This window comes from Dysidea avara, chromosome 4, assembly GCF_963678975.1.
Source record: "Dysidea avara chromosome 4, odDysAvar1.4, whole genome shotgun sequence".
In the NCBI taxonomy this organism is placed as follows: Eukaryota; Metazoa; Porifera; class Demospongiae; order Dictyoceratida; family Dysideidae; genus Dysidea; species Dysidea avara.
Genome location: NC_089275.1, coordinates 44,621,759 through 44,852,247, shown reverse-complemented (window position 1 = coordinate 44,852,247; position 230,489 = coordinate 44,621,759). Strand labels below are relative to the sequence as shown.

Sequence of the window (230,489 nt, the reverse complement as noted above, 5' to 3'; positions counted from 1 at the left end):
ACACAAGCTATGAAGAACCATGAACTGGCACATCAATCAAGGTATAGTTTGTTCCCTGTATATCTTTGTGTAGACAAAAAGAAGGCCAATTTCAAAAAATAAACGATGATAGTAAATTTTATTTCTACCACATTGAAAATAAACGCCCGCAGCTCACATACCATACGTATGACATAACAAAGATTTTCATGAACAGGGGAATCTGGTGGTATATACGTTTTATTAATTTGAACTTTGTTTCAGCACATACCAAAGCAATTGAAATGTGCATAAAATTTTCATGCAGCATGTGTATTATTACCCAGTTTATTTCAGTACATTGTTGTAGCAAAACATAATTGTGCAATAATGGTCAGTTTTTGCTTAGCAGGTCACATATGTATTTTATCACCCTACAGAGCATTTCCTGCACTGGTTACTCCCTTTATGAGTATACCTTCAAAAAAAGATGAAAATGTACTCGGGTGTATCCATTCACCATTCACTGTACTGTGCTTTACTGGACTCAAACTTTATTATTTTCTTGTCTTTTGTAGCTAGACTTAACCATAGAAGTATTTTAGAAATTACACCATTCACCACAAGACATAAAACTTGCACACAAGACATATAAAGCTTGCACATTGTTCACAAAAAACTACACTACAGCTGTAAAACTTGCAGTGTAGTTCGTTATCAAATATAATTTTCCTACCACTTGCAATGATACAAGCACTATGCACTGTTAGCACTGCTGAATGCATCTGTCAGTCTTCTCTAGCCTTTTTTTTGTAAAATAGCACAAGTTGACATAAAATTCTGTCAGTTTTAAACCTACAATAATATTATATTGAAATAATGTAACATTGCCTAACCTTTTAGCAGACTATATATTCACCAGTTCCTGGTTTATAATGCTTGTACATAGCGAAGAGTGTACAGTGTTCAGTTAGCCAGAGAAACACTTCCCAATGCACACATTATCTAACAGGCAGGTAAGGCTGCATTTTTAGTGTACACATTTTTAAGAAGAATTCAACCTATTGTTTATGAACTTATCATTCCATTAAATAGACTATGTGCACCTAAGGCGTGGCACTTTACTACATCATTAAAATAGTGCATCCACCATTTTTGAGGGTATATGCTCCGTGCTAGGATTTTTTATTTGTATTAAAAAACAGAGACTATAGTTCTGTTAAAAAGTGGTTTCTAGGTAAAAGTGCATATCCATGACCCATGAAAATTATAAGCAATATTGTAAGTTATAGAACTTTGCGTGGGCAAGATCAAAGGAAAAAGTGTACTTTAAATTTCATAAAGTACACTCTCAGTCCGCTAACAATGCTTCATCGACCACAAGAGTGCTTTATTGCACCGCAAAGAGCACTCTTTGCGGTGCAGTAATGCACTCTTTGTGGGCATTAAAGCACAATTGCCCACATTCTCTAGTGCAGGCTAATAGCCTGCGGTGCTCACAACAGTATGACCAAGCCGGTGAAGGCTGATAGCCTTGCCGCGCTGAGTGATCAATCACCCCAGCCAATACGAATTCTACCACTGGATTGCTTTTATAGACATACCTAAATGCTTTGATGATGGGTGGGAGAAGGTAGCATTGCTGTTATGTTTGTTAATGTAAACGGACAAAGTCCTGGAGATATCACGGAAACATTTCACCATGTGACTCACAATAGAATCGATTGTGGGTTGCGAGAACTATGGTGAAATACGCGTGAGTTACTTTGTTAAAGTAGTTGTGTGCTGTTCAGGCTGCTAATAATTCATGCAACGCGTGTTAATTACGAGTCTTAGTGTATGGTGAAGCTACATGACTAGAAAGTTCCATAAATCATTTAAAGCATAGCCTTGCTCATGCTATATGAAAAATAAAGTACTCGGCCACACGCCTCGTCCTTTATTTTTCATATAGCACTCGTGGCTATGCTTTAACATATACATAAAGATAAAAATTTCCAGTTTTACAGTAGTAACATGGTAGACACTTCTGCCACTTCAAGATGGAAGGGTATATCAATTTAATGCTAGAAATGTAGGCCTGTGATGACTCTTTTAAATGTAGCAAAATTAACACAGAACAGTTCAGTCAACTGTACAAAGACATTGACCCACATACACACAACCACATCAAGCCAGCAGTTACCTGTCACATCACACAAAAAAGATGGCTTACAAAGCCAAGCTTAAGGACGATGGTGAAAATCCCAGACATACAGTACGTTGCAAAAAAAAAACATTTTGTAATTGTAATTACGGTGTAATTACTAAGTAATTACGCATGTTTGTACCGCAATTACATTTTAACCATAATTATGCAAAAAGTGGTTTTGCACCAGCCATAATTACATGCAATCTATTCATAGTTACCAATAGAGCATAATTCATAATTACGCTTTTGTAATTACACTACTACTGCATAATTACAATTACAAAACGTAAACTGTTTTTGCAGCCTACTGTAGTTGTTGTACAGACAGAGAAAACAAAAAAGTAATTAATAGGCTTTGGATATGGTCTATCTGCATGGTGACCTGTGCATTAGTCAAGTTTCAGAGCTAGTGCAGCTAATAACCCATGCACAGAGGCTGTACCTGTTCTCACAGACAAAGGCATACATATTGTATAATGGGTTGTTTTCAAAGCAGCAGAGGAGGCAAAAATCTGAATTTCAAGGTTTTAAAGTATACTTCAAAGTCCGGTGGATTTCTATTAAGCAGAAATAGCTATGTATCACAAATTAAGAAACGTACGCATGCATATTAAGGAGCCATAGACCAGGATTATGATATTCAATGATAAACTGAATAGAGTCTACAATATGTTGTACAACATGTGTTAAAACTTGCAAAAAAATCTATTGGACAAGGCTTTTAGTAACAGTGGAGATTGTATAATGTTGTGTGTTCAATTAGAAGTCCAGAGATTATATCTCTCAATATCTGGATCAATAGCTACGTATGTAGTTCCAGTGAGATGATTGTGCCAGTGGATTATATCACAGTGAAAAACATACGTAGCTTAATGTATGAAATGGTTTAGATAAAATAATGCAAAATGTCATAAGACACCCTATTACTGCTGTAACTACGTATACAGCTCGTCAGCGTAGATGCATGTAGCTACAGGCAAATTGCAATATTGCATACACGCATTTTTATTATTTCACACATGTGGATTATGTAGTACGCGTGTGTCATGCTTAGTACTGCACATTGTTGCATCACATGTGTGTGTGAAGTTATATATTATTGTTGTGTACGAAATTACCATTAAGTTAATGCCAAACAATAATCCGTCTTCATTTTACAAAAGACTACTGCCTTCCTTATAACACAAAGTTATATGTTCCTCCATACTTGAAAATTAATTCAATCCTCGAAAAGTTAAACCATTGGCCAAAAAATTAATTGATTTGACTGAACTAAGCAAAATAGGTTTTTATAAACCACATTGCAACAAATAACTGTACAGTAATTAGATGATAATTAACATACCAACATTATCTTCAGTATTATTATCATCAACACAGTGGAAAGTTGAATTAGCTGTTTTGTCTATACCACAATCATCAGTACAGCTACCACCATCAATGTAGTTACAACACTGACTAGCCATTGGTCCATAACATTGTTGAGTCCAGTACATGAACTGTGACAACCTGTTGAAACATGAGTATGGTATTAGTACGTAACAGTATAAATGTCTCCATCAAATGCCCCTTAGAAATGTAATTGATGTACGGTATTGGAATGGCAGATTCTTATGCTCCTTGTGCTCCTTGTGCTGGAGGTTGACATAACTACATGTACAAGCTTAGGCATAAAACAGCTTCCCAACAACAAATTTCCTCACAAACACATTGCAAGTCAACAATCTAGAGAGGTACAGTGAGCAACTGTGAAGATTTTAATGTTGTTTCAATCTTTATTTTTTCATTAAAAGTGTTTGAATCAATCAAAATTCAATTACTGTATTCATTTATGTTCCATGCAGGTTGTAATCGTGTTATATGTTGCCAGAGGACCAGAACATAGCGAGGAATATGTGACCGGATCTGCAAAAACAGGACATAATTGCATTTTATTCAAATTCCTGTATATTAAATATTTATAATCTACTTAGCCAAGTATACCCACCGGCAAAGTTTCAGCTTCATATGCTAATAACTTTAGGAGTTACAGCCCTACAAAGTAGCAAAAACCAAAAATCGATTTGTAAAGCAAGTATAGGGAAAATAAATTACAGGCGCTTACAAAAACGGTTATAACTTACCGACGGATTGAGGTACGGAGCTATGCATGCACGTATGTATGTATGTATGTATGTATGTATGTATGTATGTATGTATGTATGTATGTATGTATGTATGTATGTATGTATATGTGTGTATGTATGTATGTGTGTGTGTGTGTATGTATGTATGTTACGTACGTACGTACGTATGTATGTATGTATGTATGTATGTATGTATGTATGTATGTATGTATGTATGTATGTATGTATGTATGTATGTATGTATGTATGTTACGTACGTATGTATGTTACGTATGTATGTATGTACATACACATACATACATGCATCCATGCATGCATGCACGTATGTACATACATACATACATGCATGCATGCATGCATGCATGCATGCATGTATGTATGTATGTATGTATGTATGTATGTATGTATATGTGTGTATGTATGTATGTGTGTGTGTATGTGTGTGTATGTATGTTACGTACGTACGTATGTATGTATGTATGTATGTATGTATGTATGTATGTATGTATGTGTGTGTGTATGTGTGTGTATGTATGTTACGTACGTACGTATGTATGTATGTATGTATGTATGTATGTATGTATGTATGTATGTATGTATGTATGTATGTATGTATGTATGTATGTATGTATGTATGTATGTATGTATGTATGTATGTATGTATGTATGCATGCATGGATGCATGTATGTGTATGTATGTATGTATGTATGTATGTATGTATATGTGTGTATGTATGTATGTGTGTGTGTATGTGTGTGTATGTATGTTACGTACGTACGTATGTATGTATGTATGTATGTATGTATGTATGTATGTATGTATGTATGTATGTATGTATGTATGTATGTATGTATGTATGTATGTATGTATGTATGTATGTATGTATGTATGTATGTATGTATGTATGTACTGTATGCATGCATGCACGTATGTATGTATGTATGTATGTATATGTGTGTATGTATGTGTGTGTGTATGTGTGTGTATGTATGTTACGTATGTACGTATGTATGTATGTATGTATGTATGTATGTATGTATGTATGTATGTATGTATGTATGTATGTATGTATGTATGTACTGTATGCATGCATGCACGTATGTATGTATGTATGTATATGTGTGTATGTATGTGTGTGTGTATGTATGTTACGTACGTACGTATGTATGTATGTATGTATGTATGTATGTATGTATGTATGTATGTATGTATGTATGTATGTATGTATGTATGTATGTATGTATGTATGTATGTATGTATGTATGTATGCATATATGTGTGTCAGTGTGAGTTGATGAATGTTTTTGTATGACATATAATATTAGTGGTACATTTACTGGACGGCATGTATGTGCCTTCAGAGCATAGTAATTAATTCATGTAGTATAATAAGTCAATCTATTACTCACCAAAGTCTGCAGTTGTGGAAACATGTGCTGTGAAGTGAACCTTGCGACTTGATGATATTCGATTCCATTCTGCAAGTATTGCATCAAAGGGATTTCTAATAATATAAATGATATTATGTGGATACAACCAATGTGGTGCACCATTTATAGCATGTATCTTCACAGCAATGACATTATCAGTATCAATTCCTTCTCCAATCATACCACCTGAAATGATATAGCTTTCATCACAATCCTTGTAGGTACCAGTGTAAATTCCAGTAGTGGTCTCTATTAGTTGTCGCACCCATGAGTTGCCTGATCCAGGAAAGCTGAGTAATGCAACAGTATTGCCAGTCTTCTGAAAATTCATACTCTTACATTTCTGAAAGTGTTTAGGCATAACCACGTTTCCTTCATTAGTTACATTCACTGGTCTTCTTCCTAATTCTCGACCCGTACACTGTAAAAACTGATCATTGAAAGTTGAGGAAAAGTTCGGTACTCCAAAAGTAGTAACAATGCTATCTTTTTGAGAATCAGAAAATTTAGGTAAGACGTTCCTGCTAAATTCTTTCTGTACAACAGTAGGAGAAATGTTCCTGCCATATTGTAACATGCTGCCTCTCTTTAAAAATTCAGTAAGTGCAGATTTTGACTCTGATTCATTGAGACTTGGTTTACTGGTACTGACGGGTTTCATTTTCACATCACTCTTGGCAGGTGATGATACAGGTGCGGGTATGATATTCTTTGTCATGCCACTCGCGGGTGTAATATCAGATTCGAGTAGCCCTATGGTTCTCTTTGTCATGTCACTATTGGGAACTAATCTCAATGAATCAATTTCAACACTGGAAGTATCGCCAGATAGACAGAGCAATACGTATACACAGACGGATGAAGCACACAACGCTGTACAATACACCACTGAATATGAGCGACAAGTCTTAGTACATCCAACTAACCACATTCCGCTGCCGTTTCAGTATTAGCAAACTAGCAATAGAGTATAGAATTTAGTTTCAGTAGCTAGTACTATAGTAGCTAGCTATTATAGCTACACCTCTCTAATAATCAGCGAACTACGTTATAGGAGGTACACACTATCTAAAATCGACGCAGATATTGTTGACGAGATGTCGCGGCGCAGAATTCCATTGAAATTCTAGTAGCGGATTCCAAGATTCCTTCAGCTATTGGAGATTCCTAGGTCCCTGCACACATGTTCAGAAATTTGGTGAATGCTCTTAAGAAAAATCTTATGGATAGCTATGCTTACGGAATCCTTACGAACACATAGTCTTACTTGGTCACGCATACCGCCCAATGGCGATACTGCCATACAGCGCTTATAGATTAGAGATTATAAGTGTCCCGAAAAAGTTTCTTCTAACAGAGACTTATCTTTGGAGACTAGTGACCCGCTTCAAGGTGAATCTCTAACTAGAGAGAAACTGCGAGGAAAACAGAACGCGAAAGATCGATATACTCTAATAGAGCAGTCACGATAGCAACATGTAATGATAGCGCACATGACATGGATTGTCAAAAGTTTGGCAAATGGTGGAAGAGACACGCGTTTATTGTGGGTGGAAGAGCTGGCATCAGAAAGCAAACAATGGCGTTAGGCTTGCGCCAACTATGCCGGCATAATAGGCTGACAAAAACATCAAGCACAATGCCAGCATAATAGAGTGATTTTCAAGATTTAAAATTAAATGCGCAATGCGCGCCAAAAATGTGAGCACACTACACTTTGTTTGATACTGCATTTCATATCAAGAAATTGTGCGATGCTACTATTTTTATTGTTTCTTGGTTGATTATTCACTCTTCGCGGAAATAAGATTGATATACTCTAATAGAGCAGTCACTTACTCTAATACAGCAGTCAGGAAAGGCTGACATACTCTAATAAAACAGCCAACTCTAGAACATATTCTTGGTTCTGAAAGCATAATGTGAGCATAATAGGCTGAGTTTTTTAGCACTGCTAAAAAGCATAATAGGCTATTTTCAAAGCATAATTGGCTCAAGCCTACGTAAATTACGTTTTTAGTCATCATAGTCGGCGGTAATGGGGGACAGCGGCTAAGGAACTTACGTCCCTCGGTCTGCTGAGGCAAGCCCCCCTCGGAATGATATCTCGCCGAAATTATCCTTTTTGGAGTGGGACTGAAAATCGCGAAAATCAGTATACTCTAATAGAACCAGAGCAGTCAAAGCGTTTAAGAAGGCTGTTGCTATTGTTCCGGCAGTCACGTGAATAAAAATAAAACTTTAAAAAATTATTTATTTTTATCTTTCACAAAAGACATAATAATTTTTAGTTCCATCTGGTAGGATAGGTAAAGAATTTGTACTGGAGCTTGCTAGGCTATATCAAGCCTATGCCGATAACACAACTCTTTACTCTATTGCTCTCACAGCCTGTTTTATTTATCAGGTGCTACTTCTTCAAAAACCTCATGCCAAGAGTAAAACCAAAGATCATACCACATGTTTGGAACGTCGTCTTGCTTTGTGGCATGCTGGTGATTTTTCAGCCCTAATCAAGGAAGGAAAATGTATTCAGGATCATCTTCAATCTGCTATTCACAAGACTGGTCACAGTAATGTGGCTCGTGATTTTGATCGTCTAATGTCAATGGGCAAGATTTCTACTGCAGTTAAACTCCTTTCTGCAGATGCTAGAGGTGGTGTCTTGTCATTGGACTCTCAGATACCATGTGGTTTGGATGAAGCTGGTTGTCCTTTAACTCAGTCAGTGAAGGACATCCTTATTGACAAGCATCCCCCTGCAAGAATGGCAGTTCCCGAATCCCTTTTATCCTCTGATAATGCTAATGCACCATCCTATGATCCTATTTTATTTGACCGTTTAACTGGAGATCTAATTAAATTGGGAGCTTTTCATACCCAAGGTGCTGCTGGTCCATCAGGTGTGGATGCATACTCCTGGCGTAGGCTGTGCTCATCCTTTGGACGTGCTTCAGTAAGCTTATGTAACTCTCTAGCTGCTGTGGCACGACGTTTGTGTACACAGGAGGTTGATCCCAAAGAACTTATGGCTTTTGTTGCCTGTCGGCTTATTCCACTCGACAAGAAACCAGGAGTACGACCAATTGGGATTGGTGATGTTTCAAGGAGAATTATTGCTAAAGCTATTCTCTATGTTATTCGTACTGACATTCAGTTGGCTGCCAGTGCATTACAGACTTGTGCTGGCCATGATGCAGGGGCAGAAGCTGCCATCCATGCCATGAGAGAAATATTTGCACATGAGAATACTGATGCTGTTTTACTGGTTGATGCCAGTAATGCCTTCAACCAGGTTAATCGCCAAAGTGCTCTGCATAACATTTCAATTCTGTGTCCATCTTTAGCAACTATTCTTAAGAACACCTATGGGGTGCCTATTAGACTATTCATTACTGGAGAGGGAGAGATAGCTTCGACAGAACGTACAACTCAAGGTGATCCTCTTGCTATGGCCATGTATGCTCTGGCCGTTACCCCCTTAATACGTTCTCTTCGTCAGTCTCAGCCGGATGTATCACAGGTGTGGTATGCTGATGATGCCACTGCGGGAGGACAACTTGCTTCTTTATTGCATTGGTGGAAACATCTTTTGGCTTATGGCCCTATGTATGGCTACTTTCCAAATGCTGCTAAAACATACCTCATAGTGAAGCCAGATCAACTCAATTTTGCTCAAACACTGTTTAATGGCACTAATATACAGATTTCTTGCGGGGGGCAACATCACTTGGGTGCATGCTGCTATTGGAACTAGATCATTTACAGAAAGCTATGTCTCTAACAAAGTAAAAATGTGGTCTGAGGAGATTTTATCTTTATCAAACATTGCTGAAACTCATCCTCATAGTGCGTACAGTGCCTTTACCCACAGTATCAAGCATCGCTGGAATTATGTAATGTGTACCATCGAATCAGTGGGTGCATTCTTTCAACCACTTGAAGAAGTTATTCACCAACACTTTCTTCCTGCTTTAACAGGTCGAATTCCCAGTTCTGAGGTGGAGAGGGAACTACTTTCACTCCCTTGTCGCTTTGGTGGACTGAACATTACCAACCCCACCTGCTGTAGTGATTCCCAGTTTTCATCATCTAGGCTGCTGAGTGCTAGTTTAGTTGCTATGATACAACAGCAAACTGAGAACTTTCATATCCCTTGCCTTCAACAGGCTCGCTCTACCATCCGTCAGTCCAGACAACAAATAATGACTTCTAGCTTAGCCAATATCAAGTCTCGTGTAGATCCTCCACTTCAATGAACCATTGAATTAATCAGTGTTAAATGCTCTTCACTTTGGTTAACTGCTCTTCCACTTCAAGAGCAGAGGTTTCATTTGAACAAACAAGAATTTAGAGATGCACTGTGTCTGAGGTATGGCTGGCAACTAGCAAATATTCCAAGTCACTGTGTTTGTGGAACTTCATTTAGTGTTGATCATGCCATGATTTGTCGACATGGTGGCTTGACTTTCATCCGCCATAATGAACTTCGAGACTTAACAGCAGAATGGTTACAAGAAGTGTGTCATGATGTTACTTTTGAACCTCCATTACTGCCACTTAATGGGGAACTAATTACACCATCTTCAGCTAACTGCAGTAATACCGCAAGAGCTGACATCCATGCAAGGGGCTTCTGGGGCAGACGACAAGGTGCATTGTTTGACGTCAGGGTTTTCCATCCCAACGCACCAAGTTATCGTCAGACCCGGGTTGCTTCCCTTTTTCGTCGACATGAGCTCGAGAAGAAGCGAGAATATGGGGATCGTATACGCAGTGTTGACTGTGAATCTTTCACCCCGCTAGTTTTTTCAACTTTTGGTGGTTTGGGCAAGGAGGCTACTATTTTCTACAACCGTTTGGCAGATCTTTTATCACAGAAGCACAATACGTCTTACAACCTGACACTCTCCTGGATGCGCTGTACTTTATCATTTTCCCTATTACGTTCCGCTGTACTGGCCATTCGTGGGAGCAGAAAGCTGCAGTCAACCGAGCTCCCCGCCGTCTCCACTGAGCTGCGCTTAGTGGAGAGCCGTATTCTTACTGATTAGAACAATTGTTTTTATGTGTTGTTTCATTTGAACAAACAAGAATTTAGAGATGCACTGTGTCTGAGCCGGGTATGGCTGGCAACTAGCAAATATTCCAAGTCACTGTGTTTGTATGTAGATTACTATAATTTTGTTTTGTATTTGTGTCGAACTATGTGTGTATGTATGTTCTGTATGGGGGACCACCTAGCCTTTCGTGTTACCCTCCTTCGGAGAAATTGATAATAATAATAATCCGGACCCCTTTTTTCCCGTAGGATTGTGGTCCGCTCTTCGGTGGTCTGGCTATGTGAGTTTGTGTGGCAATGTTGTTTTGCTGTTACGATCTAATTTAACTGTTGTACACATCCTGTGAGTCTATAGTCTCGAGTGGCTAGACTGCTTTTTCGTTTTAAGTAAACTTTGGGTACCTCAAGGCTAGGATACACCTCATGTCTATCAAAGACCACCAAAGATGAATAAAACGTTTACAGCTTCTACCCTAGGTATCAATTCCATTGCTTATGATCTACGTAGTAAGTGTAAACCTGAATAACGTACAGTTATGGTTTGCAAAGGACATTCGCTTGTCTGGTGGCACCGATTCCTTCACTAAATACTACATGACTAAGCTAACAGCCCACAAATGACATTTACACTGTAGTCTATTTTCACGACAGGCCAGTTTGTAGTGGATGGCTAGTCTAGGGGGTCGAGATTCCAGTGGGCGGTGGTGTTTGCGGAGTACATTCATGCTGTGCTTCGTGATACTCGTGCTTAGCACGTCACTGTGTTTCTACTACTATAACCAGCTGCAGGGTGTCAAGGGAACTGAACTCCCGCACATCAAATCAATATTGAGCTATGTTATTCAAATGAATTCTACTCATGTTAATAGTAAACTCTTGGAACGTGTTAATGTCGAGTGGGACAGGAACATTTACTTTTCTGTTAAAACAAGGTGGGGACTATTCTACGGAACGGAACGGAACGGAACGGAACGGAATGATGGACTAAACTACGGAACGGAACGCTTTCTCAAATTGAAGCTTGCAACTTACCATTGCTGAAACTGCCCTTACGAGTTATCAGTAGCACCTCCAGTGGGTGATTAAACATAAGAAAAAAGAATTAAAGGATCGATTGTGGGTTCTTGTTGGTTGTCATTAGTAACGAAGTATTAATTGTGGGATGAGCTGTATCAGTGATGTTCATCCTTGGTTCATCTACGGATATACCAAGAAGGGCACTTTATGTGAGCTGGTTTGCTCATTTTGACTTTAGAAAACAGTCTGGGCCGGCTTTTCAAGTCATATGTCAGTGTACAAATAAAGCAAGCAGGAAGACACTGGTAACAGGAAAGAGCCAGCTGAATTAAAACTTGAAGAATTTTGTGCAGTGTGAGAGGAGCAAATATTTTGGCAGATCGCAAAGGGGCTATATTCTGTGAACATCACTGAATTGTATGCATGGAGTTATTAACAGCTGGTGCAGTGGACTAATGCTGTATTCAATAGTGAACTGATTTTTTCTGTTGCACAAATTCAAAGATGTGTCTGACTGCTAGCCTTGAATCAGGCCAAATGCCAAAACTCCAAGATCAACCAAATCTCAATTATAAGCCTAGCTATGCATGTGAAACCATGCCCATAGCCACCAGGCAAATGTGATTTGGACCAAGATGTGTGTGTAATTTCAATGTATCTAGTCAGACCGGAAATGGAACACTCACATTAATTACATACCACCTAAGAATCCTAGGATTTCTTAAGTGTAACATTTCACATGCTTCACTTCAAACAAAACAGGTTAAATTTGTTCATCTATTTTCAAGTGATTCCCAGTCCAGCTGCATGGTCCATGAAATTACAGTGGGATCTTACAGTGTGGGCTGCTCTGTGTTGGATCTACTCTAGAGTTGAGATTTCAAGGTAGACTGCCAATGTATCGACACTGTTGTAGCATATTTAAGTGGAGGACAAATGAATACAGTAATGCTAGATTATTTAAGTATACAAATTTTTCATAATGAAATTGATATCCCATTTTTTTGATTTGTACCTCCACTTTGCAACATATTCAAGAACAAGAAGTTACCACCCTTTTAATCTCCAACCGCTGTCATTAAATAACCAAGATCTCACTAGTCCTTGTTTTTTTCCATCAACAATTTTGCTTTGGAACAATAATGATCTAAAGGCTCTAATTCATATTTAGTATTTAAATCTGTAATTCACCTTGATGTGGTTTTACTAATTTTATTCTTCATTTCCTTTGAAGTTGTACAGTATAGGTAAACAAAGATAAAGTTTCTCTCCCATCTTATTCTAGGACTGAGAAAAATTTAATTATTTGTATACAGGCTCAAAATTGAGAAAATATAAAGCAAGTGAATTAATATTATACAGTCAGTTTGCTTTTTGTGAATCAGAGACCTTACAATTACTTTAATTATGATGCAATGTAATTATGATGTAATTTTGGACTATAAAAACAGACCTTTTGATTGTAATTGTGCTGCTGTGAATTAAGATTGTTCTCTGCCTATGTGTGTTAAAAACTGCGCTTTAGAGACTATCCTACCAGGGGAACCTTTTACATTTTGGATATTTAATGTCTCCAACTGTAACAAAAATTCAATGAATCCATGCATACATCTCATCGCTGGTTGTCTGAACATTCTGCAAGTGATACCTCACTCAATCAACCATATATTCTGTTTATTAGACTGAATAAAGTCATGATCACCTAGACTTTTCCTGTCACCAGTAACTTTCTAGTTAATTTCTCTGTGGATATTACGCTCTGAAACTGAAGAAATTGAGTGGCCTTCTAAACTATTTATCTTGTCAAGATCACCAGAAGCAACTGACATCCAATCAGCTACTGTATTATAGTAACAAAACTTGCCTTGGTCATGCAATAAATGAATTGAAGAGACCTGCTTGATATATCAGGTAATAGAACAATGCACTGCATGAAACAGCTATTAATATTTTATTATTATCCTATTCCATTTCCTGGAAGTTCCACTGATGAATGCAACTTCAGCAATGATAGCGGCTAGACAAGCTGTAAGTTTTGATTCAGAAAGCATTCCACTCTGTAAAATAGACCCCATCCTGGATTCAACTCACTTCAGGCTAAGATATCTGACATTATGTAGTCCACTATTCTGTTAATGAATCATTGATGTTCACATAATATAGCCTCCTTGAGGTATCTGAATGTTTGCTCTTCGCACACTGCACAAAATTCCTTTATTATTATTATTATTTGTTAATTGGTACAAGGAAGACAAAGTCTTATAAAAACCAATCTCAATACATCTAAATAAAATCAAACCGGCGGTCATATAAAAATACATCTACTTTAGTCTTAAAGATCAGTACATTAGGTGCAGATACAATTTCGTGGGGTAAGGTGTTCCAATCATTGACGATTCTCTGTGAAAGACTATGACCTCTAATAGCAGTGTTGAAGCGATTTTTGTAAAGTTTGAGTCCATTTGATCGGGTGGGGTTGGTATTAACAGTAAAAAAATAGTCTTTGTCCACAGATACTAAATTGTTCAGGATTTTGTAAGTCATAATCAGATCCATTCTGGTTCGACGGTAAAGTAAGCTGGGTAGATTAAGTTCTTGGAGTCTTTCAGAGTATGTCAAATTATAGAAGGAGGGTATAAGTTTTGTGGCTCTTCTTTGAACTGCTTCTAATTTACGAATGTTTTTCATAAGATGAGGGTTCCAGACAGTTGATGCATAGTCCACAATTGGGCGAACAAGAGTAACGTATAATAATCTTATTGTGTTGGCATCCCTGGAGGCAAAGGTACGTTTAATAATTCCCAATACCCTGTTAGCTTTCATTACAATTTGATTAACATGAGATGTAAACTTCAAATCTTTATCAAATACTACACCCAGATCTTTTTCCTCCACAACCATGGAGATCATAATTATTTGCTTCATTTTCGGATGAGAAATAATACTCTGTGTTTGATGAATGTCCAATTGTGCTGTAGTGACATTTAGGAAGGTTAAGGAAGGATAGCCATGTGTCACACCATTGCAAAGTGGCATCAATGTCTTCTTGCAGAATGGAGGAATCTTCAGATTAGCAGATGGGGCGATAAAGTTTTGTGTCGTCAGCAAAGATACCCAAATAGCTCTGTATACAGTCAGGTAGGTCGTTGACATATATAATAAATAAGATGGGACCGAGCACACTACCCTGCGGGACACCACTAGTGACAGTAGACCACTCAGAGAGTGCTCCACGAACAACCACTCGTTGCTTCCTGTTTGATAAAAAAGCTTTAATCCAATGAAGTATCGAGCCATTAACACCATATGCTTCTAACTTAGTCAGCAAACGTCTTTGGGGAACCTTACCAAAAGCTTTTTGGAAATCTAGGTACACAACATCAACACTAGTTCCATCATTGATACACCTAGTCCAGTGTTCCATAACAGTCAATAGCTGCGTCTCACAAGATCTCCTGCTACAAAACCCATGTTGCTCATTGCAAAAAAAAGTCATTTGCTTGGAAGTAAGACATTATCCTATTTTTAATAATTGACTCAAGCATTCTGCAAAATATTGAAGTAAGGCTGATTGGGCGATAATTGCTAGGAAGATTTGTATCACCTTTCTTATGAATGGCAGTGACTGTTGCTAGTTTCCAGCATGAAGGCTGGAAACTAGCAACAGTCACTGCCATTCATAAGAAAGGTGATTAGATTCTGTTTAGCTTGACAGAGTTGATTCAGCTTGTCACCATACTTGTTTCTTTTGTAGTGTAACTACATACTGCCGGATTTATGCCTATTAGAAAGGCTGAGCCCCAGATTGTACATTCTAAAGTCGAAGTAAGCAAAAACAACTCTCATAGCTATTAGCAAAAACAAGTCATGCATGAATTAAGTTCCCTACTTGATACATCCGAAGATAAACAGCAAGAACCCACAATCGATCTTTATCTTTCTTGGGGTACGGTTGTTTAGCAGCTGGAAGTGCCACCGATAACTTGTACAGCAATGGTAAGCTGCAAGCTTCAATTTGAGAAAGCATTCCGTTCCGTAGTTTAGTCCATCATTCCGTTCCGTTCCGTTCCGTTCCGTAGAATAGACCCCACCTTAAAACAACTTCTAAATATTTCAAAGACAGGTTATCTGTTTTAATAACAACCTGGTTTCAAGTCATAAACAAAAATATGGTGAGTAAAAAAAAGAATAAATAAATAATTATACAACCAAGTACTAAGAATAATACGAAACGCGGTTAAAATTACGTCATAAATAAATAAATAATAATTAATGAGAAAACTACGAGGCCTAGAGACATAAACTAACCGGGGATCGATTCGCCTGTGAACGAAGGCGCAAACGTATAATCGTTGCGCCCGTTCGTGCTGATGACTTGACCATACGTGTAATTCTATATAACGCCCAGTACCACACCCTTACTTAATTACAGATTGCGCGACGGAGAGGATTAGGGAATGTCCGTGAAGTGACTTCAGGAGAGCGAGAGGCCACTTTACAAAAAAAGATTACAAGTAAGTTTTCATGTTTGTAACGTCTCAAGTCTCCATGCCAGCTGCCAGTCACATAAAATATTTAATTAATTAACTATACAAGAAAACATTAAAACACATGCCACACTCTTTACAATACAGTTACATATAAAATACAATAAACAATCTTGTCTTGTGCAGCTGACATGGCGAACTTCCTTTGCGTTTGTGTCAGGCAATTCAATACATGCTCAATCTTTTGTGCCTTCACCTGGCTTAGCTACTAGGTTCTGGCTGGCTTGGCTGTCTTCCTTTATCTGGTTCATCTGACTTGCAGACTCCTGCAGTATTGTGTAACTATCTCCTGCAAGTTGTGTATACATAATTATAGTGTGTCACCCATCACTGTGCCATTGCTACACCACTGATTAACCTTATTTAGCTCTAGTTGATGTTGATACTTTACTGTATATTGGCTAATAATTTTTATCTGTTGATGTTGCCTATAATGTATTGCTGCATACAATACTGCAATAATGCATAGTTCTCTCCTGTACGTTTTGTATACATAATTACATATACTGTGTACACATCACTGTGCCATTACCACACCAATGATGTACTGGCACTTAGCTACTGGTGGCCTTTAGTTACGATGCCACTATTGTGTTGTATCTGTCACTACTGTGACATATTGAGTTGATTTGGGGATCGTGCCTTCACCACCTAATAGCCTCACTAGGGGGCTGTCACGTTGGTGTATGTACTTGGTTGTATGTGACGCGGTCCTAGATAAATAATAATATTAATAATAAAGTATTTAGATAGTTAATCATAACTAGCTACTTTTACAGCACCAGATTTATTTATATATTTCAAGTTATTTAGCTATCTAATTTGTCAAAATGATAGGGTGGCACCAAAAGGCACAGATGCAAGATTACAGAATTAAATAGCTATGTACAAAAATAGTGTGGTGGTGTTGAGGGTCAGATGGTAGCATATTCACAAAGAAAAAAAAATTAATTGGCTGTTGTGAAAAACCCTGAGTATATGCCACAATAGAAAAATCACCTTTTCACCTCGTATAGGCTATAGTCTGTTTTCTGATATCACAACAGATCACCCCATCAGTTTGAATGCTCTATCTATCACAACAGATCACCCCATCAGTTTGAATGCTCTATCTATCACAACAGATCACCCCATCAGTTTGAATGCTCTATCTATCACAACAGATCACCCCATCAGTTTGAATGCTCTATCTATCACAACAGATCACCCCATCAGTTTGAATGCTCTATCTATCACAACAGATCACCCCATCAGTTTGAATGCTCTATCTATCACAACAGATCACCCCATCAGTTTGAATGCTCTATCTACACCCTAGGTATTCAAGTTTTAGTTTGTTTTATAATTATGTGTAAATTGCATTGTATCTATTGTTGTTTGCATTTTCATTTTCTGAGCATGAATGGGACATAGAAAACCAAGGGTATAGTTTATTACAATGGATTACTTTCTGGAATAATTATAGCATAGCAGACCAGTTATTATTGACCAAGTTACCCTGAAATGCAACTCGATGCAGACTAACTTAATATTATTATTATTTATCATTATTGCCATCAATTAGTGCTATGCAGTCTAGTGGGCAGAGGGAAAATCCCCACAGAGTATTCATGATTACTCCCCTAGGCTATTATCACCTAGCAACCTATTATTAGTACAACCATGCAAATAGTAATACAGCAGCCTTTAGGATTCATCACCTACACCAAACTTCATAATGGTTATAAGCCACATAATTCATTTAGGCTGTCTGAACAATGGAGGTGCCCAGATAATAGAGGTTGCTGGAAAATAGAGGTCTGGATAAGAGAGTAGCTACTGTACTACTGTATTTAAACAACTACGGCCAAGCTGTAAAGATGTCTACAGCCCTATAAGAAGGCAGGGTGAAAAAGTTGTGAAATTGAAGATGGCAGTCAAGAAATGGCTACAATGATGTTACTGCAATGATGTTTAATGATGATAGAGTGATTGTCAAAAATAATTGGCATTAAGATCATTGCAGATATTTCTTGGCTGTCACCTTCATTTCACCACTTTTAAACTTGCTTTTCAGTTTTGAGAGCTGCACACTTTAACACTGTGATTTTTTTTGTTTAGATATCACTTCTGTTTGCTATTGTAAAGCCCCAAGGCTGGTTGGCCGCGGGGCGTGCACCTGGTTACTGTAATTGTTTTGGTTTTGTGTGTCTGTGTCCTTCTACCCATGCATGTGAATAAAAGTTTTGCATTAAAAGTAGCCTGCAGCTATCTGAGAAGTGAAGGCTGTACAGTGCCTTATTAACCTTCTACGTAGGTAAGCGTTTGCTGTCAAATGGCCAACTATTTGTGACAAGTTGAATACTTTATGAATGCCTTTCATAATGGACGATATAAATGTAAAACTTCTTTTTGTGACAGTTCAAGGTGTCGATTTGCGATAATGTAATACAGCTGTGTTGATTAGCTAGCTATCACACTAATTGCCTGTATTTTCTGTAGCTAATTGCAGACACTTCCACTGTATAACAGGTGGAATATAGCTGAAAATGAAGCGCTATGGCCATTTGTGTCTGGATCTCCAAAAAGGGGTCTTATAACCTTTTCCCAAACTTTCAAGTACTAATCACAACTCCTCTTGTGTTTAACCAAATGCCTTAAAATTATTACACTTACAATAGTGGTAGGCTAGGAGAATACTGTGATGGTATTGTGAAGCTGGTTTCTGGTCTACATATTGTCATGAAAAAATGCAACTGAAGCCTCCATGCTCTCTAATATATGGTACTGCTTAAAAGTATTATTGCTGTTCAGGTGATGATGCCCCTTGTTAAAGTACCATCCCCACCAGCTTGTAAAATTCTTTAATTTTTCCTTATATACTTGGATATGATACATTCTTGACTGTTACATTTCAACTTACAGTTGTTAGTGAAAAATCTGCTGTTGGGACTGCAATGGCTGAAGTAATGAAAGAAACAGGTAAATATTGAGACACGATTCTATTACGTATAATACCATGTAGTGCATATAGCTGTCTACATGACAAAGCTTATTGTTTGCAAGTAGATGGGTATATAAGCTACATTAAAAATGGATCCCATGCAGTATATAATATTACATAGCAAGTATTGTGTACAAGTAACTTTATAGTTACAGTGAAACCTCATTAATAGGGCCACCTTTTGGACCCAGGCCCTGTTAGTGCAGTGGTCTTATTAGTGAAAACCTCATTAATCCGGTCATAAACAAAGTGGCCTTATTATCAAGGTTTTCAACAAATCAACACCTGGCTATAGTTGCTGTAACAGCTATATACATATACTACAGGTTTCATCATAATGCATGCACAGAAAGAATTATTCGTTACTTGAAGCATAAAGCTTTTGGCAGGTACTCAGGAGCAACAACTTTTGCAGTGATACATTGACTGTCTGTTCAGCTGGCCTCTCTATTAAAGGAATGTTGTGTTGGTTTTACCTGCATTATGTGGCCACTGGCCTTATTAATATGAGCATAGATTATTGATAATCTATAATATGAGGTGGCCCTATTAATAAAAATTGAATAGTATGGAAGACACATCTGGACATTCTGGGCCTGGCTACTATAACAAAGTGGCCTTGTTAATGAAGTGGCCACTAAGTGAGGTTTCACTGTATCACTATAATATTATTGTGGTCAATGACTATGCATTCACCCAGCTATAGTTGGTTTAAGTATAGTACCAATTTTATGCTATAATTGCACATTACACAGTAAAAACAAACTAGTGAACGTCACTACTAAATGTAGTGAACGTCACTACTAATGTCTGCCACAATACTCACTATTTTTGTGTAGTGACGTTCACTACTAATTTTGTAGTGAACGTCACTACATTGACCACCAAGTAGTGACGTTCACTACAAAAAGTAGTGAACGTCACTACTTAAAAGTAGTGAACGTCACTACTAAAAGTAGTGAGTATTGTGGCAGAGCAATTCACTACTAAATTTTTACAGTGTATAAGCTGCAAGTATATTATGAAATTCTATATATTTCTCATTGTTTTTATCCCAGTATATAGCACTGAATTTTGAATTAGAAATCATCACTTGCATGTTCTAAGCTTATGGAGTTCATACAAAATAGTGTAGGACACCAATAATTCATCAAAATGGTGTGTTCATTTCATCTCATTTATGTCATCTATACTAACCACCTACAGAAGAGCTCATGCATGAAGCTGTATTCAGTAATTTAATTTATGGAATCATAATAATTTACTAGATTTGACAACCACTTTATGTTTGTAACTCTGCCTGTTAATGTATATGTAAATAAAGCTATAGTAGGCATTGATATCTGCACTGTAATGGAATAAAAGAAGTGAATAAACAGGGCAAAGCACAAAAACTTGTCCATGCTCTTACATTGCTTTGTCTAATATAATACTACTCAATAACTGAATGCATCATGTTTGTCGTCTTGTGAATTGCTTTATAATAATTTCATTCCCTAAAATTAAATTGCACAAGTGTATGGTGTAATGGGAAAAGGGGGTGTTTTCAAAAATAAAGATTATTTCAACAAAATAATTATGGATTTTTCATGAAAGTCCTCAGGGGTGCATGTGGGCTGAGGCACCCCCTCCAAACTTTTTTTTATGTGCTATAGGTAGTAGCTACATGCAACACAGGTGCAGTTGCATGTAAAGCATACATGGGCAATGAAAAGATGGAAAGAGCAAGAAGAGAAGAGCTAATCTCTTCTAGGAATCAATAAGAGGTATCAAAGGGGTAAAAACTGCTAATAAAAGCTGCTAAACAATAAAAGCTGCTAAACATCGAAGAACAATCAACTACTCTAATAGAACATCCATCATCCAAATTCTTTAAGCCTTCTCCTAGACTCCTTGAACTTCAGCTTTGAGCTCAAACCATACTGTGCAACATTTATGCTGTGCCCTTACATAAAACCTAGTTTAATATCATTGCTAAACAATGATTTCACTTAACTCACTATGCTTATAGATTCAGTAAATATTATTATTGTCAAATCTGATCTCAGAAAGTAATCATGCAAAATTTTCCTGTGAGGGCATGCCCCAAGACCCCCTAGATAAAGCATGCTCCTCATGCTGAGTGTGCTTCTCACACTGCACTACTAACCAGTTGCCAGCCCCTTCAGCATCCCCCTTAAGAAATCCTCCACTTCCTGTATACTCGTATCTCTTTGAAATAACTCTTTGAGTACACAAGTGGATATTGACCAACACTATGCATTAGTAAAAGTTGCCGGTTCATGGCAAACACCATGAGATAAATCTTGCATTACTATGTGTACCTAAACATTGTGACTGAAAGTCATTCGTGTGTGCATCAAGAGACGTACGGGTAACTAAAGCATAACGAAATGATGTTTTTAAAAATGTGTGGACATCAGAAGTTTTCTAACATCATATTATGTCATAAAGGACATTTCTTGTGTATTACTTCTATTATGCAGGTTTAATGTTAGCATTAACAAATTGTGATAAGCACCATACACAGTAAGTCATGTTGTATTTATACAGTAACTATCGATGTAAGTATCTACTTGGTATTCAGAATGGGTCTCTGTTGTAAAACTGGAGCGGAATTTGGTGCTTATTACAAAACTTTAGAGAAGTACAAGAGTGAAATGAAAAGGTAAGAGTATAGCCTGTGTTTCTACTCTTGTCACTGTGTCTCTGCTCTCTCTTTAGTTTTCAATGTTTCTGTCACTTTGATGATGACATGTATGTCAATGTACCAGAATTGAGTAATCTCTTGCAACAATATGATCCAGGGAAACCATATTATATTGGATCATCAGACGATCCTAAATATATTGTGAGTACATTATTGTGTGTCTGTAGTTAGGTACCTGCAGAAAATGCCAGAATGGGAGTAAATAGCAGTAAATGGAATAATGAAGTGATTAATTAAAATCTAATCCAAAACAGCCAAGCTGTAAAAAAAGGGTGCGGCCCTCAGAAAGGCTATGGTGAAAAAAGATGTGAAATCCAAGGTGGCGGCCAAGAAATGGCTGTGATGGTAGGTTAATGGTAAAAATTTTAATAATGACAATTCAGGTAAATTTTGTGAAGCGGCACAAAAATTCACCTGAATTGTCGTTATTAAAATTTTTACCATTAACCTACCATCACAGCCATTTCTTGGCCGCCACCTTGGATTTCACATCTTTTTTCACCATAGCCTTTCTGAGGGCCGCACACTTTTTTTACAGCTCGGCTGTTTTGGATTAGATTTCATTTCTTTTTGTATTTGTATACCCCAAAGCCGGCCTATGGCCAGCTTTGGGACTTTTTTAACCTATGTTTTTTTTCTTTACTACAGGAAGAAGAAAAGATGAAGTAGATGTACTTTAAATATTTTATCAGTAAATGTACAAATTATATATATAATACATATGGGACCGGATTTGCGAAAAGGGGCCTTCCACACACATCCAATTTGCCAACTTTGACAATTGATAACTTCAGATTGGAAAGAGCTATTGCCTTGAAATTTGGGCAGTGGTGATTTCTTTGCAGCTGAACTCTCCACATGATGATTTCTTTGTAGCTGAACTCTCTACAAGGTAATTTCTTCTAGCTGATCTCTCTACAGGGAGATTTGTTTGTAGCTGAACTATCTACAAGGTAACTTCTTCTAGCTGATCTCTCTACAGAGTGATTTGTTCGTAGCTGAATTCTGTACAGGTGATTTGTTTGCAGCTGAGCTCTTTACAAAATGGTTTCTTTGTAGCTGATCTCTCTACAAAGTAACTTCTTCTAACTGATCTTTCTACAGGGTGGTTTGTAGCTGAACTATCTACAATGTAATTTCTTCTAGCTGATCTCTCTACAGGGTGATTTGTTTGTAGCTGAATTCTGTACAGGTGATTTGTTTGCAGCTGAGCTCTTTACAGAATGGTTTCTTTGTAGCTGAACTCTCTACAAAGTAACTTCTTCTTTCTACAGGGTGATTTGTTTGTAGCTGAACTATCTACAAGGTAATTTTTTTCTAGCTGATCTCTCTACAGGGTGATTTGTTTGTAGCTGAATTCTGTACAGGTGATTTGTTTGCAGCTGAGCTCTTTACAGAATGGTTTCTTTGTAGCTGAACTCTCTAAAAGGTAACTTCTTCTAACTGATCTTTCTACAGGGCAATTTGTTTGTGGCAGAATTTTATACAGGGTGATTTCTTTGCAGCTGAACTCTCTACATGGTGGTTTCTTTGTAGCTGAACTCTCTACAAAGTAATTTCTTCTAGCTGATCTCTCTACAGGGTGATTTGTTTGTAGCTGAATTCTGTACAGGTGATTTGTTTGCAGCTGAGCTCTTTACAGAATAGTTTCTTTGTAGCTGAACTCTCTACAAGGTAACTTTTCTAGGGTGATTTGTTTGTAGCTTCACTCTCTACAAGGTAACTTCTTCTAGCTGATCTCTCTACAGGGAGATTTGTTTGTAGCTGAACTCTCTACAGGTGATTTGTTTGAAGCTGAACTTTCTAAATGATGGTTTCTTTGTAGCTGAACTCTCTACAAGTTAACTTCTTCTAGCTGATCTCTCTACAGGGTGATTTGTTTGCAGCTGAGCTCTTTACAGAATGGTTTCTTTGTAACTGAACTTTCTACAAGGTGACTTCTTCTAGCTGATTTTTCAATAGGGTGATTTGTTTGTAGCTTCACTCTCTACAAGGTAATTTCTTCTAGCTGATCTCTCTACAGGGTGATTTGTTTGTAGCTGAATTCTGTACAGGTGATTTGTTTGCAGCTGAGCTCTTTACAGAATGGTTTCTTTGTAGCTGAACTCTCTAAAAGGTAACTTCTTCTAACTGATCTTTCTACAGGGCAATTTGTTTGTGGCAGAATTTTATACAGGGTGATTTCTTTGCAGCTGAACTCTCTACATGGTGGTTTCTTTGTAGCTGAACTCTCTACAAGGTAACTTCTTCTAGCTGATCTCTCTACAGCGTGATTTGTTTGTAGCTGAACGATCTACAAGGTAACTTCTTCTAGCTGATCTCTCTACAGGGTGGTTTTTTTGTAGCTGAACTCTCTAAAAGGTAACTTCATCTAAGTGATCTTTCTACAGGGCAATTTGTTTGTGGCTGTATTTTCTACAGGGTGATTTCTTTGCAGCTGAACTCTCTACATGGTGGTTTCTTTGTAGCTGCACTCTCTACAAAGTAATTTCTTCTAGCTGATCTCTCTACAGGGTGATTTGTTTGTAGCTGAATTCTGTACAGGTGATTTGTTTGCAGCTGAGCTCTTTACAGAATGGTTTCTTTGTAGCTGAACTCTCTAAAAGGTAACTTCTTCTAACTGATCTTTCTACAGGGCAATTTGTTCGTGGCAGAATTTTATACAGGGTGATTTCTTTGCAGCTGAACTCTCTACATGGTGGTTTCTTTGTAGCTGAACTCTCTACAAGGTAACTTCTTCTAGCTGATCTCTCTACAGGGTGATTTGTTTGTAGCTGAACTCTCTACAAGTTAACTTCTTCTAGCTGATCTCTCTACATGGTGATTTGTTTGTAGCTGAATTCTATATAGGTGATTTGTTTGCAGCTGAGCGCTCTTTAAATAATGGTTTCTTTGTAGCTGAACTCTCTCAAGGTAACTACTTCTAGCTGATGTCTTTACAGGGTCACTAGTTTGTAGCTGAATTCTCTACATGGTGGTTTCTTTGTAACTGAACTCTCTACAAGGTAACTTTTTCTAGCTCATCTTTCTACAGGGTGATTTATTTGTAGCTGAATTCTTTACAGGTGATTTGTTTGCAGCTGAGCCCTTTAAAGAATGGTTTCTTTGTAGCTGAACTATCTACAAAGTAACTTCTTCTAGCTGATGTCTCTACAAGGTCACTAGTTTGTAGCTGAGCTCTCTACATGGTGGTTTTTTTTGTAACTGAACTCTCTACAAGGTGACCTCTTCTAGCTGATCTTTCTACAGGGTGATTTGTTTGAAGCTGAACTCTCTACAAGGTAACTTCTTCTAGCTGATCTCTCTACAGGGAGATTTGTTTGTAGCTGAACTCTCTACATGATGGTTTCTTTGTAGCTGAACTATCAACAAGGTAACTTCTTCTATATAGCTGATCTCTCTACAGGGTGATTTGTTTGTAGCTGAATTCTGTACAGGTGATTTGTTTGCAGCTGAGCTCTCTACAGAATGGTTTCTATGTAGCTGAACTCTTTACAAGGTAACTTCTTCTAGCTGATGTCTCTACAGGGTCACTAGTTTGTAAATGAATTCTCTACATGGTGGTTTCTTTGTAACTGAACTCTCTACGAGGTAACTTCTTCTAGCTGATCTTTCTATAGGGTGACTTGTTTGTAAACGAATTCTCTACATGGTGGTTTCTTTGTAGCTGAACTCTCTACATTGTGGTTTCTTTGTAGCTGAACTCTACAAGGTGATTTCTTCTAGCTGAATTATCTCTTTCTATAGTTGCATGAATTCCCTACAAGGTAACTTCTTCTAGCTGATCTCTCTACAGGGTGAATTGTTTGTGGTTGATCTCTCTACAGGGTGACTTGTTTGTAGCTGATCTCTATACAGGTTACTTGTTTCTAGCTGATCTCTTGAATTCTCTTCGGGTGACTGCTCTATTAGGATGACTGCTCTATTAGGATGACTGCTCTATTAGAGTATCTCGATCTCGCACTTGCTACACTAAGTTGGATTTCGTGTTATAACTCCGTGGTTTTAAGTCTGATTCTTCTACACCATTGAAGAGCCTTTCTAAGATGATAACTCCATCTGTACAGCGATTTTCAAAGCATTACCCCAAGCGGTTTACCTGGTAGGCGTGGCGAGCAGTCGTTTTTTATTAGCTAATCTCGATTGCGTAATTGTTACACACTGTTGGTTTTTTCGTTGTATCTTCCTGGTTTTTAGCTCGATTTCTTTCAAACCACAAAAGGTTTGAGGTTCAATAGTTAACCTATTCTAGGGTCCGCAACGTGAAAAATGAAGCTGCAAGAAACAAATCCCCGACTATCGTAGTATGTTACCCTTAGTGCCCCATCACTAATACCACCCTTGGTTTGGAACTGAGTTCCCTTGTTGGAGAGACACGCGGATTTTAATATCTCACATGATTGATCTTTATTTCGTGCGCTCCAAAGAAGACGTCCAGAGCTCCCAGATTCTGAGTGTGATATCAAGTGTTGTTGGCCTACCAAACCATGCATAGAAGTGAGTAAAACTTTGCCTGTGTTTTCCACGGAGGCTAAATTTCTGCGGATGGGTCGAGACAATTTTTCGTTCGACGTGCTCTACCAACCAAGAGAAGAGAAGCCAATCCTATCACATAAGATGGTAATGAAGTTGGATGTATAAGCATTCTACACACCAAGTTTGAAAGAGCTGCGACCTTTGTAACCATCTGGCTGGCAGAGATGAAATTTTCAGTGCAATGATTTTCAATGATTTTGGTGGGTTGCCTTCTTCCTACTGTTACAAACTGTCTTCCATAGGAGCTTTAAATCAGGGGAAAATCCAGAAGAACGTCTGAGGTTTCTAAGAAGTGGTCAAATCCTTGACTTTTGAAATTAAAAGGTCATTGGAAGCTACTACTCTAATAGAACATTCAGTATTCTATTAGAACAACCATGTAGTTACTACATTTACCATCTGCTTTAGGTTGTGTCAATTGAAGATTGGACATTTAAATCTTGATATTTTAACCTTGTGGTGATGCAAGCAATGCAGTGTCCAGGATGCTGGAGAGTCTAATAGTATTTGAAATCCATTCATTTGTTATGAAGTAATCATTTTACATCAGCTGGAGCACTTTATTGCAGGACCAGCTCATTAACCTCACATTTTACATACCTGGTTTTCTATACGAAAATTAACAACAATAATAATGAATCTTGTGCAACTGCCTAAACTAATAACAACTCAGTAATGCAGGTATAGCCATAATACTCTAATGCCGCTGTGTATATGGCCTATGAGTTTGTGAAATTATTGATTCGTGAAATTATTGATTCGTGACTAAGGTAGAGGTAAAGCTCCACAGTTTTATCTGTCAATGTGTTCTATTAGAGTAGTTTATTACTTTATAGGTATGGTAGACCAATAGATTACACATGTTTTTGCAGTGACCTTTTATCATGTTTTGCACAGGTAGTGAAAATAGGGCAGGGAACCACAGGCCATGGTCCCCCAGTTTTGGTGGTCAATTCTTGCAGCAAAAGATCAACATGCTCTTAATCATTCTAATAGAGCAATCACAAACTGTTAGTAGCTGCTTAATTTTTAAAATGACACCCAAAGTACTGTCTCAGAGCCCTGGGGCATGCATCCAGATGGAATCTGCATCTGTATGGGCTAATTAAAGAACTTTTTGCATTCAATTGCAAGTAGGCTTGAGTCAAATATGCTTAAAATTTTGCCCAAAATGCTTTCAGAAATTTCCCTAAATTTTCACCTATTATGCTCATCAGATGTTCCCATTATGCTTGCATTATGCTCTTAGGTTAGCAACAATTCTGACAATTATCTTTGAACATTTTAATCAGTGAATGCTCTATTAGAGTATTTAACTAAAAGTAACTGTTCTATTAGAGAGTATCAATCTACAATGCATTTGAGTGCTCAGCTTGCAGCATCCATGTACTGACTACTCTATTGGAGAGTATCAATCTATTTTCATGGAATTAAGCTCCATAGCTTGAAATTTTCACCTAATATGCTAGCATTGTGCTGGCATAGTACTCCAGCCTATTATGCTTTTTATTATGCTAGCATATTTGGCACAGGCCTAATTGCAAGTACTTTGTAAGGAGATGTGCATAGTTGAATAGTTCCTTGAACACATTAGTGAATTTTATTGTCCAAAGAATACATTTATCCTGTTGCATTGATTTCTGCTTGTCACAGGCCCACATGTATTGGACTGCTCTGTGTAACAACACCCGTTCAAAATAACAAACTTATCTTGAAAATACTCATCAATCTGCAATGTTATCTGCTTTATAAAGCCAAATTTCTGTTCATCTAGATCTATTAATTTTGCATCTCTGCCTATGCATTGTTTCCCTTACCATATCAATGATTGGTCGTTCCATTGATTGTTGAGTGCAGTTGTATGAAGCTGTCATCGAAGTTAATAAATGCATGGCTAGAGCAGACTAAAACGTAGCATTACAAATCATTTGGGGTATCAATTCAGCCAACTAGTTTGTAAAGAAATAATTGGCTATAAGCTTGTGCAATATTTTGAGTATTGATGGATGAGAAACTGATGATTGAGTTTATGTGACCTTATTTAAGCATATGGTCATGCACATGTATGATTTGGTTACTGTAAACTACATGTGTGTGTATATAATGTAATAGACTAATCACACAATTGTTCTTGAAGTGACCTACAACATCCGGGTAGGTTAATGTACAAGTATGTGGTACACCTCACTATATAGCTTAATAGGATGTGGGAAATGTATGCAGGAGCTGGAATAAGAAATGAAAGACCTGGCAGTTTGTCTACTTATTGAGCACAATGCAACTAGTGAATGTAGATAATTATTATAGAGTTAATTATGAAGGAGTCATTGCAGTGATAAACGTGCTTACTTATGCTCATAATTATAAATTTAGCATGTGCTTATTGTGCTACACTTGAAAGTTGTTAACACAACTTTATGGTAAAACAGTCTATTCCTCAGGGGCAGCAGAGAAGGGGGCTGCAACCCCTGTGAAAAAATTATGGGGGCTTAGCCCCCTGTAGCTGTGATGGAGAGCCCAGCTAAATAACATCAATAATTTAGATACTATAATAGAGCAGTCAAGATTGAAGTATATACTCTAATAGAGCAGTCACAGTATTCTTAGAGGAGCAGTGTAGCAAGCTACGTATATGTATGTAGTTATAAATAAGGAGATATAGTCTAGTTGGTGGAGGGCAACTATTGTCAGCAGGTAGTGACCTTTTTTGGTATTCAACTTACAGCTAGACCATGGCATCATCAATCTAGACCGGTACCCCAGCCCCTCCCCTCCCCTTAAATAATGTCTGCCCTTGCTATTCCTGTATTAAAATCATACTGCCAATCATTCCATGAACTATCATTAGATTGACAGCTATCATGGATGATTCAGCTTTGGTGACTGCTTTCCAAAGTAATGTGAGTGAGATGATGAGTGTGCAACCTAGAACACAGGGAAGTGCAACACTGTTGATCCTAGCATGAGATCAACTACATGGCAGGGGACTGGGATTCCATCCTAGAACACTTTTGTGCTTTAACACCTTGATTGAGAGTGTTAATGACAAAATGGAAATTGTTTTAAAGTATATACCACATTGTTTCAAATGAAACTATAACTAGATGCACTCCTACAATTATAGCGTTTGGATAAAAATGTAACTACACATGTCAACAATTAGTGAAAACTAGCAGCGATTCTATCATCATGTACATTGCAGGATGTCTGGGATGCCATCCCTGGAGGACTACTTTACTTGTACATAAAACACCCAACCACACTGCATGAGGATGTCAAAGTGCACAATATGCACCTCAAACATTGCAAATTATACATAATTATGTTCTTCAGTATGATTTAAACTATAGCCTTTTCCCTAAACATTGAAGAAGTTGCTAGCTAGCTAGGTTATGCAGGATTATTGACATACCGATACACAAGGTTTTTGATCTGTATCTATATTCTATACAATAATATTATAATGACTGTGCAACTTTTATTAACTAAACAACTTGTCTACAGCTGTTCAATTGACACAACCAATAGTAGATGGCAAATGTAGTGACTATACATGGTTGTTCTAATAGAGTGAATGTTTTATTAGAGTAGTAGCTTGCAATGGCCTTTTAACTTTACAAGTCAAGGATTTGACCACTTCTTAGAAGCCTCAGATGTTCTTCTGGATCTTCCCCTGATTTAAAGGTCCTAGGAAGACAGTTTGTAACAGTAGGAAGGAGGCAACCCACCAAAATCATTGAAAATCATTGCACTGAAAATTTCGTCTCTGCCAGCCAGATGGTTACAAAGGTCGCAGCTCTTTCAAACTTGGTGTGTAAAATACTTATATATCCAACTTCATTACCATCTTATGTGATAGGATTGGCTTCTCTTCTCTTGGCTGGTAGAGCACGTCGAACGAAAATTGTCTCGACCCATCCGCAGAAAGTCAGCCTCCGTGGAAAACACAGGCCAAGTTTTACTCACTCCTATGCATGGTTTGGTAGGCCAACAACACTTGATATCACACTCAGAATCTGGGAGCTCTGGACGTCTTCTTTGGAGCGCACGAAATAAAGATCAATCACGTGAGATATTAAAATCCGCGTGTCTCTCCAACAAGGGAACTCAGTTCCAAACCAAGGGTGGTATTAGTGATGGGGCACTAAGGGTAACATACTACGATAGTCGGGGATTTGTTTCTTGCTACTTCATTTTTCACGTTGCGGACTCTACCTATTCACCCACCGATTTTCAGCTTCTTCCCATACGCGGTTTACCCTGTAGGCGTGACAACATATTGGTGTTATTTTTCGTGAATAATCGCTCATAACTCTTTGCCTGTTTATCATATTCCAGCCAAAGTTGGTACCGAGATGCGCCTTTATATCCCCCTTCTGTGTGCCAAATTTCAAGGCAATCGGATATGGCGTGCGAGTTTTATAGCAGTTTCTGTAAGTGTGCGACAAGAAAAAGAAAAATAAGAAGAAAAAAAAACGAAGAAACTGAGCCAATTTTTGAAGTCGCATATCTCGGGAACGCGCGAAGCGATTTCGCTCAAATTTGGAATGTGGAGTGCTGCAGTTGGGGGCATGTCCACAGCAAAAATCGTCTTGTTTCATCAAGGAAGCACAGAGCTACGGAGGTGCGAAAATTGCGTTTTCTTTCTTCCTGTCAATATACTCACGGGTGTTACGCGCCGGCTTCTTGGGCCGCACGACACACTACCGTGTGTCTTGATTCATACATTTTACTTATATAAAAGTCTTTTGGAGAGCACTGATACTCTAATAAAGCATTCACTACCCTAATTAAGTTTATAGTCGCTCAAATGTACTGTAAGTAAGGTGAATTCTCTACTAGAGTATCTTAATATTTGCACTCAATAACAATTGCATCTACAACAGCAGAAGTAAACATGTAATTAGCTGTATCATAGCAGGAAACTTTAGGGAATAATTTCAGGTGCATGAAGAAAAATAAGACTTGCTAAAAAGAACAAGGAGACTTAAAAGCATATTCTGTGGGTCCCTATCTGTAGTATCGGCCTACCATACAGTGTACATGTACTTCTGTGCAGGGCCGCCCAGAGAAATTAAGGGGCCCAGGGTAAAGAGTTAAAGTGGGGCCCTTCACCCAAGTTGTAAGGTGAAGACCAAAACAAACAAAAAAAAAGGTCATAACCTGCTGGCAATGACAATAATTACCCAGTACCAACCACATCTCCTTATCTATAAGCTTGCTACACTGCTCCTCTGAAGAATACTGTGACTGCTCTATTAGAGTATTTAGATCTGACTGCTCTATTAGAGTATATCGATCTTTTAAACAGGTATTCAGGGGGCCCTTCATGGGGCCTCCTGGGGCCCCTTTCAGGCTGGGGCCCGGGGCAAAATGCCCCAGTTGCCCTCCCCTGTGGGCGGCCCTGCTTTTGTGTTTCATAAATTTGTTAGCATACTGTCACAAGTGCTGCAATTAAAAAACTGCAAGAAGCAAACATTGTAAGTGAATATATATTGTTTATGGCTGCTGCGTGACTTCCTCTTCTGTCTACAGCCTCTATTGAATAAGAATTATCAGCTTTGTTCTGGTGCAGCTTACTGCATTAGTCACCCACTAATGATGGAGTTGAAACAGTTTTTCAAGTATGTGTGTTCTCACATTGTACATACATATTATGTACCACTTAGCGTAGGCATTCAAAAAAGCACTGCTTGGAGTATAACTTGCATATTGGCAAGGCAGTATCTACATAGGAAGGTGGTTTGCTCATAGCTTTGATGTCCATTCAGCTCAAAGATACGAAACATTATATTCAACAGCACAAAGCTTTATATTGTGGGTACACCTCAGGCATAAAATACTAGGTATTGACAACCAGCTACTATGCAATAAATCAGCATTCTTGGAATTTGAAAACAAATTGGACAGACAGGTCAGACTATGAGTTATTCAAGAGACATAATGCAATATTAGTAGCTATCAAGATAATGTGCCAAAATATTATGAAGGTATCGCCCATCGCTAGTCTCAGTAGCTGACACATTGATGTCAGTGGTGGGTAGAAATATGAATCCACACATCGTATAAATGATTATTTTAGTAATCATCCATCATACATAGAATACAGTTCATGAATAATCAACTACTCAAAACTTAGCAACTACATGCACTGAGCTGGCTAAACATCTAAAATTAACTCCCACAATGTTTTTTTTGTACAAGATGTTGCATCATACTTACCAAGATAACAGCATATATAACACATTGTGCTTATTACAGTGTATCTTGGTATCATTTTTGCACATTGATATCAGTAAAAAGAATTGAATTTCTTGATAGTATTGAAATATTTCCCACTCCTAATTGAGACCACAGAGTAACAGAATGAAGAGTGCTACGTTGGTAACTTATAGTCTTAAGTACTTTTCTTAATGTATATGGTACAAAATGGTAAAATTGAAAACTCGCTCCCACAATTGTAAGTTTACTAACATGGTACTGTATGTTGAACCATAATGACATAAATAATGTTCTGAGAGCAATTAGTCCACATCAATCATTAGATACTAGTATCTCTTTGGAGTGGGTATTCAAAGGTGCATACCGCTCAAGGTTTAACTAATATATCTCCCAAGCAATATTTTTGATACCCAACCACTGCAAAGATATGGTATATGCTTTGATCTGATAGGACTATAAGTTACTAACCTACTATAGTACTACACTATCGTACTACAGTACTACACTATCATACTACTAGTTTTAACCCTCAGTATTGCTCAAACTACTCAAGGCTGGTTTTAGCAGATGTCTTTTCTAGGTGGTGTGGAGAGCTTGAATGCATTGTGAAGGGCCTAGCTTGGCAAGAATCAGTAGTTTACTGGTGGATGGCCTGATAATGTTGCATAGCCAGACATTTTTCAGCTGATTTTGCTACATATCAGCCACTAAGAAGGCAGCACAGCCCTGTAATTTTGTGTCTGGACTTCAATTGTGGTCTGCCTCCGCCACCCCCATCCTCCTCCCCTTTGTAAGCACTCATGATACTACTTCGATTGTTCAACTGCTCAGATTTTCTTTCTTATTTGGCAGGAAACTCTACAAGCAACTACAAAGTACTTGAAGTAGTCTGAAAGGTAAAAGATGGATACATCTCTTGTGTAAATTTCACATGTGTGCTCGCTATCCTTGGCAAGTTATGCTGACTTGAATTCTTTAAGCTGTTTATCTCAGAACTTCTAATGTGCAATTTGGATCGCTTTTCCAAATCCAGTCACATATGTAAAGATCGCTGTGACTCAACGTCAGTATTTTACTTACTGTAATACAGTAAGTTACTTTCTGTCCCAAAAGTGAAGGAAGTAGCTGAATAGTACAAAAACTTTAAAAAGCTCAATCCCATAATTGTAAGTTTATTAACACTTTGTGTTGAAACATATATATGTAACAATGTTTATGTCACTCTGCCTTTGCTATTAAAACCACAACACAATCGATCATCGGATAATAGCATATAAAGCAAGCAGTATGTCAGTTCTTTCACCTAATAGGTGAGCATGCTCCGAGGGATATACCACAACTGCTCAGGATTTGCTGATATGTACACATCATATACATCACCAAATTCCTTACACCTGTGATACATTTAACTATTACATATTGCACAGTTACAGTAGGTGTGTGCACGTATATCATATCAACTCATTCCTGGCAATCATCAGGCTTCTTTGATGTCCTTTGCTATCTCTCTCTTTACTCTACACACTCTAACTATCTTATTACAGTGGAACCTCAGTTATCTGAACCCTTTGGGACCAGGGATGGTCCATAAGTCTGAAAAGTTTATATCTCTGAAACTGTGTATAAATAACCTTAAAAGAGCATTTTAAAATATTATCAACTACCCTAATAGAACAGTCACTACTCTAATAGAGCAGTCATTTCCATAGTTCGGTTAATTGAGAATCCGGATAACTGAGGTTCCACTGTATTATGGTTGCAATTCCCAAGATCAATTGTAAAAAAGATTTTGGCAGTACTGTAACAGTATACAGTGGAAGTTCTTTGAAAATTAGACAATTAGTTAGTAGGTTAATAAGTTTCCTATACTGCTTAATACTGGACACTTGCTTGATGCTTAACTATTGTGTGTTTAATAGATTCTGAGCCATTAATGGTGAAAGTGTATTCATACATGCCTATCATTTATTTATTGATATAATTATTCATGGGAGTACTGAGATGCATTATAATCTGTGCTATTAGCTCAGAGGTCTGCAAAGAGCATATAGTTGGGGGATGCCATTACAGTACATTATGTGAATAGCCACGATAATTTACATGCAATATTAGAAAACGTGCTAAAGTATTGGTTGCAATCTCAAGGCACATGGATGTATGAATTATTTTAACACGCCCTCAGTAATGGTTGGTAAAGACTGAAGTAACAGTGAAGGATGGATGATTGCTAACTTTGTAAACGAAAGCTATATTTTATATGTGAGTGCTGTAAGTAAAGCCACCAAGAAGTTTCAGGTCAAATGCATGATTCACCCTATGAGCCAGATTTAGCCACAAGACTAGTTACACAGGATATAAGGTACTTAACCATATGTGACCAAAACCGTTCCAAATCACACATCAGGCAAAACCAAACTAACACCACCAGTGGATAGCTACACTATTGTACTACTAGTTTTGACTCTCAGTACTACTCAAACTACTTGAGGCTGGTTTTAACAGGCATCTTTTCTGGGTGGTGTGGAGAGCTTGAATGGCAGTTTCAGGCCTTGTGAAGGACCTGGCTTGGCAAGCACTGGTGGATAGCCTGATATACAAGGCCGGAGGAGACGGTCCGGTTGGTCAGGCCTGAGCCGGACCAATAATCTGGAGTTGAACCAACTAGCTGACCAACTCGAACTACATTACTCTCATGCAATCTTTGGACGATCACATCTACATGTAGCTACGTACATTTTACAGGTGCTATTGAAAATGCATGATACGAGTAGTTACCTAGTTTCTCAGCCTAACTAAAGCACAGAACTACACGTATAGTACCTCCAAATACCTTACAGTACAGCATAGCATTCGTATCGTTTTGTACAGAAATGATTGTGGGTTCTACGTACAGTATCACGTGTGCTGACAGTTGGCATTTATCACGTGTAAGGCAGGTGCCTTCTTTGATTCTAAACCAGTACACTTATATCACAATTCAATCTTCATAAAATATTCATCAGCATTCCTTGGCTTGTCTCTCTTGGCTTCTTTTACTGGGCGAAGGGCTGGCAGTGACAAAAAACTCATTCCGCGGCAAGAAGCTGTACACCCATACATTACATGGTGGCCATCTGGATGAGATGTTGAATAGAAATCACTCCTCTTCAACTACCCACTCGTCCTGTCGAGATACCGAGCAAACTCTCAGTCTCACCCACATCGCGCCATTTTCGAATACTGATTGGTCTCGTGACTGTCCACCAGTATATTTACGTGATGATCCGTTCACTTCATACAAACCAGTATAGTAGTATACTGTATTTTTGTAGCTGTGTAGCTTTTTATTGTAGCTGTGTGAATTCACTGTATAGTAATTATATCCTAGCTAAGGCCCCTATTTGGTGATTACTAGTTTCTCATCCACCGCCCGCATCCATTTTAGGCTACCGCATGGTAAGCCATTATTTACTCTGTGCATGCCATGCTCAGAAGAACATGTGATACCAAACCGTCACTCAGTGTATGTTGTTTCCTTGGCAAATTACTGCAGTGGATTCTATTTTCGACTGTTTTTCTAGCTGCTATAGCTTGATATAGCACGATTGCAACTAAAAACCAATGTTAATTTGTGGGAGGAAAGAAGACAAGGTCTGTACATCAGTGTATTAATATTATAATGGCCTAATGGTAATGCCCTCCTGCCCGCATCATAATAATTAGAAAGACTGGATGAGAAACTAATAATCACCAAATAGGGGCCTAAAGGGGGCCATGCTACATGGGTTCCCTGTGAAATTTTGGGGGAAAGCTGCAAGTTGCTAGCTAGCTTTACTTTAAAATTTAGCATCAATTTTAAATTTTAAGGCATTTTCAAGCCTTTAAATTGCAAAAATTCTGCAGCTCCTGGGGGGGTTGCACCCCTAGACCCCCCTTGAACTTCTAATTGATAGTTATAACTAAATGGACCTATACAGCAAGTTTCATGCTGTGTCCCCTGTATGTCAGGTCTACAATTATACATAGTATAGAAAGTCTGAAGAACAACAGATAGGCTTGAGCATATTTATATAGCTAGCTAGCAGTGAAATATCACTAAAATTGCATATCTGAGTGTCTAATTTTCAAAAATTTCCTGTGGGGGCATGCCCTCAGACCCCCCTAGAATGCTCGTGCTTCGCACTTCGCAGATGCAACAGCTCCTCTCTCATTGGCATGTATATAGTAGCAATTTCAACATTATAGTCAATGGCCTGACCAACTCAATTTTCCCTCCTCCGGCCCTGCACTCAGATTACTTACCTCATCCACGGCTGTTTCTACTGTAGGCTCGGAAAAAGCGACTGGTTTTCTTACAATTATACTAGCCATGGCAACTATGTGTCCTCACGTGACTAAATAATCGCGCTCGTTAAATCACTGCACGTGAATAACACATAGCGATTGGACAAATCCGATTTTGAGCATATGTCATATTGTGCTTAAAGGCGTGGAGTATATTAGAAAACAAGGTGGAGTATATGAGATTTATTACCCACCCAAAACAGCCTAAATAGAGTCTAACTGCAAAATATACAAAACTTACGTCCCTCAAAATTTTTATTTGTGTTCAGTAGATTGTTTGGAAATCATTACATAAGGACAATATTCTGGCAGCACTGGAATCTCAATCCAACCACATTTGTATACTGTAAAACCTGCTAATGTATTATTGTGTGTAGCCGCACATTCTCAGCATAGCTGTTAATGTGTTCATGTGCGTGTATCAGTTTGAGTGTAATGTACATGTGTGGCTATGACATGTGTGCACAATGTTCCTTACAGGTGCATGTGTGTGCATGTGTGTGTCCTGTGTGAGTGCTTGCGTGCATGCGTGTGTGTGCAGTGTGTGTGTGTGTGTGTGTGTGTGTGTGTGTGTGTGTGTGTGTGTGTGTGTGTGTGTGTGTGTGTGTGTGTGCATGTGTGTGTGTGTGTGTGTGTGTGTGTGTGTGTGTGTGTGTGTGTTGGTGTGTGTGTGTGTGTGCAGTGTGTGTGTGTGTGTGTGTGTGTGTGTGTGTGTGTGTTGGTGTGTGTGTATGCGTGCGCGCATGCGCGCGTGTGTGTGTGTGTGTGTGTGTGTGTGTGTGTGTGTGTGTGTGTGTGTGTGTGTGTGTGTGTGTGTGTGTGTGTACCTTTTTGCTCACTAATAGGATGGGTTGAGCAATACCATTGCAGATGTGCCTAATATAAAACATTTTATATGTTTTGGCTCAATTTCAGTGGTATTGCTCAAACCACACAATGTACTATATCTCTGGCAGAAAATGGATAACACAACCATTGAAGTTTGTGACCCATTGACCCAGCAGAACTTTTGTACATGTACCAAACCTCCCTTTTACTGTATGTTCACCTTCCACTATATATTATCACCATAATTATGATGTAATCTCATCTGCGAAAGGCGTCTTATAGCCTTTCCAAATTTCCAAGTTTGACGTGTTGTAATTCATCATGTGTTTAACCTATTGTCTTAAAATTACATCCAGAAATATAGCTATGTTAGGAGTGTAAAGTAACCAAATTTCAGGCTGGTACCATTTTCACAAGGCATGTTATGGATTGCCAAGTACAATACGAAAGGCTATAAACCCCTTTTCACAGATCCGGTCACATTAGCCTTTATTGAGCACAACATTCCTTAGTGTGCAACATTCCTTGGTATGCTAACACACTGTTTACTAGATCTAATGTAAACTATACTGTATTGTATAGTACTACAGTTAACACAATAGCATTGTATCTAGAATGACTAGATGAAGAGGGTGGCACACATTATAATTAGAGTGCTGTGTCTATCTAATGAAAATCCGATTGAATAGTTGTCTACGATATTGATAATAATGCTGCGGAATTTAACCTGCATGTATTCTGTGACATGTAATAGCACCTATTTTATGGATTTCGTAACATTGTCAATATAACATTACATGGATAGTGAATGCTATTATATTTAATTTAATGTAGAGTGACAGATGTGTACAAAATTAGTGATTAAAAGATTACATCATGCTGTGCATTCATAAGGATTTGCATGGTTTTGTGGTTGAAAAGTTAGCTGACTGAGTTTCCACATTTGGAAATTGTTTGTGGTATGAAGCATGCTAACTGTTCAGAGTTTCCACATTTGGAAACTGCTAATATATGAGTCAGGGCTGTAGCCAGACTTTTATCTGCCTGGGTAGGTTCTTTTAGAAGAAAAGTGGACCTTTTTGAGGCCCTTTTTATATATATGGATTACATTATGGTGTGCAAAACTAGGGGTCTGTAGGCATGCCCCCCCCCCCAGGAAATATTTTGTAAATAGACACTAAAAGGTTAAATTTAGTTGCATTTCAGTCAATAAAAATAACAATTTTTAGGTAAGATCAAGACCAGCTATTTGGATGATATCTGGGAAATATCTCTACTGCTACTGTAATTATACCATCTGTGTCTATAATATATTGGAATGTCACAGTGAATGAGAATGGGAAAGATTGAGCGCTCTGTTGGATCGTGCATTGAAGCATGGATGCTATTTATGGGCTCTGCATGGAGGGGCTTCCCACCAAAATTTCTATATTATGAAAGTCCTAGTTTAGACAACAAATATGGTTTTGTAAATAAATTAAGTAGTTACATACAGATTTTAAAAGAAAATGTAATTGTGACTGTTCTATTAGAGTGATTGTTTTATTAGAGTGATTGTTCTATTAGGGTGGTTGACTGCTCTATTAGAGTATCTCGATCTTGCATTGAATGAGCCAGCTACTCGGAGCACTTATTTAGCTTCTTGTTAGTGGTATTTATTAAACTGGAGCTAATGGACTTTTGCTACTGAAAATTTGGACTTGTATACTAAAATTGTTGACCTTTTTACTAAAATTGTGGACCTTTTTACTGAAATTGTGGACCTGTTTCCCAGGAGAGCGGTTCTTCCGAACCCCCCCGGCTACGGGCCTGTGGGTTGGTGAGCTTTAATGTTATTTGTGGTTGTGTACACAGAATTTGCAACTTAGAACACTCGGGGTTCCTCAATCTTTGTAAACTGCATTTGTACAGATGAAGTGCACAAAGTAAAAACTTTTGGAAACTACCACTCTTCTTGCTGTGTAATAGGCTGGATTTCTATGCCAGCAACTTATAATTATGTCCATGCATGTCTAGACTACATGTTGCGGGGATCAAGTTACCACTGGGACTGGGATTTTTTCAGCATTGTTCACATTTCAGCTAAATGTTTCTGACTCCCCGGCTATATCCACAGGCTCATTCTCACAGGTCCCTAATGGGATAGCATTCACAGAATAGAATGAAAATAGATCGATACTCCCTAGTACAGCAATCAGTCTAACATCTCCTTGTTCTCTAATAGAACAGTCACTGTGTAGTGAAATACTCTAGCAGAGCATTTTTTTGTTGAAATATTCTGCTAACCAAGGAGCATAATGCAAGCATAATGGGAATGCTACAGAGTATAATAGGAAAAATTTGAGCATATTTAACTCAGGCCTACATGCTACTGAAACACCATAAAATAGCTAGCTATTCACAAACTTTGTAAAAAGCTAATCAAGTTAAACTATAGCTAGCTATTGTTTGCTTAATTAATTAACACTACATGCCCTAAAGTATCGAGTAGAGTTGCACCACTATATTTTAATAATAAGCAAAGAAAGAAGCCTGGTCAAATTTCCAATGACTGAAGAGGTTTTAACAGTGAAAATTTTATCCTTGAAAATTTTAGACCTCCACACATTACATATAGGATTGTTTGCATACCCACCAAAAAATTTTAATCACTCAACCTCGAAATTATTTCCCCTAAGGTTATACAGTAGGTGTTTGAAAGGGGTTTAGTTTTCTTGTACAACAGATTGAGATACTCTAATAGAGTATAACTGCTCCAAAAGATATCACATGCTTGGTGAGTTCCTCCTTGCAGCAGTAGCTACACAATGAAAATAGTTTTTAAAATCTGATCTTTGGGCAGTAGCTCCCAAAAATGGATGTCTTTTGTTGTTTAGCTGGCGAGGATATCTGTGAAAAGAAATTAGCAAGTGAGAACCCAACCTCCCACCTAAAATCTGTGGTACTGTTTATTAATGTCATTAACAGTACCCAGAACAGCTAATGTTACATATAATGTGGAAATTCTTACAATAGCTATACATTGTTTTGTTGCTGTTTTGGCAGATCATACCAGATCAAATGGCATACAGCTGTCAGCACCATCCAACAAATGTTATCCAACCTGAATTGGTCCATGTTAACCAGATGTAGAAATGAGCAGAGGGCTACAATGTTATTTAAGATCATAACCCACCAGATTGATATAAATGCTGACAATCTCCTTAATCCTAACCCTGACATCTACCACACCAGAGGCCACAGTAGAATATTTATGTTACCAATGACATGGATAAATTCTTACAAATACTCCTTTTTTTCCATCCACTATTAAAATTTGGAATTCGTTACCTCAACATATGATAGACTTAACAGAGATCGAACAAATCAAGCACATGCACAGCCTAGCTGGTCTAGAGACTGTTTGATTAAGCATGCATGATTGTAATTGTACTATTGTTTTGTTGTTTTTCTTTTGTGCACTACACTCTTTTTGAGATCTGCACAATATAACAAATAATAATAATTATAACATTTTCTGCCTGTGCTGTTACACTTCAAGTGAAATGTTACAAGTACTATTATTGAATAAATAAAGTGATCATTGACCGTAATAAGGAAAATCAGTCTTAATGTTACATTTAAACAACTCAAATATTTATGATCAAAATGGGGCATTCCAAACAGGCAGCTTTAGAACAAATTCTGTGATATTGTTTTACAGATGCACAAGTGCTTTAATGGTGACACGTATAGATTTTTATGTATTCATATCACATTAGGACTAATTTTTTCACATTTAATAGGTGAGTAAGATAGAGAAGATTCTGTGACTTGGAGTGGCAAATCAATATTTCATGAACATGATTCTAGCAATCAGAACCAAGGGTTTTATTTGTCTATCACTATGTGTAGTGTGTAGGTACGTATGTTATAGTATTAATGTGTTGTGCATATTACACATTTGCTTCATTGAATCACAAATGTGAGCTATCATCTACTACTTGCCATATATGTGATGACTTTACATACCTGCTACATAGATTGACAGAGAACAGTGTTTACCTGTGTACAGTGGTATAGGGAGAGTGAAAAGGTCTCTATATAGGACTAACTTCAAATCAATAACAGCTATCAGTAGTCCTAGCTGGTTCAAACCTTTAATACTGTACCTTATAGGCTTATACTGATGCAAACGAAACATGTATTGTGCTGTACTGTTATGGTTACTGATGATGAAAGATTGCATTTTCCAGTAAACAATGTAAATACTGTGTGACTAGAAGGAGCTACTTGCAGTGGTGAATTCTTATAGCAATTCAGAAAATACGTGATTCAGCACAATGTTTATGATCTGCAATACTATAGTCCCATGCATGGAAATGTGGATGGCTTGGGCTAGCAGTAGCAATTAAGGATCATTGTGATACATGTAATATGCATAATGTATATTTGTAAAGGACCATCAACACCTATATGAAACAGTAACTGTGAAACAGAGAACTGTACATGTACTGCATGGAAAATTCTAACAACATTACCAATGATGAATCATATCCCTTCATCAACTAGGGAAAGTACATGTGACATAATTATGATGTTCTAAAACTTTTCAACCTCATGTTTGGCTAAATCAACATATTGCACTGTCAGTAAAAGAAATGGCACAACACAAATGAAAGAAATGGTGCGTCACATAAGAAAATCATCTGTAATTTTCACATTATATGCCTCCAACATTCGAAGTGAACAGATGGGTTGTGGCTAACTTCACATAAATGTTGTGTAGGGTTGTGTAACAGCAGACACAACATAGTTGAACACTATGCACATATACAAAATGGCTAATTGCCTATTGGTACGTTAGTTAGAATAGAGGCACATTTTGTCAAAGAATTATAGCCCATACATCTGATGTTATTCTTTTATTTGATGCAGTGTTATAGAAGGTCACTAATGATGAATCATATTGCAAAAAACTTCTCAAACACGTGTGAGGAATACTCAGGAACTTGACAAGCTAGTAGGGATCGTAAACAAGTGCTAAACATATGGCATATCATCACCTGAATTGCAAATTTAATCTCTGCTTTAGCCACACTGATTTGTTGTTGCTGTAGTATGTACAAGTTAAGCTGGATCCTGAAAAACAGCTAAAAATTAAAAGTGGATTTATTTTATTATTTTTATTTATTAATTATTATTATTATTGTTTTTCAGTACACACAAAAAAGATACTGAAAGCCACTGACAAGTGCTGCCAGTGACTCTACTACAATTAATTACAGTAAATAATTACTTATAACAATACTGCATATATTAGTGATGGTGACGCTGTTGAACAGTGGCAGCAGGGACAGAGGTAATGGAAGGTATAAATGTTTGTATCATTGAATTGCCGCATGAAATGATCCCACATGTAGTTGTACAGTTTGTGTTTAATAATGTTTGTGGACAGAGATAGGTCTATTTTTGGTAACGAGTTCCAGAGACGTGGTAAACGATAAAAGTAAAAGTTCTAAGCATGCAGTGTTAATGCTTTACAGCACAAGTGCTGAAGGTCTGTAGGACACCTGGTCCTACAGCCTGCTCAAAGACTTTAGCTACTTAAGGTGTGTTTGATTTTTCTCAAGAGAGTTAACATTTCAACCAACCAGATGATTAATGGTGACAGCAAAGGTGTCAACAACAGACACATACAGTATAGTTTGGCTCCAATGCAAGTTCGTGAAAAGGCTGTAATAGATACTGCAGTTTTATGGCTTCCTCCGTGGAAATGTATGGTGAAAAGTTTGATTGGCCATAAATATTATGTCAGATATTTGAATGAAAAGATTTTGAAAAAATATTTTAGTGGGTCAAGCAGTACTAAAAATAAGCCAATTTTCAATATCGCGTGTTGTTGCATTCATAAGTTATTAAATGTTTTTGAGGACCCAGCTCAATGTGTACATACTATAAGCAGAGATTAAATTTGTACTTCGGGCAATGATCTTCTTGTTCGTGCACTTTTTATTGTATGATCCCCACTAGCACATATGTGACCGGATTTGCGAAAAGGTACCTTTTTCACACACAAAATTTGACCCATTTTATGAATTTTGAAGCTTCATAACTTTTCGATCATTTCATATAATTGTTTGAAATTTTCCATGAGTGTAGCTACAGTATCTAGCTGCATTTTGAAACTAAGAGCAAGTTAATCAGTGTAAGGAGTCAAATGTTACACCATTTTGTTTGTTGGTATGTAAAATGTGTGGAAAAGTACCTTTTCGCAAATCCGGTCACATATGTTGTGTTAGTCTGTAGATTGGGTATCAACAATGTTGCAACTTCATCAAGCTAAGTAACACATACTCCATCCCACTGAAATCATACATGTAAATGGAAGTTAATTTCATGTGCAATTATTGAAGTGACACATTATACACTAAATAAAAACTATCAGCACAACAAAAAGTTTTAACATACACAACTTAAGTGTTTACCTAAGCATCTTAAAATGCTTCATCAATTAATTTATTTGAAGAACTCACCATGAATATTATTATCACTGATTGCTCCACCAGTATCCTATGCAGAGAGTCTGGCATTATGTACATGTTAGGCAAGAGGAAATTCTCTTCAATCAGTGAAGAGACTTAAGGGTCACCTGCAGTCAAGTAACAGTTTTACTGCCTTTTGAAAAGCCTTGGTTGATACAATTTTGCCTGGAATGAACATGGGTTATGTGGGGGAAATATTGTATATGTAGTTATATTTTATATCAACAATACTGAACATTGGTATTATACTGTACACTTCACTTGAACACTATCATCATATTGCCTTGTGCAGTGGTTGTACTGCTTTTGGGATGCTTGCATGCGCGCATGGATTTGACCTCAGCTATCATATATGTGTGGTTGATTAGCTTTTAAAAATTGTTCTCACCTTAAGTTCAATTTCAAACCACTATTTATATAGCAATACAATAATTTTATAATTTTTATTTTTACTTTTTTTTATTTTTCCCACTACATTGTAGCAGGCAGTTAACTCTGTAGCAATACAACTTTTTGGTATCAGATATATACCTATATATCCATATTAGCTAGGTTTTGTATAGCTGTGCAGCTACATACGTGTGTCTGTATCCTGTCAACATTCCAAATACTGCTTATTGCAAGTTGTTTCCTTTGCAAAAATGGTATAGTTTCCTGCCATATCTCTTATGAATTTGTATCATTGACAAATGAAACTATTTTGAACTTATTTATCAGTTGTACAAAAAGTTAGCTAATAATTGTAGTGTATAGATGCAGTATAAAATAAATTACTTATGACACCATGATACAGTTGGGTAGAGTAAACAATGATAGGCTAAAAACCTGTAAAAGTACAACAATATGGTTAGTACATGACATAATATAAAAGATACCTTGTTGGGTCTTCTGACAATGACATATGTATTGATTTAGCATATGATTCTAGCTGCTTTTTAGTACAGTTTGGAGCTACACAGACCTATAAACATAACTCGTATGTAACTATGTTTTTGTAGCACAACTTAGCTTACAAATTTTGAAATTTCTTTAGCAGTTTTATTCTCAAGATGTAAAGTTTGCTGAGTCTTGATACTGGTAGTAAGATTGCGATGGTGTCCTAGTAAACTGACTATTACAATAATAATACAATTAATATGCATCTACTCAGTTGGGACATTACCTATAGCCTGTCCAACTGTAAAGTCATCCACTGTTTCGAGTATTGTACACATTCTAGTGAATGCTTTTGGTCCACTATATACGTATATATAAAAGAGGTAATGCTAATAGCAATGTTTTTATTCAATATGCCGGACTTGTACCATTATCACACTTCACTTCAAAGAGAAGAGAAGGTATATATATGTCTTATAGTAGTACTATCAGTGCTGAGGAATGTATTAATGAGAAAGGGAGGTAAAAATAGTGTATCATATGTAACACTATGCATGAGCAGATCAAAGGAATTTTTGGGTATGCATATCTGATATTACCCTGTGGTCAGGGCATTTATCTGTATAATACCCTGTGGTTAGGGCATTATTTTATAATACCCTCTAGCTCACAAGGTAGCGGTACTGCCCGGTTTGTTTTATGAAGACTCAGACTGAAATTGATTATGGGAATATATTAATGCTCACGTGACTATTATCACAAGTTGGTGTTTGATCACAAGTTGGTGTTTGACCACAAAAAGTACTCAGATGGAGGCATTTCAGCATCCTTGCCATTCTACAAGCTGGGAAACATTACTTGAAGGTGAGAACTAGTCTTCTTGCACATACACAAGTGTTTTGTCACGTTTTGAATACGGACCATAGCCACATTACAGATAACACGATTTAACCATGCTACAACGAAGCTTACCACTTTAACATGTTGTAATTAATTTTCAAACAACTTGATAGCATTAAAGCACTTGTAAATTCCCCGTGATTCGCAAAAACTCAACTTTTCCGTGATATCTTTAGGACTCATCCATTCGTTATAACAAAAGTAGCTGCAACATAACATTACCTATTGCCTAGCCACAATCGAATTTTTCAGGCATGTATATAAAATAAATCCAGTGGATTCACTAGTATTGGCATGGGTGGTTAATCACCTGGCAGGCTATTAGCCTGCAATAGAAGTGTTACATAATACTGAGTTGTAACACAGGCACTTGTGATCTGCTTGATATGCCCACCCGAAGCACGAGGGCTGTACTCATGCCCATGTTACAGCTATAAATATATCCTTCCTAGGAGAGAGCATATTTCTTATATACCACCTCCATTTCTGCTAAAAAAAATTCCTCAGATTGTTTAGTTACATCTTCACTGCAGCTATAATATAGTGACATTTTACAGGATCAATTGTTGGTTTTAGTTTTGCAAATAATGTAGAGTTAAGCCAGAGTTAAACTGTGTACTTGAAAGTGAAGGTAGTTTGTTGTTTTATTAATGAGGAAGGTCACAGGTTAGTTTATATTGATTAGTTTTGATTGATACTAGACACCTGTTGTAATGTCACATACTGTAGCATGGATGAACTACTGTAAGCCATTAGCATTGTAAACGTATTAACAACTTTATGGCTAGTAAAGTAAGCTCTTTGGTACACTTCAAAAATTGTTATGAGCTCACATTTGTCCTTAATTGCACAAGCACAATCAAAGCTTTCTGCATGCTTATGTCGATACACTTGCATTCAGCCTTGTCATTATTCTTAGGTTAACAAAATATACCCTGCTTACAGTTTTCCACACTTGCAGGTGAATCACCCACAAGTGGAACATATAATTATTAGTTGCAACATGGGTACTTGTGATTTGCCTCATGTATACAAACTTCCCCATGGGCTTGTGACCCTCGTGCTTGTGCATATATATCAGGCTAATCATTTGTGCCCACGTTACAACTATTACATAATAATAATATTGTGACAGTCCGAGCAAAAATTTACACAAACATGCTTTTCTAATAAAAATGCATTGGAAAATGATGGGTGAAATTTCTTGAAAATTGCACAAATTTCTATCACATGAAGAAAAGTTCAAATTATAAATCTATAAACCACCTTGTTTGCCTGTTCATCAAGAGTTCAAATATCTGCGTCTCATTCCTGTAGCCTAAAGAGCATGTAAGGTACTATTGTCTGTTTATCTATGTACAATGCTGTAGGTACAAATGATGTTGTTATCATTTTCTTCATTTAAAACACCTTCGAGTGCACGAGCGATTACAGGACTAAAACTATAACTTGGTGGATTTCATGGGGAATACTTTTGAGCCATGTCCCAACTATGCAGACTATAGTACGTTCACGTTGAGCTGAATCCTCAAAAACATTTAATAACTCATGGATGCAATTACACATGATCTTGAAATTTGGCTCATTTGTAGTACTGCTTGATCCGCTAAAAATATTTCGAAATCTTTTTGTTCAAATGTTTGACATAATATTTACGGCCAATCAAAATTTTCACAGTACATTTCCTATGGGGAAACCATATAAGTGCAGTGTCCATTACAGCCCTTTCCCGAACTTGTGATGGAGCCAAACCGTACATGTCTGTTATTGACACCTTTGCTGTTACCAATAATCATCTTGTTGGCTGAAATGTTAACTCTGTTGAGAAAAAATCCACTTTTAATTTTTAGCTGTTTTTCAGGATTCAGCTCAACGTGAACATACTATAATGCAAAATAATATTATGTCAATAGCAAACTGCTATTGCTATCTGAAAATATGGCATCAAATAAATTATGAGTTTATTAACTTTTAGTATAGTCACTGTAAATCAATTTCTTGCTCATCCTAGTAGTACATAGTAGTCTAGCTAGCACTTCAAATCTCCTCACCCCAAACTGGCTAAAAGTTTGGCAACCCATTCCTTACACATGCTAGATAGTACTAAGGCAACAAAAATGGAAATCACATGAGCTATGTGGGGTATTGTTAATACAGTCGCAAATACTTTGTGAGAACACACATACTTGAAAAACTGTTTCAACTCCATCATTAGTGGATGACTAATGCAGTAAGCTGCACCAGAACAAAGCTGATAATTCTTATTCAATAGAGGCTGTACACAGAAAACAAAGTCACGTAGCAGCCATAAACAATATTATATTCACTTACAATGTTTGCTTCTTTCAGTTTTTTAATTGCAGCACTCGTGACAGTATGCTAACAAATAAAATACTCATATACACTGCATGGTGAGCCGATAGACAGACAATGTACTCACAATATACTTTAAATCATCTGTTGATCCAATATAATACGGTTTCCCTGGATCATATTGTTGCAGGAGATTACTCAATTCTGGTACATTGACGTACATGTCATCATCAAAGTGACAGTACCATTGAAAACTAAAGAGTATGCAAGGAATCAGTACAAATGACATGTAGAAAGATACTGTAGCATATGTATGTAACCCAGTTTGACAAAACCAGTCTTATACCCTTTCCAAATCAATTGCTTGTAAACAAGGCAGCGCCTTTAAACATTTTAGAAGTTTTTCCAATAGCGGTAAAGTTTCAAGTAGGCATGAGAATTTATAAGTTATCAAACTTGGATATCTTGAAAGACTATAAGACTGGTTTGTCAGACTGTGTCACGTAATTTTTACCTTTTCATTTCACTCTTGTACTTCTCTAAAGTTTTGTAATATGCACCAAATTCCGCTCCAGTTTTACAACAGAGACCCATTCTGTACCAAGTGAGACATGATACATTGACAGTTAGGAAGAAACATGACTTACTTTGTGTGGCCCTTATCACAATCTGTTAATTTTAAATTTAATCCTGCATAATTATAACAGAATCATGCATATGTGACTGTCTCTGGGAAAAACCAGTCTTATTGCATAATCGAGAAATGCTAGTTTTAAATATTTTATGTGTTGTGGCTTGATAATGGATAAAGCTACGTGTACCAAATTTTAATGAGTTTTACACCAATAATATTACTTACCTTCAATAGCATCACCATAAATGTAGTTCAACAGCGAAGTTTCCCACATTTTAGATAGCTATTGTTAACTCATGGTCGACTTTATCAGGTTAGGAGTGTTAGACAAGGGGTGGAAAAGAATTAAAGAAGAATACATAGGGATGAATTATGCCAAATTATGGGCCGTTCAGGTATCATCAAAACTTGCAACAATGAAAGGAAATTTGCAGCATGGGTCTTTAATCAACACCATGCACAGAGCTCTACAGCCACACACAGTCATACTCGGGTAGCCCAGAGTTCCTTTTAAGGCCCCAGATAACTCATATGGCTAACACTGATCTTGGGAAAAACAGCCAGCAAAAGCAGACCATTCAAGCCTGGCTGATTTTGACAGTGAAATTTGATACAGTATTCATACAGCTTTGCATTCATCAAACCTGCTGTTGAGGGCAATAAGACCAGTTTGTACATGATGTGCAAGAAATGTTCTCTATCAAACAGTACAGTCGTACTGTTTAAGTAAGGATCCCCTGAAAGTGATGTGCGACACCCAAAATTCTGCCTTTAAAAATCATCCTAGAGACATCTTATACCACGAAGATCACCTTTACGGAATAATATTAATCCATCTAACATGAAATACAGCATTAAAAACAAGAAAACATTTACTGGTGACCGGATATAGATTTTTAAAAAGTCTCCAAAACTTGAAATTTTGTCTCACTACCTCACTGACCATAGTTGCAAGCCTAGAGCCCAAACGAAGCAGCGCACGGTCGCCATTTTACGCCACAAAAACAAACTCACCGGTGGGATGTGCCTTTTGGGGTTCAGACAAGTGTACACCCTGTGCGCCTTGTCTTTCCTTTTACCTTCAATCAGGTGGTTGTCTTCTTCTTCAAGCATTGAAACCATACCAAGGCATTAATTCTCCATATCAACACTTCTCTGAAGACTCCACAAAATTATTTCAGAAAGCGCTTATGCTGCTGAGAGAGCAGGGCACTTATAATTTCAAGTGTTGCACGTGAAACATTAAGGCTGCTGAGTTATCACTTCGAGTTTTGCCATTGCCTGGACTGCAATCAATGAAGAGATTTGTTATATTACGTAATAGATGGCTGATACTCGACGGCTTGTTCCTCCTGAACACACTGACTCAGTCACTCAGTGCCGGACGGCAAGATCAGCGAGTGATTGGATGGTACTTGAGTGGAAATTGTATTACTTCATCCTGTTCGTCAAGACCAAGCTCCCTACAACTAAAAGGGCCTGTTCGACAACTTCCGGCCCGGGTGTATAGAACACAGACCATCGTACTGAGACAGGTCATAGATCTGAGCGGCGCCACTGCTAATATGAAGTAAACTATGCACGTTACTGCAGGCCTATGTACTTCCAATTTTGGCACAGTACGTACTTTAATAAGCTGTACAGGAACTTAATAGCTATAGTATGTTCACGTTGAGCTGAATCCTGAAAAACGGCTAAAAATTAAAAGTGGATTTTTTCTCAACAGAGTTAACATTTCAGCCAACAAGATGATTATTGGTAACAGCAAAGGTGTCAACAACAGACACGTACGGTTTGGCTCCATTACAAGTTCGGGAAAGGGCTGTATTGGACACTGTACTTATATGGCTTCCCCATAGGAAATGTATTGTGAAAAGTTTGATTGACTGTAAATATTATGTCTAACATTTGAACAACAAGATTTTGAAATATTTTTAGCGGGTCAAACAGTGCTACAAATGAGCCAAATTTCAAGATCGTGTGTAATTGCATCCATGAGTTATTAAATGTTTTTGAGGGTTCAGCTCAACGTGAACATACTATAGTTCACAAGTTACACTGTAACTAGCTGTGCTAGGTACAACAAAAAGCTAAACAAAATAGTATTTATAATAGGGATCTATGCAAGGCATCAGTCAGTCAGTCAGTTACTCAGTCAGTCACTAGAAAATTCTGTTAAACACTTTTAAAAAAATTCCATAGCAACTTGTTGAAAGAGTTTCGGGTCAATCTGAAAGCTTGTTTGGACTTAGTTTTACCTAACCAATAGTTTTACCTAACCGATACTGTTTCATCGTTGTCAGGGGAAATTAAGGCTGTCTTTAGGTGATGTTATTTCATGGGCCATGCCTACTCCTTTGTGGTCCCTACTATACAGTACTACCATACTGTATGATTTGTATTTATATAGTGTACTTAAAAATGCTGTAAACATCATGTGCATAGTGCATACATTTAGGATACACATGACAGAGGGTGTTCAGTGCACATGCAGCAAATAAAACAGCTCAACAGTCAACATATGTACCTGCTTCTTTCATTACATCAGCCATTGCAGTCCCAACATCAGATTTTTCACTAACAACTGTAAGCTGAAATGCAACAGTCAAGAATACTTCATATGCATGTAGTGACATCACAAATGTGGCATTTACTTGAAATACAGGTGGCACTTAGGCCAGGCAAACTCGATTAATCGTTTCTCATCCCCGCCTGCATCCCTTTTTACCCCACCACCTCTAATATCATTGTTGCTGTTATCAAGCATATGCACACTTATTTTGATGCTAAGAATGCTGGCTATCATTTTACAACTCAGCAAATGTAACTTGCACCTCGGAGACAGTGGTAAAACATAAGTAAGTAAGTACTAGTTCTTAAAAGGTTTTTCTTTAATAATGGATAATGAAAAATGACCTCCGGCCCAAATGGAAATCCAAATTGTTGTGGATGAGAAACAAGTTTGCCTGGCCTAATATTTGAAATGTGTGAGTAAAGCTTCAATGCCAGAATGGAAAAATATCATGTTTTCTTTGAGCTTTGTTCAGTCTTCCAGACCTGGTACAGGAACATTGACTATAAGCATGAGGTAACAATGTGGTAAGGAGCATATCCAACTGCTATATAACTCTGTTGTAGTTTCATTTGACCACACATTAGCTGATTCATTTCACCAGAAAGGCTTTTGAGTTTTACAGAAACCTTCCAAAATTTGTTGACTTCCTACCTACTAAAACCATTTAATGAGATTAATTTCAAAGTAGCCTACTGACTTACAGGTACAAGCAGTTGGACACTCTCATACCTCATTGTTTTTAACTCTTGCTATAAGATGAATTGGTAATGGCATACTGTTTTCTGATATTGGAATAAAACATTTCATGTGATATGATATATGGCATTCTCTTCTCCATGGTCAGTGTTTCAAAAAAACATATGTAGCACTCTCGTGTTTCTAGTACCTATCCTCCATTGATATACAGTAATCTGTACAGCCAAGTGCAAACAATGGTTGTTCAGGTGAGTGTTATCAAATCACAGCAGTATCCAGCCAGTTTGTCTCAAACTTCATTGCCATGGTTGCTCAAGAATGGCACTAGGCTATAGCTTATTGTGCTTTCACTGATAGTAAATGGACTTACTTTTCGTGAACTCTACCTGACATTTCTGACTTTCTTCAACCCCTTGAGTTATCCATCATTAAAGAATTTATTCCTACTGTTACTGGCAAAAGTGTCAGTGACTTAGAAAGAGATCTGCTTGACCTTTCAGCACGTATGGGTGGGCTTGGGTTGTGTAATCATTCTTGCCAATGTTAATTTTGAATTTGACTTCCCTTCAGGTTACCTCAGCCTCAGTCCAGGAGATCATTGAACAGCAGACTCATTTCAGGGTTGGTTCCTGATTAGTTTTCAAATCAGTTCTCCACAAACGTCTCTGTAGCTATGACATGCATGGTCTGTCACCTGATCTGTAAAAACATCTCAGCTATGTCACAACATAAAGTTAATAGTAAAAAGAGATTCACGATTGTTATGTCACCACGGTGAATCCTTGTCATGGATTTGCTTGTCTTAATTGGTTATGGGTTCAGCAGTTGACAGAATCAGCCTCGGTTCACAAATACATACAATTCTTCAATCATTGTGGACTTATATAATTAGTTGATGCTGATAAGCTTCGCATATCTTGTTGTGATTTTTAGTATTAGCAGTGTTGTGCCATGAACTTTTTTTCCTTTTTTAAAAAATATAAATATAACAAGTAAAAAAACAAAAACAAGAAACAACAATTCAAAGTACACGTGATGGAAGCACTTGACCCCCTGATATTGCAAGGTCAAGTGCTCCGATAGTCACTGGGCTGCCACAATGAGACTTGACTCCACGCAAGCAGGTTACAGCTGGTCTCAGTAAAGAAAAACTGGTGGAGCATTTAATCCAGGACACTACATTACTATAACTCTGGTCTCTCTTAGCAGCAAGCAGAGATGCCAACCTCTTGTAAGCAGTAGTGGCCGCATCTCCCATTCCTCCAAAAGTAGAGAATACCAATGGGGTGAAAGAGGCCATTTCATACACGCTGTTTATACTTATGCTGTTTGTCGCACTCAAACCTTTTATACAGAGAAGAAACTGCAGTGTTACGATAACTAGGAACAGTGGGGTTAAAAATTCTTACATGGTTTCTCCAAATCCTTGCACACTGACATCCACACCTTTGTGGAGTGCAAATCCATGTTCTTCAATGGGAAGCACTGACAGCCAAGAAGAGGCACCTTTCTCACTAGACAAAGAAACAATGCGATGTAAATCAGCTGGCAAAAGGGGAGTAAGTTCTGATTGCTTAGAAACCAGCCACTGACATCTTAAAGGCATAACATTAGCCTTAGTTTGATGCTGGGCACTAACCATTGTTACAGAATATGGACGAGTGTTTGGTTTAAGATGTATACTCTTTTGGCTCAACTGGTAGCACACCACCATTCTAAGCGTCGTACAAAGATATCCTATGGCTTCTAGATCTGAAACTATTTTGAAATCAACTTATATGGATGATAGCATGGACTCAGTTCATAATGATAGTCAAGGAATTCAGCTTCATCCACAATTGTCTAAATGATGGGAGGAAGCTGGATGCACACTCATAAATCACCAAAGTATTAATAATTTTGTGGCTGCAGAGAAATAGCTCAAGAAACTTACCAATCAGATAGTAAAAGATCCTAAGTTTTTTTCAACAATGACCAAACAGGAAGATAAAAATGAATGAGCTTTACTTCCACTACTTTTGAGACAATATTAAAGTAGTGAAAAAATAGTAGCTATTATATATGAGAAATTCAGATGTTACTGATGAAGAATTGATGACAGCACCTTTAGTCAAACCAAGGCCTTTAACCTACCAGTCTGCTAATCCACAAGATGATATCTCTGTTACACCTAAACATCTGCTTTATGGACAAACAGGATGTTTGCTCATGAAGAAACAACAAGAGGCTTACCATCCATTCAAACAATGGCAAAGATCTAGAGTTCAGGAGTTCAAGAATCTGCACCTTCAGCCTTAAGCCGCTCAATTGACATTGCCCGTGAGTCTGGTGCCTCCACTTGGTTGTCTGCTTTACCTCTGAGAGATCCATCAATTTCATCTACATAAAGGTGATTTTCGTGATTCCCTCTGCTTGTGATATGGCTGGATGCCAGCTCTACTACCAGCTTCCTCTGTGTGTGGTGTCTCCTTTACTGTTGAGCGTGCCTTAAGTTGTCCTCAGGGAGGATTCTTATTTGTCTGTTATAATGAAATCCATGATTCTATTGCTCATTTGCTGAAGGGGATTTGTCATAATGTTTGTGTTGAGCTGGGCCTTCAGCCTTTGACTAGTGAGAACCTTTCTTATCGTAGTGCTGTTGTAGATGATGGTGCTCGCTTGGATATTGCTGCTCGTGGTTTTTGGGGTATTTCACACCAGCGTGCCTACTTTGATGTACGTGTATTCAATCCCTATGCCCCATCTTATCAATCAGTACCAGTGTCGACTTGTTATCGCCGTAATGAACAACAGAAGAGAAGGGCTTATGACCAGCGGGTGCGTGATGTGGAGATGGGATGTTTCTCGCCACTTGTCTTTTCAGCTGCTGGTGGTTGTGGACCAATTGCTGATGTTGTCCTTAAGAGGTTGGCTTCTTGCATTGCCACCCACCAGGGAAAGCCCTACAGTCACACACTTTGCTGGCTTTGATGCCATATTGGTTTTTCTTTGATGCGCTCAGCTGTTTTGTGTTTGCGTGGTTGCCGCTCTTCACCTGGACATCTCACCGACCCCTCGATGATTGACCTGGCTGTGCACAAAGGGCATCTCCAGCCTTAGTTGGACATTAATATAGCATTTTTTTTTGTTGTTGTTTGTTTGTGATATTGATCATAAAAAGTTTTTTTTTGTAAAAAAAAGAGTTCAGGAGTTTACCAGACATTTTGGGAGACACTGCATGGCTTGTTACAGCGTTGAAACCGGGTCACTACTGCTGACCCGGATGACCCACTGATCCGGATAGCAATCCGGGTCAGACCTGGATTAAATAAAGCCGAGGCGTGCGATAAGAGCTATGTTTCGGCATAGATTATATATTCCTTACGGTTTCGGTTAGTCTCGAGCGAACGAGACTACGTTTTGACATAGATAATATAGTAAAGGGATTCCAACGGTGACGTCACTGCGGACAATCCTCGTTAAGGGTAGGGACTTTCGAGTGGCGATATCTCACTAACTCTACTTTGTTTCTTCTTGAATTTACCTTGACACTTTCCTATTCACTATTAGATTAAGTGAGTGTTATCAAATCACGGCGGTTTGCAGCCAGTTTGTCTCGGAACTTTTTCGCTTTGGTTGCTCAGATGTGGCACCGATAGTTTTTGTGGCGCTATTACTAAGAATTGTGACAAGGTACAGAAATTTTTAAGCATCAACTAAGTCCCCAATGACTGAAGATTTGTATAAAAGTTATATTTTGTGAGGCGAGGCTAATTCTGAGCCCGTAACCTTGTATAACCAAGACCCATGAAACCCGTAACGAGGATTGTCCGTACATAAAAATCCTACAGAAATGACGTCACTGTTGCGAATCCCTTTACTATATTATCTATGGTTTTGAGCGTTCGATTCGTGCTGAGTAAACGAGTACCCTGGAGTAGTTATGTGATAACCAAGCCAATAAGTTTATAATTTAAAATCAGCCAGTGGGTTTGGTTCCACATAGCTACTTGAGTTTACAGACAGCAATTGGGTGTGGCTTCGTACATACTTAGTATTGCAATTTCCTGATATATTAAAATGGGTGTGGCTCACAAAAGCTGCAAGACTAGACCTAGACTATCTACAACTCATACAATAATCGATTAGTGGGCGTGGCCCCACGTAAGCTTGCAGACAGCAACGGACACAGTTTCGTGCTACAGACTGCACTTACTAATAAATGGGCGTGGCTGATCGTATGTTTGTAACGCGATAAGTGGGCGTGGCTCACGAAAGAGCTACGCGACTAGCGTTTATAGGTTCCACGTCGTCAAACGATCAATTTCGTTTCTCACGTGATCCTTTGTAAACCGGGTCGGACCCGGAGAAAATGTGACCCGGTTGACCCGACCCGGTTTCAACGCTGGCTTGTTACAAGAATGGATACCAAGTCTGAGTCAAAGAAATGGCTTGAAGTAAGGCGAACAATTTGAAGATTGATGTTGTTTAAGCGTTGATGTCTGAGGCCACTCCAAATAAATTCTCTGTTTCCCGTCCTGGACTCAGGCATATTTGCATGCGGGCGGGCGGTCCATTTCCATTATTTGATTATAAGATTGGCTAGCTTTTCAAGCCATTATTTGCCTGGCACAGCCAATAAGGCTGCATAAAAGCATGTTCCTTCCTTTGTAAGTTGCAAAAATAACTCAAACGTGAAGTTTGTGCTTACTTGATAGCACTGCTGACACATGAGCTGACACTGTTTCAAGGTAGCTTTTACTGAGCCTATCAGTATGCAAGAATAACCGGAAAATAATGGAAGAATACGGAATAATGGAATATGTAGAGCTGGCAGTAACCAGATGCGGGCGGTGGACGGGAAACAGAGAATTTATTTGGAGTGGCCGGACAGTCCAAGGGATCATTGGCCTTTGACAAGAATTCTTGAAGTAAGATGGAAATGTTTGCTCACCCAGAATTCATTCAAGTTTCTTCGATAAGAGTTATAGACTAATAGTTATATATGTCCTTTGGAACTAGAACCATATTAGCAGGTTAACAGTCGGCAAGAATGACCTGGAAGAGTCCTTATATGGTTTAATGTAAATAGACTGAATTGTTACTTAAATTTACTGCTGAAGCATCATTTTTTTGCTGCAGTTGTTGTTTGAATTGTTGCATGCTGTATGTTTTTTGTTGCTGCTACTCATATAGTTGTATAATTGTATATAGTCAAGGGCTCAGCATTGCGTTTTCAGTGCTCCAATCCGCTTAATGATAACATGTCAATAATGCCACTCAGCACAAGGTAAACTGTACAAAAAGTTAAGAAGGCAGTGGTGCTAGCTATTTAATGGAATCTTACACAAGGTTGTATGAAACTTTATGGATCTTAGAAATTGTAGCTAAATAAGAAAGCAGCCTATATGAGATTGTAAGATAAATATAGACCCCTGCTATAAATAAATTAAGCAAAAACCAAAGGACTGCCATTTTTGCTATGTTCATTCCTACTGTGTTATAGCGATTCCAGGAGAATTTCAAAATTAATGGAAATAATTTTTATTTAGCATAGCCTTGTGTAGCACTCCCTGAGGATCTCATAAACACTTAGTTTTTAAAAATCCATTATAGGATGGTGGAGTTATAAACAATTTTGTCCTTTAAAATAGGCAAAATTTTCTCCGTATCTTTCCATTGAAAAAAGCTCCAAAAATGGCACAATTAAATAAATGCTTATAACTGAGCTTTGCAATAACATTTTGAACTTCTGTTTTCTGTTATAAATGCCTTAATACATGGACCACAGTGTAACCTTACTTGTAAGACCCTCTGAATAAAGGTCACCTCCATAGAAAGCCACTAAATAGTTGCATGCAAAGCAAGGAGTTGTACTGTTGATTTATAGCTGCTTATATTAACAGGGGCGTAGGAACAGGGGGGGCCACAGGGGCCAGGGCCCCCCTAGTCTGTGGCCATGCATATAGAGAACAGGCCAGGTATTATTCAGTTGCCAGCAGGAGCCATTTTACAGTAATACATCACGTGATATAACCATACCTACTTGCGCTGATGTATTGTCTTCCCTGACTGACGATATTGATTGGAGACACCGAGGGAGACACTGAGTGAAAGCATGCCCAGTTTATTTGAAATAATTGTAGAGGCGCTAAAATGCTGTGAAATATGTTAAAACTCACGTGGTGCTAGCACATGGTGACACGTGTTAGATAATTATCGAAGAGCTGTTTTATGTCTCGGCAGAAAACCTTAAACGAATTGTTTTGTACCACTAACAGAGGCTCACAGAATTCGGTTGTTAGTGAAGGAGCTTCTAAAGGAGGCTCCTCAAGCGGTACTAGCGGAGGTGGATCTGAAAATCCGCCTTGTTTTAGCCATAACAGTGTGCGTAATGATGGATCTGTGAGCGTGAATCTGATGGAGGTAGCTGAATCAGAGCAACCTCACTCGTTTGAACCAGAGAGCTCAAGTCAAAGTTTGAGTGAAGCTGTATTGTTGAATTACCATCAACTTGATCAAGTTAGGGATATGCCATCACTTACTGCTACCACTAGTAGTCCATCATCGTCATCCATTGCTAGTCCATGCGAGTGTCAGTGCTGTACTAACTTTAACATTCCTTACCATCCTTCAGCAGTTGATAGCTCTAAAAGACAACAGTTATACTCTGGCAAAGAACATGGCAAGCAGAAATCTCATTCAAGAACGATTCAAAGTAGTTGGTATGAAGCACATCCTTGGATCACTGTGTGTACATCTGAATATAAGGTATATTGTGCAACTTGTAGAGCAGCTAATGAGCAGTGCTTGCTGAACTCCATACATGCAAAGTCAACTTTTATTCGTCAAGGTTTTAACAATTGGAAGAAAGCTCTCGAAAAGTTTCGTGAGCATGAATGCAGTAACATGCATAGGGAGGCTGTTGAAAAGCTTACAGCCAAGGCCAAAGGAGTTAGAATTGATGCCCTATGTGATACTCAGCTAAGGAAAGATCAAGAGTACCATAGAAAAATGTTTATGAAGCTACTGCAAGCAATCCAATACCTTTCACGTCAAGGACTGCCCTTACGTGGTCACAGAGAGGATGCAGAATCATTTAGTGGTAACCTCTATCAATTACTACTACCACAGGCAAAAGATTGTCCAGAAATGATCTCTTGGCTCAATCGGAGGGAGTACATATCACCAGAAATTGTTAACGAGATTATCACATTAATGAGCAAATCTGTTCTGAGGAACATTTTAGCTGATGTTAGCAAATCATTATGGTACTCTGTAATTGTAGATGAGGCCACAGACGTTTCTCACAATGAGCAAATGTCAATGTCCCTTAGGTGGACAGATGACAATTATGAAACACATGAAAGTAATGTTGGCCTTGTTCAGTTACCTGATACTAAAGCCCAAACAATCTTTTCAGCAGTAAAAGATACTTTAATCTCTACATGTTCGCTTTCAATCAATCAATGCCGAGGTCAGGCTTATGATGGTGCATCCAATATGAGTGGCATCAATAATGGAGTGCAAGCTCTATTTAAAGCAGAAGTTGAGCAAGCGTTGTACGTTCATTGCCTTGCTCACAGTTTGAATCTTTGCTTAAAGGATGTAACAAAGACTTGTGACATGATAAGAGATGTTTTAAACTTTATTTATGAGTTAACACAACTGATCAAAATGTCCCCTAAAAGATTAACATTGTTTGAAAGTCTAAGAAAGGAAGTAACTGTTAATACTGGTGAACTGACACCACATCTTCGAATGTTGTGTCCAACTAGATGGACTGTAAGACACTCATCGATTTTCAGTATATTGAAAAATTACAGCACTATCCAGAGTGCTTTAGATGAGATTAGTAAAGGTCATGATGAGTATGCTGCAAAAGCTAATGGAATGGCATCAAAGATGGACAATTTTGATACTTTTTTTGGTCTAAAACTTGCATATCTCATATTTTCTGCTGCAGAACAGGTATCAATAAATATTCAAGCAAAGGATGTCACTGTACAAGAGGCAGTTCGTGGTGCTCAACTTCTCATAACGCATTTAAATTCCATGAGAAATGAAGCAAGGTTTAATAGTTTTTACAGTGAAGTGATGCGTGAGAGTGTCAATTTAACAGCAGAACCGACCCTTCCACGTCAAAGAAAAAGGCCTAGAAGAATTGATGATGGTGCGAGTTCCCACATTTATGAAACTCCAAAAGACAGACACCGTCGCATGTATTTTGAAGTAGCTGAAGCAACTGCTGGTGAAGTTGAAAGAAGGTTTATTCAAAAGGATCTAGGAATTGTAAATGAAATTGAATCGATTCTTATTGAATTTTCTAATGGTAATACAGAAAAGAGTATCTCTCCAGATTTAGAGATGTATTTGAAGAATGATTTTGCATTTGAAAACTTGAAGACCCAACTGTCAATGCTACCAGATGCAATTAAAACAAGTTGTTTAGGCATAAAAAGGGTAACCAATGTGAGAACAATAGCAAGTGTAATGAATGAGAGTTCAATATACAAGGGCATGCTATGAGAGGTTGATAAACTTTTAAAATTGTATCTAACATTTCCAGTGACAACTTCTACTGCTGAACGCTCCTTTTCTTCCCTCAGACATGTGAAAACTTATCTCAGAAGTACTATGACAAGTTCCAGATTAAATAATTTGTTCCTATTATATATCCACAGAGACATTACAGATTCACTTGACTTGTGTAACTTAGCTAAGGACTTTGCATCTGCAAACAAACGTAGAATGTATTATTTTGGAAGGTTTTAATAATATTGTGTTGTGATTATATAGCTAAGTATTTTTATAGCTATAGCTATATATGTACATCTTATTTATGTACTTTTCTAATATAGGAAGTTAATTCAAAACATGCATGTTCACATCATTAACATGGTATACATCATTGCTATCAGACTCTTTATTTAACCATGCCTGTAATCCGAAATAATGGTTAAATTTGCTTCCAGATTCAGCCTTATAACACTTGTTTTTCAAAAATTTCCTGGGGGGGGCATGCCCCCAGACCCCCCCTAGAAGGAGAGCATGCTTTGCATGCTCTGAGTGCGCTTCGCGCACTATGCATGTTCCCACAAGTACATAACTTCACCCTCCCCTCTTATACCAGTACATGCATGGGCCCCCCTCATATTTTTTGCCTTGCTACGCCCCTGTTATATATATGATTATTTGTACAGCTCCTTGATAGCTACCAAAATGGTGCATCAAAGAGATGAGCCGGTGGTGCAAATTTGCTGACTTTTAGCATAGTAATATTGAAAACTACATTGACAATAATGCTTACCTTGGTGTAACTAACATGTGCTGGGTCATTTCTTGCAAAAAGAACATAACATTGTGGTGGCTATATTGCAAAATAATCTTATAATTGGCATAAAACTCCACAAAAACAAATTTGTAGCAGGAAACTAACTGCACCATCGTATTCCTTGCCCCCAGAAATCCTAGAAATGACCCAATTGTTTGATTTATCGCTCATATGGCAGTGAAATGATTGTGCCAACTCTCGAATGGAAGATTCGCGGAGAAAATTTTATGAAAACTTTACGGAATTTTGGAATCGCTACTGTATATTGGCTGTTTTCTAAAAGGTAATAGTTAGACTTCAGACCACAGGGGTCAAAGTGCTGCTTGTAACCACTAAATTTTGTCGTTGCCATACGTAGATTATACTAGGAAATTTACTATACATTTTCAGTGTGTAAGTGATTGACAAATTCCTAGGGAAGTTGTTGTGCTAAACAACAAGCACTTACATCTCGTGCGTCCTCTGGGTCTTCAAAATAAACAAATCCAAAACCACAAGATATAGACGGCCATTTGGCCGTCTCAAGCTCCTGGGCCCTCTATAATTACAGAGGTTGCCATATATGTACTCTGATAAATCTCAGTCAGGACCATGATAATGTAGTGAATGGCTATCTTGAGATGACCGACCATCTCAGTTGAGAGGTTGCACCATATAGTTAATCTTATGCACCTATCAATGTTAAGTCCCTCTCACTCCAGTATGGACAATTGTTAGGCTTTAGGAAGGGAGTTGAAAATGTACCCGCCAAGAGTGGGAAGGTGAACAAGAGGTGATACTTGTGGCATGTGATAAAAACGAAGCTCTGTGTCAAATTCCTTCTTCATAATTGTGGGGATTTGACCTAACAATTTATCCCCAGGTTGGAGAATTTGAATTTCTATCAGAGATTGAATCTCCACCCTCCCTGTACTGGCCTGGGGGGGGGGACATTAACATTGCCCAGGCAAAATGATCCCGCAAGAACTTTAAGCAAGATCTTGCAAGAGAATCCGGTCATTTCTTGCAGGAACTTGCAGGACTCCTGCGGGATCTTGCAGGATCATAACTAAAGTTGTGCATTCACAGAGACTAGCATGTAAATTTAGCAATGTACTTACCATATTCTTGTTTACAACTTGAAACCAAGTTGGTATCAAAGCAGGTAATCTATCTTTGAAATACTTAGTAGTGGTTTTAATAGAAAAATATATGTTTTTATCCCATCTGACATCTACATTTTCCAGGAGTTTACCATTAACATGAGTGGAGTTTATTTGAATGACAGAACTCAATACTGATGGTTTGATTTGAGGTTTAGTTAACTTGACTTGATTAGTAGGGGACTCGGAGTTATTAGTTTCCTTGTCAGATTTAGCGGGCTGTTGACCCGCACTACTATCACTTTTAGTCTTGTTTACATAAGTCCGATTGCTTGTAGAAGAATAGTTTCGGCTGATAAATTCAACCTGTTCTGTTTCCTTGCCGGAAGATTCTTGGTTAATCATATAAAACGTTGGCAGGGAATTCACCTGCCGGGTATACAGGTAGAAGCAGACTGACGTGATGGATACCACAACACAAAGAGTGAGTATTCCACGTAAACATCTCTGCCCGCCGGTGTCTAAACCTCGAGTCATTTGTGACGTGATTGGGCACTATATAGACTATGTGCGATCTAGGGCGTGGCACTTATTACATCATTAAAAAATCACGTGAAAAACGCATCCGCCATTTTTTGAGGGCAAAAGCGAATGTTGAAATTATGACTTCTGAGTATTTTAAATCGTTAGATTATTTAGCACAAAGACGCTATGTTGAAAAGCTCACAATACGTGATGAAGTACTACCTGATCCATACTCTATTGGCGAGGAATCGTGGACGGATGATATGACACAGTGGCCAGATCTGGTGTATGGTGATTTATATTCATATTTAATCGAAACCAAAGGGCCTTATACCAAGGAAAAGTTGAAAGCCCACAAGTCTCTGGACGCGTACAACTATTTTTGCAACGGTCATGTCCGCACTGTCTACTGCTATGGGCATGGGAATCATGTCATCCTAAAAGCTTTGGTGAACCCCAGTCAAAAGACTCCAGATCAAGCCCATAAGGCCTGGGTCATATTGCAGAAGGCTGATGCTGAAGTTATAACAGCACATTGTACTTGCAAAGCCGGGTAAGTTCTACATGGTAGTACAGATATATTGTCATTCTTGGTTTAATATGTAGCCTGGGTGAAGTGTGCAGTCACATAGCGGCAATACTTTTCAAGGTTGAAACTGCTGTTCGATTGGGTCTTACTAAGCCATCGTGCACCTCCACAAGCTGTAACTGGTATAAAGAAAATGTGAGTTATCATACTGCTGTATTTACGAATTAGGTAATAGTGTTTATAAATTTTTATCTTTCTACAGATAAATCCTGCTGAAGTCAGAAATATTAATTTTGTAAAGCCTAAACACAGTTCTGAAAGAAAACAGACTTGCAGTGAGTTTACTTCTTCAGCTAAAAAGCAGCAAAGAAATTTGTCACAAATACCACCAGAAACACTCTACAGTGCAATCAATAATTGTTTGCCCCATGCTTCTGTCTTTACTATTGTTCGAAAACCTGATGACGATTCTCAGCTATCCAAAGTGACATCGAGTGTTGGTACACCAATTGTAGATTCTGTAACTGACTCAGGAATGATATCCTCAAGTGTTGATTCATCAATTGTCACAACACCCCTGATGGAATCATCAGTGAGTCCTGATACATCAATGGCCGTTCCACATGGATCCTCACCCTAGACAATTCTCTAGCTGTCTCCACTTCCCTCTGTGAGAGTTGGGGTTTTCCCTTTGTGAAAGGAGGAATTGCTAGTGAAGCACCACGAAGAGCTAAAGGTTCGGTTATATCAAAACCTCTATCAGCTAAAACCAAGTCACCGTGCATCAGCTTGTCCAAAAACCCACTGTGTGCAGTAATGTGTTTGTCACTGGCACATCCTCCCCAACACTTAGAAACAAAGATAATTGCACCCGTGGGGCTAATAGCAATTAGAAACTTCACAGTGTTATGACTTTTGTAATTAGAATATGTCTCGGCTCTTGCTGCTAATGAAGATGGGCGTTGAATAAAGATTTCTGAACAATCAATAATACATGTTGTACGGGCATACTTTGGCTTAGAACAGTCAGGGATAGTGGTCCGGATCATTCCTCTTTCTGGCCATTTTACTAGAGGCTTTAGCTGAAAAGCCATTGTATCAATCCACTGATGAAAAATTTTAGACACTCTGGTTGGTTACATCAATTCTGAATCGATAAGCTAGATCCTGATTCGTTGTTGCCCGTCTCAGTTTCATCAAGACCATCAGAAGCTGGTCACTATGACTTATTCCTCTGTGCTCGTAAGGAGGTAAAACAGTAGAAAGCAAAGCAAGTAGTGTGGTAAATGCAGAATATGATGGCAAACCAGAATAAAAATAAGTTTGTTCATCATCATCGTTCATTCGGAGAGAGGGGCTGAGTAATACAGATGCAGTCTGCAGCTTTTCTTTCACCATTTCAGTTAACTCTTTTTGTTCATCTAGACATTTTTCCAGTGACACCTTTTTATCATTAAGTGCATCAATAACGTGATGTCGTTGCTGAATAATCTGCTGCTGCTTATGAATGATCATTACAAGTGAAGGTATGTATCCCTTAAGACATTCTTCTGCTAGATGTGAAAGCGTTCGGGGCTGATGTAACACAGAAGAATCGTCAGGACCATCACAATGCTGCTAATGGTCAATCTCCATGGTCTCAACAGCAGTACTTAAAATTTCATTATCCATTGTTCCAGTGCTATCAGTTATATCATTTCCTGTCGACATCAACTCCTCGGCATTTTCAACTTGTGGCACCTGATCACGAGTAGTAGTTGATTTGCACTTTCGTGATGCCTTACGTGTACTTGAGCGTGTACTTGATGCATAGCCCCTTCTCCTGTTCTGCAATCTATGACTTCTAGACAACTTATCTTTATCTGCTTCTTCATTTCTCTCTTTAAATGAGAATATTGACGGAACATAGTCAGGATCCCATTTCAACCTGCAAGGTCTTCCTGTAAAATACAGAAAAACTTCAGTAGTGGTTGTAGTGCATTCACAAAATATTACACTTAACCAAGCAGCATTCTGATTATTTACAGTATAACTATTACACACTTTCATCCCGTGTCTACCTGAAATGAAATGCCTTCCACAGACCCGAGAATGCTGAGTTGGTTCCCAAGCTTCACGGTGAATAGCTTGTATCCACTGTCTTCTTCGCACCAGATTCTTAGGGAAGGTGTACAATGTAACTTTTCCCGCTTTACAACGATTTCGGCACTCAACAGCACAGCAACTCGACGGCATCACTTGTTACTTTTGCCCTCAAAAAATGGTGGATGCGTTTTTCACGTGATTTTTTAATGATGTAATAAGTGCCACGCCCTAGATCGCACATAGTCTATACAAGGTCACTCCAAGTAGATTCATATGGTGTGCCATTTGTTTCAAAATTATGCACTGGCAATGGTGATAATATCAATTCGGTTTGATTGCAAACCGAGTCGGTCCTAAAATAAATCGACTCGGTTTTGATTGTAAACCGAGTCGATCCTAAAATAAATCGACTTTTTTTTTTTTTTTTTTTTTTTACCCGGGCTTGATGGACTGCCCTTGCCTACCACCCCCAGCACATAAATGGCCTGTGCTGGACAAACCGGGACTTTCTTAGTCCACGGCAAACTGAGACTCTGCCCGAATCAGCTCCACAATTGGGGGAGTCTTAACATAGTGACCGATGGATGAGCGGGCTCCGCGGATGCATTGTATGGAGGACCGCAAGAGAGAAAAAGATAGACAGCACCTTAACCACCCCATGACAACAGAGTAATCATCGCCCCACTTGTTTGAAAGTTGATGAGCCAAGCGTTGATAAAAAAACAGAAGCCTCATGAGCCAGACCACCAGAGGCAGACATTACCAGGGGGGTAAAAGAGGCATGCTCCTCCTCACGAATTCTCTGAGCATACGCACGTTTCTTAATGTTCTCGTGCCTCCGATAACAGGAGGCCAGTGATGAGGACGCATTAGAAGCAGCCAGAGGGTTGAACACCCGCACATCCACAAAACATCTTTCACTTCTTCCACCCCAAAAACCATTCATGGCGATGTCAAGACGGGCACCATCTTGGATATTGGCAGAAGCAGGGTAGTCCTGCTGTGAAACCGGCTGGAGCTCTGGTTCAACAGCTACCTGAGAGCATACTTCAGTCAACAGGGTAGCAGTTAGATCTCTGATCTCATTGTGTCGGATAGAAGGTAAGCCACCCTTGGGACAGGATAAAGCATGCTCCACTGAAAAGGAAGTCCCACATGCACAGTGAGCAGGAGTCCGCTGAGGAGACCACCCATAACGTAGTGCCACGGCATCGTGAAACGCGGACTTATGCAGTGCAAAGCCATGTTCCTGTAGGGGCCGGGTGGTAAGCCAGTTGGAGGCCCCTTTGGCTGAGGCTAGATCTAAAGCACGTTGAGAGGAGGGATCTAAGTGGGTACGCAAACTGGAAGATCTATCCGAATAGTTGGAAGATTTGGAATTGCGGATTGCGGACTTGCGAGATAGCTGTTCTGTTTTAACAATAGCCGAATTGATACCCCGGTCCAGAATGAATTGTGAAAGAGGCTCAGCAATGTGACACGAGGCTGAATACTCCTCAGCTGCAATAAGAGTTGGGTTTATGATACCCAAACCACCATATCGAGGTGGAAGGGCAAATAATTTACGGATTGTGTCATTTGGTGGAGAGCAACCCATCAAAGTAGGGATAAGTACCAGCCGGATGTTGTCCTCAAGGGGTTGTAAAGCCTCTGATATGTTTGGAGTAGTGCGACAAAGGTAGAGCCAATGGCTTGACAAGCCATGAGTGAGAGCGGAATAAGCAGCATGCGGCTGAACTTGTGCGAACTTGGCAAGCCGTGTAATCTCTGCTGACCAACCAACAACCTTGTCCCTCACAAATTCCTGGACATAAGCGTTTGAACCAATGGCAGCCCCAAGGTAGGGACGGCCCGCGGAAGTAATTTGAACATCAGTATCTGAAAACAGAGTAGTAGCAATTGAATGGAACCTTTCCTTAGAAACTAACCAAGTTTTAGGAGCATTCACAAAATAGCCAAAAGCAGGTCCCTTAATACGGAGCTGGTTCCACCAGATGAGCAAGTCCTGTATACTGCCACAAGCACAAGCATCATCAGCATACCAGACCTGGTCCACTGTCCCATGAAGTTGATTGATTAAAGGCACTGTAGCAAGGGCATACATAGGCATAGCTAGTGGGTCTCCCTGTGTAGTACCCTCCTCTGATAAAATAACCTCCCCAGAAACAAGCAAAGAGGCTGGAGACCTATAAATATTGATCAGAATAGTGGAAAGTGGCGGGCACAGTTGTCTGATGTTGTGTAGAGCCACCAAACGGTTCAGCGAGTTAAAGGCATTGGAGGCGTCCACCAGCAACACAGCCTCAGTGCTTCCTTCCTCAAAAACCTTTCGGACAGCATGAACCGCAGCCTCCGCCCCAGAAAGTTGCCCCGCACAAAGTTGGTGTGAACCAGCTGCCTCCTGAATGTCATCCCGCAGGATGACCAGCACAGCCTTAGCAACAATACGTCTCATAACCTCGCACACACCAATAGGCCGCACCCCAGGATTTTTATCCAAAGCAATGAGGCGACACACCAAAAAAGGCGAGAGCAAATCTGGGGAGAGGAAAACAGTACATAAACGACGAGCAAATGAGGACATTGCAACACACAATTCACCTGAAGCAGAGTGGAATGAGGTACAAAGTCGACGCCAACCACGAGCGTCGATCCCAGAGGGTCCAGCCGCACCAGATGTTCGCAAAGCAGCAGACCTGATAACAGCAGCATTAAGAGAAGAGAATATAACAGGGTGTACGGATGGTGGGTCAGCCCAATGCTGTAGAAGACACTTAGGATCCAAAGGCTGAGCTGGAGGATGTTTAGCCCGCAGAACATCGCGAACACAATGGCCGGGAGAAGCAGAATCAGCTATCTCATCCAAGTTTAGAACTCCACCACGTTGGTAACCTGAGACTAATCGTAAAGCAGCCTTGGTTTTACCCTCAAACATTAGCTTAGAAAAGTTACGTACAAGTTGTGGCTCACTTAGTTTTGGTAAATGGCTCTTGAGACGACCCTGTATAGCTCCTCCCTCAGTAACCAGTTCAAGTAGATTCCCATCCTTCCACTGTTTCAGCCGCTGCTCCAATAGGAGAGTGTGATCCTTGTCCTTAGATGTGCGGCTTGGCTTCTGGAGCAGTAATATACAAACCACAACAATTGCCTTAAGGGCGACAGATTCCAGGGAAGAACCCTCACCTACAGCACGAAACAAACGAGCCAGTTCAAGTACAAAAGCCTTACCAGCTGAACCCCGTGGAACTGCAAAACTGTTCTTCTTCCAATGTATCACTTCCAAATAAACTTTATCCAATTCTGAGATAAAACAGCTTCCATCAAGATCCCCCCACTGAAAGTTAGGCTGAACTACAGGTTGAAAATCAGGTAGGTCAACACCTGACGAATTGTTCAATAGAATGTCGTTGGAGTTGTTAGAAGAAATCGACTTGGTTCTGAAGAAAACCGACTCGATTTTAAGGTTAGAACCGTACCGACTCGATTCTGAAACTAAAACCGACTCGATTTTCAAGTAAAGAGCCTTGGTTAAAACCGACTCGATTTTAGTCAAAATCGACTGTTTGCAAATTCATGCAAATATTTAAATCGCGAATTTTGTCAATGTAATAATTTTGTAGGTTTAAATATTTTAAGGCTAAAATGTTTGCGAAATCAGCGAAAATTTTTCCCCCTCGAAATATTTAGGCTATACGGTGTTATGTCGCCCACTCTACTATTAGGCTGGCCTCAATTCACTAAGAGTCAATTGTCCTGTAGCTGGAGCCGTTTTGTCTGATTGCACTGATGCGTATGTTGATAAAGAACAAGAGTCGTCACGGTGATGTCGGGATCAGGGTCAGACAAAGATGCATCAGATAATGAGGCAAGTTGTGCTTTTACCTATAGCCTTTTTGCTCATGCAGTCTCGCCTAGCCACTAGTCGGACCGTTTTTTCTCCCTCTTTTGCCATTGGGTAGGGAAGAAAAGGTCCCAACCAAAAGAAAACGTGGAGGAAAAAGTGGTACGCTGGCTGTGTCGGTGAGACTATAACTGTTAGTCTGTCCGTGACCTGGTACATAGACGTTCGTGTGGTAAAGTCAGTGCCGCCAGCAAGGCAAAAACACCGGCCTGGATAATTTTTTGCTCAACTTGAAGAAACTTACGGCCGGCTAATACTATAGCTATACATTAGTGCCGGGATGAATGCATGAGATCAATATGTCATGGTGCTTACTGTAATGTTTATTTACCGCGTAGCTAACTGGGGATGTGAAATCTAGCTCACTGCCATAGCATAACTGAAATACCAAGCATTGTTTTCTGCAGTGTCAGCTATGCAACTGCCTCCTGTTTACTCTAGCTGTGATAAGACATCAAAATGCATTCATGACTTGTTTCATTTATTACCTGGTTCAGTTGTTCAAATATTTACTTTCATTCTCTCCTGTGCACTCAGCTAAGCTACAGAATTTTTGTTTCTTTACAGATGGTAGTAGAAAGCTATGCTAGAGATCTTAGTTGTACATGTAGCTACCACCTTCTTATCATTTAGTTAATGGGTCAAGAATGAAAAAATGATCTGGCTGCACAAGACCGGGCTTTTCTTACAATTAGGAGTGAAATGAGGTTTTGAACATTCATTGATATTGTTCTTTTTTGTTTGGATTGTGGTATTGTACCTGGATCTAGTAAACATCTAGTACACTTTATTTGTACATATTTTTCTTAGCAATAAAGCTATTAGTTGGCTATCAGCTTCTTTTAGCTACATCATCAAATCTACATTGTTCTGTTCATAGTAGCTATTATTTTTGAAGCATTGCCATGATTGCTATGTGCACAATGGTCCATTCAACAAAGCCTTGCTTTTTTTATCCCAGGATTCTTGTAAACTTTGCTATGCACATGAAGAATAATATGATGCATTATACAACCAAGTACTAAATAATAAGAAATCCAGTTAAAATTACATCACAAGTAATGAATTAATGTATGCAGAAACTGCAAAGCGTATGGAAATGCACTTTGAACAAAGGCACAAACATATTGCTTACTCATTTTCGTGCTGATGACTAAAACAGCCATGTTATTTCATATGATGCACACTACAAGCAGGTAGTTAAGATGGCCATCCCGTGCCAGCTGCACAAGGCAAGAAGAGGAAGAAGATTAATAGTGGTATGTTTGTTTGTATTGTTTACTTGTATTATATATTTTTTATCCTTACACCTGGCTTGCTTGGCTTGGCTATCTATAAATGCATTGTAAACAGTAGAGATGTACCGATCTAGTATTGGATCAGTACCAATCTCAACAATTTGAGCAAAATCGGTAGAACCAATTTTCTGTTGAAGCTAAAGTATAGTGTCGTTTCTTTGCCTGGTGCCCATTGAAACTACAAGAAGCCATATAACTATATGCGGGTTAGCTGTTTTACTTACCCTTGAACTTACCAGAGGTTCTTGGCAGAAAACAATGGATAGTGCTACATCATATCAGAACACTAAACTATTAGAATCTCTGCTACAACAGCCTACAAACCATTTCAAGAAAGTCTTGTAGGAGCATGCATTAAAATATTTGTGGGTGCTGTCACTGCTGATTGTCTGGGTGGTGTAATTGAGGCCACACCACCATTGGTATTGACTCCAATAACACTGCTGTGATCATAGCTAACAATTGACCAATTAGCTTAGTCTGAGATTATAAAATGCTATATGTACAAGATCAATCAATGATAACTGATACAATATTAGTAGATCAGTATTAAATTTCCTAGATTGGATCGGTATTGGTAAAGCTCAGAAAAGTTGAATTGGTACTTCTATAGTAAACAGCATGGTATGTTTTAATGTTTGTTTATTTGCGTTATAACTTTGCCTTTACCTGGCTTACTAGGCTCTCGCTGGCTTGGCTTGGCTGTCTTACTTTATCAGGCTCACCTGGCTTGCATACTTTCAACTACTAAAGTATTTTGTATCTTCTACAAGTTATATGTATGCGTATAGTGTGTACCCATCACTGCACATGTGCCTTTGCCATACCAGTGATGAACCCCATTTAGCCACCAGTGACCTGTAGTTGATACTGTGCTGTATATTGGCTACATAGCTGAATAATTTCCTTCTTCGGTGATGTTGCCAATGATGTGTTGCTGCATACAATACTTCAATAATGTATATTTCTCTCATGTATGTTTTTTACCATTATTCATCTCTTGTTTCACTACTTTTCATCACTTCGATCCCTACATATAGCATACAGCTACACCTGTGGGGAGATTCCTACTTAATCAGTACTACCGCACTGTTTGATATGCTAACATAGTGCTAACATAGTGCTTTTATGCATAATGTGAACTGTAGATGGAGTCTGTATTGAGAGATCTAAACTTTTCAGATGAAGTAGTGGAAAGATTCAAGGAAGAAAAGGTTGTTAGGTAGCCAATATTGTGATGTTGTTAATGTATTATTGTAAAGGTTTTTGTTTCCACCATTCCACTGCTAATGGATTCCGACTTCAGTGAACTTGGAATCAAAACTATGGGACAATGGGCAATGCTTAAGAAACGTTGTCGTGACATTTCACAAGGTAATGTACTAGCTGTATGTGCTAAATTTGTTATGGTTCAAGTGCATCATAGGTAAAAAGGTCGCGTCTGAAGTCCGGCGAATAATGGGACCTGCTATTCCTTCAACATCATATAGTTTACCAATGCATTCTATAACGAATTTTGGAACTCCACAGCTGCCACGGAGATCAAAGCAGAAAGGAAAGTATTCAGCAACTGCCTACAATAGGAGTAAAAAAAAGTCCGTTTCATTTCAGAAAAAGCTTTATGTCTTTGGTTACATGGGTGAAGACCCACCTAAAAAGTTTACCAGGTGTGACAAGGACATTTACTTAAGTGGTTTGTTACCATCTCTCTCAACTAATGCCACAGAGAAAGAGGTGCGAGAGGAAATATGTGCATTGATTCATAGCAGTTCAGGGTCTATTTCTATATCAGTAAAGCCTACAGATTTTGAGTTCATTAATATGTGTGGAAAGCAAGCTTCAGTTGTTTATTGCAAAGAAGGGTTCCATTGGGATGGAGGAGCTGTTAAAGAACTCAGTGGATCCGGAGGAGTCTATGTTCGCTTAACAAAAAATATAAGTACAGAAACCAGTTCAAGTGATGAAGAATTGCCCGAAGGTCCGTTCCAATGTTATCATACCAGTAGTAGCAATAATCAGTCTCATGGCAGTCGCAGTAATGTTAGTAGATTGGTAACATGCTCTAGTCTTAGCTGTGGTGAAGACTTGTCCCACAGCGTTGAAATCATTGGTGGTAGTTTATCCAGATCTGGACCATCTCACATTAAAGAGAATATAGGCAGTTCATCTGGTAGTAGATCATGTCATGGTAGGCCATGTCGTGAGATTGATGATTTGCACCTTAGTGCAGATTTGCGTAGTGTGGCTCATGACATGCCTCATGAGAGTAGTGATGATAGTTTGGCTTCTCAAAGAGATAACAGCGGTAGATGGTTGGTTGATGATGCTGGCAACGATAGTAACTTGTTGCCGTTGAGCACTCTCAGTAGTGGAATACCTGGTGGTAGTGGTTTAGGTAACACAGGTAGCACAAATACCTTGTCTCGTAATGACTCAATGACCTATGGTATTCATAGCAGCAGCCAGTTCAGAAATGATGGAGATAGTACCATGGATGTTTCTCATAGTACCAGCAGTATGGATGGTTGTCAACCAGCACCATATGTTATTAATCTTGTGGCAGGTGAAAACAGTGACTGTGTCACTCCCAGGGAGGTGGATCGCTATACTGTTAGTTCTCCTGTCACCTCATCTTCTACAGACATAGCGAACCTACAAGAGATATTTCCAGATAAGTCTTTAGGCCTCTTGAAGTTTGTGCTTGAGCTTTGCTCGTGTTCGTTTTTACAAGCTGTTGAGTTTCTGACTTCAGTGACTTCATTTTCATCACTGCGAAGTCTGGCAGCAGAGTCTCTAATTACTACTCCTTTAGATGAAAGCCCTCGCATTCGCTTGGATGATGAAGATGAGTATGAAGACTGGCTGACTGCTGCATTGGCCTTCTATAAATACAGTAAGTTTGACAAGCATGCGGCTGTAAGAATCACCATTCATGGCCAACCAGGAGTTGATACAGGAGGTGTCCGTAGACAGTTCTTTTCGATTGTGTTCACACAGTTAGTAAAACCATCAACTACTAGTCTGTTTGAAGGGGAACCATGTAGGCTTCGCCCAGCATACAAAGCCACATCATTGTCATCGGGATTACTACGTACCGTAGGTACAATGGTTGCCCATAGCATCCTCTTAGATGGTCAAGGATTTCCATTCTTAGCAGAGTATTGCTATCATTACCTAACTGGCAATGAAGACCTTGCTATCACAGCCATAACTAGTGAAGATGTAAGCATGGGAATAAAAGATATTCTTCAAAAGGTTTGATTAATAAAACTCTACTTTATTATTATTTGTATTGTTCCATCTATATAGTTAGAGAATGTAGAAACTGAAGATGAACTGCTGGCTCTTAGGCGTGAAGAACGAGAAGAGCTCTGCATTATGATGGAAAAGAGTGGATGTGACCTTCCATTGACAGTATGTGTTATTTGTGCTTTCTTAACTTTACTCTGTTGTATACATATAGGTTGGTAACAAGAAGTGCATTTCTGAGTGCATCATTCTTTATGATGCTTTATATAAGAGAAAGATTTATCTAGATGCTTTTGCAAGTGGCTTGGAGGTGTTAGGAATGCAATTGATGATTATGTATTTTCCTGATCAGTTCAAGGCAGCATTTGTCTTCAGTGAAAGCCTTACAGGAGATGCTGTTATAGCTAAACTGAAGCCAGTGCCGAAAATAACAAGAATGAGTGTAGATGAATATCGTATTTGGTGCTATTTGCTGTCATTCCTTCATGAAGCTACTGAAGAAGGTAAATCCATTGTATTTTACATCAGGGTGTAAATGATATATACCTTTATAGATCTCAAGGCATATGTTCGTTACGTGACAGGCTCTCCAAACCTGATCGACACCATTCATGTAAAGTTTGTGTCATATGAAGGTGCAGAGGCTATTTCCAGCAGCACCTGTCATCAGAGGTTGACTCTTTCTACAAATATTCAAGATGATGAGGAAGAATTTTGTTCTGCTATGAAAGCAGTTGTCCATGATCTGACCTTTACCATGCCGTAGTTTTATTATTACTGACAGTGACTTCTTTTAGTTGTTTTAGATTAACTTGTGATTCTAGGCCAACGTGTACTTTTTAAAATATGCTGGTGGCTGACAGTGACTTCTTTTAGTTGTCTTAGTTTAACTTTTGATTCTAGGCCAATGTGCACCTTTTTAAATATGCTGGTGGCTGGACCACAACAACCATGATTATAATACATAACATTTCAGTGGTATGATAACATCTGTCTGTAATTTCAGTAAAGTGGGTGGGTAAAACATGGATAATGTATATATGTATACATGGATAATGTATACATGTATATATGGAATTTGTTGTGCAGCATTTGTGCTAAATGCAGCCATTGTGTGTGTGTTCTATAGAATAAAACCTACAGTTAAGCTGTACTCTGTATGCATTTTATCTTACTTCAGCTGGATGCTTTACTGCATGTACTGTTGGTTTATGTGTAAGGGGTATAACTTACTGTAATGATACTGTATGATCACTATCATGACATAATTTATTGTTTTGTACTCTAAAATGTTATACTTCACTAATGCATGTTCACTATTAGGAATCAAAACCTACTTTCTGAAATAAATGAAAGTGTTAGCACTTTGAAGACAGCTGAAGATATTGATCTTAGCAAGGAAGACTCATTTTTACTTGTTTACCAAACTAAGAAGCAGAAAGAATGGTTAGAATGTTATGGTAACGTAATTACTTGCATGGATGGAGTTTATAAAACTCTGAGATATGGTGTTACTTCCTTGTTGTCAAGACATCAATTGGAATAAGTAGAGTTGTTGGCACTATTATTCTCCAATATGAAACAGAGGAGCTTATTGCTGAAGGGCTTAAGATTATTAAGCAATGGAACCCACGGTGGAGTCCAAAATTCTTCATGACTGATAAGAGCTCACAAGAATTAGGTATGGTTTCACTAACATGGCTAATTGTCTTTGAGTTGGAACTGTTCTATAGGTGCTATTGGTGTGGTACAACCAAAGTGTTTTAGATTGGTGTGTGACTTTCATAGTTTGCAGGCAGTGGAAAGATGGATAAACAAATCATCAAATGGTGTGAAGTTTGAAGATAAGGCAACAGTTAAATCATCATTTAGAACCTTGTTATATGCTACTTCAATAAATTTTATGCAGCATACTGTGTTATAAACTTTATTGTCACACAGATGAGAAATTTGAAGAGATGTTAACACAGATTCAAACATCTAGCTGGTACAAAGAAAACTTGCCATTACAAGAATACTTGATAAACCAGTGGCTGAACTGCAAACCTGTAAGTATTTATTATCACTCTTTAATAGGCAGATAATTACTGTTACCAGTAGATAACGAAAGACTTTTAAATGTTTACCAGTATAATTATTTATATTTGGGCAGAGCTCAGTTAATATGACCTGCTGATTGGTTGAAAATAATCTGACTTGTTTGCATATTGTCTTTTTTTTCATCGGAATGCATTGGGTAACACATGAATGTGGTACAAAAAAACAAATTTAACTTATAACGGCATTTGTGTTCATGGAGAGTATCTTTGGGTGGGCGAGATCAAAGAAAGTTTACTTTATATTTCAAAAAGTACACTTTAGGGCAAAAAGTACTTTATAGCCCACAAAGTGTGCTTTATGTTATAGTTAAAGTACCACCAGACATGTGTACGGAAAATACAGTACAAGGGGGTGTGTTGAGAGTCTAATACAGCATGAGGTGAAGCTGAGTGCTGCATTTGCCTCAAGATCCCGAGTGCTATATTTTTTGTACACACAAGCATAGGCAGTGCTTTAAGTGGTATATTGTATCCCTGGACTAGGAGCAGCCAGTTTCCTCCCTTATCCTAACAGCTTTCTTCTGTTAGGTTAGCTAGGCCAAGTCACTAGCAAAACCAATGACCAAGCACTTTTTTTCCAATGTGCTATGATCCTTACTCTAGTTGAAAATTCTATTTCTTTGCGTACCGCTGGCTTGTTTGTAGTGCTGGGCAATATCACAATATTATCGTATATTGGGATATTTACCTCTGATTTCGTCTTCAAATTGCAATATCGTCATATCATATTTTAGTAGTTTTCTGTATTTAGTGTAATTCTACATATTTACACATATTTATTCAATTCTTAGATGGAATTGCCCTCCAAGTTATATCCAAAAAAGTGCTTGTTATGAAAATATTCTTGCTATACCACTTAAGGATGGATATCATGATATTTAGTAGTATCATGATGTTTCAGGTGGTGATATATCGCTTGTAGGAAATTGTGATATCGCCCAGCTCTACTTGTTTGTTAACTTTTTTTGTAAAATAAAATTATTATGACTGGTGAACTCACACATACCACATCAAAATAAAGAAATAGTGCCCCTATCAATTATCATCTGAAAAACAAAGTATTCATCTGAAAAATGAAGTATCCATTATGCTTTGTTGTCAGCTATGTTTGTTATACAGCATTACTGTACGAATCAAGGACTGTTCAAAAAGCACCACTGCAATTAAAGTAACCACTATAAAAATATATGGATAATTTTCATTGCGAAGGAAAGCTACATGTATCATGCACTAGCTACCGCCAAGTTGACACCTTTTTCCATCAGCAAAGATGAAATGAGACACAAAGGAGGACACTGGTAAGTCCATGAAGAATGCATTGTATGAATTAGTGATGTGCGATATGTGACATATATCGAAATATCGTGATAATTTTTTTTATATCGTGTTATGATATAGAATCTTTATATCGTGATATAAGCCGAAGTGTATAGATTTTAGTTATAATTAGAGAAAAATGTACCCAAGATGTCATTGTACACTGTAATATTTTTGATATAAGAGCTTGTAATGTTGTATGCTAGTGATGTACCGTGTTGTATTGTACTTCTAGTAGGTTAGTGCTACAAGTGTCATCGGTGTAAGTACACAAGCTGAGTGATGAGTTTGTATATCGTGATATACATCGTACCGTGATAATTGTGTGCAATAATCATGATAGGAAAATATCCTATATCGCACATCACTAGTACGAATTACGATATACCAAAAGGCATGTGTCCGACTAAAGCGTTGTCAAACAGTGAAAAAATCAAGCACTGCTATCGAGTTACGCTTGTCTGAAGGCATCAGTCAGTTACTACATAAGTCAGCAAGTCACTAGAAAATTCTGTTTAAACAATTTCATAGCAACTGTTGAAAGTGTTTTTGGAAGGCTAAGTTTTAACCTAACCTGCTTCATCGTCATCAGGAAAAAGCGAGGCTGGTTTTTGGGTGATGTCTTATCATGGGCCACGCCCAATCTTCTGTGGTCAGTACTATCGTACTGTATAATATCACTTCTTTTTACAATTGGCAATTAAGGTTGCTATGTCCAGCTTTACTTGCCTTTTTTTTTTTTTTACTACAACTTTAACAGGCCAGTATATTCATAGTAGAAAAATGTAAACTGGTTGTGTTTTGTTTATAGCTACTGTAATTGTTTTATTTGATTTGTGCCATCATTGCTATATTTTATACTGTAGCTGTGGAGTCATGTTTATAGGCAGGTGTACCATGCAAATATCAATACTGATAATTTTGTGGAATCATTTAACAATGTTCTTAAAAACCATTACTTGACTTTACGGCATGACAAATCAATTTTTTCACTAACTAAAATTTTGCTGCATTGCATTTTTCCTGACCAAGAAAGAGAGTATGCTGTTCTTACAGCCAAGCAATCATCCTTGCACAGAGTACCAAGAAATGATATCCCAGAGTTTCTGAAGAATCGTCCTTTTAATGTACAGACTTCATGCATTGCCAACATGGAGAGATCCAAAAAAGTGCCAGCTGACTCTATATCAGCAATACATGCAAAAGACGGCATATACGAAGTTAAATCTTCAAGTGGGAGCTCAGTGTATGATGTCAACATCACTGATGGTACTTGTTCATGTCCATATTTTCTTAAACAAAACCTCCCGTGCAAACACATTTTTAGCATTTTTGAACACACGAACTGGTCATGGAAAAATCTACCAATATCCCTAACAGAAAGTCCTCATATGATATTAGAAGAAACCTTTTTAAAGGTCAACCAGTCTGAGTCAAACAGTGTAATTGATGCAACTGTCTGTGCTGGTAAAGTGGACGACCATACTGACACAGGAGATCATAATATTAACCAAGAAGTTGACTATGATGGCAACCATGCTGATCCTGATGCAGTTCATAGTACAATACCCTCATATCATCCATCTGGAAAAACTCTACTAAGCATGCAGAAAAAAATCAGAGACAATTTAGCAAAGTGTAGTGCTGCCGTATTCATGATTGACGATATCAGTGTATTGAAAGAAATTGACGACAAGGTAAACCACATTCACACTGAGCTGTTGCAAACTGCATCTACTAATCTGAGTTCAGAACAAATCCCAGTCATGAAGTGCCTAATGGCTGATGAAGCAATGAATACAAGCAAAGAATTCACTTAATTTCACGAGCTAATCAACTGACAAAGAAATATAGGACAATGCGTGTGAAAAGAAAATCTAATGTCTCTACATGCCCTTTACCCTTAAAGCAACTTAAAGTAAAAGAAGACCCATTAAATAAGGCAAGCAGAAGATCAGATAAAGAACAGTTTAGGTAAGCCTGTAGGTTACATCTTCACATTTTATGTACGTGTCTACATATGTACGTATTATAGGCATTGATGTTGACAATGATCTGGATATGATCTGTAATGTCAAGAAGGAAACAAATGGGAGCAGTAAATTTGGTTAGTTATAATAGGGCATACTAGTATTGAAATTTTCCTCCATTACCACCTCTTGTGATAGAATCCCTAAAGCTTCTATCTTTTAATATAGATTTTTTAACCTTGTACATGGTCTCAGTTGTTTAAAAGGTGTAGTGGCTTCAGTGACTATTCTACTGACTGACTAACTAACTTAGGTTATGGTAGCATGTTATGACTTCCCGTTAGGCTGTGCACACTATCTCCACATTTATCAACCATATTTTCTGTAGTAACTGGATTGACTGTAGAGGCGCTGCTCGTATTGTTCTTCACTTGTAATGCTAAGGATAATATAGAAGCATAAAGGCCACTTCATTTCTCAGTAATTGAATATTAGGGCATGCATTCAGATGCAAAATTAATTTTGTGGCATGTTTATAGTGCCATTCTTTCTTTGATGTAGAATGCATGGGATCACAGTCATACCAAAAAAGTTAATAAACAAGTAAATGTAAATTAAAATTAGGAAATTTTGAATTCAATCAGGACATAAAAATAGTGAAACAATGAGGTTGTCTGATTACAGTACATTAAAATTATAATTTAGTCACCCCTTCTGCTTACAAATTATTACAGATGGCTGCAAGTTCGAGGCTGCCCAGGTCCAGTGATGGATTTTTTCTCCTTTCTCTACCTTTTCAAACACACTTTATGTACCAACTGTAACCAGGCTGTAGGACCAGGTGTCCTACAGACCTTCAACACTTGTGCCGTAAAGCCTTAACACATAAATTTTTAAAAATTAGATTGCATCTGTAGCTACATATACACTATTGGGTTTACCTCACCAATACCACCAAGGTGCTATGAAGGTATTGTGAGGCTGTTGCCATTTTGTGATAATGTGTAAATCTCCAGGGTCCTTTTTGTATATCGTACAATCATGTCTTAAATTGTTCACACCAATGACATTTGATGCTCCGGTTGACTGCTTGATATTCACAAAAAATAACTGTGAAGATTGTCCATCACTTTAAATAGCTGGCCTTCCACAGTTGTTTTGTCCTTCAGTGCCAGTCCCACATTGACATGCAACCACCATTGGTTCATAATACCAAAGTAGGGATTTCACTGGTACCCTACTTCAATCAATATAACAGTTAAGATTTTTGCTATAGCATAGCCGATTTGCACGAATTACATGAAGGTCACCTGTTTATTTCCAAACAATACCTCAGGTTATCCTGTATTGATTTTGTTATTGTTGTTTTGATAATAATTGTATCAATATACAAATTCACAGGAAAGAGAAAACGGTGTGGTGAATGTCAGAATTGTAAAGCAGCTGATTGTGGAAAGTGCCGTTTTTGCCTGGACAAAAGGAAATTTGGGAGACCAGAACGTCTTAAAAAGTGTTGTATTCAGAGACGGTGTAAATTTATTACCTCCAGAAGCCCTTACAATAGTGATGAAAAACAGAACGTGATTCAAAAGAGTAAACCACATGCTATTGAAGCACTTGCATCTATTGAAAATAAAATAGAAAATCTTCGTAAGTTGTAAGGTCTATATGTGCATACTGTATTTAAATTATTTTTCTGTAGGGAATAAAGCATTCCTGGCAACAAAGCAGGAGAAGTTTTCACTATCTAAAGATGAGATCATGAAGGCGTTTTACTATAAAGTTTCAACATTGTTTTGATTTACTAAATTTATAGGCTGTTTATACTGGTTCGATGTTCACAAAATGTGGAAACTTTCCTGACGATCCAATTCCACCCAGATATTTGTCATCAGCAAACATATCTAATATTACCAGAAAATTGCTAACAGAAGGAAAGATGATAAAAATTGTGTTGCCAGATGGAAACTGCTTTTTTAGAAGTGTAGCAGTGTATGTACATGGAGATGAAGATTATCATATGAATGTACGAAAAAAATTATGCTCTCATATCACTGCAAATCAAGATGTGTACAGCACCCTTTTGTTCAATAATTCCATGGCTCGTCACTTGAAACATATGGCCAAACCTGGCACTTGGGCAACTCAAGTTGAACTACAAGCTGCTGCTGATTTTTATGGGACTGATTTGTATGTTTTGACAGAAAAACCCAGCAAAACAGATTATCACTGGATATGTTATGCAGCATCTACTAACCCAAGTTTCAAAGAAAATTATTCAGAAAAAATTTTACCTATATGCAATTGGCTCATAGCTCTTCTGTTCATTTTGACGTGATAATAGAGTTAAAAAGTAAAGAAGTGCCTACGGTACGACCTGTGCTGCAAGGAAAAGTGTACCAACATGTTGAAGTACTATAAGTATACAATGTAGCTTGCTAACAAAAGTATCAATATATATAGTTATGATTGATGTGTCATGATAAATACCGTGTTTGTATATAGCTACAATGCATGGCACGCATGGGTCAGCTGGGCACGCACGCACGCACGCACGCACGCACACACACATTCATCGACTGAGTCATTTTATAGTACAAAATGTAGGTGACTCTGGATGGGAATTTCTGTGTAAGGACAGATAGGCTGATAGCTGCATGTAAATGACAAACTTTCTGCTTATCATTTTAAATGGAACATGGCAGCATTAGCAAAGCACACACTTCTGTATAGTTTTGCAACATTATTTTTCCTTTGAGACAGTTCCTGTTGACAGTGGATAACAGCAGCATCTTTACTTTGACAACTCGAGCTCTGCACAAACTGAGGCTCTATATCACCTACATGTCCCTCAACAATTCAGTACCCCCTCCCCCCCCCCCCCCCCCAATTTTCCAGTAAAGCAACTAATACAGTGTCCCAAAACCACTACATCTTCATGATCACCTACTTATAGAGAAAGGGAATAAAACTTGTAGCTACTTAACTGCATGTATAGTGAATAGCATGGGATTATAGATATACTGTTATAACACCCTAGGGTCTGGCATGCAGGCTGAAGACAAAGGAGCATGCTGAGTAGCTATGCTTACAGCCACTTCTGTAATCACTGCAACCATGAACAAGCCTTCAGCTTCCTTACAACTCTCAAATAATTTTGAGCTAACACCCTCCCCCTCTCCCAACTTTTTCACCTTCCACTGCCTGGCATGGGCTTTCATAAAGGTAAAAGCATCACTGAGTGTGTACAAACCGGCAAAGTCACGGAAACCGTAGACTATAACCCACGTAGCGGTTATAGATACGACTAAAACGTCTATACAACAGTCTTATGTGCAATTTTTTTTTTTAGGGGGGCACGTGCCTTCCACCCTGGATCCGCCACTACGAGTGGAAAGTAGGTTTTCCAGCAGCCGGCTCAAGCGTAACCACAAACATGATGCAGTGATTACCGTGAACAAGCATTGTATGGTTTCACATAATTACTTCAGCGCCGGACAGTGCAAGTGCCAAATCAGTTTATTCCAGCTGTCGACAGGTCGGGTTGAACTAAAGAGAGTTTTCGTTTAGCAGTGGTATCACTGATGGAGGCTTTATCACAACTAGTAGATAAAATTGTTGATTCTGTCAGTCCTGAAGATCTAGAAGCTACCTTGTCAACACTGAGGAAGATCTTTAACAACATTATTCAACACCCAAATGATGACAAGTATCGTCAAATCAAACTGGCTAACAAGACATTTAACAGTAAAGTGTGGAGGTATCCTGCTTGTGAGGAGTTGATGAAGATGAGTGGGTGGGTAGTGGAGGATGATCATGTGAGACTAAGAGATGACTCTCATATCCATATTGTATCCCAGTTACTCGGCAGAAAAGAAACCAATGTACAACACACCTCACAATTCTCTGCTAAGAAACCTGACACAGAGATGTTTGTGCCTCCAGAAGATGAAACTGTTGTCATAGTGAATGCTATACGTTATGGGATGGGAAATAAAGTGAAACAAGTGCTGAGTCAATACAACACTTCTGACGTAAGATGTATGTGGCTACTTGGAGAAAGTCCCCTCATATTCTCGGCTTTTAGAGCTAGACAAATTGGCGTTGCACGAATATTGATTGAAGAGTATGGTATAGATGCTAATGCCTCGGATGGGAAAGGCAGTCCCTGTTTCCTTGAGTTGTTTTCAGGATGTGATTCCTCTGACGCTTGCCAATCATTGATCATCGAGTTTATCAAGGAATTCAAGCTTCATGTTTGTACAGGTGGCCAACCATTGTCAGCAATTCATCTCGCATGTTTGCTCAAGCTTTTCACTGTTCTGAGATACCTTGTGGAAAAGTGTCAAGTTCCTATCAACCAGCCAATCAGTAATCATAAAGTTGATGTAAATGGTGGTACAGCTCTGCACATTGCTTATGGCATTAATGAAGTAGAGATTGCACAATATTTAATACAACATGGAGCTAACTCAGACATAAAAGATAGTGATGGCAAAAAACCTCAAGAATACATGTTGTATAGTGGTCAACGGGTCAGAGATACCACAAACTTCTATTCTAAAAGTTCAAACTTTTTCATTAAGCGCAGTAAGATATTCAGAAACTTTGCAAGCAAGGAACTTTATTATTTCCAACAACTGTGTAACAGTGGAACTCCAGCATATGAAGCTGTCAATCTCACCCTTGAAATTTTCCCTGAGTTAAATAAAGAAGCCACTCATGCCCAGCCACCTGACTTAGAAGCTACCCCAACCATGAACAAGCTCAACCATTACATCACTGATATGGCACCATCTTATTATGCTATTGGCTTGGAGCTTGACATTCCTAATAGTAAATTGAAGGTGATTAAGAGTGACCCCAGTTTGGCTGATCTTCAGGAGAAGTGTCGTAAGATGTTAGAAGTGTGGCTTGAAACTGATACCTCAGCTACCTGGAGGAAACTTTGCGATGCACTGGAAGAACATGAAGTGGGATTGTGTGCTGTTGCTGAAAGGATAAAAGGACAACCTGTAGTTTAGAAACGGTATAATGTTACAGATTAGTTATCATTAATTCAGTCTTTCTATAAATACACACATACAGGGTTACACTACATAGTCTACACAATGATTATTCTGTAATGGTTGTTTTTCAGTCAATACATGTTCAATACAATAATGAAAGTTTAATACTCCGGAAAGAAAGAACGGCTTTGCAGATTACCATGAGGTTAAATTTAAAAATCAAATCAAAATTAGTAAATACTGAATCCATATAATAACCAATTAAGGTTTACAACAATTCACAATAGGGAGGGAGAACATGTATAGGCCTGCAAGAGTTCATATATAGATATACAAACTCTTGATGCTACATTGTGTTCAACAATTATCTTAAAGTAATTGCTAATAAACCAAGCAAGACATGCAATATTATTATTATGTCCCAAACACTAATTATATGTGAAGCCTGCAGGTGATTAACATGAAACTGAAGTATTTGAGATATGATGCAATCACTCAACACAGTGCATGTGTTTTGACCAGGTAAGTAAGTTGGATACTCTCAATAATAATTATTATGAACTCTTGATATACCTGATGTAAACTAACTGTGAGGCTATATAACTGTAACATTTTTATATATAAAATTATTAAGACAAGAATTGACACACTCATCTTCATTCTAGGAGTTAAATTGAGTTGTATGACATTAACTGTGTATTTAAAAGGCTTAGCCAAGAAGTTGTACAGGGTTGTAGTTATTTGAGCACCGTGCTATAGGTATTTTGAACCTGTCTTGTTTTAGTGTTTGTGTGTTTAGAGCACAGTACTGCATGCATGCATATGCTTCATGTTATACTACTTAGCAAGAAGGGGCTTTATATTGTGTGAAGTGTCAATCATCATCTATCCTATACAAACCATGATCTAATTAGGTCTTCATTGTGGTCACTTCTGCAAATGTTATAAATTGCACACAAACTGTTTGATGTGCTGTGCCACAGCAAATAATACAATTCTATTGTGTGTTTAAGGGTAATATTATTGTCATACATATATAGGCAAAACACATGTAGAGTGTATCTAATACTTGTATTGTTGTAGCTACAGCAATTTATAGATAACATGATTCATGTACAGTGACTTTATAGTAGTTATTGTACTTTCACCTACAGTGGAAGCCCCCCATGGCTTAGCTAACTGTCTCGGCCTTCGTTAAAACCCGGAACGGACCGGACCGGACCGGACCGGACCGGGCGAATTTTTTTTTTGGGCACACTTTGGACTTAGAAATTTTCACGCATTATTTTTTTCAGGATAGTCGGTGTTGCGCATGTTATACCGGATACTAATCTGCTCTTGTACACACATTGCCAGGGCACGTTGCTCTAAGCTGTGTTTCCTGCCAGGCTGACAGTACAAAGGGAGGGTGAAAATCACTTTAGGGGGAGACGCCTCTTTCTCCCGTTCTGCCGTTTTTCAGCACCAGAATGTTTTCTCACATCGTGATTGGCAACCTCAGTGCCAGTCTGGCGTTAGACAATCATGGCACAGAACTACTCACAGCCATTGTTGAAAGTGAGTATGGAGCATTCTGTGTTTTAATTCTTGTTAGTATTAACCAACACCAGTTTGATGGATGTGTCACAGTGTTATCACTGAAGTGTTAACAGTAGAGGCTGGAGTATTACCAACTCTTTTTATTAATGTATTTATTATCAACTCTTGGTGTTATGAACACCATGGTAGTTAACTGAACAAGCCCTTTAGTGTCGATTTTGTTTCTGAGCAGATAGCAATTGCCAAGATGCATTTTTGATTGTGTATTACTGAACAATGTGGATGTTCCTTTCCCTATGGATGGCAGTGCTGACTTCTGTATATTTACATAATTTTTTATCACTGATTCATGATGTGGTCATGATTATGTGTGATGATCTGTGATCACATGTATTGAGTACGATATTCTTAATTTATTTTCTAGATGAAATTCTGAGCAAGTTATTATAACCAAAGAACCCCAATCTATGGAACATTTTCTTGGTGATTGCATACAGCCGAGATGAGTTTGATGATTTAATACTTCCACAATAGGAACAAAGATAGGAAATTCAATATGGTATACCTGTATGGGAGAATTTCTTTTCAACTTAGAGAAAAATTTATTCATTGTTTTTTTCCAGATAATGTTGCACATGTTGTACGGGATACTAACTTGCTACAGACATGCACATTCGTCACAATGTCGTGTTCCCTGCCAGGCTGACAGCACAAAAGGAGGGAGAGGATGACTTTAAGGGGAGACCAATTAAGAGGCCTAATTAAGAGCCCTCTTTTCTCACACCATTTTTTAGCAGCAGAACGTTTTCACACATTGTGATTGACAGCCTCCACTGATTTTTCAGTACAGAGCTCCTCACAGTCATTGCTGAAACTGAGTGTGTGAGTATGATGGAGCTTGTGTTTGTTAAGCAACTGAAACAGCCAACTACCAGTTTGACAGTGCGTGTTAAAACATGAGTGAGTATGAATAGACTGAAAAGGCAGTAATGCATTTGGTTATGCGTGTCATGTTATTGTTCAGTCAGACAGCTATCGAGATGTATGGTGTGTATGTGTAGTTGAGGGTACACAGGGCCGCCCAGAGAAATTAAGGGGCCCAGGGCAAAGAGTTAAAGTGGGGCCTTGACCCAAGTTGTAAGGTGAAGACCAAAAAAAAAAAAAAAAAAGGTCACAACCTGCTGGCAATGATAATAACTACCCATCACCAACCATATCTCCTTATCTATAAGCTTGCTACACTGCTCCTCTGAAGAATACTGTGACTGCTCTATTAGAGTATTTAGATCTGACTGCTCTATTAGAGTATATCAATCTTCTAACAGGTATTCAAGGGGCCCTTCATGAGGCCTCCTGGGGCCCCTTTCAGGCTGGGGCCCAGGGCAAAATGCCCCAGTTGCCCCCCCCGTGGGCAGCCCTGAGGGTACATCTAAAGAGTACTAAGGGATTTCTGTTGACAGTGAAGCTGTTGTTTCTGAGTGTTGGCTTCCTCTCTTTGTTACGATCTATGTCCTTGTACAGTATAAACTGATACATGTGTGGTTAATCTATTGTAGCAAGTTCTTACTGGCTGATATGTAACCAGATCATTACCTAGTGCACTTGTATACTGTAGAACTACCATATAGTGGACACTTTGAGACCAACTAAATGAAATAGTACTGACAAAAAAGGAAAAATTGTGTTTGAGCAGAATTCCTTATATTATTATATAGGGAAATCCATTCAACAATGTCTGCAGGAATAAAATTTAGGGTTGTAAGTGGGTTAGTACTGCTGAACCGATTGACCCCAGTTCGATCACAATAAAGACAAGTGTCAAGCACTGGGTTTAGTAAAAGAAATAGTAATCGGCATAGATTTGGCATAATATCCATTATCCTAAAGTTCCACTAGTTAATCCTACATTTATTATACAGATCATTACACTATAGGAAGGATCATCTGCAAGGAGACAAGTAGCTGTACCAAAGAGTATTTTAACACTCATAATCAATTAATTAGGTATGACAGCTGCAGCAACCTGCAATTCCCATATGTGGATATGGCCCCGTTGCTTAAAGTCAGACTAGTTGCCTACAAGTAACAACCTTCAATCCTAATATTATATGGGCATAATACCAAAGATGCATGCCAATAGACAGTAGCATACAGTCCCGATAAGTGGGTGCTGCTCCACATATCCCTAAAGACACATTCTCGAATATAAGTTTCTTGAGTACATACAACTGCATTTCCATCAATACTTTTTTAATTTATCTCACATCTCAACTGGAAAGCGTATAAGACCCATTTGATCCAGACAAAATACGACCCAAATGATGAAGATAATCTGGATGACCCAACCCAATTATAACATTGATGCAAGTAATAAAAAATAGGTAAACTTCAAGTTCACAGCCTAATGAAAAATAGGTGTGCTTTAAAATGTTTATCTTAAAGCTATAAAATGAGGCATTGATTCCACTGCAACTTGATGACAAGTGCTCAGTTGTGATGTATCCAAGAACTGATATCAATGGTGTTTGGCATAACTTTGTTACCAGTTGTTTTAATCAAGTCTGATGATACGCTATCACAAAATTGGCCAAACATATACTTAATAGATGTGAATCTGTAACTTCTTTATAGCCATTAGCTAGGCATACTTAAATCAGTGAAGGACAAGTACATTTTAAAGTACAAGTAGCAATTAAAGTACTTCTACGTGTACAAGTGCATTTAAAATGTCAACTGCTTACTTATTACAACTAACTTGCACTACTACACTAACACTACTGCAGCCCTTTGGTAGGTGTGTATACATTCAGTTCCTGTGCTAGCAAAAGTGTATACACAACATGATTAACAACTCATGTACTACTTGATAAATGCAAGTGCACTGATAATCAGATGAGATGTAGGGGGTATGGAATACTCTGTATCGGCCTTCTTTAGGATTAGATTGAAATCATATAATATGGTCTTGTGATAAACGAGTATTTAGATACACACACACATACAGTACTGTAGACATAGGCTTGCAGAAACATGGGTGGAACAGCCAACGTAGTGAGCATACATACTCTATGCAATACATCAAAAATACAACTGGTAGAATAAGGGACACTGGCTGCACTTGAGTTTACTTTCTTAGTTTAACAAGGATAGGCCATAACCCTCATCAATTAGTTTTGCAAGGGTGCTTCCAACTTTAAATATGTCTTCCTGTAGCCTCCACCCTCAAATGCACGTTCACAGTCCAGCAATGCCAGATTGTTGAATTTCCTATCTTTTCCTGTATTACATCATCAAACTCATTTCGGCTGTATTCAAGCACTGTGAGAAATAGGCTTGTTCCACACCTCATTCAGACCAGAGTTCTTTGGTTACAATCACTCGCTCAGAATCTCAATGTGAATCCATCTAGCAATAACAAATATCGTACTCAATACACACGTGATCACAGATCATCGCACATAATCATGACCACATCATCACATGACACAGTGATAAAAACATTATGTAAAATATACACAAAGTCAGCACTGCCATCTTTGTAGGGCAAGAAACATCTGAGTTGGAAACGTTACTTCCTACGAGCCTTATCCACAATTACGTCACAATGCAAAAATAACGCAAAAATTGCGAAAAGTGTGGGGGCCAAGTGGGATACTTTGTATGGAAGGGATAACGTTTCGAGATGTTCCACGTGAAGAAAGCATGAGAAAACTCTGGTGAGGCTATTAACTATCTTACTATGTAGGGGCACGCATTTTCGTACTTCTCGAGTAGTCCTATGGTCTGCTTTTGGTTTCTTCCCAATGGCTCTCTGTACAAAAGGCCCCCACACTTTTCGCCATTTTTGCGTTGTGACGTAATTGCGGATAAGGCTCATTGTGATGGCTATACAATTGTTATAAATAAATAGCTGCCTGTCACAACTTGCACATACCATGTCTTCGTATTGGAAGTAAAAGGATTCACATTGTTCTGTAATAGGATGGCACCATGACACAATCAAAAATGCTTCTTGGCAATTGCCGTCTGCTCAGAACCAAAACTGACACTAAAGGGCTTGTTCAGTTAACTACAGTATTCATAATACCAAGAGTTGGTAATGCACCTATCAATGTTAAGCCCCACTACCCCCCTCCTGGGATTACTAGGGGATTAGTGGGGGATTTTGGCCTGATTTGATTTGAAATTCTGCCCCACTAGTGAGGTATTTGATCGTTCGAAATTTTTGGAATTTGTTAAACCGCAAGCTACATAAGAATTAAACTGTTTCCTAAAGTCAAGAGTACATAATAATAGAAGAGAGAGGAGAGTGTCTAACTGCTATAGATTCGCCAAACGCACAGCGCTCAGACATTACGCAATCATCTATAGCCACCAAAGGTGACAAATGGCCAACAACCACTTCATGCACACATAATAAAAATTATTTCTTTTATGAGCGCTTATATATTAAAACATGTGGCGAGCAAAGGTGTTCGAAGATACTGATTCCTGTGATTCAAGTGGCGAATCTGATAGTGGAGACCAACCAGCACCCAAAAAGCTTCGTACTTCAAAGAGACTTACCAAATCAAAGCAGCAGCCACAGCAACGTCGAAAGGCTTTACTGAAGGCAGAAAGACAGAAATTAGAAAGCTACGTGAAAAAGCTGAACTCGGATAAAATCTCCTCACATTCACTTGAGGAAGTATGTGGCCAAAAGCTATTTAAAGGAGAAGATATACAGGCGTTTGGCTGCTCTGTCGATCCCAAAGCATTAAATTTCCTTGCACATCACTTACAACTAGCATTTGCTCGTCTGTTTGTTGAATGCTCCACCAAGAAAGAGCGATATCTTCATTTTCAAATATCCTGGCATAAACATTGCAGCTTTTTGCTGGTTGAAAAGAATCAGCACCTCACACAGCTAGGTCTGCACCCTTCTGATCCAGTAGCAGAGCAAGTTCTTACAGCACGATCAGAGTGGCATAAAGTGAAGGAGAAACATGCATTGTCTCAAGATGCATCTTCTAGATTTTTAACTCTGTATTGCTCATCCACACTTGATCAGTTGCTGAGGCAGTGTCACAAGGTGATGCAATCTTTTAGCAAGAAGTCCAGTGGTAATGCAGAAGTGACAGAAGACAGTGAAGATGTATTTTATCGGTTTGGAGGGGCGGCTATAGCCAGTATGTTGCATAGTAGGTATGAAAAGTTAAAGCAGCACTGTGGTGATGATCAGCAACTCTCCGAGGAAACAACCATACTTCAGAAACTGAGTATACACAAGAAGGAAGACAAGGAACTGATACCTGACAGCTTGAAGTACCGTGACAAAGGTCACATGTATTTCCCATGTGTAGAATTGTTACCGCTAATAAAAGAAGTTGATCTTGCCACAAAAGAATATACCAATGGTGAAAGTTTCAAAAAGTATGGCTCGGAATTGCTAACTGTTATATCTAACAAGTTAGTTCTTGACACAAAATTGTTATCTTTATATGAAACCATTTTGCGAGAGAAGATACCAGAATTTTCTGAAATGAGTGACAAGAGTGTAGACAGTGTATTTAAGGAATTTGTACGTAAACTATGCCATACAAGGATCCAAGAATTTTTAGATTCTTTTAAGCAACAGAGCGCAGCACACAAAGGCTTAGCTACTTTGGCAGGACAAAACCTAAGGGACTCACTGTTAAGTCATCATGTTAACCTCAAAAGCAAGTCATCCCAAGGAACAACATCAGATACATTATAATAACGATATGTCAAGACACTGTTAAATTATTAAAGAATCATTAATTGCAAATAAATCATAAAAATGTATCGTGTCATCTATTGATTTGGTTTAATTGTGCGTTCATACTTTTTCTTCTCTAGTGGAACTTCACAAAGTTGAAGGGGTGTATCTCGATATCCCTTAGAGCTGTGATGGGGAGTCACAGTGTGCTTTACAAGGTGAGCTGCTCTAACAGTAGGATAATTCATTGCACTTAATTTTCCCCTTGCTGTACTCTTGAACTGGCTAAATAATGTCTCCACTGCACTGCCAGATAACCTTACTGGACTTATAAAATGTTCTGGGTATTCGTCTAAAAACCAAGTGGCAAAACCAGTGAATCCGTAAACACATACTCTCAGTAGATCCCATGCTAATAAAGTATACATTATAAATAGGAATAGCAACTGTGATTCTTACTTTGCCAGCTAAGAAATCTGGGATCTTGTGTGCCAATGGACTCTAAATAGAATATTTTTAGCATACTGCACAAGATGACCTCATTTAATTAAACTAACCTTCAGAAAGCTCGTTGTACCACTTCTCAAAGTGACTAAATCCTTTGTGGATAGACAACATGGGTTCTGATCCCATGCTTGTGATTTTGTCATGAGACAAAAATCCGTCCTCAAAGAGATCTCTGCACGCTTCTAAGTACCGCAAGGTCAGACGAACATTGTCAGCATCATCTGGTATAGGGGATTGTGTAACGTAAGAGTTAAGCTCTGACAGAACTTGCTCTTGCTAAAGGAAGAACAAAATCGTATTACACACTATACACAAGTATGCAATATAGTGATAACACAGACCTGCATGATCTTGGCTGGGAACACGTTCAGTTTTGTCCACGAATCACGAATCACATGGATTTCACGAAGCTTTGGAACCATTCTTGCGTGCCCTATGTCTCGCCGCTGGCATTCCCTTGCAAACATGTCAACAATTGCTTTCCATCCAAACCCAGTCCCATTGCCATCCTCAAACGACCTAGTTCCTCCATCCTGTGAAGCATACAATGCGTTGATCATGTTCTTCAGCTTGAATGAAAATAAAACAGGGTGATTAAATACCGGTATAGTACAGCTAACATGTACAATACACTAGCACATACCTGATGACTTGGACATATGAGCCAATAAATATTGTGGAGGGGATCACATGGATTGGAGAACCAAGGCTTCACCTTGAAACGGTCAGTTCCTTTGCACACACCATACACACCACTAACTCCATGTGTAGCCTTCAGAAATGTGAGGTTAGGTGCAGCACCATCACAAATAAGTAAACTAGTCCTTAATCCATTAACCTATACAACACAAAAGATAACTACATGCAAGTTGTCCATGCAGCATGTATCAAACAAACCTGAAACAATCGGATTGTTTCAAAGATACATGCTGAAATAAACTTAGCAGACACAGCATCTTAACTGGTGAAATAGGGACCAACAACGTCAAATCCTGATGTGAGGTCCCTCCACAGAAATTGCAGTATGTAGTTGGTCATCTTTGTGTGTCTGTCCTCTTCAAGCAATTGGTAGACATCTAGCAGTGATGCCTGATCCCTTTCTGACATTGCCAACCCAATTATCTGATGGTTCCTAGAGTTCCACATCAGAGAGGAAACAACTTTTACCTCATCAAATATAAGGACACCGTTTGACTTTGGTCTGCACTTTCCACTGCTGGCACAAGATTCTTTGAAAGCTTCATAACTTTCAATCTGCTTTAAAATTGACTCATTTGAAGCACCAGCTTCGTGTAGAAAGGCACCAGTATAAGACTGAATAGTAGAACGTGAAGGCAGTTGTAACACATTAAAACTCTTGAGAGCCTCATATGCCGCTGGACTGCGAACAAAAATGGCCAGTGCTACAAAATACATAGTTGTGGTATTCTCAATCATACAACTTAGCTAATAAATGAACTAACCTATTCTAATAGTAACCGGATTCCAACGGTTACCCCTCTTGCGGTTCACTGTGGTACAAACAATTATTATAATTAAAATACAGCACTGTAGCATTGCCCTTACTGTTCCGCAGTTGATCCTTCAGAAAGGTAGTCTGAGCACACCTGTCTGATTGCCATATGTTACGCATACTGTTTCCAATGTGCTTTGATTTAGCTTCCCCTTCCTGAAATACCTTGCCCAATTCATCATTATGTTGCTCTTCGATCTTTTCAATAACAGCATTCAACTCATCATTCTGATCATCGTCTAAAGTAACATCTAGATGTTCATACTTGGCAAGCTTGGCTTTATCTGCTGATCTTTCTCTCTGGGTTGCCTTCTTTCGCTTCTGTGCACTGGCTGGGGATAAATGCTTTAATTTGTAATTTGAAGATGGCTGCTGCCTCTGGAGTTTTGTAGAAGGATCAACTTTACTACTCCTGTTTTGCTGGTGGTTAAGCAAAGCACGCAGACGCTTGCATTGCTTACAGAGTACAACATATTGGCTCTTCTCTTCCATAGTAGCATTGTGAGCTAGTTGATGCAGCAATATACAGTGAATTGAGTCAACCCTCTGAAAAGGTCTCTGCCATAGCCGAACAGTGCTGATGTGAAACCTTATTACTTTGACATAAAAGTCAAAGTAATGTTGGTATTCCAATCCTGGACAGAATTTATAGCTGGCATTTTGGGAAACCATGTTGATTACCGGGCGGGCATTATCCAAGGATTCTATCGTTCCAGCTTGCACTGAACTGAACAGAGCTTGAACGTCATATGTAACATTGTTAGAATCAGAATCAAAAAACAGAGCTCGCACTGGGGACATACACCCCACACCTGCTACCTGCTGGGTGTCTTGTTGAGAAATTTCAAGATATTCCCTTTTCTCTGACCGTCTCATGGCAAACACAAGATCAGGATAACTTTCTTCTAGGCCAGCGATATTCTTTGTAGTAAACAAACCTGACGGTGATAAATCAGATGATTGACTGCATGGAGGTGGTGGGTCTGGTAGTGAAGATGGTTGCTTCGGCAATGGAACTGTTTGTGCAAGCAATTTATATGGTTGATTTGGTAATGGAGCTGGTGGGTCTGGCAACAGAGCTGGTTGATGTGATGACAGAAGTTCTTGATTTGATACTGGCATTGGCACAATGTCACTATACGAATTATCAGTTCGCTGTACCGGAAGATGGTGTGTATTCTGCAGCTGCAGTCTTGGCTGAAATGAAATGAGCTGAGAAAATCTGGGGAGAAATGACACAGAGGCTCCCCTACCCATGGGGCAATGCAATTGTTGAAGTCCATAAGTATGCAGCTGTGCAGGATTACAAGCATTTAACAGCGGAATAAACCTGGGAACTTCTGGTATTGCGTTATGTCCTGCTCTACCAATGCCATGGTGGGCATCAGTTAAGGAAATTAGATTGTTCCCAGGTAAGTCGGCTCGTTGTATGATTCCTGGATTCATTTCGAGCCTAACTCTTTGTTGTTCATCACAACTTCGCCGTTGTGGTGTTCCCATCACCTACTCTCGAAGAACACGACGAAACGTTCAGCACTTAATACTCGATTACACGCGCTGTTACCTCGATTATTAGCTGCTATCTCGATTATAGGCGCTGCTATCTCGATTATAGGCGCTGCTATCTCGATTATAGGCGCTGCCCTCTGAAGTAGGCTTCAGCATTATACTGCTTCAATCAACAGATATTAACAGTCTTCTGTTCACAAAAAGGTATTGATATATGGCTAGCTGTTCTATGGATTGAAGTAGGAGGGTTTGAGCGCTGTGTGTTTGTACAGCCTATATTGAGAGTTAGACACTCTCCTCTCTCTTCTATTATTATGTACTCTTGCTAAAGTGTATTGCAGTCATACTACGTGGGGATTTGACCACTAGTCGTGCCCCCATGGGTGGAGTATTTGATTTTTCAAAAATTCAAATCCCCACCCATTTCCCCTTTATGCCCGGGAGGGGGGAGGTGGGGGATAATATCGATAGGTGCATAATACTCCAGCCTCTACTGTTAACACTTCAGTGCATTGTGACACATCCATCAAACTGGTGTTGGTTACTAAAAAGAATTAAAACACAAAATGCTTCATACTCACTTTCAACAATGGCTGTGAGTAGTTCTGTGATGTGATCTAATGCCAGACTGGCACTGAGGTTGCCAATCACGATGTGAGAAAACATTCTGGTGCTGAAAAAACGAGAGGAAGAGGCGTCTCCTCCTAAGGTGATTTTTGCCCTCCCTTTGTACTGTCAGCCTGGCAGGAAACACAGCTTAGACACCCTGTTAGAGCAACGTGCCCTGGCAACGTGAGTACCAGAGCAGGTTAGTATCCGGTATAACATGCGCAACATTATCCGGAAAAAAATAATGCGTGAAAATTTCTAAGTCCAAAGTGTGCCCAAAAAAAAAATTCGCCCGGAGCGAACCTGAATTTTATTGTTGAGGAGCGCGTATCCAACTAAAATAAATTTCAGTGCGCTTGCAAGGGATACAGGACGTGGACTCTGTTCTTCATTTGCACTCAGGGCACGATTGTCTACTGATATCCAGAGTGGCTGATGGTGATTTCGAAGCAAATATAGTCGTATACTGGTATTTATACAAGTTTGCGAAGCGGAAACGTAGCGTATTACAAGGACTGGATACTCTCACCGTAGCTAACAATGGTGGCGAGATACAAGCTAGCTACTGTAAGACTGGTCACAAATAATATACCTGGACTGATCTACATACCGTACGCAAGGAAATTTATACGTGAGAGAATTTGACGAATCGGGTTTGATTAGTCAAAATTTTCTTAAGTCTAAATTTCCTTGCGTACGGTATGCATACAGATCAGTCCAGTTAGCTATATTATCTATGACCAGTCTTGGCTAGCTTGTATGTCGCCGCCATTGTTAGCTACGGTGAGAGTATCCAGTCCTTGTAATACGCTACGTTTCCGCTTCGCAAATTTGTATATATACCAGTATACGACTATATTTGCTTCGAAATCACCATCAGCCACTCTGGATATCAGTAGACAATCGTGCCCTGAGTGCAAATGAAGAACAGAGTCCACGTCCTGTATCCCTTGCAAGCGCACCGAAATTTATTTTTGTTGGATACGCGCTCCTCAACAATAAAATTCTGGTCCGGTCCGTTCCGGGTATTAACGAACGCCAACTGTCTCTGGTATTGTTTATAACACCCACCAACCTTAACTTCGTTATCTATAGTATAGTGTAACTACTATAAAGTCACTGTACATGAATCATGATTCATGTACAGTGACTTTATAGCAGTTATTGTACTTTCACCTACAGTGGAAGCCCCCCATGGCTACTAATGTTGGCCATCTTAAGAGACTGGAAAGACTTCATTCACGGTTTTCATCATATGACTCTGCCAGATCTTCTGCATTTAATCTTACTTTAGTTGAACGTCGCAGATTTCATATTGCCATACAAGTATACAAGATCTTAAAAAGGCTATCACCCTCCTACTTACTTTCCACCTTCAGGTCTGCTTTATCCGTCACAGGTCGTGCAGGGCGCAATGTCCATCGTTTGTATGTACCTGCTGTGCGATTAAACTATGACAAACGAAGTCTATATTATCGTGGCACAACTATATGGAACAGCCTGCCTACCTCAATCACCGAGATGAACTCATTAAATAGCTTTAAGCTAGCTTATTTAAGTCATATTTAGTTAATTGTGTGTATATATGTACCTATATTGTTTTTGTATGCTTGTTCAGGGCACAGCTGAAAAACAGCTTTTGCTGATGCTGTCTCCCTGTCTAAATAACATTAAAAAAAAAAAAAAAAAAAAAAAGCTAACTGTCTCTGGTGTTGTTTATAACACCCACCAACCTTAACTTCATTATCTACAAATTGCTGTAGCTACAACAATACAAGTATTAGATACACTCTACATGTGTTTTGCCTATATATGTATGACAATAATATTACCCTTAAACACACAATAGAATTGTATTATTTGCTGTGGCACAGCACATCAAATAGTTTGTGTGCAATTTATAGCATTTGCACTCCTAAGTACATGTAAAACTTTATTCATGCAGTCCTCATTGGATTATGTCCCATGCATGCAATAAGCATTCAGTGTCATGTATAGGGCTCCTCCACTGGGGGATGAAGAGCTACAAAAGATCTAGGGCTACATGGCATCTTATAGGTACTTGTCTATAGGATTTTCTATAATTTCTCAGGCTGTCAGCCATTTTCCAGGTCATGCACAGCAAACAAAAAACAACAAGAGACTCTAATAGAACAGTCACTCAAGAGATAATACTAATAGTGTACTCCATGAACACTGTTGACACAATCAATCAGGGCTGCCCAGAGAAATTAAGGGGCCCAGGGCAAAGAGTTAAAGTGGGGCCCTTCACCCAAGTTGTAAGGTGAAGACCAAAAAAAAAAAAAAAAAAGTCACAACCTGCTGGCAATGACAATAACTACCCATCACCAACCATATCTCCTTATCTATAAGCTTGCTACACTGCTCCTCTGAAGAATACTGTGACTGCTCTATTAGAGTATTTAGATCTGACTGCTCTATTAGAGTATATCGATCTTTTAAACAGGTATTCAGGGGGCTCTTCATGGGGCCTCCTGGGGCCCTTTTCAGGCTGGGGCCCGGGACAAAATGCCCCAGTTGCCCCCCCCCCCCCCCCCCTGTGGGCGGCCCTGCAATCGATGTGTATGCAGGGGCAGATCCAGGGGGTTCAAAGGGTTCCATGGAACCCCCTATTTGGAAGAGCCTTAATATTATTTGATGAGCTGTTGCCAAGTTTTTTCAGAACACCAAAATCTGTTTATCAGTCAAATAAGTACTCATTGCAAACAATAGTAACAAAACACTCATTTTACCTTTCTTCACTATAAACTCATTTAAAACTGCTACCCCATGCAGCATCTCCATGTGCAATAGGCATCCCTTAAAAAGTTGTTTAATGGTTTAAAAGTCTTCAGTTGCATTTCTAAAGACCTAAATGGTAAGATTTAACAGTGATACATTACTGATCATGAAGAGTGTGTTTGCTATGAATTATTATACTGCTAGGTAGCTAGACTAAATTTGCAATTACCACTTTTAAAAAGTCTGGATCCGCCCCTGGTATATGCCTATATTGTATAGCAGCAATGTTAAAGGCAATTGATGTGTGTTTTAAACTACTGCAATGTTCATGCATAGGAGTAAACAAGACCATCAATGAGTACATATATGTACCCTTATGGACGTGCCTGTAACTATTAAAAGTTTTGAAACTAGCATGGCGGTGCTGTTAATAGAAGAAAGCACTTTTCAAATATTTCTAAACATTTTCTGGTGTATCTATGGTTTATTCTACCATTAGAGTAGAGGCTGGTATTATGGGACAGGGGGTAATATGGGTCACATAGCTTAAAACAAGTGTAGTGGGTTAAATCCTGCAGATTCAGGAGTAAAGAGATAGTACCTATTCAGATCATCACAGATAGTGATTATAAGTCAACCACAATACTAATTAGGGAATAATATAGCTCCTAAAATTTGCTATATCATAATGGAGGACTGTCAATGATTGTCTTTGTACCACTCACTATGCAGTAAAGAATACGAAGATGTGAAGTGCATGTACTAAGTCAACTAATCTACTTTGACTGTCTACAGTGTCCCTGCTACCTTTTACATATGAAATTTACCATAATCAAATACGAAATAGTCAACTTGCAAGCACAGCGTCTCATAATACCCCCATATGTCTCATAATACACACACCTACAGTGTTCCAGAAAAATGATTAAACAGACCACCAAATGTGATGAAAATTTTTGAAATTTTAGGATAATATAGTTTATGGGCTTACCTTTCCCTATTTGTATTGTGAAATACCAGGGTTACAGTTTAAGGTAATAGCAATGCTTTGAAGTTAAGTGTCTCATAACTACCACCACTACTCTAATTGGGTAGGAATTTAACTTATAATGCTGTGTTTCAGAACTAATTATTATAGCTCATGTGTGAGTGCTACCAACGTAGCTCATATGTGTGAGTGCTACCAACGTAGCTCATGTCTGTGAGTGCTACCACCGACATAGCTCATGTCTGTAAGTGCTACCGACGTAGCTCATGTCTGTGAGTGCTACCGACGTAGCTCATGTCTGTGAGTGCTACCGACGTAGCTCATGTCTGTGAGTGCTACCGACGTAACTCATGTCTGTGAGTGCTACCGACGTAGCTCATGTCTGTGAGTGCTACCGACGTAGCTCATGTCTGTGAGTGCTACCGACGTAGCTCATGTCTGTGAGTGCTACCGACGTAGCTCATGTCTGTGAGTGCTACCGACGTAGCTCATGTCTGTGAGTGCTACCGACGTAGCTCATGTCTGTGAGTGCTACCGACGTAGCTCATGTCTGTGAGTGCTACCGACGTAGCTCATGTCTGTGAGTGCTACCGACGTAGCTCATGTCTGTGAGTGCTACCGACGTAGCTCATGTCTGTGAGTGCTACCGACGTAGCTCATGTCTGTGAGTGCTACCGACGTAGCTCATGTCTGTGAGTGCTACCGACGTAGCTCATGTTGAGTGCTACTGATGTAGCTGCCAATCCACCTGTCCCTCACTGAACCAAGCCTAGCTAACATCCCCTTTATTACTTTATTTTATTCCCTCCTACGGGCTAAAAACATACAAAAAATGTGGAATCCAATTGATTTGTGGTCAGCTCATGCCTAAATTCCTTTAAAAAGAAAATTCCTACCTTACCCTAACAGGCCAGGTACCCTCTACACCTATCTCCAGGATTTACTATATTTCACTCCCTTCCTGAGTGAAGGGAGGAGGCACGGTATTAAACCGGTGACTGGTTTGTGGGGACTTCCGGTGGTAGGTGACAACTCACCCGGCGAGACGATACTGGGGGATCGGTCGATAGAATCAGTTGTTGATCTGTTTGTGTGTATCAGTGCCACCACGGCCAGAGCACTAGTGAAACTTGCTTGAACCTCTTTATGGTTACAATCTGACGGCTGTCACAGTGGTTCACGGGGAGACAAAAACCTACTGTAGGATATCGCTCCGCTTCAGTGAGGTAGAAATGTCATTGTTCTCCGTCTCACACTTTTACGCACGACAAGTTGAAGTTCGATCACAGGAGTCAACAAATGGCGCATTCTGCATCACGTGCGTGATTGGCTGGAGGCGTGCGTGATTCTTTGTGTGCTAACCACGGTTAAGCTATTAACCTTCATCAGGAGATTTTCCCAATCACGTCACAAATGACTCGAGGTTTAGACACCGGCGGGCAGAAATATTTACGTGGAATACTCACTCTTTGTGTTGTGGTATCCATCACGTCAGTCTGCTTCTACCAGTATACCCGGCAGGTGAATTCCCTGCCAACGTTTTATATGATTAACCAAGAATCTTCCGGCAAGGAAACAGAACAGGTTGAATTTATCAGCCGAAACTATTCTTCTACAAGCAATCGGACTTATGTAAACAAGACTAAAAGTGATAGTAGTGCGGATCAACAGCCCGCTAAATCTGACAAGGAAACTAATAACTCCGAGTCCCCTACTAATCAAGTCAAGTTAACTAAACCTCAAATCAAACCATCAGTATTGAGTTCTGTCATTCAAATAAACTCCACTCATGTTAATGGTAAACTCCTGGAAAATGTAGATGTCAGATGGGATAAAAACATATATTTTTCTATTAAAACCACTACTAAGTATTTCAAAGATAGATTACCTGCTTTGATACCAACTTGGTTTCAAGTTGTAAACAAGAATATGGTAAGTACATTGCTAAATTTACATGCTAGTCTCTGTGAATGCACAACTTTAGTTATAATGCACTGGCCTATCAATGTTAATGTCCCCCCCCCCCCCCCCCCCCCCCCTGGCCAGTACAGGGAGGGTGGGGATTCGATCTCTGATAGAAATTCAAATTCTCTAACCTGGGGATAAATTGTTAGGTCAAATCCCCACACTTATGAAGAAGGAATTTGACACAGAACTTCGTTTTAATCACATGCCACAAGTATCACCTCTTGTTCACCTTCCCACTCTTGGCAGGTGCATTTTCAACTCCCTTCCTAAAGCCTAACAATTGTCCATACTGGAGTGAGAGGGACTTAACATTGATAGGTGCATAAGATTAACTATATGGTGCAACCTCTCAACTGAGATGGTCGGTCATCTCAAGATAGCCATTCACTACATTATCATGGTCCTGACTGAGATTTATCTGAGTACATATATGGCAACCTCTGTAATTATAGAGGGCCCAGGAGCTTGAGACGGCCAAATGGCCGTCTATATCTTGTGGTTTTGGATTTGTTTATTTTGAAGATCCAGAGGACGCACGAGATGTAAGTGCTTGTTGTTTAGCACAACAACTTCTCTAGGAATTTGTCACTCACTTACACACTGAAAGTGTATAGTAAATTGCCTAGTCAAGACTCACGGTAGTGAGTCGCGCGGCCAAGAAACTACAAAGCGCACGCCCAATTAAAAGACGCGTGGCCACTACTGTGAGTTATTTACGTGTATGGCCGGTTTCACAATATTAGTCCTAAATTATGCAACATCTCTCAATAGATTTGTATTGCGTTACGTGATAAAAAAATCTTTAGGAGTCGTTATCATCATCATAGTTTTCTTGCGACCTCGCTAAAATAAAAAAAGTAACCATCGCAAAATAAAAAATAGACGTATTTCACTTTATTTCTCTACCTTATGTTACAACTACTGTCACGTTATACCAGTCAACCAGTCAACATAGCCGTGTTTGTATAGTCCATCTAGCACTGACATTATCCAATCCTGGTTTGTCTATACGCGTATTTTCTTCAATCAACCTCTAATCCCTACAATAACTTTTAAAGACACGACGTGGACACAAACTCTAATGCCTGATAAACAAGTTGTGACAGCGTGCTGAACTGTAAGTTCCCTAGGGATGGCGTTTTAAGCAGAAATCTTTTAAATTCCATTTAGTACCACACCCCATGCGAGCATTTATAAATCGCCAGTTGTCTTATGGTTTGAAGAACAAGATCACTAGCGAAGGTGCTTTGAGCATACTCTTCAATTCTCTATTTACATGTAATTTTTAATAGATTAACCACAAAGGCCGATAAGGTGAATACAAAAGGTAACAAGCCTTTAGGGGTTACCACCTCTATGTAGTGTGTACCATGTAGCTTGTGTTGTGGCTTTCATTAAGTATTATGCACACACAAATGATGCAACAAAATTTTGTAATGGATTGCTCGAATGTGGTTCGTGGTTTGCCAGTGACCATGTATGAGTTGGGGTTGGTCCACACAACTTACACAATATTCAAATTTCATGATGGCCATGAAAATTTCTTGCCATATGGTAAACATACAACAATGTGTAACAACGTTAATTAACATCACATCAAGACTTGACTAAAAATAGTTCCAATAATAGTGATGATTTCTTGTATGTCAGCATGACGATACTGAGACCTGTAAAAGAATAAGCAGGCACTGAAGTTAACCTTAAATTAAACACTCATGCAACTAACCTGGAACATCACTCACAACACCAAAAACACTTGTTTCGATATCTGATGACACAATCCAGCAAGCACTGAATTAAAAGAGAATGTACAAAAAATCAATATGCCGCGCTGTGTCAATAATAGCATGGATAATCAAAATGAACAAAAATTATATCCCAGGCTAAGTGAATGAATAACATAACTATTGGGTAAGCAGAACATTAGGACATTAGTCAAACCAGATTTCAAGGTCATGAAAATGGCTTCTTTGCAAGTGAGCAACCACCAGAAACATTCAATTTTAGGTTTCACTGTGCTTTTTAGCAATGCAAAATAAAAGGCTCCATGAGAAGTTTCCAGAAAGCAGCACAGGAAGTGGTTTTGGAAAAATAATGACAATATTGACATGCAATGCGGGTGCCTAGACGTGATGCGGGCGGAGGACGGGAAACTACAGTCTCATTTGGAGTGGCCTAACTGGTAAAGTAGATAATAACAATAACAGCAGTTGATGATGGCCAGGCAAAGAACTGCGAGAAGAACTACTATGATAGTATGATAGTAGGGAAAATTCCCACCCCTATAGCTCTGCCTAGGGGCATTAACTAGCATTATCTACAGCTACTGTATTATGTTGCTGATATGTACATTCAGGCCAAGAATAAAGGTGAAAGTGGTAGTAAGGCTCAATCCTATTATTCTGCTGAACAGGCAAGGGAGTCTGGGACTCTGGGGGCATGCTCCCTCAGGAAAGTATAAGTACTACAACTTTTTTGTTTTAATTGCTTCATCAAGTATAAAAATTTCAGTCAAAAGGTGATGATCAAGCTCTGGTCTTATGCACTGGTTGGAGTGGTTGTATCGATACTGCACTGTGACATCCTTGAGGGGTTAGTGCTGGCATTGTCCATGGCAATTTTATTCCATCTCCCCGAGTCTTGATGATTGAGTCCTCCATTCCTTTCTCTGCTGCTCCAATCCTGAAGTTGTGACCACAGTCAAAAGGTGACGATCGAGGCTCTGGTCTTGCATCTATACTGTACTGCAAACACAAAACAGCTGAGCGCATCAAAGAAAAACCAATATGGCATCAAAGCCAGCAAAGTGTGTGAGTGTAGGGCTTTCTCTGGTGGGTGACAATGCAAGAAGCCAACCTCTTAAGGACAACATCAGCAGTTGGTCCACAACCACCAGCAGCTGAAAAGACAAGTGGCGAGAAACATCCCATCTCCACATCACGCACCCGCTGGTCATAAGCCCTTCTCTTCTGTTGTTCATTACGACGATGACAAGTCGACACTGGTACTGATTGATAAGATGGGGCATAGGGATTGAATACATGTACATCAAAGTAGGCACGCTGGTGTGAAATACCCCAAAAACCACGAGCAGCAATATCCAAGCGAGCACCATCATCTACAACAGCACTACGATAAGAAAGGTTCTCACTAGTCAAAGGCTGAAGGCCCAGCTCAACACAAACATTATGACAAATCCCCTTCAGCAAATGAGCAATAGAATCATGGATTTCATTATAACAGACAAATAAGAATCCTCCCCGAGGACAACTTAAGGCATGCTCAACAGTAAAGGAGACACCACACACAGAGGAAGCTGGTAGTAGAGCTGGCATCCAGCCATATCGCAAGCAGAGGGAATCACGAAAATCACCTTTATGTAGATGAAATTGATGGATCTCTCAGAGGTAAAGCAGACAACCAAGTGGAGGCACCAGACTCACGGACAATGTCAATTGAGCGGCTTAAGGCTGAAGGTGCAGATTCTTGAACTCCTGAACTAGATCTTTGCCATTGTTTGAATGGATGGTAAGCCTCTTGTTGTTTCATGAGCAAACATCTTGTTTATCCATAAAGCAGATGTTTAGGTGTAACAGGGATATCATCTTGTGGATTAGCAGACTGGTAGGTTAAAGGCCTTGGTTTGACTAAAGGTGCTGTCATCAATTCTTCATCAGTAACATCCGAATTTCTCATATATAATAGCTACTATTTTTTCACTACTTTAATATTGTCTCAAAAGTAGTGGAAGTAAAGCTCATTCATTTTTATCTTCCTGTTTGGTCATTGTTGAAAAAAACTTAGGATCTTTTACTATCTGATTGGTAAGTTTCTTGAGCTATTTCTCTGCAGCCACAAAATTATTAATACTTTGGTGATTTATGAGTGTGCATCCAGCTTCCTCCCATCATTTAGACAATTGTGGATGAAGCTAAATTCCTTGACTATCATTATGAACTGAGTCCATGCTATCATCCATATAGGTTGATTTCAAAATAGTTTCAGATCTAGAAGCCATAGGATATCTTTGTACGACGCTTAGAATAGTGGTGTGCTACCAGTTGAGCCAAAAGAGTATACATCTTAAACCAAACACTCGTCCATATTCTGTAACAATGGTTAGTGCCCAGCATCAAACTAAGGCTAATGTTATGCCTTTACGATGTCAGTGGCTGGTTTCTAAGCAATCAGAACTTACTCCCCTTTTGCCAGCTGATTTACATCGCATTGTTTCTTTGTCTAGTGAGAAAGGTGCCTCTTCTTGGCTGTAAGTGCTTCCCATTGAAGAACATGGATTTGCACTCCACAAAGGTGTGGATGTCAGTGTGCAAGGATTTGGAGAAACCATCATCAAAAGGCTTTCTTTGATGTAAGAATTTTTAACCCCACTGTTCCTAGTTATCATAACACAGCAGTTTCTTCTCTGTATAAAAGGTTTGAGTGCGACAAACAGCATAAGTATAAACAGCGTGTATGAAATGGCCTCTTTCACCCCATTGGTATTCTCTACTTTTGGAGGAATGGGAGATGCAGCTAGTACTGCTTACAAGAGGTTGGCATCCCTGCTTGCTGCTAAGAGAGACCAGAGTTATAGTAATGTAGTGTCCTGGATTAAATACTCCACCAGTTTTTCTTTACTGAGACCAGCTGTAACCTGCTTGCGTGGAGTCAAGTCTCATTGTGGCAGCCCAGTGACTATCGGAGCACTTGACCTTGCAATATCAGGGGGTCAAGTGCTTCCATCACGTGTACTTTGAATTGTTGTTTCTTGTTTTTGTTTTTTTACTTGTTATATTTATATTTTAAAAAAAGGAAAAAAGGTTCATGGCACAACACTGCTAATACTAAAAATCACAACAAGATATGCGAAGCTTATCAGCATCAACTAATTATATAAGTCCACAATGACTGAAGAATTGTATGTATTTGTGAACTGAGGCTGATTCTGTCAACTGCTGAACCCATAACCAATTAAGACAAGCAAATCCATGACAAGGATTCACCGTAGTGACATAACAATCGTGAATCTCTTTTTACTATTAACTTTATGTTGTGACATAGCTGAGATGTTTTTACAGATAAGGTGACAGACCATGTCATAGCTACAGAGACTTTTGTGGAGAACTGATTTGAAAACTAATCAGGAACCAACCCTGAAATGAGTCTGCTGTTCAATGATCTCCTGGACTAAGGCTGAGGTAACCTGAAGGGAAGTCAAATTCAAAATTAACATTGGCAAGAATGATTACACAACCCAAGCCCACCCATACGTGCTGGAAGGTCAAGCAGATCTCTTTCTAAGTCACTGACACATTTGCCAGTAACAGTAGGAATAAATTCTTTAATGATGGATAACTCAAGGGGTTGAAGAAAGTCAGAAATGTCAGGTAGAGTTCACGAAAAGTAAGTCCATTTACTATCAGTGAAAGCACAATAAGCTGTAGCCTAGTGCCATTCTTGGGCAACCATGGCAATGAAGTTTGAGACAAACTGGCTGGATACTGCTGTGATTTGATAGCATTCACCTGAACAACCATTGCTTGCAATTGGCTGTACAGATTACTGTATATCAATGGAGGATAGGTACTAGAAACACGAGAACGCTACATATATTTTTTTTGAAACACTGACCATGGAGAAGAGAATGCCATATATCATATCACATGGAATGTTTTATTCCAATATCAGAAAGCAGTATGCCATTACCAATTTATCTTATAGCAAGAGTTAAAAACAATGAGGTATGAGAGTGTCCAACTGCTTGTACCTGTAAGTCAGTAGGCTACTTTGAAATTAATCTCATTAAATGGTTTTAGTAGGTAGGAAGTCAACAAATTTTGGAAGGTTTCTGTAAAACTCAAAAGCCTTTCTGGTGAAATGAATCAGCTAATGTGTGGTCAAATGAAACTACAACAGAGTTATATAGCAGTTGGATATGCTCCTTACCACATTGTTACCTCATGCTTATAGTCAATGTTCCTGTACCAGGTCTGGAAGACTGAACAAAGCTCAAAGAAAACATGATATTTTTCCATTCTGGCATTGAAGCTTTACTCACACATTTCAAATATTAGGCCAGGCAAACTTGTTTACTTGTTTCTCATCCGCGACAATTTGGATTTCCATTTGGGCGGGAGGTCATTTTTCATTATCCATTATTAAAGAAAAACCTTTTAAGAACTAGTACTTACTTATGTTTTACCACCGTCTCCGAGGTGCAAGTTACATTTGCTGTGTTGTAAAATGATAGCCAGCATTCTTAGCATCAAAATAAGTGTGCATGTGCTTGATAACAGCAACAATGATATTAGAGGTGGTGGGGTAAAAAGGGATGCAGGCGGGGATGAGAAATGATTAATCGAGTTTGCCTGGCCTAAGTGCCACCTGTATTTCAAGTAAATGCCACATTTGTGATGTCACTACATGCATATGAAATATTCTTGACTGTTGCATTTCAGCTTACAGTTGTTAGTGAAAAATCTGATGTTGGGACTGCAATGGCTGATGTAATGAAAGAAGCAGGTACATATGTTGACTGTTGAGCTGTTTTATTTGCTGCATGTGCACTGAGCACCCTCTGTCATGTGTATCCTAAATGTATGCACTATGCACATGATGTTTACAGCATTTTTAAGTACACTATATAAATACAAATCATACAGTATGGTAGTACTGTATAGTAGGGACCACAAAGGAGTAGGCATGGCCAATGAAATAACATCACCTAAAGACAGCCTCAATTTCCTGTGACAACGATGAAACAGTATCGGTTAGGTAAAACTATTGGTTAGGTAAAACTAAGCCCAAACAAGCTTTCAGATTGACCCGAAACGCTTTCAACAAGTTGCTATGGAATTTTTTAAAAGTATTTAACAGAATTTTCTAGTGACTGACTGAGTAACTGACTGACTGACTGATGCCTTGCATAGATCCCTATTATAAATACTATTTTGTTTAGTTTTTTGTTGTACCTAGCACAGCTAGTTACAGTGTAACTTGTGAACTAGCTATTAAGTTCCTGTACAGCTTATTAAAGTACGTACTGTGCCAAAATTGGAAGTACATAGGCCTGCAGTAACGTGCATAGTTTACTTCATATTAGCAGTGGCGCCGCTCAGATCTATGACCTGTCTCAGTACGATGGTCTGTGTTCTATACACCCGGGCCGGAAGTTGTCGAACAGGCCCTTTTAGTTGTAGGGAGCTTAGTCTTGACTAACAGGATGAAGTAATACAATTTCCACTCAAGTACCATCCAATCACTCGCTGATCTTGCCGTCCGGCACTGAGTGACTGAGTCAGTGTGTTCAGAGGAACAAGCCGTCGAGTATCAGCCATCTATTACGTAATATAACAAATCTCTTCATTGATTGCAGTCCAGGCAATGGCAAAACTCGAAGTGATAACTCAGCAGCCTTAATGTTTCACGTGCAACACTTGAAATTATAAGTGCCCTGCTCTCTCAGTAGCATAAGCGCTTTCTGAAATAATTTTGTGGAGTCTTCAGAGAAGTGTTGATATGGAGAATTAATGCCTTGGTATGGTTTCAATGCTTGAAGAAGAAGACAACCACCTGATTGAAGGTAAAAGGAAAGACAAGGCGCACAGGGTGTACACTTGTCTGAACCCCAAAAGGCACATCCCACCGGTGAGTTTGTTTTTGTGGCGTAAAATGGCGACCGTGCGCTGCTTCGTTTGGGCTCTAGGCTTGCAACTATGGTCAGTGAGGTAGTGAGACAAAATTTCAAGTTTTGGAGACTTTTTAAAAATCTATATCCAGTCACCAGTAAATGTTTTCTTGTGTTTAATGCTGTATTTCATGTTAGATGGACTAATATTATTCCGTAAAGGTGATTTTCGTGGTATAAGATGTCTCTAGGATGATTTTTAAAGGCGGAATTTTGAGTGTCGCACATCACTTTCAGGGGATCCTTACTTAAACAGTATGACTGTACTGTTTGATAGAGAACATTTCTTGCACATCATGTACAAACTGGTCTTATTGCCCTCAACAGCAGGTTTGATGAATGCAAAGCTGTATGAATACTGTATCAAATTTCACTGTCAAAATCAGCCAGGTTTGAATGGTCTGCTTTTGCTGGCTGCTTTTCCCAAGATCAGTGTTAGCCATATGAGTTATCTGGGGCCTTAAAAGGAACTCTGGGCTACCCGAGTATGACTGTGTGTGGCTGTAGAGCTCTGTGCATGGTGTTGATTAAAGACCCATGCTGCAAATTTCCTTTCATTGTTGCAAGTTTTGATGATACCTGAACAGCCCATAATTTGGCATAATTCATCCCTATGTATTCTTCTTTAATTCTTTTCCACCCCTTGTCTAACACTCCTAACCTGATGAAGTCGACCACGAGTTAACAATAACTATCTAAAATGTGGGAAACTTCGCTGTTGAACTACATTTATGGTGATGCTATTGAAGGTAAGTAATATTATTGGTGTAAAACTCATTAAAATTTGGTACACGTAGCTTTAACCATTATCAAGCCACAACACATAAAATATTTAAAACTAGCATTTCTCGATTATGCAATAAGACTGGTTTTTCCCAGAGACAGTCACATATGCATGATTCTGTTATAATTATGCAGGATTAAATTTAAAATTAACAGATTGTGATAAGGGCCACACAAAGTAAGTCATGTTTCTTCCTAACTGTCAATGTATCATGTCTCACTTGGTACAGAATGGGTCTCTGTTGTAAAACTGGAGCGGAATTTGGTGCATATTACAAAACTTTAGAGAAGTACAAGAGTGAAATGAAAAGGTAAAAATTACGTGACACAGTCTGACAAACCAGTCTTATAGTCTTTCAAGATATCCAAGTTTGATAACTTATAAATTCTCATGCCTACTTGAAACTTTACCGCTATTGGAAAAACTTCTAAAATGTTTAAAGGCGCTGCCTTGTTTACAAGCAATTGATTTGGAAAGGGTATAAGACTGGTTTTGTCAAACTGGGTCACATATGCTACAGTATCTTTCTACATGTCATTTGTACTGATTCCTTGCATACTCCTTAGTTTTCAATGGTACTGTCACTTTGATGATGACATGTATGTCAATGTACCAGAATTGAGTAATCTCCTGCAACAATATGATCCAGGGAAACCGTATTATATTGGAACAACAGATGATTTTAAGTATATTGTGAGTACATTGTCTGTCTATCGGCTCACCATGCAGTGTATGTGTGTATTTTATTTGTTAGCATACTGTCACGAGTGCTGCAATCAAAAAACTGCAAGAAGCAAACATTGTAAGTGAATATAATATTGTTTATGGCTGCTACGTGACTTTGTTTTCTGTGTACAGCCTCTATTGAATAAGAATTATCAGCTTTGTTCTGGTGCAGCTTACTGCATTAGTCATCCACTAATGATGGAGTTGAAACAGTTTTTCAAGTATGCGTGTTCTCACAAAGTATTTGTGACTGTATTAACAATAACCCACATAGCTCATGTGATTTCCATTTTTGTTGCCTTAGTACTATCTAGCATGTGTAAGGAATGGGTTGCCAAACTTTTAGCCAGTTTGGGGTGAGGAGATTTGAAGTGCTAACTAGACTACTATGTACTACTAGGATGAGAAAGAAATTGATTTACAGTGACTATACTAAAAGTTAATAAACTCATAATTTATTTGATGCCATATTTTCAGATAGCAGTAGCAGTTTGCTATTGACATAATCTTATTTTGCATTAGTCTGCATAGTTGGGACATGGCTCAAAAGTATTCCTCATGAAATCCACCAAGTTATAGTTTTAGTCCTGTAATCGCTCATGCACTCGAGGGTGTTTTAAATGAAGAAAATGATAACAACATCATTTGCACCTACAGCATTGTACATAGATAAACAGACAATAGTACCTTACATGCTCTTTAGGCTACAGGAATGAAACGCAGATATTTGAACTCTTGATGAACAGGCAAACAAGGTGGTGTATAGATTTAATTTGAACTTTTCTTCACTGAGTAACAACGTGATAGAAATTTGTGTAATTTTCAAGAAATTTCACCCATCATTTTCCAATGCATTTTTATTAGAAAAGCATATTTGTGTAAATTTTTGCTCGGACTGTCACAATATTATTATTATGTAATAGTTGTAACGTGGGCACAAATGATTTGCCTGATATATGTGCACAAGCACGAGGGTCACAAGCCCATGGGGAAGTTTGTACACATGAGGCAAATCACAAGTGCCCATGTTGCAACTAATAATTATATGTTCCACTTGTCGATGATTCATCTGCAAGTGTGGAAAACTGTAGGCAGGGTATATTTTGTGAACCTAAGAATAATGACAAGGCTGAATGCAAGTGTATCGACATAAGCATGCAGAAAGCTTTGATTGTGCTTGTGCCATTAAGAACAAATGTGAGCTCATAACAATGTTTTAAGTGTACCAAAGAACTTACTTTAGCCATAAAGTTGTTAATACATTTACAATGCTAATGGCTTACAGTAGTTCATCCATGCTACAGTATGTGGCATTACAACAGGTGTCAAGTATCTATCAAAATTAATCAACATAAACTAACCTGTGACCTTCCTCATTAATAAAACAACAAACTACCTTCACTTTCAAGTACACAGTTTAACTCTGGCTTAACTCTACATTATTTGCAAAGCTAAAACCAACAATTGATCCTGTAAAATGTCACTATATTATAGTTGCAGTGAAGATGTAACTAAACAATCTGAGGAATTTTTTTTAGCAGAAATGGAGGTGGTACATCAGAAATATGCTCTCTCCTAGGAAGGATATATTTATAGCTGTAACATGGGCATGAGTACAGCCCTCGTGCTTCGGGTGGGTATATCAAGCAGATCACAAGTGCCTGTGTTACAACTCAGTATTATGTAACACTAGAACTTCTATTGCAGGCTAATAGCCTGCCAGGTGATTAACCACCCATGCCAATACTAGTGAATCCACTGGATTTATTTTATATACATGTCTGAAAAATTCGATTGTGGCTAGGCAATAGGTAATGTTATGTTGCAGCTACTTTTGTTATAATGAATGGATGAGTCCTAAAGATATCACGGAAAAGTTGAGTTTTTGCGAATCACGGGGAATTTACAAGTGCTTTAATGCTATCAAGTTGTTTGAAGATTAATTACAACATGTTAAAGTGGTAAGCTTCGTTGTAGCATGATTAAATCGTGTTATCTGTAATGTGGCTATGGTCCGTATTCAAAACGTGACAAAACACTTGTGTATGTGCAAGAAGACTAGTTCTCACCTTCAAGTAATGTTTCCCAGCTTGTAGAATGGCAAGGATGCTGAAATTCCTCCATCTGAGTACTTTTTGTGGTCAAACACCAACTTGTGATAATAGTCACGTGAGCATTATTTATTCCCATAATCAATTTCAGTCTGAGCTTTCATAAAACAAACCGGGCAGTACCGCTACCTCGTGAGCTAGAGGGTATTATAAAATAATGCCCTAACCACAGGGTATTATACAGATAAATGCCCTGACCACAGGGTAATATCAGATATGTATACCCAAAAATTCCTTTGATCTGCTCACGCATAGTGTTACATATGATACACTGTTTTACCTCCCTTTCTCATTAATGCATTCCTCAGCACTGATAGTACTACTATAAGACATATATATACCTTCTCTTCTCTTTGAAGTGAAGTGTGATAATGGTACAAGTCCAGCATAGTGAATAAAAACATTGCTATTAGCATTACCTCTTTTATATATACGTATATAGTGGACCAAAAGCATTCACTAGAATGTGTACAATACTCGAAACAGTGGATGACTTTACAGTTGGACAGGCTATAGGTAATGTCCCAACTGAGTAGATGCATATTAATTGTATTATTATTGTAATAGTCAGTTTACTAGGACACCATCGCAATCTTACTACCAGTATCAAGACTCAGCAAACTTTACATCTTGAGAAAAAAACTGCTAAAGAAATTTCAAAATTTGTAAGCTAAGTTGTGCTGCAAAAACATAGTTACATACGAGTTATGTTTATAGGTCTGTGTAGCTCCAAACTGTACTAAAAAGCAGCTAGAATCATATGCTAAATCAATACATATGTCATTGTCAGAAGACCCAACAAGGTATCTTTTATATTATGTCATGTACTAACCATATTGTTGTACTTTTACAGGTTTTTAGCCTATCATTGTTTACTCTACCCAACTGTATCATGGTGTCATAAGTAATTTATTTTATACTGCATCTATACACTACAATTATTAGCTAACTTTTTGTACAACTGATAAATAAATTCAAAATAATTTCATTCGTCAATGATACAAATTCATAAGAGATATGGCAGGAAACTATACCATTTATGCAATGGAAACAACTTGCAATAAGCAGTATTTGGAATGTTGACAGGATACAGATATACTTATGTAGCTGCACATCTATACAAAACCTAGCTAATATGGATATATAGGTATATATCTGATACCAAAATGTTGTATTGCTACAGAATTAGCTGCCTGCTACAATATAGTGGGAAAAAGTAAAAATTATAAATTAATATAATTATATATAGTGGTTTGAAATTGAACTTGAGGTAAATTTTTAAAAACTAATCAACCATGCATATATGATAGCTGAGGTCAAATCCATGCGTGCATGCAAACATCCCAAAAGCACTACAACCACTGCACAAGGCAATATGATGATGGTGTTCAAGTGAAGTGTACAGCATAATACCAATGTTCAGTATTGTTGATAAAAACATAACTACATTTACAATATTTTCCCCCACATAACCTGTGTTCATGCCAGCCAGGCAAGGTTGTATCAACTAAAGCTTTTCAAAAGGCAGTTACTTGACTGCAGGTGACCCTTAAGTCTCTTCATTGATAGAACAGAATTTCCTCCTGCCTAACATATACCAGATAATGCCAGACTCTCTGCATAAGATACTGGTGGAGCAATCAGTGATAATAATATTCATGGTGAGTTCTTTAAATAAATTAATTAATCAAGCATTTTAAGATGCCTAGGTAAACACTTAAGTTGTGTATGTTTCAATTTTTTGTTGTGCTGGTAGTTTTAGTGTATAATGTTTCACTTCAATAATTGCGCATGAAATTAACTTCCATTGACATGTATGATTTCACTGGGATGGAGTATGTGTTACTTAGCTTGATAAAGTTGCAACATTGTTGATACCAAATCTACAGACTAACACAGCATATGAGCTAGCTAGTAGGGATCATACAATAAAAAGTGCACAAACAAGAAGATCATTGCCTGAAGTACAAATTTAATCTCTATAGTATGTACGCATTGAGCTGGATCCTCAAAAATATTTAATAGCTCATGAATGCAACTACACATGATCTTGAAATTTGGCTTATTTGTAGTACTGCTTGACCTAAAAATATTTTTTCAAAATCTTCATATCTGACATAATATTTACGTTCAGTTAAACTTTTCCCCATACATTTCCATGGGGAAGCCATAAAACTATACTATCCATTACAGCCTTTCATGAACTTGCATTGGAGCCAAACCATACGTGTCTGTTGTTGACACCTTTGCTGTTACCACTAATCTTGTTGGCTGAAATGTTAACTCTCTTGAGAAAAATCCACTTGCTGTTTTTCAGGATCCAGCTTAACTTGTACATGCTACAGCAACATCAGTGTGGCTAAAGCAGAGATTAAATTTGAAATTCAGGTGATGATATGTCACATGTTTAAACACTTATATACGATCCCTACTAGCTTGTCAAGTTCCTAAGTATTCCTCACACGTGTTTGCAAACTTTTTTGCAATATGATTCATCATTAGTGACCTTCTATAACACTGCATCAAATAAAAGAATAACATCAGATGTATGGGACTATAATTCTTTGACAAAATGTGCCTCTATTCTAACTAACGTACCAATAAGTAATGTAGCCATTTTATTATATTGTTCAACTACGTTGTGTTTGCTGTTACACAACCTACACAATATTTATGCGAAATTAGCCACAATCCATCTGTTCTCTTCGAATGTTAGAGGCATAAGTGTAATGTGAAAACTACAGATGATTTTCTTATGTGACACATCATTTCTCCTCATTCATGTTGTCCCATTTCTTTACTGACAGTGCAATATGTTGATTTAGCCAAACATGAGGTTGAAAAGTTTTAAAACATCATGATTATGTCACATGTACTTTCCTCAGTTGATGTAAGGGATATGATTCATCATTGGTAATGTTAGAATTTTCCTTGCAGTACATGTACAGTTCTCTGTTTCACAGTTACTGTTTCATATAGGTGTTAATGGTCCTTTGCAAATATACATTATCAGTGGCATAGCCAGGAAAAATTTTTTACCGAGGCAAAGTTTATACACTGACCTAATTGAGAGGGTGTGCTTCTGACTTGACTGATTCACAAATACTTTCAAGCATGGGTGGTACAGCATTTGCAGGTTGACTCTGGTTGGATGGAAGAAACTGTTTCAGAAGACTCTGAGTGCTTTTCTACATGTCATAAGTAATGATGCAGCTAAGTTAATACTACAGTATACCATGCTTCAATAGATTAATTGTACTCAACACCAAAAACTGACTTACTCTTGAGTGGTCAGGCCATCCATGGACTGCAGTGGAAGTTACTGACAGTCATGCACACTACACTTTTTATTGGTCTGATGTGTTGAGGGAGCATGTTCCCAGACTCCCTAGCTTGACATGCTTGGCACATGCAGTTGAGCATCACATGAAAGAGATAATCTCTGACTTACATACCAAGGAAAATTTTGAAAATATGCTTTAAAATGGCATGTGGAGGCAATTTTTTTATTGTAACTGCTAATGTATGATATGCATGATCAATTAGCTCAATGCAATGCCATGCAGTTGACTCATTGTAACTTTTGATAAAGACAGTTAACATTTTGAGCAAGCAGTGTAATAAAAATAGTGGCTAAAATCTATACTGAATGCTCTATTAGAGTATATTACGATGACTGCTCTATTAGAATATCTTGATCTTTATCAAATTCAAGTAGCCCAAAAGTGTTCCAGCCGATGCCATACCATGTCACCTTCCATGGGCTCTGGCCCTGCTTAGTATATACACTACAGCCATAGATTCTATTATATGTGGTACAATAATGTTGTCCAGAAACGTTTGAGTATAGAAAATTCGGGATGCCAAAACTCAGGCCTGCTCAGCCTGAATTATTGAGTATTTTTTACCGAGGCAGCTCTCGGTTGCCTCAGTGGTAGCTACATCATGCACTGATTATGTACATTACATGTATCACAATGATCCTTGCTACTGCTAGTCCACATTTCCATGCATGGGACTAGGGTACTGCTGATCATAAACATTGTGCTGGATCATTTATTTTCTGAATTGCTATAAGAATTCACCACTGCAAGTAGCTCCTTCTGGTCACACAGTATTTACATTGATGTTTAATGGAAAATGCAACCTTTCATCATCAGTAGCTAACTTTAACAGTACAGCACAATACATGTTTCGTTTGCACCAGTATAAGGCCACTCCAAATAAATTCTCTGTTTCCCGTCCACCGCCCGCATCTGGTTACTATCAGCTCTAAATATTCCATTATTCCGTATTCTTCCATTATTTTCCGGTTATTGTTACATACTGACAGGCTCACTTGAAACCATGTCAGCTCATGTGTCAGCAGTGCCATCAAGTCGGCACAAACTTCACGTTTGTACTATTTTTGCTACTTAAATGGAAGGAATAAGCTTAATCATGCTTTTATGCAGCTTTTTATGGTTGTGCCAGGTAAATAATGGCTTCAAAAGCTGCTAATCTTATAATGAATAATGGAAATGGACCGCCCGCCCGCATACTAATATGCTTGAGTCCAGGACGGGAAACAGAGAATTTGTTTGGAGTGGCCTAAGGTATGAAAAGTTTTAACCAGCTAAGGACCACTGATAGCTGTTATTGATTTGAAGTTAGTCCTATTCACTCTCCCTATACTAAGTATCACTGTAAACACTGTTCTCTGTCAATCTATGCAGCAGGTATGCAAAGTCATCACATATATGGCAAGTTGTGGATGGTAGCTCACATTTGTGATTCAATGTGTATTTTGTGTAAGTATGTTATAGTATTAATGTGTTGTGCGTACTACACATTACTGTGGCATAATTTATGTAGATGATAGTTTAAGTTTGCTACATAGTGATAGACAAATAAAACCCTAGGTTCATTATGCTAGAATCATGTTCATGAAACATTGATTTGTCACTCCAAGTCACAGAATCTTCTCCATCTTACTCACCTATTAAATGTGAGAAAATTAGTCCTAATGTGATATATGAATACATAAAAATCTATAAGTGTCACCATTAAAGCACTTGTGCATCTGTAAAACAACATCTCACAGAATTTGTTCTAAAGCTGCCTGTTTGGAATGCCCCATTTTGATCATAACATTTGAGTTGTTTAAAGTGACATTAAGACTGATTTTCCTAAATCCGGTCAATGATCACTTTATTCAATAATAGTACTTGTAACATTTCACTTGAAGTGTAACAGCACAGGCAGAAAATGTTATAATTATTATTATTTGTTATATTGTGCAGATCTCAAAAAGAGCGTAGTGCACAAAAGAAAAAACAACAAAACAATGATTATACAGTCTCTAGACCAGCTAGACTGTGCTTGAATTGTTTGATCTCTGTTAAGTCTATCACATGTTGAGGTAAGGAATTCCAAATTTTAATAGTGGATGGAAAAAAAGGAGTATTTGTAAGAATTTATCCGTGTCATTGGTAACATAAATCTTTTACTGTGGCCTCTAGTGTGCATGGTAGATGTCAGAGTTAGGAATAAGGAGATTGTCAGCATTTAACTATATCAATCTGGTGGGTTATGATCTTAAATAGCATTGTAGCCTTCTGCTCATTTCTACATCTGGTTAACGTTATCAATTCAGGTTGGATAACATTTGTTGGATGGTGCTGAGAGCTCTATGCCATTTGATCTGGTGTGATCTGCCAAAAAAGCAACTGAACAATTGAAAGAAATCTCCACATTATATGTAACAGTAGTGTTCTGGGTACTGTTAATGACAGTAATAAACAGTACCACAGAGTTTAGGTAGGAGGTTGGGTTCTCACTTGCTGATTTCTTTTCACAGATATCCTCGCCAGCTAAACAACAAAAGACATCCATTTTTGGGAGCTACTTCCCAAAGATCAGATTTTAAAAGCTATTTTCATTGTGTAGCTACTGCTGCAAGGAGGAAGTTGAACTCACCAAGCATGTGAATACCTTTTGGAGCAGTTATACTCTATTAGAGTATCTCAATCTGTTGTACAAGAAAACTAACCCCCTTTCAAACACCTACCATATAATCTGAGGGGAAATAGTTTCGAGGTTGAGCAAGTTTACTTTTTTTGTGGATATGCAAACAATCCTATAGCTATGTAATGTGTGGAGGTCTAAAAATTTCAAAGATAAAAAATGTCACTGCTAAAACCTCTTCAGTCATTGGAGATTTGACCAGGCTTCTTTCTTTGCTTATTATTAATATTGTGGTGCAACTCTACTTGATACTTTAGGGCATGTAGTGTTAATTAATTAAGCAAACAATAGCTAGCTATAGTTTAACTTGATTAGCTTTTTACAAAGTTTGTGAATAGCTAGCTATTTTATGGTGTTTCAGTAGCATGTAGGCCTGAGTTAAATATGCTCAAATTTTACCTATTATACTCTTCAGTGTTCCCATTATGCTTGCTCCTCATCAACCAGTAGTGCTGGGCAGTATAGTATATTTATCATTAATGATATTAAGTTAATACCGGTATGCATACCGGAATGTCACTCAACATATCGTCATATGATTGAGTGGTACTGTAATGCTGTGAGCAGACATCCCTAAGGAATTAGTAGCATTTTAATTGAGTTTTTGCAGTTTGTAAAGTGGTGACCACATGCCCTGCCCTGAATACACTCTTGGTTGCCTGCTGTGTTGTGGGCACCCACAACACAAAATTCTGTGGTTAAGATACAGACTTGTAGCATGCTGTTATTATATATTTCTACCATTAGTAGCTTTTCCTTGTGGGATGACACCTTACAACCCTTTTTGTTTTTAATGTCTCTTTCTTTGTACTAAGAATTAATGATCATAACATCATTATTAACTTTTAGTATGTATGATATATCGCTCATTTTTTCAATGTCTCCCAGCACTGTCAGCCAGTGCAAATCTGTGGAGGGTCACATATATTTATAAATAAGCGTTGTTTTTAAGGTGCAAAGCACAACGAAATTGCTGACTGAATAATAATGTAACCTCCCCTAAATTATAAAGTTATATGCAGGAGTGGGATATTGACACCATTCTGTTTAATTGATTTTGCTGTTTGCAGTAAACATAGTATGTGGTAATTGACTACCATACAATTTCTGTAATTTCTTTGAAGTGTGGTTTTACTGGAATATAGGATATCCTTTAATTCATGGTTTTCCCATGTGAGGCCCCACATATAACCTATGGCATTTTGACTGTGCATGGATGGCAAGTGAGACAGATCAAAGTTGCCATAAGCGTAGCAATAGGAAGGACTATATAGCCCCAGGCCCTTATTTTTATACTCTAATAGAGCAGTCATTTACTCTTACAAAGCAGTAATGTACACAAATAGCACATTCAGATCAAAATTCAGTCAAAATTGCTACCAAGTTCAATTTCAGAAGACAAATCTTTAATAAATTTCCTGTAGGGTATTGTTCCCCTCATGTTTCTCATGATGAGTGTGCTTTTCGTATGCACTGGTTAAAGATTTAACTATAGCAACCATTTAGCACCCATCTTAGCCCCATCACTTATTTCTATTCACAATTAACTATCACAAATTGATTTGTTCATTTAAATGTGTATCAATACCAGATGGTGAAAATCTGACATACCAACATTGACCTTACCAAGTTTTCACCTCAGTATATTTATGTTCCCAGGTTAGCAACATTTCTTATAATTATCTTGGAACATTTTAACCAGTGAATCTCATTATATAAAGCTGAAAAGCCGTCCGTCCATCTGTCTACATTCCATTTGGGTCAGTCAGTTGTCTCGCTAACCACCGCATGTATCAAAGCGGTTTGTTTGCTTCACGAAGGGCTTATCATCTAGTTTCACCAAGTTTGTTAAAAGGCTTTTCTAACTGCTGCCATTTGCCGTCTACAGCGCGTTGAATGCAGGGCTGTAGAACAAAACTCACTGGAGTTTTTGTATAAACCACATGGTGAATCGCAAGTAAACACCTAAGCCATTCAACTTATGCACACCTTTATAACCAGGTTTTACTCAAGTTTATCCCAAGTGTTGTACTTGTTAGTGAGTTCAAGTCCCAGATGGAACAACTTTTTTTCTTTTTTTTGCTTTGGCAATCTTTTTAGCTACTCCTTTTTTTCATTGCTTTTGGCTACAACTTTTTAATCTGTGCTTTTTGATGCAACTTCTTTGAAGCAGCATTGTTATGTGTAACTATAGCTAAATACTAACATTTTCACCGAGTGCATTTATGGTGGCATATAGGTAGGTGAATGATGATGAAATTACAGTTGTAGGGCGTAGGGAACTGTATAAGTATTCCTTTAGTGCATTAGCTGGAGTTTACATGGTTCATGTGCTGTACACATGCTTTTTAGTATTTTTGCTTAGTATACTAAAATAATGTAACTACTAACTATATGGGCAATAAAATTGGACATGCACAGGTGACATTCTATCACCCTACTTGGATATGTAACATGTTCACTGACTAGGGCAAACACCTTTTCAGCTTGGTACAACTGGTTTTGTCTTCTTTCATTGTGTAGATTTCATGTCACCTCATCCATCTAGCTTATATTGCATGACTGTACCTTTTTTCAGTTTTCAGTGTTTGTAAGCTTTATGTCACTGTACATAATAGCTGTATCCATTGCACGTGCATGCAATATTGGGATGGCACAAATAGCTACCAAACTTTTTAATACAAAGTCTCATGTTAAAAAGTATAGCTACTGACTAGAGCAGTATTATAATAGTCAAACATGTACATGATAAGATTGAATTTCCTTTAATGTCACAGTTCTCTCTTCTGCACTTATATAACAGCTTCAAACACCAAGTGTTAAAGTACGTACTAGCAATAAGGATTGCCTGTTCAACATATGTGCACGATCACATGCATAATTTCAGTGCACTAGAATATATCTACTTTAAATGTGACAAAATAATGCATGCATATGCTATACATTATACTGTACATGAAATTAGCACTGCATATCGATAGCTTGGTTCCCATTTTAATAACTTATTATTGCATAGATGGTACTGCACATAGGGCAGGTACCAATGCTATGTACTATAAAGTGATAGCACCAGCCATGCATAATGTTGAATGTGTGGTTATCAATGTGTGAATTTAGTTAATCTGGAAATACTCCTGTGTGTAGAGCAGGTAATAATGCTAGTGCTCTATAACTACAAAGTGACTGCTCTATTAGAGAGTATCGTCATGTATAATGCATTGGAGTGCTCTGTTACAGTTTCCACTGACTGCTCTATTGGGGAGTATATCAATCTATTTTCATAGAATTAAGCCCCATAGTAGTTTGAAATATCCACCTAATATGCTAGCATTATGCTGGCATAGTGCTCCAACCTATTATGCTTTTTATTATGCAGGCATTGATGCAGGGCTACTATAGTTTCTTCACCAAACAGAGGTGATTATATCCTTACAGTTGTGTGTCTAATGTTCAAGTTGTTGATAACCTGCCAGGATCTGATCATGATGCTGTAGAGTTTGATGTGTCTGTGTCTTCAATGTTGCACAATCCACACTCTAGCTGTTCTAGTAAATTTTAGGAAGGTTTATCACACGTTCCTTGGAAATGTATTCCCACTGATAATAGTATATAATATGTTTGGCACTACTGGAAACACTTGCTTTTTTTCTGCACCTTCTTCAGTTATTCCCACTATCAAATGGAAACAGCCTAACATGAAACAGTGGTTTGCATCAGCTACTTTGCATTTCATCATGTTTATTGCCAAATGAAACTGATGTGTTTAAAGCCAAGTATAAAGCCATTTACAATCTGGTTTGCTCTTAAATTAGGAAAGACACAGCAGATCATATAACTAAATTGTCTAAATCATATTATTTTTTGATATATAACTCTAAGAAATTTTGGAGTTTTCTTACACAAATCATCCCATCTCACCTCTCAAACATAACAATTTTATCAGTCTCAGATGGCTACCATTTTCAACCAATTCTTTCTGTCTTTGCTATTGAAGATTGCAGTAGTCTCCCTGAACTTTAGAAATCCACCCTGATCGGTGGTGTGTCTACAGGAAGGGTGAGCCTATATGGGCCTGTGCCCTACCAAAGGAATTCTGGTGCCCTACCAAAGAATTCTGGTTCCCTACCAAAGAATTTTGGTGCAACATTTTTATGCTAGATCAAAATACTCTAATAGAGCAGTCTAATAAAACAGTTACACTTTTCAGAGCAGAAGAGTAGCAAACTATGCAGTTATAAATTAATAAGTGCTTATTAGTGATATCAATATATAAATATATAGTGGTTGAGGGCTGCCATTGTAAGCAGGCAATTATACTTTTGTTATTATTGCTCCTGGTCCTACCACACCAGAGAGTCTAGATACACCACCGATCCTGATCTCATTAATTCAATTGATTTTTATGTTGATGAAGTTGACAAGCAGTTAGTAAATATCCAGAAAAATAAAGCCTGCGGTCCTGACTGTGTTCTTTCCTATTTACTTCAAACAGGTGCTGATTTTCTTGCTGCACCACTCAGTAAATTGTTTCAACCTTCCCTGTCTACCGGGTCTTTGCCTTAGGACTAGGTTACAGATAACACTGAGCCAATGTTTTAAAAGCATGACAGCCATCTCTCATCCAACTATATACCACCCAATTAGTCTTCTATCGCCTCTATTGTGATTAAAGTAATGGAGAGAATACTATATCATCATGGTTAAAGCATTAGATGCTCAAAATCTTTTATCAACCAGTATATGTTTTCCGTAGTTGTCATTCCATTGACAGTATTGAAATTGCAAAAGAACTACAGCTACACTAGCTGTATACTAAAGTACATGTACTTATGGGTCTGTTACAAAAGAAAATCACTTTTCAAGGTCTTATTTATGCATGTAACTGATTGTGCACTATGATACCATCTCCTGAGGAGATGGAATCTATAATAGTCAATTTTAGTCTATCACACTGCTCATGGTTTTCAAATTAAGATAAGTAAGGAACTGACAGTTGATTCAAGTTGAATAGATTGTAGTCTATAGAAAATGGTACCTCTCAAAATTTTGGCCCCCCTCCACAGCTTGGAGGCCGGGGGGGGGGGGGCAGGAAAAAGTGCTCCAGGTGGACACCTGGAGCACTTGACTGCCCCAGGTGGTAGGTGACTGCCCCTCAGGTGGTGACTGCCCCTTACACCTTGACTGCCCCTCTTGGTAGCACTGTAATCTACATCTCAAAGGAAATTTTTGGCACTTTGTAGTTACATGACTTACATGCCTTTTTTCTCTGATTTTTGTACTGTCTACATATTTTCATCACTAATGCATGATCATGGCTGCCTCTCTGCGGTAGCATTAATCAGTAATTAATTCTTTAAAGCAGGAATATCTGCAATGGGCAGTCAAGGGTTTGCCACACATTATAATCCTACTAAAAGCAAATCACTCTGAATTCAAGCATGAATTTTAAATGTAGGCAATAAACTATTATTATTACAAGTGCAAGAAAAATTAGGGATTTTCCATATGAGTAGGGACTGCAGCAATAAAAAGCACTGAAACAAGCCGCTGAGACAAAACACAACTGAATGATTGCATTTTAATCCCTACTTTAACCATACATCATAGCAGGCTAAAGTATAATCCCTACTTTAACCATACATCATAGCAGGCTAAAGTATGGATTAAAATACAATCATTCAGTTGTGTTTTATCTCAGCGGCTTGTTTCAGTGCTTTTTATTGCTGCAGTCCCTACTAATATGGAAAATTCCTAATTTTTTCTTGCACTTGTTTGTGTACTTTTTTTTGTAAATTTTATTGAATAACCGCATTTAGTAATCCCCCCCCCCTACAATTCTCAAAGAACACAGCTAAATGTTCCTAAGGATGCGGATTTTTAACAAACCGCTTTAAACAACACATTACCCACAGAAGTATCTTTTCAACTGTCTTATAGTGTGTCTACAGTATTATTTTCCACTAATTCTCTCAACAAAGCCTCAGGACTGCTTTTACTTTTAGTTCGCGTAAGTATGGTCATGCCCACTTTCTAGACGACGAGATATGCGAGCCTATGAGGCCTACTACGGTGTTTTTCAGTTGTAGTATGCCTGAAAAGTGCTCTGGGAAAGCTACCCATAGAGTCTGTAGAGAGGTGCCACATACAACCGGTTTTAAACTCGGAAAAGAAACCACCTTCGAGCCAAAGCAAACGCTCTAATCCTTACGCGTGTAGTGACAATGTTGAACAGGCAGCAGTACATCCCGAGGTGTATCCCAACATTAAAATCACGTGCTTGCTACAATTATGTTACACGTTTATTCCAATATGTTGGGGTGCTGTGGTGTGCGTGCTTTGATGGAAGCCGTACCCATGAGAGATGGCCATGATCAAAGATAAAACAGTAAGACAGTAGTGCACACATCGTAGGTATTTAATATTGTGAAAGGGTTTTTCTCCACAAAATTCGAAGCATTTCCACCAAAGAAGCAAGGCTGTAGCTGTAGCCAGTTTTCCGCTACGCTTGACTGAACGCATCAGTGAGGCAGGCAGTGAGGCAGTAGAAAATTCGCTAAAATAGTATTATTTTTAAATATTTCGTAGCACCTTGTAGGAAACATTTTGAGTCATTCTGAAGACACATTTGGGCTTGTTTATACCTGACCAATACTGTGAAATAGCCGTGAAGGATTTCTGAAGATGACTTTGGGTAGATTCTTCTTTGTGGACCACACCCACACCTTCATTGTCCCTACTATACAGTACTATTGTACTTATCATTGTTCTAGGACTGCGTCACATACAACCAAGTACATACACCAATGTGACAGCCCCCTAGTGAGGCTATTAGGTGGTGAAGGCACGATCTCCAAATCAACTCAATATGTCACAGTAGTGACAGATACAACACAATAGTGGCATCGTAACTAAAGGCCACCAGTAGCAAAGTGCCAGTACATCATTGGTGTGGTAATGGCACAGTGATGTGTACGCAGTGTATGTAATTATGTATACAAAACGTACAGGAGAGAACTATGCATTATTGCAATATTGTATGCAGCAATACATTATAGGCAACATCAACAGATAAAAATTATTAGCCAATATACAGTAAAGTATCAACATCAACTAGAGCTAAATAAGGTTCATCAGTGGTGTAGCAATGGCACAGTGACAGGTGACACACTATAATTATGCATACACAACTTGCAGGAGATAGCTACACAATACTGTAGGAGTATGCAAGCCAGATAAACCAGATAAAAGAAGACAGCCAAGCCAGCCAGAACGTAGTAGCTACTGAAGCCAGGTGAAGGCAAAAAAGATTAAGCACGTATTGAATTGCCTGACACCAACACAAAGGAAGTTCGCCATGCCAGCTGCACAAGACAAGATTGTTTACTTGTATTTCGTATTGTAAAGAGTGTGGCATGTGTTATAATATTGCTAATTAAATAAATAATTTATGTGACTAGCTAAGCAGCTGGCATGGAGACTTGAGACGTTACAAACATAAAAACTTACTTGTAATCTTCTTGTTTACGTGTAAAGTGGTCTCTCGCTCTCCTGAAGTCACTTCACGGACATTCGCTAATCTTCTCCTTCGCGCAATCTGTAATTAAGCAAGGGTGTGGTACTGGGCGTTATATAGAATTACACGTATGGTCAAGTCATCAGCACGAACGGGCGCAACGATTATACGTTTGTGCCTTCGTTCACAGGCGAATCGATCCCCGGTTAGTTTATGTCTCTAGGCCTCGTAGTTTTCTCAAACATTAGCTAATTATTTATTTATTTATGACGTAATTTTAACCGCGTTTCGTATTATTCTTATATAGTACTTGGTTGTATAATTTTAGCCAGTAATGCAGAATGTATAAAATATATTCGAAATTCATTGATCATGAGCTAAGGCCATACCTATTTGAAAAATTGTTGCTCGGAGTTTTTAAGGAAAAGTTAGGGTCGGTAGGTCGGGAAAAAATTTTTTAAAAACCATTCCAAACGTGTCATTCCATTGTTGACAACGAATTGTACGAGGGTACACAACAACAGCTCCTTTCTTCGCTATAAAGATAACCACGCATTAGCCGCCATTTCGGCTACAAGTCCGCCAACATAACAATCACGTGAGTTTTTTTATTTTTTTTGGTCTTTTATGAAAAGGGTTTCGTTACTTTCATCGTTTGATGCCCCACGTAAAATTACGTAACAACATTGCGTTAGAGGCGCTTTAATAAAATAATTATTAAGCACTGACTGAGACACGCGAGGACACGCTTTATCAAACCAGATACATAGAATCTAATGGGGAGAGGTAACAGCAGCCAGCTAGTGTTCTGTGACTAAGGGGTCTGTCTGCCAGAATAACAGAGGTAAGTAATGTATGCAGCAGTATGTATCACATCACCACCAAGATCACCGTAATATGCCTGGTTGTAATGTTTTATGCTGCAATACCGCTATTAATGCTATGAACAGAACTCTTAACACAGACATGGTAACAATTTCCTTCACTCCAGATATATTTCAACCTGCCTTGGTCAATTATAGTAAGGCCAGAGGCTCAGATTGTCCCATGCAGTTGCAGTGGTGTTGATGGTTTTGCAGCAGTGTTCGTAGTTGAAGTATTCTTTACTAGAGGAATAGCATAACTGTAGCTAATGGATAATACTGTAGCCTCTTTCCCAAGGGTCTGAAACTCACATAATCTTACAATTTCTGAAACAGTTTTTGTTACTTTCACATTGTTTGATGCACCTCTACATACCTTTATGTAACAACACTACATTATAGGCACATTGATAAAGTACTGAGACACGTCAAACTCAATGGGTGACAGCAGTCAGTCTTGTGATGACTGAAGATGATGTGCGACTAATTGGTCTGCCAGGATAACAGAGGTATGTATGCATTATGTATCACATCACCTCTATTACCTTCCATTATCCTTGAGTGTACTGTTTTAAAAATGCTGTGAACAGAATTCTTAGCACAAGCACGGTGATAATTTACTTCAGGGATATTTCAACCTACTGGTGACCATCTTTTAATAGGGACCTAGTGTACGTTTGTTTCACTGGGATGTCACACAAGCACTCACTATTGGATAATCTGTGTCAAAGACAAAATTTACCTTAGCCTTTGGCTTACAGCTTTTGACCTGACTTGAATGCATCTTCCTGAAAATTTGTCTGCTGTTTTAGGCTTAATTGTTAGGTTTTCATCCCTGGCCACATCCAATGTGGCCATTTAGCAATTTTAAAAGTTAGTATAACTAGCTATAGTGAACCAAGAAAGCTGCTGTCTGGGCCATGTGAGCCAGCTAGATATAAATCCGTACACCTTCATTGTTACTTTAAGTGTTAAAGCTATTTAGGTTTATTATGTTTATTTACCAATACACACCAGTCCTGTGCTTCCAACAGTCTATAGAAATTTCTTAATACATGTTACCTATATAATAACCAGGGGAGTAGGACAAGACCACGTGAATGCGTAATAATGTTGCACAAGTACTTAAAGTATTTCATGTGAACTGAATAGACCCTGTACAAAAAGTAGAGGAAGGGGCTTGATACATATTTTGCTCTATTTAGTTTGTTGCTTGCAATGGTGTGATTCATGATTGGAAAGATGCTGCTGTTATGGCAAGGGCTAAAAGGGGGGGTAGTTGTGGCCAAAAAGCTAGTTGTAAATGACTTTTGGCTAGTTGCAAATGGTGATTGGGCTAATTCTAAAATTTAGACAAAATAGCCAGGTTTACCACAGGAAAGTATACTTACATATTGTACCTCTTAACTCTTTTACAATTTACCACAGGGATTTGACTAAAAGTCTAAAGATACTTCTTGAGATAGCCATTTTCAAAAATTTTCTATTTCATGGTCTACTACTCTGATTAAAAATTACCTTACTAGTTTAATTTCTTTCTTACAGTTCACTATAAACTGAAAATCATCAAATCAATGCTTTTCATGCACATAATTATATACAGTTATTTTGTCCCTTCAGCTTGCTAATTATTTCCAGATCTCACTCATTCTCTAAAATCATTTCCAGGTTCAATCATGGCACACTTATGTTTCAAAATTCTTGGGGAGTATGCCCAGACCCCTAGAAATCCCTCTTTACTGCCACTTTGTCTCATGACTTTCATGTCAACAGTAACAGTAAGCATCAATGATTACAATACAATCGTTGTTGTATGATCTATTACTTTCAACAGGTAGTATGACTATGGTTTAATAAAATATTTTTGTTAGTGCTTTGTAGTGCACGTGATCTTGTCTTACCCCTCTGATCTACAACTGTGAAAGATACATCATTGAAATCACAGTGAAATTGTTACAGAGCTTTGAAACATTTTAAGTTTTTCTATCTCGTAAGTTTTAATATTTATTTATAGGTAACTCTGAGTTTTAATACTTCTTCCCATCTCCCACTGTAGTGATATTTTGTAGTCTTGACTGTTGACTGTGAGTTTGACCACAATCACAGATTGAGATTGATTTAGTAAGTGATACGTGATACCCCTAGTGTTTTGTTTTATAAGCCTGGCACTACAATTAAACAGGTGATTCTGAGGTCACAGTCTAACCCCCTCCACCATACTCCAAATAACCCACACCCTGTTTGCCCATTGCAGGCCACACCCTGTTTGCCCATTGTAATCTATAACATCTGGGTTTTGCACCACTAGCAACTGTAGCAGGCTATCTATCATTGTTACCAAACAACCAACAACATACTTAGTAACTATAGATACAAGACAATAACCATACGTAAGTCCAGGAGCACGACTACCTGAAAACCTACATTCATAAGTGAATAGAATATAATGAAAGACTAAATACAACAATGGAGAGTGAGGGCTAGCAACAAGAAATCAAAACGTAAAAATTTTTGAACCATCCAGCACCAAGATGATTCAGGGAAAAACCCACTGGGTTTTACCCACATACGCATGTTACACACATCAGTAATGACTGAGTTTCTTTCTGTAGCTATGTATGTGTTCACTTCTTCATTTTGATGACAGTAGTGACTTTCCATGTAGAATTCTGCCGTTCTCCTAATACAAATGTCATTTTGCAAAGTTTTTTTTAGACATACTCTGTAAAATGAAATACAATAGTAATTGTTTTGTTTGTTTTTGTTAATGCAGGTACCAATGATGTCATCGTCTAATTGTGGGTCAGTCATGACTACTCGCACAGCAGGTGAAATTGGCCAGTATCTCCTCATACTGTACATAGAACTCTATCATCAAGGGTGACTTTTTTTGCTGAAGAGCTGCAGCATTTGCAATAGTGTGATGCTAGACTGTGGTACATTGCTCAATAACTTATTGTTCCAAGTTTTATGTACATTCTGTAACTGATCATATTATTGTTGTTTAAATATCACATCTTTTTATTTACAAATAACTAACCCTTTGTTATCACATCTTTATAGTAGATCCAATATTACCATAACTTCTTTCTGTAACAGAACATGTACAGTATGTTACCTCTATTACATTCAGATGGTAGCCCTAATAATTTATGAATGGAATGTGGCTTATTTATAGTAATGCTTGACCTGCTAAAACACCCTGAAGCTTTTATTTCAAATGTCCTGTGTGGTCTGACAATTTCACTGTTTTATATGTACTAGGAAACACCATTTGGTCTTCTTTTCTGAATTTGGAACCAAACCATTATTTCTTTATTATACTGGACAGTCTGTAATTATTGATGCATCCAGTGGGGGGAGGGGGAATGCATAATCAATAGAGACACTAACACTAATGTTCATGTAAGTTTAGACAGTTCATGAGTGTCATTATCTACAACTTCATAATTATCATTTGTACACTCAGTCAGATTGTTATCACCAGGAACTTGTCGCTTCTCCAACAGAGGGGACATTACTTGTTCTAAGTACGATTTCACCATTAAGTATTATTCACAACCTATCCGTAGTTGACTCTCCTACAAACCCCATACATATTCACTGTACACAGAATCACAACTACACTTTACCTTTGATTTAAACCCCTGGGTTACCATACATGAATTGGATCACTTCATCTGAAGCCTATACATACTTAATGTCCCTAGCAGTGCAAAACACGCTGTGCTGTACATGATACGAAAGCAATGGATTTTTAAACAACATTTCAGTCTAATAAATACAGTAGTTACAGTTGTACAGGAGCAGCTTTACATAGTAATAGCATGTTTCAAGCCTTAGTGAAGGGGGAAAGGGTCCAGATGTAGGGAAAGAGAATAGTGCACGTGCTGAATTGTCGCTGTTCAATATAGTGCAGACCAGCTAAATAAATTACTTCACACTTGGACACGCTGACATGGTCCACATTCTGTGGGTATGCCTTACAATGACAGTGTACAAGACAAAGTTCTTTTAAACAATTTCAATTTAGTACATACTGTAACAGTATAGTTGGTATTTTGAAGGCACACACATGTTGCTGTACCTTAATTTGTTTGCTACTGATTATGGAGGATGATTTGATGCCTACCAACTGAGGCGATTCACTTGGTTTGTCTTTTAACTCAGACTCTACTGATTGTGTGCTGTGTAACACCATTTTGCAGTAAATGTACTAGAAATTTAACTGTTAGACTGGAGTGATTCAATTATATCTAATCACGAGCAAGAGTTGAACTTGCACACGCTGGATAACAAATGGCAGAAATGATAACCCTCTTGAGTTTACTTAATATTGGGACAGTCTGTACTAATATATTGCAGGTCCCTATGGTGAATGGGTGAATCTCCCAATTCCCTGTATCCCACCAGTCCCAACATAAGCAGTCCATTGTGTTTATGTTATGAAGTAACAGCTGCTTGTGCCTAATTGTATAAAATAACAAAGGTTATCTGCACACACAACATGGGGCAGGATACAAAACCTTGCACGAGACTGTACTATCAGCAAAGATTGCAAATGTAATTTAATGCCAATATTTCTAATTCAATGAAATATTAAAAATTTATTTAAGGTGTTTAATCAAGCAATACAGCTACTCAACCTATACAGCACTGTGCATGACAATAAATTGATTTCAGTGGCTGCTTTGAGCTTCAATAATGGTGGAGTAATATATAACATACACTTGTAGAATGGCATGACCCACACACTATAGCTAACTGTCACAAATGAAAGGCAGACAGCGCTGCACAGATGATTAGGTATGCAGATATTTAACAAAGTTTTACAGATACAACAGGAAGTACTGACGAAAGAAAAATTTGAAGAATTCACAATATTAATTATTAATCAGCTTTGACGAAATAAAATTTGATGAAAAGCAAAAAATAACAGATCTAAACACTGACTTTTGAGGTGCTTATTGGACAAATTAACCAATTTGTCAAATTTTACTTTTGTAAAAATTTTCCTGTTGTAAATTTACAGTTAATATTGTTTCAGAAATTGTACTATACTATAGTATTATCCATTAGCTACATAGTTATGCTCACAGGCAATTCTAAGGGGAATGGGGGGGGGGGGGGGATTCTGTAGGTCTAGTTCAACTACCAACACTGCAAAACCATCAACACCACTGCAACTGCATGGGACAAACTAAGCCTCTGCCCCTCTACTATAATTGACCAAGGCAAGTTGAAATATATCTGGACTAAAGGAATTATCACCATGTCTATGTTAAGAATTCTGTTCATAGCATTGTAGCATAAAACATTACAACCAGGCAAACAGTGGTGATCTTGGTGGTGATGTGATACATACTCATGCATACATAACTCACTTCTGTTATCCTGGCAGACCCCTTAGTAGCACGTCATCACAGGCCACTGGCTGCTGTCACCTCTCCCCAGAATCGAGGTTTGATAAAGCGTGTCAGTGTGCTTAATAATTATTATTTTATAAAATAAAAAAATAAAATAAATAAATAAATAAATAAAATAAAAAAATAGCGCAGTGTTGTTACGTAATTTTACGTAGGGCATCAAACGATGTGAAAGTAACGAAACCCTTTATGAAAAGAGGGTCGGTCGGGTCCGAGCAACAACTTTTCAAATAGGTATGGCCTAATGATGGGACACTTGCAGTAGTTATGAGAAACCTGTATAATGTATGTAGTTTACTGCACAAAATGAAATTACCAACCATGTGGCAGAACTTTAAAGCTAATACTATGCATGCATGCATGTAGTAGTGCAAGTTAGTGCAGCTCTCATTTCAACTAAATTTTGTGTGCATTGTAAAATGTACTACAGGAAAATTAGCTTTCTGATAGTTATTTTACTCATTGGCTGTACTATTATAATAACTGACTGTTCTGTTAGAGTATCTCTATCTTCTACCAAATTTAGATCCTAAATCAATGAAGGAGCTAGAGGCCCCCCAGCAGGGGACATTGGAAACAGTGGAAATTGAAAACTGAAACTGAAAACTGAAACTGAAAAACTGAAATGGAAAAACTGAAACTGAAAAACTAAAATTGGTCAAAACTTCATATTAACAGCTACCTCTTAACAAAGACCACCTCTATAATAAGACCACCTCTAAAATAAGACCACCTCATAGTAGTTATGTCAAGTAGGTCCCAAAATATAGCTAAGGTGTACTCATAATGTAATAAAGTATCAATCAATCAATCAGGCAGTACTTAAAAGTTGAAATGACAGCTGCAGGGTTGTACAAAAGGATATACTATCTTATCATGCCAAGACCTAAAGTCCATGGTCATGTCACAAATGAAAATGGAGCAATTTCATGCATAATTGAATTTGATAATGGATTTCTCATGAATATTATTGTGCATGATTTAGGAGTTGCATAGTTACAAAATCAACATTAATGTTTCTTGACTTTGTGTCTTAATAATTGTTAGGCACATGTAATAAGCATCCTCGAAGATTTAAAAACCTGAGGTGACATCAGTAATTACCGAGGCGCAGGTAATTATTGACAGGTTTTTAAATCCTCGAAGACACCTATCACGAGTGTCTAACTATTACCAAGACACAAAGTCCAAGATCATTAATTTAACTATGCAACTCTTAAATAATGCACAATTCATGAGAAATCCAGTATCAGCAGAGTAATTGTGCATGCAATTACCCCATTTTCATTGTGACATAACCATGGACTTTAGGTCTTGGTATGGTAAGATAGTATATCCTTATGTACAACCCTGCAGCTGTCGTTTTAACTTTTAAGTACTGTCTGATTGATTGATACTTTATTACATTATGAGTACACCTAATGGCCTTTTTGTTGGACCTACTTGATATGACTACTATAATGAGGTGGTCTTATTAGAGGCGGTCTTATTATACAGATGGTCTTATTACAGAGGTGGTCTTTGTTAAGAGGTACCTGTTAATATGAAGTTTTGACCAATTTTAATTTTTCTGTTTCAGTTTTTCCGTTTCAGTTTTTCAGTTTCAGTTTTCAGTTTCAGTTTTCAATTTCCACTGTTTCCAATGCCCCCCCAGCAGGTCGTGGCACTTATGGTGTGTAGTGTGTACGTGTGCGTGTGCGTGCGTGTGCGTGCATGTGTGTGGTGTGTGTGCATTTGTTAGAGACTTTCCATCATTGCTGTGTTATAGGTGTATAATGGGCATAGGAAGAGCTATACAGTGGGCACAGCACATCACCATTATTCCGTTGGCTGAGGGTTTTGGTGTGCGAGAGTCTGTTGGCAATTTGTTAAGTTTAGCTAGGCTCAGGTGGTTGGGTAATGCTGCTCGCATGTCTGATGACCGCATATCAAAAAGGATTTTGTTTGGATGGCTGCCTCAAACGAGACCTGACCATGGTGTAAAGCTAAAATGGTGTGGTAAGGTTAAACAAGACCTTAAGAGCTTTTCCATCAGTAAGTCATGGTACCATCAAGGTCAAGACAGATGTTTATGGAAACAATTAGTTAATGAAGGATTGATGAATTTGCTGACTTAATCACAGTCTCAACCTAAACCCTTCCATTGTGGGACTTGCCACAGATCCTTTAGGAGAGTACAAGACATGTCAGGACATAAGTGTATAACTACCCACCCTTGACATGACTGGCGATGGTTAAGTGTGAAATTCTTCAGGACAAGCAACATCCGGTGGATGGCTTCCTTCCAAGTGTGTGTGTGTGTGTGTGTGTGTGTGTGTGTGTGTGTGTGTGTGTGTGTGTGTGTGTGTGTGTGTGTGTGTGTGTGTGTGTGTGTGTGTGTGTGTGTGTGTGTGTGCATGTACGTCTGTGAATGGTCATGACCAGATTTGCAATGTTTTCTTAGAAAGTTTCAGGTTTATGCAACATGGTTGGATTTACTTAGGGGCATAACACTCAGTAAGTGTGCATTGTATACTCGTATGCAAAATGTACTCTAACTAGTCTGGGGGCATGTGCCAACAGGAACATTTTGATTATTTAGCTACTTGAGATTGATTGGATGACAATTTAAGCAGTGTGCACTGCATTTTGAAAGAAAATTATAGTTAAAGCTGACATGCACGTTAATATTGCAGTGTATATGATTTTTTTTAAATTATTGCTACTGGAGCTAGCTAGAGTGATGGTCACAAACTGGCTCACAATGCATGCTCATTCAATAAAGGTTGATGCCACTATTGCCTACTGTACCTACTGTATGTTGCCCTTATTACTTATATATATTAACGCTCCCTATTATTTTTACCCTTAAATAACTTATATTACCACGTGCACTATTACTTAGTGGTGCTTCATAAACTGACATAAATCCACCCTGATTTATACATGTAAAATGTTACTTTTTTAGCTATATGTGACAATTAAAAATTGTAGCAAATCAATTATTTAGTAACAACAGCATAAGCTGGATCATGTTCTATTACAACCATTTCTCTGACCATTTGAGGGATGGAATAAGCTGGATCTTGTTCTACTGTGTGTGTTTCTCTAGCCATATGCAATCGTGTAGTGGCATAAGCCGGGTCGTGTTCCCTGTTGATGATTTCTTGATCTGTTAAAATGAACTGATTGTGTTCTGGGAGTCCTTGGTTATCATCTTCAACTTTGTTTGTGGATTCATTATGCAAATATTTATAGTACAGGTAGATAATGATGACAGTGGCCAGCGTAGTAATGATAACTAATGTTACTACAATACTAATAGCAACTGCTACTGCTCCTGTTGACGGCTTATCATTCGATTCATGATCAATGTAACCTACATAAATAAATTTTGATAATAAGAATATGACTTGGACTTGCGACAATATATAAAGACTAGATAAAAGTAAAGTTTACTAGGGTAAAAACTGTGCCACCAATTGGTTAATAATTAGGCACACACGGGCAGGATTTAATAACCAATCCCCTTTTGTGCTTATTTATTGGAAGGCTAGCTGTCATAAAGTTGGATTTTGTATGAAAGGTGTCACAAAAAAAAAACTACACTTTCTGATATCCATGTATAACCAGCAACATTTATAATTTATTTATGGTAAAACTTTAGTAACATTCTTCATGGTAGGAAATGAATGCTGTCTAATTGACTGGTCGGTGTTTACCTACAGATATACTGTATATATGTGACCGGATTTGACAAAACCATGCTTCCACACACATCCAGATTTGCAACTTTGAAGGACCATAACTCAATATGGGAGTGTACTATCACTTTCAAATTATGTCCTGCTATTGGATACTGCAGTGAAAGAAGTTTGTGAAACTTGTAGGTCAATAGCATACTGAGTGGTCAAGTTATAAGCAATTAAGGTCAAAGAATTGGATGTGTGTGGAAGCACGGTTTTGTCAAATCCGGTTACATATATTTCTTAAGGCTTTACAGCACCAGTGCTGAAGGTCTGCATAGGACACCTGGTCCTACTGTCTGTTCAAAGATGCTATATCAAGTATGTTTGAAAAGTTTCAGAAAGGAGATAAAACCATGACTAAACCATAAAAAACCAAACCTAATGTACCAGTGGCGGATGCAATGGTTTCGGCTGAAACCCCCTCTGAAAAAGTGCACACACCCCTATCTATTTACGACTTGTTTGAGTGATAAAATCATCAACAGTTATGCATAGTGTATTACATTGGGGCTTTTTCTACTGGCCAAACTTCATACTTTTACCTTTGAATCACTAAACATGACATTATGGCCTTGAAGTGTGTTAAGTGCCTCTAAAATAATTATTGATTTAGTGCTGTTTTGCTTCAAAAAGTTTGCGAAGGCCTGGATCAATTATGAAACAGTGTTTTGGAGTGATTTTTATGGATCTATTTAGCTATAGGCTACTGAGCTATAAGACTGAGTTAACAACCCCAGCTGGGCTATTGCTAAGTGGGATCACAGCAGGGCAATGCAAATATTGAAAACTTCCTGAACCTGAAACCCCGGCCTCTGAAAATTCCTAGATCCGCCACTGTGTACACATGTCATATCACGTGTATGAAGTTTTGCATGTATACATTAATGTTAATAATGTATATTTGAATGCATGTGGGTTTAATACCTTTGGCATTAAACCCGCAGACTTGCAGGCCTGACATCTACATGGTTATCTAGATACTTGGGTGAAAGGTTGCCCCTCTGCATTTAGTGGCCCCCTTTCTGTAGCTTATAAAGGAAGGAATTTGGGGCGTAGAAAGCCTCTGGGCACCAAATTTCTTCCTTGTCCAATTGCAAGTATCGGTTTATCTTGAAGAATAAGGCCTATAAGACATTTGACCTAAAACAATTGTACAAGACAGGTTTAATCCAACATGGCAGCCAGTACCAAGAATCAAAACTATTTCCAAGACAAAGAGCCACCAGCATAGCAATATACCAAGCAGGGGCAGATCTAGAAATTTTCAGAGGGGGTTTTCAGGTTCTCTGGAATTGCAACTTCAGCCTAGCTGTAAATGGAAGACCAAAAATAATAAATAAATATAGGTCACTACCTGCTTTTGAACACTGTGAGGTGATTTCAAAGGCAAAAGTGTGAAGCCGTTTTGCCAATAGAAAAAGCCATAAAAATAATACAGTATGTATAACTCTTTCTAATTATTATCACCCAGACGAATCATAAGGGAGCGCGCTATTTCAGAGGGGGGTTCTGGAAACCCCAGAAACCCCCACTAAAACCGCCCCTGCCAAGGCAGTGGTACATGTTGAAGGTTAGTCGAGTGTTCAACATTATATTAATACTATAAATTCAATCAGATGCATACTTCAATGTGCAAAGTGTGTTAAAGTATAAGCACTGCTGTTTTTTTCTAAACCAGAAATAAAACAGATAAACTTTTATGATTAGGGTAATAATTATTTGCTAGTAAATTAAGTTATTGTTTTACAAGTCTTTGAAGTAAAAAGATTGATTGAAAGAAGTGCCATCGGGGCCTTAAAAATGAGTTAAATAAGTGGTGATAAAAAGTACAAACACTTAATTAGGTACACAGTCTACAACTTTGCATTTTAGTATATCTCCCTTTTTAAAAGTCTGGCACTAATTACAACCTGCCAACTTAAAAGGGACTTGAGTACAATAAAGTCACTGGATTCCTAATGTGTATTATGTAACTTGTGCAGCTATGCATTATATAGCAATAGTAGAGCTCTTTCCATAATAGTAAAATATTCTATAAGTTTTGCAACTTTGCTCAGTCCCACGATCAGTCATTAAGACTTAATAATAGCAGTTAAAGCCATTATGTCATATGTCTGTTAGTCTATTGATAACTCACTGTCATCATCAACAATGATTCCAACTGCTGAACTTCTTGTACCAAGTTGACCACCTGCCCATGCAGATGATCTAGGTAATCTTAGATCTATTAAGAAAGTTTCATTTCCTTCTAGTCTGTCATCATTGTGTACAGTTAACTCCACTGCCTTCTCATCACTATCTCCTGGGCTGAATGTTACCCTGGCAGTTTGTTCAATGCCATCAAATTCTGTCATGGGTTCACATGCAGTTCATTCTAAAGTTGTAATCACGCACTGCACAGTCATTGACTTACCATTCGTTGTATTATCTCTGGTGAAAATATGAACAACAATATCGTGGTTAGGGTTTCCTTGCTTAACCAAAGTAACACTGAAAATTTCATCACTTTCCAAAACTGAATAGTATTCTTTTTCAAATTCCACAACCACTCCTGCACATAAAATCATTAGTATACAAAGATATCCAATGCTCAAAATTAGCATACGTTTCAAGACATAAAATGTCTGAGTGGAGGTTCCTCGTACAACACCATCAATAATACTGTGAATAGTAATGTTGTGTTCCCCAGCACTTAATGAAGAAATATTAAAAACAAAAGGTGAAGTACCTAGAAATAAATGTTACAATATTCTTAATGTGTTCCAAATACTCACAATTCACAAATGGTCCACCATCTACACTGCATTGGGAAGGAAAGTCTTCACTAGAGTTATATTGAAATGTAATGGTGTTGTCTTCAAAGGACTGGGTAACTGAGAAAAGTGATTAATAGCAGCAGACTAGTAAAGGTGTGTACTTACGAACAATATTAGTAATATTAATTGCATCCACTGGCACAATGAAATATATGGTATTTAATAGGGTAACTAATCCTTGTGTTTTAGTGCTGTTTGCTCTGACTCTAACAGTGTGTTCTCCTGCAGGCAGTCCTAATCGTTGATAACCTGACATGCCTATATATGTATATATATATATATATAGGAACAAAATTTTATTCTATAATAGCAACGTAACAAGAAATAATTATCAGTGTAAAAATATGCGTGTATGTTTAGTGCTACCTACATAAGTATAGCCTGTAACTTGATTCATTATAAAAGAGTTACAATTGTTGTCATCTTCAAATATAAACCGGGCAGTGAACAAGGTTTTGTCCTTGGTGACATAGCTGAGTGCATGCATGCACACAATGCATGTATGTGACTGGATTTGCAAAAAAGAGTCTTCCACTGCACACACATCAAATTTAATGATTCATATCTCATAATTGAAATAAGCCATTAACTTGCAGTAGTGAGCAACAATAGCCATTTTCAAATGGGTGCAAGAATTTTGTGTTACTATGAAACAAAGTTCTGGACTATCAATTTCATATGATTGGATATGTCCCCTTTTTGCAAATCTATAATTATATACGTAGTCACATATAATTATACAGATTATATCACCAGGGGCGGATCCAGGGGGGGGCACAGGGGGCACGTGCCCCCCCCCCTCCCTTAAAAAAATGTATACAAGATCGAGATACTCTAATAGAGCAGTCAATCACCAATCACTCTAATAAAGCAGTCACAGTGTTCATGGGGAAGTGTAGCTTACTTAGGAAGCTATAAATAGGATTTTATTTTACATAAAATACGTGATATAATATATTTGGTAAAGGATAACTAGCTATTATTGTTGTGACCTTTTTTTTTTTTTTTTTTTTTTTTTTGCTCTTCAACTTTTTTTCAGCAAGGTGCCCCCCCTCTTTCCAGACCCTGGATCCGCCCCTGATCACATCAAACATACAGTACTGTTAGGTGTTTACTGGGTCAGGACATGTGGTACCAGTCAGATGTGCTCAAAGTAAAGTAATTGAAACAAGCAAAAAATTTTTCAAATGCCAACAACAACAGAAGTCAGTTATACATTACAGAGTCTGACACAATAGTGAGGATGAGTGCCAATAAAAATGAATTTCACTTACATTATTATAGAATTTGCATGCAACTGATGGACAGAAACTGCGTTAAAGTCAGACCTATTTGACTAACATTACAAAGAGTTCCTTACATGGCACAAAATTCTCATCATCCACCTGACATTCAAAGGTTGCTTTATCATTAGCTGTTATTGTTATTGCAAACCCTGTTCCACTATTGTTAATAGCAACATTCAGTGAGGTAAATGTAACATTTAAGGGTGAAACTTCTACTGTAGCCACAAAAGAGTAGTTCAAAACTCCCATCACAAAAACAGCATGTATACCAACAGGAACAGAGGTATATACAAACCCATTAGAACCTGTTAGTAAAGCAATAAATAAATCATTTTAGACACTTACGTACATGGTTCAAAGGGACCACTATCCAATTGACATTGAAACATTGCACTGTTGTATATAGTGTTGTTGTACAAAACATTCACCGTGATGTTGTCTCTATTGACTGTTGCTATTACAAGGAACCCTCCTAAAACAGTACATCACAACACAGTTTAATATGTACAATAATACCATACCTGTTTCACTGCCCATACAAAAGTCTCAATAGTAGCAGTGAAATTTATCCCGTATTTCACTGGTAGCAGTGAAAAAGTTGTAATTGCAATTTCATCGGCTAGAATTTATGTTAACAATTAGTGTTGACACATGTTTAGTACATAGTGACAAATTGCGTACATAGCAACGCTAATGCACGGCATGCATATATGCAGCGAGTATGGTATTAACTGGGAATAGCATGGGTAGCAGTGAAATTTGGGATAAATATCACGAGTGTTGTATTGGAAATGGGGATAAATTTCACGAGGCGAAGCCGAGTGAAATTTACCATTTCCAATACAACAAGAGTGGTATTTATCCCAAATTTCACTGCTACCCATGCTATTACTAGTACGAATTATATCACCAATCTTGCCGTCTTGTCCATTGCATTCCACTGATAGGTGCATAACCATAAAAACTATACAAATAGCAATAGACAGTAGGCAATGATTAGGTACTGTATATCATAGTAGAAACTGAATAATTCCTTATCAGTTAGCTATATTATATAGCTAATCATATCAGCTACTTCTGTAACTTCACATTGTCACTATAACCTTCTTCATTTACCCGCCAATATAACATGCAGAGTTATTATAGCAGTATGCAATTGATATACAGTACTGTTACTGCATGGTTAGACTTGTAAAGTACCCACTTATCCCACTGTCATAATACAGTACAGCTATACAGAGACCCAGATTTGCAGAGACCTATTAAATATACATTGAAAGTTATAGCATTATAGCACTTACCCAAGCACACATATTCTTTGAGCTCCATTTCTCTATAATATTATTTTTACTCAGTGCTAAAACGCTGTAGGGCTGTAATAAGGCTTCATGGACAATATAATTAGCACTATAGTGTACAATAGAATCCACTAAATGACAACAAGCACAATATACCTTATATAACTAACATGACCATGTATATGCATACTGATCATCACTCACAGATGTCACAGTGATAATCGCTCAATAATTATGCATCAACTTTAAAATTCAAAATAGAACTTTAATAGTTATCACACCTTGCCTTAGGTTGTTTTTAAATACTATGCAATAGCTGGATGTACCTGTACTTTGGTGGGGCAGGGTGTAAACACTCTAATGTTATTACTGCTACACCTGAAAATTTTAATGTTGAGCTATACAACTGAGTTATCAACAATGTATATAATTGTTTTCAAATTTTGACATCATGCTGTATCAACATACATTATAGTTTCAATTATTGGCTAGTAGCTATAAGTTAAGTCATGATTAGGATAACTTTCCAAGCCACTGCAAAATTTGTAGTAAATACGGTTTATGTGAATTGTGATGAGGGCCATACATAGTTTGTCATGTTATACATTCCTAACTGTCAGTGCATCATGTGTCACTTGGTACAGCAGAGTTTAGTGCTTATTACAAAATGTTAAAATAGCATAAACATGAAACAAACTTTTGTTCAAAGAGGAATGCATATTCACATAAAATGAACAATGGTAACTTTGTTACTATACAACACCATAAACAATTAAACTTTTGTCACATGGGATTCCATTAATTTATGGAGATAGATTTTATATAGTACCTAACTGTGTTTGAATACATAATTGTTATGATATGGTATGTAGCTAAATGTATATACATTTTGTCAGCCTTGATTCTGAGAGCTTCAATGAGAATGCAACAGGTAATGTCAACATTTAATTCTATTACATGAATGATTCTGCTTCAGTTGCCTGTACTATTATTTAACTTCATCTTTTCATAACTAGACGCATACCATATGACAAGAAAAATTTTCACAAAACAAAAAGTCCATGAGTTTGACAAGTCAAGTAACTTTGTCAAACATCCATAATTGCCCATAAAAGTATGTGATTAGATCTATGATTTCTTGATTTTCATCAATGTTTAATTTGTCCATACTGTGGATTTGTCAAATTTCCAATTGTACTGTATATGAATAACTGTCATGTACAGTATATAAGTCAAATTTTGCTCATCACATTTGCCATGTATGTATTTGATAATGTACATAATAGATACGACATGTAGTACATGCTGATTCTCTACTCTCTAGATCTCTTTAGTTGTCAATGCAGGCTGGCCCTGTCACTTGAATGATAACACATACATCAATGTGCCAGAATTGAGTAATCTCCTGCAAAGATATGATCCAGGAATAATGCATGACTACCATAAGTTCCAGTAAATTTTTTGAAGCATGGCTTCACTGGGATATAAGACATATATGTGACCAGATGTGTGAAAAAGAGTCTACCACACACATCAAATTGATGGCTCATAACTTATTATCGTTACGATGCTTGACAGAGTGCTTTATTAGAGTAGTATTTCATTGTACTGCTGGCATATACATAATCACCACATTCCTCTATACATGTGACATAATAATTAATGGCACTATGTCTAATCTAACAGGATACTGTGTCCCATCAAAGAATTAGGGAGCATGGAGGTATGTGCTGGCTTTAATTTATCCAACTAATCAAATATAAGTCTGTAAGGTATAATTGGTTTCTTACTTTCTAGGAGATATATACAACATTATTTATACATGCAATCGCACCTGTTGTTTTCTATTTTGGATACATGTTAAGTTTCTGAATTCCTTCTTCACAGACTATCTGTAGCCTTCTTGTAGCTAGGTCCCTAATGGGACAGTAAACCCAAGAGGGTGAATGTACCAATGTCATTGTGAAGTAAATCTCAACATAAGATATTGTATGTTGAGTGCACCACTCAGGCCTATCTACTAATACATTGTCCTTATATCAGCATATGTTATTAATACTCATAACTCTGCAGGGGCGGATCCAGACTTTGTAAAAGAGGATTCCACTCTGGAATCTAGCTGTAAGTCAAAGACCAAAAAAAAGAAAAGTCGTCACCTGCTGACAATACATAGCTGCCCCTTACCATAGATTCCCTCACCAACTATATTTCCTTATTTATAACTACATACATAGCTTGCTACACTGCTCCTATTAAGACTACTTTGACTGCTCTATTAGAGTATCTCGAGTAAGGGAGGCTCTTTCAAAAAGGGGGTTCCATGGAACCCTTTGAATCCCCCCTGGATCCGCCCATGCTCTGTGTCCATTCAATATTTTGAGGTGTGTCTGAGCAGGTCAGATATTTGTCCAGATATCCACTTCTAAAATTTACTCACTCCTTAAATTAGCCATCCTGTACTACAAAGTAGTAGCTGACTGTTTGAAACTGTCATTTGGCTAACACAGTGTAGTGTAGGCACCAGCCTATTATGCTTTTAATTTTTCCTATTATGCTATGCTGCAGTGCTCAATTTTTTTGCCTATTATACTCATAATTATGCTCAAATGTTTCTGTAGTTCCCATGTTTTGTTACTTTCTAATGGATAATGATAAACCTTTGCTGATGAATAACTGGTTAAATATAAAAGTTAATGCTCGTTGTGCATTAAGACTTTGGCTGCATTAATAGTTGTGTAAAATAGCTATAGTGTATACTCCACTGCAGCATCAACTGTTCTGTCCACTTTTTCAGTGGCATGCATTTTTGCTTACAGTATGACATAATCATTCTGCCTATTATGCTAGCATTATGCTTGATTCCTTCAGGCACCTATTACTAAAAATTATAGCGATTTTCAGCTCCAGAGCAATTTTCTGATGGCTGTGTCGTCAGCTCAAAAGTATAAACCACTTCAAAGTCGGCATAACAATGCCACAATTGAAACCACAACTCCACCTTAGGTATTGTTGCATCATTGTGGTACCTCTACTTTAGTTGTTTACCTTTATATGTTAACTTGATGTTTTTACCAACTTAAGATAGCCACTTGCCTATGGGTATACACCATTGTATTGAGAAGTGTGCTATAGGTGAAACATATTTGCTCACCACAAAGCTAAGCATACAAAGATCGCTGAGATCCAATAAGACCTGAAGTTATTCTCATTACATGTACAAACTTGCAGCTAGAAGCAACTGCAATTTCAAGGTAGTCCAGATTGCTAGATGGCTTCCTGATTTAATTGTGCCATTTTTTTCCTTTAAAATGTATGGGGAGTCCTGGAGAAAAATGCACCTTTTTTCAATTGTTAAGCACTGTGCATGCCAAAGTAGCTAATTCCAACCCAACAAACTATTATATTTTTGAGATCAGCAATCAATACTCTATCTATTGAGCATACAAAAAGCTCGTTTTTCCAAAATTTAAAAATTGGGCTGGAATGCCTACTATAAGACCCCTTTTAGCTGTTGGGCTGTTGAATGCTACACCGAGAAAGGTTCTTCTTCTTGGCTTACTGCTCTTCCTCTAGAGCAGTATGGCTTTGCACTTCATAAGGGTGAGTTCATTGATGCCATTTGTTAAAGGTATGGCTACATGCCATCACGACTACCATCTCACTGTGTGTGTGGCAAGGATTTTAGCCTATCCCACGCCCTTAGCTGCCTACATGGTGCCTTTCCGATTATTCGGCATACTGAAATTAGGAATCTGACAGCTAGTTTGATGTCTGAAGTCTGCCATAATGTCCAGATTGAACCACAGCTGCACCCTTTGTCTGGTGAGACCTTGCATTATCGCTCTGCCATTCAGGATGATGACACAAAGGTAGACATCAGGGCTTCCAGCTTCTGGAGGTGCCTATACCATCATACCTTCTTTGATGTGAGGGTTTTTAACTGCTTTGCAGCTTCTAATCGTTCCTCTACACTATCTACTGCTTTTTGAAAACATGAACTAGAGAAACGTCATGCCTATGAGGAATGGATTCGGGAGGTGGAGCATGGGAGTTTTAATCCCCTTGTTTTTTTCCACTTCAGGTGGCATGGGAAGGGCTGCTACCACCACTTATAAACATCTTGCCCGCCTGCTGAGCGAGAAGTGGAATTCCCCATGTTCTGCAGTGATGGGCTGGCTCCGTTGTAGTTTGGGGTTTTTCTTGCTCCGTTCTTCAGTTATGTGCATCAGGGGATCACGCTCAAGATCCAAGTGTCCGTGTGTGCCTCCAGCAGTTGATCTTGCTGTTGCTGAGGGCGAGGGGTCACCAACTGCTTCGAAATCTCGTACACCTCCAGTAAAATCCTGCCCTGAAATACGAAATCTTATGTTGTTATCGTGATTCTGATTCTATACTCGTTCTGGTACCGTAGCTTACACTCAACTGCTCCTGCACAAAAGTAAGAATGAAATCCGATGCTCCGCTTCGGATTTGTATAATCAAGTTGTGGAAGCCGCACATAACCAGGAGCTGTGGGAAAAAGCCGCACAAACCAGGAGAGAATGAAATCCGATGTTCCTCTCCGTTTCGGATTTATATTATTAAGCAAGTTGTGGAAGCCAAATAAAACCAGGAGTTGTGGGAAAGAAGCCACATAAACCAGGAGAGAATCCATGCAAACTGTCCAAAAGTATATCGATAAAATCCGATGTTCCGCTCCGTTTCGAATTTGTACTAAGCGAGTTGTGGAAGCCAAACAAAACCAGGAGCTGTGAGAAAGAAGCCATACAAAACCAGGAGAGAATCGAATTAAGAATGAAATCCGATGTTCCGCTCCGTTTCGGATTTGTATTAAGCGAGCTGTGGAAGCCAAACAAAACCAGGAGCTGTGGGAAAGAAGCCATACAAAACCAGGAGAGAATCGAATTAAGAATGAAATCCGATGTTCCTCTCCGTTTCAGATTTGCATTAAGCGAGTTGTGGAAGCCAAACAAAACCAGTAGTTGTGGGAAAGAAGCCGATTTATATTAAGCGAGTTGCGGAAGCCAAACAAAACTAAGAGCTGTGGGAAAGAAGCCAAACAAAACCTGGGGAATTCATGCAAACTGCTCCTGCACAAAAGTAAGAATGGATTTACTTAGCAAACTGCAAACTTAACAACATAAACTTAGCAAAACTTCATAAACTTAGCAACACACCAACTACAAAAGCAACTTAAGCATACACTGAGATGCTCCTGGTTTTGTGGGGTTTCACACCAGATAGAGCTTTGACAGTTGCTCCTGGTTTTGAGGGGATTCGCACGGGATTTCCCCTGAATGATTGGCCTTTTCCTGGTTTATAGGGCTTCAGCTGCGAGTTGCTCCTGGTTTTGTAAGGTTTCATTTAATAGTTATGCCAAGGCTTTACTCCTGGTTTTATATGGCTTCACAATTCCTCTCAATTTCGTGACGCTTTGCTCTTATATGCCTGCTGAACTTCTGTTTCTTTCTCTCACTACTTTTTGATGATTTCAGAACTTATCACTCTACACCAACCTGTAATTTAAAATCAGATTTTGCAGCTCTTGTTCAATTTTGCGAAATCTTTTGAAACCCGTGAAATCTTGAGAAATTTGTTCAAGATTTTGAAATCCGTACCACTTTTTCGTGAGTTGGTGACCCCTCGGCTGAGGGGCACCTGCCTGCCCATTGAACCCTGGGCATGCTGTAGGTTCTTTTCTGTAGGTTATAATTAATTTTTCAAATATTTTCTTAGAATTCTATAGAGATGTGTGGGAGGAAGGGAGTGCCATTAGGGCCGGAGGAGAAAAAAAAGACCCCATTTCGCAGGTCTAGTCACATTTTTTTTAGAAAAGATAGAAATAGCTCTTAGGCTTTAGCTACCTTGCTCCCTAACAAAAGGTTTTTCAGTACTTATTCAATAGAAGTATAAGTTTAAAGAATAATCGAATGTATTCGGTCGTTTTGTTCCCAACTATTTTGCTATTCATTATAAGCGCGTGCGCGGATAGGCAGTCTGGTCACGCGTGAAACTTTTAATTCACGTGATATCTGGTTCTTGTGATTTTTAACATCCCTCTGATCGTGCTGTCAGCTAAGTACGCCCGACTGAAGATTGTACACGACAGGTATTATAAAACATAGGGAACGCCCCTGTAATTATAGACTAACCATACTGTCTTGTGTTCGAGTATCTGTGATGTGCTATGCTGGGCGGGTGAAGGGTTGTAAAGGGTTCTACCAGCCAGGCATATTTATATGTGGGCGGGCGTTAGTGTCGCGTAGACAAACCGCTTGTTCTTTCTAATGCACCTATCAATGTAATGCCCGACTACCACTAATAAGGGCTGAGGGTGGGGAATGATTTGAATAGACGCTTTGCAAAACCACGCCCAGTTTTTAAAAACTATGGTAACCGACTAGCCGCCATTTTCATTGGGGCCTGTATGAATAATTGCGATTGCGCAGCATTGAAATTCGATGTTGACAGCACCTCAAGCAGAGTAGTATTGTTAAACAACAGACTATGGGAGTGTTCAGAGCTTTAAAATTAGTGTTTCTGATTAGATGCAGCTGATTATCAGGGTTAAACAGGGTGCAGACTGCTAGTCAGTACAAGCAGACAGTGTTGGTATATACCGTGTTCTCAGCTGCTGCAGACATCACTGAAGAATAGTTAGACAGTATCCTCAGTAGGTGAATGAATACATAAAAGCACTCACTGCTCTGCAAGGAGTGTAAGAGCAGAAATGAGAGAACTATTGCCATGCAGCAATGTGGCTCACCAAGACCTCAGTTCCACATACCTGAACTGAGAAGACAGTATCCTCATTAGGTGAATGAATACATAAAAGCACTGCTCTGCAAGGTGTGTACCATACACATCGTGTATTTTTCAATTGCAGAAACAAGAGAACTCATTGCCATGCAAGCAATGTGGCTCAACAAGACCTCTGTTCCACATACTGGTATATGCATGCATCTTTTGAACGAAAAATCAAATTAATATCTGAAAAGTTTGTATATAATTATGCATAATGTTGCATACAGTTTGGATTATCAGCTTGTAGGCTGTTTGAAAACAGTATCTGGGATCTACAAAGATGTGTCAGCAGCACAAGCAGTGATATTGCAAACAACAGCACCGTCCAATATGCCATCCTCATTTCATGCAGCTGCTGTGGAATTATCAATTGTTTCTATAACACATAAAGTAGTTAGTCATTCACTCCTTTTCATATACTGTGTGTAACATAGCTAGTAGTACTCTTGTAAGTGTACAGAGATAGCCATATGCATAATGATGACACAACTAAAACTGATGACGAGTATAGAAATTGTGTAAAAATCATATCCTCAAGCACTAGTGGTGTGTCTACTGATGTACCACACTACGTCTTGTCTCTGTCATACTTGATACACCATGCTATCTTCAGATAAGTGAGAGCAAGAGGTGTATGTATACTCACCACACTACATTAACAGCTTACACTTCACTTTGCAGTGCTCAATATGAGGTCTCTTACATGATCTGTCAAAATGACAGATCAACATACAATATGATCGGCCTTTGGTACATAATAGTAACCAGTTTACATATTATTGCCTTTTAAAAGCTTATTTTGATAGGTAATGTCAGACCACTTTTAATTTGATTGGTCATTGTGGCTTTTGGGCCGGAAAATGACAGATGACAGACTGTTATTTTGAGCTCTGCTTTGAATATATAACTTAAGATGTAGCCCTTCCTCTTTTCTGGATAGTCTCTTGTCAAACTTAATGTATTGTGCTCCTGGCTTTTCCTATTTCCATCAAGTACAACAGAGCAATCATTCCAATATTCTGGCTAGTACTAGTGGCGAGGGTAAGTCATGGTCCAGTGTGACCAGCTGGGGGGGGGGGGGGGGCTTGAATCTACACAATGAATACCAGAAGACAGTATTTGTGAGCTGTATATTACACTCACAGTAAGTTTTCACTACTTCGGTCTAATAACAAAGTGGAGGAGAGTGAAACTTTTAATCGAAACGACTTTCTTCACAATGGCCAGATTTTCAATTCTCCAAAAGCAGCAGCTGGGTGTCAATTTCCAAGCTCAGTTCACCCAACACTTCATCATTTCCCAAAAACACACTTCTCCTTTTCCAGAAGGAACTAAACAGCGGTGCTACGAAGCAGTATGAACAAATATGCCATACGCCGTTATGTACACTGGCCCCAATGAAAATGGTGGCGGCTCGGTTACTATGGTTTTTAAAAGGAAGGCGTGGTTTTGCAAAGCGTCTATTGAATTGAATTTGGTTTTAAACTCCTATATTCAGCAAAGTAGTTCTTCCATATAGGAGGAGTATACACAGTACATACATATAGCTACATATACATAATATACATACACAGCACTTACATACATACAGTTTTAAAATCAATAAGTAAATGGTGATGTAAAGTGGAAGTAAATTCTTGATAGTTATTGATATATAAATTGTTAGGTAATTGATTCCACCATTTAATTGTTTGTATTCTAAAATATCGTTGTGTACTTGTTAAATGACACCTTTCAGTGTTTGCATAAGTAAATGTTTGAATGGTGGGGGGATTGATCGCTAAATTTCCCCGGCATAGTGGGGATTTCTCTTCACTAAAGAAATTCACTTGGCAGCACGGTGTGTGCTTTCAGTTTAGGAAGGAGTGTCTCGGATGCTAGCTCAAGGGGGTGTCACATCGGCACACGCTATAGGTAGATCTGCGACCGCAGTCAAAGTCTTGACCGGGGAAAATTTCACCTTGACCCTTGATTTGCAGTGTTTATCGCTTTTGACCTGTGACTTGAGCGTTTCATGTCGAACTTTTGACCTCCATTTAATTCTCTATTTTCCAATACACACTTGCGCTTGTAACCTAGTATAATATTTTCTTGGTGCGTGCTACCAACAGTGGGGAAAGAAAAATCATTACAATTATGGCAAAATGCCTGTTGGAGCTTTGAAACATCTTCTTGGAGATCCTTACTTCTTGTGAGTTACGTATAATTCCATAAACTTGATAATAGCTACGTATAGTTTTCAATTGTGGGTTTCGAACCTTCCGTATCGTCTTGACCCTTGACCAACTATAAGAGCTATTTTGTGGCCTTGACCGTTGACTTAGAGTTTGACCGCGGTCGCAGATCGACCTACAGCAAGAGCCTGAGTGACACCCCTTGTAGCTATTACGTTCATACTAGAATCCACCCAAACTAACTCATCACTAGACCAACGCCACACAACCGTACAAATCCCCTCCTAGCCCCAGTATTCCCGGGGTTTGCAGGTCGAGACTTGGTCGGGGTTTACATCGCCAGTATTTCCCCAGTAGGTGGGGAATTGTAATTTTCAGTTTTGCAAATCCCCCGACCTTCCCCCACCTCAGCCCGTATTAGTGGTAGTCGGGGATTACATTGATAGGTGCATATTGTATATGGGAACGGGAAAAACTGACAGCCCAAATTGCGAGACTAGACGGGTGTGCCATTTACATTGTGTGATTGGCAGCTTTATTAAGTGGTCACAACCATAGCAAACTTACCATCTTTATTAGGGTAGTTTCATAAAAATCAGCATCATTGTTTGTCCCTCGGATCAACAGCTGTATCTGTGTATTGGGAAAGGTAGTCTTTATTATTGTGGAGCAGTAATCTGGAACAATTCACTCCCTACATTAGTTGGTGCTGATTGTATAAATCTGCTTTTAAGCGGTTGTATTGTTAATAGTTTTTTTTTGGTCTTGTTCTTGTACTCTGTTTTGTTGTTCAGCTTGTACTTGTGTTATTTTGTTGTTGTATATAGCTAGCTAATATTGTATGTTTCTGTAGGGCACTGCTATAGTACAGTTCTTAGAGCTGGTGCAGTTATCCACTGCCATTAAACCACAGCAATGTTGTTTAGTGCACTTCAATGTTTTTGTGAAGGGTACATTACTTGGAGGTCATTATACTTTTGAAATTGGTTGTTTATTCTTGTGGTAATGGATGCTACGAGTTTATAAATCAGCATGAGCAAGAGTTCAGCTTACGCTAGCACATGAACACTCTAAACTTGACTAAATAATGTATTTAAGGTCCAAAAAAAATTCTGACAGTTATTAGTGCAACCTTGCACTACATTAAGTGAGTTTCAGTGGGTTGATTATTTATTGAGATCCGACAAGCACTGTTTAGCTAAAATTGAGGTACATCAAATCACCAAGTGTATGTATATTGTAGAGCGCCTCACCCAATAACCCAAAAAAGCGTTGGACAACATTCTAGATGTTCCAGCCCATTTTTATGGAAAAATCAAATTTATGACATGGCTGTACTCCAAACAGAAGGCATTTGCACTCTCCAAACCCACCATTTAAAACTAGACCATTAGTAATTAGTCTGGTAATGCCTGCCCCTTTTCAATAAGTAAGGGTCTGGTGCAATACAGATTCCATATTAGTTCCAGTGTAGAAATTTCAATTAATGCGTGCCAATAATGTTTGCACACAGTAAATCATCTTGGCAATGTAATGATTTATTCAAACTGGAGAGAGCAATCATCTGACACAACCAGTAGTTATGTATGCTGTCTAATTGAATTCCTTTTATGGGATTTGTATTTCAACAAACCCTTACTCTTTGCAAAGCGGAGGGTGGCGCCAGACTAAAGAGTAGTCTCGTCCCCAGCCACCCATGTGCTTGATCACATGAAGGTCGTCTAGTGGTAATAGTCAAGTGCACATTGAAGTACTTACCTTATAAGCTGCATTAGTAAGGTTTTTTTGCCACTGATTATTGTTCTAAGTATTTTATGGCTGTCACACATACATTAAATGGTAATCACGTTGATTAGTCATACCAGCAAGGTTTATCAAATGAAATTTTATTCAAGTAGGTATAAATGATCACTAGAACTGCGTTTGTACCAATATTTCACTGGACCACGAAAGTGTACCAAAGTCATCAGATGATTTGTATTATTCCATTATTTCCTAGTTGTTTTACATACTTATCTTGTATGGTAGCCTCAGCCCCAGCTTCCCACATGCTTGATGACATGAAGATCATTTTTAGAGCTGACAGTAAATAGATGCAGGAGGTGGACAGGAGACAAAATTTATTTGTTGTGGCCTTGAGAAAGACTTGACTCAAGACAAGCAAGTGGCACTCTAATATATCTTGTAATCCTATCTTCGTCCTTGGTCAAAGTAAAAGTCAAAAGAATTTTGCAGTTGCTCAAAGGACAAGCACAGTTTGTAAAGTGTATACCACAATCAATACTATTAGAACAGCATTGTAAATACTGATATAAATACCAGTATTGGTACCAGCATCATGATATTAGTACAGTGAAACCTCACTTAGTGGCCACCTCAGTAATGAGGCCACCTCACTATAGTGACCAGGTCTCAGCAAGTCCAAACGTATGCCACCTCATTATTAAGGCCAGTGGCCACATACCACAGGGCCAAACTAGTAAAACTAATACAGCGTTCCCTCAGTAAAGAGGCCAGCTAAGCAGTCAGTCAAAGTATCATTGCAAAAATTGCTGTTCTTAAGTACATATTTTAATACTGAAAGTGGTACTGTATAGTAAAAAACTGTGGCGGTAAAAAAGTGTGACGAAATCCCTCTGTTGAAAAAAATTGGTGGAGAAAAAATTTGGCAACTGAAATAATATTCACCAAAGTTTTTACCACCGAAGTATTTACCGTACGGTGCGTAAGGATAACGACAAGGTGTCAACTCATCAGTTAAGTAGTGTAGTAAGTGTATACGTAGGTAGCTAGCGTTGTTGTTGTAGCGTACCTTTGTAGCTACTGATCTGACGATGTGCTAGCAAAGGTGTGCTTCGCTATCTCCTGCGATGCCAAAAGCAACCATATTTACTTTTTCAGTGAACTCCAGTAGTAGAGGTTATCACGTACATCAAAGCATTTGGCCAAATCCATCACGAGACGATGAACCATAGATAGTGTACGTAGAATATACTATCTATGGATGAACTAAATGGGAAGCCAGTAGGAAATGCTATCCCAAGGAGTGCTTACAACCGTGGGACACATTCCTATAGGAAGATCTCCAAAGTCAACTCGATCTTTATTGCGTGGTGGTACGAGCTAACCTTCATCTCAAGTTCTAGTTACTCAATGTGCTCGTGTGATTATCTAAAATAATTGGTGAAAAAAATTTAGCGAATTGAGTGCTATTCACCAAATTCGCCAAAGTTTTTTACCGCTAAAGTTTTTTACTACACGGTACCCATTATTCTGGCAGTATACTTCATGCTTTTCCAACCATTATGTCTCAAGTAATGTTGGAATAATTGGCACATTGTATGTTCCTACCTTTTTCTGTGATAAAGTCTACATTTAGTGTGTTTATATCAATTGTACATTGCTGCTACAGCAACTAGGCAGTTGCTGAAAGCCTCAATAATAAGCCATTTTGTTTTATGGCCGCATTAATGAGGTTTTCAGTAATAGGGCCACTTATCATGGATCCCATAGGTGGCCCTATTAACGAGGTTTCACTGTATCAGTAAAAAGTTGACTTTTTAGCAGATATTTCACTTACGTAAGTACTATAGTTTCTCAGTACTCTGTGGTTGATCTAGTAGCACTGTGAGACTGTAAGTAAAGCTTTGGCTAAAGTTATGACCTATAGTGACCAAGGTTCAATTCCCAAGTCAGGCTTTTTTTTCTTTGCTCAGACCTTATTAGCCCCTTTTTCATAAGTCTTTTTTTTCCATTTTACAAAAATCTTTTGGTAACGTACCACCTTTTTAGCTTTTTGTCATAACATTAATTGTAGTGTCCATACTGAAAACCTTTTATGTTCAGATGCAACCTGACACTAAAGAATATTGGTATCGGATTCAGCAATTTTGAGGCTAACTATATTGGTTATCGGTATATTGGTGAAATGCCATATCGGTGCATCATGCAGCCAATATTGAATTTGAGCAGTATAAAATAGCCAGCTAATCGATGAATAAAAATTGGTGAATTTGCTTTGACTTGCCAAAATTTCCAAACTTACAAGCAAGTCACACCAAACTTTCATCACTTACAGTATTAAGTGCCTCTAAAATGTTTATTTCAGCTCTTATAACTAAACTGTTATAAATGCTTTGTTAAGGCTTCAAATCTATCGAAAAGCCTTAAATGGTAAGATGCAATTGTACAACAATGTGAGGAACAATTTTACTGACACATGTAGCTAATGTTGTAGAGTGCAACCTCATCTATATCGCCATAACTATTCAACTTTTATACATGAAACTTCAGTCTGTACCCCCTAGAATTGTATATACAAACATACATGAAAGCAAAACATGGTTGTAAATTGTTATGTTGCAGTTTTAGCATGTCTTATTTACTAATCAATGTTACAGTGACTTCTTGGCTTCCAGCTACACCCTGTACATGCTGCACACATTATTTCCACTGCCTGCTTTTTTTTATAAGGTCTCGTCCATTTCATTGAACTACTGTATCAAAGTCAGTTAGACTTGAGTGGTCTGCTATTGCTGGTTGCTTTTCCCAAGCACAGTAGCAATTCGTTTTAGCAGACTGCGGCCCGAATGGAAACTCTGGCCAGCCTGGAGATGGCTGTATGTGGCTGTACAACTCTGTGGTATTGAATAAAGACCTGTGCTATAAATGTCCTTTCATTTTAGACAGGTTTGAGACTAGTGCTCTGCGATATACTGGTAATACTGTTTATCGTGATAAATTATCATACTGATTACCATACCGTGACATCCTTTGATAACCGATATATCGAAGTACCACTATATCGATGAATACCAGTATAGGATTGTTTTTAACCCAGCTAGCCTTTGGTGTTTAATTACCCAATTTGTTGATGTTTTAACAGACACACCCTAAACAAAAACTTGAGGTCCTCACATTACAACACATGCCTACTTGTACTGAACTATATATTGGGCAATTGGAAACAGTGAAAATGGAAACTGGAAATGGAAAATGGAAATGGTCAAATCATCATATAAATATACCCTAGAGTAAAACCCTTGCATAGTGGCCACCTCTTAATAGTGATGCACCGATACCACTTTTTCACTACCGATCCGATACCGATACATTTGAGGCCAGAAATGGCCGATACCGATCCGATACCGATACTTTGCCCCACAGGCATTTCTCACAAGAAACAGCTAGGCTTACTAAACTCATTTGCTACTCTCATTAACTGCAGTTTGCTGGTTTTGTGGCTATCAACTACGCGAAGATAATAGTTTATGGCTTCAATGAATCTTATTTCGTGGCTTACTTCAGTTTCCACTGTACTAATAATGTAGTCTCGTGCCCAGCCGGGCTCGCGCTAATGCGCAAACACCATCTGGTGACAATGCTCGAGTTTCTTGGGCCCGGAAGTGCGATCCAGCCAAAATATTGGCTGGCCAATCAGAATCGAGGAGTTGCATAATCATTTTAAAACAGTGAAAAAACCATTCGAAAATGGGTAGGAATAAAGTAAAACTCAGAATAGGGAATTTACTAGATGCGATCTCTTCATTCATTGTATTAGTAGAGGACGCGTTTCATTTCTGGTTAAACGTCGAGTCACGATTCATAAGGTGAGATCGGAAAAACAACTTGACAACAAACATCTTGGACAACCTAGGTGAGTAACTTCTGATAAAATGGCTTTAAATAGTCTGCTTTTTCGTCTACTTCCAATACATTCATGCGATTATGCAACTCGTCGATTCTGATTGGCCAGCCAATATTTTGGCTGGATCGCACTTCCGGGCCCAAGAAACTCGAGCATTGTCACCAGACGGTGTTTGCGCATTAGCGCGAGCCCGGCTGGGCACGAGACTACTAATAATGCTAGCAGCTGGCTTCTTTTAAGGAATTCATTGCTTATATCAGCTTTTGCTCAACTCCGTTCAATGCGCTATGTACACCGCCATCTTGATAAGTAATTAAATGACGTCATTCAAAGTATCGGTTGGTATCGGGCATTTATAGCTTTACCGATACTAGTATCGATATCAGTACATCACTACCTCTTAAAGCCCACTTTTTATAAAGACCACCTCCGTACAAAGACCACTTTGTAATTAGATCTCAAAGATGGCCAAGGCATACTGACCTTATACGACCACTTCATGGTCACTTTTTATAAAGACCACCCTCTTTACAAGGACCACCTCTCCAGGTTCCAAACATCGATCTGCATGTTTCATGACTTATCAAAACAGCTAAGTCAACTACACTCTTAAGGTCATCATCTCCTTACAAGACCTCACTTTTTGTTGATACAGTATGGACTAAGGACTTGACACATTCTGGTACAAACTAAGCGATAATGCAGGGGCGGATCCAGGGGGGGGGGGGGGGCTTTGGGGGCTGAAGCCCCCCCCCTTCATATTTAGGCTTTACTTGATCAATATACTGAGTATTATAATGAAATTTTGTCTTAGCATAATTATATGATCACTAATAATACAAATACTCATAAAACCACCTTATAAACATCTTTCCAAGGTATTATCAGTGGATTTATGCTAAAGTTTATGCAACAAGGACCCGGATCAGCATTGGAGGTGTACAAGATCGAGATACTCTAATAGAGCAGTCAGCTAACTACTCTAATAGAACATTCACTAGAAACATGTATTTGGTTCTTTTATGGAATTTTTCCAAATCTGCCTGCACCTATACATACAATGAAGTGCATTGGTCTGTTTAAAGGGCTTCATTCATCTACTTGTGTAGTTAATATGTATGGCAATACTTAATTTGCTCTCTCAGATTCAATCTTGTATTGTTCAAATTTCAAAATTTTCCACTTTCAACATTCTTATTCTAACATGCACCTATTCAGTGTTGTGCAATTGTGAGAGGGGTACATCATGTACTTGGTTGTCTGTACCTACCCAAACGTTTCCATTAGCAAATTAAATGCTTCAGAGAGCCACACTTATAATCTAAAGGCAGTATATAAAATATCTACAGGTATGAATTTTATGTGGAAATGTCTCCAAATTGCAGTATTTTAGCATCTATTTTACAAAATTTTCCTGGGGGGGCATGCCCCCAGACCCCCCTAGTTCCAGCATGCTTCGCATGCTGGGAAGTGTGCTTCACACACCTATACCCAAGAGATTAGTACCTTGAGTTAGCCCCCCCCTTTTATAAATCCTAGATCCGCCCCTGTAATGGTAGATGACTTGAGTGAAGTATGGACCAAAATATGGGAGATGACATTGACCCCTTTCCATGAGTCATGAAATACATGTTTGATGCGTATCAAATATTACCATGTAAAGAGGTGGTCTTTATAAAAGATGACCATTAAGTGGCCTTACCTATCTTTAGAACCTAATTACAATGCAGTCTTTGTATAGAAGTGGTCTTTGTACAGAGGTGGTCTTTAAAGGTGAGGTTTTATCCTAAGACTGTAAGAACCTAGTTGTTTTGATAAAGTCATGGAATAGGTGCTTGGAATCTTAGCTATTATTTCAATGCGAGAGGTGGTCTTTGTAAAGAGGATGGTTTTTCAGCAGATCATGAAGTGGTCCTATAAGGTCAGCTATCTTTGAGATCTAATTACAATGTGGTCTTTATAAGAAGGCGGTCTTTAAGAGGTGGCCACTAAACAAGGGTTTCGCTCTAGGGTACATTTATACGACAATTTGACTATTTCCACTTTCCGTTTCCGGTTTCCATTTCCACTGTTTCCAATTGCCCCTATATATTTTTGGTTTTTGGGATGCATACTGCTTCATACTAGGCCCAAGAAATGATGCAATAGTACAATAACAAGCTAACTATATATCAATGTATATACCGTAATATTTTCCTGTTACTAATACCGTGTATTCAAGTTTCAATACCACTGAGCACTACTTAAAACACAACTTGGCCTAATTCACCTCCATGCCACAGCCTCTTGTCCTCCCTCACCCCTTTTGGAGCTCGCCTAATACAGTCAACATTGAGTTTAAAACAATCTAAAATGGTGGGAAGCTTAGCTTTGGCTACTTGTACAATGGATGCTCTGGAAGGCATAAAACATGTGAAAATTTGGTACATGTAGCTTCAGCCACAACACACTAGATACTTAAAACCGACATACTCAATATTTTTAAACAGGCGATATGACTGATTTCCCAGACTAGGTCATACATTAGTCCCTAGATCAGTGTCTCCTGTCTCTTACCATCATTTGGCTGGGAAATTCTGTGGAACCATGTATTTCGATATTTAGACCACAGCTTCTTGTTGTACCTTCACTGCTGCTTATGATACGAGAAATGTACATAGCTTTGAGTATAGCGTTAACAAGCCCATTATACCTCCCTGTAATTAGTATGGCCCAGTTAAACGCCCATGCATTGCCAATGTTACAGGTACGTAATTACCATGTTTCAGAGACAGGGATCTATTGAGACATGAACAAGGGATCTACAAGATTTATATACCTGTAAGTAGCCAATGAAATTTGAGCATTTTATCTTGCTGTGGTCTAACAAATTAAAAATCAATAAATCATTTATCATATTATTCCAATATTCTAGTGCCATTACAACAAAGGGAATTAATATTTACAAATTTATACCATTTCTCTGCCACAAAAACACATTTCAGAACTCCCCATACCAAAATGGAATAATTTACCGGACCACATTATAAATTCATCATTTCTTGATTAATGGAAATTTCATTTATTAAATAATGTTCTATGATTATTAGCTATGTAATTTATTGATTTTTGTAATTGTCTCTGATCTGTATGTTTCCTTCAAATTGAAGATGTACAGACAGCAATGGAAAATATAATCTGTATACTATAATATATGATTGGTACATCAATTGTGTAGCTATGTAGCAGTACCACATTCTTGCTTGTGTTACCTCATTCATATTGTGTGCATCTACTATAGCTACACAATTTGTTTTAACCTTGTTCAGCTACATTAAGATGGATACCAGAGGTGTCATCAGACTTGGGAAACCTGGTGAGTAGTGAATATATCTCTTTTGTACATAGTATGCATATACGCATCTACAACCTTTGAAAACTCAATTATTGTATGCATCCCATGTTCTACAATAAAGAATTTACAATAACCATATGATTATAGCTCTATTACACAAGTAATGCTTGTAGGCTATTAAGAATAATGTATCCCTTTAAGATGAAAAGGGTGTTCCCCTTTGTACAAAAATAAAGAGCAGTACTTTGAGGATTGTTTAGAGAATTTGTATAAGAAAACGTGGTAGACATACTCTATAAAACACTTGAGAAGATACTTCTGTGTGTAATTTGTATTTAGGGTGGTCTGCTTGAGGTGCACTTCCTTAGCAATGTAAATAACACAAGACATACACCTGTATGGTGAATTATGAAATATGAATTGTAATTGTGTAAAAAACAAAGACTAGGTATCTCATTGCATGTCATGCACCATTGGAATAACTAAATTTTATACTTATGTAGTTGAAAAAAGAACTATAGTTACCTGGTTTTTAGAAGTAAAATAACATGAACTTGTTTCGTGTTACCCTATTTGATAATTAATTTGATTATTATTCCCTGTTTCATATCCAGCTGACCAAATTGCTGATCCTGAAAGTATCAATGAAATTCTCACAGAATACTGTACTTGGTGGAGGGAAGTTGGTCTGAAACTAGGCTTAGATATTTGTGTGCTTGATGCTATAGAGAGTAATTATCCTCAACAAAGAAAGCGTTTTGAGATTACTTTAACCAAGTGGTTGAGATTAGATGGAGACAAAGCAACTTGGAGTGTCTTGGAGCTTGCCATTACTAATGCCATCCGTGAGGATTTGTCACTTGGAAAACTGTCACAATGTACGTATGTGAGACATAAAATTAATGTTATAGCTTACACAAATGCATACACTAGTGCAAAAGTGTTGCATTGATTTATGTACATGACTGAAGTAGGAATTAAGCATAGCTGCAAGTATAGACAACCTCCTTTGTTCTTGCTTTTTATTTCTACTCAAATTCAAAGTCTTAAATTTTCATTATATTCATCAGATGTATAGATAGGCAGCTTCTTTTTGATCTGCCCACACACAGTGTTACAAACATATGTACATACATGCGCATGTACATAGTTAACATGATATAGTCTGCTTTTCTCATAATAACCATGTAGTACATATGCTTGTCTTATTTTGTACAGTACCACTGCAAGTAATGCAAACAGTAAAGGAAAATGACCAAGCTAAGCCAGATGGCAATAACAAGCAAAATGAGCATTCGGAACAACTAACTGGTATGACTTGTATGTACATAATTGACTACACAGCTGCAATGTGGTAATTCTTATGCTTTGCAAAAATTAAGTTCTTATGCAAGTGATCCACCATACTACATATCTGAGAGTATGCATGCCATACTAAAAGCATCACAATCATTGCAGCCATTTCTTATGGTGGTTGCCACCTTTGATTTTGTAACTTTTTCATATGGGCCTTTTAAAGTCACATCCTTTTTTCATAGTTTGGCATAAATGCTATTTCTTTTTGTACTATGCGCCAAAGCCAGCCTGGGGGTTTGTTTTGGATTGAGACCAAAACGAGCCTTATGTTTCATTTATTCCTATCTACAAACACAATGATGATTATTGAAGACAGAAGTTATACGTAGTTGTATTGTATTTCATATTTTATAAGGCATTTATTACCTTACTTTCTAAATCGACCTGGCAACTGTTCAAAATTATAACCCATCGTAACCTGTTGTAACCTTCTGTAATCTGTTGTAACCAATGGTAACCTATTGTAACCCAACATAACCCCCATTTTAAATTGTTGTAAGCCATCATAACTTGTTCTGGCTGTGGTGCACGCCTGGTTTACTGAAATTGTTTTCGTAAAAGTGTATGTGTGTGTGTGTGTGTGTACCTACCTACCTACCTACCTACCTACCTACCTACCTACCTACCTACCTACCTACCTACCTACCTACCTACCTACCTACCTACCTACCTACCTACCTACCTACCTACCTACCTACCTACCTACCTACCTACCTACCTACCTACCTACCTACCTACCTACCTACCTACCTACCTAACTACCTACCTACCTACCTACCTACCATTTGTTCGTATGCACCGTCGTGAACCAAAACGTTAATGATGAAAGCAGCTTGCACGTAAAAAGTGAAAGTGAAATGAAGTCTGTATTAAACTTTCAAACAGGTGAACTTTGCTTTGAGGTGATTTCTTTTCAGTGGTCTGAAATATGGGTGTGGTGACTCTCTTCAGACTTTGTGAATTATGTACCTTCCCTTCGGGTTTTATAGGCATTTAACAACTGAAAAACAATGATGCAAGCCTCATAGACTACCAGGAATAGCCTATCCCTCCGAACTGAAAGCAGGGCGTATCCCCTACATATGCAAGCGAAAATGAAGAATAGCTTTGAGGCTTTGTCGAGAAAATTTGTGGGTAAAAACACAATAGTCAAACTATAGAACAGTTTAGAAGATACTACTGTATGTAATATGTTGTTAAAAGCAGTTTCTTTAACAAGCATAGTGCAAAGCAACACAATTAAAGAATTACAAAAATTTCATGAATTACAAAATCCAAAATTACAATAGCTTAATTGATGTCTTATTGCAAAACCAAAAACCTTATAGCTAAAGATAGTAATATAGCAATATATACTTCCAGATAAGTTAGATGGCTGCATGGCGCCTGGTTTTTAGAAGTAGCATAATTTAAAAAACATCAACTTGTTGTAACCAGTAGTAACCTTCTATGACCTATTATTACATATTGTAACCCATCGTAACCTGTTATACGTAATCTGTAACCTATCATAACTTGTTGTAACCTTCTGAAACCTGTTACAACCCATTGTATCTTGCTATAACCTATTGTAACCCACAGTAACCAGTAGTAACCCACCATAACCTGTAGTAACCCATCATAACCTGCCTGTTGTGACCCTATCATAACCTGTTGTAACCCATTGTAACCTGTTTGTAACCCATCGTGACCTTTTGTGACCCATCGTAACTTGTGACCCATCTCAACCTGTTGCATGGAACCTATTGTATCCTACTGTAACTTTTTGTATCCTGTTGTAATCCATCATAACCTGCTGTAACCTACTGTAACCCTCATAACCTGTTGTAAACTAATGTAAACCATCATAACTTGTTGTAACCCATCATAACCTGTTGTAACCCATCGTAACCTGTTGTAGCCAATTGTAACCTGTTGTAGCCAATTGTAACCTGTTGTAGTCAATTGTAACCCAACATAACCTATTGTAACGTACTGTAACTCATCGTAGCTTGTTGTAACCTATCATAACCTGTTGTAATCCATTGTAACCCACTGTAACTCACTGTAACCTATTGTAATCTGTTGTAACCTTTTGTAACGTACTGGTTTTACAAAGCAAATCATTTAAAATATCTTGTATATAGCTAACAAAATCCTACCTTAATTCTACATAATGCAATTGTGTAACTGTGTACTACAAAGAATAATTATGTAATCTTGTAACAAATGTAACCAGTTACAAAGGTAGTTTTCAGGATTTTGAACAAGAAATTAAGCCACGTATGTTTATTTGTTAATATTACTCTAATTGAATGCACATATTTTGAGGACTTGTGATATAAAGCACATAGAATGTTCTAGAACAATTTTCATTGGTAGATATATGAAATTATAAACTTTTAATTAAGTAGATTCAAACTTTTACTTATGAGGGTAGAAATCAAGCAACTGTGATTTTTGGGCACTTTTCCCAGTGGTGATTGTTCTATTAGAGTATCTAATCCCACTATTTTACTATTGCTTGGTCTTTGCCTTGTTACTCTGTAGATGTCACTCCTTTGTTTATCATACCATCAAAAAGTACTTCCACAATGGTTACCCTTGTGCACACTAATTTTATTCCTGTTTGCATTTTCAAAAAATTATATCTGCTATTTAATGAGAATAAATGTCCATAGAACCCTGATTATTTATCAGACAAACTTAGAACATAAACTCACCATTATATGCTCTTTACTTGAGCCCAATTTCAAGGTAGTCAAGGTGTGGGCTAGCATTTAATAATAGTCTTTGCAAAGTGTGCCAAAAGAAGAAAAATCGTGGCTCCCATAAACCTCTTAAATTTTGGTTGCCCAATCTCAGTAAAGGCTGGAATGAATTCAATCATACAGTAATTATTGTGTGGTCTGCACTTATGGTGGACAACTATTTTGTAAAAATTTATGGTGTGCTTTGGAGCAGGAATAATGGAGCTATGCATGCATTAAACTGCATTTTACTTTTTTGTCAACATACAGTATCGCTCAAGCACATTGTTTTTTCTCATGAGTGAACGCCATTAAATAACTAGAGAGATAACGACTTTCTAGCGAAATGGCTACCATGCTCTTTAATTTGTGAGTTCATTAATTGCGTGCACTCGCAAGAAAAGACGTTGTACTTGGGTAGTACCATATGCATAGTGTGGTGCACTGGCTTACTTGACCACATGAGACACTACTGCATGTCAAAGCTTAGAGAAAAAAGAAAAACAAAGATCTGGAAAATCATTTTGGACCACTGGGTGTGAGGTCAGGGTGTGCACTGCTATACCATAAGGTGCATATACTGTCCTCCATATAAATGTGAACCAAGAAGAACCTGCTATAAGAACTATATGTACCCAGGTGAAGAAGAAACAAAAGCTGATAACCTTTAAGGTTTGCCTGCTAAAGGATATAGTAATATTACAATATGAGTTCAAGGCTAGCAAGAGTTGGAGGGTGCTATCTTCAATGAACCAACCCTAGTGTGCTTGATAGTTAGGTTACAGTACGATACCTAGATGGCTGCCAGGCAAATAGTAAATAAGTATTTGTCCAGTTGCCATACAAATAGCCACTCTGTATATTGTTATTTGACACACGTACACTAATATCCAGTCTATGGTATGCATATCTATTCTGTACAATTGCTGTGTAAATGTGCCTTGACGTATGTACATGCTATTGTATTAAAGGTGTTTATATATGTTATGTGTTTCTTAGTTGTTGATCCATGCAACTTATTCAAAGACAGAGATATAATTGAATCATTTGAGCTGCTAGAAGTTGTTTTTATGGAACAGTTTAATCATCATAAAATAAATGCTACCACAGTTGGTGCTGCTATTAAGAGTTTCTGTGAACGGTATTTTGGGATCTCTCAACAGAGTTTTTCCATTTCTACAACAACTGATTTGTTCTCATCTATTAAACAATTGCCATATCATAACTTTTTAAACTTACGGGTGTTGGTGAAATTAGCAGATTGTTCTCGCATTAAGTATCTAAATGATCTCATACAACAGTATAAAAAAACCTACTTCTGCAAAGCGCTTTTTGGGTTGTTTCTGGGCAGAAGTATTAGACAGATTCAAGTGATAACAGCAGATGATACTCATATAATAAAGTCTCGTAAATCAAACACTGTGCTGAAAGAAGATGTTACTATTAATGAACTCAACGGTTTTACCATTGAGTACACCAACCAAATCCTATATCTTGATGCTGGTATTGCATTACCAGAGTATGTTCAAAAAGGATCGATTTGCATTGGATGGCTAATTCCTCAATGTTTGGCTGACTATGCTTATCATTCTGCTTGTCTCAATACTGAATTGTTCTCCAGATTTAACATATTGTACATCACAATTGGAAGATACAAGATTGAACCTGTTAAAGAATCAGTTGGAAGTATGTACTATGTACACACAATGATACGTACATGCATACAACACTACATGTAGCTGCAACACAGCATATACCACCATGCTTATTGTATAGGCTGCAAGTATGTATGCAAGTATGATATATGTGACCCAGTCTGACAAAAACAGCCTTATCGTCTACTTAAAAGTATCAAGAAATGCCGGTTTTAAGTATTCAGTGTGTTGTAGCTCGCCAATAGTAGAAGCTAAGTGTACCAAATTTTCACACAATTTACAACAAGTTCTTACCTTCAAGAGCATCCACAGTAGAAGTAGCCAACACTTAAGTTTCCTGCCATTTTAGATAGTTTTTATACCGAGGTCAACTGTACCAGGCAAGCTCCAAAAGGGGTGGAGGCGGGAAAGGGATTGTTTAAAATAATTAAAGAGGAAGGCGTAGGGATGAATTGGGCCAAGTTATGAGCCATTAAGTTCTCAAAACTGACTAAAATGAAAGGACATATACAGCACATGTCTTTATTCAACTCCACGAAGCTGTACAGCCACACACAGCCATCCCCAGACTGGCCAAAGCTCCATTGGGGCCCCAGACCACTCATACGGATTGCCACTGTGCTTGGAAAAAGCAGCCAGAAAAAGCAGACCACTCAAGTCTGGCTGATTTTGATTTTGAAATTTGATAGTTTATTTATGTAGCTTTGTGTTCTTGGTGAAAAATCAAATCGGCTATCATGGGCGATAAGACCGGTTTTGCCAGACCCAGTCACATATTACATTTATACGTGTAATTTATAGTCTTCATAATGAGGGTATAATTTTGGAATGTGAAATGTAAAGTAAGCTACTGACTATTGTATGTACATATGTAAAAAAATAGGTTTGTATATTAAGTGCATGGACAGTGTGTTTACTCCATCTGTCATATTTTTGATACAGAAAATCCTATTCAAGTTTTATGTGATCACTATCAGTTTTTAATGCAAAGCATGGAACCCAATGAGATAGCTCAAGCATCTTTTTTCAAGAATTTGTTAACCAGGGATGAACTAAATATTATGTTATCCAATAACCCTATGAAGTACATGAAGAATTCATATATACTGGAATTCATTCGGATCCTTGAAGTACCAAGGTTGTTTTCATTTATTGAGACCTTACAAGGAATTGACAGCCAGAAACACATTGGTGATACTTTATTGAAAGGTAAAATTAGTACACCAATACATACAGCATAATACAAATATAAGTTATAGTTATATCCTGTTACGAAAGTGATATCATTGTTATTACACGAGTCCAAGGTGAAACCAAGGATTAGTGTAATAACAATGATATCATCCAAGTATACAGGATATAATTATTTTTATATCCCATGCACTGCATGGGGAATGGGTAACAATTTACAGACATTAAAGTAAGCTCCTGTTTGAGTCCTGTTGTAGTGAGTTCTAGTTCCTGGTAGTGTGCATGTTTAAGATTTAGTCTAAATTCAACTTCGTAGCATATACAGGCTAAAAATGTGGTGATAGACATTTTTACAAAGCAGCAGTTTCCAGAGGTATGACTTGGCTTTGTATGAAATTGGTGAAGTGGCATCGCGTGGCATGCAAGGGCTAAAAGTGGCAAGGATTACTCTTGAGATAGAACGATCGAGCCAGTCATTATTGAAAAAAGCTTTGATCACTGATCGCCCAAGCAACTGACACAGACTGTTTCTTGACATTTGTTTAATGCACCACAATAGTATAGTGCCACTGTGTAAGGGATTAACCATTTTTTATAAGATTTGGCAGATGTAAGTGCTGTACTAGTGTGTTTTTGTAGTAACGTTTCCATATTTGATTATTTGCTCCATTGGTAAACAATACCATTCGCAGTTGTTATTATATCACAAACTAGTCTGCACAACTTTGTTTGATTAGTTATCACTGGGTAATAACTAACGTACGTGTCGCATAGTAGCAGAATCGCTCTGTCTAGCTGTATGGTAGCAGCATGGAGCTTTGACACTCCCATGCACTGGGATTTACGTATGTATCAGTATAAACCAATTTTTTAGTCTTTACTGCTTTTCATGTTCTCTGCTACATATGTAATTTCCAACAACTGGCCAAAGACTAGTGAAACAAGCTGTGCAGTATAGTAGCATATTTGCTAGGTATACGTACGTAACTGCACAACTGCACATTTAATTAATAATCAAACTGTAAAGAAAGAGTGCACTGAAATGGATTTGCATAGGTCTAGGGCTGCCTCGATATAAATAACGAATCGACAGTATGATATGTATATCGATAGTTGCACTACATAGCATATACTGTTGTGCATACATATGATACATATGTGTTGATACTTAAACTTTAATGTACATGAACGTCAGTGTTTGCCTTACAAATGATATCATGGCACATTGTATGTTTGTATCGTAATATAAAACTTTACATATTTGAGCTCATATCAGCTTCACGTAAAACATAGCTCCTTGTACTTGGAAAGAGGTTGAATCTTAAAATTCTAGAGATTCAAATTTCTCTGTTTGAGGGTGGTAACATGCGCAAGTATGGTATGAAATGGCCTTCATTATAGCATAACACTTATTCTGTTGTGATGTCTGTAAAGTAGTTCCAGAACAAAGCACTAACTTTAGATCAAACCAGCCTTCGCCTTGTTCAAATTTGATTGTGTGATTCTGGGAATTAAATAGAAGCGCAACTTTTAATAAAGTTTTGAGCTGGTGACCTTTGACACATTAACTGTTTTAGTATCAATGGACCATCAGTGAAGAGCACTACAACATACAGTGCTCCCTCAATTATCCAACCCCCTTGGGACCAAGGCATGTTCAGATAATCAATTGGATAATCAAAAAGTTCTGATAATCAAAGTCCATTCATTTATATACCAAGCCCTGTCAGATACTCTAATAGAACACACCTTACACAAAATACTCTAATAGAGCAGTCATTTCTACTGTTCGGATAACCAAGTGTTTGGATAATAGAAGTTTGAATAATCAAGGGAGCACTATATATGAACCTGACTAAATAGTTGGCCCAGCTAATTAACCCTAGTGCCCTATGTAGCCATGTAGTATACTTCTCCGAAATAATATACATGGAGTTAGAACGTTTGATAGCCACAGAAACACTGTGGTTACATACGTAAGTTTGTAAGCTCTAAAATTGTAAATATGTACATGTATACATACCTTATGTTGGTGGTAGTACTATCATTAATTATGATAATTGTGACTGTCTCAGGAAAAAAAACCGACTTGTTCACACAACTTCCAAATTTTTTTTATTTTCTCAGCATTGTTTACAGTGTCCAAGGAATGGATTGCTAAAGTTTCAGCCTTTGTGGTGAGTAGTTTGGAATTATAGCACTACTATAGATAGTAGCAAGACAATCAATTTGTACAGCAACTCTACCGAAACTATACTACAGGTGCTTACATTCACAGCCATAACTTCCATTTGTATTAGTCTACAATGTTGGAATTTGGCTTGAAATACTCACCATGAATTAGAAATCAACCTAGGTATAGTGTTAGCCCTATAGTCACTTTGGTTGTGAAGGCTGTTTTGTTGAAAAAATGACGATGATCTTACTGCATTATAAACAAACACACATGACACACATACCATTGGGGCTACAGAAACACAACAAAAATTTTTGAACTCTCCATGAGCAGGCAAAAAAGATGTTGTATAGTTTTAATCAATTTGAGTATTCCTTCTCTGCCCAATAAAATCTTGCACATTTTTTTCTTGATAATTGTGCAAATTTTTCAAGTTTTCATTTTTCTCAAGTGCATTCTTGTGTGAACAAGTTGAGTTTTTGCTGAGATGACCACAATTAGTTTTTGCTTTATATCCACTGCTGTTGTACACTCACAGTTTTTTGGCGAAGAATACAGTAATAAACTGACCTAATGAGTTGTACAATTATAAATTCCTTTCCATGTGACTATAAATAGTGAAAGTTGTTGATCCAATCAATACAATGAGGTTGTTATAACAAATATTTGGAGTTTGTTATTACTGGTAGACATTACTTATCTATAGACTGGATGTCTATGTAATTCCAATGTATGTCTATCATACTGTAGATTTGAATGCAAAGGGTTTCAGCATTGAAGTTCCTATAGACAGTTTTGATGTTCCAGTGGGTCTGATTGAATGTGATCAAGCTGAAATGGAAAGATTTAAGAATTTTGTGACCACAAGGCAACGTCCATTATTACCAGATGTAAGCATCACTGAGGAGTTTCAGTATATCAACCCTTCAAAGGTGATATTAAAATACCTAGATTTGCATGACAGTTTGATCCAGTTGCTGCAATGTGTACCTCATAAAGAAATCCTCAAAGTGTTCAGGAGTGTTGTGGCAAGTGATACTTATGACATTAAGTACTTCTCTCCTGATTTCATGAAAACACTAGAAAACTGTTCTACCACTTCACTACTGAGGATATTGTTCCCATATACTAACTGGTATGATCACTCCATCGTTAGGGAGTTGGTAGAGGCTTGTGATTGTCCTGAAGGTGTGAAGTTATTGGATGAGTTTGACTCTCGGATTGATGTCACTCAACCTATAACAGCATATCCCATACCTGCCCCATCCAGTTTCATGAACCCTAGTGAGTCAAGTACTCATACTGTGATGGCTGTTAGTTATGAAAAGCAACTGTCTTCATTATCACTGCAGCACATTGAAGAGATGAAGTTAGATTTGATGAGAAAGTTTGGTATTACTGAGCATGCTTGTGTATTACTTGCTATTGAAAATTATAACTCTGCTACGATCTATTGGTTAATTCCAAGTAATATTGTTGCATTAATTAATGGAACAACACAGGAACAATTAATTTTTTTACCTAAAAGTGGTTTGTTGGCAGTAGACATTTACCCTAATTTCTTGTTTTCAACTGGTGGCACAATACGGAAATACCATGGTGACACTGGTTCTGATTTGAAACATGTGAGAAATTTATGTATGTACTGTATGTAATGCAATTCATCACTTATGCATATAGGTTTCTTCATATTGCTACACTGTTGTGTATTCCTAAATAGTAGAGGACCTGACTAAGTTTTGTATGCACTTAATTTAGGAGAGAGTATCTCAACTGTTTCAGGATAATTTGACCCCCAGGAACAACATGGTAACTGTGCCAAAACTGTATCACTCTGTGAAACATGTGAAAATGACCACGCCTCTCTCAATTATATGTACTTATTATAAAAATCTCTTAAATTGTTAGAGCAACAGATTTTTTGAGATACTCAAAATAATAGTCATGTTCATAGGTAGTGATAATGGAGGGGCATAGGGGCTATGAACCTCCCACTTTTATTGGAGTGCAATCAAATTTGATATCTCATTAAACTGTAAGTGACTACTTAGTTTACACAGTCAAAATAATAACCTTATGATCATGGACATATTTACGACATGCATAGACACTTATTTTAGATCATAGTGTTGCAATAGATCACACATCTGCCACATCCTGTTACAGTTTCTATTGTATTTCAGTTTCCTTTCACCTCATGCTATTTTACATCATTGTTCTAGTATTTAATTAGGTTTTCTTTTCCTTTCAATTTCCTGTATATTACTTATAAATACACTGCTTTTGTAGTGTGTTTATGTTTTAGTAGATCTGAACAAGAACAAGGTACAATAAAATACCATAGTTCATCTTGCTACAATAGTTTCATAAGGGACATGGCTATAAGACTGACAGTGTAACCATCACCTTGGAACAACAAGAATCACCTATTAAGGGACCTACAGATACACCTGAGCCATGTAGCAAGAGGTTTAAGCCTAGCACACAGACAAATATCTGTACATTTTGTGGTGCAGAGTGAACATCAGTTAATTGTAAGACAGTACACACTTTGTGTAGAATGTGTGAAAAGTCCATGGCCATCACTAAAGTTGGGTACTTCTCTGATGAAATTCACCTTGTTTTTGATACTTTGAGAAAAGACAGCATTAAGAATTCCGTAAGAGCATACCACAGAAATGGTGGTTCTTGATAGGATTTTGCCAAACCAAAATTAATTCAATGGTGTTAGAGAACTTTTGGTCATCTTCTATTAGCAAGCTAGAGCACTTTCCAGACATTCTATGTTGATGGCTCATATCCAATTACAAAGGAAGCAAACCTCTATACCTTTGGTACATCACCACAGGTGTGGATGTTAAGAACTGAATGTGCTTCTCCATTTCCTTGACTCAACTGCACACATGAAGAAGCTGATGACAGGATGATGTACGATGTGCAGGACATTGTAAGTCATCGGTCAGGGCCTACATCCATTACACTGTTGTCTGGTGATACAGATGTCTTTGTGTGCCTGTTGTATCACATAACAGTCAATTGGAGAAATCTTGGCCTTCGGGAGTTCTGGCTGGTACGCAATTCAGGAATGAATAGGTCAGTACTACCCCTTCATGACATCTGTTGAGCACTGGGAGAAGAATTTACAAAATGCCTGCGTGCACTTCATGCACTGACTGGATGTGATACTACTAGTATAGTATTGACTAAACTTGAAGTTCTGAAAGTTATTCAGAAGCCGAAAAATTCTTTGCTGATTGTAAATTTTGACTGCCCACAGCTGACAGAACATGCAGTACAAATGGTAAAAACATTCCTGGTTAAAGCCATCAACAGATTAGGAAACATTTGATGACATGCATCTTGCTGCATTCAATAGCAAAGCTCTCAAAGATGGATTTTGAGAAAACACTGTTCTTCAGCAATTACAAGTAAACACATCCAGAGAACTTATCAATAGCAGCTATGAATCCAGTCTCCATTTTGTAATGCTAGCACAATTTTGAAAGCTAAAGCTTTTGGCTTTGAACGAAGAGGCATTGTGCTGGTTCCTGAGATAGTGACATCAAAACCTGAAGGTCTGCCAGATCCCTGTACATGTGGCAAGTGTACTCGCAAGAATGGATGTTGTTGCAGGGTAGCTGGACTCATGTGTTACAAGTACTGCAAATGCAAGGCAGGCGATTCTTGTCAAAACCCTATCAATGAATGAACAAATAGTCTGTTGTATGATTGCAGTGTATTACATATAACAATATAATACGAGGTGAAGGGAAATTGAAATGCAAAAAGAACCCTGTTAAAAATATGCGATCTATTACATAACTATGATCTAAAATAAGTGTCTATGCATGTCTAAATATGTCCATGATCATAAGGTTATTATTTTGACTGTGTAAACTAAGTAGTCACTTACAGTTTAACGGGAAATCAAATTTGATTGCACTGATAGAGTGGTTGACTGTTCTATTAGAGTACAATAAAAGTGGGAGGGTCATAGTCCCTATGCCCCTCCATTATTACTACGTATGAGCATGATCATTCTGAATTTTTTATTTGGAGTATCTCAAAAAAATCTGTTGCTCTAACAATTTAAGAGATTATTATAATAAGTACGTATAATTGAGAAAGGCGTGGTCATTTTCACATGTTTCACAGAGTGATACAGTTTTGGCACAGTTACCATGTTGTTCCTTGGGGTCAAATTACCCTGAAACAGTTGAGATACTCTCTCCTAAAGTAAGTGCATACAAAACGTAGTCAGGTCCTAGAAGACATGGCATTTTTGATCAAATCTACAAAGCCAAGCATCATGAACCACAGTAGTGGTTCATAATAGAGATAGCCTGTGGTTCATCTATGTTTTTTCTAAAATCCTAATATAACACTCACCTAAACACCACCTTAGAAATCTCTCTTAACCCCACAAAAGAAGCCTTAGAAATTAATTTGGTACTTTTATCTCTAAAGATATTTCTAGGATGGTTTTAGAGGCAGAATTTTGATGGCCACTCTTCATTATTGAGTACTACCGTACTGTTTGATTAATTATGCTATGAGATGATAGACACACAGTTGAGAAGATACTACTGTGTGTAATTTGTGGTTTAAACTTGAGTTACACTTCCTTAGCAACACATTTGATGGATTACTAATGATTGCTGGTTGCAAAATAAATTATTTACATGTGTTGTTACAAAACCAGTTGATGTTTCAAAAACCAGGCGCCATACAGAGCTATAGTTATAGTCTCAACATTGTGTGAATTAATGTTATACCTGTACATACTATGATAGGTTGTTGTTCTGTAATAATGCACACAATTTTGTATTTCCAAATTAGTGAATTATGTTGCTATGCACTGCTAAGGACAACATAATCATTATGCTTAGAAGTATATTCTCAACTGTTTTATAGTTTGTCTATCATGCTTTACCTCGTAAATTCTCTTAAGAAGCCATAAGGCTGCCCTACATATACACTCGCATAAGTATGGGGCACACACCTTTCAACTCGAAGGGATAAGTTATTCCTGATAGTCTACAAGACCTGCACCATTGTTTTTCAGATGTTAAATACCCATAAAACTCGACAGAAGGTAGTTCATAAATTTAAGCAAAGTCACATTCAGACTGCCGAAAAGATACCACCTCAGAGCAAAGTTACCTGTGCAGAAGTTTACTACAGACTTCATTAGCCTTTACTTCTTAAGTGCAAACTGCTTTGCAATTTAACAGTTTTGCTCACACGGATGCATACAGACAAACATAGATAGATACATAGGTACACACACACGCTCACACACACACACACACACACACACACACACACACACACACACACACACACACACACACACACACACACACACACACACACACACACACACACACACACACACACACACACACACATACTTTTCAGAAAACAATTTCAGTAAACCAGGCGCATGCCTGGTTTAAAAACTAATGATTATACACCCCCCTGTACATACTTAGTTGATTGGTTTCTTGCTAATCAAAGAATAGTGTTGACTGCATGGGTGCTGATTTAAGAAGCAGCAACTTGTTTTATATGTAAATGCTTATTAGGTAGCCACTAAAAAAAGTTTATTGATTACTCAAAGCAAAAAGAAAGAGGCATATATTGAACACTCAGAAGAAGCTGCGGTGGAAAAATTGCAAGCTTCATCTGAAGGATCCATGATGGATGCAAATACCAAAGTTGACATAAAAGTGAGTATATTTATAAAAAATTATACGTAATACTATGCATAGCTTAATAACCAGCCATTTTGAATTGAAAATCCAAAGGGAGCTATATACGCTTCCTGGCGAATAATTTATAGACTTCCTGATAGCAATAGTTTGGCTGCTTTTCATGTATACTGCTATGATCTTAAACTGTTTATTGCTATCAGAGAATCTATACATTTTATATTTCATATAAAATTTCTACTGAATGATATTAAAATGAACGTGCACAAAAAAGGATACAAAATGTGCAGCACTACTTAGCAATCTAAATGTCAATAGTACAACTGCATACCTCACACATACGTAGCCACACTCTGGTGTCACTACTTTTATCACATAAATACTGGACAATGCCCTAGATGGAGATGAGTATTATAGGTACAAGTAGAAGGAAAAATAAAGAATGTTAAAGTTGGATTAGGGATCAAAGAAAAAAGTTGTGAAACAAGGGAATAGCTATAAACAGTAATGAAACAAGAGAGGTTGCCTTTACCTGCAGATATACTAGTGGACATTTAATCCCTATACTTTAGTCTATAACCATTTAACCATTAGGATTAAAATATCCACTAGTATATCTTCAGATATAGGCAGCCTCCCTTTTCTAGACTTTTTTCTTTTATCCCTAATCCAACTTTAAAACTCTTTTATTTGTCCTTCTACTTATTTGTTTACTTCTTTATAACATAAGTATGGCTGGTGAACCCACGCATACCAGATTAGCCTGACATACCATATACAGTTAATTTTGCATCTGAACATATGCCCCAAGGCCCCCAACCATCAATTATATTACTAAAAAGCGAAGTGTCATTAAGCTTCGTTTTCAGTCATGCTCAGCCTGTTATACAGCATTACAGATGAAGAAACACCTCTTCAATCACTACAGAAAATACTAATGATATTCGTTACAAACACGATATTCTTCAGAGAGGAAGCTATATATGCACTACTATAAACCAGCACCTTGCACTGTCAGTGAAAAGAAACGGAGGATAAAGGTAGGTCCATAATTTGTACATTGTACGTACTGCGGTACACCAGTTGGGCTGAAGCAATGTCTAACAGCAAAGAAATTAAGCTTCTAGCCTTAGTGGTTGTCGAGTCTGAAGTCATGAGACAGTTAGTCAGTAGAAAATTCTGCGCTCAATAAAAAAAATTCTCTAGCAACTTGCGTATACTTAAATGACCTCACCCCTTATTGGTCTAGCTAGCTGCACACCTCTTGGCTGACTCGAGATATACTCTAATACAACAGTCACTCTAATACAACAGTCATGTATGATATTCTAATAGAACAGTCACAAGTTACATTGCAGCTAGCTGTGCTACAACAAAAACTAGTATTTTAAAAAAATGTAATTTTAAAATGAAGTAGGGATCTATGTAACGAAAAGTAGTGAAACAAGAGATGAATGATGGTATTATAGCATAGCTCAGTGGGAAAGTCCCTAAGCAGCTAGATTGTTAAGAGGTATGGTCTCCCGTACTCTATCACTATTAGTCCACCTAGATCTTTAATTGATGGGCATGGTCACGAATCTATCGCAAACGGGATCCCAATCGCAAACTTGCACTACGATCTAGTCTTATAGTAGTGCCAAGACTAAAGCGCTTCTGAAATCCAGCTCTGAAATAATTATTATTATTATTGATTGTTGTGCAGACCTCAAAAGAATATGGTGCACAAAAAAGGGTATAATTGCTACTGTCAATTACAAAAGAAAAACAATTCTGTGGTGTCTATATATTATATTGCTGAAAGAATGTGTTGATATGGAAAATTAATGCCTCGATATGGTTTCATTGGATGATGAAGAAGAAGACAAGCAGCCTGATTGAAGATAAAAGAAAAGACAAGGCGCAGAGGGCTTATACTTGTCAGAACCCCAAAAGGCACATCCCACTGGTGAGTTTATTATTGTGGCGTAAAATGGTGGCGGTGCGCTGCTTCATTTGGCATCTAGCCTTGTGACTGTGGTCAGAAAGTGAGGTAGTGAGGCAATGAGTGAGGCAGTAAGGCTAAAATTCGAGTTTTGGCGATTTAAAAAAAATTCTATATCTGGCCACCTGTAAATGTTTTGTTATATTTAATACTGTTTTATATATTATATGAACTAGTACCATTCCGTAAAGGTGATTTTCGTCTCATAAAATGTCTCTAGGATGGTTTTTAAAGGCGCAATTTTGGGTGGCGCATGAAATTTTTAAGGCAATCCCTACTTAAACAGTACTACTGTACCATTTGATACTACCAAGACATCATGAAGGCATTGTGAAGCTGGTTTTGGAGTGACATTTTTGCCAGAAGAGCCCATTGAACTTCCATGATCCCTAATACATGTATACAGTTGTATGATGAGAGCCGTAGTATTGCGTGTTCACAAAAGTACAGTGTGGTACTATTCAATGGTGTGATACACTTTCAGAAACAAGAATATATACTATCTAAACCAAAACAGCCATACTGTAAAAAAAGAGAGTGCCCCCCAAAAAGGCCAGGGTGAAAAAAGATGTGAAATCCAAGGTGGTGGCCAAGAAATGGCTGTGATGGTAAGTTAATGGCAAAAATTTTAATTACGACAATTCTTGGTGCCAAATCCTAGTGAAGGAGGCAACACAAATTCACCTGAATTGTCGTAATTAAAATTTTTACCATTAACCTACCATCACAGCCATTTCTTGGCCACCACCTTGGATTTCACATCTTTTTTCACCATGGCCTTTTTGAGGGGCACTCACTTTTTTACAGCTTGGCTGTTTTGGTTTAGATATCATGTCTTTTTGTATTGCAAGCCACAAAGCCGGCCATAAACTGTCTTTGGTGCTTCCTTTTAACTTGTTTTTTTTTTCTTTACTACAGGAATTGTGGAACAAAAGAAGTAATTGCGTGTATAGCTTTTTGTCTGATTAAATAATAATATTTAACACTGAATGATTATCACATACTGTAGTTAATAAGACGACTTCTTACATAACTGAACTGTAGCTGAACTCTCATTGTTTGTAGCTGAACTCTTTTCAGGGTGACTTGTTTCTAGCTGCACTCTCTACATGGAAACAAACATACATACAAACAAGCAAACATACATACATTAATAAATTACAAGTAAAGCATGGCTAAATAATTCATCTTAAAACATGTAGTGATTCTGCTTCAGTTAATAAGGTGGAAAGGCTATTCCAAATGGCTGTGCCATGATAATACATACTCCTCTTTCCATAGTTCAAGTTTACAGCAGGTACATATGGACCATGTGCATTGTGCCCAGCACGGCCTGTCACAGATACAGCAGTTCTGAAGGTACTGTGTAAATAGGAGAGTGACCTTTTAGTTAAAATCTTATAGATTTGAATAACAGTGTGGAACCTGCGATGCTGCGACACTGAGCTAAAGTAAGTTTAAACACAGAAGTACAAGTGGTGTCAATTGATGTTACAAAACGTGAGTGAACTCTCTCTAGTCTTTTCAGGTGGCCACTATTTGTGAGAACCCACACAACATCACAATAATTGTGACCAGATTTTACAAAACCGATCCAAATCGCACATCAGGCAAAATCAAACTAACACCTCCAGTGGATAGCTACACTATTGTACTAGTAGTTTTGACACTCAGTACCACTCAAACTACTCGAGGCTGGTTTCAACAGACGTCTTTTCTGGGTGATGTGTAGAGCTAGAGTGGCAGTTTTAGGCCTTGTGAAGGACCTGGCTTGGCAAGAACCGGTGGTTTACTGGTGGACAGCCTGGTAATGTTGACCAGACGTTTTTCTGTGGATTTTGCTACATATCAGCCACTAAGGAGGCAGCACAGCTCTGTAATCTCGTCTCTGGACTCCAATTGTGGCCTGCCTCCATTTTGAGGTCTAACCCTTGCCCACCCCGCCACCCTCCACCCCTTTGTGAGCACTCGTGATACTACTTCACTCATCCAACTGCTCAGATTTTCTATCTTATTTGGCGGAAAACTCTACAAGCAGCTACAAGTACTGGAAGTGGCCTGAAAGGTAATAGATTGATGCATCTTTTGTGTAAACATACGTGTGCTTGCTATCCTTGGAGTGGCTTGAATTCTTTAAAACCGTTTATCTCGAAACTTCTAATGTGCAATTTGGATCGTTTTTCCAAAATCCAGTCACAATTAATCATTGACAAAATGTGTGCGTGATATAAAATCTTCATCACATCATTTGTAAGTGGTTTGAGGCAATTAATAGAAAACTACTTGCCATAAACTCTTTGTAATACATACTCAATGTGACAATGCCAAGTTAAATGCTGGTCAATATATAATCCCAGATATCTTACAGTAGATACTTGCCTCAATGCAACATTATTAAATGATAAGTGCAGTGTTCTACCATGGGTGTGCTGGCAAGATCCAATAATCATACACATAGATTTAGGAACACTTAATTTTAACTTGTTGGAAATTAGTGTTATAACTCTGTGGCTTTAAGTCTGATTCTTCTATGCCATTGAAGAGCCTTTATAAGATGATTACTCCATCTGTACAGCGATTTTCAAAGCATTACTCCAAGTGGTTTATCTGGTAGGCATGGTAAGTAGTTGTTTTTGGTTAGCTAATCTTGATTGCATAATTGTTACACACTGTTGGTTTTTCGTTGTATCTTCGTGGTGTTTAGCTCGATTTCTTTCAAACCACAAAAGGTTTGAGGTTCAATAGTTATCCTATTCACCCACCGATGTTCAGCTTCCCATAAGCGGTTTGCCCTGTAGGAGTGACAACATATTGGTGTTTTTCGTGAATAATTGCTAATAACTCCTTCACTGATTATCATATTTCAGCCAAACTTGGTACCAAGATGCGCCTTTTTATCCCCCTTCTTTGTGCAAATTTCAAGGCAATCGGATATGGCATTCGGGTTTTATAGCAATTTTTGTAAGTGTGCGAAAAGAGGAAGAAAATAAGAAGAAAAAAACAACAAAGAAACTAAGCCAATTTTTGAAGTTGCATATCTCGGAAACACTTGAACCGATTTCGCTAAAAATTTGGTATGTGCTGACGTTGGCGGGTGTGTCCACAACAAAAATCGTCTTGTTTCAGAAAGGCAGCATGCACAGAGCTACAGAGGTGCGAAAATCGCATTTTCTTTCTTCCTGTCAATATACTCACAATGTTGTGTGCCAGCTTCTTGGCCGCACGACACACTACCACATGTCTTGTTTACTATATATACTTGATTTGTACTGCACGAACTGTACTGCAGTACGGTACTATTCAAGGGTGTGGCACGAATCAAGTAAATATGGTATATGAAAATACAGTAATATCGTAATAGTTTTCACTATGTAGCATGTTGTTAGATTTTTCAATACCATCTGACAAAAGGGTGCAGCCCTCTAAAAAGGCTCAGTTGTGAAATCAAAGGTGGTGGCCAAGAAAATAGCTGCAATGATGCTAGTACTATTTATTTTTAATGATGATAGTGTGTTGTATGGCTAAGTATAGCAGGTGGGGGCACGTGACAGACAAGTGGGCATTATACAGGAGCCAAGAAATACCTATCTTGATATATATATAACTTGAGTAGTGATTCTCTACATTTTATGTGCTAATGTTTTACATTTTATTCTTGTTTCAGAAGATACCCCATGATGATTTGTCATTGGCGGTGACATCTATTGCTAATCTTGTATCAAGTACGTTTTTTCATTGGCTAATTAATTACATACTAAATACAGTACATACATACATAGTGATAAGTTGTCCTTTTACACAACAAGATAATAGATCTGAACTTTTAGGTAAAATGAACACAATCCAAGCAAAAACTAACACAACTGTTAATATCCATTTTGTCATCAATGTACTGTTTTCAAATTTTAGAAAATAAGTGGTTTCCACATTTTGAGGCAATCACTGAGGTGAAGGTCTATAGCCTAGAAAGGCTCTGTCTAACCTATTTCCTTGTACTGTTGGTGGGGGCAGGGTGGTATTGAAAACATAACAATACAATAAATACCGTACTGTATGTTAGGGATCTTGCAGTTTTGGGCTTTCTTGCCCAAAAATATTACCCTAAACCAGCCTCAAATTTCCTTCATAACAGCTTGGCAGTATTAGTTAGGCAAGGAAATCGAGCTATGTATTTGATTTTATAATGGTTTTTGTAAAGAATGATTTAAGCCCCTCAAGCCCCCTAAACAAAGAAATTAAGCAGATTTTTGAAGGCTTATATTTTACAATTGCATTAGGCAATCTTGCTCAAATTTGGTATGTGGGGTGCTGAAGGTGGAGGGCATTTGCAGTATAAAAAATGATTCCAATTTGAGAAGGAAGCATGGAGCTACATATGTGTGAAAATCACATTTTGTTTCTTCCTGTAAATATACTCACGGTGTGGCACGCTGGCTTTCTTGGCCACACGTGATATTGGGCAGTTATAGAACACTTTGATAGACCCACAATTCTATATCAGGTACAGTATGGTTACAGAACTGCCAGGCATATTTGCAGGCTAATAACCTGCTTTGAGTAATTAATCACTCAATTCTGGCCAGTACAACCAATCAACCAAGCCAGTCTAGGCTAATAGCCTGTGCTGTGCTGGCTGACCAGCTAACCCACTGAGGAGAACCACTAGGTTTAATTTATAGACACACTTGAAGACTTTGATGATGGTTGCTTGTGGTCATCAGCAGCAAACGTTCTTACTACCATTTTTTACATAAATGGATCAGTCTAAGAATATCACTGAAATGTGCATACTAAGTACCACAATTAAAAACTATTAGGTGTTAAGAAGACAGACTATAGACTCATCCTCTTGCTCACGCGTCTAAACACATGCCCCAATAATCAATTATGCACTGAAAAGTGAGGTGGCTATTACTCTTCATTTGTAGCTATGCTCCACTCGTTACACAACATTACAAATGAAGAATAGTACAAGAAACTTCTTTGCAATGAATCCAGTCGGTACGGAAAATGTGGCCAAAAAGCACGACACAGCCAGAGGGAAGCCATAACACGCTATCGCAAATCAACACCTTGCATTGTCAGCAAAAAGAACTGGAGTACAAAGGTAAGTCCATGATACGTGCACTGTACGTACTGTAGTTGGCTAAAAGGTACATCTCGGGACGAAGCAATGTCGAGCAGTGAAAAAATCAAGCCCATAGCCTTATCCATTGTCATGTTATGCATCTGTTAGTTAGTTAGTCAGAATAAATTCTGCTAAATAGAGAAACTTGTTGGAAGGGTTTGGGGTCACTCTGAAGGCATTTTTGGGCTTGCCTATGAGCATTGGTACACTTTAAGACTGTATTACAGCACAATCGGGTACCAAGTTTGGTGCAAATCTGATTAATATTCATAGAGCTATGGATGATTATTTACATTAAAATAGGCCGACTTGTTGTCACACCTACAGGGTAAACCACTTATGGGAATAACTGTAAAATCAGTATGCATATAGGTTAACCATCATAATTCAAACCTTTTGTGGTTTATAAGAAATCATTTTGACAGCTATAGAGTTACAAGGCAAAACCCAACCAACTGTAAATCACGGGGTCAACATACTCTAATAGAACGGTCACTGAGGAGTAAAAAGGTGCATGAAAAATGTCAGAAAACTTACCAGTGCTCGAACCAGGGACCTCCATAGTGAACATCCAATTCCTTAACCGCTGAGTTGCTGCTATCATGGTTGATCACCACACTTAGTTTCTATACTTTATATGTAGCTTCCTTGCAGTCAAACTTAGATAAGGAATAGTTCACAGCCTTATTCAACATATCTTTCACTATGACTCAGTATTACAACTACAACTAAAACAGTTAGAGTACAGCATTATATATCCAAAGTTCAGTTGACCTATGACACTATATTACATTGTTTATTATTTGTAAATCATTGATTATTGTTAGTCTCATGATCAGTAGAAATCAGGTGACAGTCAGGTCTCTACATCATCCCCTCCCTCCCCAAGCGTAGTGGATCTTTTCCCCTTTAGGTTGTCTACTCCTTAGACTGTAGGGACAATGAACACTTGTAGTCTTACTGGTGGCAGTCTTGCTCCTCCTAGGCTTTTGCTTCTTCCTGGTAGATATAAAATTATGTTGTGTGTGTTTTAGTCTTCATTACCATCTAACTTATTTCCATCAGAATCCCTTGGAGCATCTCTTAATACAGGTGGTCTTCCTGGCTTAGATCGTTTTCCTCCATACCAATAAAAGTCATTAGGCATTGATGGTGGACATTTGTTTACTCTTGACTGGTGCACTTGAATGGGTGGATCACTAGTGAAGTGTATCTTCACAGCTGTGATGTCTGGATCTTCTCGTGAAATGACACGATAAGGGTCGTGCCATGGCCTGGATAGTTTACGTTGTGTCCCAGTTTCCTCCTGTGGAAAGTGAATTAGTACCCAATCACCGACTTTCAATTTGCTTGGCATGGACTGTTTATTGTATCCAGCTTGTTGAACTTGCTGTGCTTTAGCTATTGATTTCTTTGCTAAAGCTCTGGCAGATGATAAAGATAACACTAGCTCTTCTCTGTAGTCTGAGATGTCAGTGAGGCTTGGTGGCTTAGTGGGTAGTACAGCAGCTTCTGTGGGATGGCGGCAGTCAAAGCCAAACAATAGAAATGATGGCTTTTCTCCCGTAGAAGAATGGGGAGTATAACAGTAAGCCCAGAGTACACCCGAAAGATACTTATCCCACTGCACCCCAAACTTGGACACATGTTTCCTTAGCATAGTTTTAAAAGTTCTATTAAATCTTTCCACCATCCTGTTACATCGAGGGTGATGTGCTGTGGTGTTCAGCTTTTTAATTCCAAGTAGCTTGCATACATCTTGCATGAGGCATGATAGTAAATTTGCGCCTCTATCTGAAAGTAGAGCCTCTGGCACACCAAACATAGGCACTATCTCATTCACTAGTAGTTCAGCAATCCTTTTGGCTTTTTGGTCCCGGGTAGGATATACCATTGGCCATTTGGTGAAAAAGTCCTGGAAAACTATAACATAACGATTTCCCTCGGCTGTTACAAGTAACTCCATAATATCGACTCTGACAATCTGGAAGGGATGGTCACCTGGGATAGAAAGCATAGGCGGAAGCTGTTTTCTTCCAGAACCAGTGACAATGACACATTGGGGACAGTTCCTGGCATACGTAGTGATATCCTGATACATACCATCCCACCACCATAACCTTGACATTATCTTATAGATCTTAGGGCCTGAGAAATGACCAGACATTACACCAGCATGATATTCCTCTATCAAATCCTGCCTCATTCTCACTGGAACCACTGCTCTTGGTACACTGTCTCTTTTCTGCCCCACATAATACAAGATCCCATCAACAGTTGTATAGTTGGATGCCTGTGGCAATATCTTAGCTGCAGAAATAGGGTCTGGTGGTAGCTTCCCTTTCAATAGATATTCCAGTAAAGGTTGTAAGGTAGCATCTTTCATTTGCTCACTTCTAAACTATTTTTATCACTGCCTGTGGCAATATCTTAGCTGCAGAAATAGGGTCTACTGGTAGCTTCCCTTTCAATAGATATTCCAGTAAAGGTTGTAAGGTAGCATCTTTCATTTGCTCACTTGCAAAACTATTTTTATCACTGAAGTCATCTGTACTAGGTCCTTTTTCCAGTAAAGAACTGATGTCTGGACCATTGTTATGGACACTGGAGCTGATGGTAGTAATCTGAACTTCTGTATTTACTTGTTCATCTGGAACAGGTGACACTGGCTGGCGGGAAAGAGCATCCGCATGCTGGTTCTACTTTCCAGATCTGTGAATTATCTCTACCTTCTCCCATAAACTTTGCTCCACCATCGAGCATGTTTCCCGGTCAAATTAGGTGTTCCCAGTATGGCCTTTACTGCTGCATGATCAGTTATTATTGTTACAGCATGACCATATAAGTGGTATCTAAAATGAATGATGGCCCATACCACAGCCAATGTTTCTAGGTCTGTAATTGCATAATTAGCTTCTGCTGATGATACAGACCGGCTGGCATATGCCACAGGATGTAATTGATTGTCTGTTTGGTATTGTGATAAGATGGCACCTAAACCTTGCTTACTAGCATCTGTTTCTAAAATGAAATCCTTGTCAAAATTAGGATAAGCTAATACAGGGGTAGTAAGCAACTTACTTCTTAAACTCTCAAAAGCAGCTTCACAATCTGCTGTCCAGAGGAAACATGCCCCTTTCTTGGTAAGTGCATACAATAGATAAGCTATCCTGGAATAGTTCATAATAAAGCGACGATAATGAGATGTTAACCCCAGAAACTGCCTCAACTGTCTCAAATTTGTTGGTACTGGAAAATGTTTTACAGCATCTAAATTCTGATTGTTAGGTTTGAGTCCTGCTGGTGTCACAAGATGTCCTAAATAATCCACCTCATCACATACAAACTTACACTTCATAGGATTAAGCTTCAAACTGGCTTCTCTGATGCGTTCATACACCATTCTCAAGTGTTTAACATGATCCTCCAATGTCTCTGAAAAAATAATGACATCATCTAAATACACAGAAACAAATTCCTTGCCACATTCAGCCTTTAGTCCTGCTAAAACTCTCTGCATAAACCGCTGGAAAACTGCTGGCACATTCATCACACCAAATGGCATCACTCTAAATTCAAATAATCCTTGATGGGTGATGAATGCAGTCTTTTCCTGGCTGTTGGCATGAACTTTAATCTGCCAATACCCTGCAGCAAGATCTAGGGTGGAAAAATAGTGAGATTTTCCCAACTGGTCTAATAGGTCATTGATCCTTGGCAAAGGAAACAAGTCTGGTTTCATCACTGAATTAAGTGCTCTATAATCCACACAGAATCTTAGAGAACCATCACGTTTCCTGACCAAAACTATTGGACTCGACCAGGGACTCTTGGATGGCTGAATCACTCCAATTCTTTGCATCTTTTCTAACTGCTTAACGACTTCTTGGTGTGCAGCAAAAGGTATTCGTCTAGCAGCTTGCCTTTTAGGTGCTTCATCCCCAGTACTAATTTCAAATTCAACCATGTCTGTTTCTCCTCGCTCATCATCTTCTATGCTGAATATTTCATGACACTCATTCAATAACTGTTTCAAAGGTAAGCAGTCTTCTTCTGACACTTGAGGTTTAGTTTGCTGAAGTAAGCTCATCAACTGTGTTTGTCTCCATACTTTGTTCGTTCAGTGCTCTTTGGTGGTAAATTAAGGTTCAACAACTTCTCCTCTGTTACATCTTTCTTGTTTACAACTTCAGATATTGTCAGAGGGTCTTGGACTACCTCTGCTCCAATAACTTGTCCTACAATCATACCAACTTTAAGTTCACATGTTGTTTCACCTTTGTTCACAATCATCATTGCTGTGGAACCATCTTTGTTGATCTCTACTAAGGTATCCTCAACCTGCAGTGAATCACACAATGTACTCAATGGCTGTACCATGGCTGTACCCTCCATATCAGTGACCTTCAGTGGCACTACTGCTGAAAACTTTGCTGGCAAACGTACAGCTGTAACTAATTTTACTTAAGAAATCTTACTGTCATCTATCTTGGCTGGCCCTTCTTGAGTATTTGGATCCCTGGTACCTGTACTATTTTTCTTTTCCACAACTGACTGAGTGTCCAATTTGCCTGACCTTTGGTGTGCCTCCTTGGTAACATCTAACAGTTCCTTCTTTCCAGTAACATCTAACAGTTCCTTCTTTCCAGTAACTTTGGCTTCAGTATCAGATGTAGTTGTTGCACAAAAGGGAACAACTTGAGCTTCCACAGATTCTTCACCTTCTGGCTTAGTGTAAGGTGAACTGGATATCGCTGCAGCAGCACACCTTGGAATAGCTTTCACACTGGGGTGATAGTTAACTATACCTAGTTGATGACATACAGCTTCAGACAAAAGTAATTGGTCAGGTGCCACTAATTTAACATAAACAGTGGCATGCAACACTTCTTCACCAAAACTGAGTGCCATGTCCATCTGTCCATCCAAAGTGATGGGCTTCTGGTCATAGGTACAAGCTTTGTGGTCCGGTGGCTTAAGCTGACTAGATTCCAATCCAGCCTTTTCCACAATATGGTAAAACAAATCTATCTGAACCCATATCTATCAGTCCTATTGTAGGGACTCCTTCTAGCTTGACTTCTACATAGCGGGATTCTTTTCCTTTGCTATTGGAATTGGGTTTTGTGTGAATCATCTTTATCCCGTCCGCATCTTTGTTTGTCTGTAGTGTCTTTCTGCCTTGACTCTCACTCTTCCTTGTTCTACAATCTTTGGCTAAGTGATTGGGACTGTTGCACAAATAACACCTACGGCTTTTCTGTTGACCTGAATATCTACACTTATTTAGTACACCTCCAGACATAAAAGTGCTTCCTTGGCTCTTGTGCTGTGCTCCTTGTTGCTTCTCATTCTTAAGGTACTGTTGCTTTTTCTTCAGTTCTGCCAATCTTTTCTCCTCCTTTCTAGCTGCTATACACAATTCCCTGGGTACTATTGCTTTTTCTTCAGTTCTGCCAATCTTTTCTCCTCCTTTCTAGCTGCTATACACAATTCCCTGTAATGCTGGGCTGCAGATACTGTTGGTGATTCAATCAAGGTGTACAACAAACCTTCTTGTAGTTGCCCATACAGTAACATGTCTCTTGTCTCTGTAGATAATTTCTCACGCCCAAATGCTGTCTGAAATACTTCTTCTAGACATCTTATAAAATCAGACACAGTCTCGGTAGATTTCTGACTTGCATGACGAAAATCCAATGCTACTAAGGTCTGATTACCTGGGTCTAATCGTTCTCTTAGGGCTTTGATGGCAGTCTGATAGGTAGCTCTGTCTTTAAAATCTAGTAGTTTCCATTCTTGTAAGGCCCGACCTCTCAGATGTCCTGCTAGCTGCATCAACGTCTCCTCTTGTGACCATCCATTCCATGTAGCAGCTCATTCAAGTATTGGCAGCCAATCATCCAGTGTAATGCGATTATTCTCTACATTAAATTCATCAATAGGTGGGGCTTTTCCACGACGGCACACTGGTGGATTGTTATCCAGATAAGTAGTTACACTGGGTGTTGGTAAACTGGAAGGTGGTATCAGGTTTGAACCTGTAGAGCTGACAGACCTATTAGCAATCAAAGGATCAGTAAGTGACATACGTGAATTTGTTACCCATGTTATTCCTGAGGTTCTTGTCATTGTAGGCTGGTTAGCTCCATGGAACTGTCCTGCTGTACCTGTTATAGACCTCTCTGGTAGTACCACTGCAGAAGTTGGCTGAAATGCATGGGTAAGAGACATCTCCATGTATTTGCCACTCATTACCAACTCCCACTTCTAGTCTAGGTTGCCCTATTCTTGTAGGTAATAACAGATTATCTGAGATTCCACTAGGATCAGGTAGGATTAATTCCTTAGCCTTCAATGTGGCTAGTTCTATTTCCACTCTATGTAGTTTATCAGTTAAGAGTTGCATCTCCTTCTCCTTCTCAAACATAGAATTGTCATGGGATACAAGTTGTTGGCAATTTGTTTGCCACAGCTGCCTTATCTTCTCCTTCCCTTGTTTGACCTCCTCTCTAAGGGCTTCTATCTGTGAGGTCATCAATTTGTGCTGTTTAGCTATTTCCACTACTCTGGCTTTCTCCAACTCCATCATCCTGTGGGCTTCTAGCGCCACTTCTTGTTGTTGTACTAACTCAGTCTTTAATTGTACAACTTCCTCCTGTGACTCCTTGAGTTTACCTCGTTCCTCCAGCAATGCCTGCTGCATGAGCTTGAGAACTTCCTCTACATGCTCCTCTTCTGCAGAAAAGTCCTCTTTCCCCTGAAACGTAAGCACACCAGAAACCACTTCACCAGTCCCATAGTGGAGCTGGTGATGCTCGTGATGAGCCCGTCATCAAGGATGGAACTGACATCTCACAATCTGCTATCAGTGATGTTCTCAACGATGCTTCCCTTGGGACAGGAAGGTGAAGAAAACACCATCAATGTCCTGTAAAGACAATTCCTCCCCTTCCTGCGTCTTAGTGACCACCACTTAAACATTTGTAGGATCACGACTTGACTCACATAGTCTCCCAGAGATCATCACTAGTAAGTCACTCCTCATAGCTGAAGCTGGTAGTTCCAATCCCTTAGCAAGTTGTTGCATATGACACAGTTTTAATCTCTTAGATGTGAGGGAAAAGGTAGTTGTAGTACTAGTAATACTGGTAGAGGAGGTAGCACTGGTAACAGTTTTTCCCTGCTCCATCCTCCTTGAAACTCTTTCCTTCTTCTCTACCTCTTCAAAGGCAGGTAAGTCTTATAAGTCTAGTCTCTCTAGTTTGCTTTAGACTCTACAAGCTAAAAGTACAGCCTGACCTTTCTTTCAGGTTGGTGTCTTCTTGCTGTTAGATGCTGCTCTATCTCGGTAGGACCTCTACTGTAGCTTAGAAGACCCCTTCCTTGCAGTCAAACTTAGATAAGGAATAGTTCACAGCCTTATTCAACATATCTTTCACTATGACTCAGTATTACAACTACAACTAAAACAGTTAGAGTACAGCATTATATATCCAAAGTTCAGTTGACCTATGACACTATATTACATTGTTTAGTATTTATAAATCATTGATTATTGTTAGTCTCATGATCAATAGAAATCAGGTGAACATTCTAAGTTTGTTCTATTAGAAATCCTCAAAAAACATGTGCTCTATTAGAGCATTGCAAAAGTAATCAATAAACTCTGTAATACAATACTGTTACAATTTCATCGAATCAAAGCCGATATTATAGCCATTTTGGTACAGATCTGTGGGATAGCTGGTACACTACTATGTATTTAGACATACACTCACCAATTGTCATCATCATAATCATCAGAAGTGCTATGCTAATAAACCTTGTGACAACAGGCTATAAACTGTATTCTAGCATAAAAGGTACAGGATTTGCTTAGCAAAAAATTAAGCAACTGCAACTGATCATGTTATGTATGAAAAATTGAGATATTCTAATAGAATAGTCACTGCAAAATCTAATAGACAAATAGTATACCTAACTTGGAAGGAATTTACTTTGTTATATACCACTTTAGTGTGGACTTTCAAAGGTGCTGCTCAGGGTTTAACTTGCATGTTGCCCCGGCAATATCATGGGATGCGGTATGCATGGGTTCACCAGTCATAATAATGTTACGAAAAAGTAAACAAACAAGTTTAAGGAAAAATTAGAAATTTTAAGTTCGATTAAGGACCATAGAAAAAAAGTAGAAAAAAACCAAGACTGAATTAGGGATTAGATTTTTGCTAGTATATCTGCAGGTGTAGACGACCTCCCTTGTTTCCCTACTTTTTTTTCTATGATCCCTAATCAAACTTAAATTTCTAATTTTTCCTTAAACATGTAGTATTGTTAGCTACTCACTGGGTTAGAGCTCGCCTTTCGTTTGCCATCCTTCAAGCTACATTGCTTTGCGTGCATGGCAGTCGCACGAAGTGGAGGATCCTGGGAATAGTTGATGGTGCATCACAGCCATTGTTAACTGTTGATATAATTGTTTCTGTCTTTGTGTTTATAATTATTGTGAAAATCAAAAATATAATAATAATAGTAATAATACAGGTGGCATAGCGTTGTGCCCTACGGGTCTTCTGAAATTGTATTTGGTAACAATTTTGTAGATTGTAAGTGATTACATGTACAAGGAAAGTTAGACACTAGTCTCTAGACATGGCAAATCTGAACAGCTGCATGGCATGTAGTGGTGCACAATATAAAGTTCCAGCCCAAGTTCACAAGATATCCATGGACTGCAATGGAATTCATAGTCATTCACACTACTTTTATTGGTCTGATAAATCAGAAATTATGTGATACTCAACTGCATGCGCTAAGCATATGCATGTGTGAGCATGCCCAAGCTAGGTGGTCTTCCCCATACATGAAAATTTTTGAAAATAGATGCTCTTAAAAAGTCATCTAGAGGCTATTTTACATACAACATCTCTTTCTGCCTTTGGTTAACATCACATAGGTAATAAATTTTGTTCTACATAACCAATTTATTCAGTAACTAATTTTATTTTCATGATGTGAAATATCCTGAAAGTGAGTTTATAGTTCTTTGATATACATAAGCAATTTTGATTGTAGTTGATAATACATGATGTGCACGATAAATTAGCCTAATTAATGCAATGCCACATAGGTGACTCATTAGAACTTTTGAAAAATAATTGGAAGGCAATTTAATGACTTAACTTAGTGAGCAAGCAGTGTAATCAGTATCATGATGACTGTTCTATTGGAGTATGTTGCAATGTTGACTGCTCTATTACAGTATTTCAATTTTTTGCAAATTCATTTGGCTGAAAACAGCCGGACCCCACCCTGGGGCCTGGATGCTGTGGCTATGATTAGACATTGATAGTCTTGCACCACCGCAACTAGTCGGGTGTGGCAACCCCTTCAACTGATTGGGGCTTAATTCTAATCAATGGGGTGGGCATGAGAAACTATACACCATGGCTACCTTTTAACCCTGATATGGGCAGTGCCAGAACGGCATTAAAAGTTAACTAGCAAATACACACTTGGCTGCCCACTCCTGCTCCGTAAATTGATTCAGGGGTGCACTCTATTTTCAGAGGGGGTTTCAGCTAAACCATTGTAAGCCCCTGTATCTGCCACTGCAGTACCCGACTATAGTCGGTTCATGGTCACCTGAGCCCTCGTTTCTTGTTAATAACTCGTTACATGGGCCAGCTGCCCAAACATTTGGTAGCACTGTGAAGCCTGTTAAGCTCCAGAACTAATACCATATAGCTGGTAATTTTTGAAGGGTTTTTATTTCGAAATGGCCCTTCTATTTGAAAATAAACCCACCTCCAGTTGTTCTTCAAAAATAAGCTGCTAATTCCCACAAGTGAAACTGATTCGAAGTGAAAGCAACAATCCAACTTTTGGCGATTTGTTTGTGTATTCTTCGAACTTTTAGCTAAGTATTGCTGATGATAATGGGTAAACTGTATCATTACTATGTCAATAATCAGAAAACAGGTGATCCAGAATGGGAATTGATGCCGTCTGCTCTAGAATCGGCTATGTCGGACCAGTAGATAGCTATCCACTACCATCAAGCATGATCAAGCTAGGGAACTTACTCCACTTGAGACTCCCCCAGTCTTCTCTCCAGTGCACAGGGATAGGGATTGTTCCATCAGTAAGTCAGTTTTTGGTGAACATTCATGTATCTTCATAACTTGTGGCACGAATTTCTGTTTATTTGAAATCCACATGGACTTTGAAATATGCACTCTTCAAAATTACAATTCTTTGAAATTCAGATTTTACTTCTTGTGCAAAATTTTCTGCTTCAAAAATAATCCACTATACGTTAGTCAAGAAAGCACTTTGAATTAGGCAAGAACAAGGAAGTTATGAGGCTTTAAAATATCCCATACTTTAGATGGGTGATTCAGATGCGTAAAACATAAAAACATGCTTTTTCCAGTACAAAACAATTGGAAGTGAACATATTTCACCTCTGATATTATTGTTTTTGGCGGGGACTCAGGTGAATGCATACCAACTATATGCACTTCACTTCTCTTTTACCTCTCAAACCTCGTTCACCAAAAGCCCATCACCAGCACCAGTCCAATCAACTAGCTCAATTGAGACCACATCCTAACTTTTCCCATCTATTTCTTCTGTTTCTCAGCCCTTTCCTGTCCAACACTGCTATCTTCCTAACTCAGCAGCAAGTAGAGTTAGAAATTTCTCACTTCTATCATCCAAATCAACTCAGCAGCAAGCAGAGTTGCCTTTTTTTCCTTATTATAACAATGCTTTGACATGTCAAAATTCAAGTGCAACTATCCCCACCACACCCCTCCTTGCCGCACTCTTCCCTTTCCCTACCGCTTCTGGTGGATTGTGTTAATGTATTGTATTATTGTTTGCATGTTTAATATGCTAGTTAACTATAATCTAATCCAAAACAGCCAAGCTGTAAAAAAAGTGTGCGGCCCTCAAAAAGGCTATGGTGAAAAAAGATGTGAAATCCAAGGTGGCGGCCAAGAAATGGCTGTGATGGTAGGTTAATGGTAAAAATTTTAATAACGACAATTCAGGTGAATTTGGTGCCGCTTGGTCAATTGGCACAAAATTCACCTGAATTGTCATTATTAAAATTTTTACCATTAACCTACCATCACAGCCATTTCTTGGCCGCCACCTTGGATTTCACATCTTTTTTCACCATAGCCTTTTTGAGGGCCGCACACTTTTTTTACAGCTTGGCTGTTTTGGATTAGATTTCACTTCTTTTTGTATTTGTATACCCCAAAGCCGGCCTATGGCCTGCTTTGGGACTTTTTTAACCTATCTTTTTTCTTTACCACAGGAAGAAGAAAAGATGAAGCAGATGTACCTTAAATATTTCTTATTTTATCAGTAAATGTACAAATTATATATATATATAATACATATATTTATTACAGAACTGTCCATGGTGGTTTCTTTGTAACTGAACACTCTTCAAGGTAACTTCTTCTAGCTGTTCTCTCTACAGGGTGATTTATTTGTAGCTGGATTCTGTACAGGTGATTTTTTTGCTGCTGAGCTCTTTACAGAATGGTTTCTTTGTAGCTGAACTCTCTACAAGGTAACTTCTTCTAACTGATCTCTCTACAGGGAGATTTGTTTGTAGCTGAACTCTCTACAGGTGATTTGTTTGCAGCTGAACTATCTAGATGATGGTTTCTTTGTAGCTGAACTCTCTACAAGGTAATTTCTTCTAGCTGAACTCTCTACATGGTGGTTTCTTTGTAGCTGAACTCTCTACAAGATAACTTCTTCTAACTGATCTTTCTACAGGGCAATTTGTTTGTGGCAAAATTTTCTACAGGGTGATTTCTTTGTAGCTGAACTCTCTACATGGTGGTTTCTTTTTACTGTAGCTGAACTCTCTACAAGGTAATTTCTTCTAGCTGATCTCTCTACAGGGTGATTTGTTTGTAGCTGAATTCTATACAGGTGATTTGTTTTCAGCTGAGCTCTTTACAGAATGGTTTCTTTGTAGCTGAACTCTCTACAAGGTAACTTCTTCTAACTGATCTCTCTACAGGGAGATTTGTTTGTAGCTGAACTCTCTACAGGTGATTTGTTTGCAGCTGAACTATCTAGATGATGGTTTCTTTGTAGCTGAACTCTCTACAAGGTAATTTCTTCTAGCTGAACTCTCTACATGGTGGTTTCTTTGTAGCTGAACTCTCTACAAGATAACTTCTTCTAACTGATCTTTCTACAGGGCAATTTGTTTGTGGCAAAATTTTCTACAGGGTGATTTCTTTGTAGCTGAACTCTCTACATGGTGGTTTCTTTTTACTGTAGCTGAACTCTCTACAAGGTAATTTCTTCTAGCTGATCTCTCTACAGGGTGATTTGTTTGTAGCTGAATTCTATACAGGTGATTTGTTTTCAGCTGAGCTCTTTACAGAATGGTTTCTTTGTAGCTGAACTCTCTACAAGGTAACTTCTTCTAACTGAACTCTCTACAGGGAGATTTGTTTGCAGCTGAACTTTCTTCATGATGGTTTCTTTGTAGCTGAACTCTCTACAAGGTGACTTCTTCTAGCTGAACTCCCTACATGGTGGTTTCTTTGTAGCTGAACTCTCTACAAGGTGACTTCTTCTAGCTGATCTTTCTACAGGGTGATTTGTTTGTAACTGATTTTTCTACAGGGTGATTTGTTTGCAGCTGAACTCTCTATATGGTGGTTTCTTTGTAGCTGAACTCTCTACAAGGTAACTTCTTTTAACTGAACTCTCTACAGGGAGATTTGTTTGCAGCTGAACTTTTTTCATGATAGTTTCTTTGTAGCTGAACTCTCTACAAGGTAACTTCTTCTAGCTGAACTCCCTACATGGTGGTTTCTTTGTAGCTGAACTCTCTACAAGGTGACTTCTTCTAGCTGATCTTTCTACGGGGTGATTTGTTTGTAGCTGATTTTTCTACAGGGTGATTTGTTTGCAGCTGAACTCTCTATATGGTGGTTTCTTTGTAGCTGAACTCTCTACAAGGTGACTTCTTCTAGCTGATCTCTCTACAGGGTGATTTGTTTGTAGCTGAACTCTCTACAGGTGATTTGTTTGCAGCTGAACTCTCCACATGATGGTTTCTTTAAATTTGTAGCTGAACTCTCTACAAGGTAACTTCTTCTAGCTGATCTCTCTACAGGGTGATTTGTTTATAGCTGAACTCTCTTCATGATGGTTTCTTTGTAGCTGAACTCTCTACAAGGTAACTTCTTCTAATTGAACTCTCTACAGGGAGATTTGTTTGCAGCTGAACTCTCTTCATGATGGTTTCTTTGTAGCTGAACTCTCTACAAGGTAACTTCTTCTAGCTGAACTCCCTACATGGTGGTTTCTTTGTAGCTGAACTCTCTACAGGTGATTTGTTTGCAGCTGAACTCTCCACATGATGGTTTCTTTAAATTTGTAGCTGAACTCTCTACAAGGTAACTTCTTCTAGCTGATCTCTCTACAGGGTGATTTGTTTGTAGCTGAACTATCTACAAGATAATTTCTTCTAGCTGATCTCTCTACAGGGTGATTTGTTTGTAGCTGAATTCTATACAGGTGATTTGTTTGCAGCTAAGCTCTTTACAGAATGCTTTCTTTGTAGCTGAACTCTCTACAAGGTAACTTCTTCTAACTAAACTCTCTACAGGGAGATTTGTTTGCAGCTGAACTCTCTTCATGATGGTTTCTTTGTAGCTGAACTCTCTACAAGGTGACTTCTTCTAGCTGATCTCTCTACAGGGTGATTTGTTTGTAGCTGAACTCTCTACAGGTGATTTGTTTGCAGCTGAACTCTCCACATGATGGTTTCTTTAAATTTGTAGCTGAACTCTCTACAAGGTAACTTCTTCTAGCTGATCTCTCTACAGGGTGATTTGTTTGTAGCTGAACTATCTACAAGATAATTTCTTCTAGCTGATCTCTCTACAGCGTGATTTGTTTGCAGCTAAGCTCTTTACAGAATGCTTTCTTTGTAGCTGAACTCTCTACAAGGTAACTTCTTCTAACTAAACTCTCTACAGGGAGATTTGTTTGCAGCTGAACTCTCTTCATGATGGTTTCTTTGTAGCTGAACTCTCTACAAGGTAACTTCTTCTAGCTGAACTCCCTACATGGTGGTTTCTTTGTAGCTGAACTCTCTACAAGGTGACTTCTTCTAGCTGATCTTTCTACAAGGTGATTTGTTTGTAGCTGAATTCTGTACAGATGATTTGTTTGCAGCTGAGCTCTTTACAGAATGGTTTCGTTGTAGCTGAGCTCTCTACAAGGTAGTTTCTTCTAGCTGATGTCTCCACAAGGTCACTAGTTTGTAGCTGAACTTTCTACATGGTGGTTTCTTTGTAACTGAACTCTCTACAAGGTAACTTCTTCTAGCTGATCTTTCTACAGGGTGATTTGTTTGTGGCTGAACTCTCTACAAGGAAACTTCTTCTGGCTGATCTCTCTACAGGGGGATTGGTTTGTAGCTGAACTCTCTACAGGTGATTTGTTTGCAGCTAAACTCTCCACATGATGGTTTCTTTGTAGCTGAACTCTCTACAAGGTAACTTCTTCTAGCTGATCTCTCTACAGGGTGATTTGTTTGTAGCTGAATTCTGTACAGGTGATTTGTTTGCAGCTGAGCTCTTTACAGAATGGTTCTATGTAGCTGAACTCTTTACAAGGTAATTTCTTCTAGCTGATGTCTCTACAGGGTCACTAGTTTGTAAATGAATTCTCTACATGGTGGTTTCTTTGTAACTGAACTCTCTACGAGGTAACTTCTTCTAGCTGATCTTTCTATAGGGTGATTTGTTTGTAGTGGAATTCTGTGAAGGTGATTTTTTTTGCAGCTGAGCTCTTTACAGAATGGTTTCTTTGTAGCTGAACTCTTTACAAGGTAACTTCTTCTAGCTGATGTCTCTACAGGGTCACTAGTTTGTAAACGAATTCTCTACATGGTGGTTTCTTTGTAACTGAACTCTCTACAAGGAAACTTCTCCTAGCTAATCTCTCTACAGGGAGATTTGTTTGTAGCTGAACTCTCTACAGGTGATTTGTTTGCAGCTGAACTCTCTACATGATGGTTTCTTTGTAGCTGAACTCTCTACAAGGTAACTTCTTCTAGCTGAACTCCCTACATGGTGGTTTCTTTGTAGCTGAACTCTCTACAGGTGATTTGTTTGCAGCTGAACTCTCCACATGATGGTTTCTTTAAATTTGTAGCTGAACTCTCTACAAGGTAACTTCTTCTAGCTGATCTCTCTACAGGGTGATTTGTTTGTAGCTGAACTATCTACAAGATAGCTGATCTCTCTACAGGGTGATTTGTTTGTAGCTGAATTCTGTACAGGTGATTTGTTTGCAGCTGAGCTCTTTACAGAATGCTTTCTTTGTAGCTGAGCTCTCTACAAGGTAGTTTCTTCTAGCTGAAGTCTCCACAAGGTCACTAGTTTGTAGCTGAACTTTCTACATGGTGGTTTCTTTGTAACTGAACTCTCTACAAGGTAACTTCTTCTAGCTGATCTTTCTACAGGGTGATTTGTTTGTGGCTGAACTCTCTACAAGGAAACTTCTTCTAGCTGATCTCTCTACAGGGAGATTGGTTTGTAGCTGAACTCTCTACAGGTGATTTGTTTGCAGCTGAACTCTCCACATGATGGTTTCTTTGTAGCTGAACTCTCTACAAGGTAACTTCTTCTAGCTGATCTCTCTACAGGGTGATTTGTTAGCAGCTGAATTCTGTAAATGTGATTTTTTTTTGCAGCTGAGCTCTTTACAGAATGGTTTCTTTGTAGCTGAACTCTTTACAAGGTAACTTCTTCTAGCTGATGTCTCTACAGGGTCACTAGTTTGTAAACGAATTCTCTACATGGTGGTTTCTTTGTAACTGAACTCTCTACAAGGAAACTTCTCCTAGCTGATCTCTCTACAGGGAGATTTGTTTGTAGCTGAACTCTCTACAGGTGATTTGTTTGCAGCTGAACTCTCTACATGATGGTTTCTTTGTAGCTGAACTCTCTACAAGTAAACTTCTTCTAGCTGATCTCTCTACAGGGTGATTTGTTTGTAGCTGAACTCTCTACATTGTGGTTTCTTTGTAGCTGAACTCTACAAGGTGATTTCTTCTAGCTGAATTATCTCTTTCTATATAGTTGCATGAATTCCCTACAAGGTAACTTCTTCTAGCTGATCTCTCTACAGGGTGAATTTTTTGTGGCTGATCTCTCTACAGGGTGACTTGTTTGTAGCTGATCTCTATACAGGTTACTTGTTTCTAGCTGATCTCTTGAATTCTCTTCGGGTGACTGCTCTATTAGGGTGACTGCTCTATTAGGATGACTGCTCTATTAGAGTATCTCGATCTCGCACTTGCTGCATCAAGTTGGATTTCGTGTTATAACTCTGTGGCTTTAAGTCTGATTCTTCTACACCATTGAAGAGCCTTTCTAAGATGATAACTCCATCTGTACAGCGATTTTCAAAGCATTACCCCAAGCGGTTTACCTGGTAGGCGTGGCAAGCAGTCGTTTTTTATTAGCTAATCTCGATTTGCGTAATTGTTACACACTGTTGGTTTTTTCGTTCTATCTTCCTGGTTTTTAGCTCGATTTCTTTCAAACCACAAAAGGTTTGAGGTTCAATAGTTAACCTATTCACCCACCGATTTTCAGCTTCTTCCCATACGCGGTTTACCCTGTAGGCGTGACAACATATTGGTATTATTTTTCGTGAATAATTGCTCATAACTCTTTGCCTGTTTATCGTATTCCAGCCAAAGTTGGTACAGAGATGCGCCTTTATATCCCCTTTCTGTGTGCCAAATTTCAAGGCGATCGGATATGGCGTTAGCGTTTTATAGCAGTTTTTGTAAGTGTGCGAAAAGAGGAAGAAAAACAAGAAGAAGAAAAAAAACGAAGAAACTAAGCCAATTTTTGAAGTCGCATATCTCGGGAACGCTTGAAGCGATTTTGCTCAAATTTGGAATGTGGAGTGCTGAAGGTGGAGGGAGTGTCCACAGCAAAACTCGTCTTGTTTCATCAAGGCAGCACAGAGCTACGGAGGTGCGAAAATTGCGTTTTCTTTCTTCCTGTCAATATACTCACGGGTGTTACGCGCCGGCTTCTTGGGCCGCACGACACACTACCGTGTGTCTTGATACCTAAAAAAATTACATTTAAAGGCATATCCACAATTTCCCGCGGGGCAAGAGGTGGGGCTAATTCAATGGCAGGGCTCCTTCAAGAGGCTACAACTTGGCTTCTGGTAATCCATTCAGCATGAAACTTAGCTACACAGGACATAGAACATAAATAAGGAAAGACAATGGCAAACATTATTTGGGCATCAAGTTGGTTTTACCATAGATATACCAGCATAGATATACAGCATTAGAGCATAGATATACAGCATTAGAGCATAGATATACAGCATTAGAGCATAGATATACTAACCCCAGGTATGTACCTGGGGTTAGTATATCTAGTAGAAGAAAGCAATGGTTCAGTAGGTAAGGATGCGGGTGTTAGGTATGGAAGTCCCCGGTTCAAACTCTGGTGGGTTTTTTTTGTTTGTTTTTTCAACATCTTTGTGAATTTTTTACTCCACGGTGACTGCTCTTATTGCTATTCAAACTGTCAAAAGGTATTGCTACGATGACCAGCCTATGTACACACGAATTTTCATACTTGCTTTACCCTGTAGCCATGACAAAAGTTTGATCTTTTTTATGTGAATAAATCTCATAACTTCTTATTATACTCATTAGATTCACAGCAAACTTGGTACGTAAATTCACCTTTATACACTCTTCATTTGTGCCAAAGATCGGGCAATTGAATTACACGTTTATTTTTTATAGCAGTTTTTACAAAGTGTGTGAAAAGAAATCGAAGTCCCTGTAACCCCCATACCCCCATACAGCATAAGAAGAATAAAACAAAGAAATTTAATTAAAACTTTGAACACCCATATATTGCAAATGGCTGTTGCAAATTTTATCAAATTTGCCATATGGTCTACCCCTTGCGGTTTGCATGTGGTTTTATACTAAGAATTTAAGTGAGTTTTGCTCTACACCCTCACATTTAACATGCTACAGTGGAACCTTGATTATCCGAACATCGATTAACCGAACTCTCGATTATCCGAACACTAGATCAACTGCTCAGTTAGGGTGTTTTGTCAAAAAGTGTATGCTTTATTAGAGTAGTTGAGCAAAGCTCAGTATATAAATGTATGGATGTTCAATTTTACGTACTTTCGATTATCCGAACACCTCCCCCCCCCCCCCCCCCAAAAAAAAAAAGGTTTGGATAATCAAAGTTCCACTGTATATAAATGACAAACAACAGCAGTTAGAAGCTTCATTCAAAAGCGAGACAACTCTTTAGAGAATCAGTACTTTGTTAAATGCAAAATCCACACTGATACGTGCAGTGGTAGACGAGGTAATTGTCAGACACCAAAGAAATGTAAGACAGACAGACAGATGGTGTTTTCGCTTTATATATAGAAACTGTCTTTACAAAAGAGTTATAGTCTAAGAGTTATAGTAAACTAATATCAAATGTAGCTTTAAAGAAGAAAACCATTACAGAAGCACATAATTTAATAATATTAAATCTCCAGAAATATGCCTGCCTTACTGCCTACCTGTCTGACAACATCCACAAGGTTAATAGCTAAACAACACATTGTACAGCCAAAGTACATTTGAAAGTATGTACTTTTGAGTTATCACAAGTACTCTAGTTGAAATTAAGAGAATACTTAAAGTGCAAGTACATTCTGACAGCACTTAAGTCAAGTACAAGTACATTTTCTAGTACCATATGTGACCGTCTCAGTAAAAACCAGACTTGTTCGCACAAGCATGCGTTTTGACAAAAACGAAATGTTAAAAAATTCGTAATTATGCATACCTCAATGAAAATATACGCAAGTTCTTATCAGGCCATTACTTAAAGAGAAAACTCAAATTGATTAAAACTGTACACCATCTTATTCGCCTGCTCATGGAGAGTTCAAAAATCTTTATTTTGTTTCTGTAGCCCCAACAGTATGCATGTCAATCATTATACCTTTGTTTATGGTGCAGTAAACGTAAACAAGATTGTCGCCATTTCTTCAACAAAACCACCTTCATACTCATATGCGTAAGTGACTAAAGGACTATATCTTAGTGGATTTGTTAATCCATGGTGAACATTTTAAACCAAATTTCACAATGTTGTAGACTGATGCAAACGGAAGTTATGGCTGCAAATGTAAGCGCCTGTAGTTTATTTTCAGTATAGTTGCTGTACAAGTCAATTGTTTTGCTCTTCCTCCTGTCTAATGCTATAATTCCAAAACTACTATATAACCACAGAAGGCTGAAACTTTAAAGATCCATTCCTTGGACACTGCAGATAAAATCAAAAAACAAAATAAAATTCAAAAGTTGTGCAAACAAGTCTGGTTTTTGCTGAGATGATCACATATATTAGTCACCCTGTAGAGAGTTCAGCTACATATGAACATATCACCCTGTGGACAGTTCAGCTACAAACAAGTCGCCTGTAGATTTTAGCTACAAAAAGTCACCCTGTAGAGAGTGCGGTTTCAAACAAGTCACCCAGTAGAGAGTTCAGCTACAAAAAAATCACTCCCTGGAAAGTTCTAACAAGTCAGTCTGTACAGAGTTCAGCTATGCCTGTGGGGAGTTCAGCTACACCTGTGGGGAGTTCAACTACAAACAAGTCACCCTATAGAGAGTTCAGCTGCTAACAATTCACCATGCAGAGAGCTCAATTACAACAAGTCACCCTGTAAATACTGCACGAAATCAAAGGTGGCAGCCAAGAAATGGCTGCAATGATGTTGATGCCAATCACTTTTAATCATCACACCATCATCATTAAAAACAGCTTTGTTCTGAAGGCATCTTTTCTATAGTTATTTAATAAACTTATGATGCTCTGTGGCTTTCAAGCAGCACAGGCAAGTTGCTAGTTTAACATCTACTTACACTGGTGCCATGTTGAGCAAATTGACCTATTTATGTGTGCTATGACATGGCATACTGCTGCAAGTAGTGTAATTTTGTGGATAGCTATGCAGCTAAAAGATTTTTCAATTTCTTTGTCAATGCAGGAACATCCAAAACTTAAACACAGTGTGGTCATTAACACAAAATTATGCAATTTTCAGACATATGTAACTCCATATTAAGAATATCTTTATGTGTGAGCATTACACATGTGTCTGTAGAATGTAATGTACATGTATACATACTATTCATGTAATCATGCATTTACTCATTGTGGTTACAGAAAAACAAAGACCACTCTTAAAGGAGCTGTACAATCATGTAGTACCACAATGGGCCACAATGTGGAAACAACTGGGAGTACAACTCAATGTTGCAGACCACTTGTTAAGAAATATCGAAATAGATCATCCTAATGATTGTGCAGGATGTTGCAGTAAGATGTTACAAGAATGGTTGGATTCTAACAGTAATGCATCGTGGGAAAATCTTATTGGTGTATTAGAAAACTTGAAATTAACCAATAATGTTACAGAAGGTATGTGCTATCCACACAAAAGCAGCCAAGCTGTATAAAAATGATGTAGCCTTCAAAAAACCTGAAGTTGTGAAATCAAATGAAATGGCTGCAATGATGTTAATGATAATAAATTTTAATAATGGCTTTGTGCATTAATAAAGTTTATTATCATTAACATCATTGCAGCCATTTCATGGCCACCATCTTTGATTTCACAAATTTTTTCACCAGGCTTTTTGAAGACCGCACTTTTATACAGCTTGGCTCTGTTTTTCCATGGATTTCATTTCTTATTGTATTTTAAATATATACCCAAAAGCCAACCGTAAACTGGCTTTGAGGTTTGTTTTTACTAGAGGTGTACCGATATACCGATACGTATCGTATCAGTGGCCGATATAGACATTTCTACTATATCGGTGGGAGCCGATATTGCTGCTAAAAACTGATACGATATACAACTATCGTGAAGACACTATCCAATGATCAAGCCACATTATAAACCCTATTGTTTAGCTAACAAGGGTGGGAAACAGTAGTTATTTCCTTGTCTAAAAGCAGTACGCTACGCAAAGCCATCTAAGTGCATAGATAATTACTGTTTTGTTGTCACAACACTTACCAATCATACAACAAACACTCATAGTGGTGGGCCTGGGGAAACAACAATAAAATGAACCAAGAGCACAGCATAAAACAACCAGCCATCTATACAAGCCAGTAAAATGCAGAGTAATCTGGACTAATCTTGGCAGGGGCATGTATTAAAATATTTGTGGGTGCCTTATAGTCTGAGCTGTCAATAGAGGCCACACCACCATGGGTAACCAAGCATAGCCAATAATCATAAGACTTTCTTCAGTAGTTAAAATAAAGTTGAACATGGCATATGTGGTTCCTCAAATATAAATAGCTACACTTAGTTGTATCGGTATATTGGATCGGTTTCAAAATGATTAATCCGTATTGGATCGGTATTGGATCGGTTTGGTTTTCTTATATCGGTACACCTCTAGTTTTTACACAAAAAAATTGTTCTTCTTATCTATAAAGATGCAATGACGATGATATAAGTGTTCTACCAATACAGAAAAATACCTAGCTACCGATCCAATACCAAAACCAAAGGATCTATGTTAATACTGATAATTGCTCTATAATTTTATGCTTGCTTTTTCATGGCTATGTAAAGTTGTATTATAGTGCCTGTATTTATTTGCAATGGTATTTTATAACAAAGTAAATTCTTCCAAGTTAGTTATGCATGATCAAGACACACGGTAGTGTGTCGTGCGGCCAAGAAAGCTGGCGCACCACACCGTGAGTTTATTGACAGGAAGAAAGAAAACGGCTTTTTCATGCGTACATAGCTCCATGGCCCCTTCTCCAAAGCACACCGTTTTTGCATTTTAGCTGTCCACCAGGCAGGGTACGTCACACAACAAATTTGATTAACTTTGCAACAGCCATTTGCGAGATATGGGTATTCAAAGTTTCATTTTAATTTCTTTGTTTTTTTTCTTATGCCATACGGGGGGCTTCGATTTCTTTTCACACACTTTGCAAAAATTGCTATACAATGCAAACATGCAACTTGATTGCCTTGATATTTGGCACAAATGAAGAGCATGTAACGGTGGATTCACGTACCAAGTTTGCTGTGAATCTGAGGAATATCCAAGGAGGTATGAGCATTTATTCACGTAAAAAAGATCAAACTTCTGTCACGGCTACAGGGTAAACTGAGTATAGAATTACTTGAAAATTGGTGTGTAGATAGGCTGATCATCGTAGCAGTGCCTTTTGATAGTTTGAAATAGAGTTACAGCGACAAAGCTGTAAAGCAAAAACCAAACAAATGTAAAATCACAAGATCAAGATACTCTAATAGAGCAGTCACCATGCGGTAAAATGGTGTACAAAAAATGTCTAAAAAACTTACCACAGTTCAAACCAGGTACCTCCATACATAACACCTGCATCCTTAACTACTGAACCACTACTACCTTTGCTGATCATCTCACTTAATTTCTGCTGTACAAATGAAATTTCTAGTTGAAATCTTATAATCAAACATTTGTAATTTCATAAATGTTTGTGATTTCATAGATCTACCAATAGAAGTACTAGATTGTTCTAGAACATTCTATGTATGTTCTATTGGAAGTCCTCAAAAAATGTGCACCATATTAGAGTATTACTCTAATCCAAAATAGCCAAGCTGTAAAAAAAGAATGCGGCCCTCAAAGAAGCTATGGTGAAAAAAGGTGTGAAATCCAAGGTGGCGACCAAGAAATGGCTGTGATGGTAGGTTAATGGTTAAAAAATTTTAATGACAATTCAGGTGAATTTGATGCCACTTGATTTTGACGCCAAATTCACCTGAATTGTCATTATTAAATTTTTTATCGTTAACCTACCATCACAGCCATTTCTTGGCCGCCACCTTGGATTTCACATCTTTTTTCACCATAGCCTTTTTGGGGACCACACTCTTTTTACAGCTTGGCTGTTTTGGATTAAATATCACTCCATTTTGTATTTGTATACCCCAAAGCCAGCCTATGGATGGATTTGGGGCTTTTTTAACCTATCTTTATTTCTTTACCACAGGAAGAAGAAAAAGATAAAGCTGATTTTAATACTCTAACTATTTCTGATTTTATCAGTAAAATTATAATATATATAATATATATATCAAGACACATGATAGTGTGTCGTGCGGCCCAAGAAGTCGGCGTGCCACACCGTGGATATATTGACAGGAAGAAAGAAAACGTCATTTTCACACCTTTGTATCTCGGTGATACCTTATCCGATTGGAAACAAAATTGCTGCAGAGTTGCTCGCCAGCTAGGGGAGTCCACATTCCTAATGTTAAGGAAATCACTTAAGCCATTTCCGAGTTACGAGCAGCCAAAGTTTCAGTTTGTTTTTTATTTCTTATTGTTGACTTCTTCTTCGTCTTTTTGTACACTTGCAAAAATTGCTATAAAATGCAAATGCGTACTCTGATCGCCTTGAAATTTGGTACACAGAAAGGGAGTCCAAAGGCGAATGCTAGTATCAAATTTGGTGCAAATCTGATGAACGGTTAAAGATTTATGACCAATTATTAGCGTAAAACAAGATCAATTTGTTGTCATGCGTACAGGGTAAACCGCTTCATGGAATGAGTTGAGAATCGTTTTGTGGATAGATCAACCATTGTAGGAGTGCCTTTTGGTGGTTTGAAAGCAATCGATATAAAGATCATGGAGATATGACACGAAATTGAAGGTGTGTAATAATTGCGCGATCGAGATTTGTGAATAAAAGTACCAATAATGTTCACACCTACCAGGCAAACCGTTTAGAGCAGTGAGCTGAATATTGGTATGTAGCTGGAATAGTCATCATAGAAAGTCCTTGCAGTAGTACGGAACAATCGGAGTACAAACCACTGAGTTATGATTCCAAAGCCAACTCTGTGTAACAAATACGAGATCGAGATACTCTAATAGAACAGCACCCTAATAGAGCATCGAGCTAGTTCATGACTTACTCCATTATAGATTTCTATTTCATTGCAAGTTATGCTGTAGGGAGTTCAGTAGCAACCAGTTAATATTGTAGACAGTTCAGCTACAAGCAAGTAACCCTGTAGAGAGTTCAGCTACAAATATAATGTGGTTTGTACTCCGATTGTTCCGTACTACTGCAAGGACTTTCTATGATGACTATTCCAGCTACATACCAGTTTTCAGCTCACTGCTCTAAACGGTTTGCCTGGTAGGTGTGAACATCATTGGTACTTTTATTCACAAATCTCGATCGCGCAATTATTACACACCTTCGATTTTGTGTCATATCTCCATGGTCTTTATATCGATTGCTTTCAAACCACCAAAAGGCACTCCTACAATGGTTGATCTATCCACAAAACGATTCTCAACTCATTCCATGAAGTAGTTTACCCTGTAGGCATGACAACAAATTGATCTTGTTTTACGTTAATAATTGGTCATAAATCTTTAAGTTTGTAGCTGAACTCTCTACAAGGTTACTTGCTTATAGCTGAACTGTCTACAATATTAACTGGTTGCTACTGAACTCCCTACAGCATAACTTGCAGTATAATAGAAATCTATAATGGAGTAAGTCATGAACTAGCTGAACTCTTTACAGGGTGGATTTTGGTTGTTAAACTCTCTGCATGAAGACTTGTTTGTAGCAGAATTCTCTACAATATTGCTTACAGGTCACACTGAAGAGAGTTCAGCTATCAACAAGTCATGCATCCTGTAGAGAGCTCAGCTGCAAACAATTCACTCTGTAGAGAATTCTGCTACAAACAAGTCTTCATGCAGAGAGTTTAACAACCAAAATCCACCCTGTAAAGAGTTCAGCTTTACTAACAAGTTACTCTGTAGAGAGATCAGCTAGAAACAAGAGAGAGCTCAGCTACAACCAAATCACCCTGTAGAGAGTTCAGCTATAAACAAATCACCCTAGAAGGAGTTCAGCTACAAACAAATCACACTGTAGAGAGATCAGCTAGAAGAAGCCACCTTGCAGAGGGTTCAGCTATGAACTGATCACCCTGTAGAGAATTCAGCTAGAAACAAATCACCCTGTAGAGAGTTCAGCTACAAAAAAAACTATCCTGTAGAGAGTTCAGCTTCAAACAAATCACCCTGTAGAGAGTTCAGCTAGACACAAGTCACCCAGTAGAGAGATCAGCTAGAAGAAGTCACCTTGTAGAGAGATCAGCTAGAAGAAATCACCTTGCAGAGAGTTCAGCTACAAAGAAACCATCCTGTAGAGAGTTCAGCTACAAACAAATCACACTGTAGAGAGATCAGCTAGAAGAAGCCACCTTGTAGAGGGTTCAGCTATGAACTGATCACCCTGTAGAGAATTCAGCTAGAAACAAATCGCTCTGTAGAGAGTTCAGCTACAAAGAAACTATCCTGTAGAGAGTTCAGCTTCAAACAAATCACCCTGTAGAGAGTTCAGCTAGACACAAGTCACCCAGTAGAGAGATCAGCTAGAAGAAGTCACCTTGTAGAGAGATCAGCTAGAATAAATCACCTTGCAGAGAGTTCAGCTACAAAGAAACCATCCTGTAGAGAGTTCAGCTATAAACAAATCACCCTGCAGAGAGTTCGACTACAAACAAATCACCCTGTAGAGTGTTCAGCTAGAAACAAATCACTTTGTAGAGAATTGAACTATAAACAAAACACCCTGTAGAGAGTTCAGCTAGACACAAGTCAGCTAGAAGTAGTTACCTTGTAGAGAGTTCAGCTACAAAGAAACCATCATGTATAGAGTTCAGTTGCAAACAAATCACCCAGTAGAAAGTGCAACTACAAATAGATCACCCTGTAGAGAGTTCAGCTAGAAACAAGTCATCCTGTAGAGAGATCAGCTAGAAGGATCACCTTGTCGAGAGTTCAGCTACAAATAAATCACCCTGCAGATAGTTCAGCTAGAAACAAGTCACGCTGTAGAGAGATCAGCTAGAAGAAGTTACCTTGTAGAGAGTTTAGCTACAAAGAAACCACCATGTAGAGAGTTCAGCTGCAAACAAATCACCTATAGAGAGTTCAGCTTGAAACAAATCACCCTGTAGAGAGATCAGCTAGAAGAGGTCACCTTGTAGAGAGCTCAGATACAAAGAAAACACCATGTAAAGAGTTCAGCTGCAAACAAATTACCTGTAGAGAGTTCAGCTAGAAACAAGTCACCCTGTAGAGACATCAGCTACAAAGAAACCATGAGTTCAGTTACCATATAGAGAGATCAACTAGAAACAAATCATCTTGTAGAGAGTTCAGCTACAAACAAATCACCCTGTAGAGAGTTCACTTGTAGAGCGTTTAGCTACAAGCAAATCACCCTGCAGATAGTTCAGCTAGAAACAAGTCACCCTGTAGAGAGATCAGCTAGAAGAAGTTACCTTGTAGAGAGTTCAGCTACAAAGAAACCATCATGTAGAGAGTTCAGCTGCTACAAACAAATTACCCTATAGAGAGATCAGCTAGAAGAAGTTATATTGACGAGAGTTCAGCTACAAAGAAACCATCATGTAGAGAGTTCAGCTGCAAACAAATCACCTCAGAGAGCTCATCTACAAGCAAATCACCCTGTAGAGAGTTCAGCTACATTTCAAGTCACCCAGTAGAGAGATCAGCTGCAAACAAGTTATCCGTAGGGAATAATTGACATGTAATACAAATATGCATTAAATATATATAATATAATTTGTACATTTACTGATAAAATAATTAGTTAAAGTATTTAAATTCTGCTTCATCTTTATCTTCTTCCTGTGGTAAAAAAAAAAGATAGGTTTAAAAAGCCCCAAAGCTGGCCATAGGCCGGCTTTGGGGTATACAAATACAAAAAGAAGTGAAATCTAATCCAAAACAGCCAAGCTATAAAAAAAAGAGTGCGGCCCTCAAAAAGGCTATGGTGAAAAAAGATGTGAAATCCAAGGTGGTGGCCAAGAAATGGCTGTGATGGTTGGTTAATGGTAAAAATTTTAATAACGACAATTCAGGTGAATTTTGTGCCAAGACCAAGCAGCACCAAATTCACCTGAATTGTTGTTATTAAAATTTTTACCATTAACCTACCATCACAGCCATTTCTTGGCCGCCACCTTGGATTTTGCATCTTTTTTCACCATAGCCTTTTTGAGGACCGCACTCTTTTTTTACAGCTTGGCTGTTTTGGATTAGATATATAATACATATATTTATTACATGCCAATTATTTCCTACAGGATAACTTGTTTGCAGCTAATCTCCTCTACTGGGTGACTTGAAATATAAGCTGAACTCTCTACAGGGTGGTCTGTTCGTGGCTGAACTTTCTACAGGATGATTTGTTTATGGCTGAACTCTCTACAGGGTGACTTGTTTCTAGCTAGAGTAACTTGTTTCTAGCTGAACTCTCTACAGGGTGATTTGTTTGTAGCTGAACTCTCTACAGGGTGATTTGTTTGTAGCTGAACTCTCTACAGGGTGATTTGTTTGTAGCTGAACTCTCTACAGGGTGACTTGTTTCTAGCTGATCTCTCTATAGGGTAACTTGTTTCTAGCTGAACTCTCTACAGGGTATTTTGTTTGTAGCTGAACTCTCTACAGGGTGATTTCTTTGTAGCTGAACCCTCTACAGGGTGATTTCTTTGTAGCTGAACTCTCTATAGGGTGATTTGTTTGTAGCTGAACTGTCTAAAGGATGATTTGTTTGTAGCTGAACTCTCTACAGGGTGATTTGTTTGTAGCTGAACTCTCTACAGGGTAATTTGTTTGTAGCTGAACTCTCTACAGGGTGACTTGTTTCTAGCTGATCTCTCTATAGGGTAACTTGTTTCTAGCTGAACTCTCTACAGGGTGATTTGTTTCTAGCTGAACTCTCTACAGGGTGATTTGTTTGTAGCTGAACTCTCTATAGGGTGATTTGTTTGTAGCTGAGCTGTCTAAAGGATGATTTGTTTGTAGCTGAACTCTCTACAGGATGATTTTTTGTAGCTGAACTCTACAGGGTGATTTGTTTGTAGCTGAACTGTCTAAAGGATGATTTGTTTGTAGCTGATCTTTCTACAGGGTGAGTTGTTTCTATCTGATATCACTTGGGTGATTTGTTTGTAGTTAAACTCTTTACAGGATGACTTGTTTGTAGCTGAACTCTCTACAGGGTGATTTTTTTGTAGCTGAACCCTCTACAGGGTGATTTGTTTGTAGCTGAACTCTCTATAGAGCTTATGCAGGGGGCGTGGTAATTATCTCTAAGTGCCCAGCTCTTACACTCGTTAGCACCGTTCCGCCATTTGTAGGGTAGAAACGTTGCTTAGTGAAACTGCTCATGGATAGTGCACAACGCGTAAACCAGGCGTTTTCTTATTCACAGTATTATTTAGAACAGTCAGGAGACACCAAGGATCGATATCTCGATAAATTGAAGTTGATTTGTTGCGAGGAAGATCCCTATTGCCGACTGGAGAAGCCTTCATCGTTTTCAGAACATGCTATTGAGTGGAATGAATGGCCAGATGTGATGTACGGAGATGTATATAACTACCTAATACTGACACCTAGTCTTTACACACATGAACAACTTAAAACTTACAAAAGTCTGGAGGCTTTCAATCAAGTTGTGAATGGATGGGTGAGTGATGTTATTTGCAGTGTCAGTCGATCCAGTAGTACCAAGCTTTACTTGTTTACAGCACTTGTTAAACATTCACAAAGCCTTTCATTACCCTCACTGAAGGTATGGGTTTCAGTTAAACAGAGTGGAGAGGTGTTGTGTGCTCACTGTACATGTATGGCTGGTGCTGGAGAGGCTTGTTCACACATTGCTTCTGTGTTGTTCATGTTGGAGTTAAATACTCAGATGAAGCAGCAGTTTTCGTGCACATCATTGCCGTGTTCATGGCTACCAAGCACTTTTCGAAGTGTCCCATTTTCTGAAATTGGTAAAATAGACTTCACTACACCAAAGCATAAGCGCAAACAAACTGTCACTGAAGGATGTGGAGACCCATCTACGAAAAGCAAAAAGTTTTCTATTCCTAAGTCTACTGATTCTGATTTAGCCACTTTTCATAATGAGATGTCTCAAGGACTGGGGAAACCAGTTGTGCTGTCATTGATGGCTGAGTATAATGATTCTTATGTTCCAGAAACAGAATCTGGGGTTTTACCCAAACCTTTAACAGAGTTGCATGATCCGACGGCAATGGAGATGGCATATAATGATCTTTTGACCAAATGTGAAGATATTTACGAGACTGTGTCTTTCACATTTAATCAAGCTGTCATGGTGGAGGAGCGCACAAGAGAACAAAGTAAATGTCGAGCTTGGTTTGAGCAACGTGCGGGTAGGATAACAGCTTCTAAGTTGCGTGAAGCTTTGCATACTAACCATTTTCAACCATCTGTTTCCCTGATCAAGGCTATATGCTATCCTGAGCAGCGTAAATTTACTTCTTCTGCATGCCAGTATGGGTGCAAGCATGAAGATATTGCCAGGGTAGCATATACAGAAAAAATGCAAGCTTGTCATGAGAATTTTATGGTAATACAATGTGGCCTTATTTTGGATCCTGAATTTCCATTCTTGGGTGCCACACCAGACGGCCTTGTCTACTGTAAGTGTTGTGAGAGTCGTGTTTTAGAAATCAAGTGTCCTTTCTCCTGTAAGAATAAAGCATTTTCAGAAGCCATTCTTGATAATTCTTCCTTCTTTTTAGAAGACGACAATGGCAGACTCGCACTTAAGGAAGATCATATGTATTATTATCAAATCCAACTGCAGATGAAGCTATGCCACATGCAACATTGTGATTTTGTAGCTTGGAGGGAAGGTGAAATATTTCACCAGATGGTAGAGCTGGATTCTGATTTCAATGACTCGGCTATACATGACGTTGAACCATTCATTAAATTGGCCATATTACCTGAACTAGTAGGAAAGTGGTTCAGCAAGCAACCAATAATGCCACTGCAGTCATCAAGCAGTACAGCTGCTAGTGGTGGTGCAAGCTCCAGTACTAGCGTGTCTGTTGATGCAAGTGTAAACCAGGTGGATTCCACAGACTCTCACATTACTAAGGTGGATGCTACTGCAGGCTCGAGGAGCAATGATGTCCATAATTCAAGTTCTTCAGATGAACAGGAAGGATACTGCTATTGCGGTAAAGGAGAAGACTATGATAACATGATTTGCTGTGATAACAAGGATTGTTTGATAGGATGGTTTCATTTTTCATGTTTAAAAATGACCAAAAAAGATGTTCCGAAAGGGAAATATTTTTGTCCAGACTGCCACAATCAGAGGAGTTCTAAGAGATCAAAGAAGGCAATGAAACATCATTAATATACTCTACTGTACATGCACTTTCATATCCTAAATGTAAATAAAATGAATGTTACGTAAATATCAACAATATTATTTATTACAATGACAGGTACAACTTAGTAAATAATTAAAATGGTACTACAGAGTCACAACAGTTACATAGCACACAACATATTACAACTATTTTATCAACAGGAGACACACCCTCTTCGTCACCTTTGAGCATGTTAATAGACAGAGTTGATTGTAATATGGAATATTTTTGCCTTACTAGCCCAATAACTCTTTCAACATGAATTCTAACATGAGAAAGCTGGCGAGCAGTGTCAACTTCTAGCTTACTTAACTGCTTTTTCCCTCTTGTAAAGGGAGGTACCTTGACTTCTGCACAATACATTCCTGCAGCCTTTTCTATTGTGAAGCCACGATCTGCTAAGATGACATCTCCAGGTAACAGTTTTGAGAGGAGACCACAGTTCTCAGTTAAATGTACATCAGATACCCTTCCGCCCCAGCCTTTAGATATAAACGATACTGACCCCTGAGGAGTGATGCCTATTAAGAATTTGCATGTGTTGTGCTTCTTATAGTTCGACCATGTTTGAGCCCTTGCCATCAGTGAAGTTGGCCTGTCTATGAACACTTCAAAACAGTCTATAACAATCGCACATTTCCGAAAATTTTTCCTGAAACATGTTGGCATTGTCTTCCGTAACTGATCCCTCTCTGGCCAATAAATCAACGGTGATAACTTTACATGAAGTACATCTAGCCACTTGGTAATGCATCGGGAAACCGTAGATTGGTTTACACCAAAGCGATATGCCAAATCTTGATCAGGAATATTAAGTCGTAGCTTAATCAAAGTAATCAAGAGCTGATCAAACATGGGACAGCCAGAAAAATGACATTCAGGTAGACCCTTTATCACCAAATTGTATATGGCTAGCAAAACTGCAAACGATGGTAGGCCTGTATAAAACTTCACTTGCTTATCATTCTCTTCTAAGCTCTGTCGACTTACTATCCTTGTCTGCAACTCATCAACCTTTGTATTCAGTTTAGCTTCTCTTGTTCTTAGCTGTTCAAGCTCTTCTACAGCTTGGTTGTATTTCAGGAGTAGGTCATCATATTTCTTGAGTAGTTCATCATACTCTAGTCATGTCTCTTCAGCTTGTTGCAATCTGTTCATTTCATCCAACCTCTTTTGTTTGGCATCTTCAATCTCCTTTCTTTGTTCAGCTTCTCTCCTTTCTTCTTCTCTCAACAATCTCTCCCTCTCATCTTCTTCATGTCTTTTCCTCTCCTCCTCTAACCTTTGCTGCTCTTCTATTTCTTTCAGCCTCCGTTCTTCTTCCAATTTTCTTGCTTCTTCTTGCCGTTTGCTAGACTCAGCAAGCTCTTGCATTCTGCTTTCCTTTGCCTTTTTCTTTTGCTGATCAGTGATCTCGGTCTGCTCTATCCTCCATTTTCTGGAAGCTGTTCTTCTTCGAAAGTCCGCAACCTGAGCTTCCATCTTTCGTTTCATAGGACTGTCAACGCGTTGAAAGATTGTAGGGGTGTAGTTCGGTGCAAACTGGTTGTTACTCTTTTGTCCATCAATGAAATGTTCACTACATATTACCGTGTGCTCGGTTGGGTACCAGTTCTTCCTGTTTACAGCAGCAATCCATTTATTTCTTCGATCTAGATCCGCTGGGAAAGTATAAAAACTTAATCCACTCCCTCTTACACACAAATTGGAACAATTCACAGCACAACACTCCTTTGGCATCTTGTACCTGTATACCCTACAAATGGCGGACTGGTCCTAACGCGTGTCTTAAATTGGTAAGAGCTAGGCGCTTAGAAATAATTACCACGCCCCCTGCATAAGCTCTATAGTGTGATTTGTTTGTAACAGAACTGTCTAAAGGATGATTTGTTTGTAGCTGAACTCTCTACAGGATGATTTTTTTGTAGCTGAACTCTAGGGGTGATTTGTTTGTAGCTGAACTCTATAGGGTGATTTGTTTGTAGCTGAACTGTCTAAAGGATGATTTGTTTGTAGCTGATCTTTCTACAGGGTGAGTTGTTTCTATCTGATATCACTTGGGTGATTTGTTTGTAGTTAAACTCTTTACAGGATGACTTGTTTGTAGCTGATCTCTCTACAGGGTAAGTTTTTCTAGTTGAACTCTCTACAGGGTGATTTGTTTTTAGCTGATCTCTCTACAGGGTAAATTGGTTTCAAGCTGATCCCCCTACAGGGTGACTTGTAACGGTCTGAATCACTAGAGCGATTTATTTGTAGTTGCACGGTGACTGTTGTATTAGAGAATCTCAGCGGCTGAGTGCTCTATCTATTTTTTAGGGTGACTGTTCTGTTAGAGTATCTAGATCTTGTTTTTGCTACACCTACTTTGCTTTCAAAAGTGGTTTGTAATCTGATTCTTCTGTATTGTTGCAAGGATTTTCTATGATGATTATTTCAGCTGCATACTGATTTTCAGCTCATTGCTCTAAGTGGTTTGCCTGGTAGGCATAAAAACTTTTTTTTTTTGTTCATAAAATTCAATTGCACAATTGTGACACAGGTTGGGTTTTGTGTCAGATCTCCATGGTTTTTATCTCGGTTCCTTTCAAACCACAAAAAGGCACTCCTACGATGGTTACTCCATCTACATAGCAATCTGCAACTCATTCCTACAAAGGGGTTCACCCTGTGGGCGTGACAAAAGTTCGACCTTATTTTACGCAAATAATCGGTCGTAACTCTGTGAATGTTAATTGGATTCCTACCAAACTTAGTACTGAGATCCACTTTTGTGAGCCTTAAGTGTGCCAAATGTTGGCCCAATTGGAGCATGCATTGGTATTATATGACAGATTTTGCTAAGTGCGTGAAAAGAAGTAGAAGAAAAAAATGAAGAAATTTAAATGAAATTTTGGCCGCTTGTATCTAGGAAATGGCTGCATGGAGTGATTTTCTTCAAATTTGGTATATAGACTTCCCTAACTGGCCAGCACTTTTGTAGCAAATTTGGTTCGAATCGGATGAGGGATCACAGAGCTACATATGTGTGAAAATCGCATTTTCTTTATTCCTGTCAATATATTCACAGTGTGCACGCTGGCTTCTTGGGCCGCACAACACACTACCGTGTGTCTTGATCAAATATTGAATTAAATCATGCAATGAAATACATTTATAAGTCTGTCTTCAATAATCATCATTTTATCTGCATAGAAAAGAAGAAATTTGAGTAAAAACAAACCTCAAAGTCAGCCATAGGCTAGTTTTTGGGCCTTTTAAAGTACAAAAAGAAATTAAGTGAAATCCACACAAAAACAGCCAAGCTGTGAAAAAATGGTGCAGCCTTAAAACCTGGGTGAAAAAAGTTGTGAAATCAAGGGTGGCGGCCAAGAAATGGCTGCAATGATGTTAATGTTAATAATTTTAATAATGCACACAGCCATTGTTAGCATTAACATAATTGCAGCCATTTCTTGGCCGCCACTTTTGATTTCACAACTTTTTTCACCCAGGCTTTTTAAGGCCGCACTATTTTTTTACAGCTTGGCTGTTTTTGTGTGGATTGTACTATTTGTCTATTTGCATACGATTCACTCCAGTCTGTTGTCACCAGTTTACTACTGTACCATAGCACTTATTACGATGATTATGATGATGACGATTGGTGTAAGTAGGTGCTAAAAGTAGTGTTCTACCCCACCGATCTGTACCAAAAAAGGACTATAATTTTTGCTTTGATCTAGAGAAGTTATAATAGTATTGTATTGCAGAGTTTATTTGATTACTTTTGTAATACTCTAATAGAGCATACATTTTTTTTGAGGATTTCTAATAGAACACACACAAAATGTTCTGGAAAAAATCTAGATTTTTCATTGGTAGCAGCGGCTCAGTGGTTTAGGATTTGGATGTGTCCCTGGTCTGAACGCTGGTAAGTTTTTTCGGCTTTTTTCATACACTTTTTTTTACCCCACGGTGACTGTTGCATTAGACATCTACATTTTAGTTGAAGACAAAATATGCTTAAAACACTCTAGAAAACAGGTGGGCACTAAACAAAATTTTCTATAATATTACTGGACTTAATGTAGCCACAATGTACTTCCCATAATCAAAGTACTTTAGGCATGCTTATAAAATCAGTCAAATGGCTAAATTCATGTTGGTTTGGTTGACTTTACTTACTGCAGGCTACTGCTTCTTGAAAGAGCACAGCGATCAGTGATCAAAAATCAAATTTGCAATGTCTGAGGTCTCTGGTTTTAAGAACCTGCTACAGTATATGTATAAATTGAAATGAAATAACAGCTAAAAAGAAAAGTAGATTTTTCTCAAGAAAATAACATTTCAGCTAACCAGAATATTAATAGTGACAGTAAAGGTGTCTAGAGCAGACATGTGCGGTTCGGTTCCATTACAATTTGGGAAAAGACTCCAACAGGTTGTGCTTTATGGTGGAATCTTTGATTGACCATACACATTGTGTCCATTTTAATGAAAAGATTTTTGAAATATTTTTAGTGGGTCAAGCAGTCTATATAAATGAGCCAAATTTCAAGAATTTGTGTTATTCCATCCTTGAGTTATTAAATGTTTTTGAGGATTCAGTTCAATGCATACATATACTTTAGCAGGTCTTTTAGTGGGTTTTAAAGACTTTGTTATCTCCTGAAGATCAAAGCGTTTTATGCATATCATTTTCTTAATAATGGACATTCCATATGCATGACTGTAGCTGTTAAGTTCCTGTGCCTTGAAACTGTTAGAATTGCAGCTCAGAACAGTTTTTTCTAAAGACATGCTTTTCATTTGTGCATCACCAGATCTTATAACACACAGCACTTTGCATTATTAGAACATTGCAGGATGAAATATTAATTGAAAGTTGTACTTAATTTTCTGTAAAAGTTGTGGTGTGAAATGTACTTTATCGACTTGCTACCACATGTGCTTTAATTGTAATCACATATTCTCCTTTAAAATGTAGAAAAATTGTCTAGTGTTTGAGATGTTTAATTGTGTTGAAAAAATCTTCTAAACTGTTCCAAAGTATATTTACATTGTGAGCAAATGAGCTAACAATACTGTAATGGATCTAACACTAAGATCACACTCTGAAATTGTTATAAATAGTGTGTAGTAATCTAATTAGATCACTTCAAAACCAGTGACTGTGTACCTACGTATGTTTACTTGATTTGTCATCATTATATTTTAGTGAAACAAGAAATTTATGTGAGACAGCTACACTCTCGTACTATCGCAAGATTGAAAGGAAAATATGCCATTGTTGTAGTTAAAATAAAAGGTGTTATTGAGCGGCAGAAATTTGAAATTGATGAGCTTATTTCAACCTTGTCAGCAACTGATGATGAAAATCAAACAATATTTTCCACTGATGAAGCTTTTGTCAAAATAACAAACACAAATCAACTATTTCACTGGATTGGTAAATATTGTAGCATGTATGATTATGAGTTGTTACTGGCACTTGTTGAGTCCACTGAGTGTGAAGAAGCCATAAAACTACTGGATGATTTCTCTGAAGAGTTGCACTCTTTTATTTTGAAGGACCTAGACTTGTTGTCTGAGGATGGAGAGTTACGAGATATCAAAAGCTTCATGCCAGGAATTCATAAACTAGAAATAAAATATGTTGGAGGTAATTTTACACTAGAGGCAAAAGAAAAAATACAGAGCATTCTGTATGAATGTTTTCATCTTAAACGAGGATCAATCATTTTCCGAGGTGCACAAGAAGGTTGTGTTATATTTTTATATCAAATCTCAACAACAGTGAAGTCTCACTTGTTACAGCACCAGATTACTCCTCAAGATGTCATGAAATTGACTGATCACAAAATCAAATATATAAAAATTGATGATATAGAAATTTCAATCTTAAATAAGGTTTGTAAACCAATAGATATAAATTATCATATAATATATGCATGCCTATTCCCAATACTGTCATTAACTGCTCCATGCAAGATGAGTGATGGATATATGATTGTTAAAAAGAGTTTCTATTAATTTTGCCACAACTGCAACAAAATCGTTAGCCCCCCAGGATTTTTTGTTGTTGAAAATTTGGATGGCATTTAAGACAATATATTTAATAGCTGCAAGTAAATTTAGCTATTTTGTTTCTTAGATATCATCATCTTACACTGCAAGATAGTATAGTGTGATCATGTGCAATAAACCTTCATAAGTTTGCTTCTAATTTTGCTGTGTATTGTGATGACTATTCTATTGATGTACATGACTGCTCTATTAGAGCATCTCTATCTTGACAAAAACTAAAATTGGAGCTGATTTGTGTACTGAAAATATTTCCTGTATGCATGCTATTGAAGTACAATTTGCTTCTGTAAAAGTTCTCAAAGTTCTGAGCTAGCTGATCGCTAACAGTCTGAAGAAGATTCAACTGAAATTACCACAACCATATAAATTACACCTGAACATAGGGCTAGTTTGTGAGTTCAATTGGATTGCAAACTAATAATGCTCATGTCACAATGTATGGTATAACTACTGATTATTTGTTGCACGTGTGTTGTGAAACAAAATAATTATAACAATGATGGTCACAGCATCTTCCTACTTCATAATGACATACAGTAAACCAAACAATGTAAATAAGAATGTTTACAATTTGAACATCTGTAGTCAAAATGAATTCCCTTGGCAAAATGGTACCAAGGCCAGAGTAGACAGTCCAATTGGTCAGGCCTGAGCTGGACCAATAATCTGGAGCTGGACCAACTAGCTGACCAGCTCGAACTAGCTATATTACTCTCATGCAATCTCTGGACAATACACATACATTTTACAGATGTTATTGAAAATGCATGTTACCTATAGTTTCTCAGCCTAACTAAAGCACAAAACTACACGTACAGTACTTCCAATTACCTTACAGTACAGCATAACATGCATTGTTTTGTACAGAAATGATTGTGGGTTCTACGTACAGTATCATGTATGCTGACAGTTGGTATTTATTACATGTACGGCAGTGCCTTCTTTGATTCTAAACCAGCACACATATATCACAATTCAATCTTCATAAAATAATCATTAGCACTTCCTTCTTGTACTGGGTGAAAGGCTGGCAGTGACAAACTAGGTGCCTCATTCCGTGACAGGAAGCTGTACACCCATGCTTACATGGCGGCCATCTGGATGAGATTTTGAGTAGAAATCACTCCTCTTCAACTACCCACTCTTCCTGTTGAAATACTGAGCAACCTCTCAGTCTCACCCCACATCATGCCATTTTCAAATAGTGATTGGTCTCGTGACTGTCCACCAGTATATTTATGTGATGATCTGTTCACTTCATAGCATACAAACCAGTATAGTATACTACATTTTTGTAGCTGTGTGAATTCACTGTATACAGCTAACTGCCTAGTCATAAATAGTAAAATTAATTATAGGCTATTCTATAAGGGGGCCATGCTGCATGGGTTCCCTGTGAAATTTGGGAGGAAAGTTGCAAGTTACTAGCTAGTTTTACTTTAAAATTTAGCATCAATTTCAAGGCACTTTCAAGCCTTTAAACTGCAAAAATTCTCCAGCTTCTGGGGGTTGTATCTCCAGACCCCTTTGAACTTCTAATTGCTATAACTAACTGTACACTGAGCCATATAGTAAGTTTCATGCTGTGTTCCCTGTATATCAGGTCTACAATTACCTACCTATTATAGTATAGAAAGTCTGAAGATCAACAGATAGGCAAAATTTCCTGTGGGGGCATGCCCCCAGACCCCCTTAGAATGCTCATGCTTCGCACTTCACAGAGTGTGCTTCACACACTGTGCAGCAACTCCTCTCTCATTGGCAGCACCATGTATATAGTAGCAATTTCAACATATACAATGGCCTGACCAACTCAATTTTCCCTCCTCTGGCCCTGGGTACTTTCTGATTCAGGTGTTTGTGTGTGCGAATTTTACATTTGATTAAGGATCATGGCTATAAGAGTAGTGAAAAAACAAGCGAAGTATTCTGCACCTATGCAGTCATTTCCTACTTCAGTCATAAAGTGCCAATACTACAGGGGGTTTCCAGGGATTTCAGAAAACTCCTTTGGATTTTACATGCTACTTGAAATATTGAGAAATTGAAACTTCAGGCTTCTGGAACCCAGAATATATCATGCAATAAAACACATTTTAACCTTTTATGCAGTTTCTCAGCTGATAACAACACTTGTAGTTTTATTCTGACCAATTAATTTTGGTGAAAAGATTGAGATACTCTAATAAAGCAGTCAAGCTATATAAACTACTCTAGTATAATTAGCTCCTTGCTGTATATTTGATACATGTTGTGGAACAATGAACACACCTGTCAACTAACTGTTTGAGTTTAAAATATGTGGGGTGTATACAGAGCTTATGATAACGTCCGGACACCAGACAACAGACAAAATCCGGTCAAATTGCATAGATGTCTGACCATAATGCAATTTGTCTGGACACTGTGTCCCATCAAAGCACATGGAAGGAGCCTAAGGGCTGAGCTGGCATGCACCAACAATAACAGTCACTTGGTTGCCAGGAGATAGTATACATTCTTACAACCCAAGGGAGTGACCACAAATGTACCAATGCCAACCCTCTAGTGTACTGTAACCACATAACAGCTGCAGTAAGGCATGTGACATCTTACCACTATAATGTTCATTTGCTATGCTATAGTGGACATATTGGGCATTCATCTTCCACATGTCCAGTCAATTTTGGAAATTGTCCGGCCAATTTTGGTTTGCCAGGACATTGTGGCGGGACAACAGAGACGTCTGGTTTGCCAGGACATTGTGACAAGACAACAGAGAAGTCTTATCATAAGCTCTGTGTATATCAATACATACACCACTTTCACACCTCACTTCAAAGGGTAGAGAAGGTGTACAAGCGGTATAATAGCACTGCTATCGGTGCTCAGGAATGTATTAACAAGAAATGGAGGTAGTATATACAAGTTATATCCCTCCTAGATAACTTGTATATACTACCTCCTATTCTCATTTAATGCATTCCAAGTATTATCAGAAATCATCCAATTTCTTTGATGAAATTGTGTGATCTCCTCAGCTTTAATATAGTGACACTTCACAGGATCGATAGTGGGTTTTAGTTTTGTAAAGTGAGCCAAACCATAGATCATGGACTTGGGGAAGAAGATAGTTCGTTTGTTTTACTGAATGAAGAAAGTCACAGGTTAGTTTATATAGCTATTTTGATAGCAATCTAGTCACGTGGTGATGTCCAGACACTGGGTGTAGCACTTAATTGATTTGGCCATTAGTGTTAACATATTCACTACTTTAGTTTATTAATAAAACTACAACACAACCAAAAACAACAAAAAAAAAAGCAAATTCAGGTAATTTTTTTAAATGATGGCAATGTGGCAGCCTCAGAAACACTTGCTGATAAATTGTTCCATAAGACAGCCCTCGATAAAAGAAACTTTTTTTACCATGGTTGGTAAACACCCTGGGAACAAAGAGTCAATTACGGCTAACATGACCTGTTATGTCCTTTGAAAATTGAAAAATATTGAGGAGAAATTTGACGTAGAGACTTGAAAATCTGAATTGCTGTATGAAATCTCCAACGCTCAATCAAAGTATAGGGAAATTTTGAACGGTGAGTCAATGGCAATTTGTTAACAAACTTGGAGTGGATTCTTTCAATTAAACAATTCAGTTTTGTAGTAGATGGAAACCAAGCAACATCACAATAATCAAAGAGTGGCATCACAAAAGCGGAGTATAGTGCACACAGCACTGCAGGTAGCAGTGACCCATATTGGTGCATATATATGTGTCTAAAGTATTGAAAAAAACACCGATATGTAATTCAAGAATTCTATAGCATGGTCAATACTGTTTCTAACTTAGAAATTAAGCAAATTTTGCACAAATATTATTGCAGTATTTTAAAACAGCCATGGTACTCAGTATTCCACATCATAATATTGCATGTACAGGCGATAATACTGAAATATTTCCCAATTCTACTTGGTCATCTATACTGTGCAATGTCCAAGTAGGATTGGGCAATATTTCATGGCTTGCATACGAAACAGACATTACAAAACAAGCTTATCAACTTGCCATATAGTCAGCCATACTGAGAGCAGGGACAAATACTCTTGCTTTGTCATCACAAGTTACCCACAGCAATTAGCATCGCTGTCAGAATTTTTTCTCCTTTCTCATAATTATGCCTAGACAGCAACACACATTCCTTAGTTACTGTTTGAGCTATTATACTCCTCACAATTCAAATCTGCTCCCATGTAGACTTCAGATAGAGTAGTCTCATCCTCTGCATCCTTTTCTTTAAATTGAACTAATCAAATAGAATACTTGAACTTTGCTTTATGATATTGTCTAATCCATATGCATTACCCAAACAAAAGAAGCTGGAGGTGAGCACACTATGACTCAGCTGCATTCTTCAAAAATCGCTTTTCCAGAAGTAAATCTAATACACTTACTTTGCCATCCGCATTGTATAATCAAGTGTTCATTATAGTAGAGCAGCATAGCACCAGAAAATGAGCACTTCGTGCACTTTGTGATACGATTATGACGCTTTGCACAAAAATTGTGCTCCTCGTGACACATGTTTTTTTTGATATAGTGCCATCACAGATTTGACCTTTGGCAACCTTTACAACCATTGTTTCACTGAAAATTAATCATTTTTGCCTTTATCTCCCTGAGACATTATTTTACACTGTTAAAACATGGTATCAAATTGAAGGTGTTTATCTAAGAACTATATTGACTTTTGTTTGAAATTAGTATCTCATTCCACTACAAAGTTATGATCATTTTTATAAGTCATAAAATTCTTTTTCCTTGGGGTATAAATTACCAATGGACAAGTAATTCATAGAATTTCATGGCTAATATAAATGATCTTAACTTTGGAATGCAATCACCTATTGACTTCAAATAAAAGCTTGTTTTAGCAGCACCTTTAATTTGAAACCGTGCAAAATGATGCCTCGGGGAGATAAAGACAAAAACAGTGAATTTTCAATACAGATATGGCTGTAAAGGTCACCAAAGTCAAATATGCTATGGCACTAGATCAAAAAATATGTTACAAAGAATACAACTTATATGGAAAGTTTCATAATTGTATCAAAAAGTGCACAACTATCGCACTATGCCGTCCTACTAATATACCGTAGAGTCTGGTTGTTAAGCGCATACGCTTAATAAATGTTTGACGAAAAAATTTTAAATTAACATATACTTGTTAAGCGCATGCGCCTAATAAACATTTTATGATGGATTTGTTCCTCTTGTGGTGGTATGGTTTGCAGTTGCTTCGCAGTTTGGCTCAGTTTGTGTTCAAATCCTTCGTGAATAGCATGAATTTATAGTTTAGATGACACCGTTACTTTAGTGGAAAGTACGCTATTAGGCCATATCGATGGCCACACCTCCATATATCGCACTAAATTTCGTGCCTTGCACTGTTAGCGAACCCTTAGCGTTTCTTCTCTTGTACAGCTACAGCTAGCGCTGGATTTTCGTGTTCATCCATACATGCGCTTATCAACCATGGTTAGTACCAGAACCGAGTGTGCGCTTAACAAACAATATGCGCTTAATAAATACATGCGCTTAACAACCAGACTCTACGGTATGAATTCTTGGTTTTCCAGTAAGTCTAGTTTTCAATAGTTGTTTCTGACCTTAACTCCGCATAGTGTCTGACAGCAATGCTTGCTGTGGGTAACATGTGTGGATCCTGCCCTCAATATGGTTGTTTGTTTGGTTCCATTTATTGCAAATTTAACATACACCATTAGATCTATCTCCACTAGTAGCTGAAATACTGTTGGTGTCACTGGTAGTTGGTTGATTTTTACGTTGACATTGTAGCCATATATGTGTGCTCCAAAAGAGTAAGGCTTTTGTACATTCAGCTAAATGTATGTATGAATGCCATGTGCCTTAATTAGTTAAGTGGACAATTGATTCTTTTGTAAATACCGTAGTTTGTTTTTTAGTTTTTAATAAATATAAATCTGTATTACAATAATCTTTGTGGTGTAGGCAAGTTTGTTGTTGCCTAAAAATCTACCAAGGAATGTTCAGTTCAATGGTATTTTATCAGCTCAACTGGACAAAATTGATTTACTTCTGAGTTCTGAAAATACCTTGTCAACACTGAGGAAGATCTTTGACAACATTATTATTGACAAGTATCGTCAATTCAAAGTGGCCAGCAAGACATTTAGCAGTAAAGTGTGGAGGTATCCTGCTTGTGAGGAGTTGATGATTGCAAGTGGGTGGGTAGTGGAGAAACAACTACGAATTTCTTCAGCACTAAACAAGTTGAGCATTTGTGTTGACAAAATGCCCACGGGCTTGGATATTTTTGGTGAACAGATCCAGAGAGCAGATGCCACCAAAGCTTTTCCTGGGCTAGAATTTCACCAAAGAAAGCAAATGTTAGTGCAATGCTCCTGAACTACATATTATAGCTATGATACATTTTGTTGTGTTGAACTATTTATAGCTGTCCCGTTTAATTTGCTATATATGTATATCTTTATGTGTTCTTGCTACTAGACTAAGTGTTATATACTATTACTTTAATACTGAATATTTGTATAGTCAAGAACTCACAATGTTTGTACTGCATTGTTACTATTTTACTATGATTTAATCGTTGCTTGTAATTCATCATAATTATGTAGATGAACAATGTATATATACACAAATTTCAACAGTGGACAATATTTTATCAAATCTCCATCTTCCACTTGTACAAGCCAACAATCACATTGGTGGTTGCCTTCACCACTTTGAACCTGACACTGATCTATCAACACGTAACTGCAATTTTAATTAATTCCAGTGAAATTTGTGGCAACCAACAATACAACAGCATCTTGAGGACTGCATACATCTCAGACTCCCAATTTCCAAAAAATTTTTTCTCAAACAGCTAGCTTTCACATGCACAATAAGTATACCAGTATGGAAAAGGAATAGCTGCATGGCATAAATTTTTGACTGGATCTATAGTAAACCTTTCTCAACCACAAACTTTGGGGTTCTCGTGGGAGTAGTAGGAGATCATTTTTATTGTACATTATTAGATAAAAATTCTCCAAATTGTTCAAACTTACAAATAGCTATCTGGGTTGGCTAAAGCCTAATACTTAGTTACATGTATTGAAAATTCTTGTGAAAGATGACCAATACATAGCTGTAGAACAGTAAAATTATTTGAAGACAATATTATAACACTTATATGAATGTTAAAATCACATTGGTGCAAACTATGACTCTGCACTAAAATTCTGCCCATTTTACAAACTTGTAATTTATATGCTTCTGTTTTTACAAAGCCTGAAATGTTCTCATTCTCCATGCCAAATGTCTTTGTTCTGAAAATTTCATCTGTTTCATGCTTTGGGTTTATACACAGCACCATTAAGTTTGCCTGTGGATAGAGGTACTCATTTATTCTATATATATATATACATATACTGTTGAATTAGTGACCTATACCCTGAAACCTGAAGTTGCTTATGAAAATCATACAACTTAATGAAGTTCGCCATCAACTTTAAAATCTTTGTCATTATAATGCTATGCAAGGATTGTGTGAAATAACATGTTGAGAGATCAAGTTGCAAAGTCAACAAAATTCACAAGTGAACAGTATTGCTTAAAGAGCACATCACAGCAATCTCCATCTTTTCAAACATACTTTCTGTAACAACTTTAAACAGGCTGTAGGACCAGGTGTCCTACAGACTTTCAGCACTTTTGCTGTAAAGCCTGCCTTAATAAATAAATAAAAATACACAGGATGTTTTTGACTCCACCTTCAAGAGATTAAAAATATGTAATCTCATGCCATAGCAAGTGTATCTGCCACCAGTCAAGGAAGAGAGTTATTATTATTATTAGTATTACTGTGCAGGAATCAACAACAGATTATAACGCACAGTACAGGTGTTATGTATATAAGTATCTAAGTTAATACAAAAATCATTAAGTGTGGGAGAATCAACTACAACTATTCCATCAAGACACATGGTAGTGTGTCCTGGAAATCTCTTGGGTATACCCCTGCAAACACTGATAAATGCTAATGAACATAAACATAATCACTCTACAATGCTACAGCCCAGCTATCTTATTAAGAACCACATACCAGAAAGTGTAAATCAACATAGGTGTAATGCTTGATATAACAATGTCCTTTGTTGCACACATAAATTTAGGATTTCCATATAGGAACATGCTTCATTTTGTTGGTGCAGGAGATTTTCACACAGACTGACCTTTTATAATATAAGATAAAGCAAACAAGTACTAGCTAATTCATTATTGGATTGTTTGTGGCATTTGATAATTTTAACATGTGTAAATATCCAAAAAAAAGTGATTGCATGACCAACAATCCCATAACAGCCCTATATTGGATGTGCTCATACATGTTATAGTGCTACAAGATGTAGAAGTATTCATTTAGAGAATTGTTTTTTAGTCACCTAAAATTGTCCAATGTGACTATGTTGTGATTTTGGGTCACGTAACCACTTGTGTGCTAAAATTATGCTGATATCCTATGCTACAAACAATCTGATAATAAACAAAATTATTACTTGTTTATCTGAAAGGTCAGTCAGTGTGAACATCTCCAGAAACAACAAAAAGAAGCATCTTCATATTTTTGAGTGGAAAACCTATACCACACAAACAACGTTCTGTCTGAAACATCTGAAGTACTCAATTTTATTACGAGAAATCTTTTCAATTGTTTCCAAGCAACTAAAAAAGCTGTATATCTCAGTTTTGTCTAGCCCACTTTGGAATATGCATATGCCAACAACGTGTGGGACCCCATATAGTACTAACTTTGAAAAGATTCAAAAATGCTGCTAAATGTTGTAATCATGATTTTCACAAAACAAATACTTTAAAGCAAACTAAAACAACAACACTAAAATGTGCTAGAAGATTAGTCATAGTTCCAGAATAAGTACAATAAAAAATAATTAGTACTTTGCTAATTATATATATCTAATCCAAAACAGCCAAGCTGTAAAAAAAGAGTGCAGCCCTCAAAAAGGCTATGGTGAAAAAAGATGTGAAATCCAAGGTGGCGGTCAAGAAATGATGTGATGGTAGGTTAATGGTAAAAATTTTAATAACGACAATTCAAGTGAATTTTGTACCAAGACCAAGCAGCACCAAATTCACCTGACATCATCGTTATTAAAATTTTAACCATTAACATTAGTATCAATACAATCGGATAAGGGATTACAGAGTATTTATTCAGCAATTGCAATGGCCTACCTTGGAAGAGAGAGAAAAGAAAGCTAGACTATCCCAACCTGCTGTACAAAGCTAAGAACAACTTTATTGCACTCCAGGTTTCTCCATACTTTCAAAAACACACTCTGACCAAATAACGCATCCATATAATATCAGAACATCTATGCATAGAGATAAACGGTTTCTACCTTAGAACGTGCAGTTAAGGAATGGAGCACTTCACCATCAAGTGTTGCCACATTTACCTCACTAACTACATTCCAAACTAACAATTGGTTTGGTTGTAAATTGTAGTGTTCTTGGAAGTATCAGCTGCATGTGCCATCTTCCTAGTAACTAAATAAATACAATTATGGTTGGTATATCATTTGTGACAGGTGGACACTGGCAGGTATATATACATTAACAAATGCTTCTCAGCAACATTAATTTACTATTATAGTTAGCTAATTTCACAGAGCACACGTGTATATAGCTATTGTATGTATATAATTGTAATACAAAGCTAACTCCTGAACTATTTTGTTTACAATAGCTGCTTCTCTGGCAAAGTATACTTGACAGGTTTAACCACACTGTGCTACATCCTAAAATGGAATTGATGGGAGTACTATTATAGTTAGCCAATTTCACATCGCCAGTGCCTCCATTACACAACCAATTAAATGTTTGATACATTGTAACAAACATGCTGAAGTGGCAAAGTCATTACTTGGGGTAAACAATTATATAAGTAGCTAGTGTCTTTTTGTTTGTTGAAGCAGTTAAAATACATAAAAAACATGTACAGTGGATATCTAGCCATTGTCTGGAATGATTTCGCCCCATTACAGGAACTAGATATGCCCACATTGAATGTACTTTATATTTCTACCCGTTCTGACAATCATTATAAAACATCATATTTCACACCTGAATTTTACCATAGATAGTAGTGAGGTGTGTAAGTTATGAGATTATTTTATCTATAAACTTGTGCTATTGTTCACTACGTACTCTCCAGTGTCTCTAACTGGTTCAGCCTCCAACAACATGTTTGTTTATTTACAGTTTACATTGCTTTACAATACCATGCAGCGCAGGGATGGATCCAGGGTTTGGCAAGGTGCACTATGGTAACATAATATGAGTAGGAGCAAGGGTTCTGGGTGAACCAGATTATCAGTTTCAGTGCTGGAATTTTTGATATAGCCACTTTTATGCAGAAATGATATCTACATCTAATTAGTAAAAAATAATACTTTCTGAGACAGCCATGAGTAGTTCAGAAAGTCATATAGATATATGTACTACCAAGTGCACTGAATACAGCTAGTAGGCTAAATTAAGTATAAGACAATTATATGTGATAAGACAAGTTTATATGTGATCAGCAATACTTGCATGTGGAGGATTCTGTAATAAAAAGTGTACTTCTTGCATGTGATATCTGTTACAGGGTATTTTTCTGTCCCCAAATTTTATATTTGGGGGGAGCATGTGCCTTCCTCTGGATCCATTACTCCAGTGTAAGTGGTATACACAAACACCAATTTTTGAAACTTTTTAGGAGAGCCCATAGATAGTAGTGCATAAACTTTTTTGCAGCACACCCTAATAAGTATTATTATTATTATCTGATAAACAGAGCCCGCCTGGGGCACAAAGCAATTACTATAATAGCTAGCTACACTTACATAATAATTATACTGAATATTTTAAACAGAAGAGTTTGAGAAACTGCATGACAGTCTAATGACTGTCTTCTTGTGTAGGCTAATAGCTACGATATAAATGGAAAATGAAATTCAGCATCAATAATGAATGCTCTATCATACAATCATAGACTATAGAAGGTTCTCTGTAATTGCACTGCTGTCCAAACACCAGCCATGAACTGATGCACTGGGTCCAAGAACTGCTTGAGCCTGATGGAGTAGAATATGACAAGCTTTTGACTATGACTTGCTGTGATCTTTTTAGACAGATCCATTGACGTGGACATTTTTAATACTGACACAAATTGACTGTGGGTCGAACATAAGGTATATGTGGTAATTATGAGTCACTTAATTTAAAAGCATTCCTATCACGTAATAACATGATTCCAATTTTTCGTACTACTTATAGGCAAAAGTGTAACCACAAACTACACTCTCCTAAAATGTCAAAAAATATCCTACCATGTGGTAGACTGTATGATTTTTTCTTTAAAGTATTATAAGTACTGCTATTATGAGTCACTATATATGTTCATAAGTATTTTATATCCAGTTTATGGAAATATTTACAGGTAGTCTTAATGACATTCAAAAACACCATAGTTGACTTGGTTTTTGTACTTAATATATCAGAGTCATATATACTCCTTACTATATGGTGAGGGGAACAGGGACAGTATGAGAGATGAACCATCATTATTGAATAATGAGACACAATAAGTACATAAATGAGTCCCCGGTCACTTGCAACCACCAAACAAGGTTAGTGAATTAACACCTGTGTGGGCATGGCAAGGAAGTGTTAAGAGAGTACAAAAAATATAAAGTATGCATGCATGTACACTAAGCTACAAATTAAGAAAGTCAGTAGTCTGGGAAGGCCGGGAACCACTCACAACAATTCCGAGCCATAAATATTCTTTGGGAAGCCGCAATACACTGCTGTGAAGCATCATCCAGAACA

General features: G+C 38.1%; 12 protein-coding genes and 2 long non-coding RNA genes across 23 annotated transcripts in view; 7 read left to right on the top strand and 7 right to left on the bottom strand.

The window, feature by feature from the left end:
- LOC136254195 (WSCD family member GA21586-like) overlaps positions 1 to 6,777 on the bottom strand; it is a 9,914-nt gene extending 3,137 nt beyond the window's left edge. Inside the window, exons 1-2 of one of the 2 annotated variants that reach the window (XM_066046869.1) lie at positions 6,633 to 6,777; positions 5,686 to 6,579 (exon numbers count right to left, since the gene is read on the bottom strand). In XM_066046869.1, coding sequence (XP_065902941.1) covers positions 5,686 to 6,478 — 793 coding nt within the window. In that variant the 5' untranslated portion in view covers positions 6,479 to 6,579; positions 6,633 to 6,777. Of the gene's footprint in view, positions 1 to 5,685 lie in introns of both variants that reach the window. The other variant, XM_066046868.1, reaches the window with a different exon arrangement.
- A 10,747-nt stretch (positions 6,778 to 17,524) lies between these two features.
- On the top strand, positions 17,525 to 41,801 carry LOC136252762 (fringe glycosyltransferase-like). Its single transcript, XM_066045329.1, has 6 exons — positions 17,525 to 17,650; positions 19,237 to 19,293; positions 21,802 to 21,844; positions 21,903 to 21,983; positions 22,040 to 22,166; positions 41,720 to 41,801. Exons 2-6 carry the CDS (start codon positions 19,269 to 19,271, stop codon positions 41,744 to 41,746), a joined length of 303 nt encoding a protein of 100 aa, XP_065901401.1. The 5' UTR covers positions 17,525 to 17,650; positions 19,237 to 19,268; the 3' UTR covers positions 41,747 to 41,801.
- A 738-nt stretch (positions 41,802 to 42,539) lies between these two features.
- LOC136252334 (beta-1,3-N-acetylglucosaminyltransferase lunatic fringe-like) lies at positions 42,540 to 63,422 on the bottom strand. Of its 3 annotated transcripts, XM_066044754.1 has the most exons (15): positions 63,277 to 63,419; positions 62,866 to 63,225; positions 51,709 to 51,772; positions 49,195 to 49,237; positions 49,062 to 49,142; positions 48,675 to 48,801; positions 48,566 to 48,613; positions 48,421 to 48,509; positions 45,621 to 45,694; positions 45,472 to 45,569; positions 45,334 to 45,419; positions 44,450 to 45,283; positions 44,182 to 44,279; positions 42,980 to 43,066; positions 42,540 to 42,933 (listed from the first exon to the last, which is right to left on the bottom strand). In XM_066044754.1, exons 1-12 carry the CDS (start codon positions 63,382 to 63,384, stop codon positions 45,229 to 45,231), a joined length of 1,233 nt encoding a protein of 410 aa, XP_065900826.1. In that variant the 5' UTR covers positions 63,385 to 63,419; the 3' UTR covers positions 42,540 to 42,933; positions 42,980 to 43,066; positions 44,182 to 44,279; positions 44,450 to 45,228. The 3 variants fall into 3 exon arrangements, with proteins under 3 accessions (XP_065900826.1, XP_065900824.1, XP_065900827.1); XM_066044752.1 differs by having other exon boundaries at positions 62,866 to 63,422; XM_066044755.1 differs by lacking the exons at positions 42,540 to 42,933; positions 42,980 to 43,066; positions 44,182 to 44,279; positions 63,277 to 63,419 and having other exon boundaries at positions 44,926 to 45,283; positions 51,709 to 53,151; positions 62,866 to 63,006.
- Positions 58,905 to 61,288, top strand: LOC136252333 (zinc finger MYM-type protein 1-like). The gene has a single exon (XM_066044751.1). It carries the CDS (start codon positions 58,963 to 58,965, stop codon positions 60,958 to 60,960), a length of 1,998 nt encoding a protein of 665 aa, XP_065900823.1. The 5' UTR covers positions 58,905 to 58,962; the 3' UTR covers positions 60,961 to 61,288.
- Positions 63,412 to 66,267, top strand: LOC136252335 (uncharacterized). The gene is made up of 3 exons (XM_066044756.1): positions 63,412 to 63,925; positions 63,979 to 64,096; positions 64,164 to 66,267. The coding sequence occupies exons 1-3, from the start codon at positions 63,414 to 63,416 to the stop codon at positions 64,539 to 64,541; spliced, it is 1,008 nt and encodes a 335-aa protein (XP_065900828.1). The 5' UTR covers positions 63,412 to 63,413; the 3' UTR covers positions 64,542 to 66,267.
- On the bottom strand, positions 66,190 to 69,561 carry LOC136253896 (uncharacterized). Its single transcript, XM_066046555.1, has 5 exons — positions 69,554 to 69,561; positions 68,957 to 69,423; positions 68,588 to 68,884; positions 67,514 to 68,524; positions 66,190 to 66,230 (listed from the first exon to the last, which is right to left on the bottom strand). Exons 1-5 carry the CDS (start codon positions 69,559 to 69,561, stop codon positions 66,190 to 66,192), a joined length of 1,824 nt encoding a protein of 607 aa, XP_065902627.1.
- LOC136252332 (uncharacterized) lies at positions 66,404 to 82,307 on the top strand. 5 transcript variants are annotated; one of them, XM_066044747.1, is made up of 12 exons: positions 70,928 to 71,146; positions 72,334 to 72,399; positions 72,448 to 72,559; positions 72,612 to 74,440; positions 74,495 to 74,599; positions 74,649 to 74,937; positions 74,989 to 75,412; positions 75,758 to 76,482; positions 78,717 to 79,824; positions 79,886 to 79,957; positions 81,222 to 81,470; positions 81,523 to 82,307. In XM_066044747.1, the coding sequence occupies exons 1-7, from the start codon at positions 71,093 to 71,095 to the stop codon at positions 75,198 to 75,200; spliced, it is 2,667 nt and encodes an 888-aa protein (XP_065900819.1). In that variant the 5' UTR covers positions 70,928 to 71,092; the 3' UTR covers positions 75,201 to 75,412; positions 75,758 to 76,482; positions 78,717 to 79,824; positions 79,886 to 79,957; positions 81,222 to 81,470; positions 81,523 to 82,307. The 5 variants fall into 5 exon arrangements, with proteins under 5 accessions (XP_065900822.1, XP_065900819.1, XP_065900820.1 ...); XM_066044748.1 differs by having other exon boundaries at positions 74,989 to 76,115; positions 76,168 to 76,482; XM_066044749.1 differs by having other exon boundaries at positions 74,989 to 76,482; positions 81,523 to 81,587; positions 81,637 to 82,307.
- Positions 82,308 to 92,126: 9,819 nt separating this feature from the next.
- LOC136252331 (uncharacterized) lies at positions 92,127 to 93,428 on the bottom strand. The gene is made up of 5 exons (XM_066044745.1): positions 93,238 to 93,428; positions 92,936 to 93,163; positions 92,645 to 92,870; positions 92,547 to 92,588; positions 92,127 to 92,499 (listed from the first exon to the last, which is right to left on the bottom strand). Exons 2-5 carry the CDS (start codon positions 93,152 to 93,154, stop codon positions 92,183 to 92,185), a joined length of 804 nt encoding a protein of 267 aa, XP_065900817.1. The 5' UTR covers positions 93,155 to 93,163; positions 93,238 to 93,428; the 3' UTR covers positions 92,127 to 92,182.
- LOC136252330 (uncharacterized) lies at positions 93,295 to 95,592 on the bottom strand. The gene is made up of 4 exons (XM_066044743.1): positions 94,161 to 95,592; positions 94,058 to 94,105; positions 93,492 to 93,997; positions 93,295 to 93,432 (listed from the first exon to the last, which is right to left on the bottom strand). The coding sequence occupies exons 1-3, from the start codon at positions 95,551 to 95,553 to the stop codon at positions 93,552 to 93,554; spliced, it is 1,887 nt and encodes a 628-aa protein (XP_065900815.1). The 5' UTR covers positions 95,554 to 95,592; the 3' UTR covers positions 93,295 to 93,432; positions 93,492 to 93,551.
- Positions 95,593 to 101,321: 5,729 nt separating this feature from the next.
- LOC136252329 (beta-1,3-N-acetylglucosaminyltransferase manic fringe-like) lies at positions 101,322 to 114,249 on the top strand. 3 transcript variants are annotated; one of them, XM_066044742.1, is made up of 12 exons: positions 101,322 to 101,476; positions 101,528 to 101,887; positions 108,382 to 108,445; positions 110,529 to 110,571; positions 110,624 to 110,704; positions 110,961 to 111,087; positions 111,149 to 111,196; positions 111,253 to 111,341; positions 113,674 to 113,747; positions 113,799 to 113,896; positions 113,949 to 114,034; positions 114,085 to 114,249. In XM_066044742.1, the coding sequence occupies exons 1-12, from the start codon at positions 101,369 to 101,371 to the stop codon at positions 114,137 to 114,139; spliced, it is 1,233 nt and encodes a 410-aa protein (XP_065900814.1). In that variant the 5' UTR covers positions 101,322 to 101,368; the 3' UTR covers positions 114,140 to 114,249. The 3 variants fall into 3 exon arrangements, 2 of the variants coding, with proteins under 2 accessions (XP_065900814.1, XP_065900813.1); XM_066044741.1 differs by having other exon boundaries at positions 101,322 to 101,887; XR_010699465.1 differs by lacking the exons at positions 113,949 to 114,034; positions 114,085 to 114,249 and adding an exon at positions 111,425 to 111,558 and having other exon boundaries at positions 101,322 to 101,887; positions 111,253 to 111,360; positions 113,799 to 113,854.
- A 13,400-nt stretch (positions 114,250 to 127,649) lies between these two features.
- LOC136254190 (uncharacterized) lies at positions 127,650 to 129,737 on the top strand. Its single transcript, XR_010700351.1, has 3 exons — positions 127,650 to 128,122; positions 129,485 to 129,603; positions 129,670 to 129,737. It is a non-coding gene; the product is annotated as an uncharacterized lncRNA (long non-coding RNA).
- Positions 129,738 to 129,912: 175 nt separating this feature from the next.
- Positions 129,913 to 133,113, bottom strand: LOC136254189 (uncharacterized). Its single transcript, XR_010700350.1, has 3 exons — positions 132,998 to 133,113; positions 130,654 to 130,703; positions 129,913 to 130,598 (listed from the first exon to the last, which is right to left on the bottom strand). It is a non-coding gene; the product is annotated as an uncharacterized lncRNA (long non-coding RNA).
- Positions 133,114 to 135,965: 2,852 nt separating this feature from the next.
- LOC136254559 (uncharacterized) lies at positions 135,966 to 142,196 on the bottom strand. The gene is made up of 10 exons (XM_066047295.1): positions 142,171 to 142,196; positions 141,391 to 141,488; positions 141,219 to 141,341; positions 140,944 to 141,174; positions 139,689 to 139,841; positions 139,542 to 139,640; positions 139,373 to 139,495; positions 139,181 to 139,318; positions 138,905 to 139,114; positions 135,966 to 136,397 (listed from the first exon to the last, which is right to left on the bottom strand). Exons 2-10 carry the CDS (start codon positions 141,404 to 141,406, stop codon positions 136,021 to 136,023), a joined length of 1,470 nt encoding a protein of 489 aa, XP_065903367.1. The 5' UTR covers positions 141,407 to 141,488; positions 142,171 to 142,196; the 3' UTR covers positions 135,966 to 136,020.
- A 5,985-nt stretch (positions 142,197 to 148,181) lies between these two features.
- On the top strand, positions 148,182 to 225,231 carry LOC136254188 (uncharacterized). The gene is made up of 12 exons (XM_066046862.1): positions 148,182 to 148,276; positions 160,073 to 160,147; positions 160,741 to 161,004; positions 161,345 to 161,437; positions 165,211 to 165,897; positions 166,809 to 167,075; positions 169,984 to 170,858; positions 174,822 to 174,965; positions 180,596 to 180,653; positions 202,369 to 202,623; positions 217,695 to 218,386; positions 224,577 to 225,231. The coding sequence occupies exons 2-12, from the start codon at positions 160,111 to 160,113 to the stop codon at positions 224,991 to 224,993; spliced, it is 3,789 nt and encodes a 1,262-aa protein (XP_065902934.1). The 5' UTR covers positions 148,182 to 148,276; positions 160,073 to 160,110; the 3' UTR covers positions 224,994 to 225,231.
- The last annotated feature ends 5,258 nt before the right edge of the window (positions 225,232 to 230,489 follow it).

Excerpts from the sequence above, each read along its gene's own strand:
- LOC136252762 (XM_066045329.1), top strand. The coding sequence starts at position 19,269 with ATGGCTGAAGTAATGAAAGAAACAG. Across the intron at positions 21,845-21,902 it reads TGTGATAAGCACCATACACA|AATGGGTCTCTGTTGTAAAA; the intron begins GTAAGTCATGTT and ends CTTGGTATTCAG. Across the intron at positions 21,984-22,039 it reads TACAAGAGTGAAATGAAAAG|TTTTCAATGTTTCTGTCACT; the intron begins GTAAGAGTATAG and ends CTCTCTCTTTAG.
- LOC136252333 (XM_066044751.1), top strand. The coding sequence starts at position 58,963 with ATGCCATCACTTACTGCTACCACTAGTAGTCCATCATCGTCATCCATT.
- LOC136252334 (XM_066044752.1), bottom strand. The coding sequence starts at position 63,384 with ATGACTCGAGGTTTAGACACCGGCGGGCAGAGATGTTTACGTGGAATA. Across the intron at positions 48,510-48,565 it reads AACTGAAAGAAGCAAACATT|CCTCTATTGAATAAGAATTA; the intron begins GTAAGTGAATAT and ends TTCTGTGTACAG. Across the intron at positions 45,570-45,620 it reads TACAGTTGGACAGGCTATAG|TCAGTTTACTAGGACACCAT; the intron begins GTAATGTCCCAA and ends TTATTGTAATAG.
- LOC136252335 (XM_066044756.1), top strand. The coding sequence starts at position 63,414 with ATGTGCGATCTAGGGCGTGGCACTTATTACATCATTAAAAAATCACGT. Across the intron at positions 63,926-63,978 it reads CATTGTACTTGCAAAGCCGG|CCTGGGTGAAGTGTGCAGTC; the intron begins GTAAGTTCTACA and ends TTTAATATGTAG. Across the intron at positions 64,097-64,163 it reads GTAACTGGTATAAAGAAAAT|ATAAATCCTGCTGAAGTCAG; the intron begins GTGAGTTATCAT and ends ATCTTTCTACAG.
- LOC136253896 (XM_066046555.1), bottom strand. Across the intron at positions 68,885-68,956 it reads GAGCCATTTACCAAAACTAA|TCTCAGGTTACCAACGTGGT; the intron begins GTGAGCCACAAC and ends CTTTACGATTAG. Across the intron at positions 66,231-67,513 it reads ACCTCGATATGGTGGTTTGG|ACTATGTGCGATCTAGGGCG; the intron begins GTATCATAAACC and ends GACCTTGTATAG.
- LOC136252332 (XM_066044747.1), top strand. The coding sequence starts at position 71,093 with ATGGCCATCCCGTGCCAGCTGCACAAGGCAAGAAGAGGAAGAAGATTA. Across the intron at positions 72,400-72,447 it reads AAAGATTCAAGGAAGAAAAG|GTTTTTGTTTCCACCATTCC; the intron begins GTTGTTAGGTAG and ends ATTATTGTAAAG. Across the intron at positions 74,600-74,648 it reads GATGTGACCTTCCATTGACA|GTTGGTAACAAGAAGTGCAT; the intron begins GTATGTGTTATT and ends GTATACATATAG.
- LOC136252331 (XM_066044745.1), bottom strand. The coding sequence starts at position 93,154 with ATGATCAACGCATTGTATGCTTCACAGGATGGAGGAACTAGGTCGTTT. Across the intron at positions 92,589-92,644 it reads GTACAACGAGCTTTCTGAAG|AGTCCATTGGCACACAAGAT; the intron begins GTTAGTTTAATT and ends TATTCTATTTAG. Across the intron at positions 92,500-92,546 it reads CAGATTTCTTAGCTGGCAAA|CATGGGATCTACTGAGAGTA; the intron begins GTAAGAATCACA and ends ATACTTTATTAG.
- LOC136252330 (XM_066044743.1), bottom strand. The coding sequence starts at position 95,553 with ATGAATCCAGGAATCATACAACGAGCCGACTTACCTGGGAACAATCTA. Across the intron at positions 94,106-94,160 it reads GAAGGATCAACTGCGGAACA|TGAACCGCAAGAGGGGTAAC; the intron begins GTAAGGGCAATG and ends TTTGTACCACAG. Across the intron at positions 93,998-94,057 it reads TCCGGTTACTATTAGAATAG|CACTGGCCATTTTTGTTCGC; the intron begins GTTAGTTCATTT and ends TGTATTTTGTAG.
- LOC136252329 (XM_066044741.1), top strand. The coding sequence starts at position 101,369 with ATGACTCGAGGTTTAGACACCGGCGGGCAGAAATATTTACGTGGAATA. Across the intron at positions 101,888-108,381 it reads AAGTTGTAAACAAGAATATG|CTTACAGTTGTTAGTGAAAA; the intron begins GTAAGTACATTG and ends GTTGCATTTCAG. Across the intron at positions 113,897-113,948 it reads CTAAAGAAATTTCAAAATTT|GTCTGTGTAGCTCCAAACTG; the intron begins GTAAGCTAAGTT and ends TTATGTTTATAG.
- LOC136254559 (XM_066047295.1), bottom strand. Across the intron at positions 139,319-139,372 it reads GACATTTTATGTCTTGAAAC|GAGTGGTTGTGGAATTTGAA; the intron begins GTATGCTAATTT and ends TTTTATGTGCAG. Across the intron at positions 136,398-138,904 it reads AATCATTGTTGATGATGACA|GTTACATTGATCATGAATCG; the intron begins GTGAGTTATCAA and ends TTATTTATGTAG.
- LOC136254188 (XM_066046862.1), top strand. The coding sequence starts at position 160,111 with ATGGATACCAGAGGTGTCATCAGACTTGGGAAACCTG. Across the intron at positions 161,438-165,210 it reads GCATTCGGAACAACTAACTG|TTGTTGATCCATGCAACTTA; the intron begins GTATGACTTGTA and ends TGTGTTTCTTAG. Across the intron at positions 170,859-174,821 it reads CTGGTTCTGATTTGAAACAT|GTAGCCACTAAAAAAAGTTT; the intron begins GTGAGAAATTTA and ends AATGCTTATTAG.